At 47.0% G+C, this 275,939-nt stretch overlaps 3 protein-coding genes and 2 pseudogenes across 3 annotated transcripts; 2 read left to right on the top strand and 3 right to left on the bottom strand.

Annotated features, from left to right (window-relative positions):
- Positions 1-9,966: 9,966 nt before the first annotated feature.
- Actb (actin beta) lies at positions 9,967-13,045 on the bottom strand. Its single transcript, XM_051161096.1, has 6 exons — positions 12,884-13,045; positions 11,806-11,934; positions 11,467-11,706; positions 10,570-11,008; positions 10,286-10,467; positions 9,967-10,175 (listed from the first exon to the last, which is right to left on the bottom strand). Exons 2-6 carry the CDS (start codon positions 11,926-11,928, stop codon positions 10,032-10,034), a joined length of 1,128 nt encoding a protein of 375 aa, XP_051017053.1. The 5' UTR covers positions 11,929-11,934; positions 12,884-13,045; the 3' UTR covers positions 9,967-10,031.
- Positions 13,046-62,495: 49,450 nt separating this feature from the next.
- Fscn1 (fascin actin-bundling protein 1) lies at positions 62,496-74,428 on the top strand. Its single transcript, XM_051161100.1, has 5 exons — positions 62,496-63,412; positions 71,912-72,068; positions 72,161-72,282; positions 72,504-72,671; positions 73,933-74,428. The coding sequence occupies exons 1-5, from the start codon at positions 62,581-62,583 to the stop codon at positions 74,133-74,135; spliced, it is 1,482 nt and encodes a 493-aa protein (XP_051017057.1). The 5' UTR covers positions 62,496-62,580; the 3' UTR covers positions 74,136-74,428.
- An 18,624-nt stretch (positions 74,429-93,052) lies between these two features.
- Positions 93,053-196,741, bottom strand: Rnf216 (ring finger protein 216). The gene is made up of 17 exons (XM_051161098.1): positions 196,610-196,741; positions 184,598-184,719; positions 177,208-177,338; positions 173,796-174,434; positions 172,379-172,455; positions 170,206-170,308; positions 168,900-169,064; positions 164,267-164,381; positions 163,570-163,709; positions 160,309-160,359; positions 159,533-159,670; positions 157,873-158,021; positions 157,347-157,425; positions 116,122-116,219; positions 105,858-106,080; positions 94,660-94,729; positions 93,053-94,196 (listed from the first exon to the last, which is right to left on the bottom strand). Exons 2-17 carry the CDS (start codon positions 184,662-184,664, stop codon positions 93,880-93,882), a joined length of 2,562 nt encoding a protein of 853 aa, XP_051017055.1. The 5' UTR covers positions 184,665-184,719; positions 196,610-196,741; the 3' UTR covers positions 93,053-93,879.
- A 37,879-nt stretch (positions 196,742-234,620) lies between these two features.
- Positions 234,621-238,635, bottom strand: LOC127203331 (glyceraldehyde-3-phosphate dehydrogenase-like; annotated as a pseudogene).
- Positions 238,636-263,344: 24,709 nt separating this feature from the next.
- Positions 263,345-265,724, top strand: LOC127203978 (chondroitin sulfate synthase 1-like; annotated as a pseudogene).
- The last annotated feature ends 10,215 nt before the right edge of the window (positions 265,725-275,939 follow it).

The following is a 275,939-nucleotide window of genomic DNA, read 5'->3' as shown; positions in this document are numbered from 1 at the left end:
TTCTTCTTTCTCCTTTCTTCTTTCTTCTTGTGCTTCTTCTTCTTCCTCCTCTTCCACTTTCTCTTCCTCCTCCTCCTTTTCTTCTTCAACACTACTGCTAAAAAACTCCCTGCCAGTCCCTGTACCCCTATAACCATCTGCTTGGTTTCTCCTCAGTACTGTTCTTTGTATGTCATTACACTAAATAAATTTTTGTTAAATAAATGAATAATGACTTTCTCCATAGCATTTCTAGTTTAAAATGAAAATGGTTTGCTAGAGCTGGGGAAATGGCTCCTCGGGGAAGGGGGCTTTACCCTGTCTGACCACCTGAAATGAGTTGGATCCCCAGGACCCACATCCTGGAAGGAGAAAACTGTCCTTTGACCTCTGCGTTTGCACCTTGCCATGCACACATGCCCTTGCCCAAGCGCAGAGAGAAAAACGGAAGGGAAGGAAGGGCAACTTTTTAAAAATGAAGAGTTTAAGGGCTGGAGAAATGGCCCAGTGGTTAAGCGCACTGCCTGTTCTTCCAAAGGACCCAGGTTCAATTCCCAGCACCCACATGGCAGCTCACAACTGTCTGTAACTCCAAGATCTGACACCCTCACACCAATGTATACAAATTTAAAAAATAAATAAAAATATTTTTAAAAAGATAAGAGTTCAAAAATGGGGCTAGAGAGATGGCTCAGAGGTTAAGAGCACTTGCTGTTCTTCCAAGGGTCCTGAGTTCAATTCCCAGCAACCACATGGTGGCTCACAACCATCTATAATGAGATCTGGTGCCCTGTTCTGGCTGCAGACACATGCAGACAGAGCACTGTATGAATAAATAAATATATAAATAAATAAAAGATAAGAGTTCAGAAGCAAGCTGGGTGTGGTAGGCAGAGACAGGTGAATCTCTGTGAGTTCTAGGCCAGCCTGGTCTACAAAGTGAGTCCAGGACAGTCAGGGCTACACAGAGAATCCCTGTCATCAAAAAACAAAAACAAAAGAGTTTAGAAGGAGCCGTGGATGTAGTTCTGGTGAGTGCTTGCCTAGCAAGCATCTACTGCTGGATTCTGTCCCCAGCATTATATAAACCAAACCGAATGGAGGCCATCTCAGGACTCAAGAGGTAGAGCCAGGAGGATAAACAGTTCAGGGTTATCCTAGGCTACATAGTGAGTTTGAGGGTAGCCTGGTCTACATAGTGTGTTTCAGGACAACCAAGGCTACAGGTGAGCCAATACACCCTTCTTACCTCTTTGGAACACACAATTAAAGTAATAGTTGTGAAAATTAATAATATTATGGTATTATGATCACAGTGGAAAAGCTGGATTTCTAGCCCCTAGTCAAACTCCAGTTCAGCATTGTCCTTTAGCACAGAGAGGAGAGATCCTATGAGCCCTGGGAAAACACAGAAAGGCCTGGGCGGGGCCTGGAGCTGGGCTTAGGCGGAGTCCCCAAAGAGCGCCTGATCACTCGGTTTCAGTTGCTTCTCCCTGTTCCAGATAAAGACTGCCACAAGCGTAGCTTCTGTCTCCATCTTTTGAGAGAAACTCGTCCCTCCACAAAAGATTTTTTTTCTCTTTTTTTCTTTTTTCGAGACAAGGTCTCCCTGTGTATCCTTGGCTGTCCTGGACTCACTTTGTAGACCAGGCTGGCCTCGAACTCATAGCGATCCACCTGCCTCTGCCTCCCGAGTGCTGGGATTAAAGGCATGCACCGCCACCATGCCTGGCCACAAAAGATTTTTAAAGGGCCCACAGTATCCATGAGCTGTGGCTCACCACGGCCATTGATACAAAACAATTTTTTTTTTTAATTTTTTAAATTACATTTATTATTTTAGTGTGTGTGTGTGTGTGTGTGTGTGTGTGTGTGTGTGTGTGTGGTACATGTGTGGATGTACGTGGCAAGAAGCACATTCACAGTTAGAGGCCACACCTGTGGTAGTCGGTTCTCTCCTCCGACCATGGTTTTCAGAGATTGAAGTCATGTCTTTCAGCTTGCGTGGCAAATGCTTTTTTCCCTCCACTGAGTGATCTTGCTAGCCCTTTCCAGATATTTTTCAACTAAGGTATCATAAAGCTTAGACTGGCCTGAAACTTCCTGTGTAGTTCAGGCTGGTCTCAAACCCCTGCCGTCCTGCCTCTGCTTCCCAAGTGCTGGGGCCACAGGTGGGTGCCAGCCAACTTGGATGCACAGTATTCAATAAAGGAAGCCAAAAAGTAATAATAAAATAATAAAAAATAAGCCAGGCGTGGTGGTGCACGCCTTTAATCCCAGCACTCGGGAGGCAGAGGCAGGCAGATCGCTGTGAGTTCGAGGCCAGCCTGGTCTACAAAGTGAGTCCAGGATGGCCAAGGCTACACAGAGAAACCCTGTCTCGAAAAAACCAAAAAAAAAAAAAAAAAAAAAAAAAAAAAAAGGAAGCCAATCTGAAAAGGCTCCAATTGTGGCATCCCAGCTCAAGGACATTCTGACAAAAGAAGCCAAGTAAAGAGAACTTGTCTTGGAGTAGCTTCCTGCCCCACCCCCAACCCCACCCCCAGACAGGGTCTCTCTGTGTAGTCCTGGCTGTCCTGAACTCACTTTGTAGACCAGGCTGGTCTCTAACTCACAGTGATCCGCCTGTCTCTGCCTCCCAGTGCTGGGATTACAGGTGTGTGCCACTGCACGCAGCTGTCTTGGTGTATCTTATGAACTAGAAAGAAAAAAGAAAAAGAAGAAGGGCTTTTGGGCTGGCAAGGTGGCTCAGGATGTAAGGATACTTTGCATGAAAGCCTGGTGGACTTGAGTTTGATTCTCAGAACCCACATAAAAGTAGAAGGAGCCGGGTGTGGTGGCTCAGGCCTTAAACCCCAGCACTCAGGAGGCAGAGGCAGAGGCAGGTGGATCTCCGTGAGTTCAAGGCCAGCCTGGTCTACAGAGTGAGTGTCAAGCTAGCCAGAACTACAAAGTAAAACCATGTCTCAAAAAAAAAAAAAAAAGTTTTTTCTTTTTTCAAGACAGGGTTTCTCTGTGTAGCCTTGGCTGTTCTGGACTCACTTTGTAGACTAGGCTGGCCTCGAACTCACAGTGATCCACCTGCCTCTGCCTCCCGAGTGCTGGGATTAAAGGTGTGTGTGCCACCATGCCCAGCCAAAAAAAAGTTTTTTAAATTACTTTCAGGATGCTAAAGAGATTGCCCAGTAGTTAAAAGTGTAGGCTGGCCTCATGTGGTGGTGCACACGTTTAATTCCAGCACTCGGGAGGCAGAGAGAGTTCCAAGATAGCCAGGGCTACACAGAGAAACCCTGTCTCAAAAACAAAACAAAAACCCAAAACAAAACAAAGAAGAGTGTTATGCTGATCTTCCAGAGGACCTGAGTTCAGTTCCCAAGCACCAACAACCACGTGTAACTAGAGCTCCAGAGGATCTGACGCCCTCTTCTGACCTCCCTGGGCACTGCATGCACACAGTACACAGACATACATACAGGCAAGACATCCATACCTATGTCACAGTGTTTGTCACATGCATGTGCAGGTACCTAAGGAGGCCAGAAGAAGATGTCAAATCCCCTGGAACTGGAGTGTACAGAGAGTTGTGAACCAACATGCCGGTGCTGGGACTCAAACCTGAGTCCTGCACAAAAAGCAAAGTGCTCCTAACTGCTGAGCCATCTCTTCCAGGCCAAAGCCCGGGGGGGGGATTTCACTCCCGTGCCTAGTGCACTGTCAGTGACTACAGTGATCCATTTAGGTCACTAGAAGAGTGCAGACCTACAGGGTACACCATCAAGAGGGAACCCCAGTGCACACGGAAGCCTCTGCACTGCCAGTAAGAAAGGAAGTGGGGGTTGGGAGGGGTCCGGGGGAGGAGGGAGGGGCTCAACAGTCAGGATGTAAAGTGAATAAATAACAAATAAATGAATATATATACACACACACACACATACATACATACATACATACACACTATATAAAGAGCCGGGAGTGGTGGCACACCCCTGTAGTCCCAGCACTCAGGGAGGCTATATAAAGAAACCCTGTCTCGAAAAACCAAGGCACAGAGAGAGAGAGAGAGAGAGAGAGAGAAAGGCATCTTGGATATAGACTCATCATTTGTAACAAATAGAGCACCCTGCTCCCCCGTGTTGGCAGCGGGGGTGCCTGTAGGCGGATGAGGACAGGCAGGACACGGGAACTCTCAGTGCTTTCCCTCAGAGCTCACTGTGAGCCTACAAACTGCTCTAAAAAATATCGATTCCTCCCCCACACCCCGACCCCAGTCCTGGGTACAGACTCCAGAGCTGTAAATGCTGGGGAAGAGCTTTGCCACTGGGCCACATGCACAGTTACTGGACTTTCTGGTTTTTTTAATCTGAGGGGAGCATAGATGCCGGGGTGCAGAAGGGGAAAGTGCTTGCTGCCAGGTCTGATGGCCTGAGTTCAATCCCAGGACCCACGTGGTGAAGGAGAGAATGGGTCCCCACAAGTTGTCCTCTGATCTCACACACACACACACACACACACACACACACACACACACACACACACACACGCCCCTTGGTGCATGAGTCCCTATACATGAAATAAATGAAAACAAGTTTTAAAAACCAGGAGTTTTTGTTGTTGTTGTTGTTTTGTTTTGTTTTTTGAGACAGGGTTTCTCTATGTAGCCCGGGCTGTCCTTGATTCACTTTGTAGACCAGGCTGGCCTCGAACTCACAGAGATCTGCCTGCCTCTGCCTCCCTGGTGTTGGGATTACAGGCATGCCCTACCATGCCAGGCTAAAAATGGAACTTTTTACTGGGGATAGTAGCACACACCTTTAATCCCAGCACTCGGGAGCCAGAAGAAGGCAGATCTCTGTGAGTTCGAGACCAGCCTGGTCTATATCATGAGTTCCAGGACAGCCAGGGCTACACAGAGAAACCCTGCCTCAAAAAAAAAAAAAAAAAAAAAAAAAAGCAAAACAAAACAAAAAGGGGGGCGTTATATGGGGCTATTGGGGTATGTGTGTGTACATACATGAATGCACATATGGAGGTCAGGGAATCACCTCAGATATCCTCACTTTCCACCTTGTTGTGGGAAGTGTGCCTCTGTGTGAACTCTGACAGTTGGCCTGAACCTTGAGGGATTCTCCTGCCTCTACCTCCCATCCTGCTGTGGGAATGCTGGGATTACAGGTGTGCTTGACAGACATGGTATCCAAAGTCAGTCTCTCATGGCTGCGCAGTGAACACTTTACCCACTAAGCTGTTTTCCCAGCCCTCCAGATGCCAACTATGGCACACTTGCAGTGCAGCCAGTGGGACTAAAGAAGTGAATTCTTAAACTGTGTTTGGTGGCACACGCATTTAATCCCAGCACTTGGGAGGCAGAGGCTGGCTGATCGCTGTGAGTTCGAGGCCAGCCTGGTCTACAAAGTGAGTCCAGGACAGCCAAAGCTACACAGAGATTTTTTTTTTTTTCCAAGACAAGGTTTCTCTGTGTAGCCTTGGCTGTCCTGGACTCATTTTGTAGACCAGGTTGGCCTCGAACTCACAGTGGTCCACCTACCTCTACCTCTTGAGTGCTGGGATTACAGGCATGCACCACCACTCCTGGCAGTGATCTTTATTGTACTAAGTTGAAATTGAAATAGAGGACTGGAGAGATGGCTCAGCAGTTAAGAGCACTCACTGTCTGCCTCTCCAGACGTCCTGAGTTCAATTCCTAGCAACCACATGGTGGCTCACAACCATCTATAATGTAATCTGATGCCCTCTTCTGGCCTGTGGGTATATATGCAGGCAGAGCACTGTATACATAAAATATTTATTAAAAAAAAAAAAAAAAAGAATAGACTCAAGTCCCACACAGAACTGAGGTGAGCACCAAGAGTAACCATCACTGGAGGGGGAGGGGGGTGCGGCGTGAGTGTGACTTAGTGGCAGAATGCTCACCTAGAACCCTCCAGTGAGGAGCCCCCTGTTTACATAATTCTAGGCGTCCAGCACTATACACAACACTTTGCCTCTCTTTTCTTTGGTTGGTTTCTTTTGCTTTTTTGAGACAGATTCTCAAGTATCCAAGGCTGATTTCTGGATTTGAACTTCTGACCCTGTTTCCTACCTCCCACAAGCGGAAATCGCAATCCTGTACCATCCTGCCCAACTCAGTCTTAGCAGCTATATGCTGGATTTACTGTCAGCTTGTGCTACAAGAAACTAACACACACACACACACACACACACACACAGAGAGAGAGAGAGAGAGAGAGAGAGAGAGAGAGAGAGAGAGAGAGAGAGAGAGAGATTATGCTGTGCTATAAGTGACAGAATGGAGGACCTAGTCAGTGGTGTGGGCCGTGAAGGTTTCTTGTTTCTGTCTGTTGGGTGACTCCCAGCTGGTCAAATGCAGTGTGCCCTGGGAAGGCCACCCTTCCACTCTGCCCTACCACGTGTCCTTCTTCTGGTGCTAAAATGATGGATGCTCTGCCAGCCTTCCCTCCCCAGCCTGGCAATGGGTTCAAATCCTGCCACCACCTCCCTAGAGGCTGCCTCAGTTTCTCCACAAGGGAGATGGGCCACCCTGCAAAGAGTAGTGTGATCATGAGCAGCCTCCGTCTGTCCCCTTCATGGGATTCCCTGAAGGAAGACCCGGAATGCCACCCCCACCTGCGTTGGGACAGGACTTGGGTGACCTGTGGGAAGAGGGTGGGATTCAGGTCTGCAAAGGTATCAGGGTCAGAGCTGCCTCACCAGAAGAGCCAGTGACCTGAGGAGGCCAGGTGGTGGAGTCTACAGAGGTGAAACTGGCCTGTTGCAGAGGGGCGAGGGAGCAGAATCTGTCTGTTGTACAGCAAAATTTTCACACTTCTGGGAAGCAGAGTCAAGGATGGGGAGACTTTTGCCTATTAAGTTTTCTGTTTGTTTGGTTTTCTTTTTTTCTTTTTTGGTTTTGGTTTTTTGAGACAGGGTTTCTCTGTGTAGCCTTGTCTGTCCTGGACTCTCTTTGTAGACCAGGCTGGCCTCGAACTCACAGTGATCGGCCTGCCTCTGCCTCCCTAGTGCTGGGATGCACCACCACACCCAGCTAACTTTTGCCTATTAGACCACTCACCTCTATTTTGTTTTTTTCTTTGCTTTTTGTTTTGTTTTGTTTTGTTTTTTCCTTGATACAGGATCTCCCTGTAGCCCAGGCTGGCCTCTAATTCACTATATAGGGAAGGATGACCTCAGACTGCTGATTCTGCTTCTGGGGACCAAACCCTGGGCTTTGTGTATGCTAAGCAAACACTATTGTTGCTACAGTCCTGAGGGCTTGGACGAAGCATTCAGGGGCTGGAAACAGGAGGATCAGAAAAGGGTTGGAGGGAGACTTCTCTGGGCTGTGTACGGCCCTGCTACGACCTCTAGTCCTGGGGAGAAAGAAAAAAACAAAACAAAAACCCTGCACAGTGACTGGCTTTGTTGGAGCCCGGTCTTGAATGGCCAGTTTGCCTGCTGGAGCCAGGAGGAAAGGGGGCGGGGCCAGAAGCTACACTGGATCCTCAGGAGGCTACACGTGGGACCTGGCAATGACAAAGATCGAAGGAGCACCGGCTGCTCCCCGGTGTGCCCATTTCTCAAATGGTGACTTGGCAACCAACCTGTGTCCTGTTCTGTCCTGAGGGTAGGTAGTGTTTTGTCTCCCAGCTTTGTCCCCAGTCAACCCTACATTCCAGCCGAGGCTACACTCTGTCTGCCCTGGTCTGTGTATGGGCCTCTATTACCTTTCCTTTTGTCCCTTTTGTGTCAAGGTCTCACTACGTGCCCCTGGCTGTCCTGGAACTCGCTGTGTAACCAGGCTGACTCGCTGTGTAACCAGGCTGACCTTGAACCCATACATCCGTCTGCCTCTGATTCCAGAGTACTGGAACTAAAGGTGTGCATCATGCCCAGCCTGGCTGAAAAAAACAAAACAAAAAATCATAAAGCTGGGCAGTGGGGTGCGCGTCTGTCTTTTGATCCCAGCAAGTGGATTGCTGTTGAGTTCCAGGCCAGCCTGGTCTACAAATGCAAATCCAGGACATCCAAGGCTACACAGAGGAACCCTGTCTCAAAACAAAAACAAAAACAAACAAACAAAAAAAGCAACCAAAAACAAAGAATCAAATCTTAGGTTTTATTTCCACCTGAGAACAAAATTACTTACTCACCTATTACCATTTATTTGTTTATTATTGTCTTAGGGTTGGTATAAGGGCTGTTGTTTGAGCCAGTGTCTCATGTATCCCAGGCTGGTCCCAAACTTGCTATGTAGATGAGGAATAGCCTTGCACTCATCCTCTTGCGATACCAGACTGGATGACAGGTAGCCACATCTGGCCGGCTGAATTTTGTTATCTCCACTAGTGAGACCACATCTGACTATGACCTAGTGTTCTTTAGCGTGGTCCCTGCTCCCCTTATTATGCTAAGGTCACCAATTCAGCTAAGCCATCTCCCCAACCCAGAGCCTTGTACGTACATCTGCCTTCACTTAATGAGCTTATGATGCTCACTGTACCGGATACCTCCTAAAGGCAGGGTGCACATCCGGTTTGGTTGCTTGGTGAGTGATGGGTGGGGTGGGTGAATGGCCTAGATGTGTGGGTGATGGATGGATGGGCTGGCAGGTGTACAGCTGAGTGGGTAAGTAGGTGGGCAGATCGATAGCCCCATAGATCACACTTTCAGGAGCTGGAACTGTGTACCAGGTCACTTCCTGAAGACTCCCTATTCCAAAGGAACCAGTTTTCAGAGAAGCCACCTCCTTCAGCTTTAGCAGCAGCGGGGATCCTTAAGCCTAGCATGAGGGAAAATGATCCCCATCCTGCAGAGCCTTAACCCTGCTACTTTCTGTCACAGCCCTGGAAAAGGGAGGGGCTGCTAAGATTGCTTTCACTTCTCAGTCTTGCAGAACCCAGAAGGCTGACAGCACTCAGGGCTATCCAGGAGAGGCTGCAAATAGCACAGCTCCCCTCCAGTCACTAGACAATCCCACTTCCCAGGGGTTGCCCTGCCCCCCCAACCCTCTCCCAGGGATTCTCTCCCCAAGAACACAGATGCAGCCAGAGAGCAGGGTTGATACAGGAGCCCAACTTGTCCCTGGGTGTTAGCACCCCAAATTCAGGAAGGTCACCTTTGGAACTCCCCACCCTCAAGAACTGTAAGGCTCAACTCAGTAACTCAGATGGGGGGGGGGGTCTGACTAAAGGTCATGATCCTTATCTTGTGCTCTCCCACTGAAATTCCCTCTCCCACTTGAAGTAGAGATGGAGAGCTCCACCACCCCACCCCACCCACTACCCACACCCAGCAGAGCCATGGAGCCACAAGCACTGTTTGTAAGGTGTGCACTTTTATTAAATGGTCTCAAGTCAGTGTACAGGCAAGCCCTGGCTGCCTCAACACCTCAGCCCACTCCCAGGGAGACCAAAGCCTTCATACATCAAGTTGAGGGGACCAAAAAAAAAAAAAAAAAAAAAAAAAAAAAAAAAAAAGGGGGGGGGGTGTGCCACAGATGGCTGACCATTCAAAAATTAAAAAACAAAAGTAAAGAAGTATTAAGGCGGAAGATTTTAAAAAATTTTTGCAGTACATAATTTACATAGAAGCAATGCTGTCACCTCCCCAGTGTGGACTCAGGGCGTGGACTTGGCCATCCTCCTCTCAGGAGTAGGGGTGGCTTTTGGGAGGGTGAGGGACTTCCTGTAGCCATCTCATGGATACTTGGAATGACTATTTAAAACGAAACAAAAAACAAAAAAACAAAAATGTACAATCAAAGTCCTCAGCCACATTGTAGAACTTTGGGGGATGCTTGCTCCAACCGACTGCTGTCGCCTTCACCGTTCCAGTTTTTAAATCCTGAGTCAAAAGCGCCAAAACAAAAAAACAAAAACAAAAAAAAAAAACCTTTAGAAAAAAAATTTAAAAATTAAAAAAAAAACAAAACAAAAAAATAAAGCCATGCCAATGTTGTTTCGTTTTTTTTTTTTTCTGCGCAAGTTAGGTTTTGTCAAAAGAAAGGGTGTGAAACGCAGCTTGGAACAGTCCGCCTAGAAGCACTTGCGGTGGACGATGGAGGGGCCCGACTCGTCGTATTCCTGCTTGCTGATCCACATCTGCTGGAAGGTGGACAGGGAGGCCAGGATGGAGCCGCCGATCCACACAGAGTACTTGCGCTCAGGAGGAGCAATGATCTGAAGGAAGCAAGACAGGAGTGTGAGCATTCAGGATGCCAAGATGGTTGCTCTGGCAACCACAGGGCCCACCCCCACCATGGGTTCAAGCCTAGAGATGCTTAGCTCACCTTGATCTTCATGGTGCTAGGAGCCAGAGCAGTGATCTCCTTCTGCATCCGGTCAGCAATGCCTGGGTACATGGTGGTGCCACCAGACAGCACCGTGTTGGCATAGAGGTCTTTGCGGATGTCAACATCACACTTCATGATGGAATTGAATGTAGTTTCATGGATGCCACAGGATTCCATACCTGAGAGGAAAGTAGGAGAGATCAGACTTAACTTATAGTGTGGTGTCAAGCGTTGGTCACCTTTAGATGCAGAAGGTGACTGACTAGGTCACTTCAACTCACCCAGGAAGGAAGGCTGGAAAAGAGCCTCGGGGCAGCGGAACCGCTCATTGCCAATTGTGATGACCTGGCCATCAGGCAGCTCATAGCTCTTCTCCAGGGAGGAAGAGGATGCAGCAGTGGCCATCTCTTGCTCGAAGTCCAGGGCAACATAGCACAGCTTCTCTTTGATGTCACGCACGATTTCCCTCTCAGCTGTGGTGGTGAAGCTGTAGCCACGCTCGGTCAGGATCTTCATGAGGTAGTCTGTCAGGTCCCGGCCAGCCAGGTCCAGACGCAGGATGGCGTGAGGGAGAGCGTAGCCCTCATAGATGGGCACAGTGTGGGTGACCCCGTCTCCGGAGTCCATCACAATGCCAGTGGTACGACCAGAGGCATACAGGGACAGCACAGCCTGGATGGCTACGTACATGGCTGGGGTATTGAAGGTCTCAAACATGATCTGTAGAGAAAAATGGGGCATGGTCAAACCCTTAAAGCCACAAGGAATAGCCAAGGGCAGGTGAGACTGTAAGGACAGATTTGGGACATGCAAAGAGTGCAAGAACACAGCTAAGTTAAGTGTGGCGGGAGTCTCAGGACAGGGGCTCCATTTAAGACCTACTGTGCATCTACTGAATACACACTCCAAGGCCACTTATCACCAGCCTCATTAGCTTTGTCACACGAGCCATTGTTAGTACCTATACCCACAGCACTGTAGGGTTTTAAACACCTAGTCAGAAAGGCAATCGAGAGAAAAAAAGACCTCATCTGGGAAAAAGCAGAAACTGCAAAGTTCCAAAGGAGACTCAGCTCATAGAAGAGAGTCCTATGGGAGAACGGCAGAAGAAAGACAATTGAGAAAAGGGCGTGGCTGAGAAGTTGGCAAAGACGGAGATGGCCACCCGGGGTGCTGACCTGGGTCATCTTTTCACGGTTGGCCTTGGGGTTCAGGGGGGCCTCGGTGAGCAGCACAGGGTGCTCCTCGGGAGCCACACGCAGCTCGTTGTAGAAGGTGTGGTGCCAGATCTTCTCCATATCGTCCCAGTTAGTGACGATGCCGTGTTCAATGGGGTACTTCAGGGTCAGGATGCCTCTCTTGCTCTGGGCCTCGTCGCCCACGTAGGAGTCCTTCTGACCCATACCCACCATCACGCCCTGCGGAGGGAAACGGTGGCGTTCTCAGCACCGGCATGGCCCCCTGGACTCAGGAGTACCCGAGGACCGACCCCCCCGCAAAGTGAAGGGTCACCTTACCTGGTGCCTAGGGCGGCCTACGATGGAGGGGAAGACGGCCCGGGGAGCATCGTCGCCCGCGAAGCCGGCCTTGCACATGCCGGAGCCGTTGTCAACAACGAGCGCAGCGATATCGTCATCCATGTCGAACTATCAAGGCACAAAAGAGGGCTGTGGTCACCACGGAGCCGCCAGGCGCAGCCGCTGCCGCCCTGCCCACTTCCGGCAAGCCGCGGCCTCGGGCCGCTAGGGGGCGCGCGCCCAAGCTCGGGGGACAAAGGAAGCCCAGGCCGGCCGCGTTATTACCATAAAAGGCAAACGCTGGTCCGGAGGCGGCCCCGCGGCAGGAAGCCAGGCCTCCGCCCCCTCCCCAAACGGGCGCAGGCAAGCCCCGCCTTCGCCCCGCCGGCGGGCCGCTGGGGGTGCGCGCGGGAGGCGACCACACCCAGCAGGAAGCGCGCGAGCAGGCGCCCCGAGCCGCCGCGAACCCGCCCCTTCCGTACAACGGCCCCGCCCTCGCCCGGCCCCAATGCGCACGCGCAACTCTTAACTCGGGGGGGGGGCGGGGAGGAGAGCAAGGGCCCCCTCCCCAGCGCGCACGCGCCCCAATACCCAGCGTTAGAGCGCGCACGCGCAGATGGCATCCCAGCCCCCACCCGGCCGAGCCGGCCCAGCCGCGCCCGCCAACCCCGCAAGCCCGAATGGGCAAACCGGTTTGGACAAAGACCCATCGGCCATCAAGGCGTTGACTGTAGCGTTTGGCTCCCAACACTGATGTTACTCCCCGACCCCTTCAAAATGGGCAGATAAGGTTCAACACCCGCAAGCCGCATCGGCTCTCCCATGCGTCCACACCGCGACCCTAGCGGGTCCACAAGCCGCCCGAGCCGGTTCACGAGTAGTCTACACCGCGACAATGCGGCTGCAGAGGGTCTACACCCTGAGCGCCAAGTTGGCTCTGCAAGTGTGCGCTCCGCGACCCGGCGCCATCCTTCTCCCTTCCCCCGGTGTCCGTCCCGAGTGTCCCTCGCGTCCCTGCAGCGAGGTGACCGCCCATGGGAAAGAGTTGAGACCCGCTGGGCCCGATGTCCCTGCTTACCTAGTGGCGGGTGTGGACCGGCGACAGAGAAACTGCGAGATGATCACTCGCGGGTGGAGGAGGACTCGACAGTGGCTGCGCGTTGCGCCGCCGGGTTTTATAGGACGCCACAGCGGCCACTCGAGCCATAAAAGGCAACTTTCGGAACGGCGGATGCTGATTGGCCGCGCGCCGCTCACTCACCGGCCTCGCCGCACAGCGCTGCTTTTACCCTTTTTATCCTTTTAAAAAAAAAAAAAAAAAAAAAAAAGGAGAGAGAGAGAAAGCAAGATTGAGGAAAAGGATGAAGAGTTTTGACGATGGGTGCTGGGTGCTGGCCCCATAGGCCGGGACATGCACGAATAGCCTCCGCCCTTGTGGACGCTGCCCGATTCAGTGTCATGGTTACCAGGCCTGCATTCTGGGGTCACCTACCCACCCCAAGACCCCCTGGGTGTGGATGTCGCGTGAACTTTGAGCACCTAGGTGGGCAAGGCTCAGCTTGGAGACTCGGGCTCTGTTGACGTGGCCTCTTGTTTGAGGGACAAGCGGGGCCGGGATTGAATGAGCAAGGTGTCCCTCCCCCTTGCTAGCAATAGCCAGAAAGTCAGATCTGGGGGCCTTCTGGTGGGGTTCCAGTATGCTAAGCGGGTTGGGGTACAACTTAGAAGCAGAACTGTGGTCAGAGGGGACTTAAAGGGTCTTGGCCAGTTATGGACTTAATCAAGGCCGCACTCCTAAGGACAGGGCAAGCCCCAGTGGTCCAGTGACAGGAGGTGTGGCAGGAAGCCGTCCCCAGCTATCCTCGGCCCCAGACCTAGAAAGGAACTGTGCTCTATAGAACAAGCAAAACTTGTCATGGAGACGGGCACATTTGGAGGGCTGCCTGATCACACCCAGGCAAGACTAAGCCTGAGCCGTTAGCTAGTGGCTCTGGGTGACTGCCAGTCACTGTTGGGCTGGGGCCCACCGTCTATGCTGTTATGTGCAGCAGACACAGCTGAACTGTACTCTACTCCATGTGCTGTGCAGGCTGTGGGGACTCTGGGAGTGACAAACCGCTCAGGAAAGAGTTGGTGGTCACCAGAGGTCCAAATCCTCCTGAGAAGACAGTCCCACTCTCACCCCCACCCCTACTCCCCCCCACCACCACCACCCCTACTCTCCTCAACATGAGTCTGTTTGTCAAACTTCAGGCAAGACCTAAGCACCTAAGAGTCCTGCTCAGAAAGCAAGACACAAGGAAATAGAGCCGAGAGGCCTGATCTCTCAGCTTAGTTTAGAGGGGACACAATACCTCCTGGGACAGGGTGACAGAAAGCTGGATTTGGGCAAGAAGGGCCCTTCACATGAGATGCCCTGGGCCTGTCTGTCATGGCTTTGCACCAGGCATAGCAGCCACTTACTGAGTGTAGGTGTTGAAACTGAGGAAGGCTGAGTCCATATATGGCCTATAGCAGTGGCCCTGCATGGGGAGGCTGGACAGGCTTCCTTGTTCTAGGCTGGTGGCTGGGTGTTTTGAAGTTGCAGAGGCCTCCAGTCTGGAAAGGGTGACCACCAACCGTCCCAGCATATACTGGAAACACTCCCCCCCCCCACTCCCCTCCCCCACCCCCAGGCTCTGAGCTACTTTTTATCGGTCCCACGAATTTTGACAAGAGTCTTCCGTAGCTACTAGCCCTGAGAAAACTTTCCCAGCCTGTCCCCTCCTTGCCTCGGGGGGACGGGACTGCCCTGGCCCTGGCCTTGTATCTCTCAGTTGTTCCGGCAGTTTGCCAGGCAGTTTGCCAGCTGCCTGAGGACCTGCCAGCCCTGCAAGTCACTGGTGGGGGGTGGGGCAGGGTGAGTGCTGTCTGTCACTAAGGACTGCCTGGAGTGTTCCCAAGGGAACCCTAGTAGGGTGCAAGAGAGAAGATGCCACCTACCACCAGGGGTGCAAGATGAGGGAGGGAGCCTCTTGTGTGACACTAGACAGCTTTACTAGGTAGGAGCCGACCAGATTCCCAGGCAGGACCTGTGTTGCCACTTTGTCACCTCTTGGTCCTGGGGCCAATGAAGGGGCAGGCACTCCGGCTCCACCCGACCTCTGAAACAATTCTAGTCTAGCCCATTGGCTTAGGCTTCTGTGTTGTTAATTCTGGTTTCTTTAAGAAAAAAAAAAAATGGCTGGATGTGGTGGCCCGTGCCTGTAATCCCAGCACTTGGGAGGCAGAGGCCGGTGACAAAGCGAGTCCAGGACAGCCAGGGGTACACAGAGAAACCCTGTCTTGGGAAAAAAAAAATCCAAAAACAAAACAAAAGCAAAACACATAAATGTCAGAGTATATGTTTTTGTTTTAATCCCAGGTACTGGGATATGGACCCGCGTCACAGCCGCTGACTATGACTTTGTCTCTCACTCTGGCAGGGATGTGGTTCTGACAGGCGCAGATGGTTTCTAAAGAGTGGGTGATGTTAGGAATTCTGGGGACTTTTCAGGGGGTGTATAAATGCTAGGGCCCCCACAGGTGTGTGGCTGGTTGGCAGCTGGATGCTGACGGTTGAAGTGTGTCAAGTAGTTGTGCCTAGAGAAACGAAAAGAAATTAAGATACCCTGCTAGCAGAGGATCAAACTGGAAGCCCCTAATCAGCAGGAAGTAGTCTAAGGAAAGCCACGCCCCCTCCCCTTCCCCCTCTATCCTTTTCTGTCCTCTCTAGTATTAGGGGGTTGAAAGGGAAGAAGTACAGGGTGGAAGGGAGGAAGGAAGCCACAAAGTAGCCAACCCGGCTGAGTGCTGTGATTACAGGCCTCTGTTGGTTTACTTGAAAGTGTCTCCCTATGTAGCCCAGGCTGCTGGCTTCAAACTCCTGATCTTCCTGCCTCAGCTTCCTGAGCGGCTTTGGAAGAAAGTCATGGCGCCTATTCAGGCCATTCTTAATAAGTCAGCACTGCCCCCCCACCCCCCAGCGCCTCACAACGTATAACAAGCCAGCGCTTTGAGGGGCTCCGTCACCTCGACTTCCTCCCTCTATAGACATACACACACACTGAGGGGCTCTGTTCTGTCAGATGAATAAGAGACCTCTTTGGGTGTCCTCAGCCCGGAAGGAGGGGAGGACTCTGAGGGACAGCAGAGGTAGAGGCCTGAGCTGTTGAGTTTCGGGAGGCAGTAAGTACAGAAAACAGGGTGGGGGTTGGGGGAAAAGAGGAAGTGGAAGGCAGAGGAAGTGAAGCTGGGCTTCTCTGGAGAGCTTTGCCCTCACAAAGAGCTGTTGCTGTCACTGTCACTGTCAGGCACCCAGCTGGCAGCCACAGCGGATGGGTGACACCTGTAGCTTTAGTACATTTTTTTGCCCCAAGTGTCCCCTGCCCTGCTAGGCCTTGGGACAAGAGAATATTTACAACCTAATTCAAGGCCTCACTCCTTGATCCTTCTCTCCCAAGCCACACGTCACTTCTACTGGGGCTATTGAAGTCCAGCTGTCCAGGAAGACCCTAAGCTGTACATTTTTTAGGGAAGAAATTGAGGAAGAAGGGAACTTCCTGTTACACTGGCAAGGACTCTGTCCAAGAGGGCGGGTCCCTACAGACAGCAGGATGTCAGTTGTCAGTAAGGCACTAACTGAATGAATGAGGGAGGGCCTGGAACATTCCAGAGATCATACCCTCACTTTTTTTTTTTTTTTTTTTTTTGGCCCACCCCCTTCCCCACCCATACCCTCACTTTTACAGGTTAGGAAACGAAGACGGGCGTGACAAGAGTGCCCAGTACCTTAAAATCCAGTCATAGGACTTCTGTACTCAGGGGCCCCCTGAGCTAACAGCCTGCCGCCCTCTGCCTCACAGGGCCTCTCCCTGGGTAAAGAGGCCTCTGGAATGTCCCCGGGAATTGGGTCCAAGGACTGCTCCAAAGTTGGAATTCCTGGCCCCACCCCCTCCTTAGTACATATTTCTATCTTCTGAGGTTCAGGGAGGGCAAGTCAAAGGCCCCTGGTCACAGGGTACCACTGGGGGAAAAAAAATCCACCAGACGCCTGCTTGCGGCCCACCCTCCTCACCCATACTCTGATGCTCCTGACACCCTTGGGGCTTTGTAGAACACAGGAGGAATGTGCAGTAATGTGGGGTTCGTCCAGCTGTCTAACTTCTCAGCCTTTGGGGCCAGCTTCAGGCTATCCCGTCCCCCCACCCCCAGCCCCCGGGCCCAGAGAGAGCCAGTGATCCAGGTAAGATGACCCAGAAAAGGAACAGCCTGGGGCCAACGCAGATGGCCCTTTCGTCCGCAGCAGCTGCAGACTTACACGGTCACGTACATGCTGCCTACTCCGAAGCTCCCAGAGCAAAAGGCATGGACGTGGTTTATCAGGCCCTGTGTGGAGCAATGGGGACAAAGCAAGCAGGCGCCTTGACATAGCCCTCAGAAACAAAACAAAACAAAAAACACTTGCTGGTACCAGGAAAAAAAGCAAAAGATTTACTGACTGGTTACATAGCTCAGCGGATAAAGGGGCTCGCCTCCAAGGCTCACCTGAGGTCCTTCTCCGGAAACCACAAAGTGGAAGGAGAAAACCAACTCCCTCAAGTTGTCCTCCAATCTCCACATTAAAACTATGTCAAGCAGGGCGGTGGTGGCGCACACCTTGAATTCCAGCACTTGGGAGCCGGAAGCAGGTGGATCTCTGTAAGTTCAAGGTAGCCTGGTCTCGAGTGAGTTCCAGGATAGCTAGGGCTTTGTAGAGAAACCCCTTCTCAATCGACCCATCAACCAAATAAGGTTCCCTTGGGAAGGGCACATGGGGAGGGTGCCTTTTAGTCTTTGTTGTTTATTTTATTTTATTTTGGTTTTTCGAGACAGGGTTCCTCTGTGTAGCCCTGGCTGTCCTCAACTCACAAGGCCTGGCCTTGAACTCACAGAGATCTGCCTGCCTCTGCCTCCCTGTGCTGGGATTAAAGGCTTGTGCCACCACACTCGGCTCTTGTTTGTTTTAAAGATGTATTTATTTATTAAGTATACAGTGTTCTGCCTGTATATATACAGAAAAGGGCACCAGATCTCATTATAGATGGCTGTGAGCCACCATGTGGTTGCTGGGAATTGAACTCAGAACCTCTGGAAGAACAGGCAGTGCGCTCGCTTAACCTCTGAGCCATCTCTCCAGCCCCCTCGTTTGTTCTTCTTTAAGGCAAATTCTTGTGCCACAGCCCAGCCGGGGCTCAGACTCAGTGCTGAGATGAGACGAAGGCTCCCTGACCCCAGCCTGGAATTGGGGAACTAATTAGAGTCCTTGGGAGAATTTTGAAAAATCCTTTTCAAAACTACCTTCTGTCTTAGTCCCCTAGGGCACCAGGAAAAATTGCCACGCCCTTCTGGGGAGTTCCAAGACTTGCAAATTCAAAGTGATTTATTCAGAAACAGAAAAGAAACTTCCAGGTCTTTCCCTGCACCCACCAGTCGAGCTCTTTCTGCTTGTGCTAGGACAGGCAGGGTGCCTGTTCCTTGCTTCTGGATAGAAATGCAACCCAGTGCTCAGTGAACAGGGACAGAGGGAGGCTGGGGTATCCACTTATCCAAGCATACCAGGGGGTGCCCGCCAGGTCTATGTCAGCCAGAGGCTAGGGGACTTTGGGCTCTTCTGGTTGTCCGGGCAGACCAGCAGCACTGTGGGGTGACACTGGCTCATTGTCCAAGCTATTAAGGATGCTCAATCAGGATGACCACCGGTTCAAAGCCTGCCAAGGGCATACAGAGAACCTGTGTTAAAGACAGTTGGAAGGAATAGCTCAGCGGTAGAGCACCTGCCTAGAATCCCCCAGTGAAGGGCTGGGGTGCGGCTCAGTGGGAGAGCCCCTGCCTAGAATCCCCCAGTGAGGGGCTGGAGTGTGGCTCAGTGGTAGGGCACCTGCCTAGAATCCCCCAGTGAGGGGCTGGGGTGTGGCTCAGTGGTAGAGCACCTGCCTAGAATCCCCCAGGGAGGGGCTGGGGTGTGGCTCAGTGGTAGAGCACCTGCCTAGAATCCCCCAGTGAGGGGCTGGGGTGTGGCTCAGTGGTAGAGCACCTGCCTAGAATCCGTCAGTGAGGGGCTAGGGTGTGGCTCAGTGGTAGAGCACCTGCCTAGAATCCCCCAGTGAGGGGCTGGGGTGTGGCTCAGTGGTAGAGCACCTGCCTAGAATCCCCCAGTGAGGGGCTGGGGTGTGGCTCAGTGGTAGAGCACCTTTCGAGAGTCCCCCAGTGAGGGGCTGGAAGTGTGCCTGAGCGAAGCATAGTCCCTAACTCACATTAGATATTGTGGTGCACTTGTTTAATCTCAGCACTATCTGAGTTTGAAGCCAGCCTGCCCAACAAAGTGAGTTCCAGGACCGCTAGAACTATACAGAGAAACCCTTTCTCAAAAAAGTAAAAGAAGAAGAAGGAGAAGAAGAAAGAAAAGAAAGTAAGAAAAAAGAGGCCGGGCATGGTGTCACACGCCTTTAATCCCAGCACTAGGGAGGCAGAGGCCGGTGAATCACTGTAAATTCGAGGCCAGCCTGATCTACAAAGGGAGTCCAGGACAGCCAAGGCTAACACAGAGAAACCCTGTCTCAAAAAAACAAAACAAAAATGAAAAAAGAGTGGTCCGTAACTCATGTAAAACTCTGGATTCCATCCATAGTACAATAAACAAATAAACATTAAAACAGGTAGGCAGACTGGAGTGTTTAGGAAGCCAAGGTCTAAGGGGCAGGCCAATGCTGAGTCATGTAATATGAGGGGCTTGCCCCCTTCCTGGTAGAGAGGGCTTAGCCTTAACATCCTGCCTAACCAGTGTGGTGCCTGTGTCTTTAATCCCAGCACTCAGGAGGCAAAGGCAAGAGGATCTCCGTGAGTTCAAGGCCAGCCTGTTCCAGGAAAGCCAGAGCTACATAGTGAGACTTCTGTCTCTAAAAACCATAAACACAAAATAAAATTTTATTTCAGGTTTTGGAAATGCCCCTCATCGTTGGGGAGGTCACAGTTACGGAGGGGGATGCCAGCCTTGGAGGAAGTGGAACTGGGAGCCTGAGTTGGGTAGCTGTAGGTGTGTCTGGCCACAGCTGACTCATAGGCTGACACCCCTAGGGCTCTCAGCCTGTGCCTCCCTCCTGACCAACTCAGGCTGCAGAGGGCCTCCAGGATACTACCCCTCACCTGCCACACCCCTACCCAGTCAGAGGGAATCTCCCCATCCTTCGATGAGCAAATGAGACAGTGTAGAACCAAATATGGTGCCATAGCTTTATCATCACTCCACCTATTCCACGGCCTGAGGCAGAATGATGGGGAAAATTGGAGGCTAGACTATCTTTTTCTTTTTGGTTTTTTTTTTTTTTTTTTTTTTTGAGACAGGATTTCTCTGTGTAACCTTTGCTATCCTGGACTCTCTTTGTAGACCAGGCTGGCCTCAAACTCACAGTGATCCACCTGCCTCTGCCTCCTGAGTGCTGGGATTAAAGGCCTCACTGCCCGCTGAGGCTAGACTGTCTTTAAAAAAAAAAAAAATTAACTGGCCATAGTGGTGCATTTCTATAGTCCCAGCATTCAGGAGGCAGAGGCAACAAAATTCAATGAGGTTAAGGCCAGCCTGATCTACATAATGAATTCCAGGCTAGGCAAGGTTACCTAGTAAGACCCTGTCTAAAAAATAAATAAATGCCAGGCATTGTGGCACATGCCTTGGAGGCAGAGGCAGGCGGATTGCTGTGAGTTCGAGGCCAGCCTGGTCTATAAAGTGAGTCCAGGACAGCCAAGGCTACACAGAGAAACCCTGTCTCGGAAAAAAAACATTCTTAGGAAAAAAACAAACATGCCCAGTGTGATGGCAGACGCCTTTAATCCCAGCACTGTGAGTTTGAGACCAGCTTGGTCTACAGAGTGAGTCCAGGACAGCCAGGGATACACACAGAGAAACCCTGTTTCAAAAAAAAATAAAAATAAAAAATAAAGAAATAAACAAAATGACATTTCAAAAGGGCTGGTGTTGTTCTTGGTTGTCTACCAGAACTGAATGGTAAATAAAACCTTATTACTGAAGACACACAACCCTTTGGTTGCAGAGCATAGAAAATTCCAGCTGCAACAGACCTGAAAAATTCCTTTCTGTTGCCTTAGCTTTCACAGTGCTGGAAGTTGCTAGGCAGGCCACAAGGGCGGTGTAGGGGTGAGGGACAAAGGTATTACTCGGGATGCTGCAACAACAGTGACCAAAAACAGATATTGGTACAATAGTGGCCTGAAGGCTATGGTGGTAACCACTGCTTTCTGATTGGATTTGACACCAGAAAGGAATTTAGGCCTAGACTATAAACCTCCTCAAAAGCTCTGGAGATCACAGGCCCAGGGAGAAAACTACTATTCTTTTTTTTTTTTTTTTTTTTTTTTTTTTTGGTTTTCGAAAGGGTTTCTCTGTGTAGCCTTGGCTGTCCTGGACTCACTTTGTAGACCAGGCTGGCCTCGAACTCACAGCGATCCGCCTGCCTCTGCCTCCTGAGTGCTGGGATTAAAGGCGTGCGCCACCACTGCCCGGCTCGAAAATTACTACTCTTGATTTACTAAATGATGTATTATCAAGCTTCCTTCCGCAAATTTCTATTATTTACTTATTTGTTTGTTGATTTTTTATTTTTCCGAGACAGGGCGTCTCTGTGTAGCCTTGGCTGTCCTGGACTGGATCCGTAGACCAACCAGGCTGACTTCAAAACTCACAGAGATCCACCTGCCTCTGCCTCCAGTGCTGGGTTTCAAGGTGTGCTCCACCACTCCCCGCCCCGCCCCACTTTCTAAAACTTGGAGAACATACCAGAAAAGGAGTGAAAAAAAGAATGTGAGAGCAGAGGAATGTCATGACGTGGTGCTTTGAGGATCTGACATATGGCCATTGCAGTCATGAACTTGAAGCTATAGGGGACGTGGCCAGGACCAGCCAACAAGCTGCTCCACGAGGCTGCTGAACTGCTTAGTGGCACACACCTGAATCCTAGACAGGCAGATCTGGTGATCTTAATAGTAAGCTGCAAGGCAGCCAGGATTGCATGAGACTCTGTCTCAAGAACTGAAACAAGAGTGAGGGTGGAGGAAGCGAGGTGGAGAGTGGGGTGGAAAATATATCAGCGGCCTGAGGAAAATGTTAGGGATGGGGGCTGGAGAGATGACTCAGTGGTTAAGAGCACTGTCTGCTCTTCCAGAGGTTCTGTGTTCAATTCCCAGCAACCACATGGTGGCTCACAGCCATCTATAGTGAGATCTTGTGGACAGTCACACATGCAGGCAGGATATTGTATACATAATAAAATAAAAATTAAAAAAAATGTTAGGGATAAGCAAGGAGCTCCTGAGGAGATTTGGAGGGAGAAGTTGGGGTACATACGATCAAAATACATTGCTTGCATGTAGCAGGGCATGGTAACATAAAATATATTCTATTAAAACAAATAACAGGACCGGCGTGGTGGCGCACGCCTATAATCGCGGCATTTGGGAGGCTGAAGCAGGTGGATCACTGTGAGTTCCAGGCCAGCCTGGTCTACAAAGCAAGTCCAGGACAGTCAAGGCTATCACAGAGAAACCTTGTCTCAAAAAACAACAACAAAAAACAACCAAACAAACAAACAAAAAAACAACAACAACAAAACAAAAACTAGCTGGAGCACACCTGTAATCCCAACACTCAGGAAGGCAGAGGCAGGTGGATCTCTGTGAGTATGAGACCAGCCTGGTCTACAAATCGAGTCCACGACAGCCAAGGCTACACAGAGAAGCCCTGTCGTGAAAAGCCAATCAATCAATCCACCCACCAATCAATCAATAAAGCGCCAAAGAGAGGGCAGTGTTTAAGAGCATTTGATAATCTCGTAGTGAGGAGCAGAGCTCAGGTCCCAAAATCCACAACCATCTGCAACTCCGTTCCAGGGGGCCTGACATCCAGGGCGCACCAGGCACCAGGCATATGCACGGCACACATAACATATATATGCATGCAAAGTACTCCTACGCATAAAATAAAATCAATAAATCTAAAAACTCTTAAGTAAGTAAGTAAGTAAATAAATAAAGGGCTGGTAAACCAGTCCTGTTGGTTCCTTCCTGTAAGCCAATCACTTGGAAGAATGATGTGGCCAGATTACCCAAAGACCAATGGGGCTATGTTGTGAGTTGCAGGCCAAGCTAGGCTACAGATGCAGACACCTCTCAAAAAAAAACAAACAAGGGGCTGGGATGTGGCTCAGGTGGTGGAGTGCTTGCCTAATATCTGCCAAGCTCTGGGTTCCTTCCTCAATTTCGTGTAAAACAGGCATGGAGGCGGCAAACACCTGTGACCTCAGCCCTCAGGAGGCAGAGGCAGGAGGATTGGAACAAAATCATCTTCAGCTACGTAGAGAATTCCAGGCCAGTCTGGGTTCCAAGAAGTCCTGTTTCAAATAAAGTAATAGGTTAACAACAGAAAGTGCCATGGGAGAAGGGGAGTGGTGGTGCACACCTTTGATCCCAGCACTCGGGAGGCAGAGGCAGGTGAGTCTCTGTGAGTTCGAGGCCAGACTGGTCTAGACATCAAGTCCAGGACAGCCAAAGCTACACAGAGAAACCCTGTCTCAAAAAACAAAACAAAACAAAAAAGCCGGGCGTGGTGGCACACGCCTATGGGAGGCAGAGGCAGGTGAGTTTGAGGCCATCCTGGTCTACAAAGTGAGTCCAGGACAGCCAAGATAACATAGAGAAACCCTGTCTCGGGGAAAAAAAAAACAAAAAAAAAAAAAAAAAACAAAAAAAAAAAAAAAGAGAGAGAGAGAGAGAGAACAAATTAAGGTGGTGAGGATGTTGTTCAGGGGTAGAGAACTTGTCTAGCATATAAAGACTCTGTGTTTGTTTGGTTGGTTTTGGTCTTCTTCTTCTTCTTCTTCTTCTTCTTCTTCTTCTTCTTCTTCTTCTTCTTCTTCTTCTTCTTCGGGGGTGGGGTTCGAGACGGGTTGTCTCTGTGTAGCCTTGGTTGTCCTGGACTCGCTTTGTAGGCTGGTCTTGAACTCACAAAGATCCACCTGCCTCTGCCTCCCAAGTGTTGGGGTTAAGGGCATGCACCATTTTTGTTTGTTTGTTTGTTTTTGTTCTTCAAGACAGGGTTTCTCTGTGTGTAGCCTTGCCTGTCCTGGTCTCACTTTGTAGACCAGGCTGGCCTCGAACTCATGAAGATACCCCTGCCTCTGCCTCCAGAGTACTGGAATTACAGATGTGTGCCACCATGCCTGGCCAAAAAACTCTGTCTTGAAAAAGGAAAAAAAAAAAAAAAGCAATAATATAAAATACACTCCAGTCTTGCTATTACTGGAATGTACCAGAACTTAATTATCTGGGGCTTATCATGATGCTATAGCAAGCCTTTGGATCCTTCACAGATTCCTGGAATTTTGGGGTGCCACTGTTTTTGAGGCCCAATTCAATGAGCATACAGAGGTTCAGCAGACACTGGCTCCTGCAGCCACAGGGCCTGGGCCTGGCCCAAGTTTGAAAACTCGATCAGCCGCAGGCAGGTCACCTTGTAACTAGGTCTTTCTCAGCCAGAAATCTCAGCCTGTTTCTGGGCTAGCCAGGAACTGGAGCTGTCTGATGGTGAACTGACCTAGCCCAGCTGTCTAGGCTTCCTGTGTCTCCAGAAGGCCTGGCCCTATGCCAGGTGCTGGGGACACATGGGATCTCCATGCTATATACACTGCTCACGGGAGACACACAACCATAAGCTGCTCAATTGAGCTCACTCTTGACTTGTAGACTCTTTTTTTGTTTGTTTTTGCTTTTGTGGGGGGCGGGGAGTGTTCAAGACAGGGTCTCTCTGTGTAGCCTTGGCTGTCCCAGACCCACTCTGTAGACCTGGCTGACCTCGAACTCACAGTGACCCGTTTGCTTCTGCCTCCTGAGTGCTGGGATTAAAGGCATGGGCCACCAGTGCCCGGCGTTTACTTTTTGTTGTTGTTGTTGGCTGGGCTTTAAAGGAGTGTGTCACCGTGCCTGGCCTAAGATTGTGAGACATTTTCAAAATGTATAAAATGCTTACTATTGTGATGTTTATATTAATGTGTGATCTTGGGGATGAATGAGAAAGAAAAGGTGGTGTGGCTTGAGGCTAGCCTGGTCTACAAAGTGAGTCCAGGATAGCCAAGGCCACACTGTCTCAAGAAAAAAAAGAAAAGAAAAGAAAAGAAAGAGTGCGGTGTAGACAGAGGCGGTAGGTTGTGCTGCATAGTATGTCAACTTGATACAAGCTTTAGCTGGAGAAGAAGAAACCTCAATTGAGAAACGTCTCTGAAGCAGGCCTGTAGGGTAGCTTCTTTCTTTTTTTTTATTATTTATTTATTTATTTTTTGTTTCTTGTTTTTTGTTTTTCATGACAGGGTTTCTCTGTGTAACAGTTCTAGCTGCTCTGGAACTTGCTCTGTAGACCAGGCTGGCCTCAAACTCACATCAATCCCCCTGCCTCAGCCTCCCATGTGCTGGGATTAAAGGCGTGTGTGCCACCACTGCCTGGTGTTTTTATTTTAATTTTTGTTTGTTTGTTTGTTGAGACAGGGGTTCTCTGTATAATATAACAGGTACTGATTGTCCTGGACTAGTGAAGGATAGTGGGGAACCCAGGCCACTGTGGCAGGGGTGGTCCCTGCGTTGGTGGCCCTCGGTTCTAAGAGAAGACATGTCGAGAAAGCCGTAGTGAGAGCAACTCTATGGCCTGTGGGTTCCTGCCCTGTTGGAGTTTCTGTCCTGATTTCGTTCGGTGATAGATTTGATGTGGGAGCATAAACCAAATAAACGCTCCCCCCCCCCCCCAACTTGCTTTTGGTTGTGACGTTTCAGCACAGTAACAGGAAGCCCAGCTGAGATCCTGTCAAGCCATGGCTCAGTGGTGAGGAGGCCTGGCTGCAGCCGGGCAGCGGTGGCACGCGCCTTTAAGCCGAGCTCTGGAGAGGCAGAGGCAGGTGAAGCTCCGTGAGTTCAAGGCCAGCCTGGTCTACAGAGTGAGTTCTAGGACAGCCAGGGCTAAACAGAGGAAACCCTGTCTTGAAAAACAAACAAACAAAAAGAGTCCTGGCTGCTTTTTCAGAGGCCACAGGTTCGATTCCCAGCACCCACGTGGCAATTCACAAACATCTGTAACTCTACTTACTTCCAGGGGACCCTGTAACCTCTGTTGGTGTCCATAGGCACTGGCACTAGGCATACAAGTGGTGCACAGACATACAAGCAGTTAAAGAGCTTATGCACATAGTGTGTGTGTGTGTGTGTGTGTGTGTGTGTGTGTGTGTGTATCTCCTTTGTCCTTCCCTGTGTCTTCAGGACCGAGGCTGCACAACTAAATAAGATAATGGGCCACATGGTGGCGGCTCATGCCTTTAACCCCAGCACTCGGGAGGCAGAAGCTGGTGGATCGATGTGAGTTCAAGGCCAGTCTGGTCTATAAAGCGACTCCAGGACAGCCAAGGCTAATACAGAGAGACCCTGTCTTGGGAAAAAAAATAAGATAATGATAGATACAAGGTACCAAATATTATGTTATACGGAGCCTGTTACATGAGCATGGGAGGAGAAGGGAACTGGGGAGATCATGTCTAACAGATGTGATCACAGCCAGCCCTGTCACCTGCAGGCCCTCCACATGGCCAGGCAGTGTCTTTTTTATTTTGTGCTCTGGTTTGGAAGGAAGGAAAAAGGAAGGCAGAAAGGAGGAAAGAGAGGGAAGGGAAAGGAAAGGAGAGGAAACCTGGGGGGAGGGAGGGAAGGAAGGAGAAAGGGCTGACTCAGTGTGATATCAAAGGGGGGGGGGAGGAGGGGTGGGGCTGCGTGGTGACTGTCTGGGGAGGTATCTCAGTCCAGGAGGGTGTGACACGATGCTGGCATGGAATGTGTCTAACAACGGGGACAGCTGATACTACACAGGACCGGGAAGAAAAAGACTGAGCTAGATCGGTGCTTACACCCCAGAGCGGATATTGGCAGCTGGGAGCAGGGGTGTGTCACCGGAAGTCCTGAGCTCTGTGAACAGCCACTGACTCACCCACAGGATTCACACAGACTTCAGACTTCAGCCTGGCTCTTCAGGGCCCCCTCAGGGAAAGCAACCAAGTCTGAGATGCCAGAATGTTGGAGGGGCTGGCCCAGACTGTGCAGCTGAGAAAGGGGCTTTGCTAAAAATCAAGAGTCTTTTGGGGTGGGTATTCCAGGCAGAATAGGAGTCCTGGGGTTGGGGGAGGTTAGAGGGTTGACAGCAGGGCATGTTGGGGGACTGCTTGCTTCATTTAATTTTTTAATTTTAATTTTTTCGAGACAAGGTTTCTCTGTGTAGACTTAGCTGTCCTGGACTTGCTCTGTAGACCAGGCTGGCCTCCAACTCACAGCAATCCGCCTGCCTCTGCCTCGAGTGCTGGCATTAAAGGGGTGCACCACCACACCAGGCTGATTGCTTGCTTCTGACATAGTAGACACTTTAGGACTCGTGCAGTCAGTAAGCCCTGGGTGGGCTAGCACCAAACCAGATGTGGCAGCATTACCACTGTATGTTAACTTCTGGGAGGCAGACAGGAGGACAAACCGTGCAAGGGTATCCTTGGTTCTGTAGAAGGTATGAGGCTAGCCTGGGTTACATGAGTACCTGTCTCAAAAATAAAATAAAAAAAACTTGGTGGAAACTGACCGCCCGGGCCCCAGAACAGAGAGAGAAAGGGAGACAGAATGCCAAGATGGCTGTCTCACTCAGGAAGAGCACTTGCCATAAAGCCTGATGGCCTGACTTTGGTCCCCAGGACACACAGAACTGGAAGGAGAGAATTAGCGCTTCAGAGTTGTCCTCCGACCTCCACATGTAGGCCTTGGCATCCGGAAACCGGAGTACCTACACCCATAGGCTAGACTGTCACACGGGGCCTCCCAGCAAGCTGTGGCTTTGGAACTCAGCCAGGAGGTTGAAAAGTGTGGAACAGGCCAGGAGATTCGAGATTCGCGGATGTCCTCAAATGCCTGAGGCAAGGTGGCTCCTTCCATGAAGGGATGGTCAAGGTTCTCCACAGCTGGGACTTTGTTCTTAAAGGGCAATAGGGAGCTACTGAGCCTGTGTGAGGAAGAAAGGCAGGGATTTCAGAACGTAGGTTAACATTAAAAAAAAAAAAAAAAATTCCTGAAGGACAAAAGTATGGCTTTAGTGGGTAAAGGGCCTTGCTGCGAAAACTAGTGGACCTGAGTTTGATACCCAGAACCCACATGGTAGAAGGAGAGAGCCATCAGCAAGTGCTCTGCCTTCTACATGTGTGTCGGGGCATGCACAAGCTCATGCCCACAATAACAAGTAAGTACGTAAGCCAGGCTGTGGTAGCACACGCCTTTAGTCCCAGGACTTAGGGAGCTGTGAGTGTTGGGAATTGAACCTGGGGCCTCTGAAAGAGCGGCCAGTGCTATAAACCATTGCGCTGTCTCTCTCTGGCCCCCATTTGTTGGTTTCTTTGCAGAACCTGGGTTCAATTTCCAGCACCCACTGGGTGGCTCACAACAATACACAAATACACAACTGCAGTTCTAGGAATCTGATGGCCCTTTCTGATTGTCTTTCTTTTTTTCTTTTTTCCTTTTTTTTGTTTTTTTGAGACAGGGTCTCTCTGTGTAGCCTTGGCTGGCCCCTTCTGATTTTCTTGGGCACTAAAAAGTGCACGTAGGCAAAACACTCACACATAAATTAAAATGAATGTATTGAATAAAAAGTTGTTAAAAATACATGTACTTATTTCATTTAGTATGTATGTTGTTATATGCTGGAGTGTATGTCTGTGTATCACATGTGTGCAGGAACCAGCAAGGGAGAGTAGGTGTAGATTTTCTGGAACTGGAATTATAGGCAGATATGAGGATCCGTGTGTGCTGGGAATTGTACCCAGGATATCTGCAAGATATCCCAACTGGGGAGCTCCAGGAAACTTTGGGTTTTAGGTTTTGCTCTGGCCGAGGTCACATTTGTATTCAAAGACCAGCAGTGCCTGGATCAGCCTCCTGTCTCATGCAGTCTTTTTCTCTTTTGGGGGGCTTTGTAATTTGGAGCAGGTATCCATAGGAACCTGAGAGGTAGTCCGCCATCCTGGGTTGTGGGTACCTTGCTCCACCATGGAGATCTGAGATGTCTCTGGAGTGTTGGATGTGGCTGTGCTCACCTGCATGAGGTGGGGAGGTAGGTACTGAGTCTAACCTGAGAGTGTGTGTGTGTGTCTCTTGGCAGCTGGCCGGATACTGTTAAGGGTTGTCATGGGCTAGGCCTGGAGGCACAAGGTTGTCAGGTTGTCATTGCAGCTAGGGGGGGAAGCTGAGGCAGGAAGATCAAAAGTTCAAAGCTACACAGTGAGTTCCAGGCCTGTCTGGGTAACTTAAGACCCTGTCTCAAAATGAAAAATAAAAAGATGGCTGGGGTGCGGCTCAGTGGTAGAGCCCCTGCCTAGAATCCTCCAGTGAGGGGCTGGGGTGTGGCTCAGTGATAGAGCACCTGCCTAGAATCTCCCAGTGAGGGGCTGGGGTGTGGCTCAGTGGTAGAGCACCTGCCTAGAATCCCCCAGTGAGGGGCTGGGGGTGTGGCTCAGTGGTAGAGCCCCTGCCTAGAATCCCCCAGTGAGGGGCTGGGGGTGTGGCTCAGTGGTAGAGCCCCTGCCTAGAATCCCCCAGTGAGGGGCTGGGGTGTAGCTCAGTGGTAGAGCACCTGCGTATTCCCAGCACTAGGGTCCGAGAACATAGGATGGACCCCAGGGGCTAGCAGGAGAGCTAGGAAGCTGCCCAGCATCGACACATAACACAACCACACAGGACAGACAGGATAGAAAAGAGAATTTAAAATGTGGGGCCTCAGCCTGGTGATAGGGGAGCATGCCTGTAATCCCGGCACTTGGGAGGCAGAGGCAAGGCTGTAAAGATGGCTCAGAGGTTAAGAGCACTGGCTGGTCTGGTGCCCTCTTCTGGCCTGCAGGTGTACATGCAGGCAGAACACTGTACACATAGTAAATAAATAAATCTTTTAAAAAAGAGAGGCATGCTGGGCGGCGGTGGTGGCACACGCCTTTAATGCCAGCACTCGGGAGGTAGAGGCAGGCGGATCGCTGTGAGTTCAAGGCCAGCCTGGTCTACAAAGTGAGTCCAGGACAGCCAAGGCTATACAGAGAAACCCTGTCTTGAAAAACCAAAAAAAAAAAAAAAAACAAAAAAAAAAAAAAAAAAAGAGAGAGAGAGAGAGAGAGAAGAGAGAGAGGCAGACAGATCTCTCTCTGTGTGTGTGTGTGTGTGTGTGTGTGTGTGTGTGTGTGTGTTCGAGGCCAGTCTGTTCTGTTCTACAGAGTGAGCTCTAGGACAGCCAGGGAAACACAGAGAAAGCCTGTCTTGAAAGCCAAGGGGTCGGGGGGGGGGGGCATGGAGGGAGGGAGGGGGCGTGGGCTACTGTGCCTTCAGTTCCAACACTGGAGAGTTGGTTGTCCTTGGCTTTATAGCAAAGTTGGAAGTCAGCATGAGCCACGAGAGATTCCGCCTCAAAAACCAAGTCACAGTATTCCTCCAAAAACAGTTCCAGGTGCAATCAAACGAAGCAAAACGGGCTGAGACTAGACTGTTGGGGGCCAGACAGCCCTGGGAACCCCAAGGTAGCCCAGCATCCCTGAGACAGCTTCTGGAGGGAGGAACAGGAGGAGGGATGGCAAGGGGCTGTCTTTTGAGCAGTCAGTGCCTGGGACCATGGGTGTGGCTCCGTGTCTCGTGTCTCGGTGCTAAAGGTCCTGGCTATCTTTTGGCCCTCTGTCACAGGCCACCCATGGAGGCCCTTCTAGGGAGTAATTTTGGTGTTGGTATCTGTCAAGGACTCACACCCAAGGCTTCAGGGACAGAACCATCGCATTCTTCCTCCAGGGCCTGTTTTCTGCAATCTCAGCCCTGGGCTGCAGATAGTACCTCCCCCGCAGGGTGACAGGGGAGCTGGGCTGCATGGGGGCCTCTTGATGGGAGCCTGGAGAGGCTTGAGACTATAGAGGGGACCGAGGAATCCCAGTGGAAGGAGATTTTGTTTTTGTTTTTGTTTGTTTTTTGTTTTTTATCCCCCTGGGACAGAGTCATATTAAATTGTGGAGGCCAGCTTTGAACTTTAAATCCTCCTGCCTCAGTAGGAACTGAGATTACAGGTTTTGGAATTTTCTTGTCTGTGTTATTTTCTTTTTGAACACAGGGCTCCCTAATCTCAGAGCCAGGGCTTTGGGAGCAGGTGACTATCTCTTATCAGATGCTCAGCCCACTGGCTCAGGAGGGCCTGGCTCTGGCGCCTTCTGAGAACCCCAAAGCTATCTTTCTCAGTTCTGAAGATAAGCTCCCCCCCCCCCGGGGGGGGGTTGCCTGGCCCTGTCCAGCACAGCCTGGCCCAGGCACCCTGCAGGCCCAGGCCAGTTCCAACCCCACCCCCTCAGCTGGCCCAGCCTACTTGGCCTTACTTCTTCTCCTTAAAAGGCTAAGGTCTGGAGAAGAGTAGGGAGGGGGTGTTGGAGCCTCTCGATGCAGCTGTCCCCTCTACCCTCAGGGAGCCGCAGCAGTGGACAAACCTGAGGAAACAGGATGTAGCCCCAGCACCTGGGGTTCATGAAGTCCCTGCCTGGGCCCCCACTAGAGGCTCCTCTGCGCAGGGCCCCTGAGGTCATTTCTCCTTCCTCTCTTGATCCCAAATTGGGCCTTTGCAGAACATACTGACTGAAGCCTCAGGGTGGCCAGGCTTGGGCAGTGGAGTGTGTCACAAGCAAAAGAGGCCCCGGGCCACCTTAGGCATATTTCTCTCTGTCTCTCTCTCTCTCCTCAAATGCTGAAGATTGAGCCCAAGGTCTTGTAGTACCCAAGAGTTATACACACTGAACAATGTTCCCATCCCCCAGTTTCTTTCCCCCTTTTCTTTCTTCGCCCCCCCCCACCCCCGACAGGGTTTCTCTGTGTAGCCTTGGCTGTCCTGGACTCGCTTTGTAGACCAGGCTGGCCTCGATCACAGTGATCCACCTGCCTCTGCCTCCCAAGTGCTGGGATTACAGGTGTGCGCCACCACGCCCGCCTTCCCCTTTCCCTTCTTCTTTGGGGACAGAGTCGTATTAAGTTGCCAGGGCTGGCTTTGAACTTCCAGTTCCTCCTGCCTCAGTAAGAACTGAGATTGCAGGTTTGGGCCATCAAGCCCCACTGGGATTCTGTTGCTGTCATTGTTTTTTTGTTTGTTTGAGAGGCGATCTAGCTAGGTAGCCCTGGCTAGCCAGGGACTTGCTGTATAGATCAAAGCCTCCAAATTGTAGTGAACCTCTTGGCTTATTCTGCCTCCAAAGTGCTGCGTCTACAGGTGAAGGCCGCCATGCCTGGCTTCTAGTAGTGCTTTTGAAGACTATCGTAGCCGGGCGTGGTGGCGCACGCCTTTAATCCCAGCACTCGGGAGGCAGAGGCAGGCGGATCACTGTGAGTTCGAGGCCAGCCTGGTCTACAAAGTGAGTCCAGGATGGCCAAGGCTACACAGAGAGACCCTGTCTCGAAAAACCAAAAAAAAAAAAAAAAAAAAAGAAGACAATCGTGCCCCTGTAAATGAGACTGACCTCAAACTCACTATGTAAGCTGGGCCTGGCATTAATGGCAATCCTCCTGCTTCTGCCTCTCCAGGGCTGGGATTATAAGTGGGTCATCACACCCAACTTCTGCTCATAATTTCAGTTTCCCTGTTTGTCAGCCGGGGTGCTTCTTGCCAAGGCTCAAACTCCAAGTCCCTCCAAACAATAGAGGGCAGATACAGGGAGGCCAGGATGCAAACCCTGGGAGCTCACCGGATGCAGCGCGCAGCCTGGCCTGATGGTGTCCTTTGTACTGGCTGCTGGAAAGGCCAAAGCAGGAGCAGACTATGAGATCCACAGCAGTCTGGTCAACTTAGTGTGGCTCTGTCCCAGAATAGAAAGTAAAAAAGAGGGCTGGAAGGTGGGGGAATGTAGGCCCTCCCTTTGGCAGAGTGCCTGCCTAAGCATTCTGGGATGTTAGGTCCAAGACCCTAGTACAGAATAAACTGGATGCGACAAGGTGTGTCTTGTGTCTATGATTCCAGTACTATGGAGGTGAAGGCAGGAGGATGAGGAAGCAGTGGTCATCCTTGCCTACGTAGGGAGTTCAAGGTTAGCCTGGGCTACATGAGACCCGTTCTCAAAAACAAACAAATGATAGACGCTGGAAGGATGGCTCAGTGGTTAGGAGCCACTGCTCTTGCAGAGGTCCTGAGTTTGGTTCCTAGCACCCATGTCAGGTGGGCTGCCAACTGCCTGTAACTCTAGTTCCAGGGGATCCCATGTCTCTGGCCTCCGAGGGCACCAATGGCTACATGTGCACACCCACACACAAACACACACTCATACACAGAAAATAAATTGCTGGGCGTGCACCACTCTACTGCACGGTCACACGCATTTGCAAGCATATCTCTGTGAGTTCCAGGCTGGCCAGGTCTACACAATGAGACTCTATCTTACCTTCGCAAACCCCAAATCAATCAATCAGTCTTTGTGGGAGGGGGCCACATGGCTTTAATCCCAGCACTTGGGGAGGCAGAGGCAGGCGGATCGCTGTGAGTTCGAGGCCAGCCTGGTCTACAAAGCGAGTCCAGGACGGCCAAGGCTACACAGAGAAACCCTGTCTCGAAAAACCAAAAACAAAAACAAATAAAAAGAAGAAAAGAAAAAGGAAGGCTTTGGCTATGGCTCAGTGGAACATTCTAGGCCCTGGGTTCAATTCCCCAAAGCAGTGCAGCTCTGCCTGCCTGCTCACCCGCCTTGGGAATGTCAGTCATCCATGCAGGCCAAGGGGCCCTTGCTTGTCCCCTGACTTCAGGGACTAGGCAGGACCCTGAGTTGGTCTCCATTTAAGCTCAGGGCCTCAGTTTCCCTTTCTAGGCAGATGGGGGAGGGCGGTGAGCAGCTGGGTTGTAAGAGGGAGCAAGGGGTTGGTAGGGTTGGGGGGCTGGGGCGTCCCCTCCTTCTGGTCCCCGCCTGCGGGCCGCTGCCCACGAGTCGTCCATAAAAGGCAAGGAGCTCAGGTCGGGCCAAACTTAGTCATGCGGCGGCGGCCGGCGGCTGCCCGCGCGACTTCCTCCGCCGACTTCCCGTTTCGAGAGCCGAGCCCGCAGGGGATGCGAGGTGTGGTCCTGCCTTTCGAAATGGCCCCGATTCCCCGAAGAGGACCTGGGCCGCTGGGGACCCGCGATGTCTGGCCGCTGCCCTGCGGAGGGCACCGCGGAGGGGCGGCGGGCGCACGCCCAGGGGGCACACACACCCTGGGCTTGGGTCCGGTGAAAGTGGGGGAGGGAGGCGTGTATGTGTCTCACTCTGTCATAGCACAGGCTAGCCTTCCTCAGCCTCGGCGTGCTAGGATCTCAAGAGTGAGAGCCATTACTCTGGACTCAGGAATGCACGAAGGGTTTCCAGGAGAAGCAGCTGTTACCCTGGAGCGAGCGGGGAGGAAGCTTGGACAAGGAGGAGAGGGAGGGAGGGGTGTCTGTGTGTGTGTGTGTGTGTGTGTGTGTGTGTGTGTGTGTGTGTGTGTGTGTGTGTGTGTGTGTGTGTGTGGGCGCGCGAGCGCGCTAGAGGTAGGAGCTGGTATCTCATACATACAGGACAATGTTCCCCTCTGCATGTTCTAGGCTGTGTATTTCTTTTAAACAGGAGCTCACATAGCCCAGGCTGGACTGGATCTCTGTAGCAGCCTGGCCTTGACACCCGCCACCCTTTTTTTTTTTTTTTTTTTTTGAGAAAGGGTCTCTCTGTGTTAGCCTTGGTTGTCCTGGACTCACTTTGTAGACCAGGCTACTCTCAAACTCACAGCCATCCGCCTGCCTCTGCCTCCCGAGTGCTGGGATTAAAGGCATGTGCCACCACACCCAGCATAAATAAATCTTTAAAAAAAAATTTTTTTTTGTTTACAAAACTTCTTTATTCTCACGGCCATGGGCTGCTGCCTACCTGAATGTCTGTGCACAGCAGGCATGCAATGCCTGTGAAAGCCAGAAGACAGCAGAACTGGAGTTGAGGCCAGTTGTGAGCAGCCATGTGGGTGCTGGGCCTTGAACCCTAGTCTTAGAGAAGAGCAGTCACGTGGACGCCATGGTTCGATTCCTTCAGGTACTTTTTCCATAGGTTGGAAAAATGTCACCTAGTGTGGCGATGCACGCATGTGATCCTAGAGCTGGGGAGGGAGAGGGTGGTGAGTTGAAGGCCAGCCAGTTTACATACCGCGTTCCGAGGAGGCCAGGCTGAAATGAAGAGACCCTGTGGGAAGCAAAGAGAAACTTGATACTTTCTAGAAACAGGGTAGGGAAGACAAAATGGCTACATTGAGTTTAGTGAGCAAGCTCTCCCACCCTCTCTTTCTTCCTCTTTGGATATAAGGCACCAATCTCTCTAGAGCATTGCTTCTCAACCTTTCTAATGCTGCGCCCCTCTAAATACAGTTCCTCATGTTGTGGTGACCCCTCCCTCCCCACACACACACCATAAAACTGTTGTTGCTGCCACTCCATAACTGTATGTAACTTTGCTGCTGTTATGAATCGTAATGTCAGTATCTGATAGGCAGGACCTCTGAGACATGACCCCACACAGGGGTCACGACCCATAGGTTAAGAACCACCGCCCTAGAGGCTGTTGCTTATGAAATTATGAACAGAGGGTGAGGTGTGAGTACCAGGAACACAGCAGGTGCTCCACAAAGGAGTCTGCCCCCTTTATCTCAGCCCCTCTGGGAGGATCATGGTGGCTCACGCTCACTGTGGCTAGTTCATGGCTAGTTGGCTTCCGTTTCTAAGGAATGGGGCCAGCCAATCCAGGGCCATTCTCCAGTCCTGTCCTGTCCCTCAGCCTGGGGTCACTCCAGGTAAGGCTCAAGGCCAGCACACTTAGCAGGACCCAGTTAGGCAGGTCCCTTCGACTCCAGTTCCAGGTGGCCGGAACCTCAGCAGCCTGTTTGTGCACTGAGGACATCTGGGGGGCGGGGCAGAGCTCAGGGAACCCCCTTGGGGTAGAGCAGAGAGTATGGGATGATGAAAGGGCTCCAAAGAGAGCAGACCTGGTGGCACATGCCTGGGATTCCAGGACTCTGGAGGCTAAAGCCAGAGGCCAGAATGTTCCAGGCCACCGGCAGCAAGATGGCTTAGCGAGTGTTTGCTCTGTAAGCCTGAAGTTCTGAGTTTAATGGCGGGAGAAGCAGAACCCATGGTGGAAGAATCTGTCTCCCTAAGTTGTCTTCTGACCGCCACAGGTGTACTTTGCACATATGCACATGCATATCCCCCCCCACACACACTATAAAAGAATAAAAATTGTCGGGCGTGGTGGCGCATGCCTTTAATCCCAACACTCAGGAGGCAGAGGCAGGCAGATCACTGTGAGTTCGAGGCCAGCCTGGTCTACAAACAAAGTGAGTCCAGGACAGCCACGGCTACACAGAGAGACCCAGTCTCAAAAAAACAACAAAACAAAACAAAAAAAGAAGTCCTACTATGTACCCCAGGCTAGCCTGAAATTAAATGAGACCTGCCTGTCCCTGCCTCTACCTCCCAAGTGCCGGCATTAAAGTTGTCTGCCAGTATGTCTGGCCAAGAGGCACAAAAAAAAGAAAAAGAGGCCTGGTGTGGTGGTGCATGCCCACTCCAGTGCTCTGGAAGCAGAGGAGACAGACTTCTGTAAGATCAAGGGTCTACCTAGCGAGTTCTAGGACAGCCAGAGCTTCATAGTGAGACCATGCCTTGAAAAAGACCAAAAGCAGCCGGGTGTAGTGGCGCACGCCTTTAATCCCAGCACTGGGGAGGCAGAGGCAGGTGGATCACTGTGCGTTCAAGGCCAGCCTGGTCTACAGAGTGAGTTCCAGGGCAGCCATGGCTACACAGAGAAACAATGTCTTAAAAATCCAAAAAGGAAGGAAGGAAGGAAGGAAGGAAGGAAAGGTGGGCATTAGCTCTCATGGAACTATAGTTGGAACTGTAGTTACATATGGTTATGAGCACTTGTGTGGGTTCTGAGAATTGAACCTTGGGTCGCCAGAAGAGCGGCTAGTGCTCTGAACCACTGGGCCATCTCTCCAGCATCAAGTCTTCCCCAAGTACCAGGAAGTTTAAACAACTTGGCCAGAATGAACTAAGAGCGGTGGAGGTGGGGGTGGGCTCAAAAGGAGCGGGGGTGGGGGCAGGGGAGGCCCTGGTAGGAGCAGATCTCCCACCCCACCCCACCCCACCCAAGGGGATTTCTCTGTGTAGCCTTGGCTGTCCTGGACTCACTTTGTCGACCAAGCTGGGCTCGAACTCACAGAGGTCCACCTGCCTCAGCCTCCCGAGTGCTGGGATTAAAGGCGTGCTGGGAATTAAAGCGAGAGCCACCAGGCCAGGCCCTGGTAGGAACAGAAAGGAAAGTGAAGGTAGAAAAACTGCTAGAGAAAGAAGCCAATTCAAGTACTGAAACTGGTGCGGTTGGGCCGGAGGACTAGGCGACCAGAGGCTTCTCTCTGGCGCCACCTAGTGGGCAACCTTTTCTCTGGTCATTTTCCTGCCCCTCCCCACCCAAGGTAAACTGGTGAGGGTGATATCTCAGCCGATGCATTGACGACTATACAGAGCCAGGCTTGGCGCCTCACACCTGGGAAGATAAGAAAAGACGATCGTTGTGAATTCAAGGCCAGCCTGGGCTACACAGTGAATCCAGGACAGCCTGAACTACAGTGTGAGACCCCGTCTCAAACAAAACAAAACATAGAGCCAGGTGGTAGTGGTGCACACCTTTACTCTCAGCACTTGGGAGGTAGGGAGGCAGGATGATCTCTGAATTCAAGGCTAGCCTGGGCTACAAAGTGAGGCCAGGACAACTGGCTATATAGAGAAACCCTGCCTTGAAAAACAAAACAGAACAGAACAAAACATGGGCTGGCAAGATGGCTCAGCAGGTGTTTGCTTCCAAACCTGAGGACCTGGTTCCTCTCCTGGCACCCACTCAGTGAAGGGGCACAGTTGACTCCTGCAATTCGTCCTCTGACAACTGCAAAAGTGCCTTGGCCTGTACAGGAAGTGCATAAAAATAATTTAAAAACAACCATTTGGGGCTGGAGAGATGGCTCAGAGGTTAAGAACACTGCTCTTCCAGAGGTCCTGAGTTCAGTACCTAGCAACCACATGGTGGCTCATAACCATCTATACTGATGCACACACACACACACACACACACACACATCTTTAAAAAAGCAACTTGATCTGTAGACCAGCCTGGCCTTGAACTCAGAGATCCACCCGACTTTGCCTCCCACACACACTGCTGGTCTGTGCCACTATGCCCAGCACTATTGTTATTTTATTTTATTTTATTTTGGGTTTTTGGAGACAGGGTTTCTCTGTGTAGCCTTGACTGTCCACTCACTTTCTAGACTAGGCTGGCCTCGAACTCACAAAGATCCGCCTGCCTCTCCCTCCCGCCCAGCTAGCTATTTTATTTTTCAAACCATGCTTCCCTGACCGGGTCTTCAGCGGTGATCCATAGGGAGGTCCAAGACAGACAGGTTGAGCACTTGCGCCTCCTAGCAGGAAGCTGGCTGCCAGGAACTCTGGGAGTTGTAGTTTGTGGTTGGATTCCGCGGTCCAGAGAAAAAGAGATAGGAGCTGATAGCTTTGGAGCTAACACCAGGAGGCCTTAGGAACATTTTACTCCTGGTCTACCAGTCTCTATGCTGCCAACCAGTTGCATGGATCTGGACACCCAGCTGCCTACTGGCACCATTCCATACCTGGGCACTTGGAGTTTGCCCATTTGACCGTCCATCCAAGCTGTGCGGACTTGCAGGTGTCTCTTTGCTGGACCAGGGGCTATGGCTGTGAGAGCGGACTTCATGTCTTGGCTCGTGAGTGCACCAGACATAGACTACAGCTAGTGCAGAAGTCCTGTGGTGGCAGCTTGCCTTTGGCTGCCAATATGGAGAGGACAGTAGGGGACACAGTGGGTTGGCTTCCTAGGACATTGACAAATCACTTACTAGTGGCTGAGCTTAGAGCCTAATGTACTGAAAGATAGTTACTGCTCCCACAATTGCAACTGGGGGGTTTCAGAAGTGACTCTGCAGATTTCCTGGGTGTTGGGGGTTAGAGGTGGGCTTCTGCTGGCTCAGGCGAGGGAGAAGGAGGCCAGACCGAGGCGTTTCCTCCCAGCTCTGGCATGGTCACCCTCGGATTTTCCCCTCTCCCAGACCTCTGAAGACACCAGTGGGAGGGCAGAGGGAGGCCACACAAGGACCTAGAGTGTGAGATGAGAGCTCTGCGTGGAGGTGAGGACTCCACCTTGTCCTCAGAGAGCTCCTATCTCTGAGCTGGGCTTAGAGCTGGGGTCCCGCTCCAAATAAAAGCCACCATGGGGGGATGAGGGGGGGAAGCCGGGCGTGGTGGAGCATGCCTTTACCATTTGGGGGGGGAGAGAAGCCAGGTGTGGTGGAGCACGCCTTTAATCCCAGGACTCGAGAGGCAGAGGCAGGTGGATCACTGTCAGGACAGCCAAGGATACACAGAGAAACTGTCTCAAAAAACCAAAACCAGCTGGGCTTGGTGGCGCACGCCTTTAATCCCAGCACTCGGGAGGCAGAGGCAGGCGGTTTGCTGTGAGTTCGAGGCCAGCCTGGTCTACAAAGTGAGTCCAGGATGGCCAAGGCTACACAGAGAAACCCTGTCTTGAAAAACCAAAAAAACCCCCAAAACAACAACAAAACAAAACAAAAACCCAAAACCAAACCAAACAAAAATAAATAAATAAAAATAAAAAAGCCACCGTTGGACTGAGAGGCGGAATGGGTCCTCAGACATCACTGGTAGCTGATGCGAAGCTGATAGAGGCCCAGGCTGAGGCAAGGCATATCTTAAGATCTGAAAGGGAAAAAAAAAATCTGAGAACACTGGACCAGGGTAGAGGTGCCAACTGCCCCTCCCTTAGCCTTAGTTTGCAATGATTTTTTTTTTTGTTTGTTTGTTTTTCCTAGACAGGGTTTCTCTGTGTAGCCTTGGCTGTCCTGGACTCACTTTGTAGACCAAGCTGGCCTCGAACTCACAGAGATCCGCCTGCCTCTGCCTCCCAAGTGCTGGGATTAAAGGCGTGCGCCACCAGGCCTGGCCGCAATGATTCTTGTATTGCTGTTGTGCACCCATGTTGATGCAGCGCTCACTGGAAATAAATGGACGCTCCCTAGGTCCCGAATCCAACTTGTCTTCCTTAGGGAGGATGTCCATCATCGCCAGGAGGACAGTTACAGTACGAGATCAGCTCTGGGATTTATCTTTCCGAGATAAGGAAGCCCCCTTCCATTCTAAGTAGCTCAGACCTAGCATTGCCTCTCTCGGATGGGATGCTATACTCATGACATCCGCCAGGTGGCGATAAAGACGCGCCCATCGGCTCAGCTTGGGTGGGGTTGTATGTGCCTATTAGGCCAAAGAGATGCCCTGAGGCCCATTTGAAAGCCTTTTAGGAGGAGGAGGACTGAGTTCTAAAAGGCAAAAGATCTCGGGCCTAGTGGTGCACGCCTTTAACCCAAATACTCAGGAGGCAGAGGCAGGCAGATCTCTATGAGTTCGAGGCCAGCCTGTTCTACATAGTTCCAGGACAGCCAGGCCTATGTAGATATGGAACGAGACTCCTGAGTTTGAACCTGAGAACCCTACACGAAAAACTGGATTCAGTGGCATGCATCTGTAGTCCTGGAACTCCTACAGCAAGAGGAGAGAAAGAGACACAAGAATCTTCTGGAAACTTGCTGGCTCACTGGAGACTGGGCTTGGAATAGGAGAAGAGTGGCCGTAGAAATGAGATGCAGGAAACATCCATGGGCTGGGTGTTTTGGTCTTGTGGCACATGCCTTAAACACTGGCACACAGGAGGCAGAGGCAGCAGTCTCTACGGGGTATTAGATAGGCATCCAGCTTTTCATATGAATGCACATCTAAGTCAGGTCTCCACATATTTTACCAACTGATGTGTAATGATGGTGTTCATATAGCCCAGGCTAGCCTCCAATGCCTTGCCTTATGTAGCTGAAGATGTATGGAACACCTGGTCCTCCTGTTCCTATCTCCTGAGTGTTGCGATTAAAGGCTTGTCCCCTGCCCTGCCCCCCCCCCCCCCCGCCCCAAATCTGGGTTGCTATCTACTGTTTTGCTGTTGTCTGCTTTTTGTCTGTTTAAAACAGGGCCTCTCTATGTAGTCCTTGCTGTCCTGGAAGCTCCCTGTGTAGACTAGGCTGACCTTGAACTCACGGAGATACACTTCCCACCGCCTACCCAGGTCTGAGATTACAGGTGTGTGTACATTTAGGATTATCAAGTTTCTGATTATATAATGTGTAGCCCAGGCTGGCCTCAGATTGGTGCCCCTCCTCCTCCTTCAGCCTCCTATGTTCGGGGATCACACACCTTGGTTTAAGAGCCTCTGGGTCTACTCAAGTGCTGTGTGATTTTACAAAAGTTAGCAGCTTCTCTGTGCTCCCATGTACCACATGGTCACAGAGGAGATACTATGGCTGCTTCGGCCTGCCTGTAAGGAGTTGGAGAATCTCCCTCCCCACCCTCTCTCTTTTGAGATGGGGTTTCTCTGTGTAGCCTTGGCTGTCCTGGACTTGCTTTGTAGACCAGGCTGGCCTTGAACTCACAGGGATCCACCTGCCCCTGCCTCCCAGGTACTGGGATTAAAGGCGTGGGCCACCACCACCAGCTTTTTTTTTTCCTTCATTTTTAGTTATTATGTATACAATGTTCTGCTTGCATGTACACCTGCAGGTCAGAAGAGGGCACAAGATCTCATAGATGGCTGTGAGCCACCATGTGGTTGCTGGGAATTGAACTCAGGACCTCTGGAAGAGCAGGAAGTGCTCTTGACCTCTGAGCCATCTGTCCAGCCTCTGAGTTGGAAAATCTTGTTTCTCTAGATCTCATTGGGTTTAGAAAACCACATTTTGCAGAAGTCGTTCATCTCTGTCTGGACCAGAAGCAACTATCTCTGATCTGCTGAATTCCCAGCGGCCTCTGCAGTGGGAGACAAAGAATGTGTATGTGTGTGTGTGTGTGTGTGTGTGTGTGTGTAGACACGAGTCACAAGTGGGAAGCAGGGAGCCAGAGAGAAAGCCAGGGCTCTGCAGGTGTCCTGTCCCCAGAACCTCACTCTCTGGAACCCTCTGGCTTCCCCAGTGAGCTCTGCCCACACTCCGGTCTTTCGATCTGTCAGCGGTTTCTGCAGAGCCTAGGACTCTCCAGATTGGCCCCACAACTGGCACACAGAAAGTGGCAAAGTTTGCCACACCCACTTTGCCAAGCCACGCTCCAGGAAAGTCAGGTCTGGTCTATCCCACAAGCCACACCCCAGGTTCTCCAAAGTGCTCATGAACCAAGTTCCACCCCCACTCCTCACCCCCCCCCCCACTCCCTCACCCCCGCTTTAGTTTTTTGAGACAGTGTTTCTCTGTGTGTTACCCTGGCTGTTCTGGACTCGCTCTGTAGACCAGGCTGGCCTCAAACTCACAGGGATCCACCTGCCTCTGCCTCCCAAATGCTGGGATTAAAGGCTTCTGCCACCACACCCAGCTCTTTCTTTCTTTTTTCGAGACAAGGTTGCTCTGTGTTACCTTGACTGTCCAGAACTCACTCTGTAGACCAGGCTGGCCTTGAACTCACAGACATCCACCTGCCTCTGCATCCCGAGGGCTGGGATTACAGGCGTGCGCCACCACACCCGGTTTATTTCTTTCTTCTCTGTCTCTCACCTCCTGACCCCAGGCAGGTGGTTTTTTTATTTTTTCCTTCTTCTTCCCTAGATTTTTTGATTTATTAAGTATACAGTGCTCTGCCTGCATGTACACCTGTAGGCCAGAAGAGGGCATTAGATCACATTATAGGTGGGTGTGAGCCACCTTGTGGTTGCTGGGATTTGAACTCAGGACCTCTGGAAGAGTAGTTGGTGCTCTTAACCTCTGAGCCATCTCTCCAGCCCCCAGGCAAGTGTTTACCTCCTGATCCTCAGGCCTTGGTCTCATCCCAATTCTGGGATCGCACTTGTATACCCTCAAGTCTGGGTTATCTGGGTGATGGGAATGGAACCCTGGGCCTTGAACATGCTGGGCAAGCACTTGACTGAGCCACATCGATAGTCCAGATCCTCCGTTTGTGTGCGTGTGTGTGTTCACGTGATTCAGCAGACCCAGCATATACCTCCAGGGAATACATCCACCCCTGGAGGAGGCCCTAGTGACTTAGGACCTGTCAGGATCAGAAGGGGCTGGGCCCAGGGTCCTGCACATTGGTTAATGAGGGTGGGGCCGAGCTGAGGAAGGATGGGGTGGGGCTGAGGCAGGATGGGGCAGAGCTGGGTGAGGGTGGGGCGGAGCTAGGTGAGGGTCAGGCAGTATGGGGTAGTGTCGAGGAGGGATTTGTTCGCACTTGCAGATAGTAGACTAAACCTGTGGCTAGAGATAAAAGGCAAACTTGGGCCATGAGCCACAGTTCTGCTGCGGTGGCTTCCGGTTTCTTGTCCCCTTACCTTGCATTTGACTTATGAAAGAGAAGGGCAGGTGCCTCTGCCAGGGTCATTGGAATGGGCTGATGGCTGTGAGGTTGCGGTCTTGGAGACCTCTGCCCCAGCCAGCACACACCCCTCTTGGCTTTCAGATATACCATGGTTCAAAGATTTAGCCACGCATGGTGGCACACGCCTGTGATTTCAACGCTAAGGAAGCGGAGACCTGGGGATTGTGAGTCTGAGGACGGCCTAGGCTTACAGAGTGAGGCACTGAGAAGGAAGAGAGAGGGTGGGAGGGCAAGGGATGAGGAAAGCAGAGAGGGAAAGAAGGAGGAAATAAGGACAGAAAGCTGTCAGTGTGGTGAGGCACATCTGCAATCCCAGCACTTGGGGAGACAGTGGCAGGATCGCTGTGAGTTTGAGGCCAGCCTGATCTGCAAAGTCAATCCAGAACAGCCAAGGCTACACAGAGAAGCCCTGTATTCAAAAATCAAAAGAAAGAAAGAAAGAGAACAGAAGCTGGCAGGAAGGAGGAAGAGAGGGAGGGAAGGAGGGAAGGGGGAGGAAGAAAGTAGGGAAGGAGTGGAGGGAGGGAGAGCGGTCTCCTCAAGTCCCTGTGTAAGCTATGCAAGTGCTTTACCAATGTGACATTCCCCAAGTAAAAAAATTTTATTTTTTTTTGGTGTTTCGAGACAGGGTTTCTCTGTGTAGCCTTGGCCATCCTGGACTCACTTTGTAGACCAGACTGGCCTCGAACTCACAGCGATCCGCCTGCCTCTGCCTCCCAAGTGCTGGGATTAAAGGCGTGTGCTACCACGCCCAGCTCCATAAAAATGTTAACAAGATTTATTTATTTATTTATTTATTTATTTATTATGTATACAGTGCTCTGCTTACATGTACACCTGCAGGCCAGAAGAGGGCATCAGATCACATTATAGATTACAACATGTGGTTGTTGGGAACTGAACTCAGGACCTCTGGAAGAGCAGTCGGTGCTCCTAACCTCTGAGTCATCTCTCCAGCCCCCAAATAAACTTTAAAAACAAAACAAAACAAAACATTTTATTGATCCTTTGTGAATTTCATGCTCCGCAACCCCACCCATATTGCCCTGGAAGCTGCTGTTGTGTCACACAGTATATCCCCTAAGGGTTCACACACCTTTACTTGCAAATGCTCATTGCAATGAGTCATTGGTCTGGTTCAAGGCCTCTGGCTTCTGTGTGTCTATGTATAGGTTTATGAATGAAAGTGTATTGCCGGGCCAGGTGTGGTGGCGCACACCTTTAATCCTAGCACTCGGGAGGCAGAGGCAGGCAGATCGCTGTGAATTCGAGGCCAGCCTGGTCTACAAAGTGAGTCTAAGACAGCCAAGGCTACACAGAGAAACCTTATCTTGAAAAACAAAACAAACAAACAAACAAAAAAGAAAGTGTGGGAGCCAGAAGAGGTCTTTAGGGATGGAGGAGGAATTACAGGTGGTGTGAGCCGCCTGATGTGGGTGCTGGGGATTACACTGAGGTTCTCTGGAAGAGTAGGAAATGCTCTTAACCACTAAACACTCTTACCAGCTCAGAGGTTTTATCTTTTAATTATATGTATCATATGTGCCTATGTATGGATGTGTATGTGCAAGTGGATGGAGGTGCCCTTAGAGGCCAGGAGAGGGCGTCAGATCCCCTGGAGCTGGAGTGCTAGGTGGTTGTAAACTGTCTGATGTAGGTATTGGGAACTGAACTGAGGCTCACTGCAAGAGCATTGAGTGCTGTTAACCTCTGAACATCTGTCTAGCCCCTTAAGCTTTGAAAGTCCATCGCTCTCTAAGTCACAGCCCTCTTGCCAGAAGGAGGGGTTCTATGCCCAGCAAGCACTCTAGTTCTGCTTACTGGGGATCTCTAAATGAGAGCCAGGAGGTGGAGGAAATCAGAGCCCAAAGTTTGCCATCTGAAGCTGGGCAGATGGCTCACGGCCTAAGCGCATGCAGGCTGGGTTCCAACCCCAGCACCCACACGCCAGCTCACAACTTGCCCGCAACCCCAGCTCCAGGAGATCTGATGGCCTCTCTTGGCCTCCATAGGCACCAGGTACACAAGTGGTACACAGACATACTTGCAGGCAAAACACCCACATGCATAAAATAAAAATAAAAATAATAATATTCAGCTGGGCGTGGTGGCGCACGCCTTTAATCCCAGCATTTGGGAGGCAGAGGCAGGTGGATCATTGTGTGTTCAAGGCCAGCCTGGTCTACAGAGAGAGTCCAGGACAGCCAAGGCTACACAGAGAAACCCTGTCTCGAAAAACAACAACAAACAAACACAAAAAAACCCTGTCTTAAAAAACCAAAAAAAAAAATAAAATAAAATAAAAAAATTTATTAAATATACAGCGTTTTGCTTGCACACCAGAAGAGAGCACCAGATCTCATTATAGATAGTTGTGAGGCACCATGTAATTGCTGGGAATTGAACCTAGGACCTTTGGTTTTTTAAATTTTTTTTTTGAGACAGGGTTTCTCTGTGTATCCTTTGCTGTACTGGACTCACTTCATAGACCAGGCTGGCCTCAAACTCACATCAATCTGATTGCCTCTGCCTTCCAAGTGCTGGGACCAAAGGTGTGTGCCACCATGCCCAGCTATAATAATTTTTTTTTCGAGACAGGGTCTCTCCATGTAGCCTTGACTATCCTGGACTCGCTTTGTAGACCAGGCTGGCCTCGAACTCGCAGAATCGCTTGCCTCTGCCTCCCAAGGGCTGGGATTAAAGGTGTGAGTCACCACTGCCCGGCTAATATAATAATAATTTTTAAGTTGAGCAATTGCTATTTCTCTCCCCCTGTTCCCCCCACCCCTCCTTCTATCCTTGAGGCCGCCCCTTTGCTTCGACTCTTCCTCTCTTCTAAGAGAACCCTCCCAGACCTGAAGCCTGTCTCCTCCAGAGATCTGGGATCTCATTAAGAGAGAGTCAGGGCTCAGGCTTCAGGTCTTTCCGGTGAAGAGGCCTTCCTTTCCAAACCTCCCTGGACATGAAAAGAAACAGCTGTCTGGGACTGCAGGGCAGCCAAGAAAACAAAACAACTGTTTCCCTGCCAGCATTGTCAGGATTTCCTGAGGCGGAGCTGGCTCCACTGCAGGAGGGCTAGCTGCTCACCTCTTGCCCCCCTGGTTTGCTTGGTCCCCTCAGGCAAGTCTCTTGCCCTCTCTGAGCTGTGGGTGAGTGCAAGGCCTGAGTTGGACCGCCTGGAAGGTACCATCTACCCAGCCCAGGTGAATCAAAGTGGGGGGGTCAGGAGCTGGGATACAGGATACAGATGAGAGAGAGAGAGACAGAGACAGAGACAGAGAGACAGAGACAGAGACAGGCAGGCAGGCAGACAGAGACAGAGACAGAGACAGAGTGGACAAGGATGCTGGTGTCTGTGGAGGCAGCTGAAATTACAGGTGGTTATGAGCCGTGGCTGTTTGGTCACTGAGAACCAAACTCAGGCCCTCTACCAGATCAGTAAGCACTCTTAACTGCTGAGCCGTCTCTCCAGTCCTCCTGCTCTCCCCTGTGTTAGACAAGAGCCTCATTATGTAACCCAGGCTAGACAGAAACTCACTATGTAGCCCAGGTTGGCCTCTTACTCCTGAGATCCTCTTGCCTCTGCCTCCCAAGTGCTGGGATTAAAGGCCTGTAGCACCATGCGTGGTTGGTTTCACATATTTTGTATGTGGTGTGTGTGTGTGTGTGTGTGTGTGTGTGTGTGTGTGTGTGTGTGTGTGTGTGTACCTGAGCATATGGATCCACACACCTGTGCTTGTACTCATGGGAGGCCAGAGCAGGACATTGGGTGTCTCCCTCTATTGCTGTCTGCCTTGTTGCTTTGAGACAAGGTCTCTTGCAGGAATGCAATGGTGCACACCTTTAATCCCAGCACTCTGGAGGCAGATGCACGCAGATCTCTGATTTTGAGGCCAGCCTGGTGTACAGAGAAAGTTCCACCATAGCTAGGGCTTCAGAGAACAAGAAACAAACCAGAGAGAGAGAGAGAGAGACAGAGACACAGACACAGACAGAGACAGAGTCACTAAGCTGCAACCTCATTGATTGAGTCAGGATGTCTGAGCAGCAAGCTCTCAGGAGCCTCTTGTCTCCATCCTCTGATGCTGGGTTACAGGCACACACAGACACATCTCCCTTTTTACACGAGAGCTAGAAATTTGAACTCAGCTCTTCATGTTTGCAGAGCAAGCAGTCTTTTTTGTTTGTTTTATTTTGTTTTTTGAGACAGGGTTTCTCTGTGTACCAGCGCTGGCTGTCCTGGACTCACCTTGTAAACTAGGCTGGTCCCAAATTCACAGCAATCCACCTGCCTCTGCCTCCCAAGTGCTGGGATTAAAGGCGTGTGCCACCATGCCTGGTGTGTGTGTGTGTGTGTTTTAAAGATTTATTTATTTATTATGTATACAGTGCCCTGCCTGCATGTGGCCCTGCCCACCAGAAGAGGGCACCAGATCTCGAGCCATCATGTGGTTTCTGGGAATTGAACTCAGAACCTTTGGAAGAGTAGGCAGTGCTCTTAACCTCTGAGCCATCTCTCCAGCCCCTGGGTAGGTTCTTTAATAAGACGTATGCACAATGGGGCTGGAGAGATGGCTCAGCTGTTAAGAGCACTTGTTTCTCTTTTAGGGGTCCTGGCTTCAGTCCCCAGCATTCACAGGGCAGCTCACAACCATCCATAGTAATACCAGGTCCAAAAGACTCATTGCCCTCTTGGGCTCTCCTCAGGAACCAGGCTGGCACATGGTGTGCATACATACATGCAAGTAAAACACTCATACACATAAAATAAATAAATCCAAAGCTGGGTGATTGTGGTGCACGCCTTTAATCCCAGCACTCGGGAGGCAGGGGCAGGAGGATCACTGTGAGTAGGAGGCCAGCCTGGTCTACAGAGTGAGTTCCAGGAAAGCCAGGGCTACACAGAGAAACCCTGTCTCAAAACACACATCCCGCTCCTCTCAAAAAAAGAGGATAGAAAATTCAAGGCTAACCAGAGCTACAGAAAGACCCTGTTGCCGAGCCGGGCATGGTGGCACACACCTTTAATCCCAGCACTCAGGAGGCAGAGGCAGGTGGATTGCTGTGAGTTTGAGGCCAGCCTGGTCTACAAAGCGAGTCAAGGACAGCCAAGGCTACACAGAGAAACCCTGTCTGGGGGGCGAGAGAGAGAGAGAGAGAGAGAGAGAGAGAGAGAGAGAGAGAGAGAGAGACACAGAGAGAGAGACAGAGAGAGAGAGAGAGAGAGAGAGAGGGAGGAGAGACCCTGTTTCCAAAGCAAGCCGAGTGTGCTGGCTCAGCACCTAGGGCACTGAAGCAGGAGGATCATTCTGAGTTTGAGGCCAGTCTGGCTTTAGTATGAGCCTCTGGGTTAGTGAGAAGGATTTAGTAGGTCAAAGCACTTGCTATGCAAGCTGGACAACCTGGATTCCGTCCCCGGAAGCCATGTAGAAAACGCTGGATTCCATCGCGTACAGCTGTACTCGATGCCTACAGTGAGATGGGAGGAGGAGACAGAAGAATCCAGTCTAGTCTGAAGTATCTATCCAAAGCAATGAAAACAAGACAGATGCTACCAGCCAGGGTGGTGGGGGGGCGGTGGTGGTGGGGCGGGTGGCGGCGGCGCACTCCTTTAATCCCAGCACTCGGGAGGCAGAGGCAGGCAGATCGCTGTGAGTTCAAGGCCAGCCTGGTCTACAAATGGAGTCCAGGACAGCCAAGGTTAACACAGAGAAACCCTGTCTTGAAAAACCAAACCAAACCAAACCAAACAAGAGGCTAGCCTTGGACCCAGAATGAATATGATAGCCTGGGCTAAATGAGATCTTGTCTCAAAAACCAATAAACAAACAAATATTTTGTTCTTTTTTTTTTTTTTTTTTTTTTGGCTTTTTGAGACAAGGTTTCTCTGTGTAGCTTTGGCTGTCCTGGACTCACTTTGTAGACCAGGCTGGCTTTGAACTCGCAGCGATCCGTCTGCCTCTGCCTCCCAAGTGCTGGGATTAAAGCTGTGTGCCACCATGCTGAAGGGGCCTTGTTTAGCTAAAGTCAGGGAGATGTGCTGTTTGGAGCCCAGGCAGTCATCTCAGGACTCTAAAACTGTCAAGGATCTCAAACCGGGGGTGGGGTGGAGGTGGGGTGAGAACACCCTAGGGTCCTTTCCCAGCTACATTCTAGTTACCCAACCCTGGGAATCCCCTACTTGGGGGCTTTCATGTTTCTCGTCATAATTCCTTGTCTTCCTGGCTGGTCAACAGAACGGGGCTTTTCTGTGTCTCTAGTGTCCACTCTCCAAGGCAGAAAGGGGAGTTCCCTTCATAACCCCGGGGAAGTTGACAGGGCAGACCCTAGCTGGCCTGTTCTGCTCTTTCCTGTGAATTAGGAAAACACCCCACAGCTGTTGAGACTGCCGGGCTGGGTTGGGCTGGGCTTCTGGCTTTCAGCAACTGCACAGGAGATCTTGAGAAAGGACACCTTGGTTGAGGAGAATAGGTGGGTCTCAGATTTCCTGGGGTTGCTGTGACAGGCTGAAAGCCAAGTTTGGTTCCTCTGCAAGAACCACAAATACTCTTTTTTGGGAGGGAGAAGGGTTATTTTTTTTGGGATTTTTTTGTTTGTTTGTTGTTTTGTTTTGTTTTTGAGTCAAGGTCTCTCTGTGTAGCCCTGACTATCCTGGAACTCCCTTTGTAGACCAGACTGGCCTCAAACTCAGAGATCTGCCTGCCTCTGCCTCCCGAGTGCTGGGATTACAGGTGTGCGCCACCTTGCCTGGTTGTTTTTTCTCTCTTGAACATTGGAAGAATGCTCACAGTTTTATTGGATCCAGGAAAAGCACAAGGCGGGGTTCTACAAGTTGGCTCTGCTGCCCCAGTTTAGAGAGGAACTGTCTGTGGCCAGGCACTTAGAAGGACAGATGGGGCCTGAGGTGAGACACCGGGCCCCAGCTCACCAGAAGGGGAAGCCCAAAGGTCTCCAAGGGTTAGGCTGGAGTGGCTGCCAGGCAGGCAAGGCCAAGGCCTGGCACCAGCCAGCGGCCCCTCTTCTGGCAGAGATACCTTGGCATGGGCCTGGCTCTGCCCATGACACTAATGCCCTGTTAATTAGTCAGGCTCTTGCCAAGCTTGGCCATCATTGTCTCATTTTACAGAACTCACCATGGACTCTGGCCTTCTCTGGCACAGATGGGAAGAGTAGACAGCCAGGTGTTTTGTCGTTCCTCTAGGGGAGCTGGGCTCCCGGGGTAGGCCCAGGTCTCTCCCTCAGAAACTGCAGTATGGAAATTAGGCATGATGGGGGCACACTTGTAATCCCAGAACTCGAGGCAGAATTGCTGAGAATTTGAGGCCAACCTGGACTAAATAGGGAGTCCCTACACACTTTCCCCCTTTCCCCAAAAATGCTGGAGGGACTGGGAAAGACATCTCAGTGGTTAAGAGCACTTGCTGCTCTTACAGAGGACCCATGTTTGAGTGCCAGCATCCACCAGTTGGTAGTTCACAACTGTCTTTAACTCCAGTTCCAGGCCCTCTGTCACCCTCTTCTGGCCTCCAAGGCACCTGCCCTCACATGTGCACATACACATCTTTTTTTTCTTTCAATTTAAAGCTCCTCCACCCCCACTCCCTTTTCATGTAGGTCCACCTCCTGTGTCTGTCAACTGCAATAGATTCTCCTTTTTGTTAAGGTTTATTTATTTATTTATTATTTATACAGTATTCTGCCTGTGTGTGTGCTTGCAGGCCAGGAGAGGGCACCAGATCTCATTGTAGATGGTTGTGAGCCATCATGTGGGTGCTGGGAATTGAACTCGTGACCTTTGGAAGAGCAGACAGTGCTCTTAACCTCTGAGCCACTGCTCCAGCCCGTGCACATACACATCTTATAAATAAAAAGAATAAATAAATCTTAAAAACAACAAATGATAGCCAGGCAGGGGCGCATGCCTTTAATCCCAGCACTTGGGAGGCAGAGGCAGGTGGATCTCTGTGAGTCTGAGTCCAACCTGGTCTACAAAGGAAGTGCAGGATAGCCAAGGCTACACAAAGAAACCGTGTCTCAAAAAAAAAAAAAAAAAAAAAACAACAGTAAAAAACAAACAAACAAGCAAACAAACAAAACCCACAAATGACAAGAGCAAAATGCTGGACCTGGTGGCTGTGTATTGACAGCAGTGAAAAGGTGGAGGTAGAAGGAACAAGACTTGCAAGCCAGCCTGAGACAGGAGACCTTCTCTCAAGCATAAAACAAAAAGAATTCAGGAATAGGTTGTAGGCTGCCTCTGCCCTTTGGCCTCTATATCTTTTTCCATATATATATATATATATATATATATATATATATATATATGTGTGTGTATATGTATATGGAAACTCACTCTGTGGACGGAGCTGGCCTCGAACTCAGGGATCCAAGTGCCTTGGCCTACTAAGTTCTGGGATTAAAGGCACGCACCACTACTGCCTGGCTCCCTTGTTTATTTCTTTATTTGTGTGTTTGTTTATTTATATTTTATATGCGTTGGTGTTTCACCTGCACGTATGTCTGTGAGGGTGCTGGATCCTCTGGGGCTGGAGTTACAGACAGTTGTGAGTTGCCATGTGGGTGCTGGGAATTGAACCTGGGTCCTCTGGAAGACTAAGTGCTCTTAACCACTGAGCCATCTCTCCAGTCCTTACTTACTTTAAGACAGGGTCTCGTGTAGTCCAGGCAGGCCTTAAGCCCACTATTAGCCAAGGACCTAGAACCCCACATGCTAGGGTGACAGCCTTGCATCTCACGTGCTGCGAACAGAACCCAGGGCTTCCCACATGCCGGGTAAGCACCCCATGAGCCTCCCCTACTCTGTCCTGGACTCTTGTGTCTTGTGATGGGCGCTGACTGTGCAGCCCTGACTGGCCTCTTCCCTTCTATCCCCCAAGTGAGATGAAGTAGTGTGGGGCACACAGAGTGGGGATGGCTTCTCATGGTGGTCTGGTCCTTGGCTGGGACACAGTCTCAGGACTCTAATTGGAGCCACTGGGCAGGTGTGGTGCCTACCTTGAAGGGGGAGCATCTTAGGACCCAGGTGGAAGGTCACAATTTGTCCATCCAGCTCTGCTAAGAGAGTCAGCTGTGGTGACTCGCACCTGTCATCCCATCTCTCCGAACGGAAGCAGGAAAATCATCATAGCCTTAGGCCAGCATGGGCGACTTGAGACTGTGTCTCAAAGAGACCAAACCAGCTGGGCAATGGTGGCGCACGTCTTAAATCCCAGCACTCGGGAGGCAGAGGCAGGCAGATTGCTGTGAGTTTGAGGCCAGCCTGGTCTACAGAGTGAGTCCAGGACAGCCAGAGCTACACAGAGAAACCCTGTCTCAGAAAAAAAAAAAAAAAAAATTCAAAAATAAAAAACTGGGCAGCACTGCCTAGAACCAAAGATTTTTCCAAAAGTAACTTTATAAATAGTTTTAAAAAACTAAGTCTTAGCTGAGCGATGGTGCCGTACACCGTTAATCCAAGCACTAGGGAAGCAGAGGCAAACAGATCTCGTGAGTTTGAGGCCAGCCTGGTTTACAGAGTGAGTCCAGGACAGCCAGAGCTACACAGAGAAACCTTGACTCAAAAATTTTTTTTCATGTATTTCATGTGTATGGGTACTTTGCTTGCATGTATGTCTGTGTACCACAGACATGCCTGGTGTCCTCAGAGATCAGAAGAGGGTATTGAATCCCCAGGAACTGGAATTACATAAAATTGTGAGCCAGAATTTAATTAGGATGCTCTAGAAGGGAAGGGCAGGCAGCACTCTTAACTGCTGACCCACAGACACAGCTCCCCGAAGCCATATTTTATAAGAGCCACCAGGCCAGAAAACTCTGGGCTAGATCCTAATTGTTTTTCTTGAAGGCAGATAGTTAGATAGGCTCTTAGTGGAGACAGGGCAATGGTAGGTGACCCTGTTGGCCAGGAGGAGAAGGCAGGCTTTGAGAGGCTGGGGTGGGGTGGAGGGTGGGAGGTGGGGGGTGGCTTGGAAGGGTGGAGACTCAGCTAGGCAGAACTTGGGTCCTAGAGTCGGCCCCTCCTACTTTCTAGCCTCTGATGGGCAAGTGGTGCCGGTGGTACCAGGCTGCCTTGAGGGGCCCTCAGAGCAGGTGACCACAGAGCCACAAAGAGCCTATTCATAGTCTCTGGTTCACGAGGCTGCCCCTTTATTGATGGCCTGAACCGCAGACGGCTGTGTGGGCTGCAGGGAAGCTAGCTCTGTGCTGTCTGGCCTGCTACAGTAATCTGTGTGTGTGTGTACAGGGCACATCCATCCATCCATCCATCCATCCATCCATCCATCCATCTATCTATCTACCTATCGATCTATATATCTATCAATTGATCTATCTATGGATGTATGTGTGTGTGTGTGTATGTCCATACGTACCTACCTACTTACCTCAGGCAGGATCTCAGGTAGCTCAGGCTGGCCTTAACACACTTTGTAGAAGAGGGTGGTCTTTTAGACCAGCCTGGCCTCGAACTCACAAAGATCCACCTGCCTCTGCCTCCCGAGTGCTGGGATTAAAGGTGTGCGCCACCACTGCCCAGCGAGGATGGTCTTGAACTTCAGATCCTCCTGACTCTACCTGGAGAGTGCTGGCATTACAAATTTGCGCCGCCACGCCTGGTTTGTGAGGTTCTGCGGACAGAATCCATGATTTCACTACCAACTGAGCCACGTGGCCAGCCGCATTCAATACACTTCCTTTTTCTTATTCCTCTTGTTCATTTGTATGTATGTGTGTGTGTGTGTGTGTGTGTGTGTGTGTGTGTGTGTGTGTATGTATATATGCGAGCATGTGTGCCATAGTGCTTGTGTGTGGAGGTCAGAGGACAGCTTGCAGGAGTCAGTTTTCTCCTTCCTCTGTGTAGGCCCATCCTATGAGGTTGGCAAGCCTGGTGGCAAGCCCCTCCCTTTTTTATCTAGGGGCGGGGCATGTGTCTACATTTCTTGTCAGCAAGTGCTATGCATGCTGCCTCAGTCTGAGTCCATTTGTGTATTACTCATGCTGTGTTTATGGGCCTTGTTTCCTTGGTGTCCTCTGTCCCCTCAGATTTGTTTTGTTTTGTTTTGAGATAGGGTGTCACTGTGTATCCTTCGCTGTCCTGCGCTTGCTTTGTAGACCAGGCTGGCCTTGAACCCTGGCAAGTACTTTTACCTGCTGAGTCACCTTGCTAGCTCTTTTGAAGTAGGTCCACTGTAGCCAAGGCTAGCCTTTTATGCTTTGTTTTCTTTTCTTTTCTTTTGGTTTGGTCTTAGTTTTCGGCACAGGGTTTCTCTGCGTAGCCTTGGCTGTCCTGCAACTCACTCTGTAGACCAGGCTGGCCTCAAACTCAGAGATCTGCCTGCCTCTGCAGCAAGTATTCAGAGCGTCCGTGTGCGGAAGGGGATGGGGAAGAATGGGAAAAGCTAGACAGGCCAAAAAGGGCCTTGGAGACAAGTGCTCAGATAGAGGAATTCTCTAGAGCTACACGGACACCATCAGCTTTCCCAGTCTCTGTGCGACATCTCCCTGCTAATCCTGGTGGTGAGGCTCATGATGAGATGGCGTCCAGTAGATATACTAGGTTTAAAGCATTTTAAAGAGGCTATTGTACAGTATGGGATGCATTTGTGTTTTGTTTACATTGGTATTGTACATTGGTAAAAATGTAAGATTTTTGAAGATGTATTTATTTATTTATTTAACGTATATGAGGAATTTGTCTGCATGTACATCCGCACACCAGAAGACACATCAGACAGTCGTGAGTTGCTATGTGGTTTCTGGGACTTGAACTTAGGACCCTAGAAGTGCAGCGAGTGCTCTTAGCCACTGAGCCACCTCTCCAGCACCAAAAATTTAAGATTATTTTGTTCAGCTTTTGCTTAATGTATTGTACATATTGTATGTTGATAGAAATTTAAGATTATGTTGTTTAATTTTTAACCTAATGTACAGTACACATTGTTTATTTGTAGATATTTTCTGGCAGCTGGACAGCTTCTGCCTCGGCCCTCCTACAGCTGCTCAGCACTGATGTCTGAGTGAGAGCAGGGGAACTGGGAACTGAGGTCCGGCTAGGACAAGACCCCAGGCAGCTGTGAGCAGCCCCACCGGGCAGCCGTTCTGTGATGATGGCCTCTCAGGGCCAGGCCATCTGTGTCTTCACCCACTGAAGCAGTGAAAAGTCAGCCACAGCCTTCCTCTGCCCTGCCCTGCAGCAGGCGCTCCTGGGAAAGTGTGAAGACTTCCAGGAAAGCCAGGAGGTGAGAGACTGCAAGAAGGGGAGGGAGGTAAGGCGGTGCCTGTAAGCTATAGCATGGAGCTCCAGGGAGCTGGGTATGGTGGCGAATGGCTGTCGGCTCGGGGCTTGGGAGGTAGAGGCAAGAGGATCCAGAGTTCAAGGTCATCCTCAGCTACATGGTAAGTTTGAGGCTAGCCTGGGCTACTTAGCCTCTGTCTTAGTTAGGGTTTTCTGTTGCTGTGAAGAGACACCACAGGAACTCTTGTAAAGGAAAGCATTTAACCGGGGCTGGCTTAGAGTTTCAGAGGCTTAGTCCATCATCATCTTGGCGGGAAGCATGGCAGCCTGCAGGCAGACATGGTGCTGGAGAAGGAGCTGAGAGCTCTAAAACCCAGGCAGACAGGAAGAGACTGAATGTCCACACTGGGTGAGGCTTGTGCATAGGAGACCTCAAAGCCAGCCCCGAGATTGGCACACTTCCTCCAACAAGGCCACACCCACTCCAATAAGGCCACACCTCCTAATCATGCCTCTCCCTATGGGCCAAGTATTCAAACACTTAAGTCTATGGGGGCGAAACCTATTCAAACCACCCCAGACCCTGTCACAAAAAAATTGTTTAAAAAAAAAAATCTTGTGACAACCTAGGAGATGAGGGCTGCGCAGGCCGAGGAGTCATAGCTGGGCCCCTTGGGAGTCCTGCCTCTGCCGTGGCAGTCCTAGGGGATCATGGGAATTCTGGAGACCCTCCAGGGGTCCTCCCTCAGGGAACTAAGGTAAGTATTGGGGAGCAGGGCAACCTGTCCCTGTGGCCTTCTTTCCTGTCAGGAGCAAATGCAAGGCAAGGCTTCCAGCCAGGAGGAACTCAGGCCTGGCCTCCGCTAAATGTTCTGTTTGTGCTGTGCAAGGATCAGGTGGCACTTGGGTCCCCACGGGGCCCAGGGACACAGTGTCCATGTCCCCATCTTTCCCCAGAGGGACCTGAGGCAGGGCCGAAGAGAAGACCTCGTGATGTGTACAGAGCTAGCTCACCCCTCATAGGACACGGGGTGCCAGAGTCAGGGACACTTGGGGAAGATGTGGCTCTTTTTTTATTTTTTCCCCCTGAGATATGGTTTCTCAGTGTAACATTCCTGGCTATCTTGGACTCACTCTGTAGACCAGGCTGGCCTCGAACTCACAACAATCCGCCTGCCTCTGCCTACCGAGTGCTGGGATTAAAGGTGTGCGCCAGTATCGCCCGGCTGAAGCTACTCTTTTTTTTAAACAAAGAATGAGTCGTAAGACACATGAAGTAAGCTGGACGTGGTGGAGCATGCCTTTAATCCCAGCACTCGGGAGGCAGAGGCAGGCAGATCGCTGTGAGTTCAAGGCCAGTCTGGTCTACAAAGTGAGTCCAGGATGGCCACGGCTACATAGAGAAACCCTGTCTTGAAAAACAAAAACAAAAAACAAACAAACAAAAAAAGACATATGAAGTAAAAGTGGGGCTGAAAAGTCAGTAAGTAGTCACAGTACAAACATAAAGACCTGAATTCAAGCTGGGCACAGTGGCGCACGCCTGTAATCCCAGCACTTGGGAGTTCAGAGGCAGTTGGATTTCTATGAGTTTGAGGCCAGCCTGGTCTACAAAGTGAGTCTAGGACAGCCAAGGCTGCACAGAGAAACCCTGTCTCAATATAAAAAAATAAAGACCTGAATTCAATCCCTGGAACCCAAGTGGGAAAAAAACAAAACAAAACAGGTGTGGTTAGGCATGGCGGCACATGTAGTTACTCTCACCTTAAGGCCAGCCGGGCTGAGTGAAATGGTGCACTTGGGATGCTGAGGAAAGGAGTTGGTATGCAGCTTTGGCTTATGAGAGCCTTTCTTGCAAAACCAAAATCAAAGAAGCAAGGCATGAGGTGGTAACTCCACTGTAGAATGCTTACCATGAATCCCCCAGTGAGGGGCTGGGGTGTGGCTCAGTGGCAGAGCCCTGCCTAGAATCCCCCAGTGAGGGGCTGGGTGTGGCTCAGTGGTGGCGCACCTGCCTAGAATCCCCCAGTGAGGGGCTGGGGTGTGGCTCAGTGGTAGAGCCCCTGCCTAGAATCCCCCAGTGAGGGGCTGGGTGTGGCTCAGTGGTGGCGCACCTGCCTAGAATCCCCCAGTGAGGGGCTGGGTGTGGCTCAGTGGTAGAGCACCTGTCTAGAATCCCCCAGTGAGGGGCTGGGGTATGGCTCAGTGGTGGCGCACCTGCCTAGAATCCCCCAGTGAGGGGCTGGGGTGTGGTTCAGTGGTAGAGCACCTGCCTAGAATCCCCCAAGAGGGGCTGGGGTGTGGCTCAGTGGTAGAGCACCTGCCTAGAATCCCCCAGTGAGGGGCTAGGGTGTGGTTCAGTGGTAGAGCACCTGCCTAGAATCCCCCAGTGAGGGGCTGGGGTGTGGCTCAGTGGTAGAGCCCCTGCCTAGAATCCCCCAGTGAGGGGCTGGGGTGTGGCTCAGTGGTAGAGCCCCTGCCTAGAATCCTCCAGTGAGGGGCTGGGGTGTGGCTCAGTGGTAGAACACCTGCCTAGAATCCCCCAGTGAGGGGCTGGGGTGTGGCTCAGTGGTAGAGCACCTGCCTAGAATCCCCCAGTGAGGGGCTGGGGTGTGGCTCAGTGGTAGAGCCCCTGCCTAGAATCCCCCAGTGAGGGGCTGGGGTGTGGCTCAGTGGTAGAGCCCCTGCCTAGAATCCCCCAGTGAGGGGCTGGGGTGTGGCTCAGTGGTAGAGCTCCTGCCTAGAATCCCCCAGTGAGGGGCTGGGGGTGTGGCTCAGTGGTAGAACACCTGCCTAGAATCTCCCAGTGAGTGGCTGGGGGTGTGGCTTAGTGGTAGAGCACCTGCCTAGAATCCCCCAGTGAGGGGCTGGGGGTGTAGCTCAGTGGTAGAGCACCTGCCTAGAATCCCCCAGTGAGGGGCTGCGGGTGTGGCTCAGCGGTAGAACTCCTGCCTAGACTACCCCAGTGAGGGGCTGGGTAACAGACTGCTCACCTAACACACGCAAGGCCATGACTTTAATTGAAAATATCACAAAACAAACAAAACCATCAGCGGAGTTGAATATATATCCATGTTTGCCTGTCTGTATTTAATGAACAACAAAAGGAAGCTCTCTAACCAGCCGCAGAGGGGGTGGGGTGGGAACGGGCAGTGAAGGTTGTTTGGTCATTTGTATTTGAACTATGTGGCTGTGGATGTATTGTCTGTTCCCAAGGGTGGCACATGAAATGGTAACAATGAAGGCTTTGGTTGTGCTGAGATGGACCCCAATTCTCCACAGATGACCTCATCCAGAGCCAGATGGACTTCCCCAACATGTAGGCCTCTGTTCTGAGTGCTGGACCTGAACTTGTCCTAAGGGGAAATCCAAGGAGCCTCTCTGCATTCTCCATCAGCAACAGTTTCTCGGTATGTGTGTACATGTGTGTATGTGCGCCCACATGAGTGTGCATGTCTGTATGTGTGTGCATGCATGTGTGTACCTGTGCACTCATGTGAGTGAGTGAATATGTGTGGACCTGTGTGCATGTGTGTATAGGTCAGAGGTTGGTGTTGTGTATATATATATATTTTTGTTTGTTTGTTTGTTTGTTTTTGTTTTTCAAGACAAGGTTTCTCTGTGTAGTAGAGCCTTGGCTGCCCTGGACTTGTTTTGTAGACCAGGCTGGCCTTGAACTCACAGAGATCCGCCTGCCTCTGTCTCCCAAGTGCTGGGATTAAAGGCATATGCCACCACTGCCCAGTTTAAAAATTTTAAAAGTTGTCGGAGCCGGGCGTGGTGGCGCATGCCTTTAATCCCAGCACTCGGGAGGCAGAGGCAGGCGGATCGCTGTGAGTTCAAGGCCAGCCTGGTCTACAAAGTGAGTCCAGGATAGCCAAGGCTACACAGAGAAACCCTGTCTTGAAAAACCAAAAAAAAAAGTTGTCGGGAGTGGTGGTGCACGACTCTAATCCCAGCACTTGGGAGGCAGAGGCAGGTGGATCGCTGTGAGTTTGAGGCCAGCCTGGTCTACAAAGTGGGTCTAGGACAGCCAATGCTACACAGAGAGACCCTGTTGAAAAAAACCAAAAATAAAATAAAAGTTTGCTTATTTATGTGTGTGTGTGTGTATGTGCACCATGGGGTTTGGGACCCTGGGGAGGCTGGAAAAAACTGTCGGGTCTCTTGGAACCGGAGTTAGAGGTGGTTACGAGCCACCACAGGTGCTGAGATCTGAGCCTGTGCCCTCTAGAAGAGCAGCAAGTGCTCTTAACCGCTGCGCCATCTCCTACCTGCCTTAGTTTTGAGTGTCTTTCTTTCTTTTTTTTGGTTTTTCGAGACTGGGTTTCTCTGTGTAGCCTTGACTATCCTGGACTCGCTTTGTAGACCAGGCTGGCCTCGAACTCACAGAGAAACCCTGTCTCAGGGGAAAAGAAAAAGCCGTGCACCATATGCCTAGCTCTATATGTGGGTGTTAGGGATTTGCACTGGAGTCCTTATAGTTGCACAATCAACTGACTGAGCCATCTCCCCAGACCTTTTTTAAAAAAAATTTTTGCATTTACATATGTATGGATGGATGAAGGTAGGGGCATTTGGGTACCCTAGCGACCAAGATGGAGGACATGTCAGGGGACAACTTGAGGGAGTTGCCACTCTTTACCTTCTACCATGGCGGTTCCGGAGACTGAATCTAGACCTTCAGCCTTGATGGCGTACGCCTTTACCCTCCGAGCCTTTGCTCCGGCTCCCAGGTTTGGGTTTTTGAGGCAAGGTTTCCTATAGCTTGGGCTGGCCCAGAATTCTGTATATAGCTTAGGATGACCTCGTACTTCTGATCCTTCTGCCTCTACGTGCTGAGATAATAGGTTTGCATAACCCAGCCGTCTCCCCCCCCCCCCCCCCCCGCCGCCATGGCTTGAGCCTAAGGGTCGGGATGGATGGCCCATGCACCCATGCCCTGACGTGACGCTAAGATGACTAATCGATGGCTAGCATTTATGAAGCCCTGACACATATCAAGCATTGGCTTAACTGGCTGATGTGTAATAAAGCTGACTTGTCCGAGTCTGCCCGAGATGCCTCTGGGTTAAACACATTTGAGCTGAGTACCAGATCCCAGACATCCCTCAGTACAGGTTTTTGGGTGTTATTGCCTTTAGTCTCCTGACTCGCTCCCCCAAGGCTAGCCTTGAACTTGTGGCAATCCTCCAGCTCCTGCACCCCCAAGTTCTGGGATTACAGGTGTGATTCCCCCATAGCCAGGAATTTGTATCTTTGCTACAGAAGAGGGGAGCTCTGAGAGCCTGCCGAAAGTCACACAGCCAAAGAGGGAGGCTGAGTATCAACCTAGGTTTTTTACTTTTTATTTATTTATTTATTTGGTTTTTTGAGACAAGGTTTCTCTGTGTAGCCTTGGCTGTCCTGGACTCACTTTGTAGACCAGGCTGACCTTGAACTCACAGAGATCCACCTGCCTCTGCCTCCCGAGTCCTGGGATTAAAGACGTGCACCACTATGCCTGGCTCAACCTAGTTCTTGGTGACCTTTGCTGTGAACTCCTAGGGGAGGAACTTGATTTCCCAGCAAGGATGCTAAGGGCTTTGATGATGGGAAGGCCACGCTGTCTACCCTTCCTCTATGGTGGTCCCTGGAGCGGATTGCCTGGGACAGGGATGTGTATGGGCGCAGATCACCCTGAGAACTGGTCAACTGAGCATTCTGCCCAGCTTGTGGCTGGGACGGGCCAGGGCCCAGATCTTGTGGGCAGCCTGTGGTAGGGCCAGCATTCCAGGGGACTGCCTGGCATTCTGGGAATGTCCTAGGAGAAGCCTCAGCCTTCCGGAGACTGAAAGGGAAGTGTTCTCACATGGGCTGGTGGGTGGTAGGAGGTAGAGTCTGTGGGATGGTCCCTCTGGTCTGGAAGCCTGCGGGGCCGCAGTTTGAGTGACACTGGCGCTGTGCCACGCCAGGGGGCTGTCCTGCTTTCTCTGATGGTCCTCATAGACACCACTATTCCTATCTTACCTTCCCTGCTTCCTGGTAGGCCAGCAGCATCCCAGGACTCAGCATCACCAGAGTGGGAACATTCATTGGTCACTGACTTGGGTCGCAATCACCAGGATGTCTTTAGAGTCAGCAGGGTGGCTGTGCTCTTTATGCTGAGACCCTAGTTTCTGCTCAGGAGGCCCAGGCTACAAGGCCTTTCGAGAAACCTGAGGCGGGTGGGGCAGGTAATTCTGTATGCAACTCTCTCGAGAGCTCAAGCTGTTTTCTACCCCAGACCCCTGTTTCCAGCCGGTGTCTTCCGGTGTCTCTGGCCTCTTCAAAGAGGCTGCTTCCTGGTGCACCCTGGACCCTCCCTGCATCCGGAACGTATCATTATCTTAAAGCTGCCGCATCCTTCCCATCTGCTAGGTTTGGGGGTGGGGTGATCCAGGGTGGCCTCAGAGAGCCGGAGAAAGTTGGGGGTCAGCCAACTACTGCAGAGAACCTTAGTGGAGGAGCATTTAAATAAACCAGGCATCACGCATGAGCCAGAGGCAGAAGGATCGCTATGAGTTCGAGTCCAGCCCGAGCTACACACAGAGACTTCAAGCCTAGTCTGGGTTACAGAGTGAGACCCTGCTTTAAAAACCCAGAAAAACACGCAGGGGAAGGTCAGAAGCCCCGGTGCGCGAAGCAGAGCCCCCTCCCCTGGCAGGCCCGGGAAGAGGCGTGGTCTAAACCGGTGACGTCATCCGCCTATAAAATCCAGGGGCGCCGCCGGGCTGGCTTTGTGGAGCGCAGCAGCAGGCTCAGCGGTGCTGAACAAAGGAGGTCGGGCACAGCCACCCTAGCTCCCGGGGCCACCGGGCCGCCCTCCGCCACAATGACCGCTAACGGCACAACCGAGGCGGTGCAGATCCAATTCGGGCTCATCAGCTGCGGCAACAAGTACCTGACAGCCGAGGCGTTCGGCTTCAAGGTGAACGCGTCGGCCAGCAGCCTGAAGAAGAAGCAGATCTGGACGCTGGAGCAACCTCCCGATGAGGCGGGCAGCGCGGCCGTGTGTCTGCGCAGTCACCTGGGTCGCTACCTGGCCGCCGACAAGGACGGCAACGTGAGCTGCGAGCGCGAAGTGCCCGACGCCGACTGCCGTTTCCTCGTCGTGGCTCACGACGACGGCCGCTGGTCGCTGCAGTCCGAAGCGCACCGGCGCTACTTCGGCGGCACCGAGGACCGCCTGTCGTGCTTCGCGCAGAGCGTGTCGCCGGCCGAGAAGTGGAGCGTGCACATCGCCATGCACCCGCAGGTCAACATCTACAGCGTCACCCGCAAGCGCTACGCGCACCTCAGCGCGCGACCGGCCGACGAGATCGCGGTGGACCGCGACGTGCCTTGGGGCGTCGACTCGCTCATCACCTTGGCCTTCCAGGACCAGCGCTACAGCGTGCAGACGTCCGACCACCGCTTCCTGCGCCACGACGGGCGCCTGGTGGCGCGGCCCGAGCCCGCCACGGGCTACACGCTCGAGTTCCGCTCCGGCAAGGTGGCCTTTCGCGACTGCGAAGGTCGTTATCTGGCTCCGTCCGGGCCCAGCGGCACCCTCAAGGCTGGCAAGGCCACCAAGGTGGGCAAAGATGAGCTCTTTGCCCTGGAGCAGAGCTGCGCTCAGGTGGTGCTGCAGGCGGCCAACGAGAGGAACGTGTCCACGCGCCAGGGTGAGTTGGGGACGTGTTCTCTCCTTGGGTCCCGACCCAGTGCACAAAAGCATCCCTCCACTCGTGCATCGGTCTGTTTCCCTATCTGCTCACGCACTCCGTTAGGCGCACAGGCCTCTGTGCTCCGCCTTGGGGAAGTGGGCTTCTGTGTTGGAAAGACCGTGTCTCACTATGTGGTCCTGGCTATCCTGGAACTTGCTGTGCAGATCAGGCTGGCCTCGGACTCGCAGAAATCCTCCTGCCTCAGTCTTTGAATGCTAGGATTAAAAGCATGCATTTACTACCCCCTGCCCGGGACCTGGGCTTCTGCTGGGAGGAGGTGACGTGGGGTGCGGCCTAGCATATCCTAAAGCAACACTGTCCACCTCCCCCACCCCTGGCTGGGGGCGTGGGGCTCTCTAGACCTAGCTGAGTCCTTCTCTGTTCCCTCTTCCTTCCCAGTCTGGGTTGTCCCCATTCGTAGGCTGATCTTCTAGGATAGCCTGTCCCAGGTTTTGGGGAGGAAGGGTTCCCCCTTGTCCATTTCCTCGTGCGTCCTCTCCCCTGTTTTGCAGGCTTTTCGCCAGAGGGCCTGGGGACAGTCACCCCTGCTCTCCCGGCCTTTCCTGGCTAGATGGAGGTTGGCGGGGGCCTTTGATCGCGACAGGATGTGCCGGGCGGGGTTGGCCCTGCGACTTGGGGGTGGGGGTGGGGTGGGGACGCGGGTGTCCGCAGGGGCTGCCCCTCCCCCATCGGTCCTCCCCTCGCCAAGGCCTGGCGCATCGGGCCGCGGCCTTTGTGAGCAGGGGGGCGGGTCGCCACGGCTGGGCCCTCCCTCGTCCCCTTTGTCCTGCTAGGGCTCTGCAGATGGGAAAACCAGATGCGGCGGAGGAGCTGGGGGAGGGGATCGGCTTAGGCGGGTCCCTCTGCGGAGGAGCCACCCCCAACCCTCCAGGCGTTGTCCCCGGTCCAGGGTCCAGTGCAGAGGCGCGGAGTGAAGCCGCCTGGCTCTTCCTTCGCACCCCGGCTGGCAGGCGGCGTGGCGCGGGTGGCTGAGCGCCAGGCGCCCTCCCTGCCCTCCCGTGCACGCCTCGCAGTCTGGCACTCGGCGGAGAGTGTCCCTCCAGAAGCCTCTACCCTCGAGTGAACCGGTCCCCAAGGCCTCTGGCTGGGAACAATCGTTTGCAACTCGATCTGTCCCCATCCAGAGCCTCCAGCAGGCCAGCAGGCCAGCAGGCCATTTCCGAGCGGCATGGGCGTGCCACAAGTAGGCTCCTCTTTTCTGGTGTACCCGCCACTTTGCCGAAGGGTCTTTGCTGCCTGCTGGCAGGGGCTTGTGAGATCTCGCTTCCTTGGGTGGGAAATTGGACCCCAGGCGTTGGAGGTGGTTGGATGGGAGCCAGTCGGCCGAGAGGAAGACCCCTCCTCCCCCAATGCAGTGGGCTAAGCCCTGGGTGGGGTCTGCCTGATTTTGCTGAATTAACACAGAAAGGTGCGGCCATTTGCTCTAGGTTACACGCGTTAAGTCAGCAACATGCTGAACTGGGAGTACTTGATTCCAGAATGTTCTCTCATTTTACACACACACACACACACACACACACACACACACACACACACACACCCTCCAATGCATGGCCACTTCTCTTGTTTCACATTGAGGGGTGAGGGGGGGGTCAGAGTTCCCACCTGTTTTACAAACACTGAGATACAAAGAATGATAAACAGTCTCTTGGGCACGTGACTGGCATGTAAGGCAAAAGATTGAGGGGTACCAGAGTCGGGGTGGTAATTGTGAGGATCGGGGGTCCTTTCTGAGGACCCACGAGAGTGTCCCAGGAGAGTGAATGCACCAAGAAGTGAGTGGACTGGTCTTGCAGGCAGAGGGCACAGCCTGTACAAAGGCCTCAGAGGTTAGGAGGTGCAGAGAGAGAAAAGCCCTGCTCATCTAGGTTGGGATTTTGGACTGGAGGGAACCCGGCGGAGGTGCCTGGTGCTCGCTAAAGTAGAGGCAGGCTCTATGAGCTGTGTCCTAGGCTTGCAGCCCTGGGGAAGAAAGTTAAGCAGACACAGGTGACTTAGGCCCTTGGGGCCAGGAAGGAGCTAGAGGGTGTGTTTTGCGAGCCTGGGCAGGTCTCCTAATATGAGGGTGTCTGACTGCGCATGATTCACACTGATGAGGGTTGGGGCAGGACGGGGCGGAAACCGAAGGTGTTTGAAGGGGTGAGAATTTGAAGCGAACTTGGGGTCACAGAACTCTTCTGCCCTCACGTTGTGTGTGTGGGGGTGTCCTGAGTCTCATTCCAACGTCATCCAGCTCCTCCTTGGGCTGCTGGGTGGGTGTGCCTGGGAGGCCATTTTGGGCAGGCCTGCGTGGCAGGGAGGCGGGGCTGGGCTTCGGAAACACGTGTGGGGAACCGCTCCCGCTCACCAGGAATAGGAGGAGGGAAGGCTGCAGTCTGGGGTCATGAATCATCCTTTGCAGAGTTGCTGCTTCCTGCCCCCCTGGCCTCAGTTTCCCCATCAGTAAAACACAGAGGTACTTTGAGCCAGGCTCCTGGGAGGTGGCGATCCCATGGCAGCAGTGAGCGATCGGTACCTTACATCAGATGGGGGCCGGGGAGGGTCCCTTCCTCCTTGCTTCTCCTGATCCTCACAAGCTCTTGCTGGCTCAAGGAGACCCCGTGTTGTGTCTCCCCACACTGCCAATCCCTGTTCACATGTTGGGTTCCAGTCCCCGAATGTGCTTTCGAAGGGTCTTGTCTGTCTGTCTGTCTGTCTGTCTGTCTAAAGAATGGTGGGTGAGGCTCGTGTTTGGGGGATGGGGTGGGGTGGGTTCCTTACTTGGGGTAAGGAGCACTGAGTAGACTTTGGGAGATGCAGTCCTGGAGGATTCTAAGCTAACCCCCTTTCCTAAGTGGTTGTATGGGGGATGCTTATTTAGAACAAAGCCAGGGAATCTGGCAAGCTGTTAAGTCGCTGGGAGGGAGTTGAGGGTTGAGGGACCCTCTGAGTCACCACAGAGACGCCTAGGAAGCTGGGAGATAGGCACGCCCCCTCCCATGGGCTCCTAGGAGCCTGTGACTCAGGTTTTCTGTGCTGCCACTGTTGGGGGAAAAAAAATCCCACAGAAAATGTTACCATAGCAACGCAGCTCCAATGTGATTCCAAGGCCAAGTGGGGGGCCTTTCCCCTTGCCTGGGCCTGAGAGGGGCCGGTCTGGAAGGGGGCTAACTTATCTTTCCCGGCCCTTCTTGCTGAGATGGGAGGGCCCTTGGGTCTTTTTGGCAACAGCCCTTCACATCCTTTCAGGGCCCCAACAGAATAGAGAGGTGATCCTTTTTGGCAAGGTAGGGAAACTGAGGGAGAGAGAAGCGAAGGCATCCATCTGAGGTGCCTGGATCCACCATTGGTGCCTCGGTGGCCTCCTTAGGCCTTTTATCAAAGAGTGGAAGCAACAGGCCCTTTGTCCCAGTACCTGGAGATGAGAGCCAGATGGTGGCCTGGGTGAGGTCCTTTTTGTCTGGATGTCTCGTTTCTCGGAGGGTACTGGAAGGTTGGTAGTGTGTCCACAGCGCCGCCCTGCCTTGAGCTCGGTGCCCACAGTGTCTTGGGCCTGGGTCTTCCTCTGTGGCAAGCATGCTGGGAAACTAGGAATCCTTTACCACGCCCACCTCACTTTTGGGTTTTTGTCTTGTGGCCCATCTAGCTTCCAACTCTCCATCCTCCTGCCTCAGCCTCCAGAGTGCTGGGATGACAGTCATAGGCCACCATTTGTGACTGGAGCAGCATTCTGATACTGGGTGGGACTTTTCTTTTTTCCAAGACAGGGTTTCTCTGTGTTGTCCTGGAACTCACTCTGTAGACCAGGCTGGCCTGGAACTCAGAGAACTGCCTGCCTCTGCCTCCCAAGTGCTGGGATTAAAGGCCTGTGCCACCACCAGCTGGTGGAGCTTTTTTTTTTTTTTTTCTGGGAATGTGGGGATGGAACTTGAGGCTTTATGCACGACAGGCAGGCAAGTGGTGCTCTGCCAGTGAGCCACGCTGCCAGCCCCTCACTGGGAGATTCTAAGCAAATGCTCAGTCACTGAGCCACACCCCCAAATGCTGTCTTTTCTTTCTTTCTTTTAAATACTTTTTCTTTTTTTTTTTTTTTTTTTTGAGACAGGGTTTCTCTGTGTAGACCAGGCTGGCTTCGAATTCACTGAGATCAGCCTGCCTCTGTTGAGACTACAGATGTGCAACACCACGCCCAGCTCTAAATAAATTTTTAATCTAAAAAAAAAAATTTTTTTTTTAAATCTAATTACCTTTATCAATTGATTTTTGTGTAGGGTGGTATGTGTAGGCCACAGCACACACAGGGGCTCAACTTATGGGAATCCGTTTTCTCCTAAAACCAACTGGGCCCAGGAGATGGAATTCCCAAGGCTCGGCCACAGGGTTTTTACCCGCTGGGGTTCCCTGACTGCCCCATTACCCTCAGCGGCCGCAGATTTGATCGAGTGGCATCGCTTGGCCTCCTGGGCAGGGCGTGGCTGTTCTGCCCAATGTGTGGTGCTGGCTCAGCGTTCCCTGCACAAGGCAGCTCAGTTATAGGCAGGCAGAGGGGGCAGTGGGTGGCACCCCGCATGCCTGTGGCCTGCTGTCCTGTCAGTGTTTAGCCATCCCTAGTGTGGGCTCAGGGTGGCTGCCTAGCAAGAGAAGGATTGCATCAGGGTCCTGGATGACCCACCATGGAAACTGTGTCTGCTCATCCTGTTTATCCTTTGTCTAGATGGGAGGGCTGAGCCATGGCCAGGTGTCTGTTCATCCCCATTCCTTTTTCTTTTCTTTTCTTTTCTTTTTTTTTTTTTTGGTTTTTCGAGACAGGGTTTCTCTGTGTAGCCCTGACTGTCCTGGGTTCTCTTTGTAGACCAGGCTGGCCTTGAACTCACAGACAGCTGCCTGCCTCTGCCTCTGCCTCCACCTAAAGGCATGTGCCACCACGCCCGGCTCCATCTCTATCTCCCTGAGAGCAAGAAACCCCTTGGCCTTGCTGCGTGACCTTGGGCCAAGGCCACAACACTTCTCAGCCTCATCTTCCGCTTTGTGGGGTGGAGGTAAAAGAGTCCCCGTTTTGTAGCACTGATGGAGGGAGACACCGTTGGGTCAGCATAGCGCTTGCACACCCTACGGTGGTGTCAACTAAGGATGGGTCCCTAGGGGCAAGGGTGAAGGTGGTACCTGCCATCCCCTACTTGGTCCCTCCTTCATAAGGATGCCTAAAGACAAGACAAATGAGGAACCAGGGCTGAGGACATCCAGGCTCCTTAAAACAAAGAGTTTCTCTTGTTAGGACTCAAGATCTCACTCCCAAGTGGAGGCCCAAGTGGAAGCTGCTGACAGGAGCAATGCTTTATTGGGGTGCAGTGAAGTTAAGTGAAATGGAAACTGACTGTACAGTGTTACTTAGCGAGAAGTCAGCAAGCCATGGGTGCGTGGGGTGCACATCTGTAGTCCCAGCACTCAGGAGGCAGAGGCAGGTGGATCTTTGAGTTCAAAGGTAGCCTGGGGTACACAGTGAGACCCTGAAAACAAAGCAGACAAAAAGTGGAAACGGGGGTGGGTGGAGAGACGGCTCAATGGTCTAGACACTTGGTTTGTCTGTCTGTCTGTCTTTTTGGTGTTTTTGTTTTCCGAAACAGGGTTTCTCTGTGTAGCCTTGGCTGTCCTGGAACTCACTCTGTAGACCGGGCCGGCCTCGAACTCAGAGATCCTCCTACCTCTGCCTCTCGAGTGCTGGGATTAAAGGCGTGTGCCACTGTCACCCGGGCTCTAGAACACTTGTTCTTGCAGAGGCCCAGCACTCACGTGGTGGTTCGCAACAGTCCCAGGAGATCTGACCTCTGAGGGCACCAGGCACATGTGTGGTGCAGATACATACTCACAGGCAAAACAGTCACACATACATACAAAATACAAGAAGTTTTTCTAAAAATTAAAGAAGATAAATAAAAAAGAGAGGGAAGAAAAGAGGGAGGCCCAGTCATCCTGCTGGGGTGGACATGCCCCCACATACAAGGAAAGAGTGGGCAGTGCAGTCAGCACTTAGTGTTTATGGCTGGTGGGGGAAGAGATAAAAGATGACTTCATTTTTATCCCTTTTGAGTTTCTAAGCTTTCTAAAGGAGAGAGAGGGAGGGAGGGAGGGAGAGTGTGTGTGTGGTATTGAGGTGGAATCCAGGACTTTTCACATGTAGCTATATTTTCAATCCTGTCTCTATTTTATTATATATATATCCATCCCTGGCTGGCCTAGAACTCATGTAAGCTAGAGTGACCTCAGACTCAAAGAGATTCACCTGCTTCTGCTTTCTGAATGCTAAGGATAAAGGCACAAGCCTTTTTCTTTAAAAAAAAAAAAAAAAAAAGGTAAAAGTTGGGTAGTGGTGGTGGGTGGCGCATACCTTTAATCCCAGCACCTGGGAGGCAGAGGCAGGCGGATCTGGCCTAAGCTCGAGGCCAGCCTGGTCTACAAAGTGAGTCCAGGACAGCCAAGGCTACACAGAGAAACCTTGTCTCTGAAAAACAAAAAACCCCAAAAAACAAACAAACAAAAAAGATAAAAGTTACCGCATTTTTAAATTTGTATGTGGAGGTGGCCCGCAGGCTATGGTGCAGGTTTGGAGGTTAGAGTCAGTTCTCTTCTGCTGTGTTGGTCACAGGAGTCGAACTCAGGCCCTTAGGTTGGCAGCGGAAGTTTACTCCTCCAAGAGCCCTCTCGATGGCCTGCAATGCCTCCTCTGTGTGTTCACGGGGTGGAGGTCAGCGGGGAGGGGTCTCATGTCCCTCTGGCCTGGAACTTTTGGTCCTTCTACCTCTGGTAAGCGAGTACTGGGATGGCAGGCTCTCTCTACCACACCCTTTCATGCAGTTTGGGAAGGGACCGCAGGATTTCGCACATTAAAAGCATGCATTCTACCAACTGTTATAACTAGGCTCCTATTATTTATTTATTTATTTGGTTTTTTGAGACAGGGTTTCTCTGTGTAGCCTTGACTGTCCTAGACTTACTTTGTAGACCAGGCTGGCCTCGAACTCACAGTGAATGCCTGCCTCTGCCTCCCCCAAGTGCTTTTATTTTTTAATTTTGAGGTAGGGTCTTATAGTCAAGGCTACTCTCAGCCTCCTGAGTGCTGGGATGACAGGCGTGGGTCACCTTGCCTGGCTCATAACTATATTCTTTCACTTTCACACATTACCCACTACAGGAAGCGTCTGACAAACTCCCTTCTTAACCAGCCCCCTGCCATGTGACATTCTGCAGAACCAGCTCCTTCTGTGTGTTTATCCAATGGTTTTGGTTGTATTTAAAGCAAATTCCCAACTCTTGGGGCGTCTTATCCGGAAACGCCTACATCTGTACCTACAAAACCAGGCCGTCCCTTACGTAATGACAGCATTGCCTAACTGGAACCAATCTTTCAGAGCCAATACTGGGCCATGGGAGAGTTTCTCCTGCTTGGCCTTAGAACATCTTTGTGGGTGGTTCGTTCTGAAGTTTGAAGGCTTCCTTTCTCTCCTCCTTTCCTCCTTGTCTTTTTGGTGCTAGAGATGAAAGAAACACACAACTGACCGAGCTAAATCCATGTATATATTTACCCAATTTTAGCACATTCTATTTTTAGTGTTTATGTGTACACCCCTAACATAGAGGTCAGAGATCACATCAGACATGTCGTCTTTGGTCGTTCTGTACACTGTATTGGGGGGGGGGTGTGGGCGCTGGTGGTACATGGAGTCTAGCCAGGCACTAGTGACGCACGCCTTTAATCCCAGCACTCAGGAAGCAGAGGAAGGTGGATTTCTGAATTTGAGGCCAGCCTAGTCTACAGAGAGAGTTTTAGGACAGCCAGGGGCTTCACAGAGAGAGAAAAAGCCAAAAGGAAAAAAGAAAAAAACAAAGAAAGAAAAAGACAGTCTCACTATATAGCTCTGTCTGTCTTAGAACTCATTATGTAGACCATGCTGGACTTGAACTCACAGAGGTCCGCCTGCCTCTGTCTCCTGAGTGTCCACTCTGTACTTTGAGATGAGACTCTCTCAGTGGCCTGCGGCTTACCAGTTCAGCTCAGCTGGCTGGTCACTGAGCTCCAGACAGCCATCTTTCTTGGCTTCCCTGTGCTGGGATTATAGGCTCATGCCTCCGTGGCCAGCTTTCACATAGTTCCGGGGAATGTCAACCGAATGCCACATCTTCAGCACCCTCTCTCCTTTCTCTTTCTTTTGAGACAGGGTCTTACTCAGTAGCCTGGGGTCCAGGTGGGGGACTCCAGAACTCACAGTTAGCTTGCCATTTCAGTATCCTTGGCTGCAGACCTGCTAGCCTGGCCCAAGTGTCCTGCACATTGCTTGGGACACCATTTGAGGGATCTGAGCCACACACTTCAGGAAGCCCACTGCCCTGTGGTGGCAGCCTTGAGTGCAGGTGAGACAAAGATCATACAGTGGCCTGACTGGCTCTGGTCTCCCTCCACAGGAATGGACCTGTCGGCCAATCAGGACGAAGAGACGGATCAGGAGACCTTCCAGCTGGAGATCGACCGGGACACGAGGAAGTGTGCCTTCCGCACTCACACGGGCAAGTACTGGACGCTGACGACGACCGGGGGTGTGCAGTCCACGGCATCCACCAAGTGAGTGACGCCCCACCCCTCAATCTCCCGGGACCGGGCAGCCTGCTTGACACCCCACCGTCGTGTTAACCAACTCCTCTTCTCCTCCCCAGGAACGCCAGCTGCTACTTTGACATTGAATGGTGTGACCGTCGTATCACTCTAAGAGCGTCCAACGGCAAGTTTGTGACCGCCAAGAAAAACGGTCAGCTGGCCGCCTCTGTGGAGACAGCAGGTAGTCACATGAGGGCACGCACCCCGAGCCCGTTTCCCTAGTGTCCTAAAGGGTCAGTCGCCAGTCCCACCTGGCCCTCTCTGTCTGTGCAGGGCATCCCCCTCAGGCTGGCCGTGTGCTGACCCTTAGCTCCTTGGTATCCCTGTCTGAGCCACACCCTGGTTGATGCGGTTTTTTTTTTTGATCGCTATGAAGTTCAATGGCCCCTTTCCCCGTGACAGGGGAGTCGGAACTCTTCCTCATGAAGCTGATTAATCGCCCCATCATCGTGTTCCGTGGGGAGCATGGGTTCATCGGCTGCCGCAAGGTCACGGGCACGCTGGACGCCAACCGCTCCAGCTACGACGTCTTCCAACTGGAATTCAATGATGGCGCCTACAACATCAAAGGCAGGTTCCCTGGGTGGGGGTGGGAACGGGTGTCCTGTGGCTGCTGGGGGAATTCCCTTCCCCTCTCGCCTCCTGTAGAGAGAACTTTACCAGCCCATCCTGTGCAGTTAGGGAAGGTGGGGATGCGTGCCTCTATTCTGGGAATCTGAGACAGAAGAATTATCTCGAGGGGGTGGGGTGGGGGAGGGTGGGAGGAGGAGGTGAGAGAGGAAGGAAGGATAAGAGAAGGGGAGGTGCTGGCGCACACTTTTTGTCCCAGCACTCAGGAGGCAGAGGCAGAAGTGTCTCTGAGTTCGAGGCCAGCCTAGAGAAAGCCTGTCTCGAAAAAACAAGCAAACAAAAAAGGAGACGATGGAAGATAAGGGTACAGTTCCTTGGCTGTGGGACTAAAACAACAATCCAGAGGTGTTAAGTTAGACTCAGAACCTTGTGCTGTGTGTGGCCTTGGCAAGGCAAACTCGACTCTTTGCAGGGCTGAGAACTGAATGCGCAGAGCCACACCCCAGCCCCTCACTGGGGGATTCTAGGCAGGTGCTCTACCCCTGAGCCACACTTCAGCCCCTCACTGAGGGATTCTAGGCAGGGGCTCTACCACTGAGCCACACTTCAGCCCCTCACTGGGGGATTCTAGGCAGGTGCTCTTCCACTGAGCCACACCCCAGCCCCTCACTGGGGGATTCTAGGCAGGTGCTCTACCACTGAGCCACACCCCAGCCTCTCACTGGGGGATTCTAGGCAGGGGCTCTACCACTGAGCCACACCCCAGCCCCTCACTGGGGAATTCTAGGCAGGGGCTCTACCACTGAGCCACACCCCAGCCCCTCACTGGGGGATTCTAGGCAGGGCTCTGCTGCTGATATACATCCCCCTTTTATGTTATGTTGTTGGTTTTCCTGAGTCAGGGTCTCACTATGTGGCCCTAGCTGTCCCAGAATTTGCCTTGTAGACCAGGCTGGCCTTAAACTCAGAGTCTATCTGCCTCAGTCTCCTAGATGTTGGGATTAAGGGCAAGCCTCACCATGCCCAGCCCTAGCCCTCTTCTCTTTTTCAGTCTGAGATGGCGTGTCAGTAAATTTCCCAGGACATCCTTGAATTCTAGGTGATCCTCCTGTCTCAGTTTTTCAATGATTAGGACTACGGGACTGTGTCCCACATCTAACTGACCCTACCCAGTTCCGGGAGCAGACAGTGGGAAGACATGTTAATCCTTTGGGAGAAGGAAGAGGTGGGACACAGCTTGACATGTCATCTCCCTGCGCAGATTCCACAGGCAAGTACTGGACGGTGGGTAGTGACTCGTCGGTCACCAGCAGCAGTGACACCCCTGTGGATTTCTTCCTTGAGTTCTGTGACTACAATAGGGTGGCCATCAAGGTGGGCGGCCGCTACCTGAAGGGGGACCACGCTGGGGTCCTGAAGGCCTGCGCGGAGACGATCGACCCCGCCTCGCTCTGGGAGTACTAAGGCCACCTGCCCTCTGTGGGCCACTCATCCAGTCCCTCCTGCTATCTTTACTTACCGGGTGGCCCTGCAGCAGGTGGCAAAGCCCCTTGCCTTTCAAACTGGAAACCCAAGAGAAAATGGTGCCCTCGCCTGTTGCCCTCTGTGGACCTCCCCTTTCCCCTAACTCTCTGCTCCCCGTGGGTAGGTGGCTGCAGACTGTCCCTGGGAGGGACTTTGGGTCCCTCTGCACTCTTCTCTGCCTTGGGGCACTCTGGCACCTTCTGACCTCAGACAACTCTGAGCCTTATTCCTCCGCCCCCCCTACCTTCCAGGAAGTGGCCTAGGAGAAACTGGGGGGAGGGTGGGGGTTGCCTAGGGAGTGGCCTCAGCCCCTGAGCTTGTAACTGGAACTCCCTCCCCCCAACGAGGTCACACCTCTCTGGTGCACCTGCTCTGTCCCCAGCTTCTGGAGGCAAGCTTTTTTTTGGTGGGACTGAAGCCAGATACAGCATGGCTTGCCCACAAGTGTCTTACTGGAACGTGGTTGGAGAGCAGTCCCTCCCATCCTGCAGAGGGCCGGCCTGGTTCCTGGACTCAAAGCTAGCTGGGTGGCACTGCCAAATTGCCCCTGGGGTTGGGGAGAACCTTGCTCCCGGCTTTTTCCTTTTCATCCTGGCCTGACTGGAAGCAGAAAAATGACCAAATCAGTATTTTTGTTTTGTTTTGTTTTGTTTCTTGAAAGGAAATGTTACTGTTGAGAGGACCGGAGCCAAGCCTGTCCTGTTAGTTGTGCTGTGAGTGGTCTTGGGGGCGGGGAGACGCTTGGCGCCTGTTCCTGCCTCTCCAGTGAGTCCCCTCACCCCCTCCTGCCTGCTCGCCCCCAGCCCTGGCCCTGTGATTGGTGCTCCATGTCTTCCCGACACCTCAGGGGCTCCGGGGCAGGAGAAAGCCAGGTGTGTCCCTCCCTGGGAGCCCTGGAGTAAAACCTCAGCGGGCCTTTCCTTGCTACCCCATCCTACCAATTCCCCACACCATGCATCTCACGCTGGGTGTCTCGTTCTTTTTTTTGGTAACTGTCATTTGTATAACTCTGAAGACCCATGATAGTAGCTTTGAACTGGAAAATAAAATAACGCAAAGTCCGCAGCCTGTGTGTGTCTCACATGGGACCTGAACAGGGGAGTGGGTTGAGGGCTGCCTGGGAGGGAGGCTGCACTGAGTGGCAGCGGGCAGGTGGCAGCGAGCATGCTCTTGTTCACGTCCCAGACCATGGTAGCCCCAGCATGAGCCATAGAAGCTCAAATGGCTGAACATGGGGTTCCGTGGTCTAGCCAGCTGGGTATTTAAAAGGGCAGGTGGGAGGGTTCAGCATGTAAAGTTGCTTTCTGTCAGGCTGTATGACCTGGGTTTGATTTCCCCATCACCCATGTGAAAAAGTTGGGTGTCGTAGTGGACACCCACCCCAGGGGCTTCTGGGAAGGGTAGAGATAGGAGGATTCCCTGGAGCTCCCTGGCTGCCCAGCCTTGCCTAAACTGTGAGCTCTGGGTCCAGTGAGAGACTCTGTGTTGGTACAGTGGAAATGCATTGTGGAAGATGACACACATGCTCCGAAATCCTACACACACAAAACCAAAGCAGGCCCAGCTACTCAGGAAGCTGAGGCAGGAGGATCACAGGTTCAAGGCTGCCTAGGTCGCAGAGTGACTTCAAGGGTGGGTCTGGGCACCTTGCTAGAAAGATGTGTTAAATGTGTGTGGCGGCACAGCTGAGACACAGGCCGTGGCTGGAGAGATGGCTCAGCAGTCAAGAGCACTGGCTGCTCATTCAGAGGGCCTAGGTTCAATTCCACCCACCCACAAGGCCGCTGTAACTGTAACTCCATTCCAGGGGATCCCAGCACCCTCACATAGACAAACATGCAGGCAAAACACCGATGTAAAATCAAAAAAGAGACAAGCCATTGTCTGTTTTTGTACAAGCTTGAAGGGAGGATGAAAAGCATCGCCTATGCCTGCAGCTAGGTACTTAGGCCTCTGAAGTATCCTAGAGTTCCATTTTACGGAACTGAGGCATAGGGAAAAGACAACCTTGTTTGCTTATGCCAGAGGTAGAGCACCCCCAAGGCCCAGCAACCCGAGGCTCTGCAGTGGCGATTGGAGAGCCTCACTGATTGGCTGCTGATGACGCAATGAAGAGGCCCGCAGCGTGATTGGCGGTGCCTGCCTGGAGGCAGGCATTCAGACTGACGGGGGCAGATGGCCACAAAGGGTCCAGTGGCTCCCCGCGGGGTGGAGGCTGGGGCCCCAAGCTAGGAGAGACAGATGAATCCTACCGAGTCAAACTCTCAAAGCTCTGGTGGGGGCCGCGCTGGGGAGAAAAGACACCGGGTCCATGACCAGCCTCCAAGCACAGCCTAGCCACCTGATGACTGCGGAAGTCCCACACATGGTTGTGGGTTCCTGTGGCAGTGGAGGGGTCCGATGGGGGAGGCACAGACTGATTAGTGGTGAAGGCTCAGAGTCTGCTGAGGGACAGCTCAGGGTCCGATGGAGGAGGCACAAGATCTGATGGGGGTGCGAGGCAGGACTGATTGATATAGGGTGAATAGGTAGGAATAGAGACAGAAGAGCCACCTAGTCAGGGGACTCTTAAGCACAGGCCCTGAGTTGGGGTCAGCCCGCAGAGAAAAGCTATGCTAATGAGGCCAAGTTGTAGGGGCCCGGGGCAACAGACATCTTGAGGTGCAGCGGAGCACCTATGAACTAGCACACACCATAGATCTGTCGGAGTCCTGCACACACACTCATGCACATGGACAGGTATGCAGAAGCACACTTGTACACACAGAAGGTCACACAGCCAGCTGTAGCTGAGTATCCCAGCTCCTTGTTTCTTCAGATTCAGGGGCCACCAGGACCCCACAGCTCTGAGATGGATCCCTTTGAAGTGTGTGTGTGTGTTGTGTGCCTACGCATGCGTGCACATGTGAAGTCACAAATCCCACTCCTGTTGCACATGGAAGCTGACAGCATAGCTTAGTATGTTTATTTTCTCTTTAGATTTCTTTTTTAATTTATTTTATGTATACGAGTCGTTTTTTGTCTGTTTGGTTTTGGCTTTTTTTTTTTTTTAAGATTTATTTATTTATTACATATACAGTGTTCAGCCTGCATGTACACCTGCACTCCAGAAGAGGATATCAGATCCCATTGTAGATAGTTGTGAGCCACCATGTGGTTGCTGGGAATTGAACTCAGGACCTCTGGAAGAGCAGCCAGTGCCCTTAACCTCTGAGCCATCTCTCCAGCCCCCTCTCTTTCTTTTTTTCGAGACAGAGTTTCTCTGTGTAGGCTTGGCTTTTCTGGACTCACTTTGTAGACCAGGCTGTCCTCCAACTCACAGAGATCCACCTGCCTCTGTCTTCTGAGTGCTGGGATTACAGACGTGCACCACCACGCCCGGCTCGTATACAAATGTTTTGCTTACATGTATGTGCACCACATATGTACCTGCTGCCTGTGGAAAGAAGGCGGCGTTGGGTCCCAGGCACTGGAGTTGTTGGTTGGTTGTTAGCCACCATGTGGGGGTTGGTGCCCTTAACTATTGAGCCATCCTGTCTCCTCCCAACCGCTTCCCCCCTTTTTTTTAAAGACAGGGTCTCATGTAGCTCAGGCTTGAGCTTGCCTTGTAGTCAAGGGTGACCTTAAGTTTCTGCCTGTCTCTTGCCCCTGCACCTCTTAAATGCTGGAATTACAGGCATGTGCCACTGGCATGGCTCTAGTCAGTGCTGGCTTCTGATCTGTAGCTTCATGGCTGCTAGGCAAGCACCCTACCAAGGGAGCCACACGCCTATTCTATTTGTTTTACTTTTGGACAGCGTCTTGCTATGTAGCCCAGGCTGGCCTCTTCCCATCTCAGCCTCCCAAATGCTGGGATTACAGGCTGGAGCCACTTTAGGAGAGAAAGAACAATCGAGAAGCTTTAGGGGCCCTCAGGAGTCTCTTCCAGGTCTGTCAGAGTTCAGGAGGCGTGGCTGGCAGTTTACAGTCCCCTCTGCGGTTTATCATCTCAGACTCCAGCCTTAAGCACTTCCAGTTCAAAGTTCTACCCAGCAGGCCTGCCCTTCAGAAAGCCTGGATGAGAGGGAATGTGGCCTGACTGGTGCTGGCTAGATGTCTCTGTCTGGTGGGGAGCTGATAACTGTGGCCTGGGGATTTCCCAACCAAGTCCACTTTGGGCACCCACCCTGTCCAGGACCTGCTTCTAGTCCCTCCTGCGGGGACCTAAGGAGGTGACATCCTAGTCTCCACAGTGCCCCCATCTTCCTCAGAACCCTGTGCCTTCTCCAGCTAGAGAGAGAGAAGAGAGACAGTTGTGTCCTGACTTTGTAACAGTGTTGAATGCAGGGAGCTGAGAAAGCTGGGCGGGCAGTGGTGGCGCACACCTGTTATCCCAGCACTCTGGGAGCAGAGGCAGGCAGATCTCTGTGAGTTTGGAGGAGAAAGAGAGAGAGAGAGAGAGAGAGAGAGAGAGAGAGAGAGAGAGAGAGAGAGAGAGAGAGAGAGAGAGAGAGAGGGCGGGAGGAAGGGAGGGAGAGAAATGCTTGGCTTGAGGAGCTGAGGAAACAGCTCAGCTGGTAAAATGCTTGGCTTGGTCCCCAGAGTTGGGGAGGGTAAGAAGAGGCAGGAGCTCACTAGCCACACAGCCCAGCTAAATTGGAAAGCTCAAAACCCAAGTCGGATGGCTCCTGAGGAACGACACCCCAGGATGACTCCTGGCACCCCCACACATGTGTGTGCACATATGGACTTGCACACGTGCACATATGCATGTAAAACCCTAATCCATGTGGTAGTGAGCACCTGTAAGCCCAGTACTTGGGAGCCAGGCATGGCTGATCACCTTCAGGTTGAGGCCAACCTGGTCTACATGTCCAGCTACTGAGTGGGACTCTGTCTCCAACTCTGAGGGGTGCCTCACACCTCTAATTGCAGCACTCAAGAAGCTAAGACTGAAAGGTGCCTAGAGAGAAAGGTTACCTTGACTTCAGTGCCAGCCTGGGCTACAAAGTGACTTCCAGGCCAGGCTGAGCTAGCTAGCATAAGACACTATCATAAAACCAACCAACAATCAGGCAGTCTGTAATCCTAGCATTGGGGAGGCAGAGGCAGGTGGATCTCTGTGAGTTTGAGGTCAGCCTGGTCCACAGAGCGAGTCCGGGACAGCCAGGGCTACACAGAGAAACCCTGTCTCGAAAAACAACAACAACAACAAAAAGAAGATAACTTGAGAGTGCAGGCTATGCGCTGGAAAGCGTGTGCATGTGTATGTGTGTGTGCGTGTGTGTGTGTGTGTGTGTGTGTGTGTGTGTGTGTGTGTGTGTGTATGTGTGTGTTCCAACAGCATCCTACTGGTCCATTTTTTTCTGTGTTGAACAACAGACCAGGAGTTCCTGGCCTCTCTGGACTGTCAGGCCTTGCCTAGATGTGGGGAGATAGGAAGGGACTGTGGTTCCCTTGAGGGTGCTATCAGCCGAGGGAACAGATGGGGTGTCCCAGGGAGAAGGATGCCTGGGGGGAGGCAGGAAGCCATGGTAGGGGTGGGGAGGGATTTAAGTTTACCGTGAAACCAAAGCCTTTCCCTGGGTTTAAAGCCGCCAACAACAATGGGTAAAGCCTTGAGGGGTGGGGTTGGTCAGTGTTCCCTTCCCTTCCCCTAGGACCCAGGCTCAAACCCCTGTTGGGAGGAGAAAGGTAGAACACTGACTTCTTCTTCAGTTCCCTAACGAGAGCAGCACACTCGGCTTCAGGAATTAATGTCAATATTTTTGTTATCATTGCAAGAAATTAATCTAATAACTCTGGGAGGCAGAGGCAGGTGGATCTCTGTGAGTTCGAGGCCAGCCTGGTCTACAAAGCCAGGCCAGGCCAGCCAAGGCTACACGGAGAAACCCTGTCTTGAACCCCCACCACCACCCCCCCAAAAAGAAAGAAATCATGCTGGGCATGGTGATACACATCTTTAATCCTAGCACTAAAGAGGCAAAAAGCAGGTGGCCCTCCATGACTTGAAGGCCAGCTTGGTCTACAGAGACTGGGTTCAGGACAGACAAAGCCACATAGCCAGACCTTGTCTCAACCTCTCCCTGCTACCATTAGAAATTAAGATCATAAATGAATGTGGTAGACTGGGCGCAGCGGCGCACGCCTTTAATCCCAGCACTTGGGAGGCAGAGGCAGGAGGATCGCTGTGAGTTTGAGGCCAGCCTGGTCTACAAAGCGAGTCCAGAACAGCCAAGGCTAACACAGAAAGACCCTGTCTCGAAAAACCAAAAATAAATAAATAAATAAAATAATATATAATATATAATATATGTGTATGTGTGTGTGTGTGTGTGTGTAAGAGTCTATGTGTGTTTGAATATGTGTGGGTGTCAGGTTCATACCCCACTTATTTACTGAGGTCCATTGCTGAACCTGGAGCCTGATCAGCACCTCACATTAGCTGTCCGGCTCACTGGACGAACCCTGTCACTGTCTCCAGAGTACTGGACTGATAGGCTATCTGCTAGACCCGCAGCCACTCACTCGGTGCTGGGGAACTGATTCATGTTTACTTGGTAAGGGCTGCCTTCCAGGGGCCATCTCCTCAGCATCCCCACCCCGTTTTGCTTGGTAAGATCTTACTATGTAGCCCTGGCTGGCCTGGAATGCCTTATCTAGGCCAGGTTAGTCTTTGTTTGTTTGTTTTTCCGAGACAGGGTTTTTTCTGTGTAACAGCTCTGGCTGTCCTGGAAATTGCTCTGTAGTCCAGGCTGGCCTCGAACTCACGGAGATCCACCTGCCTCTGCCTCCCAAGTGCTGGGATTAAAGGGGTGCGCCACCACCATCCAGCTTTTGTTTTTGTTGTTGTTTGCTTTTTGTTTTTGAGACAGGGCTTCTCTGTGACGCCCTAGCTGGTCTAGGATTCACTCTGTAGACCAGGCTGGCCTCAAACTCACAAAGATCCACCTGCTTCTGCCTCCCAAGTGCTGGGATTAAAGGCGTGCGCCACCACTGCTTGGAAGTTTATGTAGTACTGAAGGTCTAATCTAGAGTGTTCCATTAGGGGCAGGCAAGTACCATTCCACCTGAGCAACATCTCCAGACTCCTCTAACTCCCCTAATTTGGCCCCTAACTCCCCTAATTTAGTCTTTTTTTTTTTTTTTTTTTTTTTTAATGTGTCTGTGAGTGTGGTGTTTGTGCTATGGTAGCCTAGAGGGGTCAGATCAACCATGTGAGTCTTGGGGCTGGAACTGAGGTCCTCAGGCTGGGTGGCAAGCATCCTTATCCACTGAACCATCCTACCTACCCAAATTCTTACCCATCCAAATTCTCACTCACCTAAGGTGTCACTCATGGCCAGTTTAGATATTAAAGCCTTAACCCTGATGACGTGTGTGTGTGTGTGTGTGTGTGTGTGTGTGTGTGTGTGTGTGTGTGTTTTGTTTTTTTCTTGAGGCAGAGTTTCTTTGTAGCCTTTGTCCTAGGACTTACTCTGTAGACCAGCCTGGCCTCAAACCCACAGAGATCGCCTGCCTCTGCCACCAGTGCACGAGTTAAAAGTGAGGTCATATGAGCTGGGTGCTGTGGCCCGGTGGCGGAGGGCTTGCCTAGCCTGGGTTCAGTCCCTAGCATTGAAGATAGATGACAGGCAGGGAGGTAGATACTAGCTAGCCAGCTAGATGACAGAAAGATTGTAGATAGATAGATGATAGATAAATAAGTGATAGATGGTAAATAGACGGTAGATAGGTATATGATAGTTAATAGACTGTAGATAAGTAGCTAGAAGGTAGATGGTAGATAGATAGATAGATAGATAGATAGATAGATAGATAGATAGGAGATAGGAGATAGGTCATTAGTAAGATGATGCAAAAGATTGGGGTTCCAGGGGCTGGAGAGATGGATCAGCAGTTAAGAGCACTGACTGCTCTTCTGGAGGTCCCGAGTTCTATTCCCAGCAACCGCATGGTGGTTCACAACCCTCTTTACTGAAATCTGGTGTACACCTCTTCTGGTGTAGAAGCCTACATGCAGGCAGAACACTGTGTATATAATAAACAAATAAATCTTTTTAAAAATTATTAAATTTTATTATATATTTTTTTTATTGAAAAATGAAATCATTCATATTACATCTCAATTGCTATCCCATCCCGTGCCTTCTCCTATTCCTCCCTCCCTCCCGCTTTCACCCCATTCCCCTTCTCTATGACTGAATAAATCTTTTTTTTTTTTTGAGACAAGGTTTTTTTTCTGTGTAGCCTTGACTGTCCTGGACTTGCTTTGTAGAGCAGGCTGGCCTCAAACTCACAGAGATCCGCCTGCCTCTGCCTCCCGAGTGCTGGGATTAAAGGCGTGCACCACCACCTTTAAGAAGAGTCAGTCAGGCTGGCCAGATGTGGTGGCACTACCTGGAATTCTTGCACCTGGGGTGGGAAGATGGAGGAAGGAGGATGGGGAGTTCAAGGGTGACCTTGCTTACATAGTGAGTTGGAGGCCATCCTGGGTCACATGAGACTCTGTCAAACCCTTCCCCACTAACAACGACAAAAATACCAAAAGGAAAACCTCGCCTAAACCACAAAGCACACATAGGAGCGCAGCGGGGCCTTCAAGGCCATGTGCTGTATTTGGGGAGAGGCAACAGGAAGCACTGTGGATGAGACTCAGACCCAGAGGGGAAGGGACCAGCAGACTCACCCCGTGGACAGGAGAGCTGGGGCAGCTCGCAGAAGCCACACACATCAGAGCCACCTGCTTAGGAGCTGGGTCACAGCTTCCTGCAGAGTGGACCCTGCCCCACCCAGCCACGGCAAGCACTTGCTGTGGATAGGAAGCAGACAAGGACGGAGCAAGTCTAGGGGGTCAGCACTCTGCACCTGAAGGTGGGAGCTTAAAGGAATCGAGGGGTGGGGGGAGGTGTGCACCATGGTGCCTGCTACAGATATTACTATGCCAGTTGGTCACAGGACACTAGTATATATATTACTTAAATATATATCTATATTCTTAAATATTTATTTACTTTAAGTACATGAGTGCTCTGTCCTCAGACACCATTACAGATGGTTGTGAGCCACCATATGGTTGCTGGGGATTGAATGCAGGACCTCTGGAAGAGCAGCTAGTGCTCTTAACCTTGCCATATCACCAGTCCATATATATATATAATTTTCTTTTGAGGGCTGGAGAGATGGCTCAGAGGTTAGGAGCACTGACTATTTTTCCAAAGGTCATGGGTTCAAATCCCAGTAACCACATGTTGGCTCACAACCATCTATAATGAGATCTGTATACATAATAAATAAATCTTAAAAAATTTTTTGTTTTCTTTTGTGTCTCACTGTGTAGTGTTGGCTGGCCTGTAACTTTCTATATAGACCAGGCTGTCCTCAAACTTTTGGTAATTGTCCTACCTATGCCTCTGGAGTGCTGTTGGTATCTTAGGCATGTGCCACCATATCCAGCTTAATTTTTTTTCCAATACAGGATTTCTCTGTGGTAGTCCTGGCTTTCTTTGGACTTGCTTTGTAGACCAGGCTGGCCTCAAACTGACGGATCTGGCTGCCTCTGCCTTCCGAGTGCTGGGATGAAAGGCCTGTGCCACCACGCCCTGGTCTTTTTTTTTTTTTTTTTTTTTTTTTTTTTTTGAGAGAGAAGGTTTCTATGATTTTTAAGAAACTATTATAGTATTTGCCACAGCAGCTGTACCATCTTACAGTTCTTCATGGCTGACAGGTCCCATTTGATTTGTTTACACACGGGATGCCATGCACCCACAGCTAGGCTCTTGAGTTGTCACCCAGCAAATGTGTGTTCTCCTGTTCTCCTTATCCGCAGGGACAGGCCTCACTGTGCCTTCATCCTGTACTCTGGGAGTGGATGAATGTCATCTCTTATCTACATCCCCCCACTCGCTGTCCCAGGCATCACGTCTCATTCATCATTAGAACAAAGATGGCTGTAGAAGCCACTATGTCCATGAACCTTTGTGCAAATGTCTGAGAAAATTCCTTGGAGGGCAACTCCTGGCTCATTTGACATTTAAATAAATGTGGCCAGATTAAAAAAAAAAAAAAAAAAAAGACAAAACCAAGCCAAAACAAACAGACAAACAAAAAACCTTATCCCAGCACTGGGGAAGTTGAGCCAGGAGACTCTGGACTTTGAGGGGTTAGCCTGAGCTACGTAAAAGATCCTGTTTCAGCACTTGGGAGGTAGAGGCAGGCGAATTGCTGTGAGTTCATGGCCAGCCTGATCTACAAAGTGAGTCCAGGACAGCCAAGGCTATACAGAAACCTTATCTCGGAAAACCAAAACCAAAACCAAAAAAAGATCCCTGTTTCAAAGCACACAAGATGAGAGATGTAGTTCAGTTGGTAGAGTGCTTGCCTAGCAAGTATGCAGCCTTGCTGCCCGATACTCACTTTGTAGACCGGGCTGGCTTCGAGCTCACAAGAGATCCATCTTCCTCTGCCTCTCGAGTGCTGGGGTTAAGGCATGGCTAACTTGCACACCTGGTTGTTTCTGGTTTTCTGACATAACATCTCACTAAGTAGTCCAGGCTCGGTTTGGATTCCTGATGCTCTTGCCTCAGATATTGGTGCTGGAGTTACTGGATGGAGAACCATAACCTTCTGGCAATAGCCTTTCCTGCAGAACTGCTGGCTAAGACCTCACTAGGACAGTGTCTGGGGCCCCAGCAACACAAGGGGGAGGATCCTGGCAGAAAAAGCGGTGAGGGTGGGGAACAGTGTTCTCCCTGAGTGCAGGTTTAGGAGCTCAGATTAAAGGCTAAGCAGAGAATGTTTTTGATGTGCAGAGAATTGAAGCCAGTTGGTTCAATCATGCTGAATAAGCCATCTACCACTGAGCCAGCCCCTCCCTGGGGGATTCTAGGCAGGTGCTCTACCACTGAGCCACACCCCAGCCCCTCACTGGGGGATTCTAGGCAGGTGCTCTACCACTGAGCCACACCCCAGCCCCTCCCTGGGGGATTCTAGGCAGGTGCTCTACCACTGAGCCACACCCCAGCCCCTCACTGGGGGATTCTAGGCAGGTGCTCTACCACTGAGCCACATCCCAGCCCCTCCCTGGGGGATTCTAGGCAGGTGCTCTACCACTGAGCCACACCCCAGCCCCTCACTGGGGGATTCTAGGCAGGTGCTCTACCACTGAACCACACCCCAGCTCTCTTATTATTTGAAACAGATAGCGTCTCACTAATTTGCTTAGCCTAGCCTTGATCTTACTCTGTGATTACTCTTCTTTCCTCTCTCCATTAAGTGGCTTTCCTCTTTCCCTGCCTAGATTCCCCCAGTGAGGTGCTGGGTGCGGCTCAGTGGTAGAGGAAGTGGCTGTGATGACATGCTTGCATCACCACCCTTGGCCGAGTTGCTTCTTTTCAGCTGCTGTGAATGACTCAAACAACCGTTGCAATGGAAACCTTTCTAGTGAGCATCTCCGCAGACTTTGAACACTTCCCATTGGGCACCAGGATAACAGGGAGCAGGTGGAGAGCTACCCAACCAAGCCTCCATTTTGCAGCTGTGAAAAAAACGGAAGACTTTACCTGTCTAGAGCGACTTGCATACTATATGACACTGGCAAAGATAACTTTACCTCGATGATCCTAAAAACATCAAGCCAACTTTGACGTGTCTTCCGAGGGGGTGGGGGTCCCACTGCCTTCATCAAGACCATTTCATAGAATTCACAGCAAATGCCCTTCCGGGTTACAAACATTTTCTCCCTAACCCCTCTCCTTCCTTTCTCGTCTCCCTCCAGCTCGCCTCTCTTTCCCTTCCCTTCCCTCTATAGCTGAGGCAGGGTGTTACTAAGTTGTCTAGGCTAGTCTTGAATTCACTCTGTAGTCAAGCCTGGCCTTTAGTTCTACAGAGTGTTGGACCACAGATGTGAGCCATCATTTCTCCTTCTCAACCCTCACCCTCTTCTGGAATATCCTCCCTTCTTTCTCTATTCCTCTTCTCCGTGAGGCCACATTCTGTTCCCCCAGCTAGTCTTGAACTTACCACGTAGCCCAGGCCGACTTCCAACTCGTAATGATTGTCTTGCTGAGTGCTGAGATGGCAGGCATAGGACACCGAGCCAAATACACGAATACATAGCATCCTTCTTCCAATCTATCTATCTCCTGAGCCTGCCAGAGCCTGACCTGGGGCTGAGGATGTGTTTCTGTGCCAAATGGTTGTTTATACTCTTTTGGGGGTTTGGAAAATGGCCCTAAGGAGATTATTAATGGGAGCGTTAGTGCCACAGATGGGGAAAGAGGTCAAAAGCTAGGGCTGAACACAGCATCCTGATTTCCTGTGGCTCTGTCAGCTCTGATGATGTCTTCCAGGTTGGTCCTGTGCCCCGTCAGAGTGGAACAGGGAGAGAGATGCCTTTGGGCCCATCAGCATGCCTTCAGATCCTGTGTGGGCTGGTGTGGCCACAAAGGTCAGGGGGCTATCAATGTTCATCACCATCATCATCACCATCACCATCACCATCACCATCATCATCATCATCATCACCATCATCATCACCATCATCACCATCATCATCATCACCATCATCATCATCACCATCATCACCATCATCATCACCATCATCACCATCATCATCACCATCATCACCATCACCATCACCATCATCACCATCACCATCATCATCATCACCATCATCATCATCACCATCATCATCATCACCATCATCATCATCATCACCATCATCATCATCATCATCACCACCATCATCATTTTTGTGAGACAGGGTTTCTCTGTGTAGCTCTGGCTGTCTTGGAACGCATTCTGTAGACCAGGCTGGCCTTGAACTCACAGCGATCCTCTTGCCTCTGCCTCCTGAGTACTGGGACTAAAGGCCTGAGCCATCACCTGGCTTACATATGCTCTTTTGAGGTCTGAGGCTGTAGCTCAGTTATTAGAGTGCCTGAGGCCCTGGGTTCCACCTACAGCATCCCTTTAACATCCTTGTGCCCTTTCTTTCTTTCTTTCTATTTTGGTTGTTTTTGAGACAGGGTCTCTCTGTGTAGCCTTGGCTGTCCTGGACTTGCTTTGTAGACCAGACTGGCCTCTAACTCACAGCGATCCGCCTGCCTCTGCCTCCCGAGTGCTGAGGTTAAAGGTGTGCGCCACCACACCTGGCCCTTTCTTTCTTTTTTAACGATTTATTTATTTATTATGTATACAGTGTTCAGAGAGCATCAGATCTCATTATAGATGGTCGTGAGCTACCATGGGGTTGCTGGGGATTGAACTCAGGACCTCTGGAAGAGCCGCCAGTGCTCTTACTGAACCTCTAAGCCTTCTCTCCAGCTTTCCCTCCCACCCCGACCCTGTTATGCCTTTCTTTTTTGTTGTTGTTGTTGTTTTTGTTTTCGAGACAGAGTTTTCTCTGTTAAGCAGACCCCTGGCTGTCCTGGACTTGCTTTACAGACCAGGCTGGCCTAGAACTCACAGAGATCCCACTGCCTCTGCCTCTGGAGTGCTGCTGGGATTAAAGGCCTGGCTCACCACGGCAGGCTCTCCGAGCCCTGCTTTGTTCTCCTGTTATCATACCAGTCTGTTCTTGAATGCTCACAGTTCAAGGAAGAGGACATTAAAGTCATTAAGTAGCCTTGGCTGGCCTGGACTTGTTATATAGACCAACCAGGTCAGGCTGGCCTCCAACTCCAGAGCTCTCTCTGCCTCCCAAGTGTTGGGAGTAAAGGCATGCCCCACTACTCCCAGCTAAAGTTTGATTAAAAAAAAAAAAAATGTATTGTATGGCCAAGGCTACACAGAGAAACCTGTCTCGAAAACCCCCCCCCCTAAAAAAAAAAAAAAAAGTATTGTGTTGTGTATATCTATAGCCTGTGTATATGAAGCGGTGGATGTATGTTCAGTGTCATGGTGCAAGTCTGGAGATCAGAGGACAACTCTCATGAGTTGGTACCCACCTCCCCCCATGGGATCCGGGGGCTGAACTCACAGTCGTCAGGCCCCCCTTCCCCACAAACAAAGTCTCCTTATGTGGCCTTACAATTCACTAAGCATATCCAGCTGGGTTTGAATGCCGAGGGCTGTCTCTGCTGGGATTATAAGCATGTGCCACCATGCCCGCTTAGGACACAGCTTTAATTTTTTTTATTCTTTTATTTATTTTTTTATTAATGATTTATTTATTATTATGTATACAGTGCTGTCTGCATATACACCTACAGGCTGGAAGAGGGCATCAGATGAAGTTATAGATGGTTGCTGGGAATTGAATTCAGGACCTCTGGAAGAGCAGACAGTGCTCTTAACCGCTGAGCCATCTCTCCAGCCCCTTTTATCTTATTTTTTATTACTGTAAGTGTATGCATTAAGTATGTGGAGTGAAGGTTAGGGGACAACGCTCTCCTTCCACATCTACAGGGCTCTAGGGATTGAACTCAGTTTGTCAGGCTGGTGTGGCAAATGCTTTCCCTGAGGCTGTGTGCTCTGCTCACCCTAGGATACACTTTTTGCCCCCCAGACAGGAAACCTCACCATGCAGACCAAGCTGGTCTGGAACTCAGAGAGAGCTGTAATCTCTGCTTCCCAAGTGCTGGGATCAAAGGCTTGTCCCCATTCCCAGCTAGAATACGTCTTGATTCCTGCCTTAATGACAGATGACAGGTCCCAGAGCTTGGGCTCCAACAGCCAGGAGGACTCACTGGACAAATGTGACAGACAATCCTAGGACGACCACAGCAGAGCTGTCTATTATCACTTGACAGGGACGGGCCGAGCCTGACAGCGAGAGATGAAATCTTCACTCCACTGTCCCATCCAGTCAAGCAAAACAAATAGCCTCTGGCAGAGGAAGCAACGGGAGGGATGGATGCTTCATTAAATCCTGTCTGAGGGATGACACAGACAGCCCTCAGGACTATGGCACTGACTGTCTCCCCCAGGGGTCATAAGACCAGAGTGCTGGCACCACACCAGTGCCAGCACTGAAGGATGTGAGTGGAGCCTGTGGCAAGAGGGCGTAAACTCGGCTGCAACCCTGAGAGGGAAAAACCCTTGCTGGATTGTAGTGCTGTAGACCAAAGGCAGCCGGGCACATTGGCACCTGGCCAAGGTAGGAGGAGTCCAAGTTCAGGCTGTATAGGAAGACTATGTTGACTTTCTCCCCCTCCCCGAGGCAAGGAGGGGGCAGGAGGCAGGTGAAGGGAAACTGAAGCATGCGTATTAGAGCAAGAACCACCCAATCCTGCCACCCTACCCACCCCCCACCCCCACACCCCCAAAGCAAAGATGTTATACAGAAGGGCTAGATGGCTCAGTCAGCAAAGGGCTTGCCACAGAAGCTTGGGGATTCAAGTTCTATATAAGCCCAAACTCCAGCTGGGGCGGGTATGTGTTGTCTCAGTACCCATAAGGATGAAATAAGACTCTTGGGGTTTGCTGGTTAGCCAGCCTAGCTAAGCTGGTGAAATCTAGGATCAGGGAGGGCTGAAAAATAAGATTTAGCCGGGCATGGTGGCGCATGCCTTTAATCCCAGCACTCAGGAGGCAGAGGCAGGCAGATCTCTGAGAGTTTGGGGCTAGTCTGGTCTAAAAATTGAGTCCAGGGCAGCAAGGGCTCTTGTTATACATAGAAACTTAAAAAAAAAAAAAGATTTATTTATTATTAAGTATTACAGTGTTTTGCCTGCACGTAACACCTGCACACCAGAAGAGGGCACCAGATCTCATTATAGATGGTTGTGAACCACCATGTGGTTGCTGGGAATTGAACTCAGGACCTTTTGAAGAACAGGCAGTGTTCTTAACTTCTGAGCCATCTCTCTAGCCCCCCGAGAAACTTTGTTTTGAAAAACAAACAAATGTGAAATTTACCTGGGGGTGCACACCTTTGATCCCAGCCCTTAGGAGGTAGAGGCAAACAGATCTCTGAGTTCAAGGCTAGCCTGGTCTACACCTGGTCTACAGAGTGAGTTCCAGCACAGCAAAGGCTACACAGAGAAATCCTGCCTCGAAAAACCAAAACCAACCAACCAACTAAATATATATATGGAGAACCACGTGAACAGGTAATCAGCCTCCATAGGCATGCATGTGTTCACACCTGTACTCCCATACAGATGCTATACACATCCCAGAACTTAGGGCACAGTTCTAAGTTTGGGGACAGAATGGGCCTTTTTTTGGTTTTTCGAGACAGGGTCTCTCTGTGTCTTGCTTTGGCTGTCTTGCTGGTCTCGAACTCAGAGCGATCTGCCTGTCTCTGCCTCCCGAGTGCTTGGATTAAAGGCGTGAGCCACCACGCCCGGCCAGAATGGACTTTAAGAGCTCAAGGCTAGCCTGGGTTACAAAGCTCCTTTTCCATGTTTGAAAGTGGTCCAACTCGGATAGCACCTGTGACCCATTATGCACAGAGTGTTTACAGAGTCTGGATGTAATGGCAACAACATTGGAGCCCTTGATGATTTATTTTGTTTTTCTGAGACAGGGTTTCTCTGTGTAGCCTTGGCTGTCCTGGACTTTGTAGACCAGGCTGGCCTCGAACTCATAGAAAATTTCCTGCCTCTGCCTCTGAGCACTGGGATCAAAGGCATGCACCACCATGCCCAGCTGGACTTACTTATTTTTAACTAGGGCAATGTTTGAGACATTGGATAAATCTACAGTGGAGTATCAGAACAGAAATCTGTAGGTTTAATTCCAGCACTAGATAGAGGCAGGCAAATCTACTTGAGACCAGCTTAGTCTACATAGTTGAGTTATAGTCTGGCCAGGACTAGATTTACTTTATCCTTTTTTTTTTTTTTTTTAAGATTTATTAATTATAATTATGTATACAGTGCTGGCTGCACGTACACCTGCATTCCAGAAGAGTTGCTGGGAATTAAACTCAGGACCTCTGGAAGAGCAGTCAGTGCTCCTAACCTCTGAGCCATCTCTCCAGCCCCCAGAGACCATATGTTAAACTCCTCCAGTGTACATGGTATCCAGGGAAGTGTATATAGGAGGGAGGAGTCTGGAAAAACTTATGAAAATGAAGGCGTGGGCCAGGTGGTGGTGGTGGTGCAGCACACCTTTAATCCCAGCATTTGGGAGGCAGAGGCTGGCAGATCTCCTTGAGTTTGATGCCAGCCTGGACTACAGAGCAAGTTCCAGGACAGGCAGAGCTGTTACACAGAGAAACTCTGTCTTGAAAAACAAACAAAACAAACAAAGGCAGCCATGAAGCCCTGCAAGTAGAGCCTAGGAAAGGTGAGGGTACCACTGTCACACAGAAGGCAGGATGGACAGCTTTACTGGCACAATCTGGCTGCAATGCCCCAGCCACCACTTTCATAATGCAGGAACAGCTCTGGATGGTTGGGGACAATTGAGCAAATCTGTAGGCAATGACTGCTTTGAGAGCTGGCAATGCAGAAAAATTTTGCCCCCAAATTTTACTTCAGCAGAAAAATTCTCAGATGCGAAACAAATCCAGTAACACAACAAATGGCAGGAAAGGACACTGTATTTTCTTGGAGTGCTGTCCGGGCCCTCCTCCACCTGCAGGTCCCATTTTCCCTGTGCCCAGGCCTTCCTGGCCCTGTGGTGGTAAAGATGTGCGGTGCTGTCTATGGAATGCAGGGAGATGGTCTCCTTCCTGCCAGATTGGCCAGGAATGCCCATGCCAGACTTGGTCCTGTTCTCTTGGCCTTGTCAGCTGGATGAGGCTAGCCCAGGGCTAATGCTACACTGGGAAGCCTCTTGGAATGGAGTCTGCCAAGGACTGCCTGTGCGATCTTCGAGGACATTCTTTGCTAAGACAACTTAAATGGGGGTTGGAAGCCAAGGCACTGAGTTTCTCCCCTGGCAGGTGAAAGGGGTCTTTTCTCCCCACCCTATACTGCTGCCTTTCTTGGGGAAGTGAGTGGCATATGGTGCTTGTTTGCACCTAAGGGCTTCTGGGAACCTGTCATCTGAGTGGAGACAAGCAGAGCCAAGAGAAGTGTTCACAAACATTTATTTACATGGAATTCAAGTTACATATGATACAGTCTTTTTACACAGTAGTTTAAACAGACTTGGTTTCTCTATTTTTACTACCAAAAGGTAAAGAAAACATTTAACCATCTACTTCATTTTTTTTCTTTTGTACAAAGTGAGATCATGCACTTTAAACTTTGAAACCTTTTGCTAAGTGCAAATACTAGATTCTCTCCAGTTTTAAGGCAAATACACTGGGAGTGGCTAGGCAGTTTCTCAAACCAGGAAGCAGCCTGGGTCCCAGAGGTTAAGGTGCCAGCTGCCTTGGGGATCCCTGCAGCCATGTGTGCCACAGACTGTATTTTCAGACATGACCCTGGCCTCACCTGAGTGCCAAGGTCTGGGTGGCACCTGCCTGGCTTGTTCTTCCAGCTACCCCAGGAACTGTCAGGCTTTCCACCCGGCCTCTTGGTGGAGCAATGTGATGGGGGCACTGGGTAGAACTAGAACTGGGTGCCCAGTCCAATGGCTCATGAAGCCTTGGAGGGGCAGTGCTTGAAGTAACCCACCCCCTGTGGGGGCCTCTGGAGAGGTGCAGAGTACACGGATACAATAATAGTTAAGGTACTTAGAGGATCCTGTCGTGCAGCCTGTGGCCCATCTTTCCAAGGCACTGTCATTCAGACTAGTAGCACAGCTCAGGTAACCCCTGGCAGGGCTCCTGAGTCACCACTGTGTACGCCCCACCCACACTCAAGTGGCCATGGGCACTCAGGGAGTCTTCCCATTTCCAAGTCTGCACGCTCTGAACGTGGGACAACCCCAGAGCAATGGGAGGACAAGGACAGCCAACTCAACTGAGAAAGCACCACCTGCTGCCGCCCCTGTTCAGCAAATAGGCTGGAGGGATGCACGAAGACCTGGTCTGGGCAGGAGGGGCACAGGCAGCGGGAGCATGTCAGAGACTCTACGCAGGCCTGGATTCTCATCTGACTTTAGGGAAGCCAGCTGCCCTCAGCATGGAGGTAGGGCTTCTCTCTCTGCCTGCTTCTACTGCTAACTCATGAGGGGACAGGCGAGCAGGCAGGAGAGTTGCTGTGACAGATGCAGCAGCTCCATGAGGTCATCTGTACCCTTAGGGAAATCAAAAAACATCTTTGAGATGCTGCTCATCCCAGGCTGTTGACCAGAAAGGTCTCTTCCAGGAAAGGGGGAGCCCAGTAATAAGTGACAGCTTCCCAAAAAGCCCCTTTGTTGATGCCATGTGTCAGGACTATTGGCTCTCAGCAGTTCCCTAGGGAAATATTTCAAACCAGACTTTTCAATCATGGGGACAAACAGCCCACAAAAACCTCTAGCTCAAACTACATGAATAGGAGTGACCTTTTTAGGTAACAACAGAACAAAACTTGCGCCACATAAGACTCTTGGGAGACCCTTGAACTTGAGTGGGCCTTGGGCAGCAAGGGGAAAGCCCTGGCCTGGGGACGGCAGGCCACTTCCCCTTGGGTTTTCAGCTGTCTGCTGGGGAGGGTCAGGCCACTGTACCAGCTGCTAAGATGGCAGAACTAGGGAGCTTCCCAGTGAGAGTCTGCACCCAAAGGGTGTCAGACCGGAAGGAGCAGTGAACTTTGTAAAGGAAAGAGGAGGAGGACACGAGCCCACCCTCAAGAGGGAAGCCAGGGCTCCACTCCTCCTCAGAAGGTGAGATTGGGTCCTCCTGCAGACTCAGTGTGGCTGGGCAGGACTTTGGGTATCAGAAGCGATGCCGCGGCTGAGGGCCAAAGTGCATGGGCAGGTTGTGCTCCAGAGGCACGTGCACATGGCCAAAGTCGTAGTTGACACGCACATTAGGCAGAGGGGGCACATAGGGCGCAGGCACAGGGCCCATGTTGATGGGGAAGTTGTTGAACACGGGCCGCACAGGTGGCAGGGGAAAGGGTGGGTGCACAAAGGCATAGGGTGGCATCTGTGGGTGCAGGTTCTGTGGGACAGGCCGTGGCAGCGCGTCCACTCGCTGCACTTTCTCGGGTGGCTTCTCCAGCGGGGGCCCAATGCGTTTGAAGGTGTTCTCTGAAAAGAAGGTGGGGTTTAGTGAGTAGACCAAACCTACTCCAGTAGATTTTTACCTGTGACTAGGGCATCGTATGCCCCTTCTGATTCTGCCAGGGCTTGGAAGGCTCTAGGGCAGCCCAGCATAGGAGGGCCACTCCTGACTCTCAGTACACTCTCCTCTGAGCCAAGAAGTGGTGGCCAATCTCAAATTTAATACAAAAGACACCGACTGCCCATCAGAGCAAGATGCCAAAGGGCAAATGTATACTTTCCTAAGGTCAACCCACAGCCCACAGAGGGCAGTATGTTTGTCTAGCTTGGCACAGCCCATATGAGCTGTCCCTTCAGAGCCTCCAGAGCTTAAACACACTCTTGGAGTGTTTGATCATAGGGGAGCCCAAACTGAACCCACGGCTTGAGCAGTGAGCCCTGAGGGGCAGGGATTCCCCAAGTCCCGTCAATGTCCGGGAAGAACACTCACCTCCATTCTTCCTTTTCTGCTCCTCCTCAGCTTCCTTTTGGATTTCCTCAATCAACTTTTCATCATCTTCCTAGAATAAAAAAAAAAAACATCAGAGAATGAGCCTGCAGCACCGAGAAGCAGGGTCATGGGGCAGAGTGCAGTGCGTTCCTATCTCCTGCATCTTTCTCCTTGACCAGCTGGCTAGCCTTCTAATAAAGAGGCCTGAGGGGTTGTTGAGTGGGGTCTGTGGCAGAAAGGCAGCTGCATGTGGGCCAGGGGAAGATGACAGAAGGGCTAAAGCCTGTGGCTTTTCTCCTCTCCAAGCTGCAGCTCTGGGCACAGCAGGCCTTTGGACCCACCTCTCTGAATACAGGAAGGCCCTGCTGAGTGGAAGCTGCCTGTGGCTCCTGGTGGCAGCAGCCCTGCAGCAGAGGTCTGGCTTCAGTGGGACAGAAAGAAAGGGGGAACAAAGCAAAGGGAGAATAAGTTGTCCCTTGTTGGGTCAAGAACTACAGGTACCTTGCACACAGGCCAACTGTGAGTGGCTAGGTTGGTGCCATGTGTTGTTCCCGTATCTCCATGTGCTTGGAGGGAGAATGGGACTTTTGTCAGAACCATCATCCATGCTTGCTTCCTCTCACTCATGAGTAGCTTGCAACATGGTTCTCTAGTTTGGGACAAAAGGTCTACTCACGGTTTTGAAAACCCTTACTAAGGGCTGGGTGTCAGAATGCAATACCTTTAATCTCTGCCCTGGGCAGGCAGAGGCAGGAGGATCTCTAAGTTGGAGGGATGGCTTGGTCTCCAGAATGAGTTCTAGTGAAGGCTACACAGTGAGACCCTACACAGAGAGAAACCAAAAGACGACCCACCAAGATGGTGGGTATCTTTTCGGCCAGCTGGAGGTCTCAAGGGATGGTGGTCTATCGGAAGCAGGGCTGGCACACAGCAGACCTTGACACATCAACTGAACCAGCTGAGAGCATAAGAAAGAGCTTTGCTTTCCTAAGAGTTACTATGGACAGGCAAATTTGGTGTATGTCTGTGATCCCAGCACTTGGGAGGTAGAGGCAAGATCAGGAGTTTAAAGTTATCCTTGGTTATTCGGGGAGTTCAAGGCCACCTTGGGGTACATGAGACCTTGTCTCAAAACACCAACATGGGGGATGAGGGCAAGTTTCCGTGAGTAACAGGCTCTGGGACACTGACTCTCCAAGCCGTGTCTCCTGGCCTACCTTTGACAACATTGGCTTCCTCTCTTCTTTAAAATTTAAAAATTACATTTACTTATTGTGTGTTTATGTCACGATTCCTGTGTGGAGGTCAGAGGACAACTGGCAGAAGCTGGTTCTCTCCTGCCATGCGTGCTCTCAGGTCTGGCTGCAGGCTCCTTTACCACTTGCATCATCTTGTGGGCCTCTTTCTCAAGACAAGGCCCTACTCTGACAAAGAGCACAGCCCTGGGCCTCTTTTTTTTTTTTTTAAGGTTTATTTATTTATTATTATGTGTACAGTGCTCTGCCTGCATGTACATCTGCACACCAGAAGAGGGCACCAGATCACATTATAGATGGTTATGAGCCACCATGTGGTTGCTGGGAATTGGACTCAGGACCTCTGGAAGAGCAGCCAGTGCTCTTAACCACTGAGCCATCTCTCCATCCCCCAGCCATGGACCTCTTGTTGGAGAAGTCTGTCACCTACTTGCAGGTGACTCAGGTCACAGGCACGCAGTGACCAGTGATCTCACCACATGGCTATTGTGTCCCTCGGGTCAGGAATCTCATTAGAGAGATGTGCTGCTCTGTGACACACTACTGCTAAGGCCGCTGCTGAACTTCAGCCCATGAGACAGACCGCCACCCACAGAGTGTGTGTCATTATGCAGCACACTCCCTCGCCTTGATGAAGGGCTTTAGCAGAGAGTGGCGGAAGATGGCTCTGTGGCAACCTGGGTAACACCAGTGGACACTCACATTCTCCAGGACTCAGCTGCCAAGTCACAGAAGTGATCCTAATTAAGCTTTCCTTGGCATTGGGAATTCTAAGTGCGTATCTCAGTGTGCCAAGAGATATTGTCACACCTGGCCTCCTCTGACAAGGAGGAACAAAAGTCCAGTTCCCATCAAACATTTTAGATATTGTAAAATAACAGCCATGTCCACTGCCTGGGAGGAGTACTGTGGCCCATACACACCTGTTAGGTGATGCATAAAACACTCTATATGAGCCGGGCGGTGGTGCCACACGCCTTTAATCCCAGCACTTGGGAGGCAGACACAGGCGGATCACTGTTGAGTTCGAGGCCAGCCTGGTCTACAAAAGTGAGTCCAGAACAGTCAAGGTTACACAGAGACCCTGTCTCAAAAAACCAAAACCACAACCACAACAACAAAAAACAAAACACAAAACAAAACAGAAACAAACAAACAAAAAAACCCCAAGCCCCCCCATTCACTCTAACTTCCATAGAGCACAAAACTGATGTCCCAGAGAAAGTGACTGTTCATATCTGGCTTGATGGAACTGGACTACAAAGAATGCCTTTTTAAAAAAATCCCAGTAGCACTCGGATAGTTTTCTTGAAAAAATCTACAGTTTAGGAAAGTTTTCAAAGCTTAATGGTGGGGTTTTTCTGCCTTCTTTCCTTTAGCTTGTGACCCAGTTGAGTGCACTGTCTTGAAAGGTACAGGAAAGGCGAGGACAGAAGCAGTGTGGTCCCTTATAGCACCCACACATCTCAGTGCTGAGTACCCGACTCTTCACCATGGACTTTCTGCTATGACATTTCAGAGCAGAGAAGACTGGACGGCCTTGTTTTGGCTCCTCGGACTCAAATTAGGAAGAGCAATATAGCTGGCCTTCCAGATCCATGAATTTAACCGATTATAGGGGGAAATACTTGGGAGAAAAAAAAAAATAGCATCTGTTCAGAACCAGGCAGAGACTGAAGATAGCACCTCTGACTTGGAAACCATGGTTCTCCTGGCCAAGTGCATATGCTCTGAGGTGGAAATGTCCAGATAGAACCTTGCTGCATCTGTGGCGGAGGATGGCTGGAACCTAAGGGACACAGAAGCTGCTCTTTTGTTTTGTTTTTGTTGAGACAGGGTCTCTCTGTGTAGCCTTAGCTGCCCTAGACTCACTCTGTAGACCAGGCTGGCCTCGAACTCACAGCGATCCACCTGCTTCTGCCTCCTGAGTGCTGGGATTAAGGGCGTGTGCTACCATGCTCAGCAGAAGCTGCTCTTTTTAGACAGAAGGCTCTAGGCTGCTTGTGGCAGTATGAGGGCACCTGCATGTTGATGCCTGCCTCATCTCTACCTCAGGCTTCCTGTGGTGAGTCCCTGTGGACTAATGCAATCATAGTGCCTTTCCCTCTGCATGCACAGCACTGGCAAGGGGAATGAGGCAAGCTTTCTCAGCAGAACCCCAGTCTGCTGCTCAAGAGTCCTTCCTCAGCACAGGAAGCAGCCACCCCAGCATTTCCTCTTGTTCCTTCCTATGTTTTGATCACTCCCTGGTGTGTCAAGTATCCTTAAGACCATTCCTCCTGAATCTGTGTGGGAGTCTGGAGACGCCCTGGGCGCCTGCGTCAGTCTCTGTTACAGGCATGATGGGGCTCAACTATAACGTATGATGAGTCATGAGTGAGCTGCTAGTCAGACAGACAGGGCACGGGCACGGGGCTGTGGCCTCCACTCTGAAGATACAGGAAGGTCTGTGAGCTCCACGACAGGCTATTGAGCTAGGGCCCCATCTAAAAAACAAACAAATAAGCTCGAGCAAACAGTTGTATTGGTTGGCTTTTGATGTGCTTAACAACTTTAAAAGGGATTTGTGTTTCTTTCTTTCTTTTTTTTCCGAGGCAGGGTCTCTCTGTGTAGCCCTGGCTGTCCTGGACTCACTCTGTAGGCCAGGCTGGCCTCGAACTCACAGAGATCCTCCTGCCTCTGCCTCCCGAGTGCTGGGATTAAAGGTGTGTGCCACCGGGCCTGGCTTTTTTTTTTTTCTTTTTAAGAGAAAAAGGTCACATTCAGCCAGTGTGTATACTCTGGTCACTTCCTACTTCACTGAGTGGAGGGTCCATACCCAGGAGTTTCCCCTCAGTTTAAGTTCTTCAAGCTAAGGCAGGCAGGAATGACATACAGTTTTTATCTAATACTCATATTGTCTTAACTGAAGAAGAATCAGCAATACTGAGAGGAGGAAGGCTGAAGACAGATGGGGTAATGGAGGCCCTAGGGAGACATTCGAGGTCCCCTGAGTGAGAGGCACTGGGCAAGGGCTGAAAGGGCTTGCTGTGTGTGGGCTGCTGGGAATAGGAACAACAGGAGGAAAGAGGACGGCAGGCAGGAGCGAGCAGGGCCACAGGCGGAGTCACTTACAGGAAGCTGGAGCCTGCCTGGCCATAGCCATAGGGTAAGTAGTAGACGTGACTGGAAGACCTACAACTTTGGGGCTCCGGACCCAGGTTTGGGGTCTAGCACTGACACTATTCCCAGCCTGTTCAAAGAGTAAAGGGTCTCTGTGAGGGCTAATTCTGGTTGTCAACTTGACACACCTGAAAAGAGGGACCCTCAACGGAGGAATTACGTCCATCAAATCTGTCATAGGCAACTCTGTGGGAAAATTAGGAATTCCTAAGGCACACTCAGCTTCTACGTAGGCAGTCTCACCTTACAACCCTGAGCACCTGGTCGCCCAAATCATGGTTTACTTTTCTTTTTTGAGACAGGGTTTCTCTTGTAGCCTTGATTGTCTTGGACTCTCTTAATAGACCAGGCTGGCCTTGAACTCACAGATATCCACCTGCTTCTATTTCCCTGAGTGCTGGGATTACAAGTGTGCGCCACCACACCCGGTCCCAAACCATGTTTTCTAAGTCAGAGGCCTACTTCGTTCAGCCTCTGCCTTGCTCTGAACAGATGCTATTTCTCCTGCTCCCAAATATTCTCACTCATGGATGTTAAGCTATGAGATGTAGAAGGCCAAGGCGCTAGCACACACTGGAGATGATGGTTCGGCGTACATGCTTCTCTTACAGAGCTCAGCCTGGTCCCCGTACCCACTGTGGGGTAGGGGCTCACAACCACCTGTAATTCCAAACCCACTGATTCTGATGTGTCTGTGAATACCTGCACAGGTGTGCTCACAAACACACACACAATGAGAAACAATGAAAGGGGCTGGAGAGATGGCTCAGTGGTTGAGAGGCACAGGCTGCTCTCACAGAGGACCTGTCCCTAGCATCCACATGGCTGCTCACAATCATCCCTTGGAATTTAATGCTCTCTTCTGACCTCAGTAGGCAGCAAGCACACTTGTCTGTCTGTCTGTCTCTCTCTTGCGTGCATGCACACACGCAAAACAGTCAAACACATAAATAAAGGTAAATTAAAAAAAAAAAAAAAAAAAAAAAAGCTGGTCTGTGGCAGAAGACACCTTTGATCTCAGGACTCAGACAGCAGAAGGATTTCTGAGTTTGAAGACAGTCTGCTTTCCATAGCAGGTTTCAGGCCAGCCAGGGCTATATAGTGAGACCCTATCTCAAGAAATCTTTAAAATAGTATTATGTTTGCTGAGTGAGGTGGTACATGCCTTATTCCCAGCACTTGGGAGGCAGAAGCTTTGATTTTGAGGTCAGGCTGGTCTACATAGTGTGTTCAGGTTAGCTAAGGCCACACAGGGAGTCCCTGTATGGAAGAAAAAATAAAATAAAAAATAAAAAAAGAAAGAAAGAAAAGAAAAAGTATATATTCATTAAAGCAGACATGCCCACAGGTCAATCTGATGGAGGCAACTCAACTGAGGGTTCCCCTTCCCAGGTGTGTCAGTTGATGACAAGATCAGCCATCACACAGTCTCTTCATTTCCTTGGCAAAACAGTTTCTGAAAGTGGAGTTAGAGCTAGACCCCAAGCCTGGAGCTCCAAGCTGTAGGTCTGCCAGTGGGTCTTGTTTAAAGTAACAGACACAACAACTGAGGGAGCAAAGTGTAGCTCACTGACAGGATGTTGCACAGAATGAACAGGCCCTGGGTTTAATCTCCAGCTGTGAAAATACAAACAGAATCCATCAAACCAACAAACAAAAACCCTCAAACAAACCAGCAAACAAAAATAAAAAAACCAAACATCTGCTGGTCATTTCTTACCAGAAGTTACTCCTAGGAACATACTGGTATATTTTCAACGGTTTTTTTTTTTTTTTTTCTTTTTTCTTTCTGACTCAACTTTGACAATTCCTGAGATTTCACCCTAGAAGGCTGGTCTGTACTTGCCACCCTGCACCATGGCTCATGTTCACACACAGGGATAGGCAGGCAGGGTATAGTAAGCCCGGAGAGGCAGAGACATGGCTGAGAGTCAGCCCAAGTGAGAGTGTTCCTAGGGATAGGGCAGGAGGCCCAGTTGACATCCACCCCCACCTGTCTGCCTTGGTCACAGGCAACAGAGAGAAGTTCTGCAGTGTTCCCCTGGCTCCTGGGCTCTCTCTGTGTAGTTATTTACTTTAAACAGATCTACAGCCAGGCCCGGTGGCACACACCTTTAATCCCAGCACTCAGGAGGCAGAGGTGGGTAGATCTCTGAGTTCGAGGCCAGTCTGGTCTACAAAGGGAGTCCAGGACAGCCAAGGCTACACAGAGAAACCCTGTCTTTGACATCTCCAGCTCTCTTAAGAAGCAAGCCCTTAGATCATCAGAATTTGGTGAGAATGGGGAAGGACATACATGGAGCACCCCAGGGTGGACAAAAGATGAAGTATCATATGGGGCGTCACACCCAGCAGGTCCCTGGAAGAGATTTCAATAAAGAAAAGGAGGTGGGAGGATTTAATTCTCATCCTTGAGTTCTTTGAGCTCAGCAGGACACAGAAGGCCTTGGGAGTTAGGCCCAGAGGTGGAGGGAAAAAGCAGGGGCCCAGCTGTTCTAGAAACTCACAGGAAGTGAGGTAGAAATTACCAGAGAAGTTCTCATTAAGAGCAGAACTGCAAAGACCTTTGCATGTCCCTCAAACACTAACACCACAGCTGTCTATGAAGCAGGATCTGGACAAAGAAACTGCAAGTAGTGGAGTGGGGACAGAGGCTGTCTTTGTAAGTCTGCTACTAACAGCCATCAGCAGACCCACAAGCACGAGCACTTGGCCCAGAGCTCTTCTTGCTAAGGTCTTCCCTTCCAAGACCTTAAGAGTCCAAACCTGAGCCTCACTATTTGCTTACTTGCTGGCCAGGCTCATGTAGCCATGGGTGACTTGACTTAGCTTTCTTTTCCTCTAAAAGGTGACAGGCAAGACTGCTGCTGCTGCCCAACCCCAGCCCCTTTCCCCCATGATTATGGGCCAGGATTCTGGTCATGTGTGGCCACAGCTGTTGTTAATAAACTTGCAAGGGTTTTGTGAAAGGCTTCCAAAGGGCTGGAGATTTAGTTTCAAATTATTCCCAGCTCAGTTGCAGGGCTGCCTGAGCAACAGCAGCCCCTAGCCCCCACCCCAGCTGTCTCCCTACAGCAGGAAATTGGGGGATGGGGCATGAGAGGAAAGCCCAGCTCAGGGAGGCACATGCTGTGCAGAGGGAAATGGACAACGTGCTGGGGAGGAGCAAAGATTACACAGGCTCCAGACCAGGCTCTAGCTTCAGCAGCCATCTTCTTAGCCCCACAGGCCAGGCAGCCGAATGTCTCCTTCACAAGGACTGGAGGCAGTATGGAAGGTGCCTGCTGGGCTCTGCTGAAGATGGCTTCATTGGCACAGGGGAATCACTGGACGGCTGCCTGGCTGACAGAGTCCTTTGGTGACCTGGTACCCACCAGGGAGGTGGAGCTTAAAGGCCTCTCCTTCCATCTGCAGCTTGCTCAGCTGGGAAGGAGTCCAGTGAGTCCCTGCGGGCACCTCTTGGCCATCTACTTGTAGAGGAAGCCTTCATGGGCAGATGCCCTGAGCTTTCTTCCACTCTGGCTTTACCAAGTCCAGGATCCTGAACACTTCTCCTAATCTGCAAAAATGGAAAACAAATGCCCCCACTGCCACGCTGTCAGTCAAAATCACCCCTAACATTCACAAAGCATTGTACTGGGTGGGAAGTTTCATAAACACTTCAGATGATGACACCCACTTTCCATTCTGTATCTTCTTACAGATACAATGGAACTGAAGACAGTGACTAGAAATAAGTCAAGCCAGCTGTCAAGAGTTGGCGGCTAGTTTTTCCTTTTAGTTTGTTTTTGAGACAGGGCCTCCCTGTTATGTAGCCCCAGCTGTGAACTTGCTGTGTAGACCAGGCTGGCCCCAAACTCAGAGATGCCTCCGTACCCCAAGTGCCTGGACTAAAGACTTGTGCTGCCATGCACAGCTAGGTTTTGAAAATGGGGTTGATGAGGGACATGGAGGCTGACTGCTATTTCACTAAGAGACTTTCAGCTATTTTAAGCCATGGGCAGCATGATTTGCGTTCTGAGGAGAGATGAGGCCCATACAGTAAGTCTCTTCCCTTCCATGTTAAGAGGAATGGGGAGGTTCTACACCATGTGGCTGATGGGCAGTCCACAGTACATGTCTGCAGGCAGACTGATTCTAGGCCAAATGGAAGGAAGTGGCAGGGACCCTGTAAACCTAGGGCCTGTGTACAATGCCATGCAAAGCAAGAATATTGAATAAAGCTGTTTCTGAAGGGCCACTAGAACCAGGATCTCCAAGGTGCTGTAGCTACTGAGGGGAGAAGACAGGGGCTGGGGACAGGTGACCTGAGCACTGGTGCCCTGGGACAGGCACAGAGCTGAGCTACTATTTGCTGACATCAATCTTCATTTGTGAAACTGGGAGAAGACAGGTGCCTTAGCACATCACCACAGCACTGCATACATGATGGCAGCTAAACATCGTGATAATCTCACTACCAGCCTCCTACCCTGATGGCTAGGTGCTGTGGCACTCTCCCATGAACTGGCAGGAAAGCCCTAGTGCTTTCTCAGAGCAGGCTCCAAATACATAGAATCCTGGTGTGATGGCTCACACCTGTCACCCCAGCACTTGGGGAGATGAGGCAGTAGGAATGCCGAATGAGACCCTGTTTCAAAAAACACAACCTCAAGCGAAAAACAGAGCTCGGGCTCTATAGCTCAGTGGTACAGTGCTAGCTGGGCAGGTCTTAGGTCTTACGCCCTATCTCCAAGACTATAAAACACCAGCACAGAGCAAACCACTAAGCCCAAATCCAAGACAAGCCCTGACCTTGTCATTTTTGGCCCTGAGCCAGTCTCACTTTGTAGCTGAAGTCAGCCTCATGTTGATCCTCTCCTCTCCTGTCTCCCAAGTTCTGAGATCACACTGTTATGAACCCTCATGATGCCTGGCTCTTAAGATCTACTTTTATTAAAAAAAAAAAAAAAAAAAAATGTATGTATGTATGTATGTATGTATGTGTGTGTTTTGTTCTTCGAGACAGGGTTTCTTTGTGTAGCCTTGGCTGTCTTGGATTCGCTTTGTAGACCAGGCTAGCCTCGAACTCACAGCGATCTGCCTCCCGAGTGCTGGGATTAAAGGCATGCACCAGCATACTCAGCTTTTTGTTGTTGTTGTTTTCCAGCATACTCAACTTAATAATAATTTTTAGTTATTTTTTGGCCTTTTTTGGAGGTGAGGTAGATGCAGAGCAATATCTGCCCATCCTCTTTTTTGGGCAGCACTGGGGTTTGAACTCAGGGCCTTGTACATGGCATGCAAGCACACCACTGGGCTATGTCCCTCGTCCCACATTGCTCTTGTTTTCCCTTCTTCCTCAGGAAGGCAGCTTGCATCATAACTAGTTTCTCGGATACTCATGGCAAGGTATTTGTGGTAGCAAACAGAGGAAGGACTACTACTCATCAACTGAGCCCTTAGCACAGAGTCCATCCAGGCTCCTAAACTACCTCTCATCATTAAGGGCTCAAGCTCCTCTGCACCCCAAGCTGTGCAGGAACAATTCCCTGCTGACAATGCGCGCTTCTTCCTGGCCTGCTGGTTAATGAAGCAGAGGTCAGGAGCAGGACAGTGCAAGCTTTGTCTCTGGTGATTCTGAATGGCTTTGTGTTCTCAGAGGACTCAGCAGATGCTAGGTTGGAATTCAATCCGTCTCCTGGTGAGAATGAAGGAAACCAGGCTGATCCCTGGTTTGATGGGAATGGGACAAGTGGAACAAAATCTCCACTATGGTTTGGAGGAAATCAGAGGGACTGCTATTTGCCTGACCTTCTTTTCAAAGGTTGAGTGACCACAGAACCTTCCTCAGGCCACAAGATGGCAATCCAACAAGAAAACGGGGCAGGTACCTGCTATGGCAGACAGACAAGGTGCAAGCAGAATTTCACAATGGGGAAGAGGCGTGGGGGGTGGTGGGGAGAGAACAAGCACAGCCCAGGCTGCTAACGTCCCAGTGTTGTGTGCCAATGCCCACGTGCCATGTTTAGAGATATGGAGGGCGCTAGAAAGAACCCCAATCTAGGAGAAAGACTCATTTGCCCCCGAACCTCCAGAGACGTAAGTCAGACAGGTGGTGGTGAAGTCGGCGGAATGGCCAGGCCTGTCTCGCAGGGCTTTCTAAGCAACTGAGGCGTATCCCTTCCCATGTAGGCTGCCTCCACACAACCAGACAGACATTTGGGAAGATCAGACTTTCTACACACAAAACCTCTACTCTGTTCCACAGTCCACCTTGGAGACAGAGGAGAGGCCTGCTGGAGGTCTCATTGAGCTTCACAACCAGGTAATTCCCAAGGTGGTCCTTCAAAGCAGCACTGACACAGTGGGCCATAGGAACCTGCTCCTGACACAAAATTACTGGTGGAGGAACGCCTGGGCCATAGCATCACTGGACTTGCTCCAGGCTGGCCTCAAACTCACAGTGATCTGCCTCCTTCTGCCTCTGCCTCCCAAATGCTGGGATGAAAGGCAGGAGGTCCCCTGACCTCCGATACGTGACTTTTTAAAATGGGGTCACTCTCAGTTGCTTGGCTGATCTCAGTGATTCTCCTACCTCAGCCTCCTAAGAATAGGTACAAGGCATGCCCACCACACCTAGTGTACTTTGTGCAGTCTTCCCTGTGGTTATTGGCCTACGCAATTTCTTGTATGCTTCCATGAGTTAGAACCTGTCACATATATACAAAATATTTTTGATTACAGGAATGTATGGCTGTTTTCCCATATGTGGAAATGGGCCGATATGCATCTACTCACAGTGGGGTCGGTCCAGAGGGAGCACCTGGAACATTCCTGGCAAGGGGCTCCTGGAGAGCGAGGATGCTGGCAGAAATGGTCATAGCCATTGATAGAAACTCGACAGAGGTAGCACATCTGGGCACCACAGCGGCAAGACATGCGGTTGCAGCCTTCGGATTTGATAAGGCCAGTCCCACACTTGTGACATTTTCTAATGCGAGCAGCAGTCATTTTTTCTTCACTGACAAAAGAAAACAACAACTTTAGTTGGCAGGGAAATTGAAGCACAGTGAAAGCCACTGTGGCCTTTACTGTTTATGTTTCCCCACATGTAACGACTGCTTGAGACTTTCAGTGACATTCAAACACTGAAAAGGGCCTGTGTTTTAGAGTTTGAGCACTGGGCTTAAAGTTTATCAACTGGATTACATTGGGTGAATTTCCCAACTGCCTGGTGACTCAGTTTCCTCACTTTTAAATTGGGAAAGCACAACAATCTAACAGTGTTTTTGCAATCCAGATAAGCTATAAAGCCATGTGGTATAATGTCTAGCATTTAACTTTAGAAAAATGACTCTACGGGTTAACAACAGGGAGAAGAAACTGAGTTTCTTCCTAAACCAAATCTTATTTATGCAAAGCTAGTGACTAAGAAGACCCGGGAGCCCAGGTGGCGCATACCTTTTAATCCCAGGACTCTGCGAGGCAGAGGCAGGTGGATCTCTGTGAGCTTGAGGCCAGCCTGGTCTACAAAGGGAGTGCAGGACAGCCAGGGCTACACAGAGAAACTTTGTCTTGAAAAGAACCAACCAACAAACGAACCAAAAAAAGAACTGGGAACCCAAATCTAGACAGCCTGGATCTCTTAACACTCCGCCTGGGAATGGGCAATCTTATGGGCAGTCTACTACTTCCCTGTTGAAAGAACATGCTTCTCATGCAAAAGCTCACACTCTCACAGTTCCCCCATAGTGAGACTGATTCTAGAGCCATCTAAACTGATAGGAGGGCACACCACTTTTGCCAGGAACTTCTGGATGTGTTGTTATTTTGTAGTACTGCTCCCAATTACAAACCAACACCCTTCCCCTTTCTCTGTTACACTGAGGGCCTTGAAGGCAGAGGGAAGGAAGACAGGGTCAAAACAGGCTTGCTAGTGAGACAAAGGGTAGTCAGCTACAAGGTGAGCCAGAGATGGAATCCAGCAGGATGTGCTGTGATCTAGAGGTAAGTCTCAGCAGGAAATGCTTCCACTGCATGACAGATATGTCAACACTGATGCATTCTGCTGTTCAGATACCAGAACATGCACTAAAAATAGTAAAATACATTAGGAAACTGGCTGCTTCTTGGTTCAATCTGCTAGTGGCCTGAGATGAAGAAAAGTAGAACTTTAGCTTGGAAAGAATTTACACTTAGTTCAAGTTACAGAAGAACAAATGATCTCTAGATTTTGTTGAATAGGAGACCAAGTTTAACTAATTACTTTTTTGAGTTAGGGTCTCACAAAGCCTTGGCTGGCCTGGAGCTCACCAGGTAGACCAGGCTGGCCTCAGACTCACAGAGATCGGCCTTCCTCTATCTCCTGTTATGGGATTAAGAATGCACCCAGATCCCAGCACTTGGGAGGCAGAGGCAGCGGATCACTGTGAGTCTGAGGACAGGACAGCCTGGATTATAAGAGAAACCCTATCACAAACAAACAAACAAACAAACGTGCACCTGGAAGACTTAAAATGACTCTATTACACTGCCAGCTGAGAGTAGCACAATGAGTTTAGTTATTGAGCAAGACATTTCTTCCTTTTTATTTTTTTAAAAAGTTTTTTTGAGATAGGGTTTCTCTGTGTAACAGTCTTGGCTATGTAGGACTCACTTTTGTAGACCAGGCTAGCCTCGAACTCACGGCGATCCGCCTGCCTCTGCCTCTCGAGTGCTGGGATTAAAGGTGTGCGCCACCATGCCTGGCCTGAAGACATTTCTTAATGTTGCTAGCTAAGACTCAAGGTTCTACCAGGCGGTGGTGGTGCACGTCTATAATCCTAGCAGAGACAGAGGCAGACAGAGTTCGAGAAAACTACTACCACCACAATAAAAACAAAACAAAAAGGGCCAGAACAGGCCTATATTAAAAAAAGGGCTGCTACAATGAGAATGTGCTGCCCAACAGAACTGAGGCGCCATAGCTGCTGGTTTTGTTAGAGGTGGCTGGCAAGAAGATTGTGAGGTAGGTAGGCAGGAAAGAGTCCCACAGGATGTGCTCCCAGAAGCAGGACAGGAAGAGAAGCCAGAGCTGAAGCTGGCTGTGTCTGCTGACCTCATGTTCAACAGGAAGACTCACGGACATCCTCTGCACAGGCAGCTGACACCCCATGATTCTGTCACTAGTTGGGCTTCACTACCTAAGCATGCTGGGAAGTAATCTTTGGGGATTTCCTTCTCTCTCTTCTGTCCATACTTCCCATTTCTCTGCCAAGAACTTACTAAGTAGTCCTGGCTGGTCTGTATCTCCCTATGTGGACAAGGCTGACTTCAAACTTACAGAGATCTACCTGCCCCTCTCTCCTGAGAGCTGGGATTTACATGTGTACCACAACTAGCCTAGGCTAGCTTAAAAGAAAAAAAAAAAAAAAAGACAAAGAAGTGCCATATACAAGCATGAGGACTTGAAGTGAGATTTCTAGCACCCACAACAAGCCAAGTTTGTGAGTTTGAGGTCCAGTACAGACAAGGCACACAAAGAAACTTGTCTCAAAAAATCCAAAACAACAGATAAACAAACCAGGCATATGCACACACAAAGCCAACTGTGGCAGTGCACGTCTCTCAGTCCAGTACTGGAAAGGTAGGGACAGGAAGATCCTTGGGGTTGCTGGCCAACTAGTCTTGCTGAACTGGTGAGTTCTAGCTTCAATGAGAAACCCTGTCTCAAAAATAAGGTCAAGTACTGGTGACATGGTTTAGTGGGTGGGGGCGATTGCCACCAGTCCTGATATATTTTTTTTCTTTTTGTTTTTTTTACGACAGGGCTTCTCTGTGTAGCCTTGGCTGTCCTGTAACTAGCTCTGTAGACCAGGCTGGCCTCGAACTCAAAGGCCCGCCTGCCTCTGCCTCCCAGACTATAGGAGTGCGCCATCACGCCTGGCTAACACAAATTTTTTTTTCTTCTTATTTGTTTTTTTTGAGACAGGGCTTCTCTGTGTAGCCTTGGCTGTCCTGGACTCTTTGTGACCAGGCTGGCCTTGAACTCACAGAGATCTGCCTGCCTCTGCCTCCCAAGTGCTGGGATTAAAGGCGTGTGCCACCATGCCTGGCTATTTTTAAAAAAAAATATTTATTTAATCTTATATGTGTGAGTGTTCTGCCTACATGCATGTGTGTGTACCATGTACATGCCTGGTGTCCATGAAGTTAAAAAAAGAAAGTACCGGAGATATAGACAGTTGTGCACCACCATGTAGGTGCTAGGAAATGACCTCGGTCTCTGGAAAGGGAGCTGGCTAATTTTATGTCAACTTAACACAAACTATTGAGTTATCTGAGAGGAGGGAACCTCAATTGAGAAAGTGCCTCTATAAGATCCAGCTGTAGGGCATTTTCTTAATTAACAATCTACGAAGAAGGGCACAGTTCATTGTATGTGGTGCCATCCTGAGCTGGTGGTCCTTGGTTCTGTAAGAAGCAGGCAGAGTCAGCCATGATGAGGAAGCTAGTAAGCAGCACCTCTCCAAGAGCCCTGTCAGTTCCTGCCTCCAGGTTCTTGCCCTGATGATGAGTGGTGCTTTGGTCACGGTGATTTGTCACAGCAATGGTAACCCTAAGACAGAACAGCAAGTGCTCTTAAATGCTGAGCCAAATAAAAAAGGATGGAGCCAGGTACAGTGGTGCACACGGGGAGGTAAGGCAGGTGGATTGCTGAGAGTTCGAGGTTAGCCTGGTATACAAAGTGAGTCCAGGGCAGCCAGGGCTACACAGAGAGACAGAGATGGAGATGACCAAGGGAGACATGTAATTCCACCCACCCTCCAGAAACAAAACCAAATAAGCATTTGGCTGTAGTTACCCTAACAGTTACTTTGCTACAGCCTGACTTGTATTTCTCTGATGGCTAATGCCAACGAGCACAAGTGACTGCTCATTTTCCTAAAGAAACAGCCACTGAAATGACCTGTTTTCTGGTTGGGCTATAGTCTCCTGCTGGTTTCAGGACCTCTATCTGAGCTGAGACTAGCTCCGTGAAAGAGTACATGCCAGGCATGTGCAAAGCCCTAGGTTAAATTTCTAGTACTGAGAATAAACAAATGAATACCACCTCAAAAAATCAAACCAAAATAAAACAAACCAAAACCCAAAATGCGTCTCTTGGCTTTCAGCAGTTTGACTCTTGTGTGCCTTGTTTCAGACCTTTATTGAGCACTGGTTCATGTCCCTAATCTGAGAAGTTTTCACCTATTCTTTCTTCAAGTAGTCTCTCTGGTCTCTTTTGTACCTTCTTTTTTTGAGACAGGGTTTCTCTGTGTAACAGGCCTGGCTGTCCTGAACTCACTTTGTAGACCAGGCTGCCCTTTTGTACCCTTTTAATAGGAATATAATGTGCAACAGGTCCCTTAGAGTCTGTTCATTCTTTTCTTTGCCCTTTCTCCCCATTTTTCCAACTGGATGATGTCAATTCAGCAATCTTTAGAAATATGTTTCATTATTTTCTTTAATTTATTCAACATTTTATGGGTGTCAGTGTTTGCCTTCTGTATGTTAATATGCCACTTCTGAATGCAGTGCTCTCAAAGGCCAGAAGAGGGCACTGGAGTTATAGACAGTTGTGAGCTGCCCTGTGGGTACCAGGAATCAAAACTGGGTCCCTGAAAGAATGGCTGGTGTTGTTAACCATGAGCCATCCCTTGAGCCACTTTTCTACTGCAGACCTCACATGTGCTATGTGGCTGAAGATGACCTTGAACTCCAAATCCTCTTGCTCTGACACCTCAAGTGACCTGTATGCACCACTGTGGCCATTTTTTATGCACTGCTGGGGATTAAACTTAGAGCTCTGTGCATACAAGGCCGACCCTTTACCAACTGAACTGCACTGCTAGGCCCTCCCATTCATTCTTTTGCCTGTTAAGATCTGTTACTACATTTTCAGTTTCCCACTGCAGCTCTTGTAGTTCTCAATGGTGTCTTTCCATAATCTTTTGTTATAATATTCTCCACTTGCTCATTCACTGTGGAAACTGTTTCTTCTGTCCATGGTTTCTTTTTACTCTCACAAAGACAACAGATTTTTTTGTTTTGCTTTGTTTTTCAAGACAGCATTTCTCTGTGTAACATTGGCTGTCTTGAACTCACAGCGACCCGCCTGCCTCTGCGACCCCAAGTGCTGAGATTAAAGGTGTGCGCCACCACACCTGGCTAAGATAATAGATTTTAAAAACTTTTTTTGAGGGTGGGGAAGTTCAAGACAGGGTTTCTTTGTGTAGGGCTGGCAGTCCTTGAACTTCCTCTGTAGGTGCTGCTGCAACTAGACTATGCCTCAACAAACGCCACAGGGGAGGCTGTTCGACCCCAAGGTTTGCATCTGGCAGCTCCTGCCAAGCTAATTGTTGCTTTAGTGGGAAGAGGGTGCTTTTTTTGGCTCAATACCCAACCATTTTTAGCAGCATCATTTTCCTTTGATATGTTAACTTTTTTGGTAAGACTCATGAGGCTGATTCCCTGTGCTCTGATGTGAAACCTTCATTTTACTCCATTATTGCCCATCCTGATTCTGTTAGGTGGGACAGTTTAATTACTCAAGCTGGAACCTGAGAATCATTACTGACTCTATCTACTTTCACATTGCCATCTATCACCCAGAGCCCCTGCGGTTTGCTCTTTAAAGGTTTCCTAAATTTATAGGCATGGTGGCACATGCCTTTGATCTCAGCACTCAGGGGGTAGACACAGGTAGGGGTGTGGGTGTGTGTGTGCGCGCGGGCGCGCACCCACACAACTCCCTTGTTTTAAAAATGAAACAGAGTAATCAGAGGATGAAAGTCTAATTGAAGGGTGGACTTTATTTATGCAGCTACAGGAAATAGCTTCTGAGTTGAGACTTTTAGTGGGTAGCTGTCTTTTGGGGTTACCCCTGCTCTACAAGCAAGCCCAACAAATTCATTGTTCCCCAAGATGGTCCTTTCTAGGGTAAGCTGACATGACAACTTGTTTATTCTTTTTGAGACAGGGTCTATGTAGTCTTAGCTGAACTTACTTTGCAGACCAAGCTGCCCTGGAACTCACAGAGCCTCTGGCTTCCGCCTCCTGGATGCTGAAATAACAGTGTGCACTTTCACTACCAACTTCTGATCCTTTTGCTATCACCTCCTGAATGCTGTTAACTGCATATATAGGCCACTATGCATGGCTCTCTTCAACTCTAGCCTATTGTTAAAATTACTTGTCATGTAGCCATTAACACTAAGGCCTCTAGACCTAACACTAGTTTAGGAGCACCTGATGGCGGGCCAGCTCAGCTCCTCTGTGAAATCTCACTAAAGCCTCCTGACAATGACACCTTCAGACCTTAAGCTAGAGGAGATATTTGGGAACAAGTCTGATGAGACCATGAGAAAGCCAATGGCAGCAGGTATTCTTCAGGCTGACTATCTTTATCAAAAGTCATCAACATGGTAAGCTCATGTGAAAAGCAGACCTTCTATGGACCTATGGTTGCCTGGAATTGAACTTTGGATCTTTGGACGAGCAGACAGTGCCCTTAACCTCGGAGCTATCTCTCCAGCCCCAGCACTTCTTTTTACAACCGGGGACAGTGAATCTGGCAACAGACACCATAGACTCTGCTAAATTTTGTTAATCACGACAGTTAAGCACTTAGGGCTGAAACACACAATGCTAAAAACAGATTTGCATGAAAATATATAGGGCTTTAAACAAGCACAACAGACGAATCAAGTATGACAAAATGCTGATAACCACTGGGGGTTAAGCCCCTAGCATCTCTACTGCGGACACCTGAAATCTGTGTGTGCTGTGGAGTATACCCCACTTGAGCCTCATACATCTAAGCAGCACTTCAGCACTGAGCTGCACTACGTAGCTGGACTTGCTTACTTTGTGGGTTCTTTTTTCCTACCCTTTATCACTGTGCCCCACCTCCCCAGTTTCACCCCCTAACACTAGATAGTAGAGAAACAAGAATAGAGGGGTGGTAGGAAATAGAAATATCCCCGAATCTAATTTCTTTCCTTTAGTTTCTTCTTTGACCATGGCTACTTGCTAATCACAACTTACCTCCTTAAGTGACTAACAGCTACTGGCCCCAACCTATCGGGGGCTCTAGCATTTATATACCCTCTGAAAAGTTCCCAGAATTCCAATCATACAATCACAGAAACTATCTGTAGCTGGCTAAACCATGCCTCTGCCAGATCATGAGGCAAATCATAATCTGCTGCTTTAGTCAGAAGCAACTGTATATCCCCACACCAGAAATTAAAACAAAAACATATTCTTATAGTATTTCTGCCTGTGTATGCGTTTTTTGGTTTTTTTTTTTTTTTTGGTTGTTCAAGACAGGGTTCCTCTGTGTAGCCTTGGCTGTCCTGGACCCGCTTTGTAGACCAGGCTGGCCTTGAACTCACAGCGATCCACTTGCCTCTGCCTCCCGAGCGCTGGGATTATAGGCGTGCGCCACCACGCCCGGCTGGTATGTGTTTTTTTTTAATAGAAATCAAAATTTCAGAATTCGTACTACAGCACCATCAATTGGATGCTTAAATAAATTGAAAAAGTGAATTAAAAAACAAACAAACAACAACAACAACAAAACCCAGCTGGGTTGCTGGGTGGTGGCGCACGCCTTTAATCCTAGCAGTTGGGAGGCAGAGACAGATCTCTGTGAGTTTGAGGCCAGCCTGGTCTACAAAGTGAGGCCAGGACAGCCACAGCTATACAGAGAAACCCTGTCTCGAAAAACAAGAATAGATGGGGCTGGAGAATGGCTCAGTGTGTAAGAGCACTTGTTGTTATTGCAGAGGACACTGGATTTGATCCCCAGGACCGACACTGTGGTTCACAACCATCACACTAGCAGATCCAAAGCCCTCTTCTGACTTTCTTGGGTATCAAGCATGTACAGGTGCACATATATACACATGCAAGAAAAACATCTGTACACATAAAAAACATTAAAAAAAAAAACTATCATAGAAAGTTCAGGTGTAGGCTGGGCATGGTGGTGCACAACTTTAATGCCAGCACTTGGGAGGCAGAGGCAGATGGATCGCTGTGAGTTGAGTTCAAGGCCAGCCTGGTCTACAAAGTGAGTCCAGGACAGCCAAGGCTAACACAGAGACACTGTCTTGAAAAACAAAAATAAAACAAGACAAAACAAAAACTAGACACACACACAAACCACCCCCCGCCAAAAGTTCAGGTGTATTTTACCCTGATAACCATTGCTGTAACAAATTATTCTAGTCTAGGCAATTAATAAAGAAAAGAGATTTATTTTGCTCATAGTTCTAAAAGTTCAAGAACACGGAAATGGTATCTACTTGGTTGTGGTGAGGATCTTGAGGTGGATGGCTCACAGTGGCAGGGACACAGGCAAAACAGATCCCATGGCTATGCCTCCTCTTGGTGAGAAGGTCTATGTAGGACTGGCCTTGAATTCATCCTTCTTTTTGCCTGTCTCTATGTAGCTGGAAGCACAAGGATGCCCCATCATGCAGGACTTTTTCTAACTCTTCTCAGTTTAGTGAGACGGTCTTCTCACTATGTAGCCAAGGCTAGCTTTGAACTCTAGGCAGTCCTCCTGCCTTTCCCAGTTTACACTTTTTAAGTGTCCTAAGGATTACCCTGGTTCTGTGAGAAGATACTAATCTTGTCCAAAGGTAGTTGCCCACTCTCTATGATCTCATTCCCTTCTGGTAGATCCTACTTCTTAAAGGTCCTCCTTCCTCAGCCCACCACGCGAAGAGCAAAGCTTCCAGCACATGGACCTTTAGGAGAAACACTCAAGTATACCCAAAGCCTCACGCAAGTCAGGCACATGTTCTGAAGTGAAGCTATATTCCCAGCTTTCTACACAGTGTTTTTCTTTTTTCGGGGGAAGGGAGGTTCATTTTTTGAAACAAGGTCAGTGTAGACTCAAACTTACAGAACTCTTCTTAATGCCTCAGCCTCCTGAGTGCTGGGATTACAGGCATGCGCCACTGTGCTTGGCACACTGAATGTTCTCTGTAGCCCTGGCTGTCCTGGAACTCTCTTTGTAGACCAGGCTGTCCTTGAACTCAGAGATCCTCCTGCCCCTGCCTCCCAGTGCTGGGATTAAAGGCGTGCATCACCCCCGCATCTTATTTTTGTTACTTGGCAGCAGGCAGGATCCCCCAGGTCAACTGAGGAAGGGCTACATGGTAGGGGTGGGGGTGGGGCAGTTAAAGCTACCTAAAACCAGTATCTAACTCCTACGGGTATCTCCGAGACTGCAGTGAAGGCTTAGAATACTGATTCTCCTGACAGGGTCTTCTCTGTGTGGCCTGTAGAAAACGGGCCAAGGAGAGCAGAATGCCAGGTACACTGCAGAAGCTTCATCCGGTACTGAGTAACTGCACCTGCTAGTCCAGATGCTATTCGTGCTGTAGCAATAATAGCTCTTGGCAACCAGCACACAGCTACTGATCTGGAAAATGTTTTTATTCTTTTGTCCAATGGTGGAGAATAGCAGCTGACAAGGATCTTATCTGTCACCCACCAAGACAATGTACTTGTCTGTGACTCAAGTGACACACAGATCTGACCTGATGAATAGAAGCAGCAGGTGATCTAGAATGCACGTGGCGTGTGCCATCTCTACTGTATTTTCATATGTTAATATTTAGAAATTGCTCAGCTACACAGGGAGCACTACAGTGCTGGTTATTAATATTACCGACAGCCTTTTGCCTTCTGGAGGTTGGCAATTCTACTCACTGTCTCAGGCCACTAGTATCCCATGACACAGGCAGAAGCAATCAGTGCAATCTCACCTATGAAGACTGTTACACCTGCTTTCTGATTAGACTGGAAGGAGAGGGGTGGCTGATTTTTACTGAGCACATATAAGCAAAGCTAGACATTCCACTGGTATCACATAACATCTGAATAGCTATAGGTTGTGGACACAAGAAAAAGGCTCTGGGGTTAGGTCCCTGCCTAAGATTCCTCTGTGTAGGGGTGGCTTGAACTGACAATTCCCACAGAACCCCTGCTCCTGCAGGGCCAGCTCTGCCATCACATTACTCACATAGACGTCCGGTACTTGATGTCGTCCTTTTCAGCCAGCTCTTCACAGGTGAGGCCATTATGTTCTTTCCAGAGTCCCTGACACTTCCTACAGGTCTCCTAGGGACAAAAGACAGACACAAAAACAGTTCCTGGTGAGCAGGTGTGACACAGCCTATTCACTAATGCCTACGAAATGTGCTTCTTGGGGCTCTGAGGGCTTCTGTCCCAATGAGCAAGTTTGCTTCTAAACATGAGCAGCAGCAGCAGAAGGCACAGCCAGTTTTCTCTCTTCCATTAAAAGAAAGTGCTGTTCTCACCAGCAGAGCTGAAATGCTGAAGAGCCACCTAGAGACATCACAGGAGCTGCTTGAGAGCATGTCTACTGGGCTCTTATCCTCCATAATTCTTCTAGTCAGGCTCCTGGCATACAACTGAGGACTAGCCTGGAATACAATACACCAGGTAGGGGAGCTGAGGAAGAGCCACCTAGAGACAGCACAGGAGCTGCTTGAGAGCATGTCTATTGGGCTCTTACCCTCCATAATTCTTCTAGTCAGGCTCCTGGCATACAACTGAGGACTAGCCTGGAATACAATACACCAGGTAGGGGAGCTGAGGAAGACATTCCTTCTGTCACCTGTCAGTCATAACATGGACATGACCCTTCATGCTTTCACTTCATTACAAGTACAGACTGGAAAATGTCATCACCTTTGGGCTGGGGAGATAGTTCGGTTGAGAAAGTGTTTGCCTTGGGAGCATGTGTGTTCACCAACACATCATCACCTTTTATTTTAGTCTACAGAAACTATCTTGTACTAACAACAGGAACATAAGAAAACACTAATTCAATGATCATGAGCCTAAGTAAAAACTGCAACGGTGCTCAGTACAGCACAGGAAAAGATAGTGTGTGTCAGCTGACTGGGTTCTGGCCTTGTCTTGGGAAGCAGGGGAACACCTGAGATAAAAGCAGGGCATTATTGATAACTGGAGAAAACAACAGAGGCTAGAGACAGAAGATGATGGTGGGCAAAGCTGGGCTGTGGGGCACTGTGGCTGGTACAGGTGATGCAAGCAGACCTAGTCCTTATGAACCTAATTACCAGTTTGGTCTTGAATCCAGACCATCAGGAAGCATGGAGGGAACGTGAATAGATTTATGACTTTATTACAACATTCTTGGGAAACAGATTAGAGGGAGGAAAGACTATAAACCCTTCAAAAGACAGCTGGAGGACTGGTGAAATGGTTCAAGTGGTTAAGAGCATTTGTTGCAGCAGGAGGTGGTGGTGCATGCCTTTAGTCTCAGCCCTCAGGAGGCAGAGGCAGGTGGATCTCTGAATTCCAGGTCAGCCTGGTCTACAAAGGGAGTTCCAGGACAGCCAGGGCCATACAGAAAGACCCGTGTGTGTGTGTGTGTGTGTGTGTGTGTGTGTGTGTGTGTATGTGTGTGTGTGTGTGTGTGTGTGTGTGTGTGTGAGAGAGAATCTCTGTGTTTATGTGCATGTGAATGCTGGTGTCTGCAGAGGCCAGAGGCACAGGGTCCTCCAGGAGCTGGTGTGTGTGTGTGTGTGTGCGCGCATTGTTGCTCTTACAAATGACCTGGGTTCAGTCCCAGCATCCATGACAGCCTACAACTGTCTATAACTACAGTTCGAGAGAACCCAATGCCTTCTGACCTCTGTGGGCAGCAGCCACACATGTGGCACACCTACATGCATATGGGCAAAACACTCATGAACATAAAGTAACCAGGGGTGGGGAGACAGAGACAGGTTCAAGAACTTAGTATAGCCATCCAGCCAGGAGATGAAGGAAGGCCTAGACCATGAAGATACATGAGATCCTGTAGAGAGATGTTGATAGCTGACTGACATGAAAGAAATCTGAGAAAGTAAGCTCAACAGGTTTTCTGGTTTAGGCAAAAGAAGATTAACAGAAACAACAATACTGACATGCTTGGGTAGAGGCAGGCAGACTGATCTGGTGGAGGTAATACAAGGGGCCAATGGAATGTGGGGTGGGAGTTGGTGGCATCTTTAAAACTTAGGAGAGGGCAGGATGCTGTTTAGCTGTATTAGGGCTTCATGGCAATTCTAGAAACATTTCCCAAAACAACTCTCTATAAGTAACTGGTGACTCTAATAAGGCTTAGGATGGTACCTATAATATAGACACTAGCACTACACAGAGTATGCATGTGTGTACAGAGCTCAGAAGACAAATCTGCACTTCATCTCACTGATCTGCGTGCTAAGGTTACAGGTACATGGCATCATACCTGTTATTTTGTGCTTGGGATGGAGCCAAGGGCTTTGTGCAAGCTAGGCAATCAATCATTCTAGCAGTTAAGGTATATTCTAGTCCTCTTTTGTACCTTTTAACTGTATATGACATTTATGTGAAATAATAGAAGGAACATTGAATTTTAGAGATAAAAAATGGAACAGACACCCGAAAGTCTGGCAATGCACACTCTAGAGAGGATGTGGCCCACAGGCTCTAGTCAATGGTGTAAGGGTCCAGATGAGCTCATGGGATAGCATACCCCTCAGTGTCACTGCTTCTAATGGGTGTAGGTGGTCTTTCCACTGCTTGCATGCCATTCAGAAAACAGAGATAAGTCAGTAGTGTATTTAGTTCCCAACACAATTTGTAGTTGCACAGAAATGCTCTTAAAAGACCGTGTGCAGCCAGGCATGGTGATACAAGCCTTTAATCCTAGCGCTCAAGAGGCAGAGGCAAGTGGATTTCTATGAATTCAAGGCCAGCATGATCTATACAAGAGAGTTTCAGGCCAGCCAGGGTTACATAGAAAGACATATCTTTAAAAAAATAAATAAATAAAAGAAAAAGACCTTGTGACTGTTCCAGGAAAGTAGCATAAACAACAGCTGGAAAATAGATGAACTGGTGTTTGGATCCTGTCCTCCTGAACAAAACCAACACAGCCACCCACCAGAAACCACAGCTTGGAAACAATACATGGCAGAAAGGCAATACTTCTGAGTGGTTCTAATGACTCAGTCATTAATTCATGGCCTGTCTTCCTTCCTTCCTTCTTTCTTTCTTGTTTGTTCAAGACAGGGTTTCTCTGTGCAGCCCTGGCTGTCCAAGACTCGCTTTGTAGACCAGGGTGGCCTCAAATCACAGAGGTCTGCTAGCCTCTGCCTCCCAAGTGCTGGGATTACAGGCATGTGCCACCACGCCTGGCTCATGGTCTGTCTTAAATGAAGAAACCCCATTCTCTAGATAAGGCCCAAGCCCACAAAATAGCCTGTCCACACTGGAGCCTATGGTTCATGAGGGTCATACGGAAGTCCTCTGGCTCATATTCAAAACCAGTGGTCAGCTTCTTGGTTGCATTCCTCACACAGTGAAGGGCCCAGGGGTCCCAGAGAATAAACCTCAATTGTCTTTTGAAGAGGCACTGTAGCTAGACATTGAAACCCACAATTAAAATAAGGCAAGCACAGAGCAGGCTGAGCACAGTTATCACGTGGAGCTCTCTGCACCGTCTCTTCTAAACAGTGTTTACTAAACCATAATTCTCTCCTCCCAATCTCAGCTAGGCTTTGTTCAACTCCAAGAAGCTGCTGTAATGTGAAGACAACCATGTTTTTCAAACTGGGGAGAATGAGATATGCCAGAAGGCCATTTTGGAGGGCAGAGCAACCTAACAGGTAACTTATCAACATGAGGCACAACATACTATGTGCACCCAACCCAGCCAGGTCTGAACTTTGCAGCCCATCTCTTTCCAGGAGAAAGATGAGAGGGACACAGGTGCTGCCTAACCTAGGCAATTCATTAAAGGAGCTGCTACCCAGCTGCTTTTTATGACATTAGGAGCCTGCTGCCTAAGTCTTATGGGGCCCATGGGGCCCTGAAATGCTAAGATGTCTTGTAATATAAAGAAAAAATAGGTGGCTAGGGAAATGGCTCAGTTGGTAAAGTGCTTGCCTTGCAAACATTAGGATCTGAGTTCAAACCCCAGAACCCACATTAAAAAACAAAACAAAACAAAAACAGGCATTATAAAAGTGCTTATAATCCTAGCTCTTCAGAGAAAGGGGCAGGTTAATCCTGAAGGTCCTATGGCCAGCCAGCCCACTGTAATCAGCAAATCCTCAATGAGAGATCCTATTTTAAAAAACAAGATGGAAGGCTGGGTGGTGGCGGCGGCAGCGGCTGGTGCTGCTGTGGCACACACCTTTAACCTCAGCATCTGGGAGGCAGAGGCAGGCATATCTCTACGAGTTCAAGGCCAGCCAGGCCTACAGATCCAGGACAGCAAGGACTACACAGAGAAAACCTGACTCAACCCCTTTCCCCATGAATGATGGGGGAACACCACTAGAGACTGATCTTTGTTGGACTACCATGTATTGATATAACACACACACACACACACACACACACACACACACACACACACACACACACACACACAGTCTCCTCTTATCCATTTCCAGTTACCTGAGTGTTTAATAAGCAAAGCAGATTAGGGTCTGTTTTTGGCTCTGGAGGCCTAGGCAGAATGACTGTCATGACATTCAAAGCCAGGCTAAGCTACATGGCTTGTTGAAAGGCAGCTGGATCCTTGTGAGTTCGAGGGCAGCCTGATCTACAAAGAATCTAGGACAACCAAGGCTACACAGAGAAACCCTGTCTTGAAAAAACTAAAACCAAACCAAAGCAAACCCAAACCCAAAACTAAAACCAACCAAGCAAAAACTCAGCAAATGTCCCTGGACCATCATCTCACTCACAGCTTAGCAGGTTACCAGGGTCTTTTTGGTCTGCAATGTGTGAGCAAAGAGTCCACACAAGGCCTGAGGCTGCAGCAGGTCTCCTAAGCACTCTTCCCAGGCTTGTGGCTGCTTGTATTCTAGGCATTCAGCTTTTGCTGCCCTGTCTTTGAGAGCCTACCTTAGAGTCAGAACACCAGACAAACTGCTCTGTTGTTCTTGATTGGTTCTTCCAGCTAAATCTTCCAAGTTGCTCTCCAGGAGAAATGAAGTTCCAGACCCAGCTTGTAGGGCACAAGGCTGTTAGCCTACCCTATCTAATCTGAGAAATTCCGGCTTCCTCTGCTGTCATCTAAGGCACTCAAAAAACACCATCCCTGGTTGTGACCGTCAATTCCCTGAGGCCTTCAGGTGAAAGATGAGACACCTGACTTCACTAATGCTTAGCCAACTTTAGGAACCACAGGGATACAGGCTTTGAGGCCATCTGTATCCTCCAGCTGTCAAAGATCCCTGTCCTCCCCACCCCCATCCCCAAAAGCCACATGGGTGAAGAGCCAGAAGATCTAGAAGGATACTGCTTTAAAGACGCTTGGACACAGACACAGGAAGCTGTGAGAATCAACACAGCTCAGCTAAATCAAAGCTGCCAGGCAGAGTCAGTAAGTGTCCTTTCTTGGAGGAAGTCACTGGAGGCTCCAGGGACTTCCCTTTCTCCCAGGCAAGGAAGAGAAGCACAGCAGCTGAAGGAGCTGGTTAGTTGTGTTAGTATTGGTATGATGTAACATAGCATGGATGCATGCACATGTACCCAGGGAAGCAGGGGTGGTGACAAGTGTTCTTTTCGGGATTGATGATGTCTTTTTATCTTTGTTGTTTTTTCAGTCAGGGTTTCTCTGCCTGCCTCTGCCTCCCAGAGTGATGGGATTAGAGGTGTGTGCCACCATGCCCGGCTGAGATTACTGAGACTTTATCTTGGTTGGTGAGATAGTTCAGTAAGTAAGGAAGAGTGCTTGCTTGCCTTGTGAACCTAATACCCTGAGTTTGCTTCCTGGGACCCAAAATGGAAGGAGAGAACTGAACTGAAGACTGTTCTCTAACTTCCACATGTGCTCCCTGGCACAGGCTCCTGCAAGCACGCTTGTACATATATACACACCACCAATAATGATAACAAGTTAAATTTTCATCCCAGCCTCTTATATTTTATTATGTATGTCTGTGACACAGCTTAAGGTAGCATACTGACATGTAATTTATAAACAAGCTCACATATAAGGGAGCCTGCTGCTCTACATAATTCTGACACTGTGAGCAATCAGAAAGTTATGCATCTGTTCCTGTTGGTACCAGGGAGCCAAGGGCAGGATGCAGATAGGCACAGTATATACTTCCAGGGTATATACTCCAGGGCATATAATCCAGGGTGACTGAAGAAGCTGAGACCAGAGGCAGTTAACAAACAAGGGGAAGAATCTATGGGCCCCTGCCTGCCCATGGTGCATATAAACTTAACCTGGATTCACATACAAACACTAATAAAAACAAACACTAATTATTGAAAATGCAAAAATCTCCCCAAAGGGTACTTGGTATACAAGATTTTAAATGTTTTCATTCTTAATTACATGTATGTACATCTCTATGTGCACATATACAGGTGCTCATGGAAGCCAGAGGCTTCAGTTCCTAGTGGAAATGGGAGTTACAGGTGGTGGTTAAGATACCTAGTGTGGGTGTTAGGAACCACACTTAGGAACTTAGGTCTCCTGAAGTGCACTTAACCCATCTCTCCAGCCTCAAGTCCTCTAATTTTCATAGTAACTGTGAGGAAAAGCCTGAACTATTGGCCCTATACAGCTGTGTGTTCTGAAGTAAATGACAAAGGAAGAGAGTCATATTACTTGGCTAAGGCCATGGAACTGTGTGATTCCAAGGAGGCTTACTCTTTCCCTTCTATTCCCACTGCTTCCCTGTGTGCTTTTCGCTAGCAAGAACAGGTCATTGTTTAGTAGAAAACTAAAAAGTACAAGGGGATGAGACAAGCTGTGAGGTCCCAATGGAATCTTGTGTGAAGAGACCACAAATGGGCAAGTGGCAAGGCTGCCCAGCTGCAACTGCACAGGACACACTTCCTGAATGAGATTGCTGGAGAGCTGCGAATGACCTAGTGAACATCAGGATGGAATGGGATCAAATCTGAGGCTTTTCCCACCCCAGATCGCCACAGAGCCTGATAATCAGAGTAACCTTACAACTGGCCACATGAACGGAAGTGGCTGTTTCACCTTCAGCCACTTTGCACATTGGTGGGCAATAAGAAAGAAATATGTATAAACAAAGACAGGCTCAATGTGTGCTTTCCACACCAGAGTCAAGGACCAGTCACACCCCATGGCTGGCCAGGCCCAGACCCTTCCTGTGAATATTTATCAATTAATCAACTATTTCTCTGTGTAGCCTGGCTGTCCTGGAACTCGATCTGTAGACCAGGCTGGCTTCCAACTCACAGAGATCTGCCTTCCTCTGTCTCTCTGAGTGCTGGGATTAGAGGTGTGTGCCACTGTAGCCCAGGCTGGCCTTGTATCAAGCCTCAGCTTCCAAGTGCTGGGTTATATGTCCCCGCTCTTCTACTACTCATTCTAAAAAGTGGTATTTGACAATCAGCCCACACTGATCCAGAAAGTTGCACTCTAAATGCAGGGGCTTTTCACTGTTTCAAAAAGAACCATCTCTCAAAACTTCAACTTGGGTGTGGCCAGTTGAGTGCTGTGAATCTTACAATGATCTTGGTACCACTCTTTAGCCTCCAGCAAAAGGGCTTCTGAAGGAAAAGACTGCCCTTAATTTTTGACAACCATATAAGCATGCACTAAGTCTAAAGTAAGTGGGCACAGCATACAGTACCACTTCTTCACAGCAAAGGAACTACTCAGCATCACTCCCACTTTCAGGAAAATCTAGGTTTCTGTCCTAATGCTGCCCTCTAGGGACAAGCAGTTGTAATAGCATTTTGCTCTACCATCCTGCTTTGCAGTCTGGACCCTTCTGTACAATTGGGATCAGAGTTCTGAGATAAAGTGGCTGGCAAAGCCTTCCTGGCATCAGTAACAGTTCGGTCTACCTTTATCATAACTGACTTTAAGTCAAATCCACCAATTCCTTTCCAGAAGTTATTAAAAACTGAGTCAGGTTTCTCTGAGGCCCTGTAGCAGATTACAGAGAAGCTTAGAAACAAACACCCAAGTTCCTTCTAGGTACTACAGGTTCTATTCTGGGGAATAAAAGAATACAATCAACCCATGCCTGCCAGGAAGTTACACTGGGGTGGTGGTGGATGTTGAGTAAGTGAACTACAAAAAAGATAGGATTGTATTGTAAGTACTAAGGGGATTAATTCAGGACGTGGTAAAGGTAAGAGTTCAGTCATGAGATGGGTGGCAGGGAAAACCTGTATTGAAGAAGTTGTGCAGAAGCCAAGGGGGTATGTTTTGTAATGGCTTGGGAAGTGGGAGGGGGAGGCTAGTCAAGAGAATCAAGCAGGTGATATGAGGTGATGAGGCTGCCTGGGTCTGACAGGTGATAACTAGAGTCTGGCTAGCACCCATAATGCCCAGAGGGTAAAGAGTCTCCCCACAGAACCTCTACCTTGAGTTGTCCTTCCAAGGTGCTTAAGTCATCCCTCCACTAGGCTGGGGCCTTGCTTGCCTCTGAGTGGTGCCCAGAGGTTCAGTTCTCATAGCCTTGAAAGAGCAGGAGGGCAGAGGCCATGTCAGGCCCTTCCAGAAGCATCTGCCTATTACATAGGCACCAAACAACCAGTTTGTGGAGTCAAAGTCACTGTAGTTATGACTTTAAGAACTGCAACCCTTTGGTGGATTTTGAAATCATTCCACAAGATTATGACCAGTGGGTTTTGAACTAGGATAGAAATGTGTGCATTCCACATACCAAGTGTTTTGTTAAACTGTTATTTCAGTTAGATATTTCCATACCCATACACTGACTTTATGTTTTACATAACTGCCTGTAATTCCAGTTCTGGGGTATCTGACAACCTCACACACACATAAAGACAAGCAGGCACATAAAAATTAATTAATAAATCTCACACCCGTCTCTAATTCTAGTTCTAGGAGATCTGGCACCTGCACACAGACATACACAAGGGTCTCATGCTTTGAACTACTTAGCTAAGGATAATCTTGACCTTCTGATCTTGTCTCTACTCCAGAGTGCAGAGATTACAGACATGTGCTACCACACTCAAGTTTATGGAGTACTGGGGATGGGATACAGGGCTGTGTGCAAGCCAGGTAAGCATTCTACCAAATGAGCACATATCCAGGCCCTATATGTGAATCACTCTAGAAGAAGACACTGCTGTGATTCATCTCATGTCATATGGAATGGTTGAGGAGGTGTGGATAGATGTGCTGAGTACAAGTAGAGTCAGTGTTCTGGGCAGGGAGAATGAGGTACACTCAAAGCCCCATTAGAGTAGGGCTTCCTGGAACAGCAGCAAACAGAAACAGATCTGGCTTAACTTTGAGCCATTCAAAAGCCAGAATACTCAGGCAGTTCTTGGCTCAGAATCTGTGATCATGGATGAGTTAGAATTGCAATAGTCATGTAAGATAAAACCATAAATTAGAAGCAGCTTCCTAGGACCAACCACAAACTTCAGCTCCAACTGCCAGGTAGACATCTAACTGGTATATATTAACTAGCAGTTATCCTACAAGTACAGGTGAATGTCTGTCTATATTTAGAGTGGAAAATCAAAGTATAGGTGAACACAGCTTTCATGAAACTATAAAACTGGTGGCTGTAGGTCATGTGAGCACTTTTGGTACAATACTGAGCGCTGGAAGAACACAGAATAGGAGAATGGTTCTTTGAAGTGGGTGCAACATGAGCTGCTCCTCTGCCGAGGTTACTCCTTCTCTTCCACCACACTGTGCCTAAATGCATTCTGAAGGCTTCTCACACCCTATCTTGCTTTTTCTAGTGACAGTCTTTCACTTTAAGAACTGGGCTTTGGGAAGAGAGCCTAGCTCTGACTTTCCTATTACCTGACCATGACCCCCACCATCTTTAAGAATTTATTTATTACATATACAGTGCTCTGTCTGCCATGTGTGCCTGCACTCCAGATCTCATTATAGATGGTTGTGAGCCACCATGTGGTTGCTGGGACTTGAACTCAGAGCCTCTGGAAAAGCAGTCAGTGCTCTTAACCTCTGAGCCATCTCTCCAGCCCTTAACCTTTTTTTTTTTTTTTTTTAAATAAAGAGCCTCAAGGAAAATGACATCTCTACTTCCTCTTCTCTTTTCTTGTGTGTGTGTGTGTGTGTGCATGTGGGTGCACAATTTGTGGGTGCACATGTACAACAAACATGCAAAGTTCAGAGGAAAACTTTCAGGAGTTGACTCTTGTCTTCCACCTTGTTTGAGGCAGAGTCTCTTGTATCTGCTGAGCTACGTGCCCCAGGCTAGTTGGCCTACTAATTTTTTGTTTCTTGTAGGTCTCCCATCTTGTAACAGGCTTTTTCTCTGAGTTCCTGGGATTCAATTCAGGTCCTCAGGCTTTTGTAGCAAGTGTTTTTACCTGCTGAGCCATCTCACCAGCATACTTTTTTGCTGTTCCATGAGACAGACAGACAGACAGGTGTATTTTATGAGACATATTTCACTGTTCCCCATTTTGGGTGAACAGATTAGAGATAGGAAGATGACAAACAAGAAGATAGTTATATTTTACAGTCACGGACTCAAGTCCTCGTTTCAGGTATATTTTAGGGCTGCTAAGTGGAAAGTCCCACTAGTTTTCCTTCCACTTTTATTTCTGAAGTTCAAGTCCCCCATCTGCTGCCCAATCTTCTTCTGAGAGGAACAGAAACAGAACGTGTGTGTGTGGGGGGGGGAGGGGCTCAGGCTTTAGTGCAAGGATAAGTGAAGGTAAAGCTGCTGACCCAGCAGGCTGTTCTGAACCCTGACTTCATGGTATGGCCTGGCTTTGCACCTCTGGTATCAGTGTCTTTACCCCTCTGACAGCTCAGCACTAAGCCTGGTGGGCTGCTAGCTTATTCTTTCTGCTTCTCTGTAGAACATATTAGTGTTCTTGTCTTTCTGTTGTTCTTTGTTAGGTTTGTAGGGCAGATTCTGTGCTAGCATCACACACTGTGGTGGCGCACACCTTTAATCCCAGCACTCAGGAGGCAGAGGCAGGTGGATCTCTGTGAGTTCAAGGCCAGCTTGGTCAACAAAGTGCGTCCCAGACAGCCAAGTCTATACAGAGAAACCTTCTCTCAAACTCTCAAACAAACAAACAAACAAACAAACAACCCAACAAAACAATTCCCTTTCCAAGAAATGTAAGAAGTGTAATAATGACCTTTAGTTTGGTGGGCTAATATAGAGGACATTACATGACATTTTAACATAAGCCAGTCACTAGTGATGGTTCATCCAGGTGTAAATACTGGTCAACTAGCTCTTGATACTCAGGATGAGCAGCTATGTTTTCTTGTTAGCCTTGGCTGTCCTGGACTTGCTTTGTAGACCAAGCTGGCCTCGAACTCACAGTCATCTGTCTACCTCTGCCTCCTGAGTGCTGGGATTAAAGGCGTATGCCAAGCCGGGTGTGGTGGCGCACGCCTTTAATCCCAGCACTCAGGAGGCAGAGGCAGGCGGATTGCTGGGAGTTCGAGGCCAGCCTGGTCTACAAAGTGAGTCCAGGATGGCCAAGGCTACACAGAGAAACCCTGTCTCGAAAAATCAAAAAAAAAAAAAAAAAAAAAAAAAAAAAAAAAAAAGGCGTATGCCACCATGCCCAGCTGAGCAGCTGTGTCTTCATCTGGGGACTTGACAGAATGATACAAAGACCAGCTCTGCTACAAACTCTAATAACCAGAATGGCACATTGACAAGATCACGGAGTAATTTTGACACACTGCACACTCTGGGAAACCCTGACTCAGGGTTTTGCTTTGCTGATCCTTTGATATGTATTCTGACCGGGTAAGTTCTCTGGAAATTCCATATTTTGCAGTTAGTATCACAATAAGTTGTAGCTCCTCTCCGTGTGGATAAAGGACTAGCAGAAGTTCATGAAACTTTCACACACTGGGTTCCAAATGTAGGTTCTTGAGTTAATAGGAAGATCTTGATTTTATTTTATTATTTTTGTTGTTGGGACATTTTCTAACTGTGTAGCTCTGGCTGGTCTAGAACTCACTATGTAGACTAGACTAGGCAGGTTGTGAACTCACAGATCTCTGTCCTCCTGGTACTAAGATCAAAAGCAAGTGCCACCATGCCTAGCTCTGTTGTTTTTAAGATAGTGTCTCAACTATGCAGCCCTGGCTGGCCTCTGCCTCCAGAGTGCCAGGATTAAATATGTACATGGTCATGCCTGGCTTTTGTTGCTGTTGTTTTTTCGAAGAGATGGATTCTCTGCATAGTCTTGGCTGTCCTGGACTCTCTTTGTAGACTCAGCTGGCCTTGAACTCAAAAGCTCCGCCTGCCTGTCTCCCCTGTGCTGGGATCAAAGGTGTACGCCACTATGACTGGTGTTGTCTTTTTGTTTAAATAAAAGATTATTTATTTATTATTATGTATACAGTGCTCTGCAGGCCAGAAGAGGGCATTAGATCACATTATAGATGGTTGTGAGCCACCATGTGGTTGCTGGGAATTGAACCAGGAACCTCTGGAACAGCAGTCGGTGTGCTTAACCTTTGAGCCATTTCTCCAGCCCACTGTCTGTCTTTTGAGACAGGGTCTCACCATCTAATCCTTGAATTAATGATCCTTCTGTCTCTATCATTCAGACGCTAAAATAACAGGTACGCATTATACACCTGGTTAAGACCCAAACTTCATATCAAATCCACAAAGCTGTTTTTGAAAGTGCACCAGAGGAGAGTGAATCTTGGTTCATCCTCTTGTATGTGATGCTGACACAGGATCATCAGGACAGTATATACACTGATAATAGAGAGCATGTGTGTGGGTTCATGCAAACACATGGCTGGGGAGAGACAGACATACCCACACAAAACAAACATGTTTGGATACAGTGGCTGCTTTCCCACTTCAGAGGATGACCCAGAGGATGTGGGTCAGGTGGCACATCCCTCTGATGTCAGGAGAAGCTGCTGCCAAGAAGACACTGAGAAGGCAAGGAGCACTGAACAACTCCTGTCTGGTGAAAACACCATCCTTTTGTTTTCGTGTATTTATTCTTGGATTGAAATCTATGGCAGGCAGAAAGCACCCACAGCAGTATTGATCAGAGCAGGAATCATTGATACAATACTTACCAGTCTGACTCCTAAGCAACTTAATCTTTACCCCTATTTGTTCATTAGTTTCTAATGTTCAACAACTCAAGGCCACCTTGGGAATAAAAAGGACAACTAAGTAGTTGAGCATGACAGCTGACACCTACAATTTTAGGACTTGAGAGGCTGAGGCAGGGGCCAGCCTGGTCTACATAGTGAACTCCAGGGCGGTATAGGCCATGTGCTCTATCTAAAAACAAACTAACAAACAGGCAAACAATAAAACCCCAGATAGTATACACAACTAAAATGGTACAGGAGATATAGCAGCTTTCAGCTTTACTCATAGCTCTCTCATTAACTGCTTACACAAGCACCTAAGAAACATACAGTGTTGGTAACATGAGGAAAGAGCCTGTGTTGGGTCTGCCTCAGCGTGAGATCCTTGATTCTTTTTTTTTTTTTTTTTTTTAAATTTTTTATTTATTATGTATACAACATCCTGCCTGCATGTGTGCCTGACTACCAGAAGAGGGCACCAGATCTCATTATAGATGGTTGTGATCCAACATGTGGTTGCTGGGAGTTGAACTCAGGACCTTTGGAAGAGCAGCCAGTGTCCTTAACCTCTGAGCTATCTCTCCAGCCCGAGATCCTTGATTCTTAGGGGGCTGCAGAGATAGCTCAAAGGTTAAGAGCACTGCCAGCTCTTCTAGGTCCTGTGTGCAATTCCTAGCAACCACATGGTGGCTCACAGGCATCTATAATGTGATCTGATGCCCTCTTCTGGCCTGCAGGTGCACATGCAGGCAGAGTACTGTATACCTAATAATAAATAGCTTTAAAAAAAAAAAAAAAAAAAAAAAGGATTCTTAGGAATGAGCAGAAAATTACTTGCAGAAGGCTATGATTACTAAGTCCTCCAAAGACTAAGACAGCAATTGTTTTTCCATTTGTATGAGCATAGGTTTCCAGGAAGTAGCTGCCTCTAAACATGTTTGCTTGAGTCTAACAATTTTTTTTTTTTTAAGATTTATTTATTTTATATATAGGAGTGCTCTATCTGCACTCATACCAGAAGAGGGCATCAGATCACATTACAGATGGTTGTGAGCCACCATGTGGTTGCTGGGAATTGAACTCAGTGCTCTTAATTGCTGAGCCATCTCTCTAACCCCCGGGCTAGCTTTGAACTCCTGATCCTCCAGCCTCCATTTTCCAAGTGCTGGGAAGAAAAGAAGGATTGCCAGGCATGGTGGTGCACACCTTTAATCCCAGCATTTGGGAGGCAGAGGCAGGCGGATCTTTGTGAGTTCGAGGCCAGCCTGGTCTATAAGTGAGTCCAAGACAGCCAAGGCTACACAGAGAAACACTGTCTCAAAAAGGTCTCTGGGAGTGCTTTTAACCCCTGAGCTATCTCTCCAGGCCCAAGTCTAACAATCTTGAGATTACACATTACTCTGGTCTCCACTCATGTTTACAGCAAATAATACCAGCCTACAAAAATGCTATGCTGGAGTGTGTGCCTGTTAAATTAAGTAGAAAAGGCAAGGCATCCAGACTTCAGAGTAACAAACACCACTCATTTAATGGACTGCCTGGACCATGACAACAGAATTTATCTAGCTGACTTACTTCAACAGGACTTGACTGTGGATCACGTGCTGAGGACAGGGAAGTTTCCAGAGTTCATAGACTCCGTGTCGAATTAAATCTGTAGTTATGGTATTTAGTGTGATTAAGCAGACCTACTTCAGCACTTACTGTATTCAAGCTAGCCAGACACACTTGGGAAGCAGAAATTGAAGGTGACCAGAGCTCTGTCTCTGACTTTTGGCAGAAATGGTCTAAACCAAGACCTGTGAATGCAAAATGCCTGCAACCAGAGTTGAAAATCTGTAACCCCAGGCTTGACCAGCAGCTACCAGGCAAGGTAACATTCCATTTGCCATTTTCTGAATTTAAGAGACCTAGAAACGTGGGATTTTATGTGAAACCTAGTTGCATGTGTTACAGGCAACTAAAACACCACTTATATTGCTGGTGTGAACCGGACACATCTGGTAGGACCCAGATTACCATCTCAGGGTATGCACTGGGGGTAAAGACTGGGGACTTTGTGGCAGACCTGAAACATGGCTGAGTATGCAAACAGAGCTGCTATGTACATACACTGGACTTTGCTGTGGTCCTTACCTAGCCTCAAGTCCTTCCTACATCTGCCCCATTCTGCTCCACTGTGGTTGCTTGACCTCTCTAAAAGGTTACTGACACAGGCCTGTACCCATAAAACACTAGTCTGTATCCACAAGTGGCAGCATGCCCTCCTCTCATGACTCACTTCCTCATTCATTTAAACCGATGCCAGCAGGAACCACACAAGCCTGGGTGCCCCTTGATGAGCTCGTCCCATGTCAAAGACATTGTGTTTCTCCTTGACAAACACTTTGAATTTTACTTGACCTCAAAGATGGGAGTATAAATCTTAATTAGTAGTAGGCATGAATGGTAAGGCTCCACACCAAGAGCAGCTCTACCATCAGAAAAGCTTCAGGGCCTCCTGGAAACAGTTCCAGCTTGCTCAAGGTTGCCTCTCATCCTGTTCCAATGCCCAGCTGTTTGGCTGCCACCTCCCAAGGCTCTTAAGACACAAAGGCCACCGGGACAGGGGGAGTGGGGAAGGAAATCCATTTAGCACTAAAAAGAGCATGGGTGTGTAAGGGTGGGGGTGTAGTCCCATCTGAGACCCTATTCCGGAAGAATGGCATGTCATGTGTAACACCTAGGAGGGAAAGAAAAGATGCCTAAACATCTGGTACAGCTGAGCCATGACATACACAGAAGTCATGGCCTCAAGGTTCAGGCACTTCCCCTCTAGCCATTGTCCCATGCTTCTAATTCCAGACTGGCCTTGGCCTGTGAGCAGGTGTGGGCCCACATGGGACATGGGATGCGGATATAACCTCATCTAAGGTCCGCATTTCCCATGGGTAGAAATCATTGTTCTACAGTAACATAACACCACCAAGATATAGCTTACACATCAAATATCTTAAGGAATGGTGTGTGTGTGTTTTCAGTAAGACAGTGTACAGCCTACACATATCCTGTAACAGATTTAGGATAAACTGATGTATGGCTTATGGTAACCATGTCATTCCTCTGCTTCCACTCTGAGTCAGACTGGCCCCAAACTCACAATCCTCCCATGCTTCCCGAGTGCTGAGATTACAAGCCTGTGCCACCACATCCAGTTCAATGCGTTCACTTTCTCATGGCATGTCTCTGAATAGTGCTCACCTGGGAGTAGATACCCTTCACTTAGAGATGCTCAGCCTCAAGCAAGCAGCACTACCTCCCCCCCCAAAAAAAATTTTTTTAAGACCTTATTTTTATCCTATTTTGCATGTATGGGTGCTGTGCCTGCATGTGTGTCTTTGTACTATGTGTACGCAGTGCCCCTGGAGGTCAGAAGAGTTAGTCAGATCTTCTGTGACTGCAGTTAGAGATGGCTTTAAGTTCTCATGTGGGTGCTGGGAATTAAGCCTGGGTCCTTGGGAAGAACAGCCAATGGTCTTATTTCTTTTATACAGTTTCTCTGTGTAGCCTTGGCTGGTGGACCAGGCTGGCCTCAAACTCACAGTGATCCGCCTGCTTCTGCTTCCCAAGTGCTGGGATTACAGGCATGCGCCACCATACCCAGCCTCTCTAGAGCCCTTGGCCATCTTTTTTTTTTTTTTTTTTTTAGAAAATCCTACCTTTTGCTTTGTGGATAGTATGGACAACACCACATGCTGTTATTAAAGGTGGGCATGGGACAGGTGGCTCCCTCTCTTTGAAGTTTATTGCTATCTGGAAAACTATGTATTTTTTAAAATTACTTGCTGTTATCTCAAACTGTTTATACACAAAGAACACACACACACACACACACACACACACAAATGAAAAGAGGGGGAAAAGTCTAGAAAAAAAAAACATAGAGGGAAAACATGAAGGACCAGTAACAGCAAACATACAGAAGCCCTGCCATAAGCGCATTCACATAGTTGTTCCCCTGCCTGCTTTTCACACCTACACTTAGCATCTGGACTGAGTTTGGATTCTGCTCGCCTCCCCACCTTGGTTGTTTACCTTCTTCTGCACCCATTTTATATGTGGTACTAGTGCTTCTGCCCAAGTGAGTACTGCTGGCCACTGGTTGCAGGGACTTGTAAAAGCCAGGCTTATGCTGGAATGTAGGTTTATTTGTTAGGCTCCAGGGCCCTCTGCTGGCTGCTTTTAGTAACTGTCAACTCTTTGTTAGACCAACAAAATCTTCCGTTGCTAACCACCTCTGAGGTTCTCAACTGATTCTCAAGCTCACTGAAACAGGCAAGAGAGCTTTATAGTGCTTATGTCCTTTCTATTGTGTTTTCTGCAATACAGATACCTTAACTATATTTTATAATGGGACTGCAGAACAGTAAAGCTTGTGTTAGGCTTAAGGAAAAAAACTAACAATCATTAAAAAGCAAGGGGTGGGAGCTGGTGAGATGGCTCAGAGGTTAAGAAACTGTCTGGTTGGCCCAGAGCCTGGTGATCTCCTCAGCCACTTAGTAGCCAGCACCCCTGATTGAATAAGTGTCTGAGGAGAGGATGTATTCCAAGCACCCAGCAAGGTGGCTGGCCTCCAGCAGTGACTAAGAAATGCTACCTGCTGTTCTATAGTTACTGCTGTCACCATGCCAGCTTGGGCTCCTGGGCCTTCTGCTCTCTTAGTACAGGGACGACCCTTGCTCAATGAGCTAAGCTGGAGAGGCCACTCTGCACACAGATGGGGACAGATGATGTTTCTGGATAGACCCAATCCACTGGGAAAGAAAATGAGAACTGGACCAGACAACTTACTTAAAGGCAGAGAGAAAATTCCAGAAGGGCACAGCAAGAGTGCTACAGAGCTGCAGCGAGGTCTGAGGATCTAACAACACAGAGCGAAATATAAATATAGCCGGAGTTATTTGTCAGTGATTTCCCCAACAGCTCCAACAATGAGGGCAACAAGGGAGTTCACCAGTGCTGTTTTTTAAGTTTTTAATTTTTAGGCAGGGTCCTGGCTGTTCTGGAACTCACTGTGTAGACCAGGCTGGCCTCACACTGTCTCTAACTCCTGTGTACTGAGATTAAAGGTGGAAACACTATGCTTAGCTGGAAGACAGGATCCATTTCTGAATGGAGCTGTAAGGCTAGGAGCAACAAAGACTGGGCACAGTGTAAGTAATTGTGACAGTCACCTCCAAGAAGCCCTCACCAAGCTTCCTATCTGCATTCCCTTCAGAGTTGCTGCCACCCTTCCCAGGTCACAGGGAAGAGCTAACTGTAGGTAAAATCGAGGTTCCAGGGAAGGTTACCTAAACACAGGCAACAGGACCTCAGCTTGTCCTTGCCAAGAGCTCTGAGCAAAGGATATGCTCTACTTCATTCCAGGATGATGTGGAAGAGCACAGAGCAGCATGGTCAGCACAAGAGGTGGGAGGTGAGAGGTGTACCCGGACAGGAACGCACAGTTGTGAGTTAACTAGGATGGTGGTGCGCCATGGGAAAGCTAGACCCTCAAGAATGTCTGAATACTGTGCTCAGGAGTTATGGCAATGGACCACAAAATTAAGACCCTGAAATCAAGAGCGCAAGATGGAACATTCTTGCTATGGAATCTGCCCAAAGAATGTACTATTTCAGGAAGGGGTGGGGTTGGAGGAAGAAAGGTGGAGGTACAGGTGTACACTACTGACAGAAGGCCTTTATCAGCCTGCTGGCACTGCCCATAACTGGTCTCATGGGAGTAAGGACAGTTTTAGAACTGCCTGTGGTAGGACTGATTCTAGTAGTCAGGAAAGCATGCACAGATGACAGTGCTAGCCTCACTCTAGCAACATTTTGTTTTTTCTAGTTATGGTTTCTCTGTGTAGTCCTGGATTGGCTTTACTGACCAGGCTGGCCTTAAATTCACAGAGATCCACCTGCCTCTGCCTCCCCAAGTGCTGGGATTATAGGCATGTGCCATCAGCCCGGCTTCAGAATAATTTTTTTTAAACCTAAGACTGGTCCTGTCATTTCTGTGCTCATGACCCTGGATGGACATCTGTTGCTTACAGGAAGCTGTCTACATTTTTTACAAGGGCATACCAAAGGTGGCACATGCCTTTAATCCCAGCCCTCAGTAGGCAGAGGCAGGTGAATTGAGGATCGGCCAGCCTGGTCTACAAAGTGAGTCCAGGACAGCCAAGGCTACACAGAGAGACCCTGTCTGGGGTAGGTGGGAAGAGGGCATGGGACCCAATAGGGCAAATATGGAGAAACCATTTGCCTGCTTTTCCAGAGCACAGGTCCCCAAGTGACAAAGTCCTTGGGTCTCTTATGGGTTGTGAGCCACAGGTCTAGACAGCATGGGCTCTCCTGGTCAGCCCTCTGTATTGGCTACTGGCTACTTATGCCATAGTGGGCCTGACAAGAGTCAAAAAAGGCACTGGATCTTTGGCTGCTTTGTCACTGTTAGTTTACATGCAGATCCACTAGCCTGCCTCTGGGTTGCTTAGCAACCTCTGACATCATCACCTGCTGCCAGATGTGTGCCAGATACCCTTCAGCTGCGCAGCAGATATAAAAGGGCCAACCTGCCACCTTGTCTCTCTTGCACTCTCACTTCCTCAGCATCTCTCTCTCTGTCTGTCTCCCTAAGGCTGCCCCGCCCCTCATCTCATGGCCCACTCAGGCCCTAACTCCTCTCTCCTTTCCTTTCCCCCAAAGAAATATCTATTGTGTGGCATCTCATTCTTAATGATAACAGTTACCACCACTACAGATGCATGAATAGCCAAAGAAAGAAATGTGCTGGGGAAAAAAAGAGCCCCTGCTCTATGCCCCTCAGGACTCTTGACTAAGGTTTAAGTGGCAGCTGGGCCATTGTTTCCCATGCCTTTTCTCCAGATAGGCCTTTGGGCTGCAGGCCAGGGGCTGGGGGGGGGGGGGGGGATTTCTTAAGTCTTTGGGAGAGCAAGGGGGTAATTGGTTAGCATTAACTGTCAACCTGATACAATCTAGAATTACCTGAAGACAGGCCTCTGGGGGTTATCTTGGTTCTATTAGTTGAGGTAATGAGACTGCTGTGGGTGGCACTTGGATGGAGTCCTAGACTATAAATAGAAAGAGCCGAACATGCGTTCATCATGATCTGCTTTCTCCTTCCGGCTTTGGCTGCCTTGCCTTACCCCCATGATGACTGCACCCTGGACACCAAGCCAAACAAACTCTCTCAGGTTGGGAGTACTTTTTTTTTTTTTTTTTAATTGCAGCAACACGGAAAGACATAAAGACACGGAAAGACATAAAGACACAGGGATGGAGAACCAGTTGTTACCCACACCCCCAGGTGCCAAGGCATGCACACTAAGCGTTTGGGGCTGCTGCAGTGCTGTGAGAGGAGCCTCATAAAGGCATGCTTTTATCCCTTCCTCTCTCCTCCCCAGACAGAAGAGACAAAGAGATGCACTAAATGCGTGAGGGGAGGAGGCACTGTGCAGAAGTAAAAAGCCCAAAGCCAAACTTGTCAGAAGTCACAGCTTTGTCCCCTTTCCTCTCACACTCCTGTCCAAATGGCAAGTCACCAAGGCTGCAACAGCCTATCTCAGGAGTAATTAAATCAAATGAATCTCGGGGGAAGAGCTTTAAATATTCAAAGCCCCATTAATCCTCATGCTTGTAATTAAATATGTATGCTAAGAAGGCTTGGACAAAAGCAAAAACACTTTCAAAACGTGCATTCTTTAAATCTGTAGCATTAGCATGCATTTCTGTCCTGACCTTGTAGAAAACTATGTAAAAAATTCCATCTAGCATACACTGTAAAAACTGATAGAAGAATGCTGATACAATCAGCCCATACTGAGCCTTAAAAATGTGCCTGAATAAACAATTTTCCCCTCTCTCCTTTTTTTTCCCCCAGTGTTAGAGCCTGAGTCTAGGGTCTCACTTGCATAAGACAAGTGATTCTCTGCTGAACTTTACCCCTGAGCCTTCACAGATTCACTTTTAAGAAATAATGACCTCTCCTTCCTTCTTGCAATCTGAACTGGACTCTGTGGATCACCCCCAGCATGTTGGGGACTTCTTGTTTCTGCAGTTGAGTTCCTCTCACTTGAGTCCTGGTTAAGCTCAGTGACTTCTCACCTGTTTAGTAGTCACCTGCAAGAGATAGCTGCATCTTGGAGGAGAGCAGCCAAGGCAGCCAACCTTCCCGTGCAGAAGTAGTGTGTGCCTTTAATGCCAGCACTTGAGGCAGAGGCAGGTGGATCTCTGTGAGCTCAAGGCCAGTGTGGTCTACAAAGTAAGTCCAGGGCAGCCAAGGCTACACAGAGAAACCCTGTCTCAAAACCAAAAACAAACCAACAGAACTCCCAAAGGAGACTTGGACTGCCATAAATTCTCTGGTAAGGAAATCAAGGCTGTTGATGATCATAAAGCAGTTTTTAAATGTCTTTCCTGTAATCAGAAGCTGCTGCTGGGAACTATCAGAGCCGTGGGGCAGGCAGAGTCACCTACTGAATGTCCCAATGACAACTCTACTATTCATTCACTTCTTTAAAATACATGAACAGGGAGGGTTTTGGAAACACATCAAAAGAGCCATCAAAGGCTATTTGCAGCAATGGACTGTTACCTACAGAAGGTTTTAAAAATGTAAGCAGAAGCCCTGACCAGCTCAAGTGTCTTCATTACCATGGAGCAATTGATTGTGTCTGCCAGGAATACCAGGTTCCGAATTAAAAGCTAAAAATTAAGGAATGTGTAAAATTTCTAGACATTAAATTTTAAACTGAACTGGGTCCCACAACTCTTTGTAATCTTGCAAAGATAAGGTAAGGAGGTCTCAGAGAAACACAATGATTCCCAAATGGGAAGACTATAAGAACCAGGAAACACCCCCGCCCCTGCAGAGTCTCATGTATCCCAGATTGTCTGTGAACTTCTGATCACCTTGCCTCAATCTCCTGAGTGCTAAGATTATAAGCATGTGCTATCAAGGATTTGCTCAGATCACGGAGTGGCCTGGAACTCTTTGCCACACCACAGTAGTGGCTGTCACAGTCTGTGTACATACCTTTCTATTTCCTAGCAGGAAGTGGCCATCATGAAGATGGGAGGCACTGGCTTAGCACAGCAAATTTCTTCTGACATCAGAGGCTACAGCTGGCTGGTGGGGACAACAGGCCTTTTCTTTTCTTTTTTTGTGACAGGGTTTCTCTGTGTAGCCCTGACTCTCCTGGACTCATTTGCAGACCAGGTTGGCCTTGAACTCACAGAGATCTGTCAGCGTCTGCCTCCTCAGAGCTGGGACTACAGGTGTGCGCCACTATGACCTTTTTTTCCTTTTTGGTTTTAAAAGCACAGAACTGTGTAAAGTGGAAAGAACTTCCAGTGATGTTCAGTCTTCTTTTAGCTATTGTTGACCGAGAGGAAAAGTAAGATCTAATAAAAAGTGCAATTTAACAGTAAGTAAAGCTCAAGTAAGCTGTATAGTCTATTACATCTTCATTTACCTATGAGTCCCCACCCTTGTGGGGGGGCTATCATTTGGTTCATTCTAGGAAGAACAAGGGGAGGGGTGTTCGGCAAAATCACCCCCACCCGGCCTTTTAAAAAACTCTCTGCTAACACATGTACATGCTGCATCCTTAAGCTGTTGGATTCCTTACAGGAAAAAAAGGCTCTATGCCTCCATTTAGCAGTTAGATTCTGGACATTGAGACAGAGGGAATCAGAAAGCTCATGGTGTGTACGTTCCATGTCTTGCTCTGAGCCTTTAATAGACTTCCTTATCAGCATTTACATGCCTCTTATATTTTTGGAATGGCATCTGAAAATTGTGTTGATAACTAACACTAGTACTGTGTGTTTCCCTTTCCTATCAATGAAAGGGTTGCTTTAGGTAACTATGACATATGATCTCACATGAACTAACGTCATCAAGACACAAAACACTGCTCTTAAAGACAAAACTTAAGGTTAGGTATGGTGGTACTTGCTATAAGCCCAGCACAGGTAGAAGGAGAATCAATAGAACACAACAGTAAAATGTAGGAGCCTACATGCCAATGTTGACTGAATGTAGGAAGGGAAGCCAGAACTGTTAAAAGACATACAAATCAGGCGGTAGCTGCACACGCCTGTAATCTCAGCACTCTGGGAAGTTCAAAGCCAGCCTGGTCTACAAAGTGAGTCCAGGACGGCCAAGGCTACACATGAAACAGCATCAAAGGCCCATAAGGCAACGGTGTCTTCAAGAACCTGTGTGCCAACCTGTACGGTTAGGAACACTACTAGGGAGAAAGGGATTCTCTAATGCAGGATGAGGAGGGATGGTGGCGGCCAAAGCCAAGTTTTGAAGAGAAAAACAAAACAAAACAAAACAAAACAACGCCCCCTCCCCCAGCCCCAAACCAACCAAACAAATAACAAATCAGAGTGAGGGAAATGGGGGGGGGGGGTAGGTTGAAGAAAAGAGAAGGACAGGCAGCTTGAGGAACAGAACGCAGCACCTAGGAGCTACACCTTCGTGGTGTCCCCACAATCAATGACTCCTTGTTTTCAAGAAAAGCTCCTGTGTCCTTTTCTGCCTTGTAATTATTTTTGAGAGACAGAGTCTCACTGTGTATCACACGTTGGCCTCTTAACTCTGGATTCTCCTATATGTGCATATTCTGCTAGCACAGCTCTGTACCAGCAAATCACTCACTGGCACTAGATGTGCAATGTACACAATCACCAGTCAATCACTGTAGTTTGTGAGATAGGAAAGACTGAACTTCAGATGAGCTAGCTCTGGAAATGATGGGCTCATCCAAGCCAGTTGAGTGTTCACTACGTCTCTGCATTCTGCCACTTTCATACACATCTGCTTCTCCATACCTGTAAGAATCTAGATTCCCACTGCCTTTCTGGAGGTGGGGTGAGGGATAAGCACAGCCACATCTCAAACCCACAGCAGACCCTTTTTGCTTGAGACTATGTGTCTCAGGACTCTCTCCTCTCTGCTTCTCACTTTTGGGTTCTAAACAGTTATTAGTAGTGTCAGGGTTTTGGATGAATTGCTCTAGGCCCATTAATAATGGAAGAGCAGGAGGGGAAAGAATGCAGAACATAGCAACAAAGGTTTCAAGGTTAAAAACAACAAAGAAATGAACAAGGGTGGAGATAGGGAAGGGAAGAGAAAAGAGTGCTCGTGCATGTGTGGGAAAGAATGCTAGTTTCAAAGGGCCTCTCAGAAATGCCCACCTTCCCTTAGGACTACTAAGCAGGATGTAGTACAGCTACTGGAGGCTTGGCTTTTTTCTGTCTGGAGTGTGCCCACATCCCTGGCCACCTGTCAGGGAGTACACTGGCACTGGAGAGCTGCCTGTGGATTGAGGTCAGAGGAAACTATGCTGGCTTCTTTAAAACCTATTTCCAATGTTTGAAATGACTTATTTCATAAAGGGCCAGGCCTGCTTGTTCAGCAGAACTTGCCTACTGACCACTTTTTTTTAAAGCCACAGCCAAGAACAACAGCACAGGGCAGCCTGGGCCCATGGCAGCTCCTTCCCCTGCTGCAGGGTGGGGGGGTGGTGGTGGTGGTGGTGGTGTGTGTGTGTGTGTGTGTGTGTGTGTGTGTGTGTGTGTGTGTGTGTGTGTGTGTGTGTGTGTGTGTGTGTGTGTGTTTGTCTTGGCTACTGCCTCCCTGGCTCCACAAATCTCCATGTCTCCAAGAAGGGATTTCAAAAGCTCCCACTTCTGACATTCCTGTACAAAGCTTTGTAGACAAACTGAATGATAGCAAGGAAGTCTGCAAATTATGGCTGGGAAAGGCTTGGTTTGGATATTTGAAGAGCATCTGCTTGGGAGGAGGCTGCAGCCATATGTGAATTTTTGAGCTGTTTATACCCCACATTACTCCCTCAGCAGAGGGATTTGCTACTCAGCCTTCAGCACATACCAAAAAGCAAGCTGTGTCACATACCAGGAAAGCAGCGGCTCTTATCAGCTGCTCTCACAACCCAAACCAGACATTTTAAAAGCCTGTCATGGCAACGCTTCTTGAATCAGAACCCACCCTGACCTGCTAGGCAGGAGCAGTCTGTGTGGGAAAGGGAAGCCACTAGAAGCAGACTTGAATCCCAATTATAAAGGCTGTAAGTTTGTACCTAGCATGGCAATAACAGCTCCAAAGCAGCTGCTGTGAATGGAGCTGGGGCTCTTTCACACAAACCTAGCACTTCACCCATGGCTGATGCATAGCAGCCCTCTTCAGACACTAGAACAGGTCCTCATGGGGAACCATGGGGACCAGAGACCACAGATAAAAAATAAAAAACATAGAAACATGTTTTAGCAGTTCTTTTTTCTTTCATTTGAGTTCTCTTAAAATGAACAAATCCTTGAGCTCTAAAAGACTGAACTAGCGAGGACTTGAGACTCAGCAGTAAAGAGCACTGGTTGCTCTTATAGAAGACCCAGGGTTGATTTCCAGTACGCAACCAGCAGCTTATAACATTTGTAACTCCAGTTCCTGGGGATCCAGTGCTGTCTTCTGGCTTCCATGGGCAGTGCACAGTGTGCATACAATGCACAGACATTCGTGCAGACAAAAGGACAAAAGACAAAGGATGTATATATGCTTCTTCTCTTGACCCTCAGCAGGCCTCCCCATGGAGGGATCCATGCTGATGTCTGTCTAGCCCTCTAAACCAGCTTTATGCATGCCAGCAAATGTTGTTCTCATCCCATTTAGATTCCTATGTAGAGGAGAGTATGGTGATGTTTGCCTGTGATCTCAGCACTGGGGAGCAGGAAGACTGAGTCTGAACTTTGTATCCAAAGCAAAGTGAAACAAACCAAAATGGCCCAACACTAGCACTCTGCACCAATTACCCTGCTGGCACACTATATTTGAGGGGCCATATTCGACCTGTTACCTACTTTAGTAATTCTAATAAACAAACACAGCCTACTTACTTACATGAGATCTACAGTTACTTTTATGCTAAAAGCAGAAGTAAGCAGTCAGACAGACTGTATAGTCTATAAAGCCTAAAATATTTACTCTCTTGCTTTTGTAGGAAGTTTGCTGCCTCCTACCTAGCATATGCCATAGCATTAATGCACCTAACTATTTTCTGCTTATAACTATTAAAAGAGAAAATGGACAGCTCCCTCCCCACTTCTGACAAGGTCTCATTCTGCAGACAGGGTGGCCTCAAATTCTTCTTGTCTCTGACTTCTAAGTGCTAGAATTTCAGGCATGTACCATTAACTCTGGTCTTGAAAAATGGATGCCCTTAAGAATAAAATTAAACTTATACTTGGGCAGAATGAAGGATGAGGAAGAAGCCCCGCTTCAAGAGGGAACTTCAGAGAGAGCAACCACCTCTTCAGAATGTTACTTCTTCTTTGTAGAGGAAGTAAGAAAGGAACTGTGGGTTTCTGATAAGAGGAAATTCCCCTCTGCTCTGTGGGAGCTATTCCTTGTGTTTGTGTTTTCTAAGGTTAGGCAAGACTGCTTGGAGCATACTGTAACCAAATTAGGAAACAAGCTGGCTGATACCGCTTGAGTGGTCACCACATGGTCAAGATGTACAGGCACGCAGAGACAGTGATGGATGGGGAGAGAGTACCAGTCCCAGAAGGAAATGCTATCTGCTTGAGAAATCAAGCTTAAGAATTAGACTTAATCAGAATTAGTAATTTCTCTTGCTGTGGCTGACCAAAAAAGGAGGCGGGGCTTCCAAAAGGCTAGTCCCGGTGGTAGGTACTTGTGATCCCAGTACTCAAGTGGAGGAGCAGCACCACAAGTTTGAGGCTAGCCTGGGGTATATAGCAAGATAGGGAGTGGGTGGGGAGAAGATAGGTAGGAAATAGGTCATGTGGACCAGTGAAATTTGCCACCCACTCTCCTGTGCATACCCAGGAGGTATGTATACCCAGGGGGATATTATCACATTAATCAGCAATTTAATAGGACAACAAAATCAAGGGCTGAAGATAAGCTAGTGGCAGAGCTGTTGCCTGGTACATCCAAAGCTTCAGGTTTTGGCTAGTGAGAAAAAGGAAGTGAGAAAAGTCTTAAAGAAAGAAAGAAAAAAAAAACTTTGTAAACTTTCCATTTTGGGCTACCTATCCAGCTGCTCTACATGCCAGAACAGTAAAGTTTCAAGCTAGCCTTCCAGCTTCGATACAGGGTTTAGGTATGTGGTACTTGACTCCCACAAGACTTGCTCCAGCCACTTCTACTCAGTGACTCTCTCTTTCAGGAATGACTTGTGATTCATTTCTGAATGGGAGCCAGTTGAATATAGAACCTAGCCCAACCAGCACTATCTGGGTAATAACGTTCAACTCTGGAGGGCCTTGCTTTTCTCCCTAATTTCTGGATCAGCAAGATTCTTGGCTGACCTTTATTCACTTAAGAATGTGCTCCACTCAATCCCAGCTTCCGCTTTGAAACTAGCCAAAATGGAGATTTGAAAGACAAAGCCAACTGCAGTTCTTTATAAGAAATCCTTCCCGTGGGCTCCTCCCCCCGCCCCCCTCTCTTGGTGCTGGCTGAAGCAGCTTTTCCTTTGAGACACTTGCCCAGCTTCTGTTAGGATGCTACCTAGTCCCTTGGCTGGGCAGAAACTTCACAGCCACTATCTCAAAAGCTCTCTATTAAAAGTATTACTACCTTTAATTATGTTGTGTGTGTGTGTGTGGTGACTGTGGAAGCCTGAAGGTTCAGATCCCCCTGGAGCTGGAGTTACAGGTGTTTGTGAGCTGCTTGACCCGGTGCTGGGAACTGAACCTAGGCTCCTTGCAAGAGCTCTTAAGTACAAAGCCACCTGTCTATCTCCATTCATATTGTAATGGTGTAAAAATGTCTGGGGGTTGTTTTCTCTTGATTTTTCTTTTCTTTTTGAGACAGGGTTCCATGTAGCCATGGTGGGTGTAAAACTCCTGTCTTGGCTTTTACCAAGACTGCAGATGTGAACTACGAAATCTGACGTGAACATTTACTTTTTAAAAGTACTTGTATATTGATTTTAACAATTACGTATCATCACTGACAAGATCCTGGGTTGCTGTTGTTGGTTTTTTTCCCCTGCAAGACAGGGCCTCTCTGTATTAGCCTTGGCTGTCTTAGACTCACTTTGTAGACCAGGCTGGCCTAGAACTCACAGTGATCCACCAGCCTCTGCCTCCCGAGTACTGGGATTAAAGGTGTGCACCACCATGCCCGGCTAAGACCCTGAGGTGTTAACAGATAAAAATTTCACAGATTTTCCAGTTTCCACAAAACTTCAGGTGACTAAGCACTGAGGGTGCCTGGAGTACATGATGTCCCAGGTCTCTTCTGAAACTGGATTATCTACAATTACAAGCCTTGAGAACCAAATACCAACAAGAAACATTTGGGAAGGCTGCACTGGACAAACAGAAATGAAAACAAATACCACATCTGTCTTGAGCTTCCATGCTTGTCTTACTGCAGGCATGGCAGGGCAGAGGTTTCCACTGTCACTCTGCAGCCTGAACTAAGCAGACCAGGACTAATCAGAGCTGTCCTTCCTGTCTCTGCTTTCTCCCCATGGTGCAGCAGGCATGGCAGCTACAGACAAATCCCACTGCCCTTTTATGGTAGAAAAAGGATTTACTTGCCCAAAACTGGGACCCAGAGATGACAGAAGGGAAAGCTGTCATTTGTTGTGGGTTTGGCAGCCACTCTTGGCTAGATGGTACGTACCAGACATCTACTAAGGAAGAAAACAGGCCTGGCCAAAATGCTGGAGGCATCCCCCCTTACGTTGCCTGTGAATGGACACGGCACTTATGAGGAATGGAGAGCCTTGTTTTTGTGAAAATGTTATTTTTATTTAAAAAGGCATGAAAAATCTTGTTTGTGTGAAAGGTCTAAGCAGAGATGCCCTAGAGGTTAGAGGTCCAATCACTGGGTCCAAGCACCTCAGCAGGAGCTACTGAGACTGGGGTCGGGCAGGGAGGTGCAAGAAAGCAGCCACCCTGTACAGATAAGTCCACCCATGAAAGCACGGCAACATTCCAGGTCCTTCTGCTGATAAGGCAGTACTTTGCAACACAGGGCCTTAAATTGTTTGCATTTCTGTCAAGAAGCCCACAGAAAAAAAGCAGGCTTCCCCGCAGCTGCAGACACACATTGCAAAAGAAGAATTAGGCAATTCTCTGTAGGCACATCAAGAGTTAGGGAAATTAAGCTTATCTGAGTGAGAGAAATTAAGCTTATCCAACATGCTTTCAGCTGGAAAACAAGCCTTTTAAAATGGGGGGTGGGGAGCACACAACTGTGATGCTTGTACAGTTTCTTCCACATTTAAAGGTCCCAAAGACAAAAAAGAAAGAAAAGAAAAGAAAAGAAAAGCAAGCTAGCTTGTTAAATTGTAGGGACATACAACTGCCTGGGAATCTGCTCCAGGGACAACCACAGGAAACCAAAGGAGGGAGGAACAATTCCTGGGCAGGCATGTGGGGCATGTATCCTGGATGGCCCTGGACTGGCCTGTATAACCCAAAGCTGCCTCTCTTTGGCACCTCCAGTTTAACCAGAACTCAAAATTGGTGCTTCTTTAGCCACACCCATCTCAGCCTTCTGGGAACTGGGAAAAAGACACACAGATATTCAGAGATTTGTTCACAGGGTTTTGGTTGACAAGATTAATTCAGGACTACAAGATCACGTGTCGTCAGGGCTTGGCAAAGCTCCATGAAGGTCTCTACCTGCTCCTTCCTCTCAAAGTTAAAGCTTCCTGCTAAAGCTCCAGGAACCCACTGTGATGCCCATCATGGGTTCACTGTCATAGTCCATGATCTGGAGCCTATTTCTCTGCCTAATTCTACTTCCTTCTACTGTGGCCATACTTGTCTACTGGCTGACCTTGTCTACTGACAGCTTGGCTCATGTGATCCTCTGGCCCCACAGTAAAAAAAGAAATTCTGTCTCCACCCATTAGGTTTTACTGTAGTAGTCAGGCCAAGACCCAGCTCACACAATGTGTGACAAATCCTAATGACAAATTCTGGGAGTCCCACTATCTCTCGCTGTTGTCTAGATGAGTCACTGTGCCTGTGACTGTGGTGTTCCCTGGCAAAGGGGAAAGGGGAACAGTACTGCTACAGTTTGGGTAAGAAGCAGCAAGACAGTCCTGGAAGAGAGCTCACGCCAGTGCCTCGAGGGCAAAGGGGTGCCTTTCACAGGGTGAGAGTGAGCCTCACTTTGAGAGGCTGCGGCAACCAGACGTGTTCTTAGGAATAACCTTTAGTCAAAGACAAAAAAAGAAATTGTAGTATTTTACTTGCTTTGAGCTAGAATCTGGATTAGCTTCTCAGGCATAGTGAGCTTTTGAAGCCAAAATGCTTTTCATATGAACCTCTGATGGGAAATAAATCTGAGGGAAAAAAAGTACTTTTATGAGGCTACTGGGATTTGATCTGAGAGACTCTCAGTCTATTTCTTTTTGAAAAGCAAATGCCAATCCTAGCTTTCTAGAAACCACTGACTTTGGGCTGGAAGGACATTCAAAAAATTATCTGGACTATCTTCTGCCTGCATGCAACTTGCCCTAGAGATGGAACAATCAGGAGTTGGAGGGATGGCTCAGAGGTTAAGAACACTGGTTGTGGGGCTGGAGAGATGGCTCAAAGGTTAAGGGCACTACCTGCTCTTCCCGAGGTCCTGAGTTCAATTCCCAGCAACCACATGGTGGCTTACAACCATCTATAATGAGATCTGGTGCCCTCTTCTGGCATTTAGGGGTACATGCAGGCAAAACAATGTATACATAATAAATAAATATTAAAACAAAAACAAAAACAAAAAACAACACTGGCTGTTCTTCCAAAGGTCCTAAGTTCAATTCCCAGCAACGACATGGTGGCTCACAACCATTTAGAGTGAGATCTGGTGCCCTCTTCTGGCCTGCAGGCAAAATTTTACAGCCTTGGCTGTCCTAGATTCCCTTTGTAGACCAAGTTGGTGTGGAACTCAGAGCAATCCACCTGCCTCTGCCTCCAAGTGCTGGGATTAAGGTCTGCATCACTACACCCAACACAAATAAATACTTTTTTAAAAAAAAGAGGTGGAACAATCAGCTCTATACACACCAGAGCCTCGAGGAGGAGAAAGCCCCACCTGATGCAGGGTCTTTCCCAGCAGTCTGTCTGCTGCCTCCACTAGGGCTCTTTGGGCCAGCATGAATTTCATGTGCATAGCTCTGCCTGCCCCACCTCTCAGTTACTGATCAAAGAACCAAGAAATTTGCCACAGAACCCTCTTTTTCCAGGATGATGAACATTTTATCCTTCCACAGGCAGTTGTTGCTATTTTCCTGCTACCAATTTTCCCATTTCAGGAAAGATATTGACTGAACGTAGGACAAGCCATTTGAATAAGGTCTTTCCAGTCCCTTTGAGGAATACACACTTGTACTAGCAAAGCAAAGCAGGCAAGGGCAGTAAATGGAGAAGACATACATTTTGTTTACTTGGTGTTTTGCTAAGTTCACGTAGTGCTGGAACTTGAACCCAGAGCCTTGCACATGGCTGGGCAAATGCTATGCCACAGAGCTACACCTCTAACACTTAAGTGATGCTTAATACTAATCCTTTTTTGTAAGAAAAATGCAAAATTATATTAAGTACAAAAAATTCTGTGTACCTAGCTACTTATGGCTAGTTATCCAGCTTAACTGCTGCTTCATCGTCTTCCACCCCTCCCCCTATAGTCATAAAACTAGTTCCAGACTACTGGCTCATTTATAAACATTTTTGTGTCTATCTCTAAAAGATAATTACTCTAAAAACTAACACAATGAAACTACCTCAAACATACATAAAGAGCAACTGGAAGCCCTATGTTTGACTCCTGTTGATATAAATTGATGCTGTGTGACTAAAAAAAAAAAAAAACAAGTACCAAGTCCCTCACACCCACCAGAGGAGAGCTCCATTAGAGATCAGCCTGAGGATAGTGTCAAGCTCCCAAGCCAGGGAGTCATGACTGCATATACTGAGTCAGCAGAGGCACTGCCCACTAACTGTGTTTTGTACTCTGGCCCTGACTTCTGCAGATCAGACTCTGTGTCTCTCCACTGCTACTCTGAGTTACCAAGGTTACAGGGTCATCACAGGGTTCATTAGCATGCAGTGCAGACATAGAGCACACAGTGCGATGCAGTTTCAAAGGGACTGGCATCTTCCCCTGTTGTGGGCAGTGAGGTTTTCCAGGCCAGGGTAGCTGACCCTGCTCAGAATGGGGTTTTTTTAACTGTGGTCTGTGGAAAGGTTGCAGGGTACATGGAGGCTAGTGATGTAACCGTTGTTCCAGTCTGTTTCCGGTCTAATTTAGGGGTTAGAGGCCATTTCTGTTTTATGGCCAGCACACTACAACTAAGACAGAACCCTGTATTCAGAGTAAATCCGAAATCCACAAAGAGCACGTATAATTCCCGGGCTGCTCCCAGTGTGCTTGGTAAATGCTTTCCTATCCCTTTGCTACCATTTCTCTCCCAAGTCCTCTGCCTTGACATACACACAGCACCTCCAAGACTGGGGGGCTTCCTGCCTCTGGTATTGCCATAGCAACAATGTCACTTCTACCTGGCAAAGCTGGAAACCCTGCAGTGCTCTGTGCTGAGAATGCAAAGGAGGGATCTGATCGCTCATGCTCTTTGGCATCTGCATAGCACACCCGCTCTCTCACAGAGCCCTTGCTCAAGGACATTGCAATGAGATCACTAAAACAAAAGTGCTGACACCTGGTAATTCACAATTAGTGTGAAGATGAGATGGACTAAATCACTGTTTATAAAGACAGTTTGCTGGCTGGGTGTGGTGGTACAGGCTTTTTAATCCCAGCACTTGGAAGGCAGGCGACCGCTTTGAGTTTAGGGACAGCCTGGTCTACAAAGAGCATCCAAGACAGGCAAAGCTACAGAGAAAAATCCTGTCTCGAAACCTGCTCTGCCTAACCCCCCACCAAAGACAGCTTGCCGATACCAATTTTTGAAGGATTTTTAACAGGAGTTATTGTTGTTGTTTTGGTTTTTTCAGACATGGTTTCTCTGTGTAACAGAACTCTGGCTGTCTTGGACTTGCTCTGTAGACCAGGCTGGCCTAGAACTCACAGTGATCCGCCTGCCTCTGCCTCCTCAGTGCTGGGATTAAAGGTGTGCACCACCAGGCCCAGCTGAACTTGAGATTTTTAAAGACAATCAAAACACATTTTTTCCCAGTGACACCACAATGCACTGAAAAATTCTATCAAAGAACTTTAGCAAAACATAAAAGAGGGCTAAGAAAATGATCCCAGTAGAATGTGCAATGAGATAAGGCTGTGATGAGTCTAAAAAAGCAAAGCTAATAAACCAGTGACCACAAAGCCACTAGAAGATGGGCAATTTCTATTTCAATAGAGCAAAACCTGGTCTTTAAAAAAATCCAATCTTTTTCTGTAAGTAGCACAGAGTTAAAATAACAGGTGGCAGGTATGTCCTGCTTCAAGGACAGCAGAGGACAGACTGGCAGCCCTGACATGGAGGACCACTGCTGTGGGCCAGGGAACGCAGCCTGGACTCCAAGTAAAGGTCTCCCATTAAGTAAAAACTGTGTGACCAAGCAGTCACAGGGACAAACACATTATCTTTACTTTGTGACTACTTCTGAATTCTCCAGCAGAGTGTGCTGTGAACTTTCCTACATCTCTCAGGAGCATCATTCCCTGAAACTCCAATCCTGGATACCAGTGGGAAACCAATGAGCAAGTGAGGCACAGCAGAGCTGTGGACAAGTGCAAAGACTACAGGGACCGCAGCAGTGACAGCAGCCTTCCTTAGGATAAAGCTGTCTCTGGGCAGTAGCAGGTCCTTCTTGGGAACCTGGCGATTTAGGTTGGTACAGGTAGGTGGGTGGGAATCAAGTCTGCCCTTTATTTCCTTTCCTTTTTGTGGTATTGGGAACTGAACCTTCAGGCTTACCTGTTCTGGGGAAGCATTTTACTACCGAGCTATACTATCCCTACTTCAGGGAGTCTTCTCCAATTAATTTTGGTGACATAGACCTGTAATCCCAGCCTGAGGCAAATTCATGGCCTTTTTGGACTATATGAGTATAGAGTCCATGTCTCAAAGCAAAGCCAAAGCCTACCTATCCCCTTATGATACAGCAGACTAAACGCTGGTTAGAATTGAGTATTTTGAACACAATTTTAAAATACAAGGTGAGTGGTAAGTTATTTGCTTCCTGAAAGGATGTTATGCCTGTTCATTTAAGGAATAATCTAATGGCCAGGCAGGTGGCACCTGTAATTCCAGCACTCTGGAGGCAGAGGCAGGCGGATAGTTGTGAGGCCAGGACAGACAAGGCTACACAGAAAAACCCTGTCTCAAAAAACCAAAACCAAAACCCCAACCAATCTCATGGCAGTAGATTTTACAAATCTGGAAGAAACACCCAACTTTCTGAGAATTCCTCTAATTACTAGGCTTATCTCTCACTGGCCCCTCAACATGCAGCCACTATTGAGTGACATAACGCACCAGACCTGGTGAAACCCTGAAACCAGACCTCTGAAAATCCTTGCTACTCTGCTGGCTCTGTTGCATGCCTGATGGAAGGATGGTCCCCAGTGATGGCCCTTGAGATATACCCTGGGGCTTTCCTTTGGGTTTCTAGCTCTACTACTTTACATCTGTCAAGCCTCAGTGTCCATTTTGCAGTCTCTTGTGGTGACCAGCACTGAGTCAAGGGCTCTGTTCCATCTGGAGTACAATATCACCACAGCACCACAGACCTGGAGCTCCTCAGTAGGACCTCTCCAGAAACTGCAGGAAGGGCAGGCCACATTCACAACAAGGACTTCCCATTCCAACCTCTCCCTTTCTGACTCCAATTATGTCATCTGGATTTTATTCCAGTAAGTGAGCCCTCACCTATAGGATTAACAATCTTTCTGTTACCAAGACAGTGGTTCTTATCAACCTAACTTCCTGACTAAAGGTCATCTCCGACAGAAGGAACACAAAGACCAAGCTTCATCATCTCTGGATAATGTGAAGGCATGGTCTCGTCAGCAGACTAGCTAGGCTCCCCCATTAGAGTGTGGCTGATAAGTGCCAATGACCTGCTACCACAGCTGGAGCTGTCCTGGCAATGGCTGCTGTACCAGATTAATTTACATTCTCGCCACAAAGCCATTCAGCTACTGCAGGCAGCTGCAGATGCCTAGTTTTTAACAATAAGGTAGTTTACAGCAGATATAAATTTTGGTTATATTTCATAAAGAGTTAAGAGCATTGAGGGTTACAGAGGATGAGATGGGGCTTGAAAATGGTTTAAAAAAAAAAAAAAAGATGAGCAGGGAAGAGGATGTGCAGGTAGAAATGGACAAATAAACCAAACTCAAGTGATCTTGGGCAGAGATGGGTGATTATACAACCACATTCACACCTCAGTGTCCACAGAAAAGAACCCAAACAAGATTTTCTTCATGTTATTTTCATTCAAACCCACCCCAAACACACACAAGTAGGGACTGTCTGCATCACCTTGGCTGTCTTAGACTCGCTTTGTAGACCAGGCTGGCCTCAACTCTGCCTGCCTCTACTTCCCAAGTGCTGGGACTACAAGTGTGTACCACCTTGTCTGACTTCATTCAACATTTTACACTGGGAGCTGGAGAGACGGATCAGAGTTTTAAGAGCACTGAGTTCAATTCCCGGCAACCGCATGGTGGCTCACAACCGTCTATAATGTGATCTAATGCCCTCTTCTGTTATGTAGATGTGCGTGCAGGCATGTATACATAAATAAATAATGAAAAATTTTACACTGGCTGTCTTTCCTTCCTTAGCACTTGCTTACTGTGAACTGGTGAATCTCTGTGTCACAGCCCTGGCTAATTTTCTAGACAGCACTATGTATACTCTGGAGCTTACAGAGTCATTTCCTCCAAGAAATGTAGAAACGTAGAAAGAGATGCAACAGGGAAATGTCTGAACCTAAGAAAGAGATGCAACAGGGAAATGTCTGAACCTAAGAAAAGATATTCCACAGACCCTGCCAAAACCTACCCTTCTTACACTGCATACCAAATGTACCCCATCCACTGCTGAAAGCAGCATGCTGAAAGAAGCTGACAACTGCTTTATCTGAGAATAGATAAATTAACCAGGAGAATAACAAAATAAAGTCAAAACAAAACAAACAAACAGCAAGAAAAAACAAAACAAAACCATGAAAATGAAGGCCTTCCATCACATCCATAAGATCCAGCCTATTTCACAGAAGACAGTCTCAGCCATCAGGGATTCTGGGCACCAAGCCTCTTCCAGATAAGGAATCACTATCAATGCCTTATCTCAGAGTGACAGGTCCCTGAAAATCCAACTGGAGTGTAGCTTACTGGCAAACACTGCAATGAGAAAGCAGATGCCTTCAGTCTTACATGGGCCAAAATTAGCTCGGGACTCACTTTTTACACATGCAAAATCAAGGATTAACTGCCTACTTAGCTATCTTGCTGAAGAGAAAAAATGGCACCTATAGAATTTGGGCAAGAACAAAGGAAAAGCAGATGTTCTAATAGGGCAGCCATCTCTGCCATAAGTTCTGAATGCATGCAGTGGTTTGCTTTAGCACCAACCTGGAAGAATTCTGTCGGTTCTGCTTACAAGACAGTAGTGCTGACACATCAACTTTGGAAATACTCAAGGGAAAGAGGGCCCTTTTCTTGTGGAGTACTGGTGCCATCTAGTGGCATTTTATTCCACAGTTCACAGTATCCTGGAATGGATACCTCTCTGCCTGGTTATGGGCCTGCTTAGCATTTTATCTCCCATATGCTTACAGTTCAGAGGTTTAGACCACTATCATGGTGGGAAGCATGGCAGCCTGCAGGCAGACATAGTCCTGAAGGAGCTTAGAGTACTTTATCTGTATCCCAATGCAGCCAGGCTTCTGCAGGAAGCCAGGAAGAAACTCATATTCCACACATAGGAAACCTACTTCAACCAGTCCTCAACTCCTAATAGTGCCACTCCCTGTGAGCCAAGCATTAAGCCAGTAAGGCCAAACCTATTCAAACCACAGCAGTATCTATGGAATGGATCTCCTTGTGTGGTCTGAATAAGAATGTTGCCCCATTTGCTCAGGCAGGCATTTGAACACTTGGCCCAGCAGTGGTAAGAGAGGAAGATGTCACTGGGCTGGCTTTGAGATCATTTACCCTTACCCTACACTTGTAGTTTGTGCTCTCTGCTCCATTTCTGCTGCTAAAGATGGCATCTGTCAGTTTTCTACTTCTTTTACCATACCTCCTTCCATAATGGAATTTATCCCTCTGAAACCATATGACCCCCAAAAACTTTTCTTGCTTCTATAAGGTGCCTTGGTCATGGTGCTTTATCATAGCAATGGAAGAGTAACTAATAACCCTCTTGGATACCCAAATCCACTGACACTTTAGACTCTCCTGTGAAATTCCAAGAGTATTTGTACATAACCTATACACAGCCCCCATACTTGAAACAAACTCTTATATATAACTGTTATAGAATACAATTTAGGGAAGAATGGTACAAGGTCTGTACATGTTTGATGCAGGAGCCATTTTCCCCTCAGGTATTTTTATCTGTGGTTGGCTGAATCCATGGCTACAGATTCCATGGATACACAGGCTGATCATGTTTTTATAACTGGTTTGTCTTTCCCGCATGCTGAGTTTGTTTATTATGCTATAGTTCCCTGCCACCCCTGTATAGTTTTTTGTTTCTCTTGTGGTCATAGCTGTCCTGGACTTCCTTTGTAGACCAGGCTGTCCTACAACTCACAGAGATGTGCCTGCCTCTGCCTTTGTGCTGGGATTAAAGGCTTGTGCTACCATGCCTAAAGATTTTTTTCTTTAAATCTACTTTGTAGAAGTATGGCCAACCTGTTCTCTACAGGTTATCTTTTCTATTTAACGCCTTTCATCCCACTTCCAGCCAGTACATAGTCCAACTCAGTATAGGTTTTTGTAGACAGCATAATCCCAGAGCCCAATTAAAACCCTTCTAGTCACTCTTTATATGTCTTTTGTTCAGGGATTCACTACATGTTGCATTTAAAAAGGAAATTACTGCCACCAGGCTGGCCTCGAACTCAGAGACCTGCCTGCCTCTGCCTCCCTGAGTGCCTGGCTTCTTATACATATTCTCTATAGGAGTCTTCTTTGGGGTTACCATAAGATGTACATAAAACATTTAAAATAATCTTTTAAGCTGAAAATAACTTGAACTGTATACATTCTGCTTCCTTACACTGTGAGGACATCACAAATTATATCTTTCTGTTGTTGTGATTACATTAGTACTTTTGAAGAGTTTTGTTTTTTGCCTTTCAAACTATTTGAAAGTGATTTACATGTGAGTACCATGTTAGAGAAATTTGTATATCAATACAGACTCCCCCTAACCTACCAGTACACCAACTATGAGCTCAAAATGCATTTCACACACTAACCAACCAAACACCAGAGTTTAACAACACAGTGCGGTGCAGAATGCTTACTCTTTACTTGTGGATGTGTGACTCACTAGTAACTGTAGCCTGCTGCTGTCGTCAGCCATCATACTAAGAGTATTATCATCATATATGACTGGCCTGACAAAGGATCAAAATTCAAATCACAGTCCCTTAGGCTGATAAGATGGCTCTGTGGGTAAGGTGCTTATTTCCTAGTGTGCTGACTTGAGTTTGATTCCTGGGTTCCATATTGTATGAGAGAACACATTCCTACAAACTGTCCTCTGACCTTCCTAAGTGTATACACAAATAAATGCAATTTTAAAAACTCAGAAAAATATATGGTTTCTTAAAATTGAAAAACCCTAAATCAAGAACTATCTGTATATTTATTTGCTAATGAACTTGTGTTGTAAAGAAGCACTTTCCTGGGGGCTGGAGAGATGGCTCAGCGGTTAGAGCACCGACTACTCTTCCAGAGGTCCTGAGTTCAATTCCCAGCAACTGCACGATGACATAAATAATAATGGACAGGGTCTTGGGGCTGGAGAGATGACTCTGTTCTTCCAGAGGTCCTAAGTTCGGTTCTCAGCAACCACAAGATGGTTCACAAACATCTATAATGAGATCTGATGCAAGTGTACATGCAGACAGAGCACTCATATCACTAACTCTTTTAAAAAAAAAAAAAAGGCAGGGTCTCACTTATGTAGCCTTAGGTGGTCTGGAACTGCTACAAAGAACAGGCTAGCCTGGAGCTCATATTGCTCCTCCTGCCTCTGCCTCCTGAGTACTGGAATTAAGGATTTGTATCATCATGCCTGGCTCTCTTCTTAATTTTTGATTAGTTTTATAGAATAAAATTTTCTTGGTCACTTTCTTTCAGCCCTTTAAGCTATGAGACTTCTTTGTTTGCAAGGCTCTGCAAATGTTCCACATTAAAAAGAAAGGGGGGGGGGGCAGACAGAGTAGATTCTTACAGTGTAGCCCTGGCTATATAGATGAGGGTGGCCTTGAACTCACAGAGTTATATTTATCTGCCTGCCTGTGCCTCCTGAGTGTGGGGCTTTAAGGTATGAACCACACTTGCTTCTTTTCTTTCCTCCAGCCTTTCCTTTCTTTAAATGTGTATGGATATTTTGCCTGCATTTATGTGTGAGAACTGTATATGCATGTATACCTGGTGTCTAAGGGGGTTAGAATGACATTGGATTCCTTAGAACTGGACTTACAAATGGTTGTGAGCTGCTATGTATATCTGAGGAATTGAACCCAGATCCTCTGGAAGAGCAGCTAAGTGTTCTTAACCCCGGAGCCATCTCATTTTATTTGTATGTACTTTGTGTATGAGCACATGTGCCACAGCATCATGCATATGGAGATCAGGATTTGTTTGTTTGCTGTTATTATTTTTGAGACAAGGTTTCTCTTTGTAGCCTTGGCTGCCCTGGACTCCATTTGTAGATGAGGCTGGCCTCAAACTCACATCTATTCACCTGCCTCTGTCTCCCTGAGTGTTGGGATTAAAGGTGTGCGCCACCGCAACCGGCTCAGAAGACTTCTTACCAATCAAAGAGGTCTTCCTGATACTCTGGCTCTCCCTTACTCAGTACGCAATGCCTGCTCTGAGCCAGCTCATGAGCTTCCTTCACTTGTCCCATCAGCCAATGTCTAAACGGATGCTACTTCTTGGCCAGAACATAACATCACCCCTCTCATTAGCTTTTGTTATTATTCTGTCTTAGCTCTGGTGTCGCTTGCTCAAGTGTGACACCCACAAGGACATCTTACTGTGCTTTCCTATTCCGAGAGGCCAGAACTGTTAGGACAATTAATACAGCAACAACCTGAAGTAGGCACAACTTACAAAATGGTTACACCAACTCTAAGAATACATACAGGTTTCACAGAGAAATGCTAATATTAAAACAAAGGAGTAAAGTTTTAGCTGACTAGTGTCTTCTTCCTTTTCTAAGCTTTACCTCAGTTTTTTCGCTATCCCCCAAACAAGGCAGTACTCTGATGATGTAGTTGTATAAAATGGCCTAAAAAACATTTCTGGGGGGAAGGCAATGTCCTAAGTGGTTTATAACTAGCTGGTAAATTTTAAGAAATTCTTATTCTGAGTAGAAGTGCTATTAAAGGGAAGTGACCTCACAGCTCTGACCTGTCCTGAAATGACTTATTATGATGTGAGAAAACTCAAATGAAAAGCCTACCAGATAGAGCAGAGATGCTAACATGGTGCTGGGTTCTTTAATGAAACAAGTGTCACTAGGACTCCGAAAATGGCAGGGACTGTATATGTGTGCTGTATTTGAGCACAGGACAGGAAAAGCAAGCAAGAAATACAACATAGCGGAAGAAAATAAAACTCTTCACATTTTTTTTATCGAGCATCTGCCTTTATACAATGACAGACAAGAGATCCTGAGCTTTTCAACTGGAACCCCAAAAATAATCTCATCTTTGTAACCATGCCAACTACCACCACAAAGGATCTTCACTCATTTCATGAAAAGGAACTGGCATCAGCATGCAGATCATGGAATATAAACTACAAGGACCACAGTGAGAGCGCAAGCCAAAATTCAAGAATGTGCTAGAAAAAAAACTGTCTCTCTTACCTTTCGGCATCGAGGATTAGGGCAGCTGAACCTCTTCACATCGCTGTCCAACAGAGCAGGGAAGCTACAGGAGGGACACCTGGAATGAACAGGAAGGTACCACCACTCAGGATGGCTGAATGGGTTTCGTGGGGTTGTGCTATCAAGGTGGAATGCTGTGAAAGGCAGACAGTGCTTTCTACTCCTTAGCATTCACTATAACCTAGACTGAGCTTCTTCCTGTCCTTGCACTTTCCAGGAACCACAGGCATTATCTAAGTCAACCACATGCCTCAACTTTCCAAGGATTCCTTGTAAGAATTACTTTTCCTCCTATCCAGGGTAGTGATTCAGCTGCAGGCTAGGAGATTAGGTAGTAAAGGCAAGTGGATAGACTGCACAGATTTTTTCATTATAAAGCCTAATTGATTATACTGTTTCTTAGCAAGAAGAGGCAGGAAATACAGACAAGCCAACTCTGCCAGATTCTTCTTGCCTGATGAAGGCAGACTTTACCTTGGGAAATGAGCCGCTTCTCAGAACTCACCGGACAAGCTCATCTGCGTAGGCTGCGGCGACTTCTTCCTCTGCTTTTCGTTCATAGTATTTGTACAAAATCGTCTGGGGGAGCACCTTCTCCAGCTCGCTGGTTGGGAAGGAACATGTGCAGCTGCCTTCCATGCAGCTGAGTTCTGACTAGAATAAAGTGAACAAGCAACAAAAAATTAACCAGGGATTCAGAATAACAAAGAGCTAAGGAAGATAAACACATCTGTCAAGGGAAGGAGGACAACAAGAACCAGGGAGCCATTAAGTATGGCCATAACGGCCTTCTTTGATCCTAGCAGAGGATCTCCCAGCAGCACAAGCTACAAGCTATGAAGATGGAACACCAATGGCTACGGTGACAGACATGGCTCAGAGGGCTGGCCTCAGTGTCTGAAGTAAGCTGCTTCCTTTGTAGAGTCTGCAGCGCTAGAGACCCTCTGGGAAGGGGAGGGGAAACGTGGTAACTAGGTAAGAAATGGAGGAGAGGTTTGGGCTTCTATTCTTTCTCTGGATGGAAATTGACAGAAAGGAAGATGGTTCAGGGACAGCAGAGCTCAAACGTGGCCTCAAGTAAAGACCTGAAGCACAACCTGCGTATGGAATAGTGATGTCCCCATCTCTTTCTTCCCACTCAGTTCTAGACAGCTTGAGCAGGGCAAGCAGGACAGCTGGAGGATCACAACATGAAGCATTAACTACTGTTCAGTACCCAATGTGCCTGTGCTCAATACCCTTCCAAACATACCTTATTAAGAAGGGGAAGCACCAGGCTGGTGAGATGCCTCAGTGGTTAAGAACACACACAGCTAAATGTACCTCTAACCCTCCATCAAGAAAGCTTCTTTTTCCAGCACACAGACATAAATAGATGGGGAAAATAACGAAAACAACCGACCCTAGGGCACTCAGCCCCAAATGATACTCTGTAACACAGCCCTTACATCTAAGGCCAAGGACAATCATGAAAGGGGTGGAAAGTTCTAAGAGCCAGGGGACCAGGATGTCAGCTGCAAGATACCAACTTCTATATTTGACGGGGAAATCTCAACATGCCAACACAGATGGGAGGTATTTCACAAGGTCCCACCCTGAAATGAAGAGGTCCAGATAATTAAAGGCTGCTGCTGGAGGGAGAATTAGTTTTCTCTAGGGACAACCCTTTAAACACACATATGTAACACTCTAACAACTCAGCAGGTTGTATTGTGTGTGTGTTTTTCTCCCCTCTCTTGTCTTCCTCTTTCCTTGTGTCAGTACCAAGGATGGAACCCAGGACCTTTTATACATGTTAGGTAAGCACTCTGCTGCTAAGCTTCAGGCCCAGTCCTTGTATTTATTTTTACTTTGAGACTGTTCCACTAATGCTCAGGTTGGCCTTGACCTTGTTGCCTCAGCCTTCCACATAGCTGGACTACAGGCCTGCACCACTTGCTCACCCTTTATCTAACTGTGCCCAGGAAAGTGAGTGCTGAAGCAGGGCCCTATGGAGCTAGACACAGGGCATGAAGCACACAGGAAACTTGTACCCAGAACCAACATGACACAAATCAAGTCATACACGTATCAACCTATCAGCAGAACGTTGAGCCCACAGAAGAGGTCCACATGTCTGTAAGCTCGGCCACCTTCCATACTTATGTGTAGCACACACTTCTTACCTTTCCAGACCCGAACACTGCCTCTTGGGCATATCTGATGAGACATTCTTTGCAGAACAAGTGAGCATCAGCACACTGTGTCAGCTCCTCAAATGGAAACTCCCCATAGCAGCAGCGGCATTCAATCAGCTGTCCATCCTGCAAGCCAAAACAGATACATGTGAATGCCCACAGACTATACACGTAAGAGCTGAGGCCTCATCTATAGCCCTACACACTTCCTTGCCCAAGACACATAATGAGGTCAAAACTGACTCCTATAGTAAGGATTAACGGCATGACACATTATCCCAGAAGCTTTCCAAAGCTGAATTTTGTTCCTCTTTTCAGAGATCATAAGCCAGCTCTTGCTTCTGGTTAAAGGACTGAGGAAACCAACTGAAGCCAAATCCTTAAATACATACAGAGACGCAATTTCAGTGCTCACTGGATGTGCTGATGAGACAGACACATCCAGTCTGCAGCCTGCTCTCACTAATGCTCAAAAAGGCCACTAAACAACTTAGCAGATATGGATGGCAAAGAAACTCCTGGCCCGAGGCTACATGGAGGGAACCTCAGTTCTCTATTTCCTTCCAGCAACTGCCTACGGGTTTCTGTGCAGGCTCTTTAAGAACCTATTGATCTTTTTTTAGTTGTTTTGTATGATGATGCCTCCTCTAGCTGATGTCACTGTGACCTGAGTGAACTACAAACTCCCAAGTCAACAGGAGGTTATATAGAAAAGGCCACGGAGTACACTGAGAATAAATTAACTTGGTGAGATTTCAAAATACCTTTTGATACTGTTCTTCATTCATCTGCAGGGCAAGCAAAAAGTCTTCGTGCTGAAGAACAAAAGAATCAAACATTCAGATACAAATGTAGAAAGGAAACCATAGGCCAATAACATGGATTTAGTTTATGCACATTATTAACAGGAGCGTGCTACTTTGTTGGTTCTTCATGGCTGCTTCTGTCTCCTAACAATATCTTCTCTGGCACAAATACCTTCTGTTTTCACTCTGCTCTTTCCTGCATCAGCTGCCTTTTCTTCCCCACTCAATCTCCTTCCTTCTCTTCTCTAATCCTGCTCAAGGCCTTATTTACTGCTGAGCTCAATCTTCCTAAGAAACCAGGCTTCTCCAAAGCCTTGTGTCATTTCTATAAATGATACAGACTTTCCCCCCCCCCGGCTCAACTTTGTCTCAAAACTTTTAAAGCTCCTAAACAACATTATTCTATGATTTTTGTCTTCAAATTGAACCTGTTCTTGTGCGCCGACCTTCACCTATCAACTGGTCCCTCACTGTGCTAATTCCCCTCGATCAATTGCACTGTTCCAAATTCCTGGCTTCTCCTCACCACCATAATAACCATTGCAGCTGAGGACCAGCCTCTATTACAACTGCTACCAGTCTCTTCCAGTCATGGGGAATAATTCTATTTTGAGCAGTCCAATTTTTAAAAAAAAGGACTTATTTATTATTTATACATTATTCTGCCTGCATGTGTGCCTGCCTGCACAATAAGGAATAAGATTTCATTACAGATGGTCGTCAGGCACCATGTGGTTGTTGGGAAATTGAACTCGGGGCCTTTGGAGGAGCAGACGGTGCTCTTAACCTCAGAGCCATCTCTCCAGCCCCGAGTAGTCCAATTTTTAAGAGTTTGTTTCACACACATTGAATGCATTCCATGAGACATCACTACCTCCTTAAAGTGCCTTAGGTACATCATTTCTACAGGACACCATACTATTTCATCATAACCTTCTGGATTGTCCCCATTAGCAGTCACATGTTGTATAACTACTGGGAATGCTGTTGGTGATTTTGTGACCTAGGTCTGCCTGTCCTCAAAAGGTGCTGTGTGTTTAACTTTGTCTCCTGAAAGGTGCTGTCTCATCCAATCACCCTCCTGCTTTCTCATTTATTTGACTTCTCGGCCCTATGACACAGTTCCTTTTCTTTCTATCTGGGGGAAACTCCCTCTCTGGTTCAGTCACTGGGAATGAACCTATTTGTTCTCTCTTTTCTGTTTTTTTGTTTCCCAAGATTTGCTAATCCCACCTGCATTTTTTCCAGTTGCTCAGCCAGTCTTTTATAAACAAAATATCCCACAATGAAAAGAGAGAGAGAGAGAAATTGCTGTTAAAAACAGCGTAGCAAACACCCTGTCAGCTTTGTCAAACAAAGTATCCATTCCTTCTTTTCCTGCTTTTTGCCCTAAGGTACTTGAAATTCAGTGTTCCATTCAGGCACAGTAGTGGCCATGCGCCTGTCTTTTAACTGTCTCTTAGTATCCTCTCTGGCTCAGCTCAGCTTCTTCTGGCTCAACTTGCACCGTCTTCTCTTCTTACTCTGCTAGTTCAATTTACTTTCACCTGTGCCTCATTTTCACTCTGGGCTCTCTCTTTTCTTCTTGTCTCTAGCCCTCCTCAATCTTTGTTCTCCCATGAACTGTCTTCTCCCACCCTACTCTTCTGTCTCCTGGATCCTACTCCTGCCTACTCCTCAGTCCTTCTACTCATTCCTCTTCCTCTCTGCCTCTGCTGGCTTTTTTTGTTTGTTTGTTTTTTGTTTCTGTTTTGTTTTTCAAGACAGGATTTCTCTGTGTAGCATTGGCTGTCCTCAAACTCACAGCAATCTGCCTGCCTCTGCCTGCTGGGATTAAGGCATGCACCTCTGCGGCTTTTTATATCCTCTTCTATTCCCAGAAGTCCAAGAGCCAACTGTCACTGAAGGACAGAGTCATTTAAAGGGCCAGGCACATAAAATACTTCACAGTACAACAGATAATCTATTAATTAAAAAAAATCATTTTTGGAAGAGCTCTGTGATAATTTTTCTTAAACTTAATTTTTTATGTATAGGTATTTCTTTCTATATGCATGTCTGTGTACTATGTGTGTGCCTAATGCCCATACAAAGGATTCAAATCCCCTGAAACGGGAGTTACAGATAGCTGTGAGTGATCAAGTGGGTGTTGGTAACTGACCCTAAATCCTTTGGAAGAGCAGCCAATGCTCTTAATATCTGAGCTATTTCTGCAATTCCTCGTGGTGGTATTAATGAATGTGATTCTGTGATAAAGGGATCAAGATTAAACCCTTTCTTCAAATTCTAGTGTCTGCTTGAGCTGCACAATCCTATCCACACACACCACTTCACTGTGAGATGGTGCCTACCAAAAATACTCAATTTTGATTAGTCAGTAATTTTTCTTTCAGTTGTTTTCTTTAGAAAATTAATAAAGGGTGTGTGGGTGTTCACACAGATTCAGCTATTCTCAACTCAGTTGACAAGTACATCTCTTCAGGGTGAGTTTTTATGTCCAGATGCTGTAGGAACACTCATGCACTTCTCATTTTTGTTGGAGGATGTTTTTTGTTTTGTGGAGTATGTGTTTTTATTTTAAGATTTATTAATTTATTATTATATATACAGAGCTCTGCCTGCATGTACACCTCCATGCCAGAAGAGAGCATCAGATCACATTATAGATGGCTGTAAGCCACCATGTGGTTGTTGCTGGGCACTGAACTCAGGACCTTTGGAAAAGCAGAGAGCTCACCAGTCCCAGAGTATGTATCCAAATGCTGATTTATGTACATTGCATTTAGGTACTAGTTGCAGTCTTTGGCACTGTTATTTTTATTAAGCACCTCTGGTCTCAAAGTTGTGTAAAAATTGTTCTCCATTACCTCTTGATTGGTAAATAAATTGCCAACGGCTGGGTAAGAGAGAAGACAGGACTCCCGGAACCTGGTGGGGTCTCAGGTGGGGACTGGGAGAACATGATAAACAAGGAGATGACAGAGTTGGACTAAGATGCCAGGTAAAACAAACCCTCCAATCAAGACTCACCTGCCTTCACCAGTGTCAGAGGCTTGAACACAGGCTTTTCTTTAAAAAGGAGTACATATGTGTGGTACCAGTGGTGGAACCACGCTGAGCTACATCTCCAGCACCCAAAGAAGCTCTTACAACCAGCTTTAAGAGGGAACAAACTAGAATCCCAGAATCACATTCCAGGATCAGAGCACAGCTTCCTACCTCTGCCATTTCTTTCATTTTCTGCTCATAGAATTCCTGCTCTTGCTGCACAGCTGGAAGGAGGGCCTGCTGGTCATATGACCTACAATGTCGACGCTTATTTTCCAGAAAGAACATCCTCTTTTCTATTTTTATGTTACCTAGAAGACATATTACAAAGTGAAATGACAGGACAATTCTTCGCTAGGAATCCAGGCCAGCCATCCTGTCTCCTACAACTTAGCACCCCAACAGCCCTGAGGGAGGACACTGTGGCTCCCCACAACCCATCTTGCAGCTGGAGACGTCATCTGTTCCTCCTCATTTTTTCTTTGTGAGCACCAACTCTGAGCTTCTCTTATTCTGACAGCACTGTGGCGAGCACACAGTTTACCCTTATAAGGACAGTGGCTTCACAGTTCTGGATTAGTACAGAGATAGGTAGAATGGCTTGTGTTTATTTACTGGTCAATCTGGTCAAACTATCTAACCAGTTCTCACATTTCAAGAGCAGTGTTAGTGCACACACAAAATTCTCCACTGAACAGCATCTTTCTGTTATAATGTACCTAAGGAAGGAGGAAGCCAACAACTGCAGCTACAGTGTATACAACAGTCCTAGTCAGCTACTTTTGTGCTTGCTGTGCCTTTATAAACAGCGAGTACACTGTGCCCCACTTCAGTGCTCACAAAACAGAAGGCAGCAGATTATCATTACCTTGTTCAAATTTGAAATCTATGAAAGAATACTGATTCATTTCTTTCCTCTTTTTTCGTTTCCCACTGGATTCAGGTGACAGCTCCTGCCATTTTTTAATGGCATCAGAAAAGGCCTAAAAGTAGAGAAAGGGGAAGGTTACCATCATAAATAAAGAACAAATAATCAGAAGGCAATCCCTGAATCTCATCTTCCCTTACAGTGCCAGCTCTGCCTAGTGTGACAACATCAAACAGCAGTCCCTCCAGCCCCAACGAAGCTTGCACACGGAAGCCCTCTACTGTCTGCTGCAGTTGGAGATCTTTAACCCAGTGTCTCGCTCTCTCCTTGGCAACTCCAGCTTCATGTCTTAGGTCTTTCCTATTAGCACTTTTTAAAAAGACCTCATTCCCTTTTCAGCTCTTAGCCCCACCCTCTTTATCTCTGTTTCACCCCCTACCTTCCCACGGGCTTGAACAAACTCAAGAGCCCATGCTTCCCACCCAGCTTCTCTTCAGCCCATGTGTTAACAAGCGGATAAGGACAGGCCTCCCTCCATGACTGCCTGGCACCCCTGGCAGCACACATGTGCTAATGCTCCCACCGACTCTGCCTCGATCCTCTGCTGGCCCATGTTGTGAGTCATCTCTACCTGACAGACTCTCTAGACATCTCAGTGCCGTTTGCCTTCTGCATACTGTTAACTCTAAAAATCTCACCTCCAGCTGTTTCTCTAACCTCTTCTGTCCATTTAACCACCTAACAAATGGGCTGCCCCACAAACGCTGCTCATTTGAGTGGCATCTCATTATTTCTTCACAATCTATTTCTTTTCAGTTTTCCTCTCTTCCATAACTCCTCTTCTGTCCTTAAACATGCTGTATTTTTTTTCTTTCAAAGTACACCTCAATCATTAATAGCATAATTTTTTGTTTGCGTCTCTGCTTCAAGTCATTTCCTCTACCAGACTATAAGCCTCTGGAGGTCAGGAAATGTTGTGTATGTTTAGAGAGAAAAGGCTAGCCCAAGTCAAACTTCAAAACAGCTAGATTTGCAGACAGTGCAGTCTAGAAGCTAAAGCTCCCTTCTTTGATAATGCAACCTCATATAGACCTGGAGAAACCCAAAGCCTGCTAATGGCAACACCCATCATGCTACTACCTTCCTGCTCTCCTTCTTTGGCTATGGCATTTCCCATTTCTTCTTTCAGGAATTTCCAAACCCCTATGCAGCAACCTTAAAGTCCTATCTTAGTACTCAGCTGCAAGAATATGACGATTCACCAACTCTGGACTGGAGATGGCTTAGCAGTTGAGGTCAATGGCTGCTCTTGGAACACCTGGCTTTGATTGACAGCACCCACCTGGTGGTTCACACCTGTCCCTAACTACCAACTCCAGGGAATCTGACATCTTCTTCTAGCCTCCCACAGCACCAGGAAAGCATCTGGTACACAGGTATATATGCAGGCAAAACACTCACATACTTTTTCTTAAAGATTCACTAACTTTATCCAAGATAAACACTTCACCTTTGAACTAAAGCTATTTGCTAAAATTCCCAACTTAGCTACATTTTGCCAGTGAGGCTACTAGAGCACAAGTGCTAACTGAAAGGTGGTGCACTGGCTTGGTGGCTCCAGACTGCAGTGCTCAGGGGGCTGTTACTGGTTCTACATAGCAGTGGGAAAGTCTAACCTAAAATGAACATTCAGTACTGGTCAGGGAATCCATTATCTTTTTAAATGCCTAGCAACACAGATTACTTTCCTGCCTCTTAGCTGTCTGTATCATGGCTGGTGTGAAAGCATCTTTCCACCAAGGCTCTGCTCTAGTGACTTTTCAGCTTTCCCAGCTCTCTTTTTTCCCTCTAGAATACTTACCACACTGTGCCCCGAACAGATTAAAAGCTCTTTGGAAGAAGTTACATTGTACACAATTTTTCTGTCTTTCTTCTTCCTTCTTCAATAAACTAAGCACCCACTCACGTGATAGTTCTAAGTCAAGCATACAGTCAATCTGGTAAGGTTTTTAAGATATCTAAAGCAAGGGCCAAAGTTACCTAGAAGGAGGGGTGGGGGGGGGAAGGGACGACAGACAGACACACAGACACACACACACACAGACTGACTGACTGACTGAGAAGGCTTGTATTCCCAGCACTGGCTGATGAGGCAGAAGGATCCTAAGTTTCAAACTAGAGGCGGCTACACAACAAATCTCTGTTGAGAGAATGAGGAACAGTACAATGGGGGTGCTGATGTCTTGAAAACCAAGGGACAGAAGAAACTTAAGTCTGATAGAGGATGAGTAAAGGTGCGGCCATGCCACTCATGCAGAGCCACATGACAGGATGCCTAGGGAGTAGATACCCGGAGAGGGACCTAGTTTACGGAACAGATTAAAAGATGACCTGCCCCACTAGAGGCTTAAATTAAATGTTCCTTTGATATTCCTGGTGCATGAGCTAGGGCAGGCGACGAACCAACTGAACAAGACAGTCATGTCTACAGTAGAATATCTGAGAAAAAAGCTGAACAGGAAGTCAATTTTCAAGCTGGTGAATGTGGAATCAACTGAAAGAAAAGCCTCTTGAGTAGATATGTGATTTCCAGGAAATTAACTGAGAGAAGACCCTTCCCCAGAGTGGGCAGTACCTTCTAGCAATGGTCCAGATATAAAGAGACCCAAGGGGAAAGCTACTGCTTTTTTTGCATTCTTGCCTCTGCAACTTGCTGAAGAGTGTATCTAGCCTGCTTGCTGCCGCCACCACCACTCTCCTTAATTTTAACTACAAACCCCATGAAAACTCAAGGGAAAAAAGAAAGAAAGAAAACCATAATAAAGAATACATTATTTGTCTTAGTAGCAAATATATTCCCAAGTCATAATAAAGAAAACCCTGAAAACAGAGATTTACCAAGAAGTATGTACATGAAAAAGGGTGTGTGGGCCAGGTTTAATTCCAGGACTTCAGAGCAGTGGCAGGAGATCTGTTTAAGGCCAGCCAGGGATACAAAGTGAGACCGCCCTTCCCAAAAGCAAGCAAGGTGAGGTGGTGTACACCTTTAATGTCAGCATTTGGGAGATAAAAGCAGGGGGAATCTCAAAACCAGTCAGTCGGTCTATACAAGTTCCAAGCTACATCTGGGAGGTGGTGGTGCATGTCTTTAATCCCAGCACTTGGGAGGCAGAGGCAGGCGGATGGCTATGAGTTCCAGGCCAGCCTGGTCTACAAGGTGCTTCCAGGACAAGCAAGACTACATAGACCCTGTCTCAAAAAAAAAAAAAAAAAAAAAAAGTACAGGCTACAAAGTGACACACACACACACACACACACACACACACACACACACACACACACATACTCTCTCTCTCTCAAAAAAGAAAAAGAAGAAAAAACGTGTGTGGGTGTAAGACCTTATCACACTGCAATGTTTTCATTAATCTATTAAGCATAACCCTGTGCTCAAAATTTGAAGGCAAATGCTACAAAACAGATTAAAGAGCCTTAAGAGAATAGATGCAGCCTCCAGCCTGCCACTTGAAAACTGCATACAGGCATTTAAACAATATTTGGTTAAAAAAAATACTTATTTTATGTTATGTGTATGAGGGCTAGGCCTACACATACGCCTGTGCACCATGTACATGTAGTGCCCTCAGAGGCCAGAAGAGGGTGTCAGGTCCCTTGGGACTTGAATTATAGACACAGTGTTAGGGCAGTAACTTGTTTACTGAAACTAGGTACCAGATCACAGCTTTGCACTATTATCCAGTTCTTCTAATGGATGGATAAGAGATCCTTTCTATACTGTAAGAAACTGAAGCTCAGTGTGTACCAGACATTTGCTAAAAATCTCACACTAGTAAGCAGCAGAAAACGAATGTTTGAAATCAGGAGGAAAAATGTAATTACACCTATATTTCATCAAATTCAAGCTCTAATAATTTATTTAAAGTCTAGGGGAAACCAGGTGTAGTGGCGCATGCCTTTATTTAATCCCAGTACTCTGTAGGCAGAGGCAGGCTAGGATCACTGTGAGTTCGAGGCCAGCCTGGTCTAACAAAGTGAATCCAGGATAGCTGCGGCTATACAGAGAAACTCTGTCTCGAAAAGAAAAAATAGCAACAACAACTAAACACCATGCCTGGCATGGTGGCACACACGTTTAACCCCAGCACTCGGGAGGTGGATTGCTGTGAGTTTAAGGCCAGCCTCATCTACAAAGTGAGTCTAGGTCAGCCAAGGCTACACAGAGAAAACCTGTCTCGAAAAACCAAATAAATAAATAAATGTAAATAAATAAATAAGCAGGAAGGAGACATTGAGAACCTACAGATAAAAGACTTAAGCAATCAATGGCCCTAACCAAGTTTAACTTGGAGCTTGGTATGACTGAACAAGTTATGGAACAGGCAGACACACATCACACTCCAGGTACCCTGCTTTCCACAGTACAAATGCCATCACATACCACCATGTGGACATTGGGATTCCCTGCTTTAAAGAAGCACTTCTTGATCAACAGCTGCATCCCCTGACAGACTCTGAAGCTTGTTGCCACAAGCCACCCCCATCTCTGTGATTTGTACCTCTTCTATCTCTGCAGAAGAATCAAGGAATAATCCCAACAGGAAGCCCAAGGGCTCACCTTTCGGGTGATTGCATAGTGTCCTTTGAGCTCATGGAGGGCCCACTTGATGTCCTGGCTGCTGAGCATTTTGAAATCAGCCATCAAGAGGTCAGCAGCTTGAATAAAGCAGCGCTGGTCAAGTGGAGTCAATTTGGAATAGTCAAAAAAATCTCTTTTGGGCAACTGAAATGAGACAAAAAACAAAGAGTGAGATAGCACATTCCTCTACAAGAGGATGATGGAGGCTGGATAGAGCGCTCAACGGTTAAGAATACTTGCTGTACTTTCAGAGGAGCTAGGTTTGGTTCCCAGGACACACATCAGGCAACTCATAGCTGCCTATAACCCTAATTTCTGGGAATCCAACACTATATTTTGGTCCCCTTGGGTACCTGCATGCACACTATAGCGCACATACAGACATATAGTTCCCACCCCACAAAAAAATAACAAGTAAGATGGGAGGTGGTGGCATACACCTTTAATCCCAGCACTCGGGAGGCAGGGGCAGGAAGGCCTCTATAAGTTCAAGGCCAGCCTGGTCTACAGAGCTAATTCTAAGACAGCGAGGGTTACACAGAGAAACTCTGTCTCAAAACCAAACCAAATAAACAAATCTTTTAAAAAGTAGATTACACTTTGTCCTCATAATTACTCTATAAGGTGACCAGATGAAACAAACAAAAGAGAAATGGTTCCTATCTGCACTTCTGGCACTAAAAGGCTGAAGCAGGGATATGGTGACGGTGAGTGCAAGGCCAGCAGAGGCTACACATTAAGAATCAACTGGGTGAGGAAGGGTTGTACCACACAGCATACTCAACATTAGTCTAGATTGCAACTATTGACTAAAGTTTTGAAGCTTTGACGTCTCGATATGGAATTTGCTACATAGGCTGAACAGAAATCATGTAAGAATGGCTGTCTACATGCTGAAGTGTTTGCAGGGGTGCAATAATGGTTTTGTAATTCAGGATGAAAGTATTCTAATAAACGGTGACAGCTATGAGGAAATTTTAATGGTACAATTCGTGCAAAGTATTTCAATTTTTATATAGTTCACAATTATAAAACATTAAGAGAAATATTAGAACACCACAAAGAATCTTGGCTCTTTTCCCTTTTTATGAAATTGCTCTGTAGGACTACAGGACAGGATTTGCTTGATTCCTCATGGAAATGGGAAGATAAAGTAACAATGAGGGAGATTTGCAGGGAGGTCAGCAAACATTCTGAAGCCATATGTCACCTGCTTGCCTTTACTGCCTTATGCTAACAGCACAGAGCAGATGAGGCTCAGGGGCTAAGCCACTAGGATACTTGCCTTTACATCGTCCTGGCTGGCAAGCAGGCTGCTGCTGGGGTGGATGATAAGTCGGTCTTCTCTCTTTGGATAATCTGGGTTTTCCAGAAGAAAATTACAAAGTCTGCAAAAAAACAAAAAACCCCACACCATATTATTTTCCAAATCCCATACTTGCCCACTGAGTCATCTAAAAAATGCTTGGGGGAAAAATGCCTCTATAGACACAAGACAACTAAATTATCACGTAATTAAGGGTGTACTAGTAGTGGCACATTCAGAGGGTTGAGGCTGGAGGATCTCAAACTTGACACTGGTTCAGCTTAGGGAAAAAAAAAAGGAATTAAGATGCTGTACCCAGGGCTGGAGAGATGGCTCAGTGGTTAAGAGCACTGACTGCTCTTTCAGAGGTCCTGAGTTCAATTCCCAGCAACCACATGATAGCTTACAACCATTTATAATGTGATCTCACGCCTTCTTCTGGTGTGCAGTTGTACATGCAGGCAGAACATTGTATATATAATAAATAAATAAATCTTTAAAAAAAAAAAAAAAGATGCTGTACCCTAGAACAACTAAGCAAATAATTAAGACAAGCCTATCAGTCTCTGGTTTCACTGCATGATGTGCTGGGCACACGCATATAACCCCAGCACTCAGGAGGTGGGGACAGAAGACACTTCATCCCAAACCAAAACCAGCTGAGGCTACACAGCAAGAATTGAGCCCAAACAAAATGAAAACAATGATCACACTGACAAATGCAGAGTCCTCAGAGCTTATCTCCAAGAGGAAGTCACTGAAATGAGTAATGCTTACACTGCACAGAACAAGAGAGTACAGAAGGAAAGTAGCTGTTCTTCAAGACTATGAGCATATAAATGAGAATAAGTTTGTATTTGCACTCACAATCTAACATATTTGCTATAAGGTTGCTGAGCAAATAAATGAACTCCAGGATGCCAATGACCTGTGTAAGCCTGTAGTAAAGCAAGCTTCTGGGCATGAAGTCAGGCTCCGCTTATTAGTTAACTGCAGATTGATGAGCAGATTCCACCCTCTTAGGACAGATTCTCCTCATAACAAACTCATTCAGCTGTCTCTAGTCAACATCAGTGCTGAAATCCTGCAAAGCTAAGATGAGGTAGCACGAGCTAACCCACAATGACACGTCAGCGTGAAGAATAAATCCAAGCTAGGCTCCTCATCCAGTAACCACGGCAAATCACAAGGCTGGACAGAGGACAGCACAGCAGTCAGTGCTAAGGCCAGCCTAGGTGGAGCTCAGCAGCATACAATGTCAGCTGATTTCCTCACGTGTTTTTTCCTTTCCTTATTCTAGCAGATTTGCAGAATGACCTCTTCCCTTCAAAACTATCACCTACTTCCCTTCTTGTCCAATGTCAGTACTGTGGCCCCTAGCAGTATGGCAGATGTGGCCAGAAGAGAACAGAGAAAAGGTGTCCCTTTCTAGGCTTCTCTTCTCACCTGTATGTTAGGAGCAATGACAAGCTCGGGACAGTGTCATACACTGTTAACCCCAACACTCAGGCAGAGGCAGGAGGCAGCTTAGTTCCAGACCAGCCTGAGCTACATAGCAAGACCCTGCCTCAAAAAAGCAATCAATCAAAGAACAGGATCATCAAAGAGCTATGGAAACTAGTTACAGGCATCTCTTCCAAGTCTGGTTCAGGGTCTTTCTAAAGTGTATGCTTTAGAATGGCCAAAACATTACCTATATTTTACCACCAAAAGGAGAGGGAGTGTGGTGGTCTGAATAGGTACGGCTCCCATAGGCTCGTGTGTTTGAAATCTTGGCCCATAAGTGGTGGCACTATTAGGAGGTGTGGCCTTGCTAGAATGGGTGTGGCCTTAGAAGAAGATTGTTACTGTGGGGACAGGCTCTGAGGTCTCCTATGCTCAAGCTCTGCTCTGTGTGGGCATTCAGTTTCCTCCTTGCTACCTGTAGGTCCAGATGTAGAACTCTCAGCTCTTGCAGCACCATATCTGCCTGCATGTCACCATGCTTCCCACCATCATAATGGACTAAACCTCTGAAACTGTAATGTTTTTATCAGTTGCCATGGTCAGGGTGTCTCTTTACAGTAATGTAACCCTAGGTAAGACAGAGGGGGGTGGGGGAGAGGGAGGGGGGAGGGGGGGGGAAGCGGAGGGAGTATGGTGGAATACTTACACATTCAAATCATAGTAATTCTTTAAATGAATTATCTCTTCAACATATCCATTTGCTACATCTGGAAATCTTGCTTCCTAGAAAGGAGTAAATATTATTTATATTTTGTTCTGTAGGATGGTTTTGGAAAGCAACAAAAAAAATTTGAAGGGTAGAAAGTATATAAAATGCCTGAAGACCAGAGAATGGCTGTAAAGCAGCTCTGGGCCTGGCTTAAAAATCAGCCCCTTAAGGGGCTGGAGAGATGGCTCAGAGGTTAAGAGCACTGGCTGCTCTTCCAAAGAAGCTGAGTTTCAATTACCAGCAACCACAAGGTGGTTCACATCCACATCCATCTAGAATGAGATCTGGTGCCCTCTTCTGGCCCACATGTGTACATGCAGGCAAGGCAGAACACTGTGTACATAATAAATCTTTAAAACAAACAAACAAACAAAACAAACAAACAAACAAAAAAAAAACAGAAAGAAAGAAATGCATATCTGCTTTCAAGCTCACACCTCAAAGGGTCACAGGGAGGCAGAGGCAAACAGATTGATATCAGTTCGAGGCCAGTCTGGTCTATATAGTGAGTTCTATGACAGCCACAGGATACAAAGAGAAACCCTGTCTTGAAAACCAAACCAAACCAAAACAAAAGGCCAGACATGGTGTGCACACCTTTAGTCCCAGCACTCAGGAGGCAAAAGTAGGCAGATGATATCAGTTTGAGGCCAGCCTGATCTACAAAGTGAATCCAGGAAAAACAAATCGAACAAACAAACTAAAACAAAAAGGCCTGGCAAACTAGTATTAAAAGACTTAGAGGAGCCAGGTGTGGTGGCGCACGCCTTTAATCCCCGCACTTAGGAGGCCGAGGCAGGTGGATCTCTGAGTTTGAGGCCAGTATGGTCTACAAAACTAGTCCAGGAAAGTCAAGGCTACACACAGAAAACCTGTCTCGTGGGGGGGCGGGGGGTGAGACTCAGAGAAGGCAAATAACAACTGATCATGGAAAACAAAGGCCTGCTTTGCTCTTTGCAGCAGGTATCCTATAGAATCATGAAAATTAAAATGATGGATGCACTGAAAACAGAATGTTACTTTATTCAGTTGGCAGAGATTTATGACCACAAAAGCTAGTGGTTGCTGTGTTACAAAGTAAGGCCTTTGACAAACAGGAGTTTACAGGACTACCAGCACTAGGCACCATGACCTACAGCTAGCAACAAGAGCACTTCCTGGAGGGGAGTGCAATCTGGACTGCTGCTCATTATAGATATTTGGATTCTTTCCTTTAACCTTAGATATACACATCTTAGGAAAATAATGTTTACATAAAGTCTTCCTTTGTTTACTGCAACGGCAGAAAACATAGCATAATATCAGTATTAATAGTACAGCATTATTAAGTCATAATAAAAAGAAATAAACTTACAGTTTCTTTCACTAACAGTGCAATGAGTTCTTTATCTACTCCAGCAGCTTCTTGTTCCCACATGTTTTCCAAGTTGGCTTGTTGAGATGCTGGCAGGGGGAAAGGTGGCCCAGGGTCTTCATCAATTGCTAACTGCTGGTCTTCAAGTTCTCCTAGAGGATGGGCTGGCTGCGGAGAAGCAGGGCCTGGAATCCCCTCCTGCTGGGGTCCTGGCCTTGGAAAAGCTGGCTCTGGGAAATCATGGGGCAAGAACATTGGGCCCATTTCTGATTCAGAATGCCGCTCTTGGGGCACAACCTGGTTTATTCTCTCCTGAGGCTGTGGATTCAGAGCCTGGAAGTATGGATGGTCAAGCCAATACTCTTCTTCGATTACCTGGTCGTCTACTGAGGCAGTTGGCTCTCCAGGATTTGATAAGAGATCAGTCTCTGAGTCTTCCAATGATTGGTTCTGAACCTCCAAAGGTTCACTTTCTGGGAAAAGAAGGTCATTTTCTCCCAATATAATGACTTTCTGCTCCAACCTGGGGTTGACAACGTTGTTCGCTGTCTGCTTATTGCTTGGTCCAGGTTTGGCTTCTCCTTCTTTTTTGCTACTCCCAAGATCCAGAAATTCACCATATTCATCCTCAGAATCATCCTGTGCCCCAGAACCAAACAATGAGTTGTTATAAAAGGAAAGATAGCTGTGGATATCTGCTTCAAAGTGTGCTCTAGACTTTCTAGGCCTTTCTTCTCCCAATCTGTTCAGATCTTGCCACTGGGCAGCTGGTTTGATGAGATTGGGTCGGGATGTATGAGGCTTATGTGTCTAAGAAAAAAATAAAATTTTAATAATAAAAAATCAATTTCCTTCCTGTATCTATGCCTACTTCTGGACTCATACTGAAAGGATAGGAAAGAAACAAAACTAGAAGCATCCCCTCCCTCCATCCCCCGCAGAAGAAAAGACTATTACATCTCTCTCTCTTTTTTAAAGATAGGTAGGGTCAGGGCGGTGGTGAGGTACAGGCCTTTAATCCCAGTACTTAGGAGGCAGAGGCAGGCGGTTCACTGTGAGTTCAAGGCCAGCCTGGTCTACAAAGTGAGTCCAGGACAGCCAGGGCTACACAGAGAAACCTGTCTCAAAAAACAAAAACAACAACAAAAAGATAGGTAGGGTTGCACTATGTACTCTTGGCTGGCCTGGAACTCACCTGCCTCTGCCTTCTAGGTGCTGGGATGGTAATGGCCCCCTGGCCAGACAGTCTAGCCAAAATAAAGAGTTCTGGGCTCACTGACAGACACTGCCTCAAATAAAGTAGGTGGAGAACAACAGAGGAAGACAGCAACCCCCTGAGGTCTCCACCAGTGTATATAAGTGAATGAACCCTCACATTTGTTCGTGTACTTGTAAAACACACACACACACACACACACACACACACACCCTCTCAAATCTCTGAGTACTCAGCAGAGTAAGTCAAAGCCACAAAACTTAATATCATCTAGCCATAATAAATAAGGTATAAGCAAGAACACAGATAATATTAGAAGCTAGTAGTAATGTAAAATGGTACAGCTGCAGTTAGGCTTCAACAGTTTCTAAGTGATGCAGCAACTCTTCTTGCATATACAAACAGAAATGAAAATATATAGTCACACACAAACCTTTACAGCAGAACTACACATTTTTCATGACAGTCAAAAGTACAATTCAAAAGACCCATCATTTGTTACATACATAAACAAGATTATCTGTATAATTCTCAATCCACACTAAAATCACTTATGTAATCTAAAAGCATGCATAATATGCTTACAGCCATTAAGATATGTTATATAATTAAGAGGACATGTGCCTGGGTGTGGTGACACCAGCTTTAATCACAGCATTGTGAAGGCAGAGGCCAGCAGATCTCTGTGAGTTCGAGGCCAATCTGGTCTACAAAATTAGTTCCAGGACAGCCAGAGTATTATTACACAGAAACACTATCCCAAAAACCCAAGAAGATAAACACATAGTGAACGTCTAAAGTAGTATAGGAACCGCATAATAAGCAAAGTATGTCAAATATGACAAAGCAGAAGGGAAGAACTACTAAATACCAAAGCAGAAATCTATGCCTGAGAAAACAAGTGCAAGCTCCACCAGGTAAATCTTAGAGCTATTTCTTGGGTAAAGGAAATGAATAAAACAAAGAGAATGGGCTAGAAAGATGGCTCAGCTGTTCTTCTAAAAGATCAGTTTGGTTCTCAGCATCCACATCAGCAGCTTACAAATACCTATAACAAAGCCAATGGATCTGATTGCCTTTTTATGGCCAAGGGCAATTCATTCACACATGGCATTCATTCTCACAGACAGACACATAAAGTGAAAATAAATCTTAAGAAAAAATATTTAAAAGAAGGAATAGAAAGCAATGGTTAAATTTATCAAATCAAGAAAACATGAGAAATGCCAGTGTGGTAGTACGTACTCTTAATCCCAGCACTCAACCCAGGAGATAGAGATAGGTGAATCTATGTCATTGCCAGGTCAGTCTATTCTATATAACATGTTCCAGGCCAGCTGGACTATATGAGGCCCTGTCTAAAAGAAAGAGGAAAGTAAAAAAAAAAAAAAAAAGAGAGAGAGAAAGAGAACCAAATACTCAAAATAGAAAAAGAACCCTCCAAAAAAAACCAAACCAAAACAAACAAAACAAAAAACAGCTGGGCGTGGTGGCGCACGCCTTTAATCCCAGCACTCGGGAGGCAGAGGCAGGTGGATTGCTGTGAGTTCAAGGCCAGCGTGGTCTACAAAGTGAGTCCGGGACTACAAAGTGAGTCCGGGACAGCCAAGGCTATACAGAGAGACATTGTCTCGAAAAACTAAAAAAAAAAAAAACAAAAAAACAAAAAACCACCAAAAACCAAAAACCAAAACACTACAGTAAAAGTTTTTTAAAAAGGCTTTAACTTTTTGTTTGTATATTCAAAACCATAGATAAAACTTATAAACTATTCTCATAAAGCCAGCATCATTAAAATGTTATCAAGAATATAGCATGGGTGGGACTAAAGATACCTGAGAACTATAAAGGAATTAAGTTCTATATGATAGTAAGGCACATCATATATAATAATGGCTAAAAAGTGAGAGCAATAAAGTGCTCACAGACAGTAGGGTGTGCTGGGGCGTGCCTTTAATCCCAACACTCAGGCGGCAGAGGCAGGTGGATCGCTGTGAGTTGAGGCCAGCCTGGTCTACAAAGTGAGTCCAGGATGGCCAAGGGTAGACATAGAAACCCTGTCTCGGAAAACAAAAACAAAACAAACAAAAAAGTGCTCACAGACAGAGCTAGGGCACAGAAACAGACTAACGTGAAGGAAACAAGAGACAGATGGGAATGGGCTGCTCTCATTATAGGCAGTTTGAAACCACTCACTTCTGTCAGGATGACATCATCATCCAGGTCCTCCTCATGTTGCTCAGTAGCAGGGGTAACCAGCATTGGAATCCCTTCCTCATCAGAGGAGTCAGATATGGTGATGGGCCCATCTCTGACAGTCAGCCATTCTACAGGGAGGTAGAAAACATGATCACTGTGGGGCCAGCATGAGCACATTCCATGCCTATACTCACCCTTGACTCCAGCCTTAAGCCATGTTCAGGGCTACTAACAGTTAACACCTCAATTGCACACAGACTCAAGCAGCAAGAACTGTTTCCATGTTGATTTTTGCCATTGACATTGAGAAATGCCAGACAGAAGGCGCAAGATATATCAACTTTTCCTTATATTCGGTTGGAGAAATCTGCAGGTTTTTTTGTTGTTGTTGTTTTGTTCTGTTTTGTTTTATGCCAGTCTTATGCTATAGCCATGGCTGGCTAGCTGGTTTGGTATTATGTAGACTAGACTAGCCTCAAATCCCTGGCAATCCTCCACCTCAGCCTTTTTGTTTGTCTTTGGTTTTGCTTGTTTATTTGGTTTTGTTTTTCAAGACAGGGTTTCTCTGAGTAACAGCTCTGGCTGTCTTGGAACTCGCTCTGTAGCCCAGGCCTGCCTCTGCCTACCAAGTGCTGGGATTAAAGGTGTACACCACCACTGCCCAGCCCTCTTTGTTTTTCAAGACAGGGTTTCTCTGTGCAGCCTTGGCTGTCCTGGACTTGGCTTGTCCAGGCTGGCCTTGAACTCACAGAGATCCATCTGCCTCTGCTTCCTGAGTCCTGGGATTGAAGGCATGCACTACCATGCCCGGCCACCTCAGCCTTTGGATACTAGGAATATAGGCATTTAATGTGTTTGTAAGATTCTTTTTAGGGCCTGGAGATGGCTCAGAGGTTAAGAGCACTGACAGCTCTTCAAGAGGTCCTGAGTTCAATCTCCAGCAACTACATGGTGGCTCACAACCATCTATAATGAGATCTGGTGCCCTCTTCTGGCTTGCAGGTGTACATGTAGGCAGAACACTGTATACATAGTAAAAAATAAATGGAGGGGGAGAAAGAGGAGGAGGAGGAGGAAGAGGAGGAGGAACAAGAGGAAGAGGAAGAATCATCATCATCGTTTTAGTTGGGTGCATTGGTACGTGCCTGAGATTGCAGCACCCAGGAAGATAGGGTCAAGGCCATCCTCTAAGCATATAAAGTTATAGAAGCCAGCCTGAAGGAGTGAGATGTTGCCTCAAAAAACAAATTCTCCTCAAGCCAACTGCAATTTTTTTTCAAACATGAAACTGTTTTATTATTATACTGTCATAGAACTACCAGTGTCTTTAGAGACTCCCCATATTTACTCCTTGTATAAATGAAAGACAGTTTAAACAACCACAACTGAAAAAATTATTAATCAAAAATAGTAATATATTCACTTAAGATTTAAAAATCAGCCTACTTTTGCACATAAACTATTTAAGCATAATACTTAACATCTACCACGCAATCACTAATCTGGCATCTATGACTAGGCAATTTAACCTGCCTGCTCTCCCTCTCCCCACCCCACAGGGTTTCTCTGTGTAGCCTTGGCTATCCTGGACTCACTTTGAAGATCAGGCTGGCCTTGAACTCATAGCAATCTGCCTGCCTCTGCCTCCTGAGTGCTGAGATTAAAGGATGCGCCACCATGCCCAGGCACCTGCTCTCTTTTAAGTGGAACCACAACTAGTTAAACCCAAAGAGCCAGTCCTGCTCTCCCTAGTCTATGGGTATGTGTGGATCCATCTGTGGAGACTGCTTTCCCCATTATGTAGGGCTGACATCTGATCTTAAATCTTTTCTTATAGAAAAAGTGTTTCATCATTATTATTTATTTGACTGGGGGGGCCCACAAGCCCTTGTCTGTGAAGGCCAGAGGTGGAATATGTGTGACCCTCAGTTATCATTTTCTACCCTATGTTCTGACAGTTTTGACACTAACCTGGAATTCTCACTATTCAGTCACAGTGAACAGCCAGAGGCCTTGGGATCCCTCCTGTCTCTGAATCCCCAGTACTAGGAATACAGATACACACTGCTATGCCTGGCCCTCCCCCTCCCCTGCAATAAATAGATCTTTGTAGTACGTGGTAACACAGAGTTCCTGTGTAAGACTGACACCAGGCACATGTATTATGACACAGAACAACATTCTTGCTTTTCACCTTGTCCAAGTTCTCTTGTTCATTGCTGTGCTCAGATTAGCTGGCCTGCAAGCTTCCAGACATTCTCCTGCCTCCACCTACCATCTTGCTGTAGAACCGCCAGGGTTATTGACATGCACTACCATGTATATCTTTATGTAGATTCTGAGGGATGGGGCGGGGAAACCAGGCTCCTGCTCAGCAGTCAATTTTGCTCACTGAACCATCTTCCAGGGCTTTGGGCCTGCTAGAAAGAGCACTATCACTGAGCTGTATCAGTAGCCCTAATTTTGTTTTTGTGTTTGTCTTTCCTTTTAGACATGGTCTTACAGTGTAGTTGGGGCCATCCTCCTCAAAGGCAAGACTTCTAACTTTACAGATTAGTCTTGGACGGCTGTAAGTAGGGATTCTTCTGTGTCTGGCTTTCTTGCAAATCACATGATTGGGATACATCCATATTCCTGTGATGACAGTTCTCTTTGCTGCATGTTAATCTGCTGTGAATATATCATAAATAATTCAGCCCTCCCTTGATGGGCATCAGAGTTGGTGCTAATATGGGCGATTTTGGATACTGCTGTTATGTACATGCTTTGGTGTGCTCATTTCAGTTGAGAACATTCTAGGAATGGAAATGCTGAGTCACAGGGTAAGCATATGTTCAATCTTAAGAGACAAACTGTATTGCTAAGTTGATGTAACGGAGACACAGTCTGCAAGGCAGTACTAAGTATTTGGACCTTAATATTTGCTGGTCCCTTACTTGGACTCTCATTTCCCCAGCTTTATTTGATATATAATACATGTGTTTTTAGGCCGTGCGTGCGTGTGTGTGTGCCTGTGTGCGTGCTTGTGTGTGTCCTTAAGTTTTCTTTAAAATATGTATTTTCATTGTTATGGATTTATTATTTTTTTTCTTTGGTTTTTTTGTTTTTGAGACACGGTTTCTCTGTATATCCCTGGCTGTCCTGAAATTTACTCTGCAAGCCAGGCTGGTCTTAAGCTCAGAGATCCGCCTGCCTCTGCCTCCTGAGTGCAGAAGGTGTGTGCCACCACTGCCCAGTCTGAAGTCTATTCATATAGTCCATAGACACAAGGATTTTCCAATAAGAACTTGTGGGGTTATAGAGATGGTTCAGAGATTAAGAGCACTGGCAACTCAACCAGAGGTGCTGAGTTCAATTCCCTGCACTCACAGGCTCACAACTGTCTATAATGGGATTCAATGCTCTCTTCTGTTGTGCAGTCATACATGCAGACAAAACACCCAAAATACATAAATAAATAATGTTTCCCCCTGAGACAGGTTTCTCTGTGTGTATCCCTGGCTGTTCTGGACTAATTCTGTAGACCAGGCTGGCTTCAAACTCACAGAGATCCACGTACCTCTGCCTCCTGAGTGCTGGGATTAAAGGCGTGTGCCACCACCAGCACCACCAGGCCAATAAATAAATCCTAACTTCAACAACACCTTGTAATTGATTTATGTTTTAATTCCAATATACTGGGCCAAAGAATTCTAGAGAAAAGTGTACTGTGGTTCCATTTATAGGAAACTGAATAATGGCATGAAGTAGACTAGTGGCTTTCTGAGGTCAAGATGGAGTGAGCACTGCAAAGAAACACAGGAATCTTCACAGGGTCGCAGAAATGATCTGGTCACAATTCTAAGGTTATAAATTCGTTTTTCAGAACTCTTAAGAAGAAAAAATTAGCTGGATGTGGCGACACATGCCTTTAATGACAGGGGAGGCAGAGGCTAGCCTGATCTACAAAGCAAGTTTAGAACAGCCTAGGCTGCACCTTGTGTTGAAAATCAAACAAACAAACAAAAAGAATAAGAGGAGGAGGAGGAAACTGCCCTCCCAAAACGTGATATTTGCATAATAAAAATTGCTAGGCTCACAGAGACTGAACCAACAACTGAAGAGCATGCATAGACTGGACCTATACCCCCTACACATATGTAGCAGATATATGCATGGTCATGGCCATCATGTGGGTTCCCTAACAAGAGGAGTAGAGGTATCTCTGACTCTGTTGCCTACCTCTGGAAATCTTGCCCCTAGCTGGGCTGGGAGAGGATGTGCTTAGTCCTGCTGCAACTTGAGGCTCCAGGATAGGTTGGTAGCCCTTAGGGACCTCCCCTTCTCTAAGGATGGGGGCATGAGGGTGGGACTGGAAGGAGAAAAGAGAGGGGGCTGGGATGAGGCTGTAAAGTGATTTTTTAAAAATTTTAATAAAATAAAATAGCCAAACGCTGTAGCACATGCCTGTGATCCCAGCACTCTAGAGGAAGAGGTGGGCAAATCGCTGTAAATTCAAAGCCAGCCTGGTCTACAAAGTGAGTCCAGGACAGCCAAGGCTACACAGAGAAACCCTGTCTCAAAAAACCAAGACTAAATAAGACAGTAGTTTAAATGTTTAAAAACAAAACAAAACAAAAAGCTAATAGAGCTGAATAAACCAACCAACTCTACACAACTGACTAACACCCTTACAATAGGTATGGTGTATTTATTTTTACTGAACAAACAACAACAACAAAAAAATACAACAAAAAATAAATTTCCAAAGTGAATAATTTTCCAAAAGAAAGCTGATGTGTTATATATTGATCTATGTATATTTTTTGAGACACGGTTTTACTGTGTAGCTTTAGCTGTTCTGGAACTCTCTATGTAGACCAGGCTGGCCTCAAAGTGACAGATTTCACCTGCCTCTGCCTCCTGAGTGCTGGAATTAAAAACATGTGCCACCACACCCAGCATAGCAGTTGTTTTTGAAGAAAACTCTGTTCAATTATATTTAAGGCCCAGTTTTAAAATTTTAATATTAATTCAATATGCATGTACAAAAGTCAGAAATGAGCATGTATACAAATTTCAGCTAAGATTTCAAATTTTCTGAATCACTACAAGCTAGGACTACAGTATTATCAAAATCTTAAACTGCGTATTTCTATGGTACCTATAATATGTATAGTCTGAATGATTCTGTTTCCCCTAAATTTACTCACTTAATAAAATTTTTTACACTTCAAATGTGCTATGGCAAATATATATATGACTTATTTCATACTCTGGGGGGGAAAAATCACCTTCGCAACCATAAAATACGAAGAGAAAAAAAACAAAGCTACCTTAGCCTCTTCGTGGAATTTGTACTCATAAGAAGTAATTATTGTTGGGAGGCAGATGCAGGAGGATCGATGTGAGTTCGAGGCCAGCCTGGTCTACAAAGTGAGTCCAGGACAGCCAGGGCTACGTAGAAAAATCCTGTCTGGACGCCCCATCCAAAAAAGAAGTGAATATTGTTGCATCATGGTCTGGTGCTTTGTATTTAATTGTTAATTGCTTGCTGCTGCCCATCCCCCACCCCATCCCCACATCCCTGAGATCTTGATTGTTCTACCAAGAAACCCTCTCCTGTATACCAAGTGATGCTATGTGACCTTGCCTCCAAATTATCCCTGATTGGCCAATTAAATGCCTACACAGGAGCAGGGCAGAAGAGAAGTAGGCGGAGCTAAGGTTTGAGGGCTTGGGAGCCAGAAGGTCACAAGAGAAAAAGGAGAAGAAAGGAACACGTTGCCATGGGTTAGCATAAAAAAGAAGCGCATGGTCAGGAGCTGGCTCTGAGGACTGGCATGATGGAGAGAAGCAGCCCAAATGGAGCATGTCCAAGTATTGATGGGAATTTTGAACAGGATGGGTGGCTGGGAAATAACAAGGTAGCTTAAGGGGTTAAGACCTGCCCAGCCTCAGTGGTGGAGCATGACTTTAATCCCAGCACTTGATAGGCAGAAGCAGGCAGATCTCTGAGGTCGGGCCAGCCTGGTCTACATAATGAGTTCCATGACAGCCAAGGCTACAAAGAGAAACCCTGTCTAGAAAAAACAAACAAAGAAACAAAAGGCCAAGCAAGCATGGTGACACATGCCTTTAATCTTAGGACTTAGGAAGCAAAGGCAGGTGGACCTCTGTGATTTGAGGCCAGCCTGGTCTACAAAGTGAGGCCAGGACAACCAGGACTACAAGAGAAACCCTGTCGCAAAAACAAAAATAAAACAAATCTAACTGGTGTTCGAGTCTTTTACTTCTATAATAGCAGGCTAAAAAAATAACTGCTGTAATACTGCATTTTCGGGTGTATAAGATGTCTGGGCATATAAGACAACCCCGCCAACTTTTCACTGTATAAGACTACCCCTCTTCCAATGCACACCCTCAACGCTCAGCCCTGAGTTGAATATGAGGGTTCTGGTGGAGAGCCAATCACGCTCACATTCTCCTCCTCGAGGTACAGGAACACGTGTGCAGCTTGCTCCTCACGGGGAACTGGCTGTGGCATCCCCCAACATATGCTGCAGACACATGAAGCAAGCTGCAGGTAAGTACCTGGAGTATAAGATGACCCCCCAGCTTTGGCATGGATTTTTCAGGGTTAAAAAGTCGTCTTACATGCCGGAAAATATGGTAATTGTATGAATTAATAGTAAATATTAATAACATTTTCTAACATAATACATTAAGGATTCTCTTTATGCATGAATATTAATTTTTTAAGACCAAATATAAATAAATGTATTTGACAGAACACTCCACATGCATATAGGAAACGTTATGGAAATGCAGGTACTCTTCTGTTCTTTGTGAATCAATGGATTTTTTTAAAAGATTTATTTATTATTGTATATATAATGCTCTGCCTGTATGTATGCCTACACTCCAGAAGAGGGCATTAGATCACATTATAGATGGTTGTAAGCCACCACGTGGTTGCTGGGAATTGAACTCAGGACCTCTGGAAGAACAGTCAGTGCTCTTAACCTCTGAGCCATCTCTCCAACCTCGAATCAATAGATTTTTTAAAAATATTAAAGACTATAAGACAAAGAACTATGTCTTAACATTCTCAATGATGCTAAGCCAGAATCTTGCAGCAAAATAGAAATAAATTATTTTAAGATCAAGAATGCGGGGCTGGAGAGATGGCTCAGAGGTAAGGAACACTGACTGTTCTTCCAAAGGTCCTGAATTCAGTTCCCAGCAACCATAGTGGCTCACAGCCATCTATAATGTGACCTGATGCCCTCTTCTAGCCTGCAGTTATACCCGCAGGCAGAGCAGTGTATACATAATAATAAATAAGTACAAAACAGGCTCATTTCAAAGCAGATACTGGCATCATACTAAAGGACAAACAACTCACCTTGTCCCCGGTGGCAATGAAAGTTGTTCAAGTGAATGACCTCCTCTTTGTTGTTTCCCTCTGCCATTTTCAAATTCAGATATAAACATATGCGATTGTTAGTACCCAAACATGGCGATCATCTGTCCCAAAAGAGAGAAGACAGCATTAACAACAAAAAGGGTGGTGGTGGCGCTGCACACCTTTAATCCCAGCACGAGGCAGGCAGAGGCAGGCAGATCGCTGTCAGTTTAAAGCCATCCTGGTCTACAGACTCAGCTGCAGCACAGCCAAAGCTACATGGAGAAACTGTCTCAGAAACTGAAAAACAAATTACTAATTGATGAATTGAAGTGCAAGGGAACTCAAGGCTTTGCATATGCCATAGGCAATCAATCACTCTACCACTGAACCCACACACAAGCCTAACATTTCATTGCAATAAAGATCTACAAATCTGAAAACTCATGAGATATACATCTCCTTTTGGCTTAAATTTTTTTTTTTTTTTTTTTTTTTTTTTTTTTTGAGACAGGATCTCACTGAGTAGCACTGGCTGGTCTTGGAACTCAAGGGATTCTCCTGCCTTTGCCTCCTAGGACCTGGAATTAAAAGCATGCGTCACCATGTAGTCTGGTTTTTATTTTTGAGACAGGGCCTCATTCAATAGACCAGGTAGGCCTTGAACCTCATTTCCAAAACACCGGGATTACAGGTCTAACCAGCTAATTTAAAATTACAAAAGGGGGGGGGGGCAGGTGACCACAAAAAGCATGAAGCAACATTTTAGGCGCAAGAGAAACCGAGCTTGAAGAGGTAGTTTACTGCAGGAGTCTACTGCATGCATCTGTTGAGATGGATTGAACTGGGACTGGGTCAAACTGTACCCTCACCTGCTCATGTCACTGTACACAGATTATGTTCAAATGTAAAAGGACTTAAGCAGAGGTTAGTCAGAAGAGACAAATATTCTACCACTGAAGTGCCAGAGAATTCAAAAAGAGAAAAGAATGATGTAATGCAGTGGTTCTCAATGCCCTTTGGGGGTGGGGGTGAGGTCAAAAGGGTGTTGCTGAAGACTATTGGAAAACAGATATTTACATTATGATTCATAACAGTAGCAAATTATACTTATGAAGTACCAACGAAAATAATTTTATAGTTTGGGGTCACCACAACATGAGAAACTGTATGTAAAAAGTTATTTCAAAAAGATAATAGCAGGACTTTCCCCCGAGTTGTCACAGACACATTTACTGTATTATTTGTTGATCGACTGACTGTATAGAGACAGATGTCACTTTAACATAACTGCAAGGACACAGACAGGCAGAAACTCATACTGCTGGCTGAGTATACTCAGGGAATATTCCCTGTCAGGCATAGTATATATTTTACAACCTAACGGACCAGGACTTCGCTCTCTGCAGACTGCTGGGCATTTGCCATGGCAGACAAGGCTGGTGGAGTTCTGAGCTGAGACAGGACAAGCTCACAAATGAGTGTGGTAGAGCAAAGCTAGAACTGAGAGGAGGACAGCACAGTGCAATGCCTGTATTAGCACGTCAGCTTTCCACTCGGTCCTCGCTGAGGCAGACAGACCTGAGAGAAGGGGTGCAAGCTCTGAGACTCAGATCCATAGCTGGCTGACTCTGAAGTCCACTTTCCTCTGTACAGGAAATCACCTGAGGTGACATCTGTGCTATGACTCAGAGAAATGGTATAAGGATGTCCATAATAGATGAACTGCCTTCACAGTAAAGTAAAAGAACAGGAAGAGTGATTGGGAGGGAAGGGAGGAGGGCGAGACAGATGAAACGCCATACTCTATTTAACTTTCCACCATTCCTGGATGGAAGCACTAATATAAAAGATGCTGATAACACGCCTATGTCATGAAGACCCACCTGAGCCAATATCAACTTCTTCTGTGATATCTTGCTTGCAGCCAATGAGGCCAAAGGACATTCTAGAACTGCTGTTGTTGCTATGGACTCCAAATTCTTGGGGCTTTTGTTTTGTTTTTTCCAGACAAGGTTTCTCTGTGTAACAGAGCTCTGGTTGTCCTGGACTCGATTTGTAGACAAGGCTGGCCTTGAACTCACAGTGATCTGCCTGCCTCTGCCTCCTGAGTGCTGATATTACAGGTGTGCATTACTGGTTCTTCTTCGTCTTTTTTTTTTTTTTTTTTTTTTTTTTGTGTGTGTGTTGCTGGTTCTTAAACTCAGGGTTTTTCTGTGTAGCCTTGGCTGTCCTTGAACTCACAATGATACATCTGCCTCTGCCTCCTCCTGAGTGCTGGAACTAAAGGTGTGCGCAATCCCCACCCCCACCCCTGATTCCTTTTCTCTAAATGAAGCTTTTTCTTTCTTCCTTTCTTTTCTTTCTTTCTTTTTTTTTTTTTTTTTCCTTTCCTTTTCTTTTTTTTTGAGACAGGGTTTCTCTATGTAACCTTGGTTGTCCTACACTCTTTGTAGACCAGTCTGGCCTCCAACTCACCGCAGTTTTCCTGCCTCTGCCTCCCCATGTGTTGGGATTAAAGATGAGTTAAGATTTATTTATTTATACAGTATTCTGCCTATATGTGTGCCTGCATACCAGAAGAGGGCACCAGATCTCATTAAAGATGGTTGTGAGCCACCATGTGGTTGCTGGGAATTAAACTCAGGACCTTTGGAAGAACAGCCAGTGCTCTTAACCTCTGAGCCATCTCTCCAGCTTTGGCAGGGCATTTTGAGACAGGGTTTCTGTGTAGCTTTGGCTGCCCCAGAACTCCCTCTGTAGACCAGGCTGCCCTCAGAACTCAGGTAGGGAGGGTCTCTCTATGTACTCCTAGCTGGTCTCAAACTCACAGAGATCCTCCTGTCTCTGTGTCTTGAGTGCTATGATTAAAGATGAGTACCACCACCGGCCAGCAGTTTTATGATTTTAATCTCTACTATTATGACACTTTTAGGTATGCCTTTATTTTTTCTCATGCTAAATAGTTGTAATTTCAGTCAAGAAATAAATAACAAGATAATCCTAGCCAGGTATGGTAGCATATGACTTTGGTTCCTACTTGGGAGGCAAATGCAGGCAGATCTCTGAGTTTGAGGCCAGCCTCACCTAGTGAAATCTAAGCTATTATCCAGTGCTAGACAGTGAGATTCCGTATCAAAATAACAGAAACAGTAGTCTTAAGCAGAGATGGGACTGGGAATTGCAAATGGCCCTGCTGATGGAAGTAGAACTGGTCCAGAGGCACAGCAGCTCTGCTGATACCTGATATTGTTGCTGGCAGCTCCCAGTGAAGGGCATCCAGGGGCACTACAAGCTTGTTAGTCTCCAGCTTCACTCAGATAAAGAAAAACTTGAGAGAATTCAGCAAACTAGTAAAAGCCATTGAAGATGCCTATTGAGTCATGAACACATTAAAAAAGAAAACAAAGCTGGGCATGGTGGTGCATGCCTGTATCCCATCAGTTGGGGAGGCAGAGGCAGAAAAACAAAACAAAAGGAAACAAACAAAACAACAACAAAAAAGAGTTTAAGAACCAATCTATAGTACAATAAATTAATTCCTTTAAAAAGTCTAAGTTTTAGATATCCAATGACCACTCCAACCTCAAACCTTTTTCTAAGGCTGAAGTTAAAATCCGGTACAGTTATAAGGGCAGGGTCCTGAGGAAGTGCTATTCACCTGAGAGCTGAGTTATTAGCCTTGATCTTGTTTGAGATGCTAACAACACAATTAGAAACTAAAGTGAGGGTGCTGTGTGAGGCACTCTCTAACCACTTTGCCTGTATTAACTAGTCGACAATGTTCACAATCAACTCTGAGACTAGCCCTATTACTAACCTTATAGCCTTTCTTTCTGGCCATAACTCAGCATGTAGACCAAGTTTTAAATCATCTTGCATAAAACCACTGTTAAGAATACAGACATAGCCGGGCGTGGTGGCGCACGCCTTTAATCCCAGCGCTCGGGAGGCAGAGGCAGGTGGATCGCTGTGAGTTCGAAGCCAGCCTGGTCTACAAAGTGAGTCCAGGATGGCCAAGGCTACACAGAGAAACCCTGTCTCGAAAAACAAAAAAAAAAAAAAAAAGAATACAGACATAGTTGCCAAGAAGAGACTTGATACCCTATGAGAATATACAGGGGGAGGTAATCCCCCTCAGGAACAGTCATAGGGGAGGGGAATAATGGGAAAATGGGGGGGGGGGATGAGAAGATACAAGGGATGGGATAAACATTGAGATGTAACAAGAGCAAATTAATTAAAGCCTTAAAAAAAAGAGAATACAGACATAAAACAATCTTTTGATGGCAACAAAGAAAAAGCACAACACAAGGTTTTCTCTGGTCTATGAAATTTTCTCACCAAAAGTAATATTGGACAATTACCAGCTCCAAGGTTGTGAGCAGGAGATATTACAGAGTGAGCCTGGAACATCTTGTCACTCAGACACCAAAACAGCTATCAAAGACCATTTGTCAAGATTGGTCTTACCAAAACTAGAAAACAATCTTGGATAAGTTCCCAGTGACCCAAAATAGAACATTTTTTACCTTCAATGGCATGGAACTCTTCAGTGTGCATAAAAATTTGGAGTTCTTTACTGTGTGGTGTGTGTTCACATGTATGTAGAGGCCAGAGGTGAACCTTGGGTGTCACTCCTCAAACACTGCCCATCTTTGGGTTTTATGACAGGTTCTCTCACTAAAAAGTGGGACTCACCCCGATTTGGCTAGGCTGGTTAGCCAGCAAGCCCCAGGAAGCAGCCTGACTCCAGTTCCTCACGCCTGGGATCTTTTTACAGGGTGTGGGGAATCAAGCAAGTCCTGATGCTTTAACAGCCAGCACACTCCCAACTGAGCGATCCCATTTGTTTAAAGGTCGTGTTCAGACGATGACAAGCAATACGTTATCTAATCTAACAAATGAAAGCTGAGTGTGGAGATTCCAGCATTTGGGAAGCCTAGTGAGAGAATCAAGGTTATCCTCAAGTACAGAGTGAGACTGAGGCCACTCTGGGCTCATTAGACCTGGTCTTTAAAAAAAACAAAACAAAGCTGGGCATGGTGGTGCATGCCTTTAATCCCAGCACTCAGGAGGCAGAGGCAGGTGGATCGCTGAGTTGGAGGCCAGCCTAGTCTACAAAGCAAGTCCAGGACAGCTAAGGCTAACACAGACACACCCTGTCTCAAAAATCCAAAAACAAAACAAAAAACCAAACCAACCAAACAAACAAAAAACCAGCAATGAAAACCAAAACAGTGGTCTCTGGGTGGTGGGGGTACACACCTTTAATCCCAGCACTCGGGGAGGCAGAAACAAGATGGATCTCTATGGGTTTGAGGCCAGCCTGGTCTACACAGTGAGTTCCAGGACAGCCAGAGCTACATAGTTAAGACCTTGTCTCAGAAAACACACACAAAAAATAAACATGCAAAATAAACCAATAAATTGGTAAAGAAGGGCAAATAATTGACATTCCCTTACTTTTTCTACATAAATTATATCACTGGGTGACCAAACAGAGAAGTGGCTGCTGCTGCTTCTTCTTCTTCTTCCTTTTTTTTTTTTTTTTTTTTTTTTTTTTTCCTTTTCAGTTTTTCGAGACACAGTTTCTCTGTGTAGCCCTAGCTGTTCTAGACTGGCTTTGTAGACTAGGCTGCCTCAAACTTATAGCAATCTGCCTGCCTCTGCCTCCCAAGTGCTGGGATTAAAGGCATGCGCCACCATGGCCAGCGAGTTTCTCTTTTTAACAGCCTTAGCTGTCCTGGACTAACTCTATGGTCTCGAACTGCAGAGCTCCGCCTGCCTCTGCCTCCTGTGTGGATTAGTGGCTTCTTTATAAAAGTGTTGTAACTAAAACAAATACAATCTCAATAAAGAGATTATTATTTTTCAGGCTTCAATGAACTGCTAACTCTACACAATACCACTGGCTACTAAAGAAACCTCTATAAGGACTTTCTTTTTCTTTCTGAGCTCTGGGTTGGCTGGTTCAACTCAGCTGTTCTATCTCAAACTCCTCTCCCAGCTGCCTTACTTAATCTGGCTTCTCTCTTGGCCTCTGAATTGCTCTGCTTGGCTTCAAACTAACTCTAGCAATCTTTTCTAATCTTCTGGCTCCTTCTCATTCTCTGGGTTGTTCTGTCTTCACCTGTTTCTAGCTTGTTCTCTCATTCAACCTCTCTCCATAAAACTGCTTCCTCCTCATTTTCTGGCTCATTCGGTCTCCTCTCGCCCCTCCCCTCCTCTCTCTGTGCATTGTCCCATAAGTAGCCTCCTGATAGTTGGGCATATCTTATTCTGTCAAGTCTTTGTCACTTTTTCTGACACTCAACCTAGACATTCAAACATGGGCACTTCCTTCTACAAACTAACTTTAGCTTCACTGATTGGGATTAAAGGCATGTAGCACCATGCCTGGACTTAAGCTTTTTTTTTTTTTTTTAAACCTGATACTTGCTCTATTCCAGGCTGGCCTTGAACTCAGATCTGCTTGCCTCTGTCTCCTGGATTAAAGGTGTGTCTCTACTGCAGCTGGATCACACAGACCTAGGTTTTGGATGTGATCTCTTCAGAGCAGCTATGTTCTGAGTTAAAATTCCTCTACAGGTCTCCACATACACACATGTGCATACATATACACAGAAATTAGGACAGGTAGGCAGGGACAGTTTAGGAAGGCCAACCATTTGAGTCCTGTGCCAGAGTCTAGCTTAGCCTTTAAGAGCACAGAAGCTTTGATCTACAGCTCTGGGAGCATAAATCTTCATATTGAGAAGCTTGTGTGGTCAGCTGTAATCACATGGAAACACTTGACACTACAGACAGTAACATTCAAGTCTTCCAGCAGTCTCTACTCTCTGACAAGACACGTGAGTGAAGAAGCCATCTTAGAAGTAGATCTTCCTACCATGGCCATCTTGGCTGACAACATAAGCCAGGTGACCCTTTTCAATTTCCAGATTCAGATTCATACAACTATATAAATAAGCTGGGAGTGGTGGTGCTTCCCTATAATTCTAGCACTCTGGATGTAGAGGCATGAGGATCACAGCAACTTCACCCTGGTCTACATATCAACCTCCCCCGCCTCAAACACACACACACTCCTGTTAACAATTATATTGTTGTATTAAGCTAGTACATTTTGGGTTAGTTTGTGCTGTTGATAGGAAGCTGAACTGGAGTTCAAATTATATTTTCCAGCCAATGGGAAACTGAACAATGATAGCTACACATTAGGAAAACCAGCCTTGATGCAATGGGACATTTTGTGTCAGGAAATCCAGCAAACAAGAGCCAGTCAAGAGTGAACTAGAAATAATGGTATGAGCCTCCCAGCACTTGGGAGGCAGAGGCAGGCTGATCACTGTGAGTTCGAGGCTAGCCTGGTCTACAAAGCGAGTCCAGAACAGCCAACGCTACACAGAGAAACCCTGTCTTAAAAAAAAAAAAAAAAAGTTTTGTTTTTACTTTATACATACAAATGTTTGCTTGCATATATGTATGTTTTCGGACTTGGGATTCCAGGATGGCACAGTGTCTGATCTGCAGGGAAGAGACCACAGAAGCTACCGGGAGCCACGGACCACTGTGGAGTGGAGCTGGAGATGACTAGGTGAGAGAGATTTGCACAGTGCGGCCCAAGCGCGGGCCTAACCTCCTGCCATCCAGTGGCACACGGAGAAAGGCAGACCAGTCCCCACAGCTTGGACCAGAGCCTGCCTGAGAGCTGGGAGCTCTGGCCTCGCTTGGCAGTGCAAACTTGGTAAATGGGACTGAAATTATGCCGGCAGTGAAGCATTAGAGCTCCTGGCCTAGGGAAATCTTGGGGAAACAGGTGGATCTGTCCTCAGACCCCCTCTACCTGATACCAAAAGCTACCTACCAACATCAGAGACAGCAAGATGTCTAAAGGCCAGCGGAAAAACAAAAAACAAACAACATATGTGTATGTTTTCCTGGTGCATACAGGGGCCCAAAGGACCCTGGAACTGGAGTTATAGGTATTTATGAGCCATCATGTGGGTGCTGGGAACCAAACCCAGATCCTCTGCAAGAGCAGCAACAGCAACTACTCCTTAAAGCAGAGCTTTAGTTCCAGCCTCAAAGTTAGATAAAGATTTAACTATAGTTAGGCCTGGGAGTGTGGCTCCCAGAATGCTGCCTAATACCCAGGAAGCCCCAGTTCAATTTTAAGTACTACATACACCTGTTATAGTGGTGGCAGACCTTTTGATTCCACCACTCAGAAGAGGCAGAATGAATAATAATTCAAGGTCATCCTGAGTTACATAATGAGTTTGAGGCCAGCCTTCACTACAAAAAAAAAAAAAAAAAAAAAAAAAAAGACTGTTTTAGAAAAAGTTAACATAAAATGTTTAGGTTTTTGTCAACTGTTAGAAACTACATTCTGGAATGGGGGCAGGTAAGTAAACATTCTGTCACTCACCTTTTCAGTTTGTTTCTGGTGGTGGGGCACAGTGCTAGGAACTGAACCCAGGGCCTGGTATGTGCTAAGTACATACACCTGAGCTACAGCCCTAACCCTCCAAGATCTTACAAATCCACTGTCTAGGAGCTTGTGACCTTTTGCTTCCTACTTTCAGTTCAAGTACTGCCTTCTAGGCCACACATTTTGACCTCTTCATATACACTGAGGCTTGTGTTTGTTTTCCAGACAAGGTCTCACTAAGTAACCCCAGCTGACCTGGAACTCACTATCTACACCTCGCTAGCCTCTGCTGGGATTAAAGGCATGCACCATCATGCCTGGCTGTTTTTAATTACAAATGTCACCATGACAGAACCCAAGTCCTTACCATAGTATGCAAAATATCAGGTTTTCCACCAGGTTTTGCTGGTCCAAGTAGTGTCATCATCTAATAGCTCTTTCCACAGTCTCGCTAGCAAAATTAGTTGGTTCCCTGATGACACGCTCAGGCCGAATTCTCTGTTGAGACCACCTCTCCTTGGCCAAATTACCTCTGTTCATGCCTCAGTTCTCTACTTCCTCGGAGAAAAGCCTTTCCTGACTATCCCTTAAGTGTCCTGGCCCCATGTTCATTCACAAACACCCCTTCCATTTCTCAAATACCACAGTGTAACTTCAACTATTTAGGAAATTATACTTAACATTAACCTCTCTTCTTCTGGAACTTGGGTTCCAAATGCAGAAGATCATGCCTTACTCAGTACTTCTAAAGCTAGGAGACAAGAATAACTGCTAGACACCAAGAAGCTGATCAAAAAGCACATCGTGGGGCACACCTTTAATCCCAACACTTGGGAGGAAGTGGCAAGTGGAGTTCGAGACCAGCCTGGTCTACAGAGAGGTCCAGGACAGCCAGGGCTACACAGAGAAACCCTGTCTTGAAAAACCAAAAACAAGCCGGGCATGGTGGCACATGCCTTTAATCCCAGCACTCGGGAGGCAGAGGCAGGTGGATCGCTGTGAGTTCAAGGCTAGCCTGGTCTACGAAGTGAGTCTAGGACAGCCAAGGGTACACAGAGAAACCCTGTCTCGAGAAAAAACCAAACAAGCAAGCAAGCAAACAAACAACAACCAAAACAAACCAAAAACTACAATGTGAATAGCATTAACAAGGTGCAGCAAAATAATTTGAGGCGAAAATTGTGCAACCAAATGGGTTCCAAAAACAGCTCTGAACCTTTGTTATTTTTCAGCACCCCCTTACACACACACACACACACAGACATACACACACACTTAAGAGAACCTACATTATCGACAAGACTAAGAAATGTTATAATGGCCGGGTGCAGTGATGCGTGCCTGTAATCCCAGCACTCCAGGAGGCAGACAGGTGGGTCTCTGTGAGTTCAAGGCCACCCTGGTCTACAAATCAAGTCCCGGAGAGCCAAGGACAAACCTTCTCTAGGGAAAAGAAAGATAGAAAGAAAGGGAAAGAAAATGGCAAAGCCTAGAACACAGTAAACATAGGAAGCATTACCTCACACTGTAGCTTGTAAACATTCACCAGATTTCATAAACGTTCAATCTCCTGAGCCACAACTTTATTAGATTCCTCTCAAAAGCTTTTTTTCCCCCCGAGACAGGGTTTCTCTGTGTAGCCTTGGCCATCCTGGACTCACTCTGTAGACCAGGCTGGCCTGGAACTCACAGCGATCCGCCTGCCTCTGCCTCCCGAGTGCTGGGATTAAAGATGTGTGCCACTACGCCCGGCCTTTCAAAAGCTTTTTATTAGCTGTTCTTGTTCCTTTTAGATAAAAATCTAAAGTCTCTCTGGGCGTGGTGGCACATGCCTTTAATTCCAGCACTTGGGAGGCAGAGGCAGGCGGGTTGCTGTGAGTTCGGAGGCTAGCCTGGTCTACAAAGGGAGTCTAGGATAGCTAAGGCTACAGAGAAATCTTGCCTTAAAAAAAGAGAGAGAGAGAGAGACAGAGAGAAATCTAAAGTCTCTAATACAATGTCTCTAATACAATAGGTTCATAGGTGTCAAGAATCCGGGTTCAAGTTCACGATCCTTCTCTACCTCCTAGGCACAGTTAATTTGGATATAAACAAAATGCAAAGCTTGGCTATTTCTTAATTCCAACAAACTAAGGTCATAAAAACACTGTCCCTCCTTTCCTCCAAGCCAAAGCACGGACAAACCCCTTCTCATAATATGTTAAAATACCAAGCAGATGAAACTTTCATAAGGTTACCATCCGTGGTGGGGGTGAAACTTTACCCTGGTACATATGTTTCAGGGGCACACAGGCTCCTATACATAATCCTTCACCCTTGCTTGGTACGCAAGCCCAATGAATCCATTAGTCTCACCGACACAAACACACACTCAGAAGGGTGTGTGCACGCTCCAGGATTGAGCAGCTGTTTAAAAGCAGAAAGGTGACACTACCTTTAATCCCTACACTCAGGAGACAGAAGCTCGCAGAACTCTGAGTTCCAGGCCAGCAAGGTCTACAGCAAGAACTACCTTAAAATGGTAATATTAACAATCATCATCATCAATAATAATGAAGAGGAGGAGGAATATGATGGCCTACACCAAGGCAGTGGCATGTGACTTTCTGAGTTCCAGAGGCTACCTTTATCTATTTCTTAGGCTAGTGCAGTGAGGAGGAGGAGGAGGAGTGAGAGAGGGAAGGGGTGGGCGAGGGGGAGGGAGGGAGGGAGGGAGAGGGAGAAGTAGAAGAAGAAAAGGAGGAGAGAAAAGAGAGAAGATTAGGGAAGGGAGACAGAAGGGATGGGAAAGGAAGAGAGAAGAGAGGGGGAGGGAGGGAGAAACCAAAACAAACCTCAGTGGAGAAACGGCTACGAAGCAAGACACTTAACACAATGGAGGCGAGGGTCCCAGGTCACGGCACCCTTTCGAAAGGCAGGGAGTTTAGGATCACCGATGAGACCCCACAAGAGGCTGCCGAGCATGGGGTCTCGCCGCTCACCCAGCGTGCCACGCGCCACCGGGGCGCTCACTCCCACCGCTGCAACCCAGGACTGCTCGCATTGCTCGTCGTCCCCCGCCCCTACCCCCCCCCACCCCCCCTTGCTCAGGAGAGCTGGCAGGGATGACAGGCTTCAACTCGGACTCGAAGGGGCCCAAACTAGCCCGGGCTGGAGTTCAAAGTCAACAGCCCGCCGCCCCTTCCGCTTCACCAGGCCACGGTGGGAAGCCCGGCCACGGAGGCCAGCCGCCAGCGAACCTTCTCTCGGAGGCTCGCCCGCCCCCTCCCCCGCGCAGCAGGCCGGCCCGAGAAACTTCCTTAAGTAGCGGGAGGGGAGCCGGCTGGCTAGCAGTCGTCTGCGACGCTCCCCTCCCGACACCCCCAACGCGATCTCCCCCAGGACCTCCGGGCCGCACGAGCGCGCCCCTCGGCCCGGGCCCCCGCCCCCACCCAAGTGGCGCCCCTGCGGGAGGCCACTCTCCTCACTCGACCCGCGGTCCCGGGAGCCCACGCGCGCGCCCATCATGCACTCGCCACGCAGCTGGCCTAGCACCGCGAGCGGGACCAGGCGCCCGGAGTTCAGGCTCAAGTCACCTGAGGCAGCCGTTTGAAAAGGTCTCTCGCCGTTACTGCCGCCACAGCCGCCGCCTCCGAGGCCGCTACTGCGTTCCTTCCGGCCTAGCCACGGCGTCCACCTCGCGCCTGCGCGCAGCGCCCCCTCCCGACTAATGACAGGAAGACCATAGAGGCAAGAGGAGGGCGGGGGAGGAGGGGCCTGGAGAGTGAGACCATAGAGATGGCTGCCTAGCCGGCCTCCAAGGAGGCTCCACAGCTGCAGAGCCTTGACTTTCCCTTGCGGCGGGAGGACAAAAGAACAGCTCAACCCCCGGGGTCACTGTCTCCTCACCAGGATTGGAGGGTATCTGGCTGTGGAATATACTCATTAGCCACTTACTTATCTGTCCCGCTTATAGGCGTGTGCCACTGCACCCGATATATATATATATATATATATATATAGATATATATATATATATATATATATATATATATATATATATATATATATATATATATATATTATGTCTATGCACCATTTGCGTGCCCAGTGCCTACAGAGGCCGGAATAAGTCATCGGATCTTCTGGTCTTACAGACCATTATGAGCTGCAATGAGGTTTCCAGGAATTAAGTCTGGGCCAGTACTCTTATCTACTGAGCCTGCGCTTCAGCCTTGATTTAACAGAGTTTGATTAGAATTTAAGAATGTTTTATTTTCATGCCTTTAGTCCCAGCACTCAGGAGGCAGTTGAGAACGTGGCTATTCTGACAAGAGACCACATCCAAAGACCTTCTAGGCTTCTGTGATCCAGCTGGAATACAAACACACCTTTAATCCGGGATATGGAGGCAGGAAGATCTGAGTTCAAGGCCAGCCTGGTTTAGAGCAAGTTTCAGGTTAAAAAAAAAAAAGTGATGTCTAATTGAGTGGCAAAAAAGTGACAAGTCAGAGAAAGATTTCACAGAATAGGATATGCCTACCTCTCAGGAGGAGAGATGAAAGGGAAGCTACTTAAGGGAACAACAGAGAATAAGAGAGAGAGAGAGAAGAGGGGCTGGAGAGATGGCTCAGAGGTTAAGAGCACTGTCTGTTCTTCCAAAGGTCCTGAGTTCAATTACATGGTGGCTCACAACCATCTACAATGAGATCTGGCGCCCTCTTCTGGCTGTCCTAGACTCACTTTGTAGACCAGGCTGGCCTTGAACTCACAGCGATCCGCCTGCCTCTGCCTCCCGAGTGCTGGGATTAAAGGCATGTGCCACCACCACCTGGCTCAGTACATAAAGTCTTTTTTTTTCTTTTTATTTATTTATTATGTATACAGTACTCTGCTTGCATGTACTCCTGCAAGCCAGAAGAGGGCGCCATATCACATTACAGATGGTTATGAGCCACCATGTGGTTGCTGGTAATTGAGCTCAGGACTTTTGGAAGAGCAGGTGGTGCTCTTAACCACTGAGCCATCTCTCCAGTACATAAAGTCTTAAGAGGCATAGTCAAACCACACCAGAAGAGAAGGGCTGCCAACGGTGCAAGGGGAAGGGTAATAGGGCCTCTGAGAAAATAGGCACTTCCTCCCAAGTACTGGGATTTCTAGCATTAGAGGTATGTATGACCATAGCTGGCAGAGAGATTCTGGAATAGCACAATAAAGCAAGGAAAACATGGGTGGTTAAGCCAAGTGTGGTGGCGCATAGGCCATATAACAATACTTTTCCTGGAAAGACACAGCACCACACATCTACTCACCCAACATAGGGAACCCACGACAGACCAAAGGACGGACACCATCAAAGTCCAACTTGGTGAGCCAGTGAGTTTCACTGGGGTTACTTGCAGGAGCTGAGATGACTCAAAAGTCAGCTGCACTGCCAGAGCCCAGCACACAAGCCTCAGGACCTGGAGCTTACTGCACAGCATGCAACTTGTCCTTTCCAGTTACCTCAGTCGGTTCACACATCTTCGAGGGAGCTCGGCCGATTTCTGCTTCTTCCAGGAAGCTGGGCTGGTGTTGAGAGTTGTACCTTTGCTCCTCCGAGAATCTTGCCTGCAGCTTGGTCTCCGCCCTTCTGAGAGGGGCGCTCTCAGCTTTGATTGCCTCCTCTGGCAGGGAGGGGCCTGATAAATCGGATCAGTTTCAGGCACTTCCTGGAGCTCTTTTGAGTCGTTTCCCTTTCTGTTTAAGGAACTTCCCTCGGCAGGATAGACTATTTCTTTCAATCTGGGAAGAAACTGATAGACAACAGCATGCTTGTAAACCCAAGGCCTGGGGGCAGAAGCTCAAAGACCCAGCCTGGCCTGCATGGGGAGTTCTAGGCGAGTCAGGGCTACAGAGTGAGACTGTCTGAAAAAAGCCAACCAACCGCTCAAACAAAACCCCCAATGGTATGAGTTTATAAAGAGAAAAACTTAGCCGGGCAAGGTGGTGCACGCCTTTAATCCCAGCACTCTGGGAGGCAGAGGCAGGCAGATCTCTATGAGTTCAAGGCCAGCCTGGTCTACAGAATGAGTTCTATGACAGCCAGGGCTACACAGAGACCCTGAACCCCATCCCGGAAAAAAAGAGAAAGGGAGGGGGAGAACGTTATTATGGGCTTTCAGTTTCTCAGTTTCCAGGCCAATCATATCCTTGGTCCCTGGTTGGTGATCCAAATGACAAGGGTGGGAGACCATGACAGAGCAAAGGAAAGCATGGGGTCCTTACAATCTCCCTTAGGGACATGCCCTCAGTGAGGCTCCACCTCTGACTAGGCCCCACCACCTTATGTGATGTTTATATCAATTGCCCACCTGAGAGGATCTAAAATCACCTAAGAGACAAGTCTCTGGGCATGCCTATCACGTGTCATCCAGACATCCACGTCTGTGAGGAACTGTCACGCCCAGGCTAACTAAAGTGGGAAGACCCACCCAGACTGCACAAATGGCGGAAAGCCAGCAGAGACCCTGCATTTATCTTTCTTTGCTCAGTGTCTGTGGATGCAAAGTGACCTCATGATCCCACCCCTATCCCCATTGAGGACTGTACCCTCAAACTGTAAATCGAACCCTTCCTGGGGCTAGAATGATGGCTCAGCAGTTAAGAGTGTGCACTGCACTTGCAGAGGACCCAGGTCACCTGGCTCAACCCCCTGTAACTCCTGTTCTTGGCAATCTGACATCCTCCTGGGGTCCCTGTGGGCACCCACATGAACATGTACATACTCACACACATAAATGTGAATAAAAGTAATAATAAGATGGGTGTGGTGGCGCACACGCCTGTAATCCCAGCACTCAGGAGGCAGAGGCAGGTGAAGTGAGTCCAGGACAGGAAGAAGAAGAAGAAGAAGAAGAAGAAGAAGAAGAAGAAGAAGAAGAAGAAGAAGAAGAAGAAGAAGAAGAAGGAGAAGAAGAAACAATAAATTTTTTCCAGACAGGGTTTCTTTGTGTAGTCTTGGCTGTCCTGGACTCGCTCTGTAGACCAGGTGGCCTTGAACTCACAGCAATCCTCCTGCCTCTGCCTCCTGAGTGCTGAGATTACAGTCGTATGCTACCATGCCCATAACAATAAATCTTTTTTTTGTTTGTTTGTTTGTTTTTTTGAGACAGGGTTCTCTGTGTAGCCTTGGCTGTCCTGGACTTATTATGTAGACCAGGCTGGCCTTGAACTCACAGCAATCTGCCTGCCTCTGCCTCCCAAACTCTGGGATTAAAGGCGTGCACCACCATGCCCGGCTGATAAATCTTAAAAAGTCCTTCTGTCATCAATTTGTAAAATATTCATAGTTAGTACTGCATCCCGGTAGTACCACCCTGGGGACCAAATCTTTAACACATGGACTTTTGTGGGACATTAACAGTCCAAACAATAGCATAGGACAAGGGGCCTGACGTGTGGGTTCATCCTCCAGAACCATGCTCTTATGGGAGGGGAATGATGCTTCTCGTAGTTGTTGACACTTTCTCGGGGCTGTCCTCACTATGCTGAAATGCTGAGGAGGGCAGCATTGAAGAGCAGCTTTGGTTGCATTTCCACTGATTGAGCCATTTTTTTCCAGCTCCTCAGGACTCCCTGAGTTTACATCTCTTGTTACACTTTGTTTAATGTTCATTCAACCTGTAAAACTAGTCTCAGTAGTACAGGGCTGCCATTATGCCAATGTGTGGCCCAGCCTACTCCCAAGAGCTATGACCATTGTCATCGGCTTAATGCAGATGGAGGCTCTTTGGGTCTTGCCACAGAGGAAACTAGACCCAAATTGGATCTGAATTCAGAAGCAGTAATTTTCTGCCATTCTGGCTCATCATTACAGGAAAAAGAAAAAAAAAAAGAAAGAAAGAAAAGAAAATTGATGTTATTGAGGTGTAATTTATATACAGGACACAGCACCCAGATTACTTTCTATCAGTTTTAACAAATTTGCAAACTCCCAAAATTATCCCACACTGAGATGGGGAGGGGGAGGCTGGGGAGTCGGCTCAACCCTCAGACTGTCTACTTTGCAAGCATGAGGACCCAGTGAAGGCTGAGCAACAGCATCTGTAACCCCAGCTAGGTACAGACATGCAGGTGATGACGTCAGAGGTTGCTAAGCAACCTGGAGGCAGGTATGCTAACACTGTCCAGCCAGGCTAGCTGAATTAATGGGCACCAGGAACTCTCAGCTTCACTCAAAGACTATGTCTCAGTTAATGGTGTTGAGGAAAAGGAGACAACTGTCTCCAGTGGTGTAGCCACTAGTAAGCTGACCACATCCTGTAAATAACCTCCTACCTATGGCCATGCAAACGACCCCTAATTAAACTCAGTGGGTCACACTTTTAAAAAAGACACGATGGTACAAGGGAGAGTCCTTGGGAAGAAAAGTGTTTTAAGGGAGAAAGAGGAAGGGTTGAGAGGGGGTAATGAGGCAAGGAATGAATGAGGAAAATTCATTATATATGTGTATGAATCTCAGTGAGGAAGTGTCTAAATCAGGTCAGCTGTCTTGACTGCAGAACCGGTGTGGAAAGACCTAGCCCACTATGGGCAGCACCATTCCCCGGGTTTAGGTCCCGGACCGTATTAAAAAAGAAGGGGAGCCGGGCGTGGTGGCCCACGCCTTTAATCCCAGCACTCGGGAGGCAGAGGCAGGCGGATTGCTGTGAGTTCGAGGCCAGCCTGGTCTACAAAGTGAGTCCAGGATGGCCAAGGCTACACAGAGAAACCCTATCTCGAAAAACCAAAAAAAAAAAAAAAAAAAAAAAGAGAGACTGGGCAGATTCATTTGGATTTTGTTTTGAGTTTGCTCAGTGCTCTTATCGTGGACCCACGTTCCGTTTCCAGCACCCATGTCTGGTGGCCCATAGCTGCCCAGACCTCTACAAGACTCCAAGGGATTTGAAGCCTTCTGGCTTCCGAGTGGCATGCATTATGCATACAAAGACACACATCCACACACATGAAAATATAAATTCAGAAGGAGGAGAAAACAAGCTGAGCGCTGTAGTCATTTCTCTCTGCTCTTGACTGTAGATGTATGTGACTTGTAAAAAAAAAAAAACATATTTTTCTATTATTTATTTCGGTTTGTGTGCAGCACATGCACCCATGAGTTAATAAATGTGGTCACCAGAGGTCAATACCAGCAACCCTCGGGTTGGGGGTGAAGGGTGGGGGAAGGGTTTATTTTACTTTACACTCCCAAGTTACAGTTCATCAGAGCAGAAAGGTCAAGGAGAGGGAAAAGGAAAAACAAATCTAACTTCATACTAATTTATCTCAATTTATGTTTCAGTTCATTGGGAATAAAGAGCACCATTCATTCTAGGTCTAAGCTACACACACTACACATGTCCGCACTCTGTGGGCCGGCTGCTCAGAGTTGAATCAGCTGTTACAAATTGATGTTGCCAGATTGTTGCAAGAAGAATTCCCTTCCCCTGTGAGCCACTCCTTTCCCAGAGGTGGCTTTTGGTACACTTCCTCTAAGTGTTAGTATCTACTTCCCCTTTGCTTGAACCTGGGCTTCCCTTGTGACTAACTTGGTCGTAATGCAATGGGAGGGACGCCACGCTACTTCCAAGGCTGGGCCCCAAGAAGTAAGGGCAACCTTTGTCTTTTTGGCATCTTTTTGGTTCTATGTCAAAAAGGCTAAGAATCTGGGAGGGTAGCTACATCAGCAAAGTGCCTGCCACACAGGCATAAAGATCCAGTCTGATCCCCAGCACTCATGTTTTTAAAAAGCGAGGTGGCCAGAGGTGATTGGTACACACCTTTGACCCCAGCATTCAGGAGGCAGAGACAGACAGATTTCTGAGTTCGCTGCCAAATTCCAGGATAGTCAGAGCTAATAGAGAAACCCCATCTGGGGGCGGGGGTGGAATAATAAGAAGGGCTGGTGAGATGGCTCAGTGGTTAAGAGCACTATCTGCTCTTCCAGAGGTCCTGAGTTCAATTCCCAGCAACCACATGGCGGCTAAGAACCATTTATATACGGGGGATGTGATGCCCTCTTCTGGCCTGCAGGCATATATGCAGATGAGCATTCATATACATAAAAGAAAGGGAGGGAGCCGGGTGTGGTGGCGCACGCCTTTAATCCCAGCACTCGGGAGGGAGGCAGAGGCAGGAGGATCACTGTGAGTTCGAGGCCAGCCTGGTCTACAAAGCGAGTCCAGGACAGCCAAGGCTACACAGAGAAACCCTGTCTTGAAAAACCGGAAAAAAAAAAAAAAAAAAAAAAAAAAAAAAGAAAGAAAGAAAGGGAGGAAGAGAGAGAAAAAACCCAGGTGTGGTCTGTGTTATGACCTATAAAAACGATGTGGCAAGGGTGTACCATAAGAGGGGGGTATACTAAGGTGTACCCCCTTGAGGAATTACATCCCACTGCAACAGATCTGGTGTAAGGAAGTGTATTGTAGGAAGGGAGGAGGAGGGCTTGAGGAAGGGATAGAGACAGTAAATGAGCCATGACGGAAGAGAGGGTGGGGCAGAGAGGAAGAGAACAGGACACAGAGAAAGAGAAACAGGGAGGGAGCAAGGACAGAGAGAAGGATGGGGGGGGGGTGAAAGAGGAGAGAGAAGAGCCAGTCGTGGTGGCGCACGCCTTTAATCCCAGCACTCGGGAGGCAGAGGCAGGCGGATCGCTGGGAGTTCGAGGCCAGCCTGGTCTACAAAGTGAGTCCAGGATGGCCAAGGCTACACAGAGAAACCCTGTCTCGAAAAAACAAAAAACAAAAAAAAAAAACAAAAAAAAAAAAAAAGAGGAGAGAGAGATCTATCAAGCTATGGGGTATAGGGGTGCGGTGGCTGAGGTCCTTTATATCAGGTCTGCACCTGGCGCACCTGGTAGCAGCAGATGATGACTTAAACAATTGCTAGGACCCTGAAGGCAGGCTAGCTGAATCGCCTGGAAGCTAACAGTCTGTAGTATTAGCATGGGGGGAGCAAAGGGGGGCGGCAGTAGGACGGAGATTATGAGGATCCCTGGGGTTCACTGTTCAGCTGGTCTAGCCAATGGTGAGCACCGGATTCAGTGAAAGACACTGTCTCACAAGATAAGGTAGGGGCTAAGGAGACAGTTCCGTGGAGTAGGGGTGGTTGCTACCAAACCTCAAACTTGAGTTTGATCCCTGGGACCAACAAGGTTGAAAGAGATAGCCAACTCCTTTAATCTCACAAGCTTGCCACCTCTACCTCTCTCTCTCTCTCTCTCTCTCTCTCTCTCTCTCTCTCTCACACACACATACACACACACACACACAAATACTAAATATAGTAATTAAAAAATTTTTTGAAGAAAAAAAAAAGATGATGGAAAGCCAGACGCGGTGACTCACGCCTTTTTAATCCCAGCACTTGGGAGGCAGAGGCAGGCGGATCTCTGTGAGTTCAGAGCTAACCTGGTCTACAAAGCTAGCCTAGGACAGCCAAGGCTACACAGAGAAAAAAAAGGAGATGGAAAATGACTGAGGAAGACACTTGCCATTGCTCCCTGGCCTCCACATACGTGTGTACACATATGCACATGTGCTCAAATGCATTATGGACACACACAAATTTTAAAAAATTTAAAGGGCCAAGAAAAGCCTACTGGACATTAAGAAGCCACATGGAGAAGTACAGAGCCAGTGTTTTAGTCATTTTTTTAAAAATGTGCTATATAACCAAGGCAACTTCTTTTTGTTTGTTTGTTTTTTGGAAACAGGGTTTCTCTGCGTAGTCTTGGCTGTCCTGGACTCGCTTTGTAGACCAGGCTGGCCTTGAACTCACAGTGATCTTCCTGCCTCTGCCTCCTGAGTGCTGGGATTAAAGGCATGTGCCACCACATCCAGCCCAAGGCAACTTTTTTTTTTTTTAAAGATTTATTTATTGATTATATATACATTGCTCTGCCTGTACATACAGTTGTTGGCCAGAAGAGGGCATCAGATCCCAGTATAGATGGTTGTGAGCCACCATGTGGTTGTTGGGAATTGAACTCAGGACCTCTGGAAGAGCAGTCAGTGCTCTTAACCTCTGAGCCATCTCTCCAGCCCAAGGCAACTTCTTTTTTTTTTTTTTTTTTTTTTTTAAGATTTATTTCTTTATTATGCATAGTCTTCTGCCTGCATGTACACCTGTAGGCCAGAAGAGGGCCCCATATCTCATTATAGATGGTTGTGAGCCACCATGTGGTTGCTGGGAATTGAACTCAGGACCTTCAGAAGAGCAGTAGGTGCTCTTAACCTCTGAGCCATCTCTCCAGCCCCCCAAGGCAACTTCTTAAAACATTTTTTTTTTTTTTTTTTTTTTTTTTTTGGTTTTGTTTTGTGAGACAGGGTTTCTCTTTGTAGCCCTGGCTGTCCTGGAACTTGCTCTGTAAACCAGGCTGGCTTTGAACTCAGAGCTCCACCTAGAGGCATATGTCAACTCTGCTCCAGCTTATAAAGCTGATAGTTTAATTTGGCTTTTGCCTCCATAAGGTTTAAGCAAAGGCTTGACAACAGGCAGCTGGACCAGCAGCTGAGAGCTCCCATCTTGAGCTACAAGTTGGAGGTAGAGTGCACACTGGGAATGGTAAACTCCCCACCCCCAAGGGTTTCTCTGTATAGCCTTAGCTGCCCTGGACTCACTTTGTAGACTCACTTGCTGGCCTCAAACTCTGCCTGTCTCTGCCTCCCTGAGTGCTGGGATTATAGGCGTGCATGTACCACCTTACATATCCCCCACCTCTGGTAAAAAGTCCTTTGAAATCTCAAAGCCTGCCCCATGACACACCTCCTCCAACAAAGCCCCACCTCCTAATCCTTCCCAAACAGTTTTACTAACTGGGGACCAAATATTCAAAGTAGGAGCCTTTGGGGGGGGGGCATTCATTCTCATTCAAACCAGTATACCCCAGTCTACGACTGTGCCCAATCTTGGAAGATAAGCAGAGTTGGGCGTGGCTGGTACTTAGATGAAAGACCAAGCCCCAGACATCTGGTGACAGATACAGGCCAGCACTGCATTTGCAGCTTTTCTCATTGCTAAGCTTCAGGTAGACTGGGACCAAGGGAGACTGCTGGCTGTCCTGGAACTCACTATGTAGACCAGGCTGACCCTCAAGCCCATAAAGATACCCCTGCCTCCGCTGCCTGAGTGCTGGTATTAGAGGCATGCACCCCGACACTGAGCTGGTTAACTGTTATCTTTACCTGTTGCAGGCAAGTAAGCAAACAGCAGTGTTCGGTGCTCAGACCTCTTTACACCCGGGGTTGCTGCTGGAAGCTTCTATCCAATCAGGAGGAGAGGCTTCCTGGAAATACCCTTATGGCCCCTCCCAGAGGCATGTCTCTGATTGGATTCCACATCCTACCATACTGAAGACCACTGTTAACCATCGCTGAGGCGGATCGCTGAGGCGGATCGCTGAGGCGGGGAGGATGGTCTGGGGTTAAAGGCCCTCTGAACTGGGCGTGGTGGCACACCCCTGTAATCCCAGTGCTCTGATGCAGAAGCAGGTGGATCTCTGTGAGTTCGAGGCCAGCCTGTTCTACAAAGCGAGTCTAGGACAACTGAGGCTACACAGAGAGACCCTGTCTTGAAAAGCCAAAAAAAAAAAAAAAAAAAAAAAAAAAAAGAAAGAAAGAAAGAAAAAGAAAGAAAAGAAAGTTTAGGTTTTCCTGCCCATGGCCAGTTCCCAGAGAGATTTCTGTTCAGATGAGAAGTGACTGGCTACTTCCTGGATGCCTCGCCTTGTTTGAGGTCATGGGCTTGCCCAGAGGCCTCTGATGGGTCTTAGCTGAGTCATCATGCTTCCATGTGTTCACTATCATACTTGTTGGGGCAAGGTGGTGGTTTCCAAGAATTTTACCCCACCAGCCCAAAGACTGGGAAGTCCTGCTGGATCTTTGTGAATCCCAACCCAGCCTGATCTACATAAGCAAGTTCCAGGCTAGTCTTGGCAACATAGTGAGACCCTGCCTCAAAATAAGAAGTAAGTAAGTAAACGAATAAATAAATAACCAAACAAACACTTGACTGCTTCCAGGCCACAAGTTAGTGTTTTGACTGCAGAGAAAGTGTTTTCCCATTATGATACTTAGAGCTGATGAAAAAGAAGGGCATTTTTCCTTGCTTGGCAGCCCCACTCTATGGAAGGATGTACCATCCTGTGTGTTAAGGGGCAGATAAATGAGTCTGCTTTGTGGTCTCCAATACTAACACCTCTAAATTCATTCCTGTCCAAAGACCAAAAAAAATCAAAACCAAAACCAAAGAAGACTCCTTTGTTCCTCATAACCAGGCTTCAGATTTTTTTATTTTTTTAATTTTTCTGAGACAGTCTCTCTGTGTTAGCCTTGCTTGTCCTGGACTCACTTTGTAGAACCAGGCTGGCCTCCGAACTCACAGCAATCCGTCTGCTTCTGCCTCCCAAGTGCTGGGATTAAGGGCGTGTGCCACCACGCCCGGCCCAGTCTTCAGATTTAAACGAGCTGAAGAATCGGCAAAGTGGGGGCTGGGAAAGTGGGGCTCAGTGGAGCAAGCATTTACTGTACAAGCAGGAGTGCCTGAATTCAATTCCCAGCACCACATAAAAGCCAGGAATATCTGTGTGTGGCAGTATCCCCAGGACTGGTTGAGGTAGAGATAGGGAACTCGCTGGCTAGACAGTCTAGCCAAAACAATGAACTCCAGGTTCAGTGAGAGATCCTGTCTCAAAAAATAAAATAAAATAAAATAAAATAAAATAAGAAGCCGGGCATGGTGGCGCACGCCTTTAATCCCAGCACTCGGGAGGCAGAGGCAGACGGATCGTTGTGAATTCAAGGCCAGCCTGGTCTACAAAGGGAGTGCAGGACAGCCAAGGCTACACAAAGAAACCCTGTCTCAAAAATCCAAAATAAAATAAAATAAATACATAAATAAAAAGTAAAATAAGATGGAGCCAGGCGTGGTGGCGCAAGCCTATAATCTCAACACTTGGGAGGCAGAGGCAGGCGGATTGCTGTGAGTTCTACAAAATGAGTCTAGGACAGCCAGGGCTACACACAGATAAACCCTGTCTTGAAAAAACAAAAAACAAAAAGAAAATAACATGGAGAATGATGGAATTAGATACCAGAAGTTAACATCTGTCAAATATATGTGCACACTCTGGCAAGTGTACCTACACACATAATACATTGTGCACGCACACACAGACACAGACACATAGACAACACACACATACACAGGAGGAGAGAATGAATAGGTGGTGGTTACTCCCATGTTCACACTTTTTGTATCATTGTATTTCCAAGGAGTAGCCCAGGCTTTGACAGCCAGCTAGGCAATGCAGATCTTTCTTGGTTTGCTTCTTCTGTTTTTGTTTTCATCTAAGAGATTGGCCTAAACAGGCACTGTTGCCACCAAGGCTCCAAAGGATGATGGTTCTGTGTTGCTATGGCGATGAGATGATTCGAATGCACAGCGTGTTCTGTTGCTAAGGCAATCACTGACATCCTCACCTTTTCTGTCAGGGGTGGCTTTGCCACGGATTCCACTTTATGGTTTACTTTGAGGGTATGTATGTGGTAGGTATGTGCATATTCATGTGTGCCTGTGAAGGTCAGAAAAGACTTGGGGGAAGTTGGGTCTCTCCTACCACCATGGAGGTTCCAGAGATAGGCTTGGCAGCAAGCACATCGACCCAGTGGGCCATCTTGCTGGCCCTTGGTCAATTCATCTTTTCCTCTTCCCTGGTTTTCTTATTATTGTCTTTGGTTTTTCAGTCAGTAGCCCATGATAGTCTAATCTCAGAGTCCTCGGCTTCAGGCTCCTGAGGGCTGGGTTTACAGGGGTGTGTGACTACTTGGTCTGTGAATTCCAGTTATCTGTCTCTCCAGCACTGAGATTTACACTGGGCACCACCATGACCAGTTTTTTGTTGCTTTTTTTTTTTTTTTTTAAGGATTTAAATTTTTTTTATACTACATGTGCTGGTGTTTTGCCTTCCTGTGTGTGTATGTGGGAAGGTGTCAGATCTCTTGGAATTGGAGTTACAGACAGTTGTGAACTGCCGTGTGCATGCTGGGAATTGAACCTGAGTCTTCTAGAAGAGCAGCCTGTGTTCTTAACCACTGAGCCACCTCTCCAGCCCCCCACCCAGTTTTTTTTTTTTTTTTTTTTTTTTTGGTGTTTGTTTTGTTTTGTTTTGTTTTGAATGAGGGTTCTGACAATTGAACTCAGGTCTGTGTGCTTTTACAGCAGGCATTTTACTGAATGAGCTGTCTCCCCAGCCTTAGTGCCCATTTCTTTGACAAGGTTTTTGTCCTCTTCCTCCCACTGTAAGAACTGCCTGACAGCCATAGTTAACTCTGTCTATGGTATGGGATACAGATCACACACCCTGCCTCATACGTCATTTGTCTTTTAACTTTGGTCTTCTACTTTCATGTAGCTGTACTTTACTGTTGGAAAGTTTCCTGGGCTGAAGAGGAAGCTCGGTTGGTAGGGTGCTTGCTGAGCATGTATGAAGAAGCCCTGTTCTATCCTCAACACCACATAGACCAAACATGGGAATACACCCCTGCAATCCCAGAGCTGGGGAGGTAGAGGTAGGAGGATCCAGCATTCAAAGTTATCCTTAATTGCCGGGCATGGTGGCGCACGCCTTTAATCCCAGCACTCGGCCGGGAGGCAGAGGCAGGTGGATCACTGTGAGTTCCAGGCCAGCCTGGTCTACAAAGTGAGTCCAGGACAGCCAGGGCTACACAAAGAAACCGTGTCTCGAAAAGCAAAAAAACAATAAAACAAAGTCATCCTTAACTACATAGAAGTGCTCAGGGTCAGCCTTGAATATGTGAGACCAAGTCTTAGACAAAACAAAAACAATAATAGAAACCTTTTGGGGCTAAAGAGATGGCTTAGCGGTCAAGAGCACTGTCTGTTCCTCCAGAGGTTCTGAGTTCATTCCCAGCAACCACACCCATCTATAATGAGATCTGATGCCCTCTTCTGGCCTGCAGGTGTACATGCAGATAGAACATTCATGTATGTTCAATTTTTAAAAATTTAAAAATAATTTAAAAAACCTTTCCCTGTTACAAATCGTGGGAGAATTTCTACATATTTGCTTTTCTTTTTGTTGGTTTTGGTTTGGTTGGTTATTTATTTACTTATTATTTATTTTATGATATAGCGTTTTTCCGTGTAACCCCATCTGTCCTGGAAACTCTCTGTAGACCAGGCTGGCCTCGAACTCACAGAGATCCATCTGTCTCTGCCTCCCAAGTGCTGGGATTAAAGGTGTGCGTCACCACGCCTGGCTGCCTTTTCCTTTGTATGATTTTGTCTTTTAAGTTAAAAAAAAAACATTTAATTAAGAGTATGTGGGGCTGGAGAGATGGCTCAGAGGTTAAGAGCACTGGCTGCTCTTCCAGAGGAGGCCAGAAGAGGGTTTTAGAGTCTCTCAAACAGTGGCATTACAGGCAGTTGTGAGCCACTTAATGTAGGTGTGGAACAAAACTTGGGTTCCCCCCGGCCCCCGCAAGAGCAACACGTGCTCTTAACTGCTGACCCATTTCTCCAGCCTCTGGTTTCACCCTTTCCCCCCTTTCGCTCATTTGAACTGTATCAGCCAGATGAAATGAAGAGCAGATGCCATTTTGTTTCCATCGGGCCAGGCGGTTATCCCACCATCACACACTGGAGTCTTGTGTCCGGCTTATTGGCGCGAGATGCCATCTGTACTGCATGCTGGCTTTGCGTCTGTGGCTGCTTCTGTTTCCAGATCTGATTTTTTTTTTCCTGCTTCCCTGTGGTGTCTGCAAATGACAGTGTCTTGCTTTAATGACAAAAGCTTAAAAATATGTCTCAATATATGGCAGCCTTTCAAGCCTGCTGCCTTTCAAGAATTGCCTGGCTTTTCTTCATATTTTCTCCAGTGATACTCAATGTCTCTAACTTAAAGATGGGGGGAATGAATAGTGTTTTTATTGAGCTCACGTGTAGTTTACTGATGCACCCAGAGAAGACGGGTGTCTGCAGGAAATCAAACCTATCCAAGGATGGGCGTGTTTTGATGTTTGTTCACTCTTGTCTTATTTTTGCTGTGACTTCTGAATATTTCCTTTACAGTTTATGACTCAGTTTCTTTCTTTTTTTCTTTAATTTAAACTTGTCATTTAGCAGTTTTTTTTTTTTTTATATTTATTTGAAATAGGGCCTTCGTGTTCCTCAGCTAACTTCTTTCTTACAAAGTTGACCTAGAACTCCAGATGTAAGTGCCTCAGCTTCCTGAGTGCTTGGGATCACTGCCCCCCATCCTCCTACCCCCACCCCAACTTGTGCCCCCCCCCCTTGCTCAGTCTGTATCATCCCCATCCATCTTCCCACATCCCTATTCAAAGTTATCCTTTGTAGGTTTTTGTTGTTGTTGTTTTCCGAGACAGGATTTCTCTGTGTAGCCTTGGCTGTCCTAGACTCACTTTGTAGACCAGGCTGGCCTTGAACTCACATCGATCTGCCTGCCTGTCTCCCAAGTGCTGGGATTAAAGGCATGTGCCACCACTGCCCTTTGTAGTCTTGGATGTCCTGGGAAACAGAGGTCACAGGCTTCCCTGGAACTATAGTTTTGAATGGCAATTGAACCCAGGTCCTCTCTAAAGCATTAAGTGCTCTAGGCTAGTGGTTGTCAACCTGTGGGTCCCGACTCCTTTAAAGGAGTCCTTTCACAGGGGTTGTTTCAGACCATTGGGAAACACATTTATATTACCATTCCTAAAATTAAAAGCTAGAGTTATGAAGTAGCAACCAAAATAATTTTACGGGCCTGGAGAGATGGCTCTGCAGTTAAGAACGCTGTCTACTCTTCCAGAAGTCCAGCGTTCAATTTTCTCTTTTTTTTTCTTTTGGTTTTTCGAGACCGGGTCTCTCTGTGTTAGCCTTGGCTGTCCTGGACTCACTTTGTAGACCATGATGGCCTCGAACTCACAGCGATCCGCCCGCCTCTGCCTCCCGAGTGCTGGGATTAAAGGCGTGGGCCACCATGCCCGGCCAGAGTTCAATTTTCAGAACCATCTATAATGTGATCTGTTGCCCCCTTCTGGGATGCAGGTGCACACGCAAATAGACACTTATATACATAAAATAAACAAATACATCTTTAAAAAATAATTTTACGGTTGAGAGTCACCACAATATGAAGTATTATATTAAGGGGTTAGAGCATTAGCAAAATTAAGAACCACTGCTTTAAATCCGAGCGTATTGGCGCACGCCTTTAATCCTAGCATTTGGGAGGCAGAGGCAGGAGGATCTCTGTGAGTTGGAGGCCAGCCTGGTCTACAAAGCGAGTCCAGGGCAGCCAAGGCTACACAGAGAAACCCTGTCTCGAAACCTTCCTCCCCACCCCCCCCAAAAAAAACCAACACACACACACACACACACACACACACACACACACACACACGCAGAGCTTTAGTCACGTCTACCGCCCCCAAGCGTTCAGATCTTTTTGAGAGCTAATTCTACAAGATGGCACAGGGCCAATCTGCGTGTTATCCTCGGAGGATACAATTGGTACTCAAGAGGACCTGGCGCATCACAACGTCCAGGACCAGAAGTGCCACGAATGCATCTTCCGATCAAGCCACGTAGCTAATGTGGGTGGAGGACTGGGTCTCATCACCCGGCTCCGAGAGGCTGTGGGAGGAAATACGTCATTGATGACCGGAAGTGCTTGCCGCAGTGTGCCGCGGTGACCTTCGGGAGTTGTATTCTATATATCTACGGGTGTCGGGACTCTTAACGCTAGCTTTTAGGGGTCGGACCCGGGGGTTTGCACTTCCGGACTCCAGACATGGCAACTGTTGTCTCATCTGATCCCAGAAGCACAGCTTTGCTCTCTGCTGCAGAGCCAGCTGCCTTGTGCACCGGCAGGGTTGAGTGGTCCAGCTGGTGTAAGGGATGCTATGTCTAGTCTATCATCTCATTGACCATCTCTCCTTCAGCTCTACCCTCTCAGACCCCATGGTGCACTGAAGGCTCACACGTGTCTTGACAGTACGGACCCCAGAAAGTTGCCCAGATATCACTCCCTCTTTCCCAAGAACAGATTTCCTACTATCCCTTCACCTGTAGCTACCTGAACGCCGCACCTGTCTCCTACTGTGGCTGCATATCTAGCGGGAGGTGTTTGTGTGCGTGTGTGTGCGCGCGCGTGTGCGTGTGCGCGCGCCAAGGAACAGTTTTACAGAACACTTTGTTCCTCCATACTCTTCCTTGGCTGGCTGCTGCTGACCCCATGTTACAGGCAGCAGCAAGTGCAGAGTAGTGAGCAAAACCAAGGGAGGATTTTGAAAAGTGGTTTTTATTTCTGGGGTCTGAACTGATTTAAGAAACATTTGTGGAGCTGGGCGGTGGTGGCTCACGCCTTTAATCCCAGCACTTGGGAGACAGAGGCAGGTGGATATCTGAGTTTTAGGCCAGCCAGGATTACACAGAGAAACCCTGTTTCAACGAACACACACACACACACACACACACACACACACACACACACACACACAAACCCAGGATTGATAATGAGCTGTGAGGTATTAACAGCTGCCGTACACACACACACACACACACACACACACACACACACACACACACAGCTGCTGTTATCCTTATGGGATAGGGATGAAATGGTCTTTTTATTACTATATTGTGGGAAAATAAGAAACAACTGAGAAAAGTAAAACAGGTCTCCTGCCCAGCCATGGACTCCGTGGATACTTGTGATGCACACCTTTCTGATTTCTGCTGTACAATGCCACCTTAACGCCCCCTTCTGCTTGGCACGCTTATTGGCTCTAAGGTGCCCACCATTCTGCTAGTAGTAAGAATAAGTTCATTTAATCTAAATTTGAATTGATCCTAAGTCTCTGGTTTCTCCTGGTGGATTCGAATGCCACAACAATTATGCGAAACGTCTTGATGAAGGGTTTCAGGGCTCCTTGGTGCTAGTCTGGAGAATCCCCTTTAATGGGAGGCAGAGGCAGGCAGATCTCTGAGTTTGAGGCCAGCCTGGTCTACAGAGTGAGTTCCAGGTCAGTCAGGGCTACACAGAGAAACCCTGTTTCAAAAAACAAAACAATGGGGGGGGGAGGAATGGGAGGATACAAGGGATGGGATAAACATTGAGATGTAACAAGAATAAATTAATTAAAAAACAAAACAAAACAAAACAAAAGAATTCCCCTTTAAGTCAAAAATTATGTCCAAATTAAAAGGAATTCTTGCCAGGTGTGGTAGCCACACCTTTAATCCCAGCACTCTGGAGGCAGAGGCAGGTGGAGCTCTGTGAGTTCAAGGCCAGCCTGGTCTACAGAGTGAGTTCCAGGATGGACAGGGCTACACTAAGAAACCCTGTCTCAACAAAGCAAAATCAAAACAAAATTATGTGTATAGGTGCTTTGCCTGCATATGTTTCTTGGTACCAAGTGCATGTAGTGCCCTCAAATACCAGAAGAGGGCGTCAGATCCCCTGGAAAAGGAGTTACTGACTGAGCCACAATGTAAGTTCCTAAAATCAGACCTAAGTCCTCTGCAAGATAGCCAGTGCTCTGAACTACTGAGACAGCTCTTTGGTCCTTAGCATTTTGACTTTAAGAGATAATTGTAGGCAGGCATGGTGGCACACACCTTTAGTTCCAGCACTTGGGAGGCAGAGGCAGGTAGATCGCTGTGAGTTTGAGGCCACCCTGGTCTACAAAGAGAATTCCAGGACAGCCTTGGTTATTACACAAAGAAACCCTGCCTAGAAAAACAGAACAAATGAAACCCTGTCTCAAAAAAATGAAAAAAGAAAAGAAAAGAAAAGGGAAAAAAGAAAAAAAAATCTCAAAAGAGAGAGAAAAGAAAAAAATCATTTAATACAACACATTCAAAATTACGTGGGACACCATTTTAGAAAAAATGGACAGTAGGCAGAGGCAGGTAAATCTCTGTAAGTTCAAGGCCAGCCTGGTCTACAAAGTGAGTCCAGGACAGTCAAGGCTACACAGACCAACCCTGTCTCAGGAAAAAAAAAAGAAAGAAAGAAAGAAAGAAAAGTATGGAAAAGGTGCTTGCAGCCAAGCCTAAATACATAAATCTGAGTCCCAGGCCCCACATGGTAGAAGACGAGAACCAGGGTCCCTGCAGGCTTCACGGTTGGCAGAGAAGGGACGCATGAGAACAGATCAGCCATGATTCGACCCAGTGTCTGATCTCGTGGCTTATTTCTCTCACACGTTTAAGCACAGTTAAATGTTGGAACGAGGTTTCCATGCGGCAGTTACCACAGCAAAGTTTTACGTATAGATACAGCAAACCATCCTTGCAAGTAGCAAAGCACCTGTGTGCTTTACAGGACGGATGAGTTCTGTTGACTGACTGCACAGAGCTCAGGGTGAGGGAGGGAGGAGGGATTTGAACCAGCACAAGGATGGATTCTGTGGGTGGAGAATGCAGAGTCCCCGGGGCGTCTTTCCTAAGGCTGGGCTGTGTTCACTGAGGGACAAAGCTCAGTACAAGGGCCTAGACATTGCCCGGGATATTGGGGAATTCAGGAAGGCTGGCTCCTGTGTGTGTGTGTGTGTGTATGTGTGAACACACATGCCACAGTGAGAGTGTAGAGGTCAGAGGACAACTTTGAGGAATCTCGGTTCTTTCCTTCTATTGTTACAAGGGTTCTTGGGATTGAATTCCGTCTTTCAGGCTTAGGTGGCAAATGCTTTTACTTCCTGAGCCATCTCCCCAGCCCTGAGTCAAGGATTTTTATAAATATTTTTAAACTTGCTTCATTTTGATGAGACAGGGTCTCACTGAGCAGTTCTGGCTGGTGTAGAACTGCTGTGTAGATCAGGCTGGTCTTGAACTCACAGAGATCCTGCCTCTGCTTCCTGAGGGCTGGGACTAAAGTGGTACATCACCACGCTGGACTGAGGACCTGAGGTTAAGTCCCCAGCAGTATGCACCTGTAATCCAAGTGCTAGGGAGGCAGAGAGGAGGGTCCCTGAAGCTCACCATCCAACCAGTCTAGACGAAGGGAAGAGCTTCGGCTTCCGTGAACCGTGTCTTGAAAACAAAAGTGGAAAATGATGGAGGAAGAACCCTGATGGTGCCGCGTGGTGGTGGTACATGACTTTAATTTCAGCACTTGGGAGGCAGAGGCAGGTGGATCATCATGAGTTCGAGGCCAGCCTGGTCTACAAAGTGAGTCCAGGACAGCCAAGGCTACACATAGAAACCCTGTCTTGAAAACACACACACACACACACACACACACACACACACACACACACACACACACAAGAACCCTGATGGTTACCTTTCATCTCACATATGAACAAATACATGTATTTATACCCTTTCAGACATATCCACACACATGAACATGTACCCTCCCCGCCGCCCCCACATCCAAACTTACAAAAAGAATTTAGAGTAAATTCAAGTCAATGGAACTCTGAGGAGAATGGCTGATCAAAATGAGATATTAGTTCAAGATCTACAGAGGTTCCCCAACGCCCTGGTGATGTGTATCTTTCCGCCTTAAAAAAGGCAAGCTAAGGGGCTAAGGGGCTGCGGGGATGGCGGCCCGGTGTATAAAAGCATTTGCTTTGCAAACATGGGGACCTGAGTTTGAATCCCCAGCACACACCTAAAAAGCCCTGCGGAAACCCCTGCACCAGGAGACAGAGACAGGAGGATCCCGACAGCTCACTCACCGTCCATCCAGCCTAGTCAAAACAGAGAAAGGAAAAAAAATATTTACAAAGAGAGCTAAGGGCAGGGTGGGAGCGAGGCTGACGTAATTTATGCAAAGCCCAAGGGTCAGTCTCCAGTTTTGCAGCGAGTAAAACCAAGCCGAGACTGTGTGTTTTACAGTCAGGAAACCGCTCACCACAGGTACTGACTCTCTTGCTCTCCATCTGGGGCTGTAGAAGAAAATCTCTTAACCACCTTTTCCTGCCCTTGGTTTATCTTATCGCTTTGTGGTCTCGGCGAGAAGCTGCTTGGCTTAGGGGATTTCCCTTTACTTAATGAAAAGCCAGCTCTGTTTAGCCCTTGGCTGGGCTGAGCGACCGCACAGACCAGCTGCCCAGGATGCCTCTGCTTGCTAGCAATACAGTAGGTCAGCACTTTCTCCCGATTCCCTAACTCACTCCCTCCCCCAACATCCCAGGCTTAGTTTTAAGAAAAAAATCATGCTATAGCCGGATGGTAGTGGCACTAACTTTTAATCGCAGCACTCAGGAAGCAAGAGGCAGGAGGATCTTTGAGTTCAACGCTGTCCTAGTCTACAGAATGAGTTCAAGGACAGCCAGGGCTGCACAGAGAAACCCTGTCTCCAAAAACCAAAAAATAAAAAAATAAATTGAAATTATTTTACGGAGTCAGTTCTCGCCTCTACCTGGCAGAGGCAGGGGGGATTTCCTGCCCTGCTGGTCCATAAACTTCCCTGAGAGTATGTCTCCCACGGCAACTTGCTCTTTCTGTAGGTTCCAGAGATGAACCGTGTTAACAGGCTTGCATGGCTAGTTAGAGCTTTTTAACCTCTGAGTCATCTCCATGGCCCTAATAACAAGACTGTTTCCGGTTTTGTTTCTTTCTTTCTTTTCTTTTTTTTTTATGTGTCGGTCGCAGTTCAACGTGGGGGTCGCATTTGTTTTCGCTTTGTGTTTGTTTACCAAGAAGGGAATCCGTTGTGTCCTGATACACATACCTACTTCAATTTCTCGTGTTTTATTTTTGGCAGCATTAGGATCAAAGCCAGGGCCTGATATACGGTAGACAAATGTGTATACACCAGCTCCTCACTGGGATCTGGGTAGATGCTCCACCACTGAACTCCACCCATCAGTTTAACGTTGTCAGTGTTTTCTCCTTTTCTCAGTATCTTATTTTTTTCTTTGTAAAACCCAAAGGAGTAGGTGACATTTGCACTGTAAGAATTACTACTTTGGACCCCGGCAATGGTGGCGCACGCCTTTAATCCCTGCACTTGGGAGGCAGAGGCAGGCGGATCACTGTGAGTTTGAGGCCAACCTGGTCTACAAAGTGAGTCTAGGACAGTCAAGGCTACTGCCTCCCAAGTGCTGGGATTAAAGGTGTGTGCTACCACGCCTGGCTTAAATGTAGATTTGTATTTATTCTTATTTTATTTTATTTTATTGTTTTTGTTTTTTAAGACAGGATTTCTCCATGTATCCCTGTTTGTCCTAGAACCTGCTGTGTAGACCAGGCTGGCCTGGAACTCAGAAACCAGCCTGACTCCCTCCCAAGTGCTAAGATTAAAGACGTGGACCACCACTGCTCAGTATGCATGTATAGAATTCTCAAAGAATTAATAATATTACTATATTAAAATAGAGCTATTGCTGGGCACGATGATGCACACCTGCAATCCCAGCACTGGGGAGACAGAGGCAGGTGGAGCTCTGTGAGTTCGAGGCTAGCCTGGTCTACAAAGTGAGTCCAGGACTGCCAAGGCTACACAGAGAAACCGTGTCTCAAAAAAACAAAACAAAACAAACAAAAAACCCACAAACCCCAAACAAACAAAAACCCCAAAACAACAAAAACAACCAAAAAACCCCCAAACAAACAAAAAACAAAAACAAAAACAAAAAACCCCCCTAAAACCATTTAATGGCTGAAGAGATGGCTGTTTACAGAGGATGTAGGTTTGGTTTGCAGCACCCACATGACAGACAACATCTGTCTACAGCTCCGGTTCCTGGAGCTCTGATGTCCTCTTCTGGACACTGCAGCCACCACATGCATGTATGAGTGCACATGTGTGTATACATACATGTGTGGAGGCCAGAGGACAACGTTGTGGAGTTTGTTTTCCCTGTGCAGCTTGATGTGAGTTCTGAGGATCAAGCCCAGTTGTGTGGCAGCTGCCTTTACTCCCCGAGCCATCGATTGGTGTCTCTGCATTAGTGTTTGAGACAGGCTCTCTCACTGAGCCATGGAGCCCCTGACCAGAATTCTCGGGATCCTCTGGGCTCCGTTTCTTCAGGTCCTGGCAAGCATTTTACTGACTGCCACCTCCAAGCCCTAAGACTGATCTTATTTTTCAGAGTTAACTCACTTTACTTTTCCTGTATAAAAACCCCTACGTGGTAGCCACAGCTGGAGCCTGGGTCCTCTCACAACAGAGACTCTGGTGTGGCTTTTCACAAGATGATCAGTGAATTCCTGGTAAGGAGACTTGGTGAACACAGTCTCTTTCCAGAGGTGGGGTGTCTGGTAGCTGTAGGTCTTGGAGATGGCATCCAAGGTGGCCTTGGCAAAGTTGCCCACGGTGGCAGTGCAGCCCCTGCCTGATGTGTAGCAGTCATCAGTACTGGCCATCATCAGTAGCTTCTTGGGCACAGGAGCAGGGACAATACCAGTGCCTCTGGGGGCAGGGATGAGATGCACCAAAACAGAGCCACAGCGGCCTGTCACCTTGCAGAGAACAGTGTGTGACTTGCCAATCTTGTTCCCCCAGTAGCCTCTCCGCACAGGGACGATGGAGAGCTTGGCCAAGGTAGCAGTGGCTACCTCCTTGGAGCACTTAACATCAAGACCAACATGACCATTGTAGTCCCCAATAGCGACAACAGCCTTGAACCTGGTCCGCTGGCCAGTCTGTGTCTGCTTCTCTGCTGGCCTAATCTTTAGAACCTCATCCTTTAGGGGTGTGCCCAAGAAAAAGTCAGTAATCTCAGATTCCTTAATGGGCAGGGAGAACAGATAGACTGTAGGAACCAGGCCCGACTGGGCTGCCTGCCTGTCTTGCTGTTTCATGCCCTGTTTCTAGCAGCTTCCGTGTCTGTGTTTATGTTGGTTAGCTAGTCATGTTTACTGCTCTGAGAACACACCCCTCCCCTCCTTGGGACTTTTCCTCATGTGCGCAATCACTTCTTGAGGGATTTCACCTGTGAGTGGGGTTCCTGTTTTGCTGCTTATAAAAAGGATCTTTGGACACTGAATAAAAGCTGCTGCTGCTGCCACTGCTGCTGCTCTTTTAGCATGAAGGACCCGCTGTGTTAGTGTGTGTGTGTGTGTGTGTGTGTGTGTGTGTGTGTTAAATCTGCAGTCCCTTGCCCTTGACTCAGTACCACGGTGGCACGGGTGCCACAATAGATGTGCTCCAAGGACTTGATCTTCATGTCCTTAACCAGGTAGCCCACCTCGGTGACAAGGATCCACTCTGGTCCCTCCCCCTGCACCAGCTTCACCCACCACCCACCATTTGGTGTTTTCCCTAGGAAAAAGAAGCCCTAAGACTGATTTTAGGTGAGAGAGGTTACAACGGAAGGGAAAGAGGGCTTCACAGAGAGGGTGATGATGGGACTGATCTTTTGTTTTGTTTTTTGAAACAGGGTTTCTCTGTGTAGCTTTGACTTTCCTGGAACTCCCTTTGTAGTCCAGGCTGGCCTCGAACTCAGAGATCAGTCTGTCTCTGCCTCGGAAATGCTGCGATTAAAGGCGTGTGCCACCACTGCCTGACTAATGGGGCTGATCTTGAATGAAATAAGGATCTGCATAGGAGGAAGACAGAAGGGTACCAGGGACACAAGACCAAACGAGCAGGGGCTGGCTCTGCCCAAATAACCGGAATCAGCTTATCTTGTTTGCATACTGTGCAATGCATAACTCTTTAGTGTGCATCCGGATAAAGCTTTAAAAATTATATTTATTTATTGCTGGGTGGGGTGCATGTGTAAGCAATCAGAGGACAACCTTTAGCAACTGGTTTTCTCCTGCCACTATGTGGGACCCAGACATTGACAGCTGGTGCCTTCACCTGCTGAGCCATCTTACTGGCCCAAAGCAAGAAGAATAGCAGTGCCAGCACCCAGGGAACACTCCCAATATGTCCCTTGCCGACACAAGTGTTCCATGAAAACTGGGACACCGGTCATTTTCTTTTCTTTTTTGTTTGTTTTTTCTTTTTTCTTTCTTTTTTTTTTTTTTTTAAAGACAGGGTTTCTCTGTGTAGCTTTGGCTGTCCTGGATTCGCTTTATAGACCAGGCTAGTCTCGAACTCACAGCGATCTGCCTGCCTCTGCCTACCGAGTGCTGTGAAGGCCACAAATACAACACCTGAATAGTCCATAAATAAGCCATAGGTTATTCATAGTTAGACTACATTTGCAGATACTTAAAAATATTTTAATTTATTATTATTGCACATATGTGTGTGTGATGTGGGGTGGGGGGGTGCATGCATGCTCTGGTGGGTTTGTGGAAACAATATTGTGGGGTGAATTATCTCCATCCACCTTTCTGTGGGTCCGGAGGATGGAACTCAGGCTTGCATGGCAAAGTGGCTCTACCCACTGAGGACTGGCCCGTACTTGTGAACACCTGTTTCTGAGTGTCATAGTGTAAAGGATGCTTCCATGAGCTTTTTTCTTTCTTTCTTTCTTTCTTTTCTATTCTTTTTTCTTTCTGTCTGTCTTTTTTTTTTCCCCAAGACAGGGTCTCTCTGTGTAGCCTTGGCTGTTCTGAAATCGCTTTGAGGACCAGGCTGGCCTTGAACTCCTGCCTCTGCCTCCCGAATGCTGGGATTACAGGCATACGCCACCATGCATGGTTCCATGAACTTCTTGTACGTCTATATAAGAGCTATTATTTGCTAGGGCTTAGAGTATCAGAGCAGCAGTTGGTTTTGCCCCTTGGGAGCCCTTGGTAGGACTCTAATGACATTTTAAAGATTTAATTTTACTATTTTTTCTTTTATTCCCTTCCTTCCTTCTATTTTTTTTTCTTTCTGTATTTTCTAATACAATTTCTTTTCAGACAGGGTCTTACTATATATCTCTGGCTGGAACTCGCTATGTAAGCTAGACGGACTTCAAACTCTCAGAGACCCTCCTGCCTCTGCCTCCCCCGGTGCTGGGATTAAAGGTGGGTGCTGTTGCCGCTGCCGCTGCCACCGCCCAACCCTTTCTGTGTTTTTAAAATATAGATTCACATAGTCCACGCTGGCCCCCAGCACTCAGAGTAACTGTAAGGATGACTTGAACTTTGGTCTCTACCTCCCACATTCAAGGATTACAAGTGTGAGCCACACCCCCAATTTGCTGGATTGTTTTTTTTTTAAAGGCAGGGTTTCACTGTGTGAGCTCAGCCTGGCCTTGCATTTCTTTTCTTTTCTCTCTCTCTCTCTTTTTTTTTTTTTTTTTTTTTTGATTTTCGAGACAGGGTTTCTCTGTGTAGCCTTGGCTGTCCTGGACTCGATTTGTAGACCAGGCTGGCTCGGAACTCACTGTGATCTGCCTGCCTCTGCCTCCTGAGTGCTGGGATTAAAGGTGTGCACCACCACACCCTGCTTTTCTTATCTCCCTGCCTCTGCCTGGTTCCCGATAACATTTTTTTTTTTAATTGTCACAGACAGCAGATGCCAAGAACATGCAGTGCATGTAGGCCTGAGGTGTTGCTGGACATCTCACAGCTTACAAGATGTGTCCTCACAACAACGAACGAAGAACCATTAGTCTGAAGTCCAGTTTGGAGGCCTTTGGTTGCTATAACCAAGCTTATTATCACGCAGGTGATGGGAGGCTATGGGTGATGGCTCTTTTCCATCAGTGGCTCCGACAACACCTGGCATCCATCGTTAGACAAGTTCAGCTTGCTGGACCACCCCCATCGTCCTCTGGCTGACCACCCGTTGAAGGGCACCCTGCATGTCCCGGTTGCGCAGGGTGTAGATGGCTGGGTACAGCAGTGGTGTGAGGTTTATGTAGATGAGAGACACCAGCTTATCTTCCTCCAGGGAGCGGCTGCTCAGGGGTCTGGCATACATGGCTGTGGCACAGCCATAGTGGAGCACAGCCACTGTGAGGTGGGATGCCACGGTGTTGAAGGCCTTGCGGCGGCCGGCACCATCCCCCACCCCCAGAATGACCACCAGTACCCTGGTGTAGGACAGCAAGATTAGGATCAAGGGCAGCACAAGCAGAAGCATGCAGGCCGCCAGTAACACGTGTTCCTGAAGGTCCCGGTTCCCACAGGCCAGCACCAACACAGCCGGGAGGTCACAGAAGACATGGTTGACAAGGCCGCCATGGCAGAAAGGCAGCTGGAATATAGCGGTGGTGAGGCCTAAGGCTAAGACGGAGCCTCCCAGACAGCAGCAAGCTAGAAGGGTCCAGCAGAGCCCGGAAGTCATGAGCTGAGGGTAGTAAAGAGGGCGGCAGATAGCCAGGTAGCGGTCCAAGGCCATGGCTGCCAACAGCAGGCACTCAGAGCCCCCCAGAGCCACGAAGAGACCCATCTGGGCTGCGCAGGTGGAGGGTGCCACTGCCTGGCCACCGGGAGGCAGGAGGAAGCCAGCCAGCATGCGTGGGGTGAGGACCAGTGTGTAGGCCACTTCCACGGCGGACAGCGAGGCCAGGAAAAAGTACATGGGTGTGTGCAGGGTGGGGTCTGCCAGGGCCAGGCCCAGGATGAGGAGGTTCCCAGCCAGGGTGGCCAAGTAAAGCGGCAAGAGGAGAGAGAACAGGAGCACACGGAGTCCCTGGGGCCACCCCGAGAAGCCTAGGATAACAAATTCCTGTGGAGCCGTCCAGTTGGCCTCTGACCAGTGGCTCAAGTTGGGGCCTGGTGGGAGACAAGCCAGAGAGAAGCATCATGGCGGACACCTTTCTCCCAAGGCCTCATGGACCCAAGAACTCCATGTAAACTCTCTATAGCCCACACTGTGATGGTTCATTTTGTTGTTGTTGTTGTTGTTATTATTATTATTATTTATTACTATTATTATTTGGTTTTCAAGACAGGGTTTTTCTATGTAATAGTCCTGGCTGTTCTGGAACTCACTTTGTAGACTAGGTTGGCCTCGAACTCACAGTGATCCGCCTGCCTCTGCCTCCCGTGTGCTGGGATTAGAGGCATGTGCCACCACCACCCGGCTTTATTATTATTTGTATTATGTGTATCTATGTGTGCATATGCCTGGGGAGGGGTCAGCAGATGGCACTGGATTCCCTGGAGGTGGATTTACAGGAGCTTGTTCCTTGCCCAGCATTGGTGCCAGCAACGGAATTTGAATCCACCTGGTAACAGCCAAGGGTCTTTATGAGCAATAGCCCCGTGTTTATGAATTGAGCCACAGTGACTAGCACAACCATCTCAGGACTGAGCCCTCCTCTTCTTGTCACACTCTTTGTGCTCAAGGGCCCCCTCAGTGCTTCCACTCACATGCCAAATACCATCTGGTTCTGCATTGACTTAGCTCATGGCTTTCAAGCCAAACGTCGCTTTCTTTCGGACCACAGAGCTGATCGGGACTGCAAATAGGCAGTCCTGGATTGATTCTCTCCCCTGTGCCTTTAAGTGTAAGGAGGAATGACACTCTGCTGACGGAATCTCACGCACACTCCCTTCTCGTCGCTTGGCCCTCATTTCTAACTCCTAGACAGTCACAACTGACCCTCATGGGTCCTTTCACTCCCAATACAATCCTTTTAAATCACATTTTAAAGTGTGTGTGTGTGTGTGTGTGTGTGTGCATATATGCAGACCATGTCTGTGTGTGCATGGGTGTACGGAGACCACGTGTCTACATGAGGTGACTTCCTTAATCCCTTTTCATCTTATTTTTTGAGACAGGCTTCCTCACTAACTTGATGCTTAGAAATTCTGGTAAACTAACTGGCCAATAAGCCCAGGGAGGGATCCTGCTGTGTTTATCTCCTCCACGCTGGGCATTATAGGCATGTGCTACCGTGCTTGGCTGTTTGTTTGTTTTGTTTTTCTCTCTCTCATTTTTCGGGACAGGGTTTCTATGTGTAGCCCTGGCTGTCCTGGACTCCTTTGTAGACCATGCTGGCCTTGAATTTACAGAGATCTGCCTACCTCTGCCTCCTCAAGTGCTGGGATTACAGGCATGCACCACCATGCCTGGCTCCATGCCTGGCTTTTTAATGTGGGCGCTGGGACTTGAACTCAGGTCTTCATGCTTGCAAACAAACACTTTGCTGACTGAGCTATCTCTTTAAATTCACTTTTTTCCCCCCGAGACAGGGTTTCTCTGTGTAGCCTTGGCTGTCCTGGACTCACTTTGTAGACCAGGCTGGGCTCGAACTTGCAGAGATCTGCCTGCCTCTGCCTCCCGAGTGCTGGGATTAAAGGCATGTGCCACCACTGCCCGGCTTCACTTTTTTTTTTAAAGACAGGGTCTCTATATGTAACTCAGCCAGGTTTCAGTGTCATGATCCTCCTGCCTCAACCTTCCAAGTGCTAGGTTTATAGGTGTGCACCATCACACTTGATTGTCCTTCTAACAACTTCATACCATCAACTATAGTAGTTTTATTTTTTAATAAAAAATAGTACAGAACTCATCTAGAATCCCCCAGTGAGGGGCTGGAGTGAGGCTCAGTGGTAGAGCACCTGCCTAGAATCCCCCAGTGAGGGGCTGGAGTGTGGCTCAGTGGTAGGGCACCTGCCTAGAATCCCCCAGTGAGGGGCTGGGGTGTGGCTCAGTGGTAGAGCACCTGCCTAGAATCCCCCAGCGAGGGGCTGGGGTGTGGCTCAGTGGGAGAGCACCTGCCTAGAATCTCCCAGTGAGGGGCTGGGGTGTGGCTCAGTGGGAGAGCACCTGTCTAGCAGGCATGAGGCCCTCCCTAACACTGCCAAAACAAAACAAACACAAACACAAAAACCTCTAGACTGTCTAGAAAAGTTTCATTCAACCACCAAAGCTGTACTTATTTGCCTGTCCCAAGGCAGGCTGGGAGTCAGTTTCTGAAGCCACAGTTGCCACAGCAACACCACTAACCTCAGCCTTCTGATATGGACAATCTGAGCTGTGTCTGTGTTGTTTGCAGAATTACTGAATTAGATGATAGTCACCACCATCATCACTCAAGCTAGGCGTGGTGGCGCACACCTGTAATCCCAGAACTTGGGAGGCAGGGACAGGCAGATCTCTGTGGGTTTGAGGCCAGCCTGGTCTACAAAGAGAGCCCAGGACAGGCAGGGCTGTTACACAGAGAAACCCTATCTCAAACAAACAAACAACAAAAGGCCAGAAACTATCACCACCGTCACTCTCATCACCATAACCACCACCATCATCATCGTCATCATCATCATTGTTGTCATTGTCATCATTTTCTTCAGCTGGAGCCCAGGACCCTTTCTGAATGCTAGACAAGGGATGATGTTGATGACATCTGTGCTGCAGCTTCTGGAATATGGGGATGACAGGCATTTACTACTTCATCCAGATATTCTTTTATCTTATTGGGGAACCTGAGGTATCTTTAGAGGGTACAAGCATTATCTCACTGAGCAATGCCTCTAGTACTCCTTGAAAACTAACTCAAGTTCTGGGGCTGCAGAGATGGCCCAAGATGGGAAAGTATTGTCTTGTGAGTGTGAGGACTTGAGTTCAACCCCCAGGACTCATTTTTTTTTTTAAAGGCCAAGGCTAGGCTATGGTGGTGGGTGCCTTTAATCTCAGTAATCGGGTGGCAGATGCAGGCACATCTCTGGGAGTTCAGGGCCAGCTGCTCTATAAAGAGAGTTCCAGGACATCTAGGGCTATCTAGAAAAACCCTGTCTCAAAAAAACCAACCCCCCAACAAACAAACAAACCAACAGCAACTCAAAAAGGTCAGGTGTGGTGACACAGACGTACAACCTCACCATGTGGGAGATAGATATAGGATACTCGGGGCTCACTGGTTAGCTAGTATAGCCTAGTTGGTCTAGTTGGTGAAGTCATGGCAAGAAAAAGACCCAGTCTCAGATAAACACACAAACAAACCAAACCAAAACCCAATCTGGATGGTGCTTGAGGAACCACAGCTGAGGTGACCTCTAGAGTCCATGTGTGGGCACACATGTGAACTGTATACATTCGAGCCTGCATACATACACACACGGGCACACACGCTCATACACATATGCGCACACATGTGTGCACACACACACACAAAGCTAACTCAAGCTCATCGCCCCTAAGACACTCAGCTGGCTGGATCCCCTCTCTGCTTCCTTGAAGGTGCTCACCCACCTACCTTCACCGCCATGAGACCGAGAGAGCAGGGTGAGATGAAGTCCCACCATCACTGGAGCTGTCGTCTGTACTTAGCCACTGGTCCCTCTCCGCACAGGAAGCTCATGATGGACTAAGGCCAGGTTGTGGAGCTCAGCCGCACAGGGAACCGTGATCTCAGTCCTCTGTTGCTGAACACAAGCAGAGTCCACTGTAAAATGAGAGGCAGGCCTTTATGTCTCTTCTGCTTCTCCTATTCTGAGGCACTATAACAAGGTGGATTTGTGGTTATGTTTTTATTTTCAAAATAAACCTTTTTTTAAAATTGGGGTCTTTTTGAGACAGGGTTTCTCTGTGTAGCTCTGGCTGTCCTGGAACTCACTCTATTGGCGGGGCTGGCCTCGAACTCACAGAGATCCACCTGCCTCTGCTTCTGAGTTCTGGGATCAAAGGTGTGAGCCACCACTGCCCGGCTCCATCTTATTCCTTTTAAAGATAGCTTAGGCTCCTCAAAGAAATCCCTAAAATATTAAGACATGCTGGCACATGCCTGCAATCCCAGTACTGGAGAGGCTGAACCAGGAAGGTCATGACGAGTTCAAGACCAGCCTGGGCGCAGTAATGAAGCCTTTCTCACAAGCACCAACAGGAACAGCAAGGCAGCTTGGAGGGTAAAGGGACCGGAGTTTGACCCCCCCCCCCCCCCCCGCCCACAGAGTGGTGGGAGAGAAGCAATTTCCCCCAGTTGTCACTTGACTTATGCACACAATAAAGGAATAAATGGATTTTTTTTCTGAAGGTGGTTGGGACACTCCGCTAGTCCAGATACTTGCAAGGCAAAGGCAGGCGGATCTCTGTGACTTCCAGACCAGTTTGGTCTATAAAGCAAATTCCTGGCCAGTTAAGACTACATAAATGAGATTCCACTAAAAAAAAAAAAAGGTAAAATCAAACCATTTTAAAGACATAATTATATAAGTAGAAGAAGCTATGTTATCTTGATCTAAGCACCAGACAATACCTAGACATATGGCTTTTTGTTTTGTTTTGTTTTGATTTGAGGCAGGGTTTCTCTGTCTAGCCCTGGTTGTTCTAGAACTCACTCTGTAGACAAGGCTGGCCTCGAACTTTGCCTTCTGGGTGCTGAGATTAAAGGCATGTGTCACCACCACCTGACTGAAATATACCTTTTTATGTTTGAAAAAGGATTATTTTCGGTTTACCTGGGTGGGTGTTTTTTCCTGTCTTATCTACGCACTACACACATGCAGTACCCAAGGAAGCCACAAGAGGGCAGAGGATCCTTTAAAACTAGAGTTTGTCCCAGCACTTGGAAGACAGAGGCAGGTGGATCTTTGTGTGTCATGGCCAGCCTGGTCTGCAGAGCCAGTTCTAGGTCATTCAGGGCTTTATTGTGGCTACATGCTTAAACAAAACAAAACAACAGCTTGGATTGTTGCTCAGTGGTAGAACCCTTGCCTAGTGTGCGAAGCCTTGAGTCAGTTCTCAGCACCTCAGCTGGCAAAGGCATGGGGGATGTGTGTTAACCTAGGCGGAACATAGGAGGCAGATCTGGACAGATCTTAGGAGGATTTATGGCCAATGTGCCTAACACAAAGGCTCTTTCGAGCCAGTGAGATGGCTCAGCAGGGAGAGGCACTTGCTGCCAAGCCTGATGACCCAAGTCAGTCCCTCGGAGGACCCACATGGTGGAAGAAGAGAGGTGACTCCTTGCATGTTGTCATCTGACCTCCACATGTGTGCTGTGTCATGCATGTGAGCACGTGAGCATGAACATGTATGTGCTCATGCCCATGAATAACTAAGTGTAAAACCCACTCTTCCTAGTTGTCCCAGCATGCATAGGTGTCTGGTCATGTGTGCTTGTGCACACTGCATTCTGCTGAGGCGCAAGCTCAGGTAACAGTGAGATCTGGAACTAGAGTCAGAGCTTTGGTCTTTGATGTGGCATGGTGGTGTTGTTATGGAGACAGGTTCTCATATAGCCCTGGCTAGTCTAGAACTCACTCTATAGCTGGATAAGCTCCTGAACTCCTCCTACCTCTGCCTCCCCAAGTGCTCACATGACAGACACATGCTGCCACACCTAGTTTCTGTACATGTCAGGCAAGCACTCTACCAACTGAGCCAGGTCCTTAGCCCTCTGGTGCGATATGCCACCTTTCTCCCTTCAGTGACAGGTTCCTCCCCCGAGGGATCTGATGAGGCATTGGGGCTCATTATGAGCACACTTACATCAGAGATCACAGGGAGAGTCACAGCTTCTCAAACACCAGCGGCATCCTCGGCTCACAGGGGCAGCGTCAGTGGCTGTTTTAAATAACGTGTGTGATGCATCTGCCAGAATGGCCTTTACATTTAGCAAGTACCAATGGGTTAAAAACAAAAACAAGCTGGGCAGTGGTGGTGCACCCCTTTAATCCCAGCATTTAGGAGGCAGAGGCAGATAGATCACTGTGAGTTCGAGGCCAGCCTGGTCTACAAAGTGAGTCCAGGACCGCTAAAGCTACACAGAGAAACCCTGTCTTGGAAAACCAACAAAACAAAACAAAACAAAAACATAAAAACAAAAAACTCCCCCCAAAACAAAAAACCCAACCAACTAAACAAACAAAACAAAACAAAAAAACAATGCTGTTAAGATGGCTCAGTAGATAAAAGCATTTGCCACCAAGTCTGCCAAGCTGAGTTCCATTCCCGTAACTGATTTGTAAAAGGACATAACTGACTCCCAGAAGTTGTTCTTTGACAACCATATATGCCTTGTGCATTTGCACATGCAGGCACACACACGCACACATACACACAACAAACAAACAAATATATGTAATCAAAGTTAAAAGTGGGGCCTGGTGGTACACACCTATAATCCCAGCACTTGGGAGACAGAGGAAGGAGGATTTCTGTGAGTTGGTGGCCAACTTTGTCTGTATTGTGAGTTCCAGACCAGTTGGGATACGTAGTGAAATCCTATCTCATTAAAAAAAAAAAAAAAATGATGAGGCCGGGCAGTGGTGGCAGATGCCTTTAATCCCAGCAGAGACAGAGACAGGTGGACTGCTGTGAGTTTGAGGCCAGCCTGGTCTACAAAAGCGAGTCCAGGACAGCCAGGGCTACACAGAGAAACCTTGTCTCGAAAAACAAAACAAAACGAAAAGAACCAAAAAGACAGACAAGACAGACACATTCAGATGTGCTTGCTTTCTCTTGGCTCCCTGCCCACTGTGTACCTGCGCAGCCCACCTGACATGCAAGTGTTTATCTGTAGAGATGGAGCAAGGGATAGAAGAGAGAATGAAGCAAGGTGGAGATTTGTAAATTACCTGGATTCCACCCACCTGTTGCCCTGACACCAAGACCCTGATGCATTTATTTATTTATTTATTTATTTATTCTTTATTCTTTTTTGATGTATGTTTTTTTTTAATTTTTAATTTTTTGTTTTTGTTTTTTGAGATACAGCTTTTCTCTGTGTAGCCCCGGCTGTCCTGGAACTTTCTTTGTAGACCAGGCTGGCCTCGAACTCACAGCGGTTCACCTGCCTCTGCCTCCCTGAGTGCCTGCGCCACCACACCCAGCAATATTTTTTTGGGGGGGGGTTGTTTTTAAAGATTTGTTTATTTATACAGTGTTCTGCCTGCATGTAGACCTGCACACCAGGAGAGAGCACCAGATTTCATTATAGATGGTTGTGAGCCACTATGTGGTTGCTGGGAGTTGAACTCAGGACCCTTGGAAGAGCAGCCAGTGCTCTTAACTGCTGAGCTATCTCACCATTTCGACCCTGATGCATTTAATAGTCCAGCCCTAGACAAGGGAGATGGGAAGGCACTTGCCGCGTGAGCCTGAGGACCCAGAGTCCAATTCCTCAGATCCCATGTAAAATCAGGTGTCACAGTCATGCGTCTGTAATTGTAGTGCTCCTGTGGGAGATAGGAGTTGGGTACAGAACACACAGGAACTGGAAGGCCAGCTAGCCTGGTGTGTGCAGTGGTGAGCAATAGAGACTAGCAGACTAGCTAGCTTGGTGTATGCAGTGGTGAGCAATAAAGACTCTGACAGGCCAGCTAGCCTGGTGTATGCAGTGGTGAGCAATAGAGACTGTACCTCAAAGTAAGGTGAAAGATGAGTACTGACCTTTTGTCCTCTGACCACTGCATGCATGCACACCCTGAGACTGACACTCTCTCTCTCTCTCTCTCTTCCATCTCTCTTATTCCCGTCCACACTGTTCACACTGTTGCATGCTTTCCTGGGCCTTGACATCGTTTGTTTTCAGCTTACCTTTTAGTGTCTGCTTCCACATTCTCTCTAAGCACTGATGGGAAGGAGAAAACAGAGTGAGAACAGGGACCATCACCACAACAGATGTCACTACCACTTCGGCGTCCTCACGATGTACAAATGATGTCCTAAGCACTATCCTTGCACAGACTCACTTCCTACACACTTACAGCTTATGATGCTGCGGGACAAGCATGTAATAGGCATTATTATTGATTCATAGACGAGGAAGCTGAGACCATAGGAGGTGACTTATCAAAGGGGGGGGGGTGTCACACAGCTTCTCCCTGCACTAGTCCTTTTCCTGATGCTGATACTGGGTGGGTGGGTGGGGGAACTGGCTGCACTTTGTATCTCTCGCATGTGTCTGTATCTCTCCATCCACCTGAGGAGAAAACGAGAAGAGAATGAAAGAAAGCAAAGGGCTTTGAGGTACACAGAGAGACAAAGAGAGCGCGTCGCTGGAAAGATGCACAGCCAGGGCGGGATGTGGGGCAAGTGTGTGCCTGCTCACAAAGCAAGACCGTCAGCTGAGGGGGGAGGGGGAGACAGGTGCCCTTGATGGAGCAGACCAACTCAGATGGCTCAGAGGACTCTGGATTGCAAGAGTAGGGGCGGGAGAGAGAGACAGAGACAGACAGACAGACAGACAGACACACACACACACACACAGAGAGAGAGAGAGAGAGAGAGAGAGAGAGAGAGATTAAAAGATAGATCCATAGATCAATAGATGGGTAGGTAGATAGATGAGGTCTGGTAGGAAAAAGATTAGTGTGTATGGGGGAAAGGAGTGGGGTTGAAAGAGCAGAGAAAATTGAGAGGAAAAGATGAGAGCAAGGAGACATATTTGAGAGGGAAAGACTAAAGAGACTAAGAAAAGAGGAACAGAGAAGAGGAAAAAGCGACAGAGGAAGAGGAGAGGAAAGATGAACTGAGAGGGAAAAGTGAAATGCTAGAGAGTCTGAGAGAGAAATGGTGAGAGAGAAGAGATAGGGAAGAGGGGAAGGGGAGAGAGGGACAGAAGGAGAGAGAGAGAGAGAGAGAGAGAGAGAGAGAGAGAGAGAGAGAGAGAGATTGATTGACTTTATGAAACAAGAATTTCCATTAGAAGCTTTGCGCTTCAATTCCTGACTCTGCAGAGAGCCATCTTCTTGGGCTCCGTTGTCATCCCTGGAGGAGACCGACCAGTTGTATGGAATATTGACACCCAGACACCCAGACCCCAGACCCTGAATTGCACCCCTTTGACTCCCACCCTTCTGCTTGGCCAGCCCATTGCCCTCACACCAACTCTGGCAAGTGTTTACAGTCTCACCCAGGACCTCAGATTCGCACCAAGAAGGTGACTTGGCTCCTGCCTAGAAGTCTGAGCTCCATCCATCACAATACAGACCCGCAACAGCTACTTTAAAACATTTCTCCCTCCCCTGCGTTCCGCCTCAGCTCTCATTGGCAAGTCAACAACGCGTCTGTGTCCTGACTGTAAGTTTCTCCCGGATCCGGTGCACGTGCCTCTAGCATCAGAACGTCATTTTCCCCTCAACCTGGAGATGTACTCATTCTTCAGAGTCCACGTCGAACACAAACACAAACAGAACTGAAAATAACGCAAACAAAAAAAATGACCAAATACCAGTATCAGGCATGGACCGCTTTTGTGGAACCGGAAGCAGGCTGACCCCATTACGCCCCCACCTCCTGCCTCCCCTGATACTCCAACCTCTTCCAAAGCAGGCAAGCGATTCTTGTTCCGAGTCAGGAAAACGCTGCTTAATGGGTTTCTCGGGGCCCACTTAAGGGGTTTCCTGGGGCCCACTTAAGGGTCTAGCTTGAGCTAAAACTCCAGGGTCTCGTTACCACCTTCTTTCCCCCCCACTGTGCTGTCTGAGGAATGTGGGGGGTCTCAGAAGGATGGCGCTTCAGGCACGGGAGGGAGAGGAACATGGGAAATCAGAACTTGAATATCTTGGGAGAGCCTGAAACTTCTGGTCCGAGGAGACAGGAAGGTCATCATCTCCCTGCAGTGATGACGACAGAGCTGGGAGTGACTTGACCCCAGAGGACCTAGGAGCCCAGAGCACTTTAAGAGATGCTCCCTGGAGAAGGGGGCCGGGGGAGCCTCACTACTTCTCTGTTCAAAATTTTATAGAGTTTGCCAGAAGTTTGAACCCAGAAGCGATCAAAAGTCACATGGTTTAGAAGACGTTGCTAAGAGTGATGTCAATAATTCAGCAGTAACCCCACAGCCCCACGGGTGGCCATCTATCCACCAGCTAGAAACACTCTGGGAAAACCACAAATGGCCTGGTGTGGTGGTGCACGCCTTTAATTCCAGCACTCGAAGACAGAGGCAGGCAGAGCTCTGTAAATTAGAGGCCAGCCTGGTCTACAAAGCAAGTTCAGGACAGGCAGGGCTACACAGAGAAAACCTTGTCTTGAAAAACCATTAAAAAAAAAAAAAAAAAGACCCACAAGTGGCTGGAAGGATGGAGTAGTCCACGGGTGCAGCCCAAGCGTTAGGAATCTGAGTCTGTGCCAGGCCATGGTGGCGCGCGCCTTTAACCCCAGAACTCGGGAGGCAGAGGCAGGGAAAATAAGGCTGACCATCGACAAACGGGACCAGTAACAAATTAACACTAGCAACATAACAACACACCTCAAACCTCTAGCATAAAAAGAAGTAAATACACTTTTGGAGATAATAATCAAACTGTGGGCTGAAATGAATGATATAAAAAACACCAGAACAATACAAACAATCAAGAAAGCAAAGAATTGGTTCTCTGAGAAAAGCAACATGATAGACAAACCCTTGTCTAAAGAAACTAAAACACGGTGAGAAAATTCAAATGAATAAAAACAGAAAGGAAATAAGGGATTGCAACAATAGGCACCGAGGAAATCCAGAGACGCACGAGGACGTACTTTTAGGACCAGTCCTCTGATGGATTTAAAAATCCAACAGAGTTAACGCTAATACTCCTCAAACGATTCCACAAAACAGAAAAAGAAGGAACATTCCCCAATTACCTTGATACCCAAACCAAATAAAGACTCAACAAAGAAGGGGAAGTACAGACCAATTTTCTCTGTGAACACAGATGCAAAAACGCTCAATAAAATACTTGCAAACCAAATCCAAGTACACATAAAAAATACTGTGAAATCAAGTAGGCTTCAACTCAGAGTTGCAGGCATGTTTGAACATATGAAAAATCAGTAAATGTAATTCACTGTATGGACAAACTGACAGAAAAAAAAAAACACCCCACATGATCATCTCATTCGATGTAAAAACCGCCTTTGACAATATCCAACACACCTTCATGAGAAAAGTCCTGGAGAATGTAGGGATACAAGGAACATACCTAAACGTAATAAAGTCATTTTACAGCAAGCCTATAGCCAACATCAAATTAAGTGGAGAGAAACTCAAAACACATCCACTAAAATGAAAAACAGCATGAGGTTGTTAACTCTCCATGTCTATTTAATATAGTACTTGAAGTTCTAGCTAGAGCAAAAAGACAAGTGAAGGACACCTCAGGGGTAAAGATCAGAAAGGAGAAAGTTAACATATTGTTGTTTGAAGATGACGTGACAGAATACACAAGTGTCCTTATATAAATGCCACAGTGGAACTCTTACAGCTGATAAACACTCTCAGGGAAATGGCTAGTTACAAGATTAACTAAAAATCTAGGATTTTACCATAAACAAAACAAAACAAAACAAACAAACAAACAAACAAAAACCAGCACTCAGGAGGCAGAGGCAGGAGGATCGCTGTGAGTTCGAGGCCAGCCTGGTCTACAAAGTGAGTCCAGCACAGTCAAGGCTACACAGAGAAACCCTGTCTCAAAAAACCATAAAAAAAGCCGGGCGTGGTGGCGCACGCCTTTAATCCCAGCACTCGGGAGGCAGAGGCAGGCGGATCGCTGTGAGTTCAAAGCCAGCCTGGTCTACAAAGTGAGTCCAGGATGGCCAAGGCTACACAGAGAAACCCTGTCTTGAAAAACCAAAAAAAAAAAAAAAAAAAAAAAAAAAAAAAAAAAAAAAAAACCATAAAAAAAAAAAATAAAATAAATAAAAATCTAGGATTTTTAAAAATCTGGGTTCAGAGGAAACTGTTTTTAAAAATATTTTTTATTTTTATTTTTAAATTTTTACATATACATTTATATTATTACATACAGAAAGAAGTACCACAAAATAATCAGGAATTATATACATGTTACATTCATAGTGTTTTGGCTGTTTGTATTTGGCAACCTTGAAAAAAGCTTCTTTCCTATGTTGGTGAGTCTAAAGTTCTGAGTGTAAATAAATATCTATCATATGTCATTTCTATCAACTTAAAACATCCACTTAGGCCTAAAAACATCTTAACCCCTAAACAACTAAGCTTAATTGTAAAACTAAACTCTCTGGTCTTCGATGTGATCAGAGACAAATTCATTGTCATATCAGGAAATGAGCTTTACAAAGTTGTCATTGAGGGCAATGCCAGCCCCAGCATCAAAGATGGAAGAGTGGGAATTGCTACTGAAGTCGCAGAAGACAACCTGGTCCTCAGTGTAGCCCAGGATGCCCTTTCATGGGCCCTCAGATGCCTGCTTTACCACCTTTTTGATGTCATCATACTTGGCGGGTTTCTCCAGTTGGCATGTCAGATCCACCATGGACACGTTGGGGTAAGAACATGGAAGGTCATGCCAGTGAGCTTCCTCTTCAGCTCTGGGATGACCTTGCCCACAGCCTTGGCAGCACCAGGGGATGCAGGGATGATGTTCCGGGCAGCCCCACAGCCATCACGCCACAGCTTTTCAGAGGGTCCATCCCCAGTCTTCTGGGTAGCAGTGGTGGCATGGATTGTGGTTGTGAGTCCTTCCACGATGCCAAAGTTGTCGTGGATGACCTTGGCCACAGCCTACCAGAGGGACCATCCACAGTCTTCTGGGTGGCAGTGATGGCATGGACTGTGGTTGTGAGTCCTTCCATGATGCCAAAGTTGTCATGGATGACCTTGGCCACAGCCTACCAGAGGGGCTATCCACAGTCTTCTGGGTGGCAGCGATGGCATGGACCGTGGTTGTGAGTCCTTCCATGATGCCAACGTTGTCGTGGATGACCTTGGCCAGGGGCGCTAAGCAGTTGGTGGTGCAGGAAGCATTGCTGACAATTTTGAGTGAGTTGTCACACTTCTTGCGGTTCATGCCCATCACAAACAAGGGGGCATCGGCAGAAGGGGCGGAGATGATGACCCTTTTGGCTCCACCCTTCAAGTGGACCCCGGCCTTCTCCATGGTGGTGAAGACACCAGTGGACTCCACAACCTACTCGTAATTTATTCATGAAGATATGCTGATACCACTGCCTGGATGGTTTCGTCCTCAACAAGTAGTTCTGTGTAATGCTGAGTCCCTATAACTCACAACCTGTGACAAACTCACAGGAAGACAATTCCTTACCCAGCTCCCTACTTTCCTGACTATGGCCGAGAGCTTCAGACTCCAAGAGTTGTGGATAGTAAACTCTGAGACAACAGCTGCATTTTCCTCTCTTCCATTTTGAGTCACCACTGCGGAGGATCTGCTTGACTGGGCTTTGAACCTGCTCTTCAGAAACTTGTTCCACAGTGGTTCCAGATATGACACCAGGGCAGTAATATCAATTGTATTTCTGTATACTGCCTAATTTTATTTTTTTTAATTAATTAATTCATTCATTCATATTACATCTCAATTGTTATCCTATCCCTTCTATCCTCCCATTCCTCCCTCCCTCCCACTTTCACCGTATTCCCCTCCCCTATGACTGTGACTGAGGGGGACCTCCTCCTCCTGTGTATGATCATAGGGTATCAAATCTCTTCTTGGTAGCCTGCTAGCCTTCCCCTGAGAGGCACCGGGCTTCCCCAATAAGAGGACGTGGTCAAATATGGGGCACCAGAGTTCATGTGAAAGTCAGTCCCCACTCTTTACTCATCTGTGGAGAATGTCCTGTCCCTTGGCTAGATCTGGGTAAGGGTTCAATGTTTACTGCCCGTATTGTTACTGCCTAATTTTAAATACCATTTAAAATATCACCCACAAACGAGAGAATGCATTAGGGGAGAATTTTAGGGCAGAAGTGTCATGTCTATGCTTGCAGAATTTAAAAAATCACGGACACATCCAAGAGTTGTGGAACACAAATTTTTAATCAAGCACTGGAAAAGACTAGGGATACCAAACTCAGGTTTTGCCATCTTTATCTTTCTAGGAATCTAAGAAAATCAAGTTAATCAAGGAACCAGACACGCTTTAACTTTAGGGGATAGGAATGACTTGAGAGTCTAATGGCAGCAACTCTAAAATGCTAAAAGATCGGAAAAAAAAAAAAAAAGAATGCAAGTGATCTACATACATTAGGCAAAGGGCCTTCCACAGGGTCCAATCTCAGGGCCTTGGGGAATGTGATGACTGGGTCTCCTGAGCTGGTGAGCACAGCATCTGAACCATCGTCATCCAGCTCCCTTCAGTGAAGGGCCAGACATGAAAAGTCCAGCTCCCTTCAGTGAAGGGCCAGACATGAAAAGTCCGCTTAAGAGCTGCAATTGACAGGGCTTTTCAGGTGAACTGTGCCAGGGAGTCTGGATTCCTTTCACTGGAGTCTGAGGTAGGCACGCGCTGAGGTAGGCACGCGTGGCATGACATGGTGAGCGCATGCGCAGCCATGCTTCCTAGTTGCAAGGCAACGAAAAGGAATTCTGGTCAAACTGAATAGCGGTCTCCTCTGCGGCTGTGGTTTACTGGAGACATTTGCCTGTGTCTCTAGGTCTAGTGTTGGGTTTTGGGGGGAAGTGGGTAGCAGAAGGCGAGGGCGCAGAGAGGGCAGCACGGGCCGGAGTGGCCCTGGGCTTCTATCAGGCAGGAGGACACCGATGTCCAAACATCGAGCTCCACAGAGGCAAGAAGTTCCACTTTCTGTCCTGTTTCTTGTCATGCGTAAGGTGTGGGTCTGAAACTGAGTAAATCGACCTCCTGACTACTTCTGCTGGTAAGTGCGTGTGGGTCAGTTCCAAAGGGCTACCAGCAGGCGCTGGGCTTCTCAACTCAGGAGCTCAGAATTATATAGGACAAGCTCTTTATCAACTTAGTTATAGTTTCAGCCCCTCTTCCCATCTTATTTCATACTAGATTACCAAGGGGGCACCAAATATCTGGAAAACGTTTTTCATGTGGATATTAAAATAATTATTGCTTTCTAACTACATTACATGGAGGCTCCACTTGGGGAAGAGTCAAAATTCATGTTTACTGTGTCTACACAGATCAACACAGCTAAGATTGTCTGATACAGCTTAACTCTAAATCGGAGTTCTTGCCCTGTACGTCACGATCTTTTTAGTGGTCAAATGACCATATCAAAGGAGTCACCTAAGACCATCATGCATAATCCGAAATTCAGGTTATGAGTAGCCAAGTTACAATTATGAACTAGTAGAGAAAATAGTTTTCTGTTGGGAGTCAGCCCATTATGAGAAACTGTATTAAAGGGTCGCAGCATTAGGATGGCTAAGAACCACTGCCCTACACTGTCTTCAGTAACTAAATAAATCTTAAAAAAAAAAAAAAAAGAGTAAAGAATTTATGTGACTCAGAAAGAAGTAAAGAAATCAAATATAAACACGATATTATCTATACCTCTGGAACCTCATTTCCTCTTCTATATTTACAATATGGGATATATTGGTCAATGGTTTACAAGCTCCAAAACAGGATTTCCACAGCAATTTCCTGCAGCAAGAGGAAAATGGAAGAAATGACACCATCCTGGAGTACAGAGCGGTAAACGCACCGTCCTAGTCCACTGAGTCTCAGTAGCTTCTGTCAGGAATGGAAAGGACACTGTCAGGGGTTTGGGCTTCTAGCAGCTGCCGTCCCAGCGTCTTCCTCCCTGGTCTCGAAAACTATCTGGGAGGAAGTACTGAAGATCCATGCAAACGACCCTGTTCCCAAAAGAGATGAGATGAATAGCATCGGAATTACTGTAACCTGAGGGAGGTTCTTTTGCCTTATTGCATTATGAATATCGTTAGATTTTTATTTGTGTGAATGAGTATTGAGTCAAGGAGTGTCCGCACACTGAGGAGGCGTTTTGTCACTAAGCAGCCATCCCATTCCATTCGTTTTGAGGACTCACATGCTTTATCCTGTCATAGGAAAATGCTAAGAAGTTCTCACTGGGCTTTTACACACTTTAAAGGAATTTTTAAAAAACAAAAAAACAAAACAAAACAAAAAAACCAAAACCAGTTGGTTTTGTCCTTTATGGAGAACAAAATGGAGGCATTTATTGAAAATGTGAGTAAATGAATAGTTTATCTACAAGCACATAAAAATATCTTTTGTGGCCCGCACTTCTCTTCTGGGATTTTTCTTCTCTGTCCCCAGGGCTGATGGTCTTCTTCTCTCTCACTGAAGATACAGCACAGGCTGCAGAACTACAAAGTCAGGTGTCTCTACAGTAGTTTTCATTTTAGCATTTTCACCAGAAAGGGAGGGACAGTGAGCACACTGAGCGTTGCTGCCCTGACAGCTGGGAATTCTTTGCAAAGATCTTAGTGTCCCTGTCTGTTTCTGCCCCCTGTGTTTTGCCATGCTGTAAAAGACGGTCACCACATATGCATCTTTCTTGGATAGGGCATTTCTATCCTAAACTGAACAATTTCAACTGAGCCGGCTAAGATATTCTTCATATTTTAGTGATAAATATACTCTTTTAAAATTCTTCCTAGATCCATTGGTCAAACCCGCCACTCCCTCACCACCACCACCACCACAAAAACAACAGAAACCACACCAAGAATACCTAAGTGCTAACAGTGTCATTTTATACCAGTAGATACCACTTTCTGGCAACAGATATTCAGCTGGGATCAGAGTCACTGTCACAGATATTTATTTTCAGCCATAAGTTTCATTAAATTTCTTTCTTCTCCCTGCATTTGACTGACTCAACAGAATGTAAGCAAGAATTCTCTATGGATCACAATACTTATCAAGCCTGTGAGTTCGAGGCCAGCCTGGTCTACAAAGGGATTCCAGGACAGTCAAGGCTACACAGAGAAAGCCTGTCTCGAAAAACCAAAAAACAAAAAAACAAAAACCAAAACAAAAAACCGACCAACCAACCAACCAAACAAAAACTAAACCAAAAAACAAAAACAACAACAACAAAAAACCCCACCACCACCATCACCACCAAAACCAAAAAGCAAACAAACAAAAAACAACAACAAAAACCATACTTATCAAGAAAAAATCTACTAAAGAATATTTTCCTTACCACAGAACTGTCTCCAAGGAGTGTCTAACAAAGCATTAGATTTGCCATTTTAATATGTTCAGTATTAATAAGTTTAAAATTATTATTTAAAAATGTTTAGCTCGTTAAAAATTTAACATGTTCTACAGTTATTATAAAGTACATTTCCGCCCTCTTTTTTAGAAATGAATGACCATACCAAACACACATTGTTACCTAGGTAAGATTTTATGTGTTTTAAAATACACGAAGTCACTGGGAATACAAGGATGAGAACCTGATATCTCTGAAATAAACATAATATGGAATGTTCAGTGTTTGCCATGGCTTAAAGTCATCAGATAAGGATTGCAGAGCATGTACGCTGCCCCCCCCTCCTTAGTGTACTGAACCCACAGACTTGACTAACTGGCCGTGATTCTGTAATTAACCTTGGCTTCCCAGTGCATCTTTTGCCCAGGTTGACTGACACCCATGTGCTCTCGTATCAAGATGCAGATCTACTTCCTCTCAGCTCAGAGAGCTTCATTATGTCATTTAGCTCCGAAAGAGACCCAGGTTATAAGACCTGGTAGCCCGTCTGCATGTTTTTGAAATTTTCTGCTGTAATCCTTGCCTTGCCTTGCTTTTGTCATCACAGGTTTTAAGGGAGATCAGACTCAGCTCTGGACATATTTCCATAGCTTTTCTTAAGCAAAATCAGGCCAATCCTGTAAAGGAGTTTCTATGAAAAGTGAAGAATGGTTGTTACCATCTAATTAGAGAATTTTCTTTTCTTTTTTTTTTTTTTAAGATTTTTTTTTATTATTATGTATACAGTGCTCTGCTTGCATGTACTCATGCAAGCCAGAAGAGGGAGCCATATCACATTACAGATGGTTATGAGCCACCTTGTGGTTGCTGGGAATTGATCTCAGGATCTTTGGAAGAGCAGGTGGTGCTCTTAACCACTGAGCCATCTCCCCAGGCCCTAGAGGATTTTCTTATTGAGTTCTCTACTTACTGTGATTCTCTGGGATTTTTTTTTTGTCTCCATCCCTAACTTGCTGTGTCATTTTATAATTATAACTCCTTTTAAAACATTTTACCTTTTTACTTTTTGCCCTTTTCCCCATGATTTTTTTCCATTGCGGAAAGCTAAGTGTTCAGTTTCCTCTGAACCCAGATAAAAGAATTTAGAATTTCAGGATTTTAAGGACTTTTAGAGATTTATATGAACCTGAAGTTCAAACACAGTACAGTAACTTATAGGCATGCTGCAAAAGGCAGAAATGAGGTGGGTTTTTTTTTTTCCCACTCAAGCTCTTTCATTGTAAGGCTAGTCTTCTATCCTACCCACCAGAATTCAAGTACCTTAAAATAAAATTAGAATGCATGTAGCTAAGCCATGGAGAGAGTAAATGTGGAATTCATATGTTTGCCACATGGAGGAAGATGGCCCTGAGTTAACAGTGCAAGGCAGAGCTTGAAGAGGACAACGGTGGTTTGTGCAGGAAAAAGTGCTTTGGAAACATGATAGTAATATCATTCCAGTGTATGACAAACTTGACAACAATAATACAAAAGCTTATGTTTAAAGATATTAAAATTATCCCAGAAAGCTGGGCTAGAGCTCCAGTTTTGTGAGTAACGTTTTACTAAACAAGTTCAAATTCAGGGGACCCGCTTGAAAGATGGTTTTGGAATCTGTGGATTTGTAGTCCCTGTACAGTGGACGGTGGCGACAGGAGGTATCCTGAGCTCTTCAGGCAGCAGCCTATTCAATCAGTAAGTCTGAGGTTTAATGAAAGACCTTTGGTGGAAAAAAAACCCAGGTTGGACACAGGTGTAACTTGGTGAGTCACACTCGCCACTCAGACCAACCGACCTTAGTTTACTGTGGTTTAGATGGCACAGCAGTTAGAGAATTCACTTTATGTCTGAGCCATCAACCAAGTAAAAGAATAAGCCAGATCAGCGGCGCAGGATGCGGCGACGCAGTAGCTTTGCTTTTTGACAGTGTGTGAGAATGGGTGCATGTACTTTTTCAATTGAAAGTACAATTTTATCCACACAGTATAATCTAATCACAGATTCTCTTCCCTGAACTGTGTGCTCCTCTTTTTCTGTTTTTGTTTTTGTTTTTGTTTTTGTTTGTGTGTGTGTGTGTGGTTTTTGAAATAGAGTTTCTCTGTGTAACCTTGGGTGGCATGTTCTTGCTGTGTGAGTTTATATGCATGTCATGAGACTCCCATCAACATCAGAGAACAAAACCCTGTGTTGGCTGCTGCCTTCTGCCTTTCCAGTCAAGGTTTCAATTCTGCTTTGCTAATTGGCCACTTACTCTAGGCTAGCAATCCTAAGGCTCTGACGGATGTTCCTATCTCTGTCTCCCATGTCACCATAAGAGTGTGTGGACTACAGACACAGTGTCTGGCTTTTTCTTGAGTTCTGGAGATGCAAATTCAGGTTGTCAGCTGGGTGTGGCAAGTACTTACAGCAGCTAAGCCATCTTTCTGGCCCTAAACATCTCAATTTTAGGTGGTTTTAGCCTAAACTAAATTCACTATGAAGAACATATGACTGTTAGTAATGGAGCTAAGACTTCTGAGTGCAGAAACATCCAGTAAACCCTTAATCTAGCGTACCTGTCTGTTTACCTCTACTGAAGACTATTTCATCTTTTTTATTTTTCTGTTAGTATAAGCTATACAAAAATTTGCGAAACCAGTAAAACCAGTAATTTTGAATCATATGAGGAATATATAGCCATGTCATTGACATGGTATAAAATAATTATAACAATTTACGGCTGAGGATTTGGTTGAGGGGGTAAAGTGCTTACCACACAAGTATAAGAACTCTGAGTTCACATCCCCAGGTCCCATCTAAGGCCTGATGTGCTTTCTGGTGTGCAATTGTAACCCCAGCCAGCCAAGCATAAAAGGACATAGGGGATGGAGACAGGAGACTGCCCACAACCATATACCTTTTCTAGCCTAGTGTTACGGGATATATTTTAGACTGAAACTTTGCTCTTTTTTGTGTGTATAAACATGAATTTTATTCTCCACCATTATAGCTGAAGCCCTAGCTCTCTGCTTTGGAAAAGGAACCCTCTAGTGTTACAATTATTGATGTCAAATGGACTCTCCTTAACATTTTCATAAACTCTCCGCAGTCAGGGTGCGGATCTTTTCCTTCATTTGTAGCTACCCTTTGAGGCATTACTTTTTTCAGAGAGCATAGATGACTTGGGAACACTCTGAGTTACCAGACAGGATCACAGGCAGCTCAAAATTTGCTTTTCTTCTTTGATAACAACTTTACATGAAAATTCCCTTTGTATCAGGTGTAGCACATTTTTATAGATGATAGAACCCCCACACCTCATCCTTATGGCAGAAGCACTCGAACCATGAATCACCCCCTCGGTGAATTCCCTGAATCTCAAGTAGACGATCCTAGTGGAAGAGACACAAATTGTAACATGACTGTTACTTATCTCTCTACAAAGCAGGTTTTTCTTACATGTTATTTGGACATAAACATAAAGACGAAAGCCCATTTCTGTCCGTGATCTTACGCTCAGACACTGCCTAGGTATAGAATTGAAAGTTGTATTTCAAGCCAGTCCTGACCTCTTTGTGATTAATTAGTCCCAAAATAGAGAACAGTTATTTGATCTTCTTTAATGGGGGCAGTGTACCAAGAAAACATTTCTTACACATTATTAAATAGCTGATTTACTCCAAGTTACAAGATCCCTAAATCAATCAATACAAGTCATGCCCAAAGTGAAGATTCATAATTTTCTGGTAGCTACAAATGTTCAAAGGCACACCTTGCCAAAAACCACATGTTAAATCCCACTTGGAATTCTACAATTCCACAGGAAATAACCACTTCTTCGTGGGTTCAACTTTAACACAAGTAAAAGCTGAAAGGAAGGAGTCACCCATCACAGTCAACCTGCTGAAGAACAATGTAGTAGTAGTTTGTAAATTTATAACATAAGGTATGTTAAGAACTCAAACAGCAATGAATTCAGAGCATTTGTTAATGGATTTTCATACGGATATTAAATTACCACTTTTAAAATATTTCACAGCGAAGTAAGACCTCCAGGAGAGTGAAAACCAATACGTAAAAAGAAGCCAGCCAGATCAATACAGGTAAGATTAATAGTGAATATTGTACTGATTCTCCCCAACTTAAAAAACAGTAAATAGTTTTGTCCCTGCTAACAGGAACCAAGGAAATCAATATAAATGCAGTTATAGTCTTGCTTAATTTGCTTCTTAACATTTTAAAAATTCAGAGTCAGTTAAATTATTTCTACAAAATTGCAAACCTCAAAACCTATCACCTGAAACATGTTTGTTCATTTAATGTGAGCCACTCGTGAATGTAATCTTTGTATAAGTAAGAAAAAGATTTGTAAACTAGTATACAGTATGTGTCCTCTATAGTGACACAATAGCAAGCCGGCTTTGTTATAAACTGTTGTTTTTCAGTTTTTATAATAAATGAATTACATTCTATGCTATATATTATACAGTTCAGTGTCACTAAAATATGATTATCTCAAAAGACAAAAATGCAATTTTCTTTTTTTATTTTTTTGGTTTTTTGAGTTTCTCTGTGTATTCTTGGCTATCCTACACTCACTTTGTAGACCAGGCTGGCCTCGAACTCATAGCGATCTGCCTGCCTCTGCCTCCCGAGTGCTGGGATTAAAGGCGTATGCCACCACGCCCAGCCAAAACTACAATTTTCAATTACTTTCATTAATTTTTTTCCATGACTAAATGTCATTAAGATAATCTGGATTTTTTCCTTTCTGTAATGTCTCAATTTAGACATATTAAACAATTTACATATTGTCTTCCATCTTTAAATATATGCCACTTAATGTGACTATGTCTTGACATAATATGTAATTGGCCTACTGAATAATTTTTTTAAAAGTCTATGGGTTTTTGGCTTTTGTAGGTAATACTAGAAATTGAACACTGCCTCTATAAGCAGTGCTGGCAAACGCTTTCTCGTTGGCTACATAGCTAGCTCCTTTTCCCTTTACTTTTATTATTTAGCATGTTATGATGACACTTGGTTTATATGTTAAAAGAAATAATTAGTAGAAAAAAAATTGCCATGGGAGGAGAAACTTGAGAAGACACCGTTATCTAGTAGGCAGCACTGACCCCAGGATCCTGGCTCCTTGAGTCTGGATAAGAGTGTAAGACCGGGGGTGAAGTGGGTGGGTGGGGGGGCGGGCCTGGAGAGATGGCTCAGCAGTTAAAAGTGCCGCCTGCTCTTCCAAAGGTCCTGAGTTCAATTCCCAGCAACCACATGGTGGCTCATAGCCATCTACAATGTGATCTGATGCCCTCTTCTGGCCTGCAGGTGTACATGCAGGCAGAACACTGTATACATAATAATAAATAAATCTTTTTTTAAAAAAGTGTAAGACAGAAAGGAAACTAAAGAGTTTGTGCTTTCAGCGGCTCCAATCGCAGCATCTTTCAGACCTGCTTTGGCTTTGGAAAGCACATCAGGGAGTGAATAGTGTAGATGAATCTGAAAGACCCTCTTTATATCAGAGGTGGAGCTAAAAACAGCCAGGAGTACTGTAATAGGGTGACCGTCTTTCATATTATTTCAGCATAATATTATTGGAATTATTTCAGCACAATATTATTGGATTTTTTCCATTGTGCTGCTGAGGCTTGACTGAGGCCTCTTACATGCTGAGAGTAGGCTGTACTATTGAGACACATTCTCAGTGCATTTACTGGTAGGACAAATGCTCTGACATGGCCACAGGCAAGGGAAACGAGGTTACACTGTAGTTTTACACAGCGTAAATGAAGCAAACAAGACTTGCTGTTCTTCCTTTGTGGAGGAGAGCAGGCTGTGAGCATTCAGTGAAACTTGACCCACTCAATGATGGTTTATATGTAGAAACGAATAAAAATGTCTTTTTTTGTGAGGTACTACTCCTCGGAATTGCTGTTCTGTCCCCATCCCTGCTCCATGCTTCTCTCCCTGAAGACAGAGTTCCAGTGCATAACTACTGAGGGACAATCCTCCAGCTGCTCTTACCATAGGAGGCCATAGAAGCAAGGATAAGTGGCCATTATATTGTTTCTTATGCTGTTTTTTATTAATTCAAATTAAGGCTTTAAAGAGGTTATTCTCAAGAACTTTCAAATTGAAAACCATATTTAAAGAAAAACGATTTCCATTTAAATCAACTACCCAGCTGCCAGGCAATATGTGACCTCTGGTGTAATAGTGGCAAGACTGTTTGGGGCAGGCAAAAGTTCTCTTGCTTAAACTGGAGGACACTTCCAGGTAGAATTGAGTTTTACAACAGGAAGAATTTGGATCTATTTGCACTCTTCTACGTGAAGACAGTCAGTGTGCCCGTCACTTTTTAGAACAGGTTGTCTTTTTCCCCCCCAGTTTCTGGCGTTTGTGTAAATAATCATCTCTTCCCATTTGTTTGTGTCGATATCCAGTGTTCAATTCAATTTCATTTATCAATGTGTCTGTTTGTATTACAATGCCATGTGGTTTTTTATTACCGTAGCTCTGTAATAGAATGAAAATCAGGTAGGGTTATACCTCCAGAAGTTCTTTTATTGTACAGGATTGTTTGAGCTATCCTAGCTGTCCTGGTTTCCTTATTTTTCCATATGAACTCGAGTATTAACATTTCAATATCTGGAAAGAATTTCATTGCTATTTTGATGGGAGTTGCATCGAATCTTTAGATTTTTAGAAATTTGTGTTAACTCTACTGATTCAAGAGCACGGGGGAATCTTTCCTCATTCTGATATTTTCTTCAATTTCTTTCTTCAAAGACTTGAAGTTATTATTGTAACAAGTCTTTCAACTGCTCCGTTAGAGTTGCACCAGATAGTTTATATTATTTGTGGCTCCTGTGAAGAGTATTTTCCTGATTTCTTTCTTGGTTCATTTGTCATTTGTATAGAGGAGGGCTAATGATATTTTTAGTTAATCTTGTAACTAGCCATTTCTCTGAGAGTGTTTATCAGCTGTAAGAGTTCCACTGTGGCATTTATATAAGGACACTTGTGTATTCTGTCATATCATCTTCAAATAACAATATGTTAACTTTCTCCTTTCTGATCTTTACCCCTGAGGTGTCCTTCACTTGTCTTTTTGCTCTAGCTAGAACTTCAAGTACTATATTAAATAGACATGGAGAGTTAACAACCTCATGCTGTTTTTCATTTTAGTGGATGTGTTTTGAGTTTCTCTCCACTTAATTTGATGTTGGCTATAGGCTTGCTGTAAAATGACTTTATTACATTTAGGTATGTTCCTTGTATCCCTACATTCTCCAGGACTTTTCTCATGAAGGTGTGTTGGATATTGTCAAAGGCGGTTTTTTACATCGAATGAGATGATCATGTGGGTTTTTTCTGTATTCCACTGATGGTTTCCATGTCAGCAACATGTTCTTTTTATTAGTATGGGTCGTTATGAATATTCCTGCTATATATGTATCAGATTTGTAGTTATAAGTTCCATGCATCTTGCAAATCTATCTTTTGGAAACCATATGTATTTTACAATTAAGGCTGTTTCCCCCTCGTACCAATTCTCTTATGCCTTATAAGACTCTCAGTCCCTCAGACCTCATGGAACATTCTCTGTTCCCTGAAACTTGTCTGACTAGTATTATTCTCTGTTATAATTTTACCCATCATAGTAAAGAGTATTTGGCAAACAAACAGCACTGAAACACAAAATGTGGAAGTCACAGGCTCCTACCTAATATAGTTCTTAATGATAGCCTAATGAATTGTAGTAGCTAAGCATGGATACGGATAAACTTGACTGTTACTGACTATTTTCTGCTTTCTCAGTTTTCATAGCCCTTGTCTTGTAAGGTGACTGCTGTTTCAAAACACAAGCACTCCAAGTAAAGAAGGCTGAAAATAAAACAAACGAAATTAATTTCCCATCTTCTCATCAGCAGAGGCAACAAGCAAGGAATATATTTGACAGAGAATAACACCGCTACAATCAGACCACCTCTCTGCAAAAAGGAGCGAAGAGGAGTGGGCCCAGCTGCGTGCACTCCAGTACTTAACAAAACCCCCAGGCAGGACTTTATGAAGGAAATCTGTAAGATGTGTGAAGAGTCTGAAAGCACCTTCTGCTCTAAGAAAGCACCGATTCCTGACGAGCCTAAACAGAAAGCACACCTAAACGTAAGTCTGTTCCCTCTGATGCCAAAATTTAATATTTGAGTGTGAGGAACAAGATGCATCTGTACTACCTGCCTCTTGAATATGGCAGGTGTTTTCAAACCAACAGCAAAACCCAAATCATTAGAATAACTTACAATTTCCTTCATGATTCCAGTCCAGGTGATCCACTGGCCAGTCATCATCTAAGATTGAAGCAAAAACAAACTAGATAGTGATGATTACAAACTGAAAAGCAAACATGCTTTTCACGCCATAAGGAAAATTCATACAATAATGCTGAACACAAATACTAGTAAAAAGAAAGGCCAGGAGTCACCTCACTTGACAGGAAAAGAACCACCATGGTAGCTCTGTAAGCGACAACAGAAGAAAAAAAAAATATTATAAGAAACTGGGGGTTAGCGAGTAGACATACAGCAAAGTCTTAGTAAGTCAAAGGCATCCAGGCTGCCAGGGTGGTGTGACTAAGTTGACAATGGCACCATGATTTGTCCACTGTGGACTTACCAAAATGCTCTTTGTCACAGCATCAGAAAGCAAATGGAGAAATCTTTGGAGCCGTCATTCAAACCTTATCTTACAGCTCTTCAGAGAAGCCTGGAGACTAAAACAAGAAAATATTTCACATTTATACATTTGTTTTCTGTACACTATTTCAACCTCAAATTGCCAAGGAAGAAAATAGCTGCTTACGTAAACTGAGTTTGCCATCAAGATGCCATAGATATCTTCAACACATAGATTTTTCAGTTACCTGTTAGGAGCTGAAGCCAGCGTGGTCTGAGCCGTGTCACTGAATAGTGTCTAGGCTTGTTCTTACACTACTTTCTCCTTCTATACGAGCCACACACATGGATCTGTTTAGTCAAGATTTATTTTGTGCTTTTTCTTCTAGTTAATATTTTTAAAATAATGATATAATTACATCATTGCTTCACTTCCCCATTCTCCCCCCAGCCCCTCAGTGTTGCACTCCTTTCCTAGCGCAAAACACTAGAACATTCTTGGACTTCATTTGTACTATAAACATATTTCCATAGAGCGGAGAGTGGTTGTGTTTAGGTAGGTCATGCATGACTGTCAAACATATTATATTCGTCTCTTTATTCTCATGTCTGAAATGTCCACGTGACATGGCATACTTATGATTCTGTATGCAATCCATATCAGTCACATCTGAATTTCCTTCATAAACCATTGTGTATTTATTTCTGATTAGTAATTAGCATAAAATGTATCTAGAAATATTTTATGAGGCATAAATATTTATATGTGAAATAGAAAACTTCTCTTTTGAAGGAATGGGAGGATAACTCAGAATTTAAACTCCTTCCTTATTCTTTCAAGAGGACCTGGGTTTAGTTGCCAGCACCGACATAGTGACCACCCACCAATTGTAATTCCAATTGCAAGGGATGGTATGTCTGATTATTGCCTCTAAGTGTTCCAGCACATATATGGTGTGCAGGAGGACAACCAGGCACACATACACATGACCATAAACTCTTAGGATGTAGCAATTCCCTGAAAACACTATCTTTAGACTAGCTACAGTTGAGGCAAATTATTTTCTGAATATTTCACACCTTTTCAACTATATAATGTCGCTTGACGATATATGTATGCTAAGATTTAGCCTCTCGATTAAGTGACTGAGATTATGAACAATGTATGTGTAATAACCAGCACATGAAAGTAAGTTAAAAGAGTTCATTCTTGGGGACTGAAATTTGTAGTCTACTCCCAGTCACACAATTTCTAAGTTCGTAAAATTAGTTCTAAGTTTCTAGTTGTCTTTAGTGCATGTACTGAGAAAATCAACACAGACACACAGCCGGGCATGGTAGCGCACGCCTTCAATCCCAGCACTTGGGAGGCAGAGGCAGGTGGCTCTCTGTGAGTTCAAGGCCAGCCTGGTCTACAGAGTGATTCCAGGACAGCCAAGGCTACACAGAGAAACCTTGTATCAAAAACCAACACAGATACACTTAGCTCCATGGCCCTGCAATGAGAGTAGCAAAATACATGTACACACATGGACAGCATATGTACATATATGAGTGTGTGCCTATGTGTGTATGCATTCATACACATATACACATATGTACATTACATATATATGCATACATAAAAAGAATTAAAACGGAGTGACCTAAAGCAGGGCAACAATGACCCTTATTAGACACCACAGGTTAACGAATACATATCCTATTTTCAGGATGACGTTAGCTTAGAGTTGTTGCCCCATGAGGTCCCATCGACTCTCCAATGTGTTACAGGCTACTGCTAAAAAAAAATAAAACAATCTACTCTCTTTACTACAATAAGAATATTTTATAAATAAACTTAATACACATTAGGTCCCTTAAAGTAATTTTAGAAATTTGTTTTTCTTTTTAAATGTGTTTACTGATTTAGATTCTTAATCATTTACATGGTTTAAATTTTATTTTATATACAGAAAAATATTGACATGTAGAGTCTAAGTTCTAATTTTTAGGTGGGGGTGTGTTAAATCTGTGTTTAAGAGTTGCTTCATAACCTTCAAAATTTTTGCAATTCATTATTTCTGGCAAATTTACCATATGATATAATGAACTAATTTCAGCCAGCACCAAGAAAGTTTGTTGGTTCATGATTTTCCCATACTTTAGATATGACAAATAATTTTCAGTTACCTAGTGATTTGTGAGTAGTCAAATACATGAAGAAACTGAACTGTTGGGACGTGCTTCCCTTGGGAGGCAGAGGCAGGTGGAATGCGTTAGTTCGAGGTCAACCTGGTCTTACAAATGGAGTCTAGGACAGAGAAACCCTGTCTCAAAAAACCAAAACCAAAGCCAAAAACAACACCACCACCAAAAACCAAGAACAACAAAAAGAATAAAAAAATACGCTTCCTACCTTCTCTGTTTTTTACAACCTATAAGGACAAAACTATTTTGAAAACTTGAGTCTCAAACAACAACAGTAGCAAATTTGAGAACAAAGCCAAGCAAATTAATCTTTTTTTCCTCCTCCTCATTAGCAAATGAACGAAGAAAAGAAGAAACATGAAAGCAAAGATACATATTTGCATCTGAGGGAAGTCCTCAGACATGATATAAAGGAAACACTGAAGGAGCAATTGGCCATAGAGCGCGCAAAGACGAGGAAACTCCTCAGAAAGGAAATCCTGGAACCGCTCGGCAATGAGTTCAGACAAATACTTAGGGAGCAGACGGCTGAACTGCGAGAGGACGTGAAGGAGACGCTGCTAGAGCAGGTGAAGGAGACGCTGCGAGAGCAGAGCAATCAACAGTACTTAGAGCTGAAGGAATGTCTCAGAGACAACTTAAAGGAGATGGTTCGTGAACAGATTAAAAATGCCAAGGTCAGCACTTGTCCTAAAGAAGCGCCACTACATAGTATTTCTAAAGGAACCTCAGACTTAGAGGTAGGTCCCTCTTGTCGGAAAGGCCTGCGTTTGGTTGGCAGGGGAAAGATGCGTCCTTGTGCCCGAGTCTGCAGTCAGTAGCTCAGAAATACTGAAGTTGGGAATGTTCTGGGCGCCAAGCCTCCTGCAAAGTGGAGCAACTGGTAACTTAGTTCTGTGATGTTTGTTTGTTTGTTTGTTTTTTCAAGATAGAGTTTCTCTGTGTAGCCTTGGCCGTCCTGGACTCACTCTGTAGACCAGGCTGGCCTCGAACTCATAGCGATCTGCCTGCCTCTGCCTCCCGAGTACTGGGATTAAAGGCGTGCGCCACCACCACCAGCCAGCTTAGTTCTGTGATTTTAACCTTTCTCTGCTGACAGAAAAAGCAGGTCCCTGAATCAATGCCAATGCTTAGAAAGAGAACCTCACTTTCCAGAATGGAACCTTTGGAGTTAGGGTGTCAGTCTATTTACTCATTACATGGCCACAAGTGGATAGTAGACTGCATTAGGACTTGATGTAGCACAGACAGGCCAAAGATACGGCCAACACGGTCACAGCTTGTAGCCTGAAATGAACGCGCATGCGTGTGTATGCGTGTGCGTGCGTGTGTGTGTGTGTGTGTGTGTGTGTGTGTGTGTTGTGCCTGCTGCTTGAGCCCTTTGGACAGAGAATTGTTTTTGTTTATCTCTCCTCCTTGGTCTTTTAAAAACGCTTTACACTGAAGCAGAACTATTTCTGCAAAACAAATTTGATCTTCCCGACAGTTTCTATTCTTATCGTTTGTTAATTTATCTATCTCTCACTGAGTAATAGGCATATATGCCTTTATTCACCAACTATTGCCCACAAGGCTTTTCTTAAATCAACTCCTCCTCCTTTATAGAAGCATCTGAATTCATATAACTGTTTAACACACTAAACAGAACTCTATGATCTATTTTTTTCTGGTGTGTGATGTCAAGTCACTCTTACATGTACTTTTAAAATAATGTATATGTTTCTCCCTTAAAGGTTATGCATGAGAATAAAAATTTTGCAAACATGTTTTAAAAATTTAAAAACAGTAAGCTAAATTTTTAAGTGAAGTAAAAATACTACATAGTACTCTAAACCATCATTTTTCTGTTTATATATATTGCTAAGAGAGCCGTCAATGTGAGACATAAAGATAATTAATCTGAGAAAGAGAATTATTGTTTAATAAATACCCCTAAAGAGCAATATTACAAGCTCTCTGATGAAAGAGGATGGTGAGGTCAGATTTCTAGTTGTGAGAATTGTGGTTTTTTTTCATGTTAGCTCCCATCTAATTTGTGGTTTTGGATATGTGACCCATTATGACATAGTTTATGGCGAACAACACTGACACAGTTAAGTACATGTTCATGACTTTTTGTTCATTGTAGGAGAACTTAAAATATAAATGTAGAGATAATCCCACAATGTCGAAAAGTAAGATTATTTTAGTGTAAGATACGAGATGCTTCTGGAGGGTCTGCCTCTGCGATGCTGTAGATTGTTCAAGGCAAAAGGAACCCAGCCTTAAAAATGTTCTTTCATTTTTTCTTATGTTCTTCATCACAGAAATTCCTTTGCCAGCCATCTTCTAAGATTTAAATGAACATTTATCAGAATGTAAGAGAAACAACCCAGGAAGTTAGCATGCTTAAAACATAGAGCAGAATTTTTAATAACATATAATTCCATGATGATTACAGAAAGTAAATGATAATGGGCTGAATATGAGGACCATGGAGTAGTTATAGAGTGGTCAGGAAAGGAGCCAACATCTTTGATATGCAAATAATTAGAATTTAAACTTCAGTGTCACTAATTATGAATAGATATTAGACATTCCTGCGTCTACCAAACCAAAAGGGTTGTAGTTCCCATCCTACAAAGAAATAAATCATGTGTCTGAAATACAAAGGGCATTGCTTTTCTGCTCTTAAACACGATTAAAACCAACCTAGGACAAGGCTTTCCTAGAAGCCATTGCATTTTAATTGCAGTGTAAAAAGTGTAAAGTCACAGACCTGAGCGAGGTAACATCAGTTATCCAGCACATGCTCACAGATTGCCAAACAGACGACGTCATAAAGAGGCACAGTCAGACAAGGCTTACAATGACACAGGCGTGTTGCAGGGATTATTATGTATGTGTGGCTTTGGAAAAGGAGCAAGCTCACTTCCCAAGGAGGAGCTGCTATTCATAGTTTTCTCGTGAACTGCTAACTAACAAACTCCTCATATTCGCATATGGGCCATAACGATGCTTTAGTGAGTCAGATCACTTGCCTTGTAAGCCTAATGTTCTGAATTCCATCCTGGAGATGACAGCAAGCAGCAAGTGTCTCACTTATGTGATCCCAGCACCCCCAAATCCAGGCTCTCCTGTGTCGAAATCATGGTTCAGGAAAACATCTTCAGAGTCTTCTCAGTCATCCTCAGTGTTTCTGTTTTACATGTGGCATGTGCCCTGAAACAAAACCATGCATTCCTTTAATAAATGGCTTAAACATAATTAATGAGGAGAAATTATGGTTGAGAAAACATGTGCCATATGAAAATGCATCAGTCTGACAAACGTGTCTTGGTTACGTGCAAACTCAACTTCTCGTTTTGCTTTTATGTGTCCAAGTCCTTTCTCAGTCAAACAAATGAGCCTAAAACTGTCACATGAACACAAGAGTTTTTATATACACGTAGCACAAATATTTCCTCAACAGTGTTTTCTTTTACCAACAATGCTCCTTAAGCTATTTTATTCAATCCTCTCTGTGCCACATTATTTGACGATGCTTGATAAGTTTTAGAATGGGTGAGGTTTTCACTTAAGTAACATGTTCCATCAGCACTTTTGACATTGAAGCAAAAGCAGGCTGCTACATTTCAAGTTCCGCTGTGTTGTAAAGAATGACAAAGGTAGCCGGGCGGTGGTGGCGCACGCCTTTAATCCCAGCACTTGGGAGGCAGAGGCAGGCAGATCACTGTGAGTTCGAGGTCAGCCTGGTCCAGGATAGTCAAGGCTACACAGAGAAACCCTGTCTCAAAAAACCAAAAAAAAAAAAAAAAAAAAAAAAAAAAAAAAAAAAGAAAGAAAAAAAAAAAAAAAGAAAAGAAAAGAAAAGAAAAAAAAGACAAAGGCCTCTGGACATTATTTGTTATTAAGTGTACATGAGGCTTTCCACCCTCCAAACAGCATTAAATTGTTTTCAAAACTTCCACTTGCTAAATTTATCTGATTAAGTCAGTGGGTATTCTCAGTATCCTGGGTGAGCCGGCATTATGGAATCGTCTCATCTGTTTGTGACACTGGGTTTGTGATGTTTAAATAAAATCTTTAGGCTTTTGCCAAGTTACTTCTTGTGAAAGTAGTCAATGGTTGCATGAGTAACATTCTACCTGCTTGCATAAAACATCTTGACCACGGACGGCAGCTTATAGACAGAAGGGTTTGTTTGGGGCAAGGCTTATGGTTCCACAGAGATACACACAGTTCCCTCACCAGCATGGCTTCATGCAGACAGGCATGAGGCTGCAGAAGCTGACAGCTCAGATCCTTATGCACAAACTGGAAGCAGATAGCTCAGTGGAAATGACACTAGTCTTTGGAAACCTCAAAGCCTACCTGCAGCGACACATCTCCTCCAACAAGGTCACACCTCCTACTCCTTCCCAGAATGGCTCCACCCAGTGGGGGACCAAGCATTCAAATGTAAGTGTGTACGGGAGCTGTTCTCATTTGAACTGCCACAGTGGTGCTGGCACATGTAAGAGTTACGGTTAAGCAGTGAGAGGTGTGAAGGCACCTTCAGATCCTGTACATGCAGCTCAGCAGCTCCCTCTGCTCTGGGTAATTGCACACTTTGTTGATGCATTTCAGAGTTCACCTTCATTATTTTGCTATCCCCGGATCCCAATGGGCCATTTTGAAAGGCCATGGGGAAAGGACTGATGCAAGGCAGAAGGGAAAGGTTTCTCTCCTTCCTGGAGCTCCTCACTGTCACATCCTGTGAATCTGGTTAGAATGTAAAATCCAGCTCATGAATAGAGAATGCACAACGTTTAGTGAAAAGTAAGTCTCTATTTTTCTTTGAAGGTTGGAGAAAAGAAGTCGAAGTGTCTGCATGCGCCCAGTTTTAGATCCTTTAAGCATAGAATTTCTGCCTTGCTGGATGCTGCCTACCGTGAGCCGCCTCCTGCTGCCTACGCTGGTGATGCAGGTGACACAGGTGCTGTGGACAAGGCTCGAAAGGCTGAACTGGCTCTCGCGCTTGCTTTAGCTCTTCCCACTGAGCACCGAAGGGGCCAGTCACACACTAACCCTGAGCCTGCTCCTGGTCACCTCACTGGTGACACCATGGATCCCGCTCACAGCGCTGACCTAAACAAATAAAGTAGTGAGGTTGAGGAAAAAATTAAAATAAAAAAAATCTGACTTTTGAAAAATCTATTGGAGGAGCATTATATACCCATGCTGTGTTCCTTCATTCAGTGTTTTTTATGTAATGTTTCAGGGATGCAACTCAACTCTTTAGGCTTCGTGGCAACACACAGGACATGTTTGGGGGTTGGGGGATCATTTTCTTGGGTAGATTCTTTTCTTCCAACATGTTGGTTCTCAAGATCAAAATACAGTCATCTTCTGTGGGGCGAGAAGTCTTTACCTAGCAGCCATTTCACTCATCACATTGTGTTTTAATGACTTACAATATAGTATGCTTCTACAGGGCCTTTACATACGGGCTTAGTTTCAGCTCAGCTTTCTTCCGTTGCACTGCTCCCAGCTGGTTCGAACCTTTCCACTTGTAGTTTTCTCCCTATCTCCCTTCCCAGAACATCTGTTTTACCATCCCACATCCTTTAAGGCCTCTTTTCACATAACCCTTAAATGGTCTTCTTTTGTTTTGTCACTTAGGTTTTCTTTGGTTTTTTGTTTGTTTGTTTGTTTTTTTGGGAGACAGCCTCTTGTGGTCTAGACTGGCCACAGACTCCCCATGGAGGTAAGGAAGATCTTGATACACAATTCTCTCTCTCTCCTTCTCTCTCTCTTTTCTCTCTCTCTCTCTCTCTCTCTCTCTCTCTCTCTCTCTCTCTCTCTCTCTCTCCTCCTCCTCTCTCTCCTCTCTCTCTCCCTCTCCCTCTCTCTCACTGTCATTCTTTCTCTGTCTCTCTATGTCTCTGTCTCTATCTCTGTCTCTGTCTCTCATCATGCAAGCAAAGGCAACTACAGTTTTTGTTCCTGTGGAAATCCTGTATGTCCACATTGTTACCCTTTGTAGAACAAGGGCATTTCAACATTGGAAACATGGTTTTGCTTGTTGGTTTCTTGTTTTGCTTTTCTACTATGGCATGCATTTCCTGCCCACAAACCATTCAAAGCATAGTATATAATCTGTGGTATGGCAATATTCAGTGTTTTAGCTAATAACCTACTCCTAGACAGTTTGGACATTTTTTTTTATTACAAAAATTTCACAAGGACTGTCCTTGTAGCTGAAAATTCACATACGTAACTGCATCCACCAAACAAATTCCTAGAAGTACATTTTGGAGCAGGCCTGCATTTCAACAACTCAGTTGTTCTGCCTGCACATCTCCATCCTGCTGATAGCAGACATATCACAATCCCTGAAAGAAGCCAAAAGTCCTGCTCTGGAGAGGGTACTTGAATCATTGAATCCAATCTGATGATTTTAACGTAAGAGAAAACTATCCCAGTTTTTGCACAAAAATGTCTTGAGTTCACAGAAATTGTGACTTGAGGTGGAATTAGAATAACAAAATCCAAGACAGCAATTTCCTCCCTCCCAAGTCAAGCAGACAACTCTACAAAGAGACCAAGGTAAAAGGAACAGTGCTGCCTCAGGGTTTCTATCAAGCCCCTTAACCTAAAGCTTTTCTCTTTGCAATAAATGTTCCCCACAGGCTTCCATAAACACATCTGTGCATTAGTTCTTCAATTTTTACACCACCACCAAAAATGTAGACATTACTCTTCTCAGTTTCTAGATGATGTTATGGAGACTCGGAGAAAATAAAGTTACTTTCCCCTGATATAAAAGATGAAGAAAAAAAAAAAAACACTAGAGGCAAGATGTCAATATAGGTGAGTATTGTGTTAAACAGCATGCTCTTGTGTTTCCTTTTGATTTCATCATTGTTGTGGGTGTTTTATTGTATATTACATCATTGCAGTTTGCCCTCCCGCCACCCCTCCCAGGGCCCCACCACACCTCTCCCACAGACACCTGCATTTCCTGGCGTATCCTCCCTACCCCTTCCTCCTACTTTCCCTTCAGAAAAGAGCAGGCATCCCAGGGATATCAAAAAGACACAGCATAACAAGTTACAATAAGACTAGGCTCGGGCTAGAGAGATGGCCCAGTGGTTAAGAGCGCCGCCTGCCCTTCCAGAGGTCCTGAGTTCAATTCCCAGCAACCACATGGCGGCTCACAGCCATCTATAATGCGATCTGATGCCCTCTTCTGCAGATAAAGCATTCACATGCAATAAATAAAAATTAAGTAAATCTTTTAAAAAATGACTAGACTCAACCCCCTATATCTAGGCTGAATGAGGCAACCCAGTAGGAGAAAAGAGGTCCTGAGAGCAGGCAATTAAGAGTCAGAAATACCCCCCAAAACCCACTGATGGGAGTCTCACAGGACCACCAAACTGCACAGCCATAACATATATGCAGGGGACAGTTTGTCCCTTTAGTCTCTGTAAGAGCCTACGATCCCCGCTTCGTTGATTCTGTGGTCCATATGCTGGTGTACTCCACTCCTCTGCCTCTTCCTCAGACTTTGCTGAGCTTCCCCTGTTGTTTGGCTGTGAGTCTCCGTATCAGTTCCCATCAGTTGATGGATGAAGCCTCCCTGCTGATGACTGAGCTAGGCACCAAATCTATGAGAATAGCAGAATATCATTAGGAATCACTTCATTGACTTTTTTCCCCCTCACCATTTCTGTTTGGTTTTATCATGGGCTTCTGGGCCATCCAGTCCCTTGTTCCTAGGGATCCAGGCCGTGTCAGGTGTGGGCTCCTTCTGGTGAAGTGGCCATCAAGTTGGACCAGTCATTGCTTGGCCATTCCCACAGGTTCTGGACCACAGCCGCTCCAGCATATCCTGCAGGCAGGGAAAATTGTAGGTCAAAGTTTTTGGGGCCGGGTTGGTGTTCCAGGCCCATTACTGGAAACCTTTTCTGGTTACAGAAGATGACTGCTCGAAGCTAGTTTCTCTTAGTTTCTACTGCACTATGTTTCCACATTGCCCCCAATTGCACCCCTAATTCTAGTCATCTCTCCCAGTGCTTTCTCCCTCCACTACCCAATCCATCCTGTTCCCATCTCTAATAGTCTCCAATCCACTGCAAAATCTATTTCCTACCAACCTTGGGTACAGTGCTACTGAGAAGTAGGTGGTCCCAATTAACAATAATAAAAAGAGAACAATCATTTGTATATCCAAACAAGAAATCTGTAGGTAACTCCACCTTATAACTAAATTAAGTCATAAAAACTCACCTAAATATTATTCTTCATTCAGAGAAACCTGCTGGGAATAAGATATAACAAAAAAAAACATGCTTTCTAAACTGCTGTGTATCAGAAGGTAACTTGGCTTTTAAAGAAAACATTTTTAATACATGAGATACCAAAAACCAAAAACCAACCAACCAAACAAACAGAAAGCTGGGCGGTGGTGGCGCACGCCTTTAATCCCAGCACTCGGGAGGCAGAGGCAGGCGGATCGCTGTGAGTTCAAGGCCAGCCTGGTCTACAAAGCGAGTCCAGGATGGCCAAGGCTACAGAGAAAAACCAAAAACCAAACATGAGATAGTAAAATTTCATTCAATTTTGAGTCAACAGTTTGGTGATTGTGCTGAAATTAAGCAATTATGATTTTGTTCCAGAAATATTTTAGTTTAATCAAGGAAATACAGATTGACGGCCTAGTGGGCACACAGTGGAAGGGGATGCAGACTACCCTGATGATAGGCTGTTCCCAGACGCCTAGGGGAGGGGAATAAACAGAAGAGGGAGGGAGGGTGGCAAAGGGAAGTTAAGAGGGAAGAGATAACAATCAGGAGGTAAAGAGAATAAATTATGATAAAATATACACATAAAAAATCTGGATGGAGGTGGGGGTCGCTGCAGAGGCTGATGCACCAGCCAAGGACCATGCATGGCGAGGACCTAGACACTCAGCTCAGTTGTAGTACATAGGCAGCACAGTCTCCTTGTGGGTCTCACAGTATGGGGAGCAGGGACTACTACTAACATGGACTCTGGTCCCCCGATGTGGATCATTCCCCATGACCAGGTGGACTTGCCAGACCACAGAGGAAGAGGATACAGATAGTACAGAGGAGATTTGATGAGCTGAAATCAGATGGTAGGGGAGGAGGGCCCCCCCTTGCAGAGGTCTAGGGGAGGAGGGATGGAGGGTGGGATCAGGAGGGGATAAGGGAGGGGACCACAATCGGGGTATAAAAAAGCAAAACTGCAGAACCAACAGGTAGCTTATATTCCTAATCCCACTACACGGAATAGCTCTGAAACAGGCTGAGACATGAATATCTACGCATAGTCAATTCTTCTTATTGGTTACAGAATACATGGAACTTAGGTCTAGATGTCCTTCCTCATAAGACACAAAGGAAGATTTACAGATGTCTTCTGCTCGTGCAAAGAGCAGAGAAATAGTCTTAATTGCTACGTGCACCACGCATACCTCACACACTTATAATCTGAGGACAATACAATGCTTGTGAGTAACTATATGTTTTCAGAGCAAAAGAACAGGACTTTGAAGCTGGACCAGACCTGACAGGATGCATTCCTCTCAGCATGATGGACGCTGACATCCTGCATCGTCCATGTTCCAGCGCTAAGTGCTTCAGTTGCTGTTCTCCATCGGAACAGGACAGCTCCCAAGACAGCTTCAAAGAAAGCTTCTGTACCCAACTTGGTCCAGCATCTCACACTGTCCCACACAGGACTTTTATTAAGCCTGGAAGTTCTCAATATTTAGAATCTGGACCACAAATGATGTTCCTGCCTTATTTAACCATTTCTCCCCACTTTTATTTGGGCCCAAGTCAGCCAGAAGAAACCCCAATAGAACAACATCCCATAACCCTTAAGGGGGTTGGGTGGGTTTTTAGATGCTCTCTTGGGCTTTGGGTGTTTATTTTCACTGGGAGTTGGTTATGAGTTACTGTTGGTCTTACCCAAAGAGAAAATGAGGTCGCACTCGGGGATTTCTCTTTGTCCCTTTATCATTCTGTCTTGGGTTTGGAGATGGGCGCTGAAAAGAGAGAAGTGGGGATGGATGTGGAGGTGCATGGGGAAGTTAGGACAAAAAGTGGATTGTGGCGTTGACTCCTCAACTTAAGGCCTTAACTGTGCAGACAAGGTTATTTTTAGTTCATTGGTATAGAGATTTGTGTATTGATACAAAATAAGCTTAATTTTGAGACATTGATTTAGATTCAAATTTAAGACTGTGTTTCACACACACTGTGTTTCTGCCCTCATCTGCAGTATTGTACCCATAGCACTCAAGCAGAATACAACGTTTATCTCTAATCCTTTGAAAATGCTACAGCAGGCTGTTCAGGATAAGTAAGTTAGACAAGTTAATTGTCAATTGATCAAACTGTGGTCCTGTCAGTTACTAGTCTATTTATACCACAAAAATATACATCCTAGGCTCAGAGGTTAAGAGCACTACCTGCTCTTCCAAAGGTCCTGAGTTCAATTCCCAGCAAGCGCATGGTGGCTCACAACCATCTATGATATGATCCAGGGCCTGCTTCTGGTGTGCAGGTGTACATGCAAGCAAAAAACCAAAACAAAACCCAACAAAAACAAACAAAACTGTATACTTAATAAATAAATCTTTAAAAAAAAAAAGAAAAACCTAAATAAATAAATAAAATAAAAAATTAAAAAAAAATACATCCTAGGTGTAACAGACAGGTATGATTCTATAGACAGATAAGGTAAAATAGTTAAGGTCTTCGAAAACCTCAGCATCCTGCAGAATATGGCATTTAAATATGTTTATGTTGTTTTATTGATTCTTTGCCAACAAGACAGGTTAACTCCCAGCCTACCTCAAAGGTGAGGATGAGCATCAGTGAACCTCCTCATGGAGATGGCTTCAAATGTGGCAAACCAGCCACTGGGGAAAATGTCCTCGTTTCCCCCCATTGACAGAACTCTGCCTAAAGCTTGCCAAGCTGGGATGCAGGCAGAGAGGATGGCCAAACTCTGCCAATACAGGGCAAGCAAGTCCTCAACAGTTCCTGCCTCACAATGTTTCTGTCGGATTTACTGGGCCAGAAGGCTAAAGATGATACCGTAACATTTTAGAGAGCTATGGGTGACTGTTCAGGCAGCAAACTGTCTCTGTCATTTTTTTTTTTTTTTTTTCTCTTCTTAGTAAACTAGGAAGCTGCTAACCCGCACTTCCTCTCTGCTCAGGTAATTAATTTTACTCCAAGTCTCTGATGGGGTTGAAGACCAAGTAGTTGAGCTTTACAATTAAGCCTAGTTGTTTAGGGGTAAGATGTCTTTAGGTCTAGATAGATGCTTTCAGTTGGTAGAGATGAGATTTGATAGATATTGAGTTACATTCAGAATTTTAGACTCACTGAGATAGGAAAATGTTTTCTTCAGTGTTGCCAAATAGAAACAGCGAAAACACTATGAATGTAACATGAATGTAATTCCTGAATTTTCTGTGGTTCTTTTGCTGTGTGTAGTTTATTTTATATACATGTAATAATATAAATGTATATGTAAAAAATATTTAGAAAGAAAATACAGACTGGGCCTGCAGGCAGCTCGGGGCGGGTGGAGGGGCAGCTAAGATGGGCGCAGTGGGCCCTGAGCGGCCTCCATACTGCCTGGGCCAGTCCTGAAGGTTCTAGGGCAGGCTGGCCTCCCAGGCATGGGCAGCAGGCTGAAGGAGTGTGGAGCCGGTGGCTGGAACAATGGTGCCAAGAGGGCGGAGGGACATAGGCATGGCAGCTTGCAGCAGGTGAGCCTAGCTCAGCATGCTGCTAGGGCTCCTGCTGGGCTTCCTGCTGCCTTTGTAGCTAGTCCCGTTCCACACCCATGAGCTGACCCTAGTGGGCCCCGGGCAGCGCCCCAGTCCTGAGGTATGCTGGCCAGGACTGGTGGCATCACAGCCCTACCATGCGCTAGGCGATGCGCACGGGGGCAACTCTGGCCTTGTGGATTGGCCACGGAAGGAGTCCTGCATGATAGGAACTTTCTTTTCGTGGGAGTGCTGACTACCCAGAAATATCTACAGACCCATGCCATGGCCACCTACAGAACATGGGCCAAGACAATTCCTGGGAAAATTGAGTTCTCTAACTGAGGGTTCAAATACGTCCATACCCATTCTGAGAGTGCCACCGCGGAGCGTAGATGACCCCTGCCCACCGCAGAAGTCCCTCACGACGCTCGAGTACATGCGTGACCATTACTTGGACAAGTGTGACTATTTTATGAGAGCAGATGATAGTGTTTACTTTGGAGTAGATGCCTGGAGAGGTTTCTGTTGGCTTTGAATAGCGGTGACCCCATCTTTCTCAGGCAGACGGGACTGAGCACCACAGAAGCAATGGGAAAACTGGCACTTGAGCCTGGAGAAAACGTCTGCATAGGCGGGGACTGGTGTGATTCTGATCTGGCAAGTGCTTCTGAGAATGGCACCACACATTGGCAAGTGTCTCTGGGAGATGTACACCACCCACGAGGACGTAGAAATGGGAAGATGCGCTCAGAGATCCGCAGGTGTGCAGCATGACTTGTCATATAAGGTGCAGCAGCTTGTTTTATGAGGATTCTGAACAGAACAAGAAAGGGGACATTAGAGATCTCCATAGCAGTAAAATCCACCTAGCAGGCACCTTACACCCCAACGAAACCCAACCCACCTACCAATACGTGCTACACAGTTATACGCTCAGCCGCAAGATGGCGGAGCTACGCCATGGCACACCTCAGCGGCACAGGAAATCGCCCCGATGGGCAAGTACAGTACAGCAGCATGGAAATCCACAAGGAAGACCTCCAGCTGGGCATCCCATCAGGGAGAGGAGATCCTGGGATGGGAGTTTCTGACCGGGAAATATTTATATTCAGCCACTGAGGGCCAGCCTCCGCCAAGAGGGATAGAGTCAGTACAGAGGGAGGCCTTGGATGACATCGCCATGCAGGCGATGGAGACGATCAGTGCCAGTGCCAAGACTTGGGGTCACATCATCGACTTCAAGTTGATCCAGTATGGCTACCGTCGTATGAACCCCATGTACGGTGCAGAGTACATCCTGGACCTGCTGCTCCCGTATTAGATGCACAAAGGGAAGAAGATGACAGTGCCCGTGCCCGTGAGGAGGCACGCATGCCTGCAAGAGACCTTCAGCAAGGTGCAGTTCGTGGAGCACGAGGAGCCGGATGCACAGGAGCTAGCCGACAGAATCAACCGGGACTCTGGCTCCCTGTCGTTCCTGTCCAATCCCCTGAAGAAACGTGTTCCCTTCCTGCTTCCGGGGTCCAAGATGGAGCCCAAAGAGCCCAAAGAAAAGAAGACTGACACTTTGATCCCTTTGGGCGCTTCGACATGTTTGTGAGGGTCATGGGAAACTTTGCGAAGACATGTCTCGTTCCAAATCAGGACGTCAAGCTGGTCGCTCTGCTTTTCAATGCTGACTCCAACCCCGGCAAGGCCAAACAGGTTGAGCTGATGAGAGATTATCGAATCGAGTACCCTGAAGCTGACTTGCAGGTTTTGCCTGTGTCTGGAGGGTTTTCAGGGGCACTGGCCTTGGAAGTAGGATCTTCCCAGTTTAATAACAAGTCTTTGCTCTTCTGTGATGTCGGCCTGGTGTTTGGCGCAGAATTCCTACAGCGGAGGCGCACCAAAGAGTGCTGAGTCAGCAGATCTATTTTTCCAATCACCTTTACGATCCAGAGAGTGTTTATGATGGGAAGGTTCCCAGCGACAACTATTTTGCCTTTACTCAAACAAAACAAAACAAAAACACAACAAACAAACAAACAAAAAGCTGGCTTCTGGAGAAACTGTGGGTTTGGCGTTACTTGTAGTTTATAAGGGAGATCTTGTCGGGGTGGGCGGCTTTGATGTCTCCATCTAACAAGGTTGTCCAAGCAGGCTTGAAGACATTCAGGAGCCAGGAGGTTAGAGTCGCTCACGTCCATCACCCTGCCTTCTGTGACCCCAGTCTGGATCCCAAACAGTATAAAATGCGCTTGGGGACCAAGGCATCCATGTATGGGTCCACGCAGCAGCTGTCGGCTGAAATGTGGCTAGGAAAGAATGACCCCGGTTACAGCCAAAGTGGCAGCAGTGGCACTGCCAGGACAGCCTGATCCCAGCCCCACTGGGAAGGACGTCTTTAATTGCCTAATTTATTTTTTCAAAAAAAAATTTTTGTATGATCAGTTTTTGAAGTCCATATAAGGATATATTTTCCAAGTGGTTTTCATACACAGGACTCTCTTTAAAGTTGAGCTTTTTGAATAAAAATGTGATCAGTGTTTGCCTTTGAACACAGCTTGTTGAATCTTATGTAGCACCTGCTTAGCCCTGACAGGAAACATACCTGATGAACAAAAGTTTATTATTATTATTATTATTATTATTATTATTATTATTATTTTGGGGTTTTTACATTTCTTTTCCAGACAACTCCCCTTTCTCTATTGTCTTACAGAAGAAACTTTACGTGAACATTCCTAAGAAGTATTATTGTTACAGAAACACTGCCACTCTGGTAAATGTTCTATGTTCTGTTGTGACTGTTAACTTTGCACAAATCCTACCTTTTTACTTTTTTAACAACAGTTTTCTTTTTAAAGCCATCTTGAGTTCCAGTCACAAAGTAATGAATAAGGAGACATGATAATAGCTGTTTTGTCATTGTCGCCAGGACAGCTTTCCAATTTTGATTATTTTCCCCTAACTGCACTCTACCCATGGAGTCATTCAGGCTTTTACAAGCAGGGGGGTGGAGGAAAGCGCAGCTGTGGCTGACACCTCTGTAATTCCTTGCCCTAAAGGGACCTGTCACTGAAGTCCAAGAAGGACTTGGCCTTCTCTCTGACCCTCCCCCTCTTTTTAGAGGGTACAGTATTATTTGGGGTGACAAAGAATGGCTGTTAGCAGTGTAATTAATACAGGCTAAACAGAAAAACCCCTGATGAAAGTGTGAGGGGGGCACTGGGGCTCTGTTCTCTTCATCCTGGGCTGTGGCTGGAGATGATGGCTTCATTTTCTTAAAAACAATATTTATTTATTATTATGTATGCAGTGTTTTGGCTGCATGTACACCTTCACTGCAGAAGAAGGCGCCAGATCTCATTATAGATGGTTGTGAGCCACCATGTGGTTGCTGGGAATTGAACTCAGGACCTCTGGAAGAGCAGCTAGTGCTCTTAACCTCTGAGCCATCTCTCCAGCCCCGGTGGCTTCATTTTTTAATTACTGTTTTGTTCTATCTTGTTTATCTGAACTACCTTTAATTTACTTAAGACCCATTGTTTAGTTCCCTGTCACTTTGAGAACTTGTCATTTTCTAGTATTTATGTGTATCATAAGTGTGGTTAGAATGTTTTATTGACGGTAAACCAATATCCAAAGATTTCTTTTTGAAAACATTTTTTCCTCATCTGTAAATTTTACATTCCCGTCTTACTAAATATTAAGTGTTTTTTTTTATTTTTTAATTTTGGTGCTCGTGTGCTTTGGGGGCAAAAGTGAAATGAATCTGTTATTACACTAGAATGTGGATTTTCAACTCACAGATTAAACAGGTCTTAATAATTTGTTTCCATTGGCATTTCAAACAGTGGATAGATTTGCCATTTTAATATACATCGTTGGAGATCGGCTTATTTGTAAATAGCCTATTGTGCATTTGAACAAATAAACTAGTGGACAGTAAAAAGAAAGAAAGAAAGAAAGAAAATACAGACTCTAGGAGAAAGATTTTTCAAGCTGATATCCCTCACATCTTCAAGTAACGTCAAGGCCAGCCAACCTGTGTCCATATTAGCCAAATCATCACTGTACCTGAATGTTTTCCAAATGTATTTTCATTTAAAAAATCCATAATTAACCTAAGTCTTTTCCATAGCTCTTTGGTGTCCTAAAAAGTAACAATGGTGTAAATATGTCATGTGTGTGTGTCTCTGTGTGTGTGTGTGTTTCTATATTTTCAAAGTGCACAGCATTAAGCACACAGGCCTTTCTTCCAATGTATGTATCAGTTGTCCAGTTTGGCTGGTTATTCATTAAGAAAAATGATTTATTCGGCCATCAGAAATAAGCACAATGTTTCTACAAAGGTATGGCATAAGTAATTTGGTGCACTAAGACTAGGCCACCATAATATTTCAAATCTTGACATTCTGACACACACACTCACATACATACACACACACACACACACACACACACACACACACACACACACACACATATATATATATATATATCAAGCCCTATGTAATAATGTTTAACACCAAAGTCAAGATTTTCTGTGTGAAGAATAAAAAAATGTTGGGCCCAGGGGTCCCGCAGATGGTGATGCAAAGAACGTCATATAGGGGGCCCTGTGTTGGCAGAGTACTGTTCAGCACAAAATGGAGGCCCCTATCAAACCAGAAGGGCCTCTTGATAGGGCGGGCACCCCTTTCCCATTTTCAGGGGAAGTTCTCTGCTACATTGTAACCAAACACTTCCATCAGTGAGGTCAACTGGCCTTCACAGTGATTGGCTATCCAAATCCCATTCGTCCTAACACTGTTGGTCACAATAGTGTATGAAAAGCTTAGTTCTGTATGTTTAGTTTTCTTAACCAATATATTTTATTACAACTTATTAACCGAGCATATGTCACTTATACCCCGACTAGCCAAAACAACAGGAAAAGAGGATTAAGGAACACAATAACAAAACCGTAAGGATATCAGTTCCGAGGAACGATTCTCCTGGCGTAATCAGCAGGATTTCTTCTGTTGGAACCTGGAGTAACCAGAACCTGAAACCTCAGCAGGATCCGGAGCCCAGAAGCCTTCCCTCGAGCGGTTCTCTCTAGGAGCGGCTCGAAGGGGAGTGATGAACAGCCAAAACTATCCGAAGTCGCCAAAGGCCCCGCCTCCAGTTTTGGGCTCATTTATATATCTCTTCCCAGAGTCTGTTCATGGATCTTTTCAGCTGGCAACAATCAAGCTCACGCACGAGGTGGTTGGTCTTCTAGTGGATTAACCTCACCTGTTCTCTCACAAGAACATTCCCACACTTGGGATCCTAAAAAACAGGTTGATCTCTCCTTCAGAGTTCTATACAATAAAATAGAACTGCACCTCCATACCTGTCTCCAGAGTCTTGTGTCCAGGGTTGGTGATTCTGTCACCCTCACCCCACAATAAAATTCCCTGGCACTCATAGTAAGAAATCTTTTATGTTGACTTAATCCTATATAATGACCTTCTTGCCCTGGTGTGCAAAGAAGAGAACATACTGTGTGCTCATCTCTTTATAGTACAGAGTCACACTGTGTGCTCATCTCTTTATAGTACAAAGAGACACATATTCCATTAGGTGAAAGGAGGGAAAATTGAAAATGTTCCTTTGAGGGAAAAAAAGACAAGCAAAAACAAATGTTTTTATAAAATACAAAAGGTTACTTCTTGTATTAAATGAGAAGAGGGAAAATTGATTTTTTTCCTCCTTTGAGCTAAAGAAAACCAAACAAAAGCAAATGCTATAGCTTTTAAAAATGACAATACTAGGTCTAGGTGTATTTCCTAGAAATTAAGAGTAATACATGTTAGCTAAGTTACTTACTCTTGAAACCAAAAGCAGTAACTTTCAGTAGCTCTTCCATTGCTCAGCACTAGTGGCTATTTCACTGGGTTTTCTAGGCAAATAAGGCAGAGAAATGTGTCTGAAGTACTCAGTACCAAGACTCTGAGGGATTTGATGCTTAAAACATATCAGCACCAATTTAAAAGACTCTTAAAAACCTGTTTCTAATAGAATAGTTTCTGTAAAGGAACAAGCCCTTTGTGTTTGTGTGTGTGTGAATGTGTGTGTGTGTGTGATATAATTATGTAAATTTTATACAAACTATCCCTTAAATACAGTTCATATCAATGTCATACACAGCTTGGTTTGTTCTCTTTAATGTATCCAAGAGGGAACCAGATGGTTGTGAGCCATCATGTGGTTGCTGGGAATTGAACTCGGCACCTTTGGAAGAGCAGGCAATGCTCTTAACCACTGAGCCATCTCTCCAGTCCAAAAAGTTTCTATTTCTTCTCTACCTATATTCCCAACTTAACAAAGGATACCTTTATAATAGTGCTCTTGAAAACTGTAAACACCTTGGAGTTCAGTAAACTTCATCAATAATAACATTTATACTCTCTAAATTAAGATACATAGCTGTCTTATGCTTCATATTATAAAATATAATGATGATATACAATTCAGTTCTTTTAGTGTTGAACATTGAAAACTACTTCTCACATTATTTCTTTAGAATAAAGCTTTAACCAGCAGACCAGAGATCACTGTGGGTATCCCTAACTTCATGCCTTGTGTGGATATCACTTCTGTTCCCGCTCGCTTTTGACTTTGAAGTAGTCAGTGAGGTGGGTTTTAAGAGAGAATGTCACATACTATTACCACCATCTGTGGTTCTTCTTCATAAAATTCATCATATCTGGGTTTGAGCAGCTGATGACAGCTTAATCTGTTAAACTACCAAGGACACATGACCAGGATTTTGAACATCTTAAGCCTGATTGCATAAGAGAAAGGAGAGCAAAGGAAAATGGTGAAAAGAAGTAAATATGCATTATTGGAAAAGTAAGAATGTATTGGCAGTGGATTACAGAGAGATAGACATCTTACTAAAATTCTTTCATTTACAGATCCATACCCAATGTGATAACAGAAGCACAAACAGAACAATTTCACATAACAAAGGATATGACGACCATAATTTTATTTCATAAAGAAAAATGGTGAACACGAAAATAGAAAAGAAACACACAGACAAAAGCTCAGACATAAATATGCTGTATTTAATGGAACCCAAAGACTAGCATCAGTTTAGAAGCTCTGACAACATGGCACTGCCATTTGTGGAAACAAGTTAAAGCATTTGGCACTAATTCTTCACTGACTAAAAGCTAGCAACAGATCACGCAACAAAATGGCCGGTGTGTTTGTAATAACAGACAACCGACTCTTCTTCAAGCCACAGATTCTTATGAAACATTTTCAGTAATTATGACATCTGAACTGGAAGCACACAAAGCAAGTCTAATTGAGATTTTTTTTTTTTCTGAAAAGTAAGGAGATTTTCATTTTAAAAGTGATATGTTGAGCCGGCCAGTGGTGGTGCCCGCCTTTAATCCCAGCACTCGGGAGGCAGAGGCAGGTGGATCACTGTGAGTTCGAGGCCAGCCTGGTCTACAAAGTGAGTCCAGGGCAGTCAAGGCTACACAGAGAAACCCTGTCTTGAAAAACCAAGCAAACAAGCAAAACAACAAAACAAAACAAAAACCCAAAAGTGATATGTTATGTGGAGGTTTTATACATCAGTCTTTTCTATACTAGGAAGCAAAGTCTCATTGGTAAGAGGATATTCTGTGTTTTCAATTTTTGTACCTTAAACAAGAATTTAAAGGCATTATCGCTTCATTTTCCTTCTTAATATGATATATAGTGTTAGTGTGGCAGCCGAATCAAACAGCGCCTTGTACGAACGTGATCTTGCACAACAACAGGAACAGAAATGGATGAAGGAGCTGCCGTTTCCATTCATTATAAGTGATCAACAGTTTTCTCTTTGGAGTCCTGAAATAGCTTTCCCTGAGAGCTGAGACTGTAAAACCTGCAAACATCAAATCATGTGACTGCTCTGGACGAGTGCAACCCAATTATGAGAGAAAGAACAGTAGCTCCATTGCGAAGCCTGTGTGACAAGAGCCTCAGAGTGCCACTTGAGGCTTAGGACGGCAAACATTCGGAGGATGTCCTGATGGGGCCCATGTTTCAAACAGTGTTCTTAGTTGTGTCATCCTTGGTCCCACTCTACCAGGCACTTCAAACTGATGGCTTTCTTCAGCACATGAGCTCATTGGGAAAGCAGCCAGCCTTCAACTGCTTCTCCCTCTGCAGTCAGAAATAGCACGATGTTATCGAGGCTTAATCTGACATGATCATGTCTGCCTGTACTTGACTAAGCACGTAAACTTCCTGAGTGCCTCCAGCCTCCCCCCTCCCCCGACCCCCACCTTGCACACTACCCGTCACTAAATATTTGGCCCAGATGAAGGGGACAGAGCTACATCTGACAAGTAAATGTTTACCTGACTGTGACTCACATAAGAAAATGAAAACGTACAGGTTTGACTTTGTGGCTGTGACTTCTAATCTAATAGAAATTCTAGAATATTTACTTTGGTACGTATTTTTTGTTTCACCTAAATGGGGGTGGTTGCTAAAATACACTGATTTAACAAGGTAAAGCAGAACATTGCAAAACCAATGTGTCTACGCAAAAATAAAAATGCTTACAGTTTTTTTCCTTTTAGAAATAAACACAAAGACAGAAGAAGAATCATCATTTCCAAATTCAGAACACTCTGGGGGAAAGCGGAAAGAGAAACTTGCCTTTATCAAACAAATCTTCTAAAATCCACTTTCAGAACAGTCGTTTCTAAAGATGAAGAGCTGTCTTCCTACTTCCTTAGAGCTGATGAAGAGTCTGGGATGTAAACAAGTCCGCAGCTGTAGCTGGTGCTTCCTGAGGCGCAGACAGGCACTATTAACCTACACCCTGAGCTGCCATGAATGGCGCAGGAAGGCCAGCAGGAGCAAACACAACCTGCACCGCCCTGGTGTCAGCTTTAAACACATGCACCTGTCTTGTTCAGAAGGCCCACGCATAAGTTCCTTCTAAAGCCAAACCCACCATCCTTAACACAATGATTTCAAAGTCTAGTGAAATCAAGGTAGAGATAAGAGTACATGATGTTTGGCTGTCTGTATACATATTGTCGGGTGGCGCAAAGCAGCAAATGATTTCAGTTTCAAGAATGAATAGTCAGACTTAGGAATGAAAGTAAGATTTCCCTCATGGCATGTATTCAGGTCGTAAGAGTCGGGGTCGGGAACCTTCCGCCTCGTCCTCTGCTCACCTCCTACCACCTTTAGCTGTGTAATGAAATCCATGTGCAGGTCACAGGTAACGAGGGAATGGGAGCCGTTAGTGTGTGGTGTGTAGTAGGTGACAGTGAATTATTGTAAATTACTCAGTGACCATATGAGGGAAAGAAATAACCAAAGTGTTTACTACTGAAACCCTCTTCTTGTGGACAAGGTAGGCAGCTGTGTGGTAAAGGAAGGTACTTGGTATATATGAGGCCCTAGGTTTGACTCCTAGAACCTCAAGGAAAAAAGAATGAAAAACAACACCTAGCAGTTAAAAATACTACAAATAATCTGGGAGAGGAATCCGGTGAAACAGTGAACTTATGTGTGAGGAGAAAGGTTTCTACCCAGGATTTCCTAGGGGAGTTTATAAAGCTGTCCTGGTGTTGGGTCTCACTACCCAGGAATTCAGACTGTGTTCTTTGCCATCCGTGCAGTGACAGGCTCCAGGTTTTTAAATCTCTGCTATGACGACAAGAGAAATGTCATCCCAGTTTCCGGTGGGCGCAGACCTATGGCATAGACTCCCGAGAACAACACGAGACGGGTTACAGTCAGGCCTGGGCCTCTGGGGCTCTGACAGGGGTTGATTGCCATGGGGCCAACAGATGGTATGTACTCCCCTTGATCTCCTGTCCTCCCTCCAAGGGTCTTTGCCCTCTGCCTTCTGATGTTTCCTCATTACCACGGACAGAGAAGGACATCTGGGATTTTCCTCTTGTCCTTGGAGGTCTATGGATCCATTTTGGTGTTGGGGACTTAGCAGCTAGTTTGGGTCTCCCTGGAATTGGCTATTGTTGGGATTTTGGTATTCTGGGTGTGTCTCCTTTTTATTTATTTATTGAGGCTCTTGTCTAGGTCTTTCTTCCTGGGTACCTGCTGCCTGATGCAGTTGATGGTTTTTAGAGGCAGGGCAGGCAGAAGGCTGGTAGGGGCAAACTCTGCAGAGGATGTTTCCAGCAACCTCTATGACAGGTGGAGAAGCAGGCAGACATGCTGAGGCAAGAGAGCATGAAAGTGCTAGAAGATTGGGTCCTGCTGCAACTTTACTTGGGAGACTAGAAGTTGATCTATAAGGACCAAGAGGAACAGACTATCTACCTCGAGGAGAGGCAGCTGGGTCAGGCTAAGGTCTGGCACCATTTACTCATCCGTCTGCCCATCTGACCACACACCCTCCTGCGTTTTATCCCATCACCTTATGTATCCTCTGACATATCCGGCTACCCACCTTCTGCCATCCGTGTCTTCATTTCTGTGACCATGCAGCAGTATTTTTTGGAAAGTCAGTCTATTGTGAGAAACCGAATTATTGGCAAGCTAACCCTTCAGGTCTGCCTGAAGCTGCTGCAGTCCAAAGAGGGGGGAGGTGTACCTCAATAGCACATCACACACCTGCAAGTCTTTATGGTAGGATGGGTAGATGGGTAGAGTCTGGGTTCTCTTGCTCATTTGCTTTACAGGGTTTATGTGAGATCACAGGGTGGAAGCCGCTTGCAAGGAGGAGAGCCCAGTGCAAATTCTAAATGAGTGGTGTTCATTGCCATCTTTTTGGGTGGCATGTGGACTTTCTCCCTTGTGCTTCCTGCACCCCAATGTTGTCTTTTAACCTTCCCCAGATCTTGGTTCACACGGATATAAGCCTGAGTCGCACTTTGTGGTACAACAGAATTATTGTCTCCAAATCTCATATTCTGTATCCAACTGGATAAAGAGGGTTGTGAGAAGACTTTTAAAAGACAGGAGCAGAGGTTTGGAGGTTTGTGCTTTGAAAAAAAAATACATGTTTCCAACTACCTCAGCGTGGTCGGGACAGGCAGGGCACACTCCCCCACTGAATTTTTAGTCCTGAAAGGTTTGATAGCAGAGTTGTGAGACCCTTCTGAAAGAGCTGGTGTGCTTGCTTAGTCTAAATTCGCCTGCTTCTCAAGCATGACATTGCTTTCTATTCAATTTTAGTGTGTCTGTTTGTGCATCTGTATCCTCCCCTTGAGTGTGTGTGTGTGTGTGTGTGTGTGTGTGTGTGTGTGTGTGTGTGTGTAGCAAAGGTATGTGGGATATGAACTGCATCACGCATGTGTGCATTGGCTAAAATAGTCCGTGGGGCTTATTTCTTTGTCAGTGTCTGCCTTCTAAACAGAATTTCTTATATCGACAGCCGTTTGCATTTTTGATTCTCCTGGCTGATTAGCATGCTAATGAGATCCTGTGTATGTGCTTGCTTTTCTATGACAGACAGTGTGTGCACGCCTGTGTGCAACCCTCCAGTAAGAGCACAGACTTCTAATGAAGAGGAAAGGAGAGACTGGAGCAAAGGCCGAAGAACCCGAACAGCTGCACCATCTCTTCACAGTTCACCAGATGAGGTAAGGAGGCGGGTATGGAGTAGCCCAGTGCGGCCCTGTGTCGGGGATCTCTGTGTTTTATGAGCTTCTGTTCATCACAAGTCTCCTAGCAACAGCCAGGGAAAGAACCGCTCAGAGTATTGTGCAGGTCCAGTAGACAAGATCTTCTGTCCAGGAAACAGTCTTTGCTCCACAGTGTCTGAGGGATCGTGTGCTCTCTGCTATGCGCTGAGCAGACTTTCCTTGAAAGCACAGAGATTGCCTGCTTCTGCCTCCCAAGCGGTGGGATGTAAAGGTGTGTGCCACCGTGTAGGCTGAAATTACATTTTTATTTAGAAACATTTCCTTCAGAGGCGAGATTCTCCTGTCAGACCTTCCCCCACCTCTCCTCTCATCTAGACCCAGTCACCTTCTGTTGCTCATTAGAAAACAAAGAAGCTTCAAAGGGATCATGACATGACGTGCTACGGCATAACAAGATATGGATGGCGTGATGTGATAAAACACAAACATTAGGGTAGGACAATCAAAGAGAAGGAAAGGAGCAAGGCACAATAAACAGATTCAGGGGCAGAGAACCACTCATTCACACCCTTGGGAATCCCACAAGAACACTAGATGGGAATCCATAATATATATACAAAGGACCTGTAGGGTAAAAATGGCTGCCTGATAGACACTATCTCAACATTTCCATATGGTGAATAAGCTGCCAACATAACTGCCATCGGAGTTAAAATTATCTCCACTCACAGCACAATGAAGTTAGTAAAAAAAAAAAAAAAAAAAAAAAAAGTACACTAATTATCAGGGCATTTCTCCCACTACAACTGTACCAACAATTGCTATCCCACAACGTCTATCTCTATAATTTTACATATTACCTGTTCACTCACCACGTCTAGACTGTCGAATTTTGATGAATACTATACAATCATGTGGTCTTCTTAGATTTTTTAAATTGCTTCATTTTTAATTTTTGAGAATATAATATAATCCCAGCACTAT

This window comes from Acomys russatus, chromosome 19 (genome assembly GCF_903995435.1).
Source record: "Acomys russatus chromosome 19, mAcoRus1.1, whole genome shotgun sequence".
Lineage (NCBI taxonomy): Eukaryota > Metazoa > Chordata > Mammalia > Rodentia > Muridae > Acomys > Acomys russatus.
Note: the sequence above shows the minus strand (reverse complement) of the source record. Positions and strands in the feature narration are given on the sequence as shown.

Bases quoted from the DNA above. Each gene is read 5' to 3' on its own strand.
- Actb (XM_051161096.1), bottom strand. From the start codon at position 11,928: ATGGATGACGATATCGCTGCGCTCGTTGTTGACAACGGCTCCGGCATG. The intron at 11,707-11,805 runs GTAAGGTGACCC...TTCCCTCCGCAG, and splicing joins TAGGCCGCCCTAGGCACCAG to GGCGTGATGGTGGGTATGGG. The intron at 10,468-10,569 runs GTGAGTTGAAGT...CTTTCCTCTCAG, and splicing joins TTTCCAGCCTTCCTTCCTGG to GTATGGAATCCTGTGGCATC.
- Rnf216 (XM_051161098.1), bottom strand. From the start codon at position 184,664: ATGGCAGAGGGAAACAACAAAGAGGAGGTCATTCACTTGAACAACTTT. The intron at 172,456-173,795 runs GTAAGTTTATTT...ACTCCTTTCTAG, and splicing joins CACTGTTAGTGAAAGAAACT to GAAGCAAGATTTCCAGATGT. The intron at 169,065-170,205 runs GCAAGTATCCTA...GTCTCATTTCAG, and splicing joins CCAGCCAGGACGATGTAAAG to TTGCCCAAAAGAGATTTTTT.
- Fscn1 (XM_051161100.1), top strand. From the start codon at position 62,581: ATGACCGCTAACGGCACAACCGAGGCGGTGCAGATCCAATTCGGGCTC. The intron at 72,069-72,160 runs GTGAGTGACGCC...TCTCCTCCCCAG, and splicing joins CAGTCCACGGCATCCACCAA to GAACGCCAGCTGCTACTTTG. The intron at 72,283-72,503 runs GTAGTCACATGA...TCCCCGTGACAG, and splicing joins CGCCTCTGTGGAGACAGCAG to GGGAGTCGGAACTCTTCCTC.